Here is a 288,358-nt window from a genome sequence, read left to right as displayed (position 1 = left end):
GCAGGTCAGGGGAGTGGTCACTCCCCTTTCCTTTGTCCAGTTTCGCGCCAGAGCAGGGCTAAGGGGTCCCCTGAACCGGTGTAGACTGGCTTATGCAGAATTGGGCACATCTGTGCCCAACAAAGCATTTCCAGAGGCTGGGGGAGGCTACTCCTACCCTGCCTTCACACCATTTTCCAAAGGGAGAGGGTGTAACACCCTCTCTCAGAGGAAGTTCTTTGTTCTGCCATCCTGGGCCAGGCCTGGCTGGACCCCAGGAGGGCAGATGCCTGTCTGAGGGGTTGGCAGCAGCAGCTGCAGTGAAACCCCAGGAAGGGCAGTTTGGCAGTACCAGGGTCTGTGCTACAGACCACTGGGATCATGGGATTGTGCCAACTATGCCAGGATGGCATAGAGGGGGCAATTCCATGATCATAGACATGTTACATGGCCATATTCGGTGTTACCATTGTGAAGCTACATATAGGTAGTGACCTATATGTAGTGCACGCGTGTAATGGTGTCCCCGCACTCACAAAGTTCAGGGAATTGGCTCTGAACAATGTGGGGGCACCTTGGCTAGTGCCAGGGTGCCCTCACACTAAGTAACTTTGCACCTAACCTTTACCAGGTAAAGGTTAGACATATAGGTGACTTATAAGTTACTTAAGTGCAGTGTAAAATGGCTGTGAAATAACGTGGACGTTATTTCACTCAGGCTGCAGTGGCAGGCCTGTGTAAGAATTGTCAGAGCTCCCTATGGGTGGCAAAAGAAATGCTGCAGCCCATAGGGATCTCCTGGAACCCCAATACCCTGGGTACCTCAGTACCATATACTAGGGAATTATAAGGGTGTTCCAGTAAGCTAATGTAAATTGGTAAAAATGGTCACTAGCCTGTTAGTGACAATTTGGAAAGAAATGAGAGAGCATAACCACTGAGGTTCTGATTAGCAGAGCCTCAGTGAGACAGTTAGTCACTACACAGGTAACACATTCAGGCACACTTATGAGCACTGGGGCCCTGGGTTACCAGGGTCCCAGTGACACATACAACTAAAACAACATATATACAGTGAAAAATGGGGGTAACATGCCAGGCAAGATGGTACTTTCCTACAGCTACCCACTGTAGAGACTTGAGAGACTGTGGCTTTGCACTCCCCAGGATGGTCCAGTGGGCAAGCCACCCACTGTAGAGACTTGAGAGACTGTTGCTTTGCACTCCCCAGGATTGAACAGTGGGCATGGAGGCCCTTCGTGGATCTGGCGTCGTGGACTTATGTGGCTGAGGTGCCCCCCCTTCCCTTCCCCCTGAGGTGCCTGTAGTTTATTTTTGTGATGCCCCAGCAGTGTTCTCTCCAATGGACTCGGTCTCGTGTGTGGGCTTTGCCCATGTATTGATGCACATGGGCCCCCGAACATTTGAAGTTTGCCAAACTGTGCCGGACTTTTGCTACGTGTATATATAGTTCATGATGTAAAATAATTTTTAATATATTTCAGAGTTCACTATACTTAAGAATTCCTATAATATAGTTATATTTTTACAATCATTTCCTTTTGTCTTTGAATTATTTTTTGGGGGTTTGGGGGTGTCACTCTGACTTGTTAATCTGCATTGGTGTGTAGGTATTTGGGTGGGGGTGTGGGGGGGTGGGTGTGTCCCGTATGTGTGTGCCCGTAACCTTTCCTCCTCCCCCCTCCCCTGTGTCGTAGGTGCAGAACTCACCGTTGTCGTCTGTGGCGACGTTCGTGCTCCTGGTAGAAGAGCAGGAAGGCAATGGCTGGGAGGATGTGGAGTTCCGGTTCCATGCTGTCCCGATTCCGCCTGGAGTGTGTTGAGGTGAGCGTTTACCATTCGAAATGTCTGTTTCCGCCGTGTTTTTATCGGCGGGGCTCCCGTCCCGGAAAAGGTGGCGGATTGGTGAGTCGTGATACGGTGGGCGGTACATTGTCTGCCGCCTGGCTGTTGGCGGTGACTGCTGCGCTGTTTGTTTGTGCCGCCGTGGCGGTCGGAGTGTTAAAGCGGCGGCCTGTGTTGGCGGTTCCCGCCAGGGTCAGAATTCCATTTTTTGGACCGCCAGCCTGTTGGCGGGTTGGCTGCCGCTTTTACACTGACTGCCAGGGTCAGAATGACCCCTTTAGTGCCCTCCTTCCCTCTCTTGCCTTTGGGATTTTATCTCTCACTGGATACTTACTAATACACTGTCTTTACATAATTATTTCAATCTTATTACAGTTAATTTTCTGTTCAGGTTTCTTTCACTTAGTTCTCACGATAAACCTTCCTTTTCTTCTGCATGGTACGGCACAGTTTATATACGGGTGTATCCCTTTCAGAAATGTGTTGGTACACAGTATTCTCTCCTTTGTCTCACTTTCATATTTTAATCTTTTATGCAATGGTTAGCATAGCACATATTTGTCTTTTTGATTGCATTGCAGCCCTGAAGAAGCCCGCTTGTTGGGCGAAACGCATTGGCTGTCTATCCTGAGTGTCATTCACTTTGTCTGTGGATTTGCAAGAACACTTGGCTGTTTTACTTTATCATTTTTGGATCTCTAAAAACTCTTTTTCGTCTATGGAACTGTGTGGAATAAACACTTCGGATCTGTTATAAAATATTAAAAAAGGACTGTTCATCATCAGAACATTGGACTTCATTTTTCCTCACATTATATATTTATTTGCTCTTTTTGCGATGCACCGCCTCTTAGAGTAATTCTTGGTGAGGCTGTTTCAGCCCTGTTCAGTTCCCTGTTGCAGCAGGAACTTGGTGATGTTGCACGCTTACTAAAACTTAATATGTTTATTGTTGTTTCTTATTTGTATTCTCTTACTATTGGGTACTAAGAGGGATTGTGCGTTGTCTACAAGCTTGCTGCAATCCGTGTTTGTTTGTCCCTAGTGATAAAACTGTTCAGAGAGGAGAGGGTGGGAGACATTTGAGAGAGGTGATAGAGAAAATTATGAGACATCAAGAGACGGGTGTGAGAGAGAAGAAGAGATGAAGAGGCAGGTTAGAAAGAACAGGCGAGAAGAGTGGGGAGGTGGACAGGTGAGACAGTGACAGTGAAAGAAGGGGGACAGTTGAGAGAGTGATGGTAAAGAGACAAACGTGAAGTGAAGGGTGCAGTCTAGAGAACGAGAGAGACAGACAAAGTGGCGATAGGAAGACAGGTTAGAGAGACGGGGAGCGGAAAGATGAGAGCTTTAAAGTGACACTGAGAGAGACGAAGGAGTAAGAGAGGTGAGAGATGGAGAAGAGGCCGTGAGAGAGGGGAAGATGCGAGAGATATTAAAAGGAGATCGGTGGTATAGCGGAAGACAGAAGGGGTACGAAAGACATAGCGAAAGCTCAGAAAAATGTGACGGGGTAATAAGAAAACAGACAGTTGAGAAACTGCTGCGTAAGGGTGACAAAATGTCAAAGTAATGGTAATGACATCACTTCCTGTGATGTCATTGGGGTCAAACGAGCTGTGATGTCACTTCCACTATCCCTCCTATTTTGGTAAATCGACGCCCATGGTCTAAGTATTGGTATTGTACACAAGAGGTCTTCCGGCGAGATAAAAAATTAGTGCAAGGGTGTCATGCGTGTACTCACACATGTATTTTGCATGTGAGGATGTGTGCTGGAAAGGCGCTCCCCCTTTTCCACATGAGCAGGATGAACGTTTGCATTTTTAATGTGGCAACCAAACAGCAAATATCCACAGTTTGAATGTGTTGTTTGTACATGTTAGGCACCAAATGCATTATTGCCAAAGATGCAGTCCTCAACTCACCATCATTATGGGCTCATCTTCACCCTCCAAACCAGTGGAATGCCCCCAGTAGAAACCTACAGGATCCCTGTAGGAAAGTACCATCTTGCCTGGCATGTTACCCCCATATTTCACTGTATATATGTTGTTTTAGTGTATGTGTCACTGGGACCCTGCCAGCCAGGGCCCCAGTGCTCATAAGTGTGCCCTGTATGTGTTCCCTGTGTGATGACTAACTGTCTCACTGAGGCTCTGCTAACCAGAACCTGAGTGGTTATGCTCTCTCTGCTTTCCAAATTGTCACTAACAGGCTAGTGACCAATTTTACCAATTTACATTGGCATACTGGAACACCCTTATAATTCCCTAGTATATGGTACTGAGGTACCCAGGGTATTGGGGTTCCAGGAGATCCCTATGGGCTGCAGAAATTCTTTTGCCACTGATAGGGAGCTCTGACAATTCTTACACAGGCCTGCCACTGCAGCCTGAGTGAAATAACGGCCACGTTATTTCACAGCCATTTACCACTGCACTTAAGTAACTTATAAGTCACCTATATGTCTAACCTTTACCTGGTAAAGGTTGGGTGCTAAGTTACTTAGTGTGTGGGCACCCTGGCACTAGCCAAGGTGCCCCCACATCGTTCAGGGCAAATTCCCCGGACTTTGTGAGTGCGGGGACACCATTACACGCGTGCAGTGTACATAGGTCACTACCTATGTACAGCGTCACAATGATAACTCCGAACATGGCCATGTAACATGTCTAAGATCATGGAATTGTCACCCCAATGCCATCCTTGCATTGGGGAGACAATTCCATGATCCCTCGGGTCTCTAGCACAGACCAGGGTACTGCCAAACTGCCTTTCCCGGGGTTTCACTGCAGCTGCTGCTGCCAACCCCTCAGACAGGTTTCTGCCCTCCTGGGGTCCAGCCAGGCTTGGCCCAGGAAGGCAGAACAAAGGACTTCCTCAGAGAGAGGGTGTTACACCCTCTCCCTTTGGAAAAAGGTGTCAGGGCTGGGGAGGAGTAGCCTCCCCCAGCCTCTGGAAATGCTTTGATCGGCACAGATGGTGCCCATCTCTGCATAAGCCAGTCTACACCGGTTCAAGGATCCCCCAGCCCTGCTCTGGCGCGAAACTGGACAAAGGAAAGGGGAGTGACCACTCCCCTGACCTGCACCTCCCAGGGGAGGTGCCCAGAGCTCCTCCAGTGTGCTCCAGACCTCTGCCATCTTGGAAACAGAGGTGCTGCTGGCACACTGGACTGCTCTGAGTGGCCAGTGCCAGCAGGTGACGTCAGAGACTCCTCCTGATAGGCTCTTACCTGTGTTGCTAGCCTATCCTCCTTCCTAGGTAGCCAAACCTCCTTTTCTGGCTATTTAGGGTCTCTGCTTTGGGGAATTCTTTAGATAACGAATGCAAGAGCTCATCAGAGTTCCTCTGCATCTCTCTCTTCACCTTCTGCCAAAGGATCGACCGCTGACTGCTCAGGACGCCTGCAAAACCGCAACAAAGTAGCAAAGGCGACTACTGCAACCTTGTATCGCTGATCCTGCCGCTTTCTCGCCTGTTTCCTGGTGGTGCATGCTCTGGGGGTAGTCTGCCTCCTTCTTGCAACAGGAGCTCTGAAGAAATCTCCCGTGGGACGACGGAATCCTCCCCCTGCAACCGCAGGCAACAAAAGACTGCATCACCGGGCCTCTGGGTCCCCTCTCAGCACGACGAGCGTGGTCCCTGGAACTCAGCAACTCTATCCAAGTGACTCCCACAGTCCAGTGACTCTTCAATCCAAGTTTGGTGGAGGTAAGTCCTTGCCCCCCCACACTAGACTGCATTGCTGGGTACCGTGTCATTTGCAGCTGCTCCGGCTCCTGTGCACTCTTCCAGGATTTCCTTCATGCACAGCCAAGCCTGGGTCCCCGACACTCTAACCTGCAGTGCACAACCTCCTGAGTTGTCCTCCGGCGTTGTGGGACTCCCTTTTATGTCTTCGGGTGAGCTCCAGTTCACTCCTCTTCCAAGTGCCTGTTACGGTACTTCTGTGGGTGCTGCCTGCTTCTGTGAGGGCTCCCTGACTTGCTGGGCACCCCCTCTGTCTCCTCATCCAAGTGGCGACATCCTGGTCCGTCCTGGGCCACAGCAGCATCCAAAAACCCTAACTGCAACCCTTGCAGCTAGCAAGGCTTGTTTGCAGTCTTTCTGCGTGGGAACACCTCTGCAAGCTTCTTCACGACGTGGGACATCCATCCTCCAAAGGGGAAGTTCCTAGTCCTCTTCGTTCTTGCAGAATCTACAGCTTCTACCATCCGGTGGCAGCTTCCTGGCACCCTCAGCTGGCATTTCCTGAGCATCTGCCCACTCTCGACTTTGTCGCGACTCTTGGACTTGGTCCCCTTGTTCCACAGGTACTCTCGTCCGGAAATCCACTTTGGTTGCTTTGCTGGTGTTGGTCTTCTTTGCAGAATTCCCCTATCACGACTTCTGTGCTCTCTGGGGAATATAGGTGCACTTTACACCTACTTTTCAGGGTCTTGGGGTGGGCTATTTTTCTAACCCTCACTGTTTTCTTACAGTCCCAGCGACCCTCTACAAGCTCACATAGGTTTGGGGTCCATTCGTGGTTCGCGTCCACTTTTGGAGTAAATGGCTTGGTGTTGCCCCTATACCTATGTGCTCCTATTGCAATCTACTGTAACTTTACATTGCTTGCATTACTTCCTTTTGCTATTACTGCATATTTTTGGTATTGTGTACATATATCTTGTGTATATTTGGCATCCTCATACTGAGGGTACTCACTGAGATACTTTTGGCATATTGTCATAAAAATAAAGTACCTTTATTTTTAGTATATCTGTGTATTGTGTGTTTCTTATGATATTGTGCATATGACACCAGTGGTATAGTAGGAGCTTTGCATGTCTCCTAGTTCAGCCTAAGCTGCTCAGCTACAGCTACCTTCTATCAGCCTTAGCTGCTAGAAACACCTCTTCTACACTAATAAGGGATAACTGGACCTGGTACAGAGTGTAAGTACCCCTTGGTACCCACTACAAGCCAGGCCAGCCTCCTGCTCTGATAACACTTCTGACGCTCCAAAACACTCTTCCCTCATTGATTTCAATGGGATCGCCATTCAAAAGCCCCTCGATCTCTCTCTCCCTGGAGATCCCAGAGGTTGAGAGCTACGGCTGATGGCCCAAGATAAGTGTGGTGTGCACACGTCAACGTATGGGAACAGGTAAGTGGAAGATTTCGGGGTAAAAAGCAGAAATATTAAATTCCATAATTAACTTGCATTGAAGTGCTTCAAGGTCCAAGCAGCAGAAAGCTAAATAAAAAAATATTCATCACAGACGAGCTGGTGTCTCCCACCTAAGTCAGGGGTGTTGGGATGGATTCCTGGATGAAGTTTTACACATATGTTTCTTGCTGTATTCAAGTGCTCTGCTGGTAACGGAGGCTGATATGGATGCGTTTAGTACTGGAGTGAAGTCTGTGCCTTTGACCTTAGGTCATGGGGGCTCTTAAAAGGGGCCTTTGGTTGTAACTCCCAGCTCTCCTTGGGGACCCCAAGGCTCTCCGGACTTTTCAAACCCTCTGCGCCACTGGGGTTCTGTATAGTCACGGGGGCCTGCGCTCAGGTGTCACGCTAGACCTTGTGCGCCAGCCACAGGTGCACACACCTCTCACGCCAGGCGCGTGGGCGTCGCCTAATACAAGGAGTGAGCTGCACAGACATCAGTCAGGGGCTCACTCCTCTTGTATTCTGTCCCTTCCTGGTGCAGTGTGAGCGCTCACGGGTACCTGACTCCCCCCTGGGGGTGCGGTGCGTGAGTCTAGAGTGATAGACACGCCCTGTACACTGTGCGGCACAACCTGGGAACACACTAACATTTATTTCGGTGAGTTTCACGCACACTGTGCTCAGAAATGTGTATTTATAACCTTTAAGGTGATGGGGAAATGAAAAAGGTTGTTTCACGGTTTTCGTGCGCTTTTGCACTACGTATGCAACGTTTTGCATCCATACAGCATCATGTTGGTACAGAGAGAGGGAGGTTTATAAAACCAACCAGGGAATACACATAGCAACATAGCAGCCAAGTTTCCCAGGTCCACGGTGACGCGCTGTTCTAGTCCAGGATCTTTTTAATTTGGATTATGGGATTTGTAGTCCTGTTTTATAATGGAACAAAGAAGACTGCAAGTCCCAGAATTCAATGGAAAAATCTCGGACTGGAGCAGCACAGATGGACCTTAGCAGGGCTGACTATGAACCTCCACCCCCCTTATGATGCCTATCATTGGAGGTCGTGTTAAGGGGGGGGAGAAAGCTAAAATAAGGGGGGGGGGGCGGCACACAGTGGGGCTGCCCCCACCCAGAGAGCCCATCACCCCCACTTTCAGAGCCAGGGAGGAAGCAACCCCACCATCCCACCCTTTGGGACCAATCGGATGCTGCTGAGCCCGCCGTGACGTCATAAACACGTGACACGCGGTTTCCTTCCGGGCGGCAGGCTATTGGCTGCCTTCCTGCAAGGGCACTGTTCCCAGGGCCGGAGGAAGCGGGCCACAAATTAAGAGCAGCCCCATCGCCTTTCGTGCATTTTCATTTCTGCTTTTTACTTTCAGCGCGTGTTCTTCTTTACGCGGAGGCTCTTTCTCCCCTCTGTGTATTCTTCTACTGTCTATCCCGCGTTTCTTTACCCGTCCTTTCCTTCGGCCATGTATTCTCGTCCTTCTGCCCTCTCAGTTTCTTCACTTTTATTTTCACGCACTTAACTGTTGTTTTTTGCTGTCTGTCCCCTTCTCATTCCACAAATTATACTTTTTTGAAATTCGTAGGAGTGTTATCATTTTAAATGGAATCACATATTGTCACCAAATACCTGCCAGAGGTGTATGTTTTATATTGACAGGACCAGGAGATGGTACTTCATTAGCAGTTTTCGTAATGACACTTATACATATATATTTATTTCTAACTAGAAATATTCTGCCTTTTGCCGTCTTTTCTATCCTTGAAGTATAAGTGCTGACTAGATGCCAGCGTTGGACATCTCTAAATATGAAGCAGCTGTAGGGGAATGATGCTGAACACAGAACGAAAGTAGAATTCTCGAACCTCCAGTAATACTGGGCGTGGACCAGGCGGCGAGGAGCAGAGCTCTCCCGGTGCTGCATCCACACGGGGCAGATGTGCTAGTGCAGAGGAATAATACAGAGGAGGAGACTTCTCAACTCCTTCACTTTCATGTGTGAGAAGCTTGTCCGTTCCATTAGAATTGTATTCACACTGCGGTATTCGTCGTCCAGTTTATCCCAAGGTACCTTCAGCACATTGTACCGGAGCCACAGTGCACGAGATAAATCACTCACAAACGGAAAAAACAATCAACCGCAATCCAGCACTTGTCCCTGGCAGTCGAATGATCCAGGTCAGCCAATCCCGACGTAGTCAACAGGAGCCTTTCAGTGGTCTACAAACTTTTGATGCTGCGCCCACGTGCAAAATAAAAATAATTCGGACCCCCTTCAAATTCTTCACAATTATTCAATTAAATTGGTAATGCTTAAATATGTCTAGACGGACTGAAACAATAAAGATAAGTTCTGATACTGTTTTAGAAATGCAAACAAATACACGATGCCAAACACACTACTCTGGTCGGGCAGGCCTTACCAAGGTGTAAAGGTATCCTCAGTGTGATTATTGGGGGTGGGGGTTCTGAAGAGTATTTGGGGTCCCTTCCCTTTTGACACACACTCCCAGCTTGAATATAAATGACACAATACGCCATTGATGGTCCATTACAGAGCGGTCACTGCTGCTCATTTTTATTCAGTTTAAAACAAAGCCCTGTTATCTGCATAATCCTTCTTTTGGCCAGAACCTGGCGCCTGCCCCCATTCCCCATCCCCCCCCCCCCCACCCCACCCCCAGGTTGAAGACATCTGGTTTAGAGAGTTAAAATTAAGAATATCTAATACAAAGCCAGGGCTGGCGAAAGGACTCACATACGACGTGGAGGTACTTTGCAGATAGCGGCTCACTTTTTTTTTTCAAAATGTGCTTCTGGGTGTTATCTCAGCTACCCGATGATCCTATTCTGTATTTTCTGTTTTCTCGTTTTTCTTTCTTAATCTCTTGTTGCCCCCCCCCCCCTTCCCCTCTCTCTTTCTTTCTCTCTCTGACATTGTCTCTTTTTCCGTCTGCTTTCCTATTTTCCACTCTTGGACAACTTTTTGTTACACTCTTTGTGACCCCCTCACTCATCATTTTCTCTTTCACATGTATTTCTTTGTGTCTCTTGCAGACCTTATGTTTGTTCCTTCTATCCAGAGGTTCTTAACCTGCGGTCCACGGATCTCTTAGGCACCAAAGCAAAACTTGGGGTGCTGGTTTCATTAAAAAAAAATCAGGGCATCCACTTGAAAGTGCAAATATATATGTTCCACAGGATACGGCGATTTAATTCGGGAATGTCTAACACCTTCAGTGATCACGAAGCTGTGCCGAGCTGGCAGATGGAACAGGGCATCAGCGCGTGGCCCACCTGTAACCAAGCTGATGTCTCCAACTGGACTCCCAAGGCGCAGCGGCAACTTCCAGAAGGAGGCTGGTTGAAGAGGCTTTCATCGGGAAACACTTTGATGGATTGCAAGTCCCTTTACCCAAGTAAAATACGTCTCTAATTGTCCATAAAAGGATAAAAAAGGATCTCTTAGGGGGTCTCTGACACCTACTCAGGGGGCCCACAGCTGCGTAGAAAGTTAAATAATTTGAACTAACTGATAAAGTATATATACAAAAAAGAAGGAAATGTAACATTGACTATCTTAAAACTCTCTAAATATGTAGCACTTTGAAATCTAAGGCTAAAACAAAATTTGGTATCCTTAGGTTGAATTATGAAACCAGGACAATAGCAGCAAATGGCTAGATACAGCCATGGTATGTGCTGACAAAATAAAACATGCATTAAGGGAAAAAAGACTAATAGACATGCCACTGTCCAGAATATCGTGTTATTTTTTAGAAGTAACTCTACATATTGAACAGTTCGAAAAATTAAAGTTCCAATTGTAGTAGTTTCTTGTTTGTAAAGAAATACATGTTTAGTTATTTCTGTATTTGTTTGATGCATACTTGGTTCTGTATTTTTGTGTATTCATTTAATTTTCAAACCATAGACATTGCTTAGTTGAGGATTTCCTAGATTCCAGTGGTGATTCACTGGGGGTCCGCAGAAGTCACAGCTTTAAGAACCGCTATCTTAGAAGCTCCATATCTGCAGCACACCACAGTACATTTTCTGTTACGTCCCCTGGTTTCCGAGGTAACATTACAGGTGAATTGGTTACAGGTTGTCTACTCTTCCTTCCTAAATGGTTGCTTCTTTAGAGATAATCCAGGGAGGTGCACCTTTTATAGGGGGCAGACAAATACAGCACTTTAGTTCAAAGCTATTGACTACTGGACATTCTGATGATGGGCAGTGATCACCTCCCAGTAGCTTCCCATGCAGCTCTTGTGACTTGAAACCTGGTTAATACACTCCACAGACAAGCTAATATAACAACTTACAAAAAATAATGATTAAATACGAGGGTAATTGAGGAGCCTCCTTTGGTCCTTCTTTTTTCGAGGACAATGCTCATCTCTCTTCCTCAAAACAGAGACCCATCAAACCTTTTTGTAATCAGGTTGATGTTACTGTGTTAACACTAACAATAATTTGCAAGAAAGACCTTGAGTGGGGCTGTGCTCGAAAAAGCCTCCACAAAACAATTAAAATAATCTTTAGGCACAAATGACCTAGAAAAGACAGAGGAATATTCTTGGGGTGGAAATGTCCCTTTCGTGGCTCTGGAGCGTGTGCTCCCCTGTCCCGAGTTCCTCATTTCGCGAGTCTCTGGTTACTTTGGGATTTGGCCTCAGCATCCATGTGCTTAGTGTGGTCCCACCGTGACAAGGATTGTGGCCCTGAGTGGGGTTCCGTGGTCCAAAGGCTCACACCATGTGCTCCCACTGTGTATCAAGCGTGACTGTTGTCTACTCACTGGGCTGTGGGGGGCATTGGTAGAAATGACTGATTGCGCCTTCACAACAGACCTTTTTTTCCCCAGATACCTGCACAGTGAAGAGCTCCCTACCTGCCCCTCATGTTTGAAACTATCAGTCCTCTACAACTGGGTTCTTCGCTCCCTCCATTTGGGACATTGATGTCCCATGTATGGGTGTCAAGCGTATGTGGTGTGCTTGATTCTTGCAGCCCAGGAGTCCAGTTGGCATCTCCTGCACGTGGATGGTGCACAAAAAGTGGTACAGAGCCTGTCAGGCAGCAATTTGGGTCTCAGAACTCCTCCAAGGCACCCCTAAGGGTCTTTCAAATATAGCCAGACTCCAGTGCTTGAGGTCCAGCTGCAGTATTTGAGCAGCCCTAGCCCACTCTCACACCACTCTTTCCAAGGTTGAGGGGTATCTGTCAGGAAGTGTTTCGCTTACTTGTGCCTCTGATTTGGGAACTCCCTGCCCCACCCCCCTTTACTGCTGACACTAGAGGTCAAAGTCTACTTTGAGCAGTCTGGGAGGAATCACCGAATAGGCAGGGATTGCCTCAAATCAGTTCCAGAACTGGGGCCTTGGAATCCACAATCTGTGGCTGAAAACTGTATGGGGTGGGACTCCCCACTCTTTGTGCCAGGATTCTATTGGCCATCACCAGGCATCCCACACCAGAAAAAGACTTCTGAGCTCCAGTGTTGGAGTCAGTGGCTACGAACTCCCCTGGCCTGGGGACCTGAAAGCTCTGCATCCCGACGAGAGGTGACTTAAAAGTACCTCCGGAGGAGGATCCCACTGACTTTAGGGGAGGGTCTCAAGAGATACTCTTCTCCCAGGGAAAGACTGCCTACAACGGGAGACAATGACTAGGCCTGAAGCACTCAAGGGGACACATTGCAGGGCTGTTTGGTAAAGTCATGTGTCCCAGTGGGAGGCAAATTGCTCTTCAAATCTATGGTATGTGCAGGGATCAGAAGGCAGCCTGAGGTGACACAAGTGACCACGGAACACAGACTCGAAAGAAGACGCGCCTGCGATGGCTTGGTGCTAAGAAGCCCTGAATCCACGTTCGGTGGTTTTAACCATAGATGACTTGGGACGGCTCAATACTGAAACACCCTCAGCAGCAATTTGTGGTCATGTGTGTGACGACAAGGCGCTAGAAAAAAAATGTCAAGTACACTCTGTATTTCTACTGCAATTCAGGGTGGTCTCGTCATTTGTTTGGGAGGGTGGGCTGGAGCTGAGAGCCAGGGGAAGATCCAACAAGGACTTTTTTCCCTTCTACGTGTGCGAGCAAGGGCCACCTCTTCATACCAGTGCCCGCAGGGCCCTCTTCTTATCAATCGGAGTTGCATGCCTGCATGCCACCCCCCAACAGAGCGTGCCCCCGAAAGCTGCAGGGCCAGGGTAGACTCAACCTGTTGCTTCATAGGGACAGCGTGTGAGTGTGCACACCGGTGGGAGGGGCGCCTCCACCTCGCAGATAGCAAAGAACACCAGGGGTTCACCATTTTTACATGCAGTGTGCAACCAAGGTTGCTGGGGCCATACCACCTTTACCAGACACCCTGGCAGGTATGGATATAGCGCAGAGAACCCTACTTCTTCAATACTAGCGTTGTTGACACAATTGTCTGTGTACCAACTAGCCGTGGGGCAACCTAATGTGTTCCACGCTGATTTTATCAGACCCCTTGTAAAAATCAGGACATAAGCTTGGAGTTTGCACTAAGTAACTGCCTCTTCACCACAATACTCCTAGTAATAAAATGTAGTATTTTCAAGAAAAAGCAATGACTGGGGATTAATAATTTATTTGCTGCTGTTATAGGCTTGATTGAGGTCTGGCTGTCTATCCCAGGGTTCTGCAAAGTCGGTCCTGGAGAGCAGAGTCCATGCCAGGTTTTTAGCATATCCACATTTAGAGAAAGATGTTTCAGAAATCTACATTTTTCTAAATGTGGATATGCTAAAAACCTGGCATGGACCGGGCTCTCCCGGACCGACTTTGCAGAACCCTGGTCTATCCACACCACCTCCCTGAGCAAGCCTTGGGTCGCTGTCCTGTGAGGGCCAAGTGCTACAAACAGACGAACACAAGATTTCACTGTCTTTTAAAATGAAGTATTGATAAGTTTGAATTGACATATATGTGTCTAATAAAGTATATTGTAAATGAAATAATGGTAAAATGTAGAAACCCACAGAGTAACTTGACGGGAGGAAAGTCAAAGGTTTGGGTGCGGGGGTCCTGGAACTGCAGGCAGGGTGGGGCCCTGGGTGCCAGAAAGATCAAGGCACCTGCCTGCCGTCTAACAGTTGGGTTCAAAATCGTATGCCCGTTCCTCTACAAGTTTAACTGTATAGACTACTCTAAAATCCAACTCTCCTATCACGAAGATCAGAGATGAAAGCTTCTACACCGGCCTTGTATTGTTTTATACATCTGTCATTAATATGCATACACTTATTATCCTTAGGCCTTGCAATAGTGAAAAACAATTTTAGCAGTATTTCACAATCAGGACATGTGAAACACATCAATACATGTCCTACCTTTTAAATATTCTGCACCCTGCCCATGAGCCTACCATGTGCCTACTTAAGGGGTGGCTTACATGTAGTAAAAGAAAAGGTTTGGGCCTGCACTTGCCAGGTCGAAATGGCAGTTTAAACTGCGCACACAGGCTCTGCAGTGGCAGGTCTGAGCCATATCTGCAGGGCTACTCATATGGGTGGCACAATCAGTGCTGCAGGCCCACTAGTAGCAGTTGATTTATAGGCCCTGGGAACCCCTGGTGAACTACACAAGGGATTTACTAGTAAATCAAATTATGCCAGTCATGGATAAACCAATCACCAGTACAATTTAAACAGAGAGCATATGCGCTTTAGCACTGGTTAGCAGCAGTAATGTGACCAGAGCTCTAAAGCCAACAAAAACACTCAGAAAAAATAGGAGGAAGAAGGCAAAAAGTTTGGGGATAATCCTGCAATAAGGGCCCGGTCCAACACAATCCCATTTCAACCTAAAGCCAGGGTAGAGCAATCAATACCTTGATGGGCTTCCCTGCTTAGGGTGATAGAACATGTACCCTGGCCTAAAACAGCAGGGGAGCATTCCAGGTCTATGGGGGTTATTACAACTTTGGAGGAGGTGTTAATCCGTCCCAAAAGTGACGGTAAAGTGACGGATATACCACCAGACGTATTACGAGTCCATTATATCCTATGGAATTCGTAATACGGCTGGTGGTATATCCGTCACTTTACCGTCACTTTTGGGACGGATTAACACCTCCTCCAAAGTTGTAATAACCCCCTATGTCTTTCTGAACCAAGTTGGATTTCTCTGTCCATAACATCAGGGCCCACTCAGCTAACCCATGGGGAATCCTTCTCCTCACCTGCACAGCCCAGCACCTAATCTTCCTTTGCACGCAGATGTATCCCAGTAGGCAGACAGTACCACCATGGCCAATGTAGTGGTACGGTCCATTCCACCCTTGGGATGCAACTCCTGTCCTCAACCCAAGGACAACTCTGTCCACAAAGACAGCAACCCACAGTGGCCACTGACTGTCAGTGATGAGAGCCAGGCATCAGCCCTTCCAGAGCTCTCGAACCTCTGTGGCAACTCAGAGTGGGGGGTGGTAGCCCCAGGTGATGGGTACCCTTTGTCCAATCTTCCACCCACCAGTTCAGGGGTGGTATCCTGAGACTGGTCCTACAGCCCAGGGTACGTACTCATAGGCTTGACAGGAGTCTGGGGTTAGTCCACTCCCCTTCTTGGGATTCTGTACACTCCTTTTAGAAGTGGTACTCCCAAAATCCAGAACTGTCAGGGCGCTTGTGGCAGCCATCCAGCACAGTTCTCCTACCAATTCAGGAGTGCTATCCTGCAACTAGTCCCCCAACCCAGGGTCTACTCTTAGGCTAAGCATGTGCTTGGCAAGCCAGGAGTTCTAGGGGAGTACAGCCAAACCCCCAAGGGAAACACATTCCTCATGTGTTGTGTGAGAGTCTACCTGGCGCTGGTCTCCTGACCCCTGCCCATCTGACAAGAGCATCAAGCCCTCCCAATTCAAACGTGGAATCACCAAGGTCATTCCTGAGGTGCTCTGACCTCAGAGCTGGTATCCTTGCCCCACTGGTTCTTCCTCTGAAGCTGTCTCCTCCTCTCACCCCTCTATCTGGTCTTCTGCTCTCTCTTCTCCGGAGTGGTGCTGCCAGACAACAGAGCTGGTGAGATGCTTGTGAAAGCTGCCCTCTCAGGTTTTCCTGACACTATAGGACTCCAATCAGTGGATGGTCTCCAGGTATAGACCAGGTCCCCTATTCTTGCCCCCTCCGAGATCCATCCAAGCTCTGGGGCTGAAGATAGGGCACCCTGGGCCTCTACAACTTCCACCCCTTCTCCTACTCCTGCAAAGAATGTGGGACCCTTCTCCCCACTAATGCACTGGGACCTATCTGGGTCACTGTGACCCTCCCAATCACCCTTATGGGGAAACCTGAGCCATCCTCATTGGAACTCCCAATGCCATCTCAGACACTCTGGTACTCATCCAGAGGTCTGCCTCCAGTGGCCCTGGGGTTAGAGAACTCACACTCCAACAGATGTTGGCATAGCTCTGGAAACTGTGACTGGATATATTCTCTACAGCAATCAAATTGTACGGCCCCTCACCCTTGATCCAGCCATCCAGAGTCTTGAAAAGGTAGTCCACATCATCCCCCCATCTGGTGAGAGTGTCTGACTGCCCTTCAAACTCAACCTACCTTCCTCTGGGGTGACTCCATACTCCCTAACCTGGGGCTTCCTCCATGAGGGTACACCTCTCCCTGTCACTCCCTTATAGAGTCAGTAGAGTGTCCCTCCCACTATCGAGAATATGATTCCCTGTGTCAGTTACCCAATCCACCTCAGGGACCATGCGCACCTCTGGAGCTCCCTCATATGCCTGAGCCCACTGGTGTATGTCACCCCATCTTTAGAAACCAAGTCTCTGGGTATGTGGACCTTTTCTTCAGGCCTGGACATGGTACTTTTGTTGCCGCCATCTGAGCTCAGCCCTCCTGGCTTTCAGCTCTCTCAATTTCAGCTTATGAGCTAACATCATTTCTTTTTCCTCCATGGCAAGTTTTTCTTTCACTACTTCATTTTGGAGGTTGCCTAGTTCCAACTGGAGGTTTCTAGCTCTCTGCCCATTCTCTAGCTCCTCTCAGACAGACCTGGAGAGAAAAACACTGCTGCCAACTCTGGAAGGTGCTCTTCCACTATTTGGGCTGGCACGCCGCCCCACAGGCGATGCTGGTTCCTCCAGCCATCCCAGGTACAGACTTTGTTCCTCCTCCTCCATTACATTATTCTAGTCTTCTGTGTGCTCACCAGATTTCCTGGTTGCCAACCGGGCTCTCAGCACCTTTTGCAGCTCCTCCTTCCTAGTGAGGCATTTAAAAGAACACTTGAACTTCCTGCAGACCTTTTTGAGCCGAGGCACCGTATATGTTTCCAACCTCTCCTGCTCAAACACCAAATCCGCAGTTACTGCTGATGGCTCACCAGACTGAGACATGATTGTGGCCAAAACTCAAGAGTTGCAAAGTTTCAAGAAGGCAAAGAAGAAAAAGACTTGTGTCTGGATGAATGAAGGGCAGAAGTCTGGTGAGCTCTTGCCATGGCCATCTTGTGCATCCAGTGGTTTAGAAACTGAGGTATCAGTTTCAGACAGAAGCGACTGTGAAGTCCAAGCACTTGATGCCAAGCGTAACTAAAGGGTAAGTAAGAAACTTTAAAAGTTCAGTGAATAGGCTTCACTCATGGTCCTATCCACTAGTCCGATGTCACTTAATAACAGTGTGCTTCAAAGTACCTGCATTCTAACCAAACTCTCTTGTTTAATACAAAATGATGCCCCCCACCTTAGAATGTGATAAGTGGCTTTGAGTCTCTCATATCTCACAGAAACTCATTGGCCTTGGAACAAATGGGGCAGCCTGAAGGGTTGGGGACCCCCTGCACCACAGGGGCTTCAGGGTCCTGCTTTACACCCAGTCACTCCAAGCCTCCTGGAAGTGCCTATGTTTATATCCTTTTCCTGAAACGTGGAGGAGTGGAATTTAAATATTCCCCAAAACTCGATTAGACAAAGATTTCATTCTAATTCAAATCTTTGAATATTTGGGTAAAGGATTTTTGAGTAAAAATACCAGCACGCCAGCATGCGCATGTGCAAATAGCTTTTGCCTGTGCACCCAGGGCTTGACTGGCTATTTATTTCACCAGACATTTCATGGGGGGCTGAAGCCACTGAACGCCGGGCACACTGGAAACTGCTTTTTTAAGATAGAGGTACACTGTTGGAATCTTTGTCACTTTCTCCAGCTCCCCAGGGTTAATGTCAGATGGCACAGTGGTTTAAAAAAGAAAGTAATAGATGGAATACTTGAATTAATATTGGGCCACTGGCAGTTACTCTGGCTGCATCCCATTCCATCATTATGTCACCCACCATGCCACCTCAGCTTGGACCCAGCTATACGCAAATCAGTCTTAACCCTGCTCCAGTGGGAACGGTCCAGCCTGAACTGCCAGGCCAGGTCCTCCCTGAACCACAACACAAGCAACCATGGACCAGGTTCGCCAGAATTATGGGCTCATCAGCAAGGTATAGCTTAGTTCCAGTGGCACAGTGGGCACGGGACCCACATCTAGGAATACCTGCCCTAATTAAGGCATTAAAAACAAAGTGATGGATGGGTGTAGTATAAAATTAGTAGACAGTAGGTATGGGTTAAAACACCATAGTTTAAAGTGATTAAAGTAGCCTGGAGTCAACTGGTAACCATATTCCCAAGAACATCAATACCGTCCTTCCTTTTTCCAGAATGGCATTGGTGGAGGGTATACATCGCCCTAAGCTGAACTTTAACTGATTTGAATGTCCTGAGATCAGATAAACTGTTGTCTGGAGGGGTATTGTAATGGAGCATCAATATCCTACATTTTCTGGGCACTTTCCCTCACCCAGTGGTTTTTAATTAAATTTGAATTCTGGAAATAAATTCAAGGTGTTGAGTTGAAACAACAAAACCTTCCTAACTTCTGGTAAAATTGCCCATTTAGAAGCAGCACTTGCCAACAAGTACTGTACAGCATATGTGACATGTGAGAGCAGTTCTACGGATCTGCTGTTATTTCCAAACAAAACAAGCATTGACAAAGACTCTACATGTGGCTTGCATTTTTAATTGCAAGTCAAACTTAATGGCTATTGTAAAGTTGCACAGTGTACTGAACTTGTATTTCAGCAGCAGTCGGGCAGCAGAAGCAGGGAAACTGGTGGGCATGCTGAATGTTAGCAAAAGCCCAGTGTGTGAATATGAAAGACAAAACACCATTTCAACAACTGAAACCAATGGTGGTAGGACTTTTTGGCATCCCTAGCAATTCATTTGATTCGCTATAAAGTGAACCATTGTATCATGTGTATAAAGCGAACCAGTGTGTCTACACAGACAGTGCATCAGTCAAGAGAAGAGGGGACTTCAGAAGTTTCCACATTTTTAATGTGAAATCTTGCGCCCTTGGCAGAATACATTTATGTCCACCACTCCTGCTGAGGCCCTCTTGCTACTGCTCCCTTAGCATTCCATTCACAATTTAAAAGCCTACAATGGAATGCAGAGGTATGGTTGTGATCTTGTGTTGGCATGCAATCACTACAACCCCACACTTCATCCCCCTTAATAATCCAATTTAATAATAACAGAGTGAAATTATGAACCAAGCTAACACAATAGAAGAACATAACTAGATGCATCTGAGAATACCATAAGACATACATATTAGCTGCAAACAAAGGCCCAAAATCCTCTAGATGTCTAGGTTTAATGATTGTTTTACCAAACCTTCCTTTACTCCCTGGATTATCTGGTGGAGGAGTATATGCCAGAGTGGCAACAGTCATAGATGTGGAAGCGGTTGAATTCCCAGATGTGTTTGTACCACGGAGTGTGGTTGTGCTTGCATCACCACCTCCATGTTCCTCACTCCTCAAGGGAATATTCATTTCATCATCCAACCAATCATAACTGATTGCCTTTGTTGGCAATCTGCTGTAAATCAACAATGCCCTGTCTTTTCCTTTGTACAAGGCTCAGTGACTTGCATGCACACTTTTCCATCACTCAATAATGCATCATTCCACAGGATTTTCCTTTCACTCAAAGTGGAAGATAACCCAGGATCTGCTTTCCTCCTTTTTGTTTTTTACCTCAACAATGTCCCTAACTAACCTAGAGTTTCACTTTATTAGCTCTGTGTGATTAATCAAATGTCTTCTTAGATACTGCTTGTGCCAGCCTATTTGTTCCTGACTTCTTCAGGTGTATCAATCCATTTTCCTAGTTTTGGACATCCATCCCTTGTGGTCCTTGATCAACGGTTTTCTGCATCTCATCAACGTGAAAGGGCTATGCCCAGTAGACTCATAAGGTGCGATGCCCACACAAGTTTTTGAACTCATTCTCTCAATTCAAACTGTTGTTTTTTGCCAATTCCCTTAATAACTCTGTTGAATCACTCAACCCTTCCATTATCTTTGGGATGGTAGAGATGTAGTTTTCTGTGTAATGTCATGCCTGTTAACAAACTTTTGACATACCTCAGCTAAGAATTTTCCTTAATTATCAATAGTTATAGGTAGGTCTTTTCTGTGTTGAAAATTAAGGTGCTTATATTCACACAATGCATTGGGTAAAAGTGGTCGCAATTTGTGCTCCAACGTTTACAGAATACATTTTTTTCTGCAAACCAACATATGTTTAAACATGTTGGTTCACACAATTCTAATTCGTGGGATTCACAATTTGACCTAACTCATTAATATGCATAAGTTAGGTTGAATATTTTGACCAACTATGATTTGCTGCCATCTCAAGGATGGTGGCCTGGTGGGGTTAGCAGATCACCATGTCTGTGATTGCTTTTTAACAAAGCAATCTTTTTCTTTTAAATGCAGCCTGTTTTACTTAAAGGAAAAAGGGATGACTTAAAAAAAAAAGTTTAATAAACTTTTTTTATGAGTAAGCGGCGATCCCAAGGGTCACTGCCTATTCTTAAAAATGTTTTTACAACTTTCACAAAGAGGAAGTAATCAAGCTGACTGAAAAACATTCAGTAAAACCCACATCATGGAAATAACAAATAGAATGATCAATAAAACATGAATCCAATGCAGATGGCCATGTGAATCCAAAAAGTCATCAACAAACTAATACAGATGCTCAAACCTCCCCAGGAAGAGTAATTTTACTAGCATAAGACAGCAAACGCACAACAAATCACCCTATCACAACATCCAATACCTCTGTTACAAACTAAAAAGCAAAACAATATCAATAATGAGCTAAAGTGACTGCAGTTCACACATCTCTGTAAACTCCAAAAACACAACATCCTAACCACAGTACGACTGGGCGACATAAGGTGGGAAGTCAACCCACGGGACCTTTTGCTTAAAAGGCTAAGTACTTGAGATATACCCCTGATTCTAGTATCAAAATGGATATCCCTCTCATCAATAGAAAAATCTTTTATATGCCCACAAAACAAAGCAGGACAGCACCCAGTCGTGAGTGCCAAGGAACCACACCAAAAAAATCCTGATTATTTCCAAACATTGATCAACCAAAACCTGTAAATTTGTCTGCCCAATCAAATCACTATTAACTTCCATCACAGTCTAAACTGTATCTTCTCCTCAATGGCCGAAGAGTCACAGCCTGTGACGTAGAGCTTGCTTGTAAGACCAGGGAGCAGAACCACAATCACATTCTCCTGACCAACATTCAGGGATCCCTCCTACTGAAGGGCTACTCCATTATCTGTCCAGATGCTGTGAAATGGCAGTGTATTGATGGCCTATTTAAAAACACCTCTTGCAAATCTTGTAGTGGACAGCTAACTCTCCTTGTCCAAAATGTGGTAAATTAGTATTATTATCATAAGTAGGAAGTTGGCCCTTTATGTGGTATGTGAATCCAGGGGTTTTCCAGTAAGTGGACAGGGCTTCCTATGCAGCTATTTAGGGGTGTGTGGTCGATCAGCGTTAAGCTTAACACAGAGGAGTGCAAGACATCTACAAATACACACAACAGTCAACAAATGAGACACCCAACTCAAAAGTAGATTCACACCAATTAATAAAACTAGCAGGTACCTCTATATATGTTTAGTGATCAGAGAAAAATCATCCGGGTAAGTACGTTTTTAAATAAGAATTCTTTTCACTTTAAAAAGTTAACAGTGTAATTTATGAGTTCTGCAATGTTATCCTATGGGAGAAAAAACAAATTCTACAAACAGGAAGAGTACAGTTGTAGGAAGCTGGCCCTGTATATACTATACCAAAACAAGATATTGGGGATCATTCAGACCCCGGCGGGCGGCGGGAGCCGCCCGCCTGGAGGGAACCGCCATATGGCTTTCGACCGCGGAGGCCATTCTGGCTTTCCCGCTGGGCTGGCGGGCGACCGCCAGCAGGCCCCCGCCAGACCAGCGGGAAACCCCTTCCCACGAGGAAGCCGGCTCCGAATGGAGCCGGCAGAGTGGGAAGGTGCGACGGGTGCAGTTGCACCCGTCGCGAATTCCAGTGTCTGCTGAGCAGACACTGGAATTCAAAGTGGGGCCCTCTTACGGGGGCCCCTGCAGTGCCCATGTCATTGGCATGGGCACTGCAGGGGCCCCCACGGGCCCCACGACACCCCTCACCGCCATCCTGTTCCTGGCGGTCGGAACTGCCAGGAACAGGATGGCGGTGAGGGGGTCGGAATCCCCCATGGCGGCGCAGCAAGCTGCGCCGCCATGGGGGATTCCCAGGGCAGCGGAAAACCGGCGGGAGACTGACGGTTTTCCTGGTCTGACCGCGGCCAAACCGCTGCGGTCAGAATGCCCTGCGGGGCACCGCCAGCCTGTTGGCGGTGCTCCCGCATCCCCGGCCCCGGCGGTCCTTGACCGCCGGGGTCGGAATGAGCCCCATAGTGTGCAGAATCCAGGGGTTCGCCAGAGGCTAAAGTAGATAATACTAATGCTCTCTTTTGTGGCAGTGTGGTTGAGCAGTTAGGCTTATTAGAGGGTAGTGCAAAGTATTTGTTGTAGAAACACAGTCAAGAAATGAGGCACACCCTCAATGACTAACTCCAGGCCAATGTTTTTATATTGCAAAAATACATTTTGTTACTTTATTACTAAAACCAAAAGATCTTTGTTGCAGGTAAGTACAGTTGTAAGTAGGTGTGAAGCATATGTATCAAATGTACTTTGTTAAGCTTTTGCAGATAAAACCATTTACAAGGAAGTAATACTTTTCAAATTTAAAAGTTGACACTTTCTTGTAGGAACCAATGCAGTCCTAGGGGAGGAAAAGTGTTAGCACAGTTACCAGGTAAGTACTCGTCTTACGATCCCAGTCTTCGGTGGTTAAGATGTCCACAGGTCAAAGTTCACGCTGACACCAAAAGTGCACCACCAGCAACTCGGGGCCAGCCTGGTGCAGAGATCAAAGTTGATGTTGTGTTTTCAATGGAATCCTATGAGGACTGGGAGCTCGGTAGAACAGATTGCAAATAAGTATCCACGGTTTCATGGCAACCTGGAGGGGTTTTTTGGCCAACTCTGGGGTGCCACAGGTCAGCACCAAACATACACCCTCAGCGGCACAGGGGCGGCTGGGTGAAGCGTGCAAACAGAGCATTGGAAGCCCAATGCGTTTCAATAGGGGAAAGCTGGGGGTCACAAAGATGATGCAGGCTGGGCCCAAGGGGTCGGTTCTGGAAATCCAAAGGCTGGACGAGAAGGAGAGGTGCCCCTGGATGTTGCTGGACCGTTGGTCGGATTCCCTAAGAAAAGGGGGCTCCAGTGCAGGGGTACCTTTGGGCATCAGGAATCTTCGTCTGATCCGGTTGCGGCCCTCCAGATTCAGGCTGTAGGCATTGTCACGGAGCTGTCAACCCAGGGTGGACTCAAAGTCAGAAACGCCTCTGGACCAGTGGGCCACCTGGAATCAGACCGCGGGCGTTGGGTGCAGTGTGGGCAGGGCTCACGGATCCGGAGCGCTTCTGGAGTCCTTTTGAAGGGTATCTTCTGCACAGGGCTGCTGTCCTCGGATGTTCTTGGTCCTCTGCTGGTCCTCTGGAGGGTTTGTGGAGGTCGCTGGTCCTGCAAGATGTATCACCTTTTTGTAGGTCCTCTGGAGGGTTTGTGGAGGTCGCTGGTCCTGCAAGATGTATCACCTTTTTGTAGCAGGAGTCCTGACGCTGCAGACAGGCCGGTAGGGCTGGGACCAAATCAGTTGTCATCTGGAGTCTTCACTGCTGGGGTCGTCTCTTCAGTCCTTCTTTCTTGAGGTTGCCAGGAAACTGGTGACAAGGTTCAAGGGTGCCCCTAAATACTAGATTTAGGGGTTTTACAGGCGTCAGAGGACAGTAGCCAGTGGCTACTGTCCCTGAGGGTGGCTACACCCTTCCGGTGCTCACTCCTGTTGGGGAGTGGGGCACATTCTTATCCCTATTGGTCACTCTCCTCCAGAACAATAATGGAGGATTCTGCAAGGAGGGGGTCACTTCAGCTCTTGACACCTCAGGGATGGTCCTAATTTTCCTGTCGGACCTGCTGCTAAAAGTGGGGCTTTGTCCAGGGGGATGGCATCTCTACTAGCTGGAGTGCCATGGAGCACTGTAACAGGAGACCTGAGCCTTTGAGGCTCACCGCCAAGTGTTACAGTTGCTGCAAGGGGAAAGTGTGAAGCACCTCCACCCAGAGCAGGATTTCTTCTTTACCCCAGAGGGCACAACGGCTCTCACCCTATGGGGTCAGAAACTTGTGTGTTAGTGGCAGGCTGCCAAAGAAGGTCAGCCACACACTAGTTATGTGGGTAAAATACAAGAAGTATCTTTAAGAAGCCCTCAGTGTGCATTTTCAATAAAGCCAACACTGGCATCAGTGTGGGTTTATTGTGCTGTGACGTTTGATACCAAACTTCCCAGTCTTTAGTGAAGCCATCATGGAGCTGTGGAGTTTGTATTGACAAACTCCCAGTCCATGTACTTAATATGGCCACGGTGCACTTACAATGTCTAAGAATGGCCTTAGGCACTGTAGGGGCATACTGCTCATGCAGCTATGCCCTCACCTGTGGTATAGTGCACCCTGCCTTAGAACTGTAAGGCCTGCTAGAGGGGTGACTTACCTATGCCACAGGAAGTGGTTTGTGGGCATGGCACCCTGGGTGGGATGCCATGCCGACTTTACTTTTTTCTCCCCACCAACACACACAATCTGCAATGGCAGTGTGCATGTGTAGGTCCTTTAGGGTAGCACAATACATGGTGCAGCCCTTAGGAGAGAACCCCTGGCACCACTGGTAACTTTTACAAGGGACTTATCCGCGTGCCAGAGGTGTGCCAATTGTGGAAACAATGTTACAGTTTAGGGAAAGAAAACTGGTGTTGGGGCCTGGTTAGCAGGATCCCAGCACACACTCAGTCAAATTATCATCAATGCCAGGCAAAAGGTGTGTGGGGGGGAGGGGTACTTTAACAATGGACCAGTTCCCTACAACAGTGACTTACAAGACCAATCTCCAGGAGTTAAGGTGAGTAGTGGGGAAAATCCAAGGCAGCACCAGAAATACACCACCAGCAGCACAGGGGTGGCCGGGTGCAGAATGTAAAACACCATCGGGTGCCAATGCTTTTCAATGGAGATCGGTCACTGTAGTAAGAGGCTGCAGTCTCTGGCCAGGAAGCCAGTCGGACTGAACCAACAGCAGGGCTCAGGCCTCACAATGCTTGGGCACAGGTAGGCACCTTTGGTCCTCTTCTCCATGGCTCAGAGGTGACAGGTTCAGATGTGTCCTTTGGTGTTGGGTTTTCTTTACTGGATTGGTCATGGTAGAGGGGGCTGTGTACAGAGGCTGAAGACATTGCTGGGGAGTCTAGTGGGGGTGAAACCACAATGGACTCGGACTCTGGAGGGCTGGGGAACCTGTAGGCACCGGCGGTCCACTTCAATTGGGGCCAGAGATGGCGGGTGCAGTGGTGACTTCAGCTGTCCAGTTTTGGCGGGTCCAGAGGTGTCAGAGTCCTTTATTTTGGAGTTTGCTGGAGAACAGGTCCGCTGTTCACGGCTGGTATTGAGTCTTTTTCAAAGGCAGGCAGTCCTCCCAGGTTTCTGGAGTCACACCTGCAGAACGAGTCAACTTTAGTGCAGATTTTGTCAAGGGATGCAGACAGGCCATCAGGGTTGGTACCAGGTCAGCTGCTTCTTTTCTCCTCTTCTGCTTTCACAGCTCTTTTATGTCCTTGGTCTTCTTAGGTTGTAAGGATCTGCCTCTTTGGTGCTAGGGGCTCCCCTAAATGCTGAATTTAGGGGCGTTATGGGGTGTGTACGGTAGTAGTCAATGGCCTACTGACCCTTGGGGTCACTACGCCCCTGCATATGACCACTTCCTATGGGAAGTGGGCATAACCCTGTCCCAGAATTCCTAGGTATGCCAAACCAAAGATGGCTACCTCTGAAATTTTGTGTCCACCTCGCAGTAGCCCACCTTACGGGTGACACTAGCCTGGCGGTGGCACGCCTACCTGACTAGCTAATTTTCCCACCTTTCTAAGTGGGCTATGGACAGAGGGGATTGGCAAATTTGCATTTCGAAGGCAGCATCCATTTGAGGCTTGCCGTCTTAGGAAGACTAATCAGCAGGTCATCTTGTGGGAGGGGATGTTACACCCTCTTCCCAGACAGGCTTTTGTTCTGGGCCTCCTGAGAGCAGAAGGCCCTGACCCTAGGGGGCCAGAACCGTGTCTTGGGTGGCAGGCTGGCAGAAACCAGTCAGCAAGCACACCAGGGGCCGGTAGAGTTTCAAGGGACACCTCTAAAGTGCCTTCTGCGTGCATGTATTGGTAAATCCAACACTGGCAATCATGTATTTTCACCAATACGAGATGTTCGATACCAAACATCCATATCTTCATTGAAGCCATCATGTAGCTGGGGAATTTGTATCAACCAGTGTCCAGCACATGCATTTAAAATGGCTTCTCTGGTCACTTACTATGTCTAAGAATTGACAAAGACATAACAAAGAAATAACTGCACTTTTATAAGAGACCAGCGGAATTATCAAGTTAATTACTGGTGTCATGAGCAGTTGCAGGGCAGCTCAGCAGAACCTAGAGTTAGACATGCAGCAGTGGTCAGCTGGACCGAGAGGGTGTACAAGGGTGCTTTGTTCACCACAACTGATGTGCAAGAGGTGCAAGTTGAGTTGGGTTGAACGGAGTCGATTTGATCATTGGTTAATGGTTGCCCCATGTTCTCGCGAGAGCTGCAGACAATCTGTATTGGGCAGGACTCAATATAAGTAAAGAGGCAACTAGGGCAGCCTTTATTAATCAGCCTCTTAAAAAGGAAATGTAAAAAAAAAAAAACTGTAGGTATGTGAAACTAAGAGTTTACAGGTGAAAAGGAATTTCGGTTAGATTCTGAAGGGGACAGTGGTAGTAAACAAAAAAGACCAGTAAAGACGAATGGCAATTTTAGGCTACATAATGAAGTTGAAACAAAGATTTACGATCTCGCAAGGATGAATGAGAAAAAAGAATTTGCTTTAAAGCTACCTAAACTTAAGGAATACAAAGAATATCCATGTGTGAGGCAGGTAAAGGTGCAAACTCAGACAAGTGTTGTCTTAAAAATGTAAACATGAAAAGAAGTCCTCTTTTCAGAGGAGGAATAAGACTGGATGTGTGACTTGGTACCAAAGAATCCAATTGGATAATAATTCCTGTGTCTTGTAACTACAAGAGATGATTATATGCTTCTGCTGCTCTTCTTAAACACACTCTAATACCACAGTGAACACAAACACCTAGTACGCTCTCAGGTGTCTTTGTCCTCATCATTTCAATTTCACTTTGACGCCTCCATAGGTTCCTTCTGGTGCATTGGATTTCCTGAAAGATCAGAAGTATTGGTCTTTTTTTCAAGCCTTTCCCTTTTTATCAAAGTTAAGATATCCCAGTTTTCCAAAACAGGTTTCTTAGTATTGGCTTACTTGTAATGTTTCAAGGCAGAATGTTAAAGTGTGTAAATCCCCATTTTCATTTATTTTAAGCCCATTTGCAGCTTTATCACTCTAGGGTGGCAGCATGAAAGTCCTGTTTGTTTTCTGATCACAAACCACCAAACACCCGTAGTCTCTTGTAATGAAGATTTGGGGACTTTTTAGGAGCAAAACATTTTGATATTGTCTGTGGCCTGGCAGCAACAGTCACTACCAGCATCTGGTTTTATATTGTACAGACATACACTTCAACATGTCTCTTCTGTATGTATGGATCTTTTCTACCGCATTTCATTGGCATTAAAGTTGATTGCCATTTCTTCGTCTCCAGTACGTTGTTTTGGTGTTCTCCTTTAAAGCATCACTTTTCGATAAAAGGCTCTGCACTTTTGTGCATTTAGTCTATAGTTTCATTTTAACTTCTGTCATGTTTTCTTTAGCAAGCTCATAGTCTGCACTTGAAATGCAGAAGGCTAACTTAGACCAAAAATCTAACTTTACTACATGTAAAGTTAAACTTTTGGTCTAACTTTACCTTTGTGAATACCAAAAAGTAGTACAGTTAGACTTCAGGTCTAACCTTACTTTTGTGAATAGCAAAAAGTAGTAAAGTTAGACTTTTGGTCTAACCTTACCTATGCAAATACCGAAAAGTAGTCAAGTTAGACCTTTGGTCTAACTTTTCCTTTAAGGATGCTGAAAAGTAGTAAAGCTAGACTTTTGGTTTATGTTAGACTGTTGATCTAACTTTACCTTTGTGAATTGGGTCCTAACTCTGACCAGCACACTGCTGAATTGAGCAATTTATTAATGTAACAACATGAAATAAATCTTTGCCACTTTGTGGCATATCATATGCTTTGATATTTTGTTGACAAATTAGGATGCCCAAATTCTAAGCCCTCAGGGGACAAGCTTCCAAACTAAGCCTCTAGGACCTTGGGTGCCATAAAGCCCCCCCTCTGCATAATTAATGAGTGGAAACGGTGGAATTTGTATTGCCTCTTCGGTGACATTTTCAATAGAAGGGAGTGTAATGGCTGACAGGCATCTATGACGAAATGACTAATATGCGATTAATTACATTTATTGACTACCTGAGGTATGAAAAATATTAAGGGAAGCAGGTACCTGGATAAAAATGTAGGCATGTGATGCAAATATGTCTATGTAAGGTGTTGTTCATACTAAGAATATACTTTCCACCACTGATTGGTCTCATTTTTCAATTCATGAGATATGCCGGATACTCTGCTTTAAGGAGTCGGTCTAGAATTTATTTTCTGCCAGTAAGTCTTGTGCCACCTGACAAATCTCACTAAGAATGGCCCAATGCCAAAGCTCCAGTGCTAAATTTGCCAGCTGGTTTAGAAACCTGTGGTAGTTTTGTTTGTCTCAATCTATGCCCCCACTCTGTTTATTTAGATTTGGAAGGTTGTGGGTGCAGAGTACAGTGTCTTGAATTACAATAAATGTATGTTTAACTGACTCCACTAGAGTCCAGTTATCTTGTAGATTGTTGAAATATGCCCGACACTATGTGTGAGGCATCTACTGTTGTCACAGTAAGAACTGGTGGGCTGATGTTTCTCCCTTTCATTGTGTTGTCCTGAATCCAAACTTTGCAGCATTCTTAACCCAGTGACAAACAAGCACGAGACCTTCCAAGTCCTGTGAAGACTGTGCCCATTGGTTATCACTCTTCACAGACCAACTTCACGTAAAGGTGAAGTTCATCCTGAAATGGTTGGCCAACACTCTAAATGTATCGGCTTCCAACAATGTTTTCAATGGGGACAATGTTTTGCTCTCTTTCAAGATGTCAGGGCTGTCCGCACCAGAGAGATATATTTCCTGTGACCCCACAGCTTGACTTCCACCCGTGGTCCAATAAGACCAAAACTGTCTGTCTTTAGGTTTGAATTTTGAACATGGAACATTCCTGTCAGCATCATGATCGCGTGGAAGACAAATTGTACAGTGCTCGTCACTCAAAGTGAACTTACCATGACAACCCGGGCAAAATCTAAAATATCTTCAGTCTATCACTAAAAATCTCAAGTGAAATTTAGAAAAACACATATCAGATATAAGACTGCGAACATAAACAGTTATTCCCGGAGACATGGATCTCAGCACCAGCACCCTCCTATGGGTAACCACAAAGCTCTATAAATTCAGCAACATTTAAGCATCTCCTGAAGTTGAAGTCAGATGATCCCAACCTGTACTATTTGGCATCCAGTTTTATATCACCATCCTGATAGTTTGCCATCACCGAAAATCACAATCCTCTAGTCCAGATAGAGCATACTTACCTGAAAATATTAGCAGCGCAGCTCATCATTTCCAAACCCACTGGTGGAAAAAAATAATCTAGCAATTGTGCACACATACTAGGGCACTGAGGGCTTAGGGTTGACCTCATCATGAGTGATACTGATCCCACCTATGGCCCACCCCAAAAAGTAAAACTTTTTTTAAGGACAATGTTAAACCCAACCACTGGCACAATAACCCCAGCATTTGAATCAAACACAGAGAGAGGCTGTAAGACCGATCTTTTCTGTAAGGTACCTACTTAGAAATCAAAGTAACCCAGCACTAGAGAGTAATACAGACTAAGAATATAGGCCATCAACTGTCGGATTGGGGTGTTCGGGTGCAATCTTACTGCCAAGCCTTGGGAACACAATACATTTTGTGGAGCTGGTAGTTGTGACAAACATAAACTCATATAGCACCCAGCCTGGTACCTCAAAAGCATGCTATTAGGAAATTGCGCACAATCCACTAGGAATCTCCAATATTAGCTCCTATAACTCTTTTAATCCTAGCTGATCTCCTTTTAATCCATTTGTTGAACCACAATGGGGGTTATTCCAACTTTGAAGGAAGTGGTAATCCGTCCCAAAAGTGACGGTAAAGTGACGGATATACCACCAGCCGTATTACGAGTCCATTATATCCTATGGAACTCGTAATACGGCTGGTGGTAAATCCGTCACATTTGGGACGGATTACCACCTCCTCCAAAGTTGGAATAACCCCCTATGTCAGCTTTTTGTGTGGTTCGTTGGTGCTCAGTGTAGTGCCCCTGATAAAGGCACTTACAATATTTGTGTTTTTATTTTACCTACAATCCAGAGCGCACTCACTCATTTCAACATACCCACTCTTTATCATTGCTGGTTTTTATTACTTGCTTCTTTCCATTTTTATTAGGTCTCAAAAGAACTTGAAGGAAAAGCACAATAAAGAGCCACATGGACACCACAGGGAGGTTCTGGCATTAACCTATGATTCAAACCAAGGTTTTAGACTCTGTGGACCTCTCAGGACTAGTTCCTAGTCACCTCAGAGCCACACTCCTTCCTTTTAGCTATAACTTAAAGAAAAATCAGATCCATTCTCAACACACATCAATGCAGTGTGGTGCTCTGCCTTGCAAAACACAGCATTCTCAGCTTCATAGAAAAAACATAGTAGAAAGACTAGAGTAAGTGGACTGCTCAAAGCTACAGAAGAAACCTCTCCAGGCACAAGCAACACAGAAGGGCTCTCTGAGGATACCACTATTATATGTTGCCTGGAAGAGAAGACAACCTCTCATCATTTTTTAGACATTAAAGCCCTCGTCCCAGTTATTTACGCATCTGTGAATCACCTTTACCAAGGGTCCCAGTAATTCCAGAGGCAGAGAAATAATTACAAGATTTTGGCAAATAACTTGAAATATTGGTATTTCTCCGTCTATTCCCTCATCTTATTCCCTAGAGTTTCATACTGCTATATTGACAAGCATTCATGGGTACCACTGTGAGACAACCACTGTCACCTTTTGTTAGGACAACACATCATTGGGCGGTGACCATTCCTGCATTACTGTAAGCCACTTCAACCAACCTCCAAGCCTGCCATCCCCCGGGAAATCAAGAGTGGTCCACTAGCCAGTCTGGCCCTGCTCATGTCAAAGATGGAAACACTCCCATATAAAGGAATTATTTGCATGACACAAGCCTAAAATCAATGATTCAACCAGACTCCCTGGCAACTCACATTCTGAACTGCAGCTTCTTAATACAAAGTAACATTGAGAAGTGTGTTTGCTTTTGAGATCTTTATTGAACAGTGTGCAGCACATTTCCAACGCAAGGAAATGCTGCAACACAAACAGTTCCAGATTCTTCATCTGGTTCTTGCTTCGACTGCTTCCATTCTAAATGTGTCCTTGTAGACATTCCTTAAAGGTACACATTCCTAAAGGTGTACAGAAGAAAATCTCCAAAGGGCGCCCATGTGGCAGCTTTGTGACACCTTCCTCTGTCTGTACTGCATTGCAGCTATATACTGTGTCCAAAGTCTATCAGAGGGCGATACACGCTTTACGGCACTGAATACAGGACATTCAGTGACCACAAGATACAGGGAGAGGAGGTCTGGGAAATCGACCTTCAAAAATACAATCAAGAGGAGAAACAGCTGTAAAGCACTCATTACAGTACGTTCAGTTACAATGCTTCCAAAGTGAGGCACAGTCTTGCAGCACACACTGCAGCATTGTCATGCCCAGACGAATGTATCTAAGCAACAAATACACAATCTTGCAAAACTTTCTGCAGTTAAACCAGGGTCCACACACACCCTCACAATACTCTCTGCAGTCTAAATTATACAATACCATTGTTTTATGACTGCTCCTTGCAGCATACACAACCCATTCAGGGATAACTCAAGCTACAGAAAAGCCATTCAGAGATTTCAGGCACATCCACAGGATGCAACCATTGCTCTCACATGACAGTCATTAATGACAAATATACCAGTCTTTGCAGCTTTCGCAGGATGTGGAAATCACACTTCAGTTCAACAGACGGAATCTGTGGTAACATTCTGGGAGCACTGCACCATCCATAGGATGCAATCACACATCTCACATCATATTCAGAAACCACTGTTCCTTCCACAGGACACAATATTAGTTCTCACACAATATTCAGAGACCACATACCACCCACTCCTCTTATGCTAAACACTCAGAGACAATAGGTCATCCACGGCACAAACACACTGAACACACAGCTTCTAAATGATGTTCAGAGCTTAAAGCCCCATCCATCAGAAGAAGGCACTACTACAGAGCTCTTGCACCAGTCATTCACAACAGGCTCATCCAAGGGACAAGGGTACAGCCATAGCTCAGTGCAACAAAAAGGAAACACAACCCTAGCTCTCTAAAAGCTCTGAAATGCAACAACAACAGCTCTATCCACATACGTACAGACACCTGTCATGCAGACATCACAGGTCCATGCAATGGACAAGGCAATGGCAAAGTTCACAGAGCAGGATTTCTAGAGTAAAAAGCGGCTCCTCTGCTCTACTGGGAGTCAACATAACCCATAGCATCTGCACAGCTTTTCTGGAGACAATGTGGATTCCACTTTAACCTACAAGGAGGCACCTGTTTTCCCACAGCACTCAAAGATGCTTCTGAAAACATCCGAGATAAGAGGGTGACACACTTCATAAAGCTGCCATTACTAAACTGATCCCCCAGAAAGTCTGTTCACTCAGCAGTCCGCCTGTACCATACTGAAAACATCACACATTTACTGAAATATTTTCACCACAGACTGTGTATATCCCCCTGTGTACTGGCTTGAGAAAGCCTCCCTCCATCCCCAAAACCTCAACAGGTATGGAGTATCTGACCCTAGAAGCGTCAGACCCCTTAGCCCTGTACTGCAATGGAACAGCATGGACTGTGGCAGTTTTAACCCCCCTAACCCTGTGTTATTAGGGGCAAAGCCATGGCCCAGTTCCTCTTCAGTTCCACTCTAGGTATTTATTGCCTTCTCTATAAAAGCTGTAACAGTCATTTTACAAGGCATTTGATTCTGGGTGTCCATCACGATTTGACAGTTCATTATAACTCTGATTGATAGACAGGTTTGGTGCCCAGCAAATGGGCAAACCCCTGGTAGGGGGCAAAACTGGATAGCCGGCTAAAATGTCTCCACTGTAAAGGAGGTTATGGATGGCCCAACCCTCCACGGCTTGGGTGCCCAAGGTATCTAAAAATGGGTAGACAACGTCCTTGTTCCCCCTGGCATAGTCTTCATGCAGCCCAGTTCTGCAGTGAGTCCTCCTGTGTTCTAGTAAGGTAGTTAGTCTGGTAAAACATTTCCTGCACTGGTTGCACTGATATGGCCTCTCACCAGTGTGACTGCGCAGATGGTGAGTGAGAGACTGCTTGTGTCGGAAACTCTTCTCACACTTGCCACACGGGTAGGGACGCTCCCCAGTGTGGATCCGGAGGTGGACACGTAGGGTGGACTGCTTGTGAAAGCACTTTTGGCATTGCTTGCACTTGAAAGGTCGCCCCTCCTCTCCCTCCTTATACTCCTCCAGGGCCTGCCAAGGGAGGTGGAGATGTGTTGGCACGTGACAAGCTCCATTAGCAGCCTCATCCATACATAGCTTGTCCTCCTTAGGAGACAGCCTAGGACTAGCAACGAGGGGCAGCGAGCCACTATTTGTACTGCATGACTTCCATTTGTCCGACTTCTCAATCTTAGGGACGTGCTGGGGGTCAGTTAACGGAGGTGGATTCTGAGCAATATAATTTGGAGGACTGATGTTGACTTTATTAGCGTCAATGTCTGGGACTGCATGTTCCTCTTTCTGAACTGGTGCAGAAGTGCCTTTAGTAGAATCCTTATTATGAGTCTGATTGAAAGTGTTGCTTGCACACACCTTTTCCTCCGGAATCTGCGGTGCAGCCACAACACGAGATTGGCCAGAAGAAATGTGGTCAGAGACGTTAGAAGGATAAGGCTTTATGTCCAATTGAAGCTGCTGAAGAGCAGGAAAATGGCATGGTGTAGCACTGGTTTTATCAATCACAGCACACGGGTATAGCTGTTCCTCTACTGCAACTTTTACAGGCAAGTTAAGTTGTGGCTTCTCATCAAATTTTGCTGGTAATGTTGATGTTTCTAAGTTTGCTTCGTCTGAGATGACATGCAGGGAGGCTGCTTCCAACGTTTTGCTGTAGACCTCACGAAGGTTGGGCTTTTCCTCAGTAATTGGTTGGGACTCAAAGCAAGGAGGCTGTGGAGCAAAGAGGGTCTTGTTTCCATCCCACACCAATGGTCTATCCTCGCTGTGTGTCCTCTGATGCTCCAGAAGACTGCCGAGATGGCTGAAGTCAATCCCACGCTCACTACAAAGGTTCCTCTTGTCCCGAAATGAATGAGAGTGCAAGTGCTGTGATAATGAAAACTTATTGCGGTAACGCTTCAAGCAGATGCTGCACCAGAATGGCTTCTCTTCGGAGTGCTTCTGCTGGTGGAGGGAAATGGTGGGGTTGCTGCCGAAAGCTCTCGCAGTCTCACTGTGCTTTAAGCTATCCGCAGTTTCATGGACTACTGGAAGGCCGGCTGTGGTCATGGAGTCAGCCTTGCTATCCATGATATGGGGTCTCGTTTCCCTAGTGTGGGTTTTCTGGTGAGAATTGAGGAGTGCACGTCGACTGAAGCACCGTCCACACTCGCTGCACTGGTACGGCTTCTGTCCCGTGTGGATCCTTCTGTGGCTAACAAGTGATGACTGGTGCCGGAACTTTTGTCCACAAAGATCACACTGAAATGGGCGTTCTCCAGAGTGTATCCTCTGATGTATTCGAAGAGTGGTTTTCATACCAAAGCTTTTTCCACATTCACTACATTTAAAGCCTTTTCCAGAGTTGGGAACTGGGGCTTGCTTATGGAAGAAGGCTGGGTCTGGGAGGATAGCTTCAGAGTCTGCTTCTATTTTTAGCGTTTTCTCTGTTGTTATTGTCTGTGGAACTGGTTGTTCTGTGCTATGTGCCTTCTGATGGAGAGCAAGGTGTGACTCTGTGGAGAAGCCTTTACCGCATTTCTTAAACTGGTGCAACTCATTCTGTATATGAGTTCTCTGATGGCTTACCACGGAGGCCTGGTTCCGAAAAGTTTTTCCACATGTGTCACAATGGAACAATGGTCCTATGGTGTGCATACGCTGATGGATGAGTAGTGTGGAGTGCCTACTAAAGCTTTTGCCACATTCGTTGCATATAAAGCACTTGCCTAGCCGGTGGCTCTTGAGGTGGTGGTTGAGAGAAGATCTGCAGCTGAAACTGCTTTTACAATCTGTGCATTTGTAAGGCCTCTCCCCAGTGTGTGTTCTCTGGTGCACTGTGAGTAGGGAACGCCTATTAAAGCACCTTCCACACTCGTTGCACTGGAACGGCTTCTGTCCTGTGTGGATCCGTTGGTGGCTTACCAGGGAGGACTGGTGACGGAAGCTCTGCCCACACAGGTCGCAATGGTAGGGACGCTCCCCAGTGTGGATTCGCTGGTGAATCCGAAGGGTTGTTTTCATTCCAAAGGTTTTCCCACATTCGTTACACTGAAAAGTCTTACTGGGATTGTTTATCTGTGTGACCGGAGGGAGGGTGGACTTGTCGCTTACAACACTATGAACAGCCTCAGGGTAACAGAATTGGTCACTTTGTATACTATGTACAACCTGAGGCAGCGTGGACTGATCACAGATGATTGTACGTACAACCTTGGTCAAAGGAGGCTGGTCACGGTGGATACTGTAGGCAGCCTGTGGGAGGGGTGACTGTTCGCTTGCACTATGTACAGACTGCTGCTGCGGGTATTGGTTATTGATGCTCCGGACAGCCTGCGAGTCACAGGATTGGTCATTGACATGGACAGGAGATAGCAGGGAAGAGGAGTCAGGGATGACACTACACACAGCCTGTGTGACTGTAGACTTCTGATTGAAGATGTGTACAGCTTCTGGACTCGGGGACTGGTCACTGAGGATGCTCTGTGCTGCCTGGGAGAGTAGGGACTGGTCGCTGATGAGAGTTTGCACATTCTGTGGATGGGCAGTGTCGCTCATGATGCCAAGAACAGATTTATGATGGGGGGACTTGTCACTGATTAGGCTATAGACAGTCTGAGGGCCATAGGATTGGTCTTTAATAAGGCCATAATATGGCCGGGGGGTAGGTGGCTGGTGGCACATCCCATTTTCAAAGTTAGTTTCTTTTTTCAAACACCTCTCTCCAGCGTGTTTCCGCTGATGTAAAGTCAACTGTGAAAGTCTGGTAAAGTCTTTACCACACACCTTGCACTGATGTAGCCCTAGCCTGGTGTGAATCCTTTTATGGCTGGCCAGAGAGGTCTCATTTCGGAAACTCCTGCCACAATCACCGCACACAAAACACTTGCCTAACTTGTGACTCTTGAGATGGTGATTAAGCGAGGAGCGACAGCTGAAGCTGCTTTTGCACTCTGTACACTTGTAAGGCCGCTCCCCCGTGTGGGTCCTCAGGTGCACAGTGAGAAGGGAGCGGCGGCCGAAGCACTTGCTGCACTCGTTACACTGATACGGCTTTTGCCCAGTGTGTATCTGTCGGTGGCTCACCAGAGAGGACTGGTGCCTGAAGTTTTTATCACACAAATCACAAGCAAATGGACGCTCTCCAGTGTGAATTCGCTGATGCACCCGAAGAGTTGTTTTCATGCCAAAGGTTTTACCACATTCATTACATTTAAAGCTTTTGTTGTGAATCTCTTTTTTCTGTGGTAAGGATGAGTTGCTGAGAATACCCTCAGAATCAGATTCAATTTTCAACTTTTCCTGTACACTATGTGTCTTCTGATGCGTGCGGAACTGTGACTTTCTAACAAAATCTTGGCCGCATTCCTCACAATGATGCAACACCTGCTCTACGTGTGACTTTTGATGACTCGCTAGTACTGAGTGCTTCCTAAAGCCTTTTTTACATATATCACACCGGAAAAGCTGTTCAGCTGTATGCGCCCGCTGATGGACAAGAAGGCTGGAGTGTCTACCAAAGCTTTTGCCACAGTCATTGCATATGAAGCACTTGCCCAGTCTGTGGCTCTTTATGTGGTGGTTGAGTGATGATCGACAGCTGAAACTGCTCTTACACTCTGTGCATTTGTAGGGTCGCTCCCCAGTATGAGTTCTCATATGGACAGTGAGGAGGGAACGCCGGCCGAAACATTTGCCACACTCGCTGCACTGGTATGGTTTCTGTCCAGTGTGAATCCGTCGATGGCTGACTAGTGAGGACTGATGCCGGAAACTGTTACCACACAATTCACAAGCAAATGGCCGCTCTCCAGTGTGTATACGCTGGTGAACACGAAGAGTGGTTTTCATGCCAAACGTTTTTCCACATTCATTGCACCGAAAGTGTTTACCAGAGATGTCTATCTGGAATTCCGCAGGTGGGATAGAAGCATCACTGGTTATAATCTCACGCTCCGTTTCCTTTTTTAAATGCTTCTCTGCAATGTGTGTTTTCTGATGGGCCTGAAGCTGCAACTCTTGGGTGAAACCCCTACCGCACTCATTACACTGATAAAATTGTCTACTGTGGGTTTTGCGATGGCCCACCAGTGACGACTGGTGACGGAAGCATCTCCCACAAACATCACAGCGATAGGGTTGCTCTCCAGTGTGTGTCCGTTGGTGAATGAGGAGGGTAGAGTGCTTGCCAAAGCTTTTCCCACATTCCCCACAGATGAATGACTTGCCTTGTTTGTGACCCTGGAGGTGCTGGGTGAGGGATGAGCGACAGCTGAAGCTGCTCTTACACTCTGTACATTTGTAGGGCCGCTCTCCACTGTGAGTCCTCTGGTGCACAGTGAGCAGAGCTCGCCGACCAAAGCACTTGCCACACTCATTACACTGGTACGGCTTCTGGCCAGTATGAATCCTTTGGTGACTTACGAGAGAGGACTGGTGCCGAAAGTCCTGTCCACATAGGTCACAACGGAAGGGACGTTCACCGGTATGGATCCGTTGGTGAACTCTAAGTGTGGTTTTCATACCAAAGCTTTTTCCACAGTCACTGCACTCAAAGCGCTTATTGTTTTTGTCAACGACATGGCTCCCAAGGTCACCTTCACTTTGTAAACATCTGACTCCACTATGCTTCCTCTGATGTGAAGCAAGCTGTGAGAGCCTGGTGAAGTCTTTACCACAGTCCTGACACTGATGCAGCCCTATCCCAGTGTGTTTCCTCTGGTGGCTCACCAGAGAGGTCTGGTGCCGGAAGCTTCTGCCACAATCCCCGCATATAAAACACTTGCCTAGTTTGTGGCTTTGGAGGTGGTGGTTGAGAGATGAGCGACAGCTGAAACTGCTCTTACATTCTGTGCACTTGTATGGTCTTTCACCGGTGTGAGTCCTATAGTGCACTGTGAGCAAGGAACGTCGCCCAAAGCATTTACCACATTCATTACACTGGTACGGTTTATGTCCGGTGTGTATCCTTTGGTGGCTCACCAGCGAGGACTGATGCCGGAAGCTCTGGCCACACACATTACAACCATATGGACGCTCTCCAGTGTGAATACGCTGGTGAATGCGTAGTGTAGATGGGGTCTTGAAGTGCTTGCCACAGACGTGACACTGGTGGGCTCTCTCTCCCAATCTCTCCCATGAGTGGATGTCCAGTTGGGTGGAGTGGTTAAAATTAGGGTCACCTGAGAAGACATTTTTTGTTGTTCCTTGTGTGTCCTCTTCAGCCACCAACTCTTCCTGACCACGCTGCTTCACACTTGGAGACCATGGAAAGACCCCCTGAGATGGGGACTGCTCATGACTCCGAGTAACCTCCTCTCCTATATTCTGTGTATGTAATAATCCATTGAGCAATAAGGTTACTCCAGGTAAACACTGAGCTGTAACAGCCATTTCTCCTTCTGGCATCTGGGCTGAAGGACATGGATAGGAGTAAACTCTTGCTGCTACGTCTGTATTAAGCTGAAGACAGGATGTGAAAGGAGGAATATCTGTTTTGTTCTCCGTTCTGCCCTCGACAGAGTCTTCAGTGGGGTGTGGTGTTTGGTGCTCCTCATTTTCCCCAGAATTTTGAGGGATGGATTCTTTATCCGCAAAGTCTTCCATTTTCTCTGGAAAAAGAGCATTAAAACACAACGAGTTACTTACATATTCTGAGAAAGCAAAGATGAATCATATTGTCAAGACAGCCACAATATAAGGAGAATAACAACAGAAATAACAAGAAAGAACTGATTCACTGTGACTCTATGGGTATATGTATACATAGGGCATGCTTAGAAATCTGGCCAGTTCATTTAGAAACCTCAGAGATGGCTGTCAAAAGCACATGAGCCTTGAAAATGATGCTTGCTTACTCACTATGGTGAGTTGAACTGAGGTAGGGTGAGCAATCTTTCACTTTTAATTGCTCAGTTGGGGAGGGATGTTTACTAGAAAACTAGTCAAAGGAGAAAGCGCAAGAGAAAGTACAAACTAACGGCCAATCAAGGAGAAGGAATGGCAGACAAGATACTGAGGTGTGCTACAACCCTACAGCTTGATTGAGGTGGTGGGGCTTCTAAGACTTCACAGAGATCAGTGCGGGGCAACATAAGCATGAAACGGAGGCGGACAGTGATGTGTGGCAGCTTAATGACAGGATAGGGCAGCTATTAAACGATGGCACACAGATGCTCCTAAGAGAACATATTTGGAGTTTCCCACTGAACCTCTGCGCAAGAGCACAGATAAACTAGATACCAGATACAACCATAGGTATGCTTATGAATACCCCATACCTCTATTTGACCCCTCCCTCGACCCCCTCGGTTCCTTCCACCTACCATGCACCTCGTACCCTCTACACATTTGGTAGTATCTATATAATATATACGGTGACTGTGTTATTGCTCTGAATTTAAACACTGAATTGGTTCAGAAAGTTGGGATTCTGTGGACATCTTGTTATCTTACACTCACCCACATAATAATCATACAGAAAATACAGCACTGAACATGCTGTGAAAGTCTTTCAGACGTAGTCTTGGGAAGTAGGCCTGAATCAGAGGCAGGCTTGTTAAAGGTAGCTACCCAGAGCTGGCTGTGGGTGGGCGAAGGGTTGAGGGTCTTAGGGAACCACACATACCATAAAATGCAGAGTTTTTGTTCGAGCTGAAGAAGCTTTGGCAATACTTTATCTGCTTTTATTTAGCAAGCACATCTAACACATGGTTCAGCTGCATGCCACACACTGCCTCCAATGGCCATATTGTTTCACGAGCATTGTGACACTGTTAACATTTCCACAGTGTTAATGAGTATATATGTATGAAAGCATGCATGTGTTGGTATTCTTGAAGTGCAAACTACCAACGGAGCACTGCACAGGGGCAGGGTCGAGTTTGGATACATTACATTACCAAGTTTTTATGCACCGCACAGGTTGCCTATTACATGGCATCTTGGCGTTTGGTACACAGAGTATATTGTCAGCATTTGTAGGTTGTCCGGGAAGGAAAACAGAGGACACTAAAAAGGTATTTTGTTCCACTGGCCCCAGTCGGTGTTAGAGATGAGGTTTGGAAAGTGAAGTGTGAGACTGTGGACACATGGAGGGATGCACTTTATTCCAGCAAGCAAGCATTCTGCTGTCCTGGTGGATTACAGTCCTCCACAACTGGAGATCTTTGCCTGCCTTGCAGAGATCTCTGGACATTCAGGGAAACAAGCCCCACTGTGGCGCTGCAGCTTTGCTGTGCAGGCACAATGTTCAATGCACCTGCAGGGCAAAGTGTTTTGTTTTGCAAACACAAACTCACAAAGTGGCAGTCTGCTTTTGTAAACCAAAAAACAAATGTCCCTGATATGCTGTGATTCTTTTCTTACAAGTGGGGGAGTCATTTCTGTATTTTCTTGTTCAGGAATCGCATGGTTTAACTGGGGGGTCCCGAATAGGAAAAAAGTACAATAGGGACTATAGTGTGAGGAACGCAAACTGATTTTCATGAGGCCGTCGGTGTAAGATTCCACCAGCTGAGAAATGGTTTGCTTGCCTACATTGAGTGGGTAACTTGGAGTTTAGCAGACAAGGTGCTTCACCTCTACCCAACTCTGAGGCCCTATGCTCTGTTCTGTATTTTTATAGTCTACTAATATTTCTGCCTGCCATTGTTACTTCTGAACATCTTCCTCTCGCTCTACTTCACTATTATTCCCTAGCTGCTATCTCACATGACTGTATCCCACTCTGTCCTCTATGTGACTCCAGGAGTTTCATCTTCTCTGCTTTCCAACCAACAGGGGTCTCTGTTAGTTGATGGGGGTGCAGTCAGTGAGGCCTTGAAGTGTGACACTCTATGATGATCTTAACCTTTGTACACAACATATAAAAACATCAAATAAATTAATTAAATCTACCCAGAGGTCAGTGTCGCTGGAAGGGACAGAAGTAGTTTGTACAGGGCTTTCATCACGAGCACCAGGCTGTGGCTTTTGGTCTAAAGCAGTCACTGAGGAGTTATTCATTTCAGTCATTGTTGACTCCTGTGTACTTCAGCTTTCATCATCAAATGCAGTAATGCTGGGGAGGAATCAGATGCACACATCCATCACTGTGTGAAAATAGCCTGTCCAGAGAACTGTTCCCCATCAGCATCCAGACCCATTCCCAGTGCGTAGTTAGATACACGTGTAGGTGGTGGAGCTACATGCTGAACTCAGGTGACGTTATGTGTGAAATGGTCTCTCTGAAGGGCCATCCCAAAACTTTTTGCTTTCCTCCTCTTCCTTTTCTGCCCTCATTTTTGCTGGCTTTAGGTCTCTGGGCACTTTACCATTGCTAATAAGTGCTAAAGTGCATGTGCTCTCTTCCTATAAACATGGTAACATTGGCTCATACCCAATTGGCATATTTAATTTACTTGTAAGTCCCTAGTAAAGTGCAATACATCTGCCCAGCAACTGTAAATTAAATGCTACTAGTGGGCCTGCAGCACTGATTGTGCTACACACATAAGGAGCCCCTTAACCAGGTCTCAGGCCTGCCATTGCAAGGCCTGTGTGTGCAGTTTCTGTAAGAGGCTGGCCTGGCTTATAGTGGGTACCTGATGGTAGTTACACCTTGTGCCAGGTCCAGTTATCCTTTATTAGTAGATTAGTAGTGTTCTAGCAGCTTAGGCTGACAGAGGTAGCAATAGCAGAGCAGCTTAGGCTGAACTAGGAGACATGCAAAGCTCCTACTATACCACTTATATCATACAGGTACTATATCATAAGAAAGACAATACTCAAGAGTTACTAAAAATAAAGGTGCTTTACTTTAGTGACAATGTGCCAAACATATCTCAGCGGATATGCTCCCTTGGGAGGTAAGTAAAATACACAAAATATACACACAAACCAAAATCAGGTAAGTAAAACAGTCAGAAAGTAGTGCAAACACTGTAGAATACAATAGGATGCAATAGGCCTAAGGGCAACACAAACTATATACTAAGAAAGTGGAATGTGAACCACGAATGGACTCTTAGGCTAGTGTAGTGTGTAGAGGGTCGCTGGGAGTGTAAGAAAACACTAAGGGTGTCCAAGATACCCCACTCCAAGAACCTGGAAAGTAGGAGTAAAGTACTACTATTTCCCCAGAAGCTCACCAAACTCGTGACAGAGGATTTTGCAAAGACCACAACAGACTGCAAAGCACTGAAGACGGATTCCTGGACCTGCGGACCTGCAAAGGAAGGGGACCAAGTCCAAGCATCGTGAAAGTGTCCGGGGGAGGGCTGGAGCCCACTAAACCCTGGATAAAGGTGCAAAATGGCTACCTCCGGATGGAAGAAGCTGAAGATTCTGCATCAACGAAAGGTGCTAGGAACTTCTCCTTTGTGCAGAAGATGTCCCACGGAGTGCTGGAGGATGCAGAGTTGTTTCTTTGGCAAAAGACCGCAAACAAGCCTTGCTAGCTGCAAGAGTTGCGGTTGAAGAAAATGTGTGCAGCCCAGGAAGGACCAGGATGTCGCCACTTGGGAGAGGAGACAGAGGGGGCCCTCAACAATGCAGAGAGCCCACGCACAAGAAGTTAGCACTCGCAGAAGTCCTTGAACACGGGTTCAAGAAGACTGAACATGGCGGTCGTCTCAACACTACAAAAGAGGGTCCCACGAAGCTGGAGGTCAACTCAGGGAGTTGAGCAATGCAGGACGAGTGCTGGTGACCTGGGCTTGGCTGTGCACGAAGGATTCCTTGGAAAGGTGCACAGAAGCCCTAGCAGCTGCAGTTCACGCGGTGCACAGGATTACTGTCTGGAGAGGGGAGGCAAGGACTTACCTCTGCCAAATTTGGACAGTTGAACCACTGGACAGTCTGGGTCACTTGGGTCCACCACCTGTGTTCCAGGGGCCACACTCGTCAGGATGAGAGGGGTCTCAGAGGACCGGTGACGCTGAAGTTTGGTGCCTGCTGAAGCAGAGGGAAGAGTCCGTCAACCCACTGGAGATTTCTGCGTGGCTTCCAGTGCAGGGTGAAGGCAGGCAGCCCCCAAAACATGCATCACCTGTAAACCGTAGAGGAAGCCGGCAGGATTAGGCGCTACAATGTCGCTGGTAGTCTTCTTACTACTTTGTTGCAGTTTTGCAGGTGTCCTGGAGCAATCAGCAGTCGTTCCTTGGCAGAAGTCGAAGAGAGAGGTGCAGAGGAACTCAGGTGAATTCTTGCAAGTTGTTATCTGAGTAAAAAGCCCACAGAAGAGACCCTAAATAGCCCTCTGAGGAGGATTGGCCACCTAGTCAGGTAAGCCCCTATCAGGAGGGGTCTCTGACGTCACCTGCTGGCACTGGCCACTCAGAGGCCTCCAGAGTGCCCTCACACCTCTGGATCCAAGATGGCAGAGGTCTGGGACACACTGGAGGAGCTCTGGGCACCACCCCTGGGGTGGTGATGGACAGGGGAGTGATCACTCCCCTTTCCTTTGTCCAGTTTCACGCCAGAGCAGGGACTGGGGGTTCCTTAAACGGTGTAGACTGGCTTATGCAAGCAGGGCACCATCTGTGCCCTTCAAAGCACTTCCAGAGGCTGGGAGAGGCTACACCTCCCCAGCCTTTAACACCTATTTCCAAAGGGAGAGGGTGTAACACCCTCTCTCAGAGGAAATTCTTTGTTCTGCCTTCCTGGGACTGGGCTGCCCAGACCCCAGGAGGGCAGAACCCTGTCTGTGGGGTGGCAGCAGTGGTAGCTGCAGAGAAAACCCCAGAGAGCTGGTTTGGCAGTACCCCGGGTCCATAGTGGAGCCCCGGGATGCATGGAATTGGCACCCCAATACCAGATTTGGCATGGTGGGACAATTCCATGATCTTAGACATGTTACATGGCCATGTGTGGAGTTACCATTGTGAAGCTACATATAGGTATTGACCTATATGTAGTGCATGCGTATAATGGTGTCCCCGCACTCACAAAGTCTGGGGAAATGGCCCTGAACTATGTGGGGGTACCTTTGCTAGTGCAAGGGTGCCCTCACACTTAGAAACTTCGCACCTAACCTTCAGCAAGTTAAGGTTAGACATATAGGTGACTTATAAGTTACTTAGGTGCAGTGAAAATGGCTGTGAAATAACGTGTGCATTATTTCACTCAGGCTGAAGGGGCAGTCCTGTGTAAAGGTTTGTCTGAGCTCCCTATGGGTGGAAAAGAAATGCTGCAGCCCATAGGGATCTCCTGGAACCCCAAAACCCTGGGTACCTAGGTACCATATGCTAGAGAATTATAAGGGTGTTCCAGTGTGCCAACTGAAATTGGTAAAAGTGGTCACTAGCCTATAGTGACAAATGTAAAGGCAGAGAGAGCATAAGCACTGAGGTTCTGATTAGCAGAGCCTCAGTGACACAGTTAGGCACTACATAGGCATACACATTCAGGCCACAAACTATGAGCACTGGGGTCCTGGCTAGCAGGGTCCCAGTGAGACGGGCAAAACAAACTGAGAAATAGGGTTTTCACTATGAGCACTGGGGCCCTGGCTAGCAGGATCCCAGTGAGACAGTAAAAACACACTGACATATACTCACAAACAGGCCAAAAGTGGGAGTAACAATGCTAGAAAGAGGCTATCTTCTCACAGTTTCACTGCCACTTCAACTTGGCATTTAAAAGAACTTGCCAAGCCTTAAACTTCCCTTTTTCTACATATAAGTCACACCTAAGGTAGGCCTAGGTAACTCATAGGGCAGGGTGCTATGTAGGTAAAAGGCAGGACATGTACATGTAAGTATTATATGTCCTGGTAGTAGAAAACTCCTAAATTTGTTTCCCACTACTGTGAAGCCTGCTCCTTTCATAGGATAGCGTTAGGACTACCCTCATATACTGTTTTCTGAAGTTTTAGGGCCAAAAAGACTTAGGTGGTCATTCCGACCTCGGTGGTCTTTTCTCCGGACAGCCGAGGCCGGGGGAGACAGAATACTGCCATTGCCAGCGGTATTCATGCCTCCCTATTCCGACATTTCCGCTGGGCCAGCGGATGGTAACAGCGTTACCGTCCGCTGGCCGAGCGGAAATGGCACATCAACATTGCCGCCGGCTCGTAATAGAGCCGGCGGCAATGTTGATGTGCAGCGGGTGCAGTAGCACCCGTCGCGCATTTCACTGCCCGAAATTCGGGCAGTGAAATGCGCGATGGGGCTATGTCTGGGGGCCCCTGCACTGCCCATGCCAAGGGGATGGGCAGTGCAGGGGCCTCCAGGGGCACCCCCAGTCCCCTTACCACCAGCCTTTCAATGGCGGTGTTTACCACCACGGACAGGCTGGCGGTCGGGGACTCATAATCCCCAGGGCAGCGGTGCTTGCACCGCTGCCCTGGGGATTATGCTCGCCAGGCGGAAGCCTGGCGGGAAAGTGGAGGGGCCGGCGGTATGACCGTGGCTTTTCTGCCACGGTCAGAGGGGTTACCGCCAACATACCGCCGGCCGCCAGGGTCGGAATGACCCCCTTAATCTCTTCAGGAAACTCCTTGTGCGCCAAAAGTGGACGCACGGCCTGCTGGAAACGATGCACAGCCGTCTTGCGACCGAAAAATCGCAGCACAGCCGAACCAGAACGACGCAACCCGACTTCTCAAGTGGAAAATTGATACAGCACCTGCCTTGCAACAGAAAATTCGACACACAGCCCTACTGGATCGACACACAGCTGAACCGGAACAACGCAGCCAATTCACTGAGTGGAAAATTGACGCAACGCCTGTGACTTCTTCCAGCACGCCCACGTTTTCCCCGCATCGTCCCTGGGCATCAAAAAGATCCCTGCATCACAGCGAGGAATCAGGACTGTGCGCCGAAAAACAATGGAACCCCCTTGTAGCGTGGAAAGAAATGACGCATTGTCAGTGCTGCATCGGAAAATCCGACGCACACCCTTGTTTTCCACACATCTCCTCCTCTGCAGCCTCCGTGCGCGTTATTTTTGACGCAAACCAGGTACTTTGTGTAATCAAGAGACAACTGTTGATTTCAAAGATTTAAGACTCTTTAATCTTGCAAAAGTGATATCTCAACTTGTGCTTATAAAACCTTTAATCATTCTGAGCTTATTTTAACCAGATAAATATCATATTTTTCTAAACCTGTGTGGTGTATTTTTGTGGTGTTTTCACTGTGTTACTGTACGGTTTATTGCACAAATACTTTACACATTGCCTTCTAAATTAAGCCTGACTGCTCAGTGCCAAGCTACCAGAGGGTGAGCACAGGATAATTCGGATTGTGTGTGACTTACCCTGACTAGGATTGTGGGCTCTACTTGGACAAGGGTGTATACCTCTGCCAACCCGAGACCCCATTTCTAACACATTGGGGGTCAAGGTAACGAGAGAGAGAGAGGCAATCATTGAGGTGTACATTTGGCTGCACTACTTTATTAAAAGATTAAACTCCAGTAATATGAATGTACATGCTATATTACCTTTTTAAGACACTTTTTTAAGGTACTCGACCTGTTAATTTTTGAAGCTATGGGATAATTATATACCCAGAATTTGTCAGAACAGTAAATACATTTTCTTTTCTTGGAGGAATCACACATCGCACTAGAGACAGTAGGTCATTGTGGTAATCAGATACCTTAATAGACAAGGTGTTAAGAGTATGAAATACCCTGGAATCCTATAGCTCAATAAAACACTCAAGCAGAGAGTTGGCCCAGAGCTGTAATCACAGTCACTGGCAATGGGAATGCTTCAGCCAATTGTGGTAGTGCCTAGCAGTCTATGAATTAAGTTCTAGTTAAAATGAAATGAATTTCCTGATGGTGTGAGTTTCCATGTGCTGATGGAAGCAAGGTTGTAAATGTTATGCCATATGAAAGTCTTATAGAGTGCAAGTTTACTCTCAATGGCTTCTTAGTGCTCTGGTCCCAAAAACAGCCTAAACAACTTTCCGGATTCTGTAATATCGGCATTAGTTACTAAAAATATGGATTTACCCTACTTATAAAATCTGAGGTGGTTTTATAAAGGAAATCCACTTATGGATTTAAACTGGCATTGCTAGTTGTTAAACCTACAAAAGATCCCAATCTGCACATAGGCATGAACCACATATTTATTGTTGCCAAATACAGCAGAGATACACATTCATTCAGCGGAACATGTATGATGAAGTGAGCATTCACATATATAAGGGGTCGTGCACTAATTTTAAATAGGGACAAGATGGGGCGTGCAGTTGATATACAGCTCTTGCACCCAACGTATTGGGTGTCCCATCTACCCAGAAACATGGTAATAGGCATCTACACATGAGCTCTATAGGGAGGTGAACCCATACTGTGATTAATCAGTGAACTCTTGTGATGTGACTGTTTGCGGTGACTTCCTGTCCAGGTTTATGCCAGCTTAATTGTTGCTGTGTTGCACCTCATTCATTTTTGCCTAAATAATAAATTGCTCACTTCTGTTATGAAAAACCTATACATTTCAAATTTGCCACCTAAAGGTAATGCAGGACACCAATGGAACCAATACATTTTTATTTGCTATTCAGTCGATCCAATTTTAAACTGTTGAATATTACTTGCCAGTTCAGCTACAATGTGCAACCTTCCCCTGCTGAAGATCTCAGCTTCCAAAATGTTTCAAGTGTGAAAGTAAATGTTATGACCAAGACAAACAAACAGTTTTTATTGGACTATAAACTATTTCAGCCCAGCCACAAAGGATGCAAAAGTAGTGGTCTACTGCACCCAACAAACTAACATTATTTTTTGGCATCCAAATGGTTTCCATTTGAGCTGGTTTAGTTTTTTTAGTAAGTCTTAATTCCTATATCAGATTTCTTCAATTTTAATTACTATTTTTTTTAACTAACTTGTTTTCTGATTATTAAGATATTTCTTAAACGTATTACTGTTTTAATTACGTCTTACGTGTATTTTCGGCTAGGAAAGTTTTGCCGACTGTCCCTAGCTATTAAGGACCAGTCTCACAGAATTCAGCTTCACTAACAGAAGCCACTCTTTGCCTTGAAGCACAGGACACATCCAATAGATGGTCTCTATCCCTCGCAGTTTAACAATCCTTTTTCTTTCAGTGCTGTTAACCACTTCCTGGCTTTTTGGAGTAGCACTGCTAGACTGCATACAAATTCTAAAATAGGATTAGCAAGGTTATGCTGTGGGCCAATTTAGGTTGTTCCATTTGTTAGTTTATACTATTATGCCTTCTAGTTTTTGTGTTTGTGGCAACAGCAATTTAGCATTATTTTGAGTTTTAAAATCTCAATCTTTTTATTGGCTTGATCCAACATTAACAGAGATCAATATAAGGTCATAATAGCATTACACTGAAAAAATATATAACTAAGCCTTTTTTGTTTCTTAAGTCATCTAGTCACTACTTAGAGAAATCAACATTAGACTCAAAAGTGTGAGTCTCAACTGGCTATCGAAGTGAGAAAGGAAAGCAGAGAGACAACCTCAACTCACCAAAAGGCCAGCCCCATTTGAGAGACATCTCATTTTATCCCCCCTCCCCTGAGGAGGAGGTCTCCCAACCTCACTTTGCCCAGCACTCCCTCTTTCCTCAGCATGCCACTAGAACCACGTGTCATCCTTCAGTTTCAGAAAGTCAGCCAATGTCCGTTGCAGCCCACTCAGGAAATCTCTTACAGGGTTGGCCCACCCCAAAAAGTACTTCTTTTTCTGATACTCCACTTTAAGCTTTACAGGAAATCCCATAGAATCTGATACCACTAGCTATCATCTCCGGCCATCAACTCATTCTTTCTCACCAGTGTGCCAGCTAGGAAGAACAGCACTCTTTCCTCTCTAGCCATGACCACCTTCCTCTGGACAGCGGCCTTCAAGATGCAGTCTCTCCAGTCAGTAAACCGTACCAGTCAGTATCATGATTGCAGCTGTATTTGTCCCTCCTCTCCTTCTAGTCCGTAGTCTGTAGATTTTCATTATTATTCTGTTGCTGGCCCACTCCAACAGTGCAAGCGGGATCTGCACATCCAAGTCAGGAGTATGTCAGGCGTAGTCTCAATAGGGACACCTAGCACAGTGATGATGGCACCTCATCTCCTGTCTTCTAACAAGTCTATACCATAATAAGCTTAATTAGAGCCTGTCTGGAACAGTCTTCAAATGCGGCTCTTCCCGTCATCTTCCTGGTAATCTCTGATGCAAAAGACTTCACTCGATTCACAGTGGCATTCACCTCTTGTTCCACTCCCACGACATGACCACTAAGGCCCTCCAAGGAGTTCTCTAACGTTTGTTTAGCTACAGCCCCTATAGAGTTTATATTCTCTTAAAGTGGAGAGCAATGCTGAAATGGAACTAACAATGGGTGTTCTCTCCTCTAGTCAGGACCTTCTCCTCTGATACAGTGTACTTCAAACCAGTCCGTTCTCCTTTGGGGGATGTTTAACAGCACATGAAGAAGTGACTTCTTTATTTTTTGCCATTTCAAGGTGTAATAATTAGTGGGCAAATGATGTTCTGGGATGGCTGGGCACTGGCGCTCCATTCAAGGAACCAGGGCCACAACACCCAGGAGGCTGCCAATGAGGGTAGAAATATATCGGGGGCAAGTCAGCAGCGACTCTCAGGTGCCCTGAGGTCTGTGGACACTACTCACCAAAGGGAGAGGATCCACTCCCTTCTCCAGCTCATTTCCCCACCCTACCAGCACTCATAAGACCTGCACAAGATCAACGCAGCTGGAACAGCAACACACTCGCCTCTCTTTGTCGCCCAGCCTCCACAACCTTAGATGTTCCCCAGACCACTTCACAGTTGTGATCAGTGTATGTGTACCCCAGTACTAAAAGGCCAAGAGACCAGGATGGTCACCAAAACTCCTACTACGGAGACATCTACAGCAGGAGTGGCTGGTGATGTTTCAAGGTGGTGGTGTTTAATACCTGCCAGAAAATCCCAACCAACATTTTTTTCAAAATATGTCTCAATCATACTTACTTACTCACATGCACATTTACTCTATTCCCACTCGCTAGCTCTAACTCATGTCTCTCATTTACTCATTCTCACTCATAATCACTCACACTCACTGTTACTCACACACAAATGTACTCGTACTCACTGGGTCTCATCCTCAATTACAAACACACACTCAGTGTTTCTCACTTACTGACACAGCACCCTGGTGCACCTGCTACACTATTGATAGCTACACACCTGACCCACTTCAACGTCGCTAACAATCTCCAATCACTCGCCCTAATGCACTCACACTTCTTCACTCACTCCCTCGTACTCACTTTCACTTATTCACACACCCTTTCAAACTCAAATTCTCATTCACTTTCACTCTCACGGACACTTACACAAACAGAGAAACGCTTTAACTACCTTGCTTCCTTTGCTGGCAACTCGGAGGCTTGAAGGCAGCAGCACAGGAGGAATCTGCTGCTGAACATTGGAACCCGCAAGCCATGATTCCCAACGAGAAGGAAGACAGAACAGCAAGGGTAGGTTTGAAAAGGAAAAGACCCCCCTCAATCCCTCTCCCAGCTTCTTCACAGGACTGGAAAGGCAGCGCTACAAGAAGCTTGGACGGACCTGGGGATCCGGCCCCTGCTGCTGTGTGTAGCTTCTCACTGGCCTCGGGGATGTGCTGACATGCCCCCTGACAGCCGCAGTCCATCGGATACACTGTGCTGTCTGGGGCATGCGCAGTATGTCTGCTACATAAAATGGATTGTGTCTGTGTGAGGGGTCCGTAGTAGAACAACGCCCCTCAGACATGCCTCAATCCAGACAAACAGGTAAAGGGTGATGCATTTTGAAACAACACTCTGCAGCTGGATCATGCCTCTGCCATCTCAGCACCAAACCCCCCTCCATTCCAGCTCTGCTATCAGGAACATGGAGATGAGGCTGAGAGGGCTGACATGCACACTGGCAGTGTTCATGAAACCAGGAAAGTCGTGTTTTCATGAACAGTGCTACATTTATTTATGCGAAGTGAGTACTGTGGGGGCTCACTGGAAACAGGGGCTGGGCCCTGGGGCCCATTACAAGGAACCACCACTGCTCTACAGTCATTGCCACTCCAAGCACTGCATCAAGATAATCTCTGCACTGCGTTATCAGCTGTTTAGTACTGCCAGGATTCCGGTATGGATGGAAAAACAAGGGTCAACTCAGCAGGCCTATGCGCCTGCAATCATCTTGAGCTGCAGCCAGCCCCACCCCCCTGGGCTTTTATTCAGTGCTTCAGAAGCTAAGCCATGAATGTCCATAGTGAATATTTGCAAAGTCACAGTTTTTACATCGATTCTAGTGTGAAATAATTCCATCAAAAAGGGTGGGCTTGGAGAGACTATGTCGATTGTAAATGTTAATGGGTGAAGAAGGCCCAAAACATGGTGACTGTCTAACTGTAAAATCAGTGCAGTAATGCTTGACAGCCTACCTGGTGGCAGTTTATCCCTGCAGGAAAACCCCAACGAATAAGGGTTTTCCTTCTTGAATTGATGTTTCATTTGTTCAAACGTGCCAGAAAACACAGGTGTCTTGGGGGCATGCTGAAAGCTGACCTAGGAATGCATTCCACCTATTGGCTTTGTCTTTTGTCGCTCACATTTTGCTTGCGTTCTATTCAGGGGCTGTATTTATTTTAGCCCGTCCAGCATAGCCTCTCGGATTGGCTTCTGCTAATCTCATACCAGTGCTCAGCTTTCAGGAACTCATTTCTTCTTCTTCACGAAGCAATCTACGAGAGTGCATAGGTTTTCCATTTGTTTCGCCTGAATGTGCTCTCCCATCACCTTGCTCAATCTTGCTCTTATGTGCACTCTGGCCCTCTTCCTACACTCCACGTTGCTGTCTTGCCTGTGTGCTTCTATCACCCATTGCTCTCCCTTGTACATGTGGTTTTCTGCACACCTCAAACCCCTTGGGTGCTTCTCCCTTCCTCCTGTTGCCTCAGCCCTATGCCCGACCCACTTTCCACTTCCCATTTTCTTAAAAGCGCTTTTCACATTATTTTTTATGTTAGGTAGAGGAGTATACTAAAAAAGAAATAGGCATGCTGACAAAGAAGCGTCATTTTAAAGGTGGGCATGCCTTGTTAGCATAAGCAAAGTCAATAGGTCCATCAGCTGAGATCCACTGTCTTTGCCAATGCTTGTCTGAGAACAAACCTGGCCCTAGACCCTCTGCAGAAAGAGATTTTGAATAGGCAGGGGAAGAAACCAATGTGTTGAGCGTCAGAGTTCTCATGCAGTCAAAGAGACAGAATTTATGCACTCTCTCCTCCAGCCTACCTCACCCTACCTCACCCTCCAAATGACTGGCATCGCTCTGAGCAAGCCCTTGCGGTAACCAGACCCTGCTCGGAGCATGTGGGGCTGCCACAAGCCTCTTTTGGAACAGCTGTGTGTGTTTGACTTAAAACAGAAGCACGTGCTCCTGTGCAACTGAAGTGCTAGTGGTCACACAGCAGGGCATCTCTCCACGAAGTACCAGAAATGCAACTCCCATTCTCCTGTCTGGAAGAGAAATCTGAAAAAAGCACAAGTATTTTAATACTAGGCCTAGAACTAAAGTTACCAGTAATGACATACTGCAATCTTGAGGTTGTAGACTTGGTTCACTTCGACTGAACCAAATTGATTTATATGTTTGAAAACAATAATTTATAAAAGTAAAGCCAGGGCTGGAGCGCGTGTCCCTAATTACATGAAGTCATCGAGTAACCTTATAAATTTGGCAGCAAAAGATCCAGTCTCTTTTTTTATTATCATGGACATGGTTTCCAGGCCTGGGCTTTCTCTAGGAATTTACTTTGAATTCTGGGTCTTCTATTCCTGGATAAAACAGCCCAACAACTCTTAGCATGCAACAGAAAACTAGACTGGATTAGCTGCTCACGCAATGAAATGTTCATCTGTGGTGCACGGCCATAACGAATTATGAAACATGATGTTTCTGGGCTCTTTATCGAGCTTGTGCTGCCGAGTACCGAATTGCAAAACTGATAATTATTTTGTATTCCAAATAAAAAAGCTAATAAAAGGGTAATGTTTCTTAGAAAGATCACAGAGGAGTCCTGTCACTGGTCTGCTAGCATCCCACTGAAAAGGAAGGGTTTTTCTTTTAAAGTTTTAGGTCTGTTGTTAGCCAAGACCTTCTGATCTTCTGGCTTTTAGGCAGCTGTCTTCATCCAATGGAGTCTTGTTGCAACATTCACATTTGTCTTTCACCCCCTACAGGATACAGCCTGAGCAACAGGTAAACTCATTTCAGCCACTGGTTAACTTCACTGTGAGTGACAGCATTCTGCTCTTTCACAAGGAGCATATCTACACAGAGTAGTATCCTTCAGTACTAATGACTACTATGGCAAAGTGCGCTTTGTGAGGCCCAAAAACGTTTTTGCTTTTAGCCAATTTGTATTTTTAGGTACAGACTACCAGACAGTGCATGTGCTGTCTGTTGCAAGGCATACTGCGGCTTACCGAAAACACAGAGGAACTTTGAGACTGCCCCTGGCATGCCATAGGTTGGCTGTCCCTCTCCCTTATTTGCTTGCTTCTCATTCATGCTCCAGCTTGTCAATCTTGTATCTGCATCTCCAGTGGATAATTGCCTGTTTACCCTTGCTTTGATTGGCTCGCATCTCTACTTCCACTGCTTACTTTTCAATCACTAGTTTTTTTTTCATGTTCAGCACTACATGAAAATGCATGCGTTTTTACTGTCTCCCTCATATACTTCTCCCTCCCGGCAGTCCATATTGCTCTCTGTCACCCAAGTGCTTCTCCTCACTCCCCGTTACCCTGGCCCATGTGCATCTCCCAATTGTCTCCCTGGGCCCTCCATGTTGCTTCTCCTCACTGTGTCCTCCATGTTCCTTTCCAACACACCTCATGCTGCTTCCCCATCCCGCTCGCCCTCTCTGTGTTGCTTCAGCATTCCTCCCTCTGCTGTGCTGCTTCAGCTTCCCATTCCACCTCCCTTTTTACCTCAATGTTCCTGTTACTTCCATTCTGCCCATTCGCTTTAACGGAAAAAAAGTTTTGCGTATTTTCTTTTTAATTACCAATCCAACTCAGATCATAACTAAAAAGAAAAAAAGCACTGATATCATTTTGTAGGCGCGTGCATGCATGGGGCATGCACATACAAAATGATAGAGCAGCTGCGACAAAGGCTTTAAAAAAAAATATTTTAAACTTCAGCCATGCTCCACAAAATCAAGGAACTTGTGCAGCATGGCTAAAACCCATTGCCGTAGCCAATAGGTCTCAGAGGCGAGACCTAGTAGCTTTGCCAATGCTCCTTTCCACATTAGATTTGAAAGGGCACTCTTGTCTAATCAGTCTGAATACCAAGCATGAATCCTAGGGGGTCTCTTATCATGGTTTACGCCAGGGACGTTCTGCTGGGTCTTATGATTATCATGCTGTTCTTCCCTCACTGATAAAAGCAAGGTAATGTATGAACCCAAGCAGGTGTGAGCTCTGCAACTGCACTTCAAGCAATCCCCCTGTTTTGTGCCAACTGGAATCACTGGCTTGTTCTGTCGTCATGTGCTGGCTGGGGATGCCCTTGATTTACATTACAAAGTTTTCTTTAGTGCCAGTTTGAAAAACTGAGTTATGTTTAGTGAACCACTCCTAGGACAGTTTTAAGGCCCACTTACACTTAGCATGTGCATGTACAGCTGCTCCATGCCTGCCGTCCGATGACCGGGAAGTGGCTCACAATAGGAAGGAACCTGTGGGAAGAAGTGTTCAACAGAACCACGGTTTCCTTGCTGCAGTGTGACCGCTTCAAGTGACTGGCTGCTCGATAACTCATTAGCCCCTTTATGTAGTTCAAGGTGTACTTCAGTCGGTGCATCCTGGCTCAAGGTCGATATTTTGTTTTTTTGTTATTTTGAAATGCCTTGCTACACTTAGAAGGTAAAATTACAAATGAGGCCCTCAACAGTCACAAAAACATGGTGACTGTCTAACTGTAAAATCAGTGCATTAATACTTGACCAACCTGCCTGGCACCAGATAAACCCTGCAGGATAAACTCCAAAAATAACTTTCCCTTCTTGAACTCATGTTAAATTTCCTCATACTCCTTACTGTGTATGCTTTTGCCCCCATATGCATAAACGACTTGCAAGCACTGCTAATGGCATAGCTGTGATAGGCAGAGGGGTTCTATCACATACCAAGCAGCAGACAGTCACATTGGCCACCACAGACTTGACAGTGCACCATAGACTGCACATTTGCCCAAAAGCATTTTGGTATTTGTAAATTAAATACAATACTCTCTGGGCCACAGTTAAATATTTAAATGATTCAGTGGGATTGGGAAATGTGCAATGTTCCAATCACACAAAGGGCCAAAGAACTGCTGAATTCCTTATTTTGACTACTCATCAGTGGTTACTAATAAACCATGTTCCAACTATCTTTGGAGTACTTTCAGTGTAGTAAATTTTTTTTTTTAAAAGTGATCCACTCGAGTCTTATCTAAGTGCAGACCTGGATTGTGCCAGAGCGTAAGGGTATCAGCATTAGAAATGTGGAAAAGAGAGGGTGTGGCTATGTCGGTGACCAAAATGGGCACACAGCGTTAGAGCTCCATCGGATCAGCCCCAGACATTGCTGCATGAGGTATTCCTGGTCCACCTGAGGTTGGAGCGGTTTTGCAGCGCAAGCTGAAAACACCCATGGGGGTTGGGGAGTGGCAGCGGCTGTGTTCAGCCCTACTCCCACTGTCTTCGTGTCTCAGAGGCCAGTCGGTGACAGGGGCCATTGGTGAGTCTGAGATGGGGGGCGGGCAGGCCGCACGGTGCAGCCCAACCTGGACAAAGTTCTGCGCCCTCTCTGTCTGGTACAAGACTGCACTCACCGTGCTGCGATGGTGACGCAGGAAGAAACTACGGCAGCTTTCTAGAGTGCGGGCAGCACACTCCTGCAGTGCAACACCATGGGGCCTTTTGGGGCCCACTGAAAATGATGCAGATTGTTGGCCCAACCTACAATAACAGGGAACGCATGGAACAGGGGTAAAGCGGTACCTCTAAAAACGGCCTGATTACCTCAACAGATCGCCTATAGCACATTACAACGTGGGCTATTGAAGGCTTAGGCCCACGCAGGCACCCAGTCGGCTGATGCCAGGTCAGCTTGTGGGTACTGCACTGATGCCCCCCCTTAGCAGCGTGACTACCCATCTCACATCTCAGTGAATGGAGACTCATCCTTCAGTGTCTAGACCATAAAGGCCCACATGAGCCCTACATAATGCGCTGCCTGGGTACATTCCCTGTAGTTTGTACCACTGCACACTGTGGACTCTTGAATTTCTGATCACTGGTGAAGATGTACAGCGGATGACACCCCATCACATTCCCCTCCCACTCCACCACCACGCCCAAGTGGCCTTATGTTGCAATAACTGCCCCTCACCACACCAGTGCCAATACGCTAGCCTATGGTCTATCAGAAGCCCCATCCCCGTGACAATTGTACACTGTGACCCCAAGCACAGGATATGTCCATTCGAGAAAAACAAGCAGACGTCTGTACAGAAGCCACCCTCGACAATCGAAATGGAGACCACCGTTGGTGATGAGACAGACCAGGCGGTGAATGCTACCACCATTTGTGTCTGAACTATGTCCGTGCTTTAGAGCAGAGCCAGAGATGCCCACTTCAACACCATTACTAGTCGCCTCGACTGCATCCAAGAGCTTCTGAACAGACAGGATATTAGGCTAGAAAATGCAACACTCAAAGACCACACTGCTAAACTGGACAGGAGGCTTGAGAAGCTGGAGTCCAGAATACAATCTATTGCAAGTAAGAATGAGGACCTTGAAGCAAGAGGACAGCGCAATAATATATGCAAAAATGGGCATTGCTGAGACTACAGCCACAGACCGTATAGACCTATTCATGGAGCACCTACTATCAGTGTTGCTTCACCGGAGTAACTTTACCCCCCTCATTTGTGGTGGAACTAGCTCATAGATCCCTTGGCCCCCATCTGCTGCCCAGTGCCCGCCCCCCCAATGTTTCCTGCCTCATAAACTATTGGAACTGTGACACAGCGCTCCGGCTGGCCGGGGAGAAGGGCCCACTTCAATACCAGGACATAATGATCTCCATATACCCGTACTTCACAATGGTATTCCAAGAGGCCGGGAGAAAATTCCTTGATGCAAAGAACGCTCTCCGCAAATTGGGCCTAAGATATGGCATGCTGTATCCTGCTAGGCTTTGAATAGACGTCAACGCAAACCGTGAATATCTGATAAGCCAGCAGAGGAATTCTGCAAGAAGTACTCCAAAGACACTTCATCGATGGTTCGCTCCTCTCCAGGCCATTCACCACAGCCCACCCCAGTGGCCTCCAGAATGGCCCTATTCCCTCCAGACTGAGACAAAAAGCACATGATCAGAACGCCATAGGTCTGCTATTCGCTATAACAGACTAAGCCTTGGAACTTGGATCACTGATCGGTCCTCAGACAAATTAGAAACGTTCAAGTAAGCGATGACTAACATATACATCTCACATAAGTAACACTTGCTTTGATATACACATCACAAACGGGAACTGCCCGCTGCTATGTTGCCACCCCTCCATGGTTGACATCACTCTTCACACTTTTGGGGTTTTGGTATGTTTTTGTTGCAATTCTTGGGGTTCACTGGGCACGTTTTCGTCAGGTGTGGGGGGAGGGAGGGTATAAGAGCACGAGTACAGATTTAGTACTGCTAAAATCACCTCAGTGTTTATGCTCAAGATAAACCATAAAAAACAACCATGGCAGAACATTACACGTGCAGATAACTATTTATGCTTCTACTAAGAGGTCGACACTAGACATTGCATTCATGTCCTGGAATATTAGGGGACTTAACAATCCCCGAAAAGGGAAACAGTTCCGGCAATTCCTAAACAGGCATGGCGCTTAAACAGTGTTTCTCCAGGAGACCCACCTATCATACGCACCCCAATATGCCTTTGCCAAACACTGGGGCCTGCATCGATATTTCTCATGCTATAGCTCCTACTTGTGCTGAGTCTGCAAGTTATACATAAAAATCTACCATTCCATTTTCATCACACCCTCACTGATGATCAGTGTAGGTACATACTAGTTGCCGGCACACTACTGGGTCACAAGCTATTATTGCTCAATCTATATGGCCCAAATGTGGACGACCCAGACTTTTTTGGTCACTTTAGACACACATCAACAGGAAGGATGCGGACCATATTATGCTTGGCGAGGATTTCAATATGCTTCAAGACCTTTGTTTACACACCGCAGCCCTCCACCCCACAAGTAAAACCCATTTCTTACACGTGCTGAGAGACCTTTGCTATACCTACTCATTGCATGATCCTTGGTGCATTTGCCAGTCCATCACGCCAGCATGTACATTCTATTCTGTTCCCCACAATACATGGCCGCGCACAGATTTTTGCCTTGTGTCGACATCCATGCTGCCCTGGCTGGATTTAATTTCACACCTCCCACGTACGTACTCTATCAGACCACCACCCCGGTTAAATTTACATTACACATTCCATGTTTAGGGTTCCTGGAGCGCCCTTGGTGCTTTACCGCAAGGGTGCTCTATGAAAAGGTGTTTCAGTCCAAGCTATGATCATAGAATATTTTGATCTTAACAAGGATTTGGTTACCTCAAGGCTACATTATGGGAGGCCTTCAAGGCATATATCAGAGGAATTTCCACTGCCAAACACTCTGGGGTCCTTAAAGATATTTGTTGAAGCACCGCTCGGGTCGAGGCCTCCTTGACTGACCCAGATCAGGGGACATGTCACATCCTACCGAGCCACGTCTCCATGAGGGTGCCTCGCTTCTGGAGGAATTTTGGGACCTGGAGGAGGGCAATGGTGCATCTTCTCAGCAAGTATGCCAGGTGCGCCGATATGGAGAGGGTAAGAGACCGGGCCTAACTTTAGCTCGCCTGGTCTGACCATCTCGATCAGCCTCAGACATACCTGAATTACAAAGTTCTGATGGGTCCACTGCCTCCACTACTGAGGAGGTACAAACAGAACTCCTTCAATACTACACACAGCTTGATTCCACCCAAGTGAATGGCTGTTCCACAGAACTGGCACAGTACCTCAATGAGGTCAACATGGTTTGGCTTAGTGCTGCACAGCATCAGTTTCTTAGTGATCGAAGAGATCATATTGGCTATCGATTTCCTAGATGGCTCCAAAGCACCCGAATCGGACGGCTTTAACGGGACATTTTACAAAATGTACAAGCATAGTCTAGTTCCCCGCCTCTTGACATGTACAAGGAGGCTCTCGATTATGGAGTGCTCCCCCATACGCTGCAAAAAGTGGTGATTCCTTTTCTACCAAAGCTAGGTAAAGACCTCCAAACGGGTGTGGATCACACCACCCTCTAACATTATTGAAATTTGATAATAAAATCCTAGCTAAACTCCTGGCCAACTGACTGTCCCTTTTAATTGATCAAATTATTTATACTGCACAACCCTGCTTTGTCTCCCATGATCTGCATCTCTAAACGTACGCACGGTCTTCGCAGTCCTGCATTGGGTGTCTCCCACTGTCCCTGCTGCACCTGCCTTCCTAGGTGCTGAGAAGGCCTTTGAACCTCTGGATTGACCTTTCCTGGAAGTGACCCTCCAGGGTGGACCCCCCCTCATCCGCTGGGAGATTTTGCTAGAGCCATACGAGCACGGTGGGTTCGGGGTTCCCTATTTTCAGCTCTACTATTTGGCAGCTAGGTGCCACTACGTGTATCACTGGTATCATGCAAACGCTCGCTTACCATACACCACGTACACCATGCCTGAGAAAGACTTGGCTGCCCCTGCCCCTTGGCATGCGCAGCTCCCGTCTGGACAGCCTCTGGATCCAACTGACATACAAACACTCTTTACAACCAGCTGGGCCTTGCATAAATTGGCTCCTCTCTAGGAGTACGGCATGCTGGTCTCTCCTGCGATCCCATTGGCACATAACCCCTGGCTTCTGCTTATTTGGTCGAAGCTGGTTAAAAACATACTTTCTTTTTGGATCTTCACATTTTAGGTGACCTTTTTTCCTGATGGCCGTGTGTTCTCATGGACTGCGGATGGGCGATTTGTTTCCGCTACTTACATGGACCACTTTATAGTACGCCGCCTCTAGAATGCGCTGAGTACCCCACTACCCTTCTATCCATCGGCACCGGAGGAATTCCCGCTCCTCACATTGACCATTACAGAGAATATGGGAGTTGGGCTGATATCCAAACTGTATCGCACATGTCTTGGCCTTCTCCCGATTCACGATCAGAGGCTATGGGTGGCACAGGGAGACAGATTTTGGATACCCACTATCAGATAGGGTGTGGTATGCTTGCTGTGCTCAAGCACACTCGGTCTCCCTCAATTATCGACATAAATTAATACACTATAAATTTCTTCGCAGAGCCTTTATGACACCTGCCGCCCTTGTCAAACTAGACCTTACCCGCTCTGGTGCCTGCCTCATATGTAAAATACCCATTACAGATTTTGCATATATGACCTAAACCTTTTGTAGCGGCATTCTTAGGAGATGTTTTTCGCCAACTTACCTTAATTGTACACCCTCTCCAGCTCTCCTGACCCCTTGACAGCATTGCTAGGTCATGTCGAAGGCATCCCTAAACCCACCAGGCGACTTGTAGCTACTGATTTACTGTTGGCCAAGTGGGAGACAGTTTTACACTGGGGCTCCAAGATACTACACGCAACAAAAGCCTGGCTGAAAAGCCTCATATATTTTGATAATACTAGTGAGCTGTATGCCTCCATACAACCACCCACGACCCGACCGAAGGACATATGGCAGTCGCTGAGAGACTTCGTTCTGACTCTGGATGACCTGGAACTCAACACATCTCACTGAAATAGGTTTTACTGTCCTACTCACAGGTGTGATCCATATGCTGCTGTCTCTCGTAATTACTATCTGATTGTTTCCTTGCAAATCTCTAGAACACCAGCCTCCACACACATAATTAGTCATCAATACTGTCTGCTACTTGTGTTTTTAACAATATTCCACTGCATACATGCTTTAGTCCAGACTCATGTTCCTCCCGACTTCCGGGAGTATGTTATTGTGAATTGAACAAATGATAACTCAATAAAATGAATACAATTTTTTTTTTTTTTAAAGGTGGACAAACAAGACATGTAAATTAAAAGAATTTATAGTCAGTAGGTATCCTGAAACTTTGGCTTCACTGCAGCCCTTCTCGACAGTCCTAATTTAGTGAGAATTATGACTAATGGCTGTGAACAGGACTGGAACTTAGGAACTCTGTGAGTCAGGTCACTTGCATGGTGCTGCTCTTAGTAGTGACTTCAGAAAGTCTGGCTACAGTTTTGGTAATTTGATGTACAGTTTAAATAGTGAACAGAATTCTATATTTGACTGAACGCAATGCATGTGTGGGAGCAAATGTGTCATGTGTCTGAGATATGAAACTGGTGTACAGGTTGTGTGCTTAGACTGAGGCGTACATCACAAGCCAACTATAGGTGTTTCCATTCTGGTGCACCATGCTGTCACTAGGTATGCATAGCACAAAGGTAGAAGCAAACCAAAAAATGAAAGTAGAATTCCAATTTGAAGTTTTTGAAAAATAGTTCTGCAGCCACTCTAGATCACCATACAAGTGCTGTTCCAACTGTGTCATTCTGTAGCTGTATAAAAGAGAACCAGCTTCATGAGCTGACCACTGGTGCTGTGAAGAGAAGATAAAATAGCTTTCTTACTCGAACATGTTCAAGATCAAGTTTGAGTAGGAATGAGTCTTCAAACAGGCCTTTGATGGAGAAGGAAACTGGCAGACCACTGAGTTTAGCCTGGAAAGGAGTTGTTTTAGCTGTCAGATAAAAAGCTGTATATTGGCACAGGTGGGTCTACAAGAATATATTGAATCAATTTTGTGTGCCTTAACATTTGAGTCAAATTGACAGCATATATTTGAAATTGTATCAAGATAGCATAATTACTTTAATTAGGTCACACATATCTTTACCAAGAAACTTGTGTATTCACAGATTCACTACCAAGTAATTTATCCTAAAATATCCCTCCCCTTCGACTGTGAGATGCTGAACTAACTACTACAGGCCTCATTTGTTTTACTTTAACAGGTTTTACTACTATCTAAACGTGTGCATTCCACCATCTTGTCCATGATGTATTTCTAACTTTCAGTCTAATTGGTATTCAAATACACTAATTTTGGTCCTACTTGATTTGAACATCACCATCTATTTAACAAGTGTGAAAAACAATAGAGTGGGAAAAAAATCAATACTACGAACTATTACTTATTAAGCAACGCTGATACAATAAATGGAAAACACGTGCTGTGCAGGTGAACATACCAGGTCCCTTGTTCCCAGATGCGGCGCAGTCAGAGCGGATACACATTTCCACCCCGTCATCAAGCATCTCTAAAACTTCTGATTTGGGAATGTGGTATCCTGTATAGAGGAAAAGACGAGGACAAAGGATTACATCATAACTGGTGGACCACTGCTGCATGCACCAGTCCTTGTCAGAGAGGTGAACGCACTCACCAAGTGATGTCATTGTGTCATAATTGTCCTTCATCACTGTCTTGTAAAGTTCCTTCTGGTGCACATCCAACTCCTTCCACTCTTCCTTCGAGAAGAAAACTGCTACATCTGCAAACGTCTGAAGTATCTGAAAGAAAAGAAGCTCACTTTGTGACCAACTCTGACACCAAGCATGATTAAAGGCATGACAAACTAATGGCTCGCTGAGAGCCTGGAAGCTCATGGTTTCGGCACAAGATCTCCAAGCCTTCTGGTCTCCTTAGATGCAGAGATCAATGTGCCACAGGATGGGAGTGGCCATTGCTTAAAGTAATGTATTAAAAATTATAAACTTTAATCCGTTCATAAAGGGGAAAATGATCAAATAATTAAGAAACAAATTACAGGAGATGGCATCCTTAGCTGTGATATCAGACAGTAAATTGAGAAAACAGAAACTTTTCTGTCATGTGGTTGGCCCTTGAGACACAGTCATCAGGCACAATGAGGTGAAGGTTGAAAAGCCTAAAGCCTGTCCATTACATGAAGGTATTACAGTGCTGCACAGACAATTTAAAGGAGAAAGACACACAACTGATAATGCGAAGAAACAGGATAAGCTAAGATATCTCTACAAAGTCCTTCTAAGACTAGGAAAATAACATCCTGGTGATGCAGTGGGAAGAAGGGAACTGCTGCTATCTCTGTTGCGTTAACACAAAGAGCTACACTTTCCAGGTTCGTCAGTATGACCCCTTTGATCTGCCCTTATATAACAATTAAAAGAAAAAAAAGTGGAGGAGGGGGAGGGTCACAAGTTGGGTTCTTACATTTGTGGCTCACAATAGTAAACTTTTAACAATGGTTGCTAAGCGATCGGATCTTCCAATCATTTACATTTTTCTTTAATTAACTGATTAAATAGCAAATTCCAAGGATCAGAGATCCATTTGTTCCTACTGGTATCACTGACTAGGACTAGGTTCACACATAGTGTACAAAAACAAATTGGGGTTTGGGGGCATGTATATCTCTCTGAAGCCTAGGCTGCCATAAAGCATAAAACAGAATGTGGGAGCTCTGCTTGGTCAATCTAAAACTTTAATTATCAACAATAACACTTTAATTGTTATTATTATTATCTATATTGTTAACTTGCAGCATATCTTATTTCAAAAGTTTCTGATAAAGTGGCTATCTATATGCACCCATTAACATTTGTAACACAGTACTTATTAGTACAAAATGTAACGTTTATCGTAAATAAAAAAATTACTATTAGTCACGTTTGATGAAAGTTTTTGATCAATCCCGCTAGAGCTCCCATGTTCTGTTTTATGGGTTTGCACATTTGTTTTTTTGAAGACATTGGTTGCGTTTGGTTTACATTGTAGCTACATTCTTGGGTATACTTCTTAGGGTGTACTCATCCTTCTTATTGTAGCTTCTCTATAAGTACTATTTGGCAAAGGCTACTGTCTCACGATTTTACTGTGGTTACGATCAATGATTCTAAAACTGATAGCACCAATATAACTGCCACTCCCTACTCTCTACCGCTCCATTTCAACTCTCTCTCTTTCCATCACTCTCCCTTCATGCTTTTATTTTAATGTGAAATCAGCATCACTGATCAAGAATTCCTGATCGGCTATGCTGCATCTCATACAGTAGTACTAAGGGCATGGGCACCTAGCTTGGAATATTAAGCAATGTATGGCTGGGTTGTCCCTGATCTATTTTGGTACCTATGTATTCTATTCCAGTATTATATCAATGTTGTACTTTCTCAAGGTAACTCTGCAATTACTAAATTTTCAATTTAGAAATATTGCAAAAAAATTAAAAAATTCAAATCTTCTGCACTACCTTATATGGCCACACTACTTATCTTCCATAGCTGTGGGCAAATAGGCTTCAGCACCAACACATTCTGACCCTCTGGTCAGCATTACTTTCTTCATTGCCTCCTAAAGGTTTTTCTTCGCTTGACTCCTGTATTGTGCCATCAACCTTTGTGGCCAGTCACATAAGTCTACCACATCACAGTAAGATGATTTCGAAGTTCCTTCCCACTCTTCTCTGATTAAGGTGAGTTGGTCTGTCACGGGGTGCTCAAAAAGAAGTTCAAATGGGATAAACCTACCCCCTTCTGTGGAATTTCCTCACAGCCAAAGAGATATGACATAAGGAAACCCTCCTTTCTTCTGAGGTTCTCTGGCTAAATCCCTGTCATGCTTGTAAAGGTCTTGCTAACACTTTCCACCAACTTTTTGGTGTGAGGGTGGTATGCTGTGGAGAGGCAGTAAGTCATACCAACTTGCTCTCACATTTCTCAAATATATGATGCAATAAAGTTGGTCCACTGGTCAAAAAAATCACTGTTTTAAAAATCCAGTACCCAAAAAGATACAGAGGAATGCCCTAATTCTCACCTTTGCACTTGTCTCCTCAGAGGGACCACCTCTGAATATCTGCCATCATCTGCCACAACCAAGATGTACTGATTGCCTGAAGCTTAGGGGGCTGGAGCTGAAACGGTTAATGTCAATTTTCACCAGCTTAAATGAAACACTAATAACTAGAGCGGTATCAATGGTACCTTGTTCTTACCCCCTGACTTACCACTCAGTAGGTAGGTAAGGTTCCGCAGATGCTCTCTCTGTCTCTGCGCATTCCAGAACAGTATAACAGACAGTCTAACCATCCTTGGCCTTTCTAATGCCCAAGTATCCAACTCAGTGCATTCCATAGGCCAGAAGCAACAGGAGATTCCTATGCACTAAGGGAACCATTGAGTACTTGCTAGCTCCTGGATACATATTTCCGGGCTCACCGATAAATATCCCATTCTCCCAACCAATTTAGTGTATTCCTACCATTCTCTTACTGACCAGTTGCTGGGCTTCCTTCTTAAGTCTGATAAGTGTAGGGCGCTCTAATTGTGCCTGGCAGCATTAATCCTGGGCTGGTCTTCTAGAAACTGATAATGCCCTCAACTCTGGCAGAGACCCAGACTGTAACACCTGGTCTGCTTTCTGTATCTCGTACTCCTCTTGCTCTAGACAAGGGGCAACTGAGGCCATGGCCTATTACTTCTCAGAGTCTGCCCTGAACTTCTTACTACCTTGCTCGGGATAGGCCAAATCTGGAAACCATGCCTCAAACTGAACACCATCCACTCTCTTGCTTTCCTTGAATCACTGAAGGTATTGAGCTGGCTTCAAATCAAACTGTCTATTTAGAACTATGCTCATTCGCTCATAGTTCAGTTGATAAGCTACAAGCATTCTTGAAATCTCCATATGCAAGCACATCATTGAAATGCCTTAGGCACATTACTGAATACCTGTGTTCTACAAGCAGTCTCAAAACTCACAAACCATTCCAAAGTATCTTACTCTTCCAAATACATGTACAAGCTCTTTTGGAACTGTGGTAAGTAATCCTATACTGTTGGAGGTGGAACTGCTTTTCCCAGATGTAGTCATCTCTGCAGCCATTCTAAGGTTCCCTTTCTCTAAAGCTATGATCTATCAAATTGTGTCTTTCTCATTTGCCTCTCATACCTGTTCCTCTTGATCATTTGTCTTTATTCCTGCAACAATTCCTTTTGTCTCTCCTCCTCTTTTCCTCTTGCTCCTAGTGAGCTAATTTCAAAGTTTTCTTCTCAAACTCTCTGGCCTTCTCCTCTTTCTCAGCCATAGCCAGCTGAAAATTCAAGGTATCAGCTATACCTAACCCACCCAAGGGAATAGCTAATGGATTTGCAACAGTGGTACCAATAAAGTTGAGGCACAGAGGGAGACTGTCCTGGGGAAATACTAGAAAGCAAATCTGGGAACACATTTGAGGTGTGTCTGCTGAAAACCTGTGTTAAGAGGCTGAGAGAGCCTGACACTACAGCACTCACTCCCTTGGTTCCTACCATAGCACTGTCTCTTGAATCAATCAGTTTCCTCCCTACTGCACAGTTTCTCTAACCGGTCCTTAACAAAACTAATGACAGCCTCTTTGTCCTTGTCCCTAAAGGCCCACCACCCTCTGATCGAGACACCAAACCCTCAACTGATCTAAGGATAGGGTGTCAAGTTCTATCTTCACTGACTTTTTATCAGTCACTGTACTGTGCAGGTATTACTATGTACAAGCTGGACTTTTTGTTCTGTTCAAAAAGTTTGAATTGGGTTTTGCAGCTTTCATACTACTTGCAACCAACTGTTAGACCCCGTTGAGGAGGGCACGGGGCAAGCAGGGGCTTATGGAGATCAACTGTGGGGATTGAGGTGATTTGCAACTGGTGTCATGGCTATGCACACTGTCCAAAGTACAACATCTTCCGCACAAGGTTCTCAGGGTAGTGCGGGCGAGCAGTCAGAGGCTTCTCAGGGAGGTAGTGGGCAGGGTGCTCGAACTCTGAGCCCAACAATCAGCCATCAGACTTAATAACTTGAGTGTTCAACCAGGTGCTTAATGTTGCTGGTACTTTAATCACACAATTGTAAAAGTGACCATATACAAGCGAGTGATCCTGGGAACTATTTAATGTTGGCGCCACAATGAACTTGTTCTTTTACAGTTCTCTTGAAGGTGCTCTCCCCGAATTCAGGGTTCTCCTTTCACTAAGGACACTCAGAAGTAGCGTGAATCAGACTCAGGTGCAGTTCAATTACACAAAGTTCAAAAACAAACTCGCTCTTTTTTATCTTCTCCCTTCTCTTGTACGATGGGTTTTCACAGATAATTTCTGCTGCAGCTCTGCACTGGAAAGAAGCGCAGAAAACTGGCAAGTTTTTGTTGGGAGTTCTTTGGAGCCTGAAGCGGGCTGCATTCAGTAGTGTGTCTGGCCAGCTGCCCTCTTGCTATTGCGGAGCGAGCTCCCATGAGGATGAGGTTGAGGATCCAGCTGCGATGGCCTGGGTAGCACAGCTTCACCTTAGAAGGTGCAGTACATGGATTGGCGACCTACAGCCCTCAAGGGATGTGGTTTTGTCTGGACTGTAGGTATATGTAGTCTCAGAGAGGTTCCTTTGGCAAGAGGCAGTTACAGCCCTCATCCAGGCTGACTGTTCAACAAATGTAACTCCAATTGGGCCTTCAGAATATTAGACGTTATAGCACCACATGGGCTTTCAGCAAGTCGATAGGTGCAGCACAGACTGCACTTCAGTGACACTATTAATTATCTTAACAACTGTTTGTGGCAAAACTGTTCAAAGTTTTAAACCCAAGGCAGCTCACTGGACAAGTCCTGGACTTCTCATGGTTAAGGACAGGCCTGGGCCTGTGCGCCAAGGTTTAGATTACAGTAACGCCAAGGCCAAAGGAAAACGTCAGAATACGAGATATATAGGTGTAGTTGGGCACTCAGGGCAGGGAAACACAGCCATACAACATGAAGGAGACATTCCTGATCCCAACAGTCGTGTATGGGGAGAGTGAATGGGGAGAAGCGGTCCTGCTGCACTCATTAACCAGAGCATTCCTCACCACAGGGTCTCTAGTACATGAGATTACCTCATGGCTGGGATATTTCTGCACCCTTAACACTGACTGCCATTATCCTGAATACGACCAGCCTAAGCATATTAATATAATAAGAAACTAACATTACCAAATGCAGTAGGTATGACCTTGACCTTGCCTCAACCTCTTGCCAAAACCCAGTTATCTGCAAAGATGTACCCAGCCTGGATTTCAGAGAGAACATTGGCTATACATATAATCTAGTGTGCATGTTCCACAGGTTCCCTAGCACTGGTCTCTCTTTTCTTTGAGTCTATAAGGCTTCCTCGTAGATTAATTCAAAGGAGCCAGGATCTGGCGAGTCCTCCACATGTGTACAACCGAGTGCATGTTCACGGAGTAGAATGGTGTTGTGAAGTTCCTATTCTTGGGTTATGTGTGTGCTAGGTCTAGGGTGGGCTAGGCCTGGAACCTCGTTGCATTCTATGTTCCAGGACTTTATTCTGGAGCCTGGAGAAGCGAGAGGTTCCAGGAACGACAGTTGGAGTGTTGAGGATGGATGTTGGGGTTAGATGTAGCTGATGCGGATTCCGGTTTGGGTTGGCCGTATCTTCAATAAAACTTACCATATTTCCAACGTGTTGCCGTCATCATAACACTGGCGACGAGGGGCCAACCCTGAACACACGAAGTTACCGGCGTGAGGATGTTCTGTTAACCTTGGATCCGCGTCTTTCCTTCTGCCGAGTTATTCTGCCCTCCGGAAACCCCAGATGCTTTGGACAGCCATCGATCCTCTCGGGACGAGCGTATGAAGTTTTTTTTGGTGCTGTTTCTCTCCGTCTGTGTTTCGTGCTATTTGCCTTACGTTACTGCTGGGATTGTGCTCCGTTCGCGCGCACGTTCGCACGCACGTTTGTTCCTGCTCTCCTTATGCTTATGCTCTTCTGCTCTCTTGGACTGTTCTGACGCAGCGTAATTACTTCCTGTTTCTGCAACCTCTCTGGAATCTAGACCGCGCACCTCGCCCTTGTTTTATTCAGGAAACGGCGATAACAAGTCACTTATGGCTTCATTTTCTTCGTTTTGTGATCACCGCAACTCTTGACAGTTACATTATTACTTCGTTTTATTCTCTCACTAAGTGTTTTCATTGTGGAACAAACATTAGTCTGCCTTTTCTACCACATCACAAGTATTAACAAAGAAAGAATAAGAAAAAGGAAACTTTTTTTTGTTTTTTTGTTACCAAGATGGCCACACCTACCATGTCTCAACCACCTCTATTTTTGTCAGACAAAGGTGACCCCATTCTGCCCTGGAAACAATGGAAAAATCTTTTTGACTCTTATCTAATAGCCGTAGAGGGAGAAAAATTCTCTCCAGTTAGGAAACAAGCAGTTCTTCTACACAATCTTGGGATCAAGGGCAGGAACATATATGACAGTCTTGAACCTTTGAGCATTGGTGGGGCGGATGGTGAACCCAGGGATGTTTATGAGATGTCTATAACAATTCTTGCGGCACATTTTGAATCCAAACTAAATATAGTGTTGGAAAGACATACATTTTTTGCCAGATCTCAGGGTAGTACAGAGAGTGTGGGAAATTTTGTGGCTGCTTTACGCACACTAGCGCGCACCTGTGAATTTGGTGAAATCACAGATTCCCTGATTCGCGACCAACTTGTACGTTGCACTAATAATAAGAGAGTTCAAGAGAAATTGTTGACTAAGAACCCTGACTTGAGAGAAGCAATTGCTATTGTCGAGGGAATGGAGAGTACCAGCAGTTGGATCAAAGAAATGAATCATACTGAAGGAGACTGTCTCTCTATTATGCAAGCACCAAGGAACCAAGAAGAAGTTTTGAAAGTTGGCATTGACAATAAAGTTCAAGGGTCTTCGCAAGAAAAGAGAAGAGACATTAAAGTTTTATGTTGTTATCGCTGTGGCAACATGGGTTATACGGCGAATAGTACCAATTGCTTTGCACGTAATTCCTTATGCAGGAAGTGTGGAAAGAGAGGCCATTATGCCAGAGTTTGCAATAACAATAAAAATAATGTAGACCTTGTCACAGAAAATGTCAATAAGATTGTTTTATGTGTTAAACAAGGGAATGACCATAGCAAGCATAATATTAACATGGTAGATGAGGGACCTGTGATTAAGCCTGAGCGCTCCATAAAACTTGATATTAGAACTGTTACCGTTTTGGCAGATTCAGGTTCGCCCTATACCATGGTTGGTAATAAGAACTGGCAAGATATTTTTGGAGTGTCTCTCAATTCCCTTATTAAGCCTGATATCAGCCCGGTCAGTTATGGGGGTGCCAGAATAGAAGTAATTGGTTACAGAGTAATGAAAATTCAATTCCAAGATAAGGTCACCATATGTAAGGTTTATGTAGCCAAACGTGGTAATAATCTTTTAGGTTGGCGACACCAGCGGGATATGGGTATTAAGTTAGACCCCAATTCTGACAATCAAGTGATGGTGGTGAAGGATACCAGTCACTCTTTGGAAATTTGTAAAGAATTTCCTGGTGTATTCAGTGACAAGCTAGGGTGTTTAGTTAATTTTGAACACAAGATCATCCTAAAAAAAAAATCTGTACCCATTGTACATAAAGTCAGAAGAGTACCGAGGATGATGTTGGAGCCTCTGAAAGCAGAACTCAATATGTTACTTGAGGCTGGGGTTATTGAGGAGATTGAATCGTCAGAGTGGTTGGCTCCAGTAGTTTTAGCGCCTAAGGACAACGGGAAGCGTATCCGCATGTGTGTGGATCTCAGAGATCTTAATAAAAACATATGGATAGATCGCCAACCTCTTCCTAATATAACGGAAGAATTGTCATCTTTGGGTGGCTCGAAGGTGTTTAGTGTATTGGATCTATCCTCTGCTTATCATCAGATTGTTTTGCACCCTGAGTCCAGGCACCTCACTTCCTTTGTTACACCTTTGGGGGCTTATCAGTTTTTGAGGATGCCTTTTGGTCTAGCCTCTGCGGCTGCGTGTTTTCAACGGGTCATGAAAAGAATCTTGGGACATATTGTTGGTACGTTATGTTTTCAGGATGATATTTTGGTGCATGGCAAGTCTGTGGATGAACATGACAAAATATTAAGAACAGTTTTAAGCAAGCTAGCGGAGGCTGGACTTACTGTCAAGAAGGAAAAGTGTAAGTTTAGGGTTACCTCGGTGACTTACCTAGGACATACCATTTCTGGTGAGGGAATCAGACCCACGTTAGAACTTGTTGATTCCATAATTCGCGCACCTGAACCCAAAGACAAGGACGATGTGAGGTCATTCCTTGGTTTGGCAGAATACTACTCCAAATTTATTCCCAACTTTTCCAGTGTGACACAACCATTAAGAACTCTTTTGAAAAAAGGTTGTGAATTCATCTGGGGGAAGGATTGTGTGACAGCTTTTTCTTTTGTAAAAGATTGCATTGGAGCGATGCCTACTTTAGGGCATTTTGATGTGTGTGCGAAAACCTTTTTATACACTGATGCTAGTGTCAAGGGTTTAGGAGCTGTACTTATCCAGAAAATAGGTCAAGAAGAGAAAGTAATAGCATTGGCTTCTCGTTCCCTAAAGGAAGCTGAACACCACTATTCGGTCATAGAAAGAGAGGCACTTGCTTGTATGTGGGCGATCAAACACTTTAAGTTCTATTTGTGGGGGCTACCTTTTGTTGTAAGGACAGATCACAGACCTCTTGTTCATATTTTCTCTCCAAAAAAAAAAGGAAGGGCTGACCCTGAGAATTCGTAGGTGGACTGAAGGGTTGCTGGAGTACAATTTTGTTGTGGAATACGTGCCTGGGCCCAAAAACGTTACAGCAGATTTCTTGTCCCGTTCTTCAGTTAGTAGTGAGGAGGAAGTAGAAGATGAACTTACTATCAATTGGGTGAGAGAAATGGCTATCAGCAAGGAGGAATGGGAAATGGCTTTGGAGAGGGATCTGGACAGACACAAGCTTAGAGAATTCGTTGTTAAGGGGTGACCAGAGTTTAAAGATGTTCCTGATTCATTGAAGGGTTATTGGAATGTAAGAGATGAACTTTCTTTGGATGGTAATGAGTTATTTAGGGGAGACAAATTCGTACCTCCTAAGGATTTAAGGAACAAGATTTTGAATTTAGCTCACGAAGGACATCTGGGCAGGAGTTTAACCAAATCTAGACTTAGAGCTATTTACTGGTGGCCAGGCTTGGATAGTGAAGCGGAAGCGATTGTAAAGGACTGTTTGAACTGTGCGCTAAGTGATAAAAGCAAGAAGGTGGTTAGAGCGCCCCTCTCTCCTGTTGTGGTTCCGGAAAAACCTTGGGTTAAACTTGGTTTAGATTTTATGGGTCCTTTCCATCTTTTACCACCAAATGAACGTTATGTTATACTCATGGTGGATTATACATCCAAATGGATGGTGACCAAATGTGTAAACACAGTTGATACCCGTACGGTAATTGAATTTCTTGAAGAAGGATTCTCTAGAGAAGGTATTCCCAGTCATTTAGTTACAGACAATGGGGTACAATTGACTTCACTTGAAATGAAGCAATTCTTAGATTCCCTGGCTATTGTACATTTGAAGACAGCTTTGTATTTACCACGAGCTAATGGTCTAGCTGAGCGAATAAACAGAATGGTCAAAGCTTGTGTGCAAGAGGCTATTGTGACCAGAACTCCTTTAACTAATCTCCTGAGGGATTTGTGGTGGGCACATCACAACACACCAAATACTGTTACCAATATAGCTCCTTTTGAGCACATGAGAGGAAGAGTGGGTTGCACTAAGTTGTTCCCGGCATGGTTCAGTAATACTTTAACACCGGCCAAACGGGATCTGAGTAAATCTGATAAGGCACCTAGTCTCTGGGAGAAGTACCAACGTAACTACAAGTTGCATTTTGATGCCAAGCATGGTGCTGCTAAAGTGTGGTGGAAGGTAGGAGACCTGGTGCTGGTAAAGGACCCGTGTTTTAAAACCAAAGGTAGATCATCTTTTAAGGGTCCTTTCCGTATTAGAGAGATAAAGAAAAATATTGTGATCTTAGACAATGGAGATGCGTGGAGCATGTCCAGAATTGCTAAATGGACAGACTCTCTAAATTTGTAAGATCAGAGAAGGAATCATATCACAGAAGCTTCCAAGAAGTCACTGCGCACCTGTGTACCATCCAGGACACGTTCCCAACCATTCCGGATGAAAGATTACGTGTCTTGACTCTTTGCTTGTCAAACTATTTTTTTTGGTTTCCATACATTTGTTTCATTTGTATTGTTATTAATTTTTAGATCTTTATTATTCAATGTAAGGGGGGGGATGTGTTGTGATGTTCCTATTTCTTGGGTTACGTCTGTGCTAGGTCTAGGGTGGGCTAGGCCTGGAACCTCGTTGCATTCTATGTTCCAGGACTTTATTCTGGAGCCTGGAGAAGCGAGACGTTCCAGGAACGACAGTTGGAGTGTTGAGGATGGATGTTGGGGTTAGATGTAGCTGATGCGGATTCCTGTTTGGGTTGTATCTTCAATAAAACTTACCATATCTCCAACGTGTTCCCGTCATCATAACAAATGGTTAGAGAATTAGGATCAGGTAACCATGCACACTACTGAATTATTCCTAACTGACATGCAGCAAATTGAGAACTCAACATTATTCAAATTGAAAACATACCATAATGTAACGTTTCTTAAAACTTTTTTTTTTACTACTGACAAGAAATAAGTTGTTGAGGTCGTAATGAAAACAGTGGGTTGGGGCATAACAATGCGTCATTTTCCACAGAATTCTGGCTACTTGTTCTGTTGTGTTCAATGCGCACCCAAAACCTACTATCTGAATTCAAAACCAAAACGTACCGATGATTTCATCAAATGTTTAAAATGTCCCTGCAAATGTGACACAGAGGGACACTACGAACAAGGAAATGTTACACACATGCACACTGAAACCCTGACAGCCTTTCAAACGTTTGTCATTCGTAACAACAGTAACTAAAAGACAACTCTGAGCACTAAAAGAGGCACACAAAAAAAAAAAAATACTGCATCTAAACAACACACCACTCTTGTAAACTGCTCACACGCCCCACATATGACGTCATATTCCATCCATGTGACGTCATCGCAAACACTACTCCCCATGATAGACTTCTTCCGCAACGTTGCTTCCGGCGAGCTCACCTCTGATGTCATGGCGCCGGTCACGTACTCATGATGGTGCCCAGTGATTGGGTGGGGCTCGTCGCGCGCGACAGGAATATGTTATATAGGACTCCCTTGTGTCTGAATTCTTCCGCTCTTTCCGCGTTGCGGGAAGGCAGCGTGGTACCTGCTGCTTTTCTTTCCCTCTCCGATGCCGAGGAAGCGGTGCAAAACTAGAGGAAGGAAAAAACACGGTCCCTACGGTGGCCGTTTTTGGTCATACCAACGGCAAAGCGTAGGTCAAATACGGCCTCAGCTGGAGTGCGCATGCGCGCAGTAAAGGACCGGCCATCTTGGTGTAACCATCCGATGGTTCTATACGCAGGGCGCGCGCACTGGCTTGCTCCCGTCGTTTGTCGACGCGCCCGCCACAAATGACGCCATATTTGTGTAACTCCCTCGCATCTCTGCATCTCTGGTGCCACCCAAGTGTGATTAGAGACGCCGCGGGGCCGCCATCTTTGTATAACCATCTTACAGCCTCATGAGTATCCTGCCGTGTTACATCACGGCGCATGCGCAGGTGGGAGCTGCCGGGCCGATGGCTTAGTTCCACCCACATAACATTCTATAGAGCTATGAAAAGGGGTGAACAAGATAAACTTGCCTATATACCGCTTTAGATGGGACTAATCTGACACGTTTGAAAACTCTGCATCTGTAACGTTTTGGAGAAGGCGTTCTGCAGCCCTGCCATGTTTCACAGGTCTATGTGCTGCTCCAGTACAGGTTTGTTTCATTAAATTCTGGGACTTGTAGTTTTGTGTATGCCATTATAAAGCAGGACTACAAGTCCCAGAATTCTAAGGGAAAAAAACCTTGACTAACAGCACATCACACATGGACCAGGGAAACTAAAAAAAATTCTAGCTTTCGCGTCAAGAATTTTCAATTCTATTAAGGACTGCTGTGGTAAATAAAGCATAGAGAGAGAAGCATAATACGAAGCCTCCGGTCCTGACATAGAATTGGCTGCTATGGTTCTGGATTCTGTCTCAGGACCAGAGGCTTCTCTTTCTTCACTTTCATTATTACAGCAGCCAATTAGAAGTAAGTTAATCAAAACACTGTAAATCCAATGAATCACTGTGTCATGTGAACAGCCATAGAATACATACTCTATATAACATGCTAGACACAGTATCAAATCCTTTTTCTTTGCTGCTCCGCAGCCAGTTGAGTACCTTTGTGTTCATTAACCATTTATTGCAAATGTTGTGATTGTACATGCAATATTTAAAGTGTACTTGCTTAAGGTGTTCTAAGCGTTTTTCTGCTGTTTGCATGCCCGATTTCGCTGTGGTTGGCAGGCAGGGTAACACGTTCGTAAGGCTGAGATTGTTAGATACCGCAGTTGCCAGAGTTTTATTCTTGATATTACACCAAGTATAGTTTTCAGTCACTTTCTCTGGGATCATTCTTCTCGCCCGCGCCTTTTTCTTCTGAGGACCGGGAGTAGAGGAGTAAAGACACGTGCTGTGCAGCGCAGTCCTCTTTCTATTAACGTTGCTCGGAGGATGCGCGTACGAGCTGCCGGCTTCTTTGAAGTGCGAGGAACATGCCGAGATATGTGCTTTTGGTCTCTGGTCCTCCCGAACTTGTTAACTCCCCGTTATACGCCCTGTGTGCACTAGACCCTGGGTGGCAATAATCATAATTACTTATTAGGCTCTGCCTAACCTACTTGTGGCAGGTCTTCCTCCATGCTTAAACTCTGATATACAACCCTTGAGACTGTTGAAAAGGGTTGTTTTTTCTGCCTGCCTTTTGACTTTATTCAATCAATCAATATTTGTAAAACGCAGCTAATCACCCGTGAGGGTCTTAAGGTGCTGTTGGGGAGGGGGCGGGGCCTCATCTGAAGAGCAACGTCTTGAGGTTCTTCCTGAAGATGGTGAGTGACGGGCTTTGTCTGAGGTGCAGGGGGAGGTTGTTCCAGATCTTTGCTGCAGTGTAGGTGAAAGATCGCCTCCGGCGGTGGTTTTGCGGATGCAAGAGACAGTGGTCATGGCCATCTGGGCAGAGCGGAGGGATCTGGCGTGGGTGTGAAAGAAGATGTGGTGGTTCAGGTAGGCTGGTCCTGCGTTGTGTATGGCCTTGTATGTGTGAGTGAGAAGCTCGAAGGTGATTCGCTTCTCAACTGGTAGCCAGTGGAGGGTCCTTAGGTGTTGGAAGATGTGTTCTCGGCGAGGGAGGTCCAGAATGAGTCTGGCAGCGGCGGATGGGTTGAAGTTTTTTGATGTTCCTAGTTGAGGTGTCGGCATAGAGCGCGTTGCCATAGTCAAGCTTACTCGTGACTAAGGCGTGGGTGCATGTCCTATGACAGTCTGCTGGGATCCATCTGAAGATCTTCTGAAGTTTGCGGAGTGTGTGCCAGCAGGAGGAGGCGACAGAGTTGACCTGGTGGGTCATGGATAGGGAGGAGTCAAGGATGATTCCAAAGTTGTGGGCACTCGGTCGGTGTAGGGGGGGCGATGAGGGATGTGGGCCACCAGGAGTCGTCCCAAGCTGAGGTGGCATTTCCGAAGATGATGAGCTCCATCTTGTTGAGCTTTAGGCAGCTTTCGCTCATCCAGGTGGCAACAGCTTCCAATCCTGAATGAAAGTTCCTTTTGGCCGTGTCCAGATCATCTCTACCATCTAACTGCTACTTTTTATACCACTTGGCTAGTTTACCCATCAACATGGCTGACTGTGATGCTGGAGTTGGCAATGACTTCTATTATCATGACCCCGTGGGATCCTTTGAGCAAGACCTTGTCTACACACTGGATGCTGGGGTTTGCCACACAGTGAATGAAGCCTTAGCCAAGGCTATCTGACCCATTAAACATCTCTTACTCAGCTTTGTTGAACAACAAGGTTGGATTCTGTTAGGTTCTCGGATCGAGTTCTCCGTGTGAGTCTTCCATGCGTTCTGGAATTCCTGCACGGGACTCGATGTAAGAACAACGGGGAAGAAGCGGTTGGTACAGTGTCGGTGACGGTCGTTCCTGTAAGCTGTCCTGCTATTTTACTGGAATAAACTTACTTTATAAACCCAGACGCTTCATTTGGCGACGAGGGAGCTGCAGGACAGTTTGCGCCCACGCGTGCACCTTTCTGTCTTCGACGTCTTGCCGGTTTTACTTCTGGTGCTTCTTTGTGTGGACGACCCCTGTTTTGATTTGCGGTTCCGTATTTCAGGGTATGGTTGCGCGTGGTTGATTCCGGCATCACTGTGGTGCCTCCGATCTTGGGGCAAATCCTTCGAAAGTACTGCACGTTGACGCGCGTGTCATTTCACACGTGCACGCTTTATTTCACGTCTATGCCGTGCGCTTGAAGGTTTCCTGGCAACGGGGACGCTCCTGCGCTTGACACGTTGCCTAGCAACCAGGACGCCTTGTTCTCGTGTACGTGCCTTCGCTAATCGCAACTGGAACACTTTCACGTTGTTTTTTTTTTTGTACTCGCTAGCCCTGGAATTTTCTTGTTTCATCTGCATTTTCATGACTTTTCTACACCGTTTCACAGCGCATTTTCATACTCGGCAGAATTTCTTCCACTATTTTAACGGGCATATAATTTCATCATATTACTAACTGTTTACCATGTAGCATTCTATCCTTCCTCCTCCGGCGTTTTCCCCTGATCCAATCTCATCAGAGGCAGATTGGGACTCATGGAAGGAAGGTTTTGAAGCTTATCTTGATGCTCTCGATGGTGACTCTTTTACTCACAAAAAAAGTTTCCCGTGTTACGTCATTGTTTAGGTCCAGAAGGTCACAAAATTTTAAAACACATTCCCCAAGTGAGTGTTCCTTTGCCGGTGGGTGAAGGTGATGGGGGTATTGATGAATATGCTTCTGCAATTTAGATCCATCAACCAGTGAGGAGTACGAAATTCTTACTATATCTGATGATTCCAAAATGGGCAATGATAACCCCCAGAGTGTGTTTTTTAACAAGTTCAGGAGGCCTACCTGTAAATTGTCAATCAATGGATGTGAAGTGGGTGTAGTGGCTGATTCAGGTTCACCCTACACACTTGTGAGTGAGAAAGTATGGAAGGAACGTTTTGACCCTTTTGAACTTCAGGAGTCTCATATTAGACCTGTAGGATATGGTGGAAAAACAGTGGAAGTATTGGGGGAGTGTATGGCTGAATTGAATTTTCAAGGTAGTTCAGCTAGAGGAGTGGTATATGTGGCTAAAGACGATGCCTGTTTGCTGGGTTGGGAGGATCAAAAGAAGTTAGGTATTTTATTGGACCCTAATAACCCCGATCAAGTAATATTAAGCAAAAATTATACCCCTGTGTTATCTGTAGGATCTATTTGGCTTGATGCTTTTCCAGGTGTTTTCAAGAATGGAATTGGTATGTTTAGAAACTTTGCGCACAAGATTAAATTGAAAGAAAATGCTATTCCTAAGGTTCACAAGGTACGCAGAGTACCATTAGCAATGAGAGCAGAGTTGAAAAGAGAGTTAGACAGATTGTGTGATCAACACATAATTGAAAAGGTGGATGCGTCTGATTGGGTGGCTCCTATAGTGATTGCCCGTAAAGGCAACGGATCAATTCGCATGTGTGTGGATTTACGCAATCTCAATGCGCAGATTTGGGTGGATTGTCATCCTTTGCCGAACATTACTGAAATGCTATCCACTCTTGGTAATGCTTGCGTGTTCAGTTTATTAGACATGACATCGGCATACCATCAAATTAATTTGCACCCCGAGTCAAGGCACTTGACAGCCTTTATTACACCTGAGGGGTTGTTTCAATTTAGACGCATGCCATTTGGATTAGCTTTTGCTTCCGCAGTATTTCAGACAGTAGTAGATAGTTTGTTCGGTAGTATGACTGGGGTCATTGCTTTTCAGGATGACATTCTAGTTTTTGGCAAGGATCAAGATCAGCATGATGAAAGAATGAGACAAGTGTTATCCACGTTGGGTGAGAGAGGAATTGTTCTTAGTGCTGACAAATGTAAGTTTAGTACCTCATCAATCGATTACCTAGGTTATAAAATATCAGAACGGGGGGTGGAACCGAAGGAGAGTTTAGGTAAAGCTATTGAAGGTTTCCAATCTCTCTGCAATAAGGATCAAGTTAGATCCTTTATGGGGCTCATTGAGTTTTACGCCAGATTCATTCCTAATTGTGCCAGTAAAACGCATAATATCAGGTCTCTCTTAAAAAAAATGTAAAATTTGTCTGGAGTCATGAGTGTGAGCAGGAAGTTGCAGCTATTAAAAGTGAAGTTGTTTTGGCCATTCCATTGAAGGCTTTTGACACCAAAGATGAAATTGTAATCATGACTGATGCCAGTCAACTGGGTCTGGGGGCAGTATTGTTACAGCGGAGGGGTGGCAAGGATGAAGTGATTGCTTTTGCCTCACGCAGTCTAAGAGGTGCAGAAGCTACGTATTCGGCAATAGAGAGAGAGGCTCTCGCATGTTGGTGGGGAATTGTACATTTCAAGCCTTATCTGTGGGGTGTACATTTTACTGTCAGAATGGACCATAAACCTTTGGTGCAATTATTTTCTACTTCAGGTGCGCACCGCGCCACTCCTAGAATAGCCAAGTGGCAGTATAGATTGCAAATGTACGACTTTCATGTGGAATATGTTCCAGGTGCAAGGAATGTGCTAGCTGATTGTCTTTCCCGTCTTCCTCATACGGATGTACTTAGTAAGGAGGAGACTGATGAGGACGATGTTCTGGTATGTTCTTTGGAGTGTCAATTAGAAGGTGCAGTGACTGAAGATGAATGGAAGGAAGCATGTGATAGGGATGAACAAATGAAGGAAGTTATGGGGGGCATATCACAAGGATGGTCGGTTTGCAAATCTATACGTTGTGAAGGGTACAAACACGTTTTTGAGGAATTGTCTATTGTGAATAATATGTTGATGCGGACGGGAACCATGGTTGTTCCTGTGGGGTTGAGGTATAAGATATTAACACTGGGACATGAAGGTCACATTGGTATGAGGGCTATGAAGAGGAGATTAAGGGAGAATTTTTGGTGGCCTGGCTTGGACAGAGATGTGGAACTCTTTGTAAGAGATTGTTTGCCCTGTGCTATTAGTGACAAGTCTCAAGTCACTCTTCCTTCTCCTGTTGAGGCAATTGAAGTACCCATGAAAGCTTGGAGCAAAATTGCGGTGGATTTAATTGGTCCCATTAATTTGTTGAATGGACAAGTGGAATATGGTATAGTATTAATCGATTTTTATAGTCATTGGCCTGAGTTCAAGTTGGTGAAAGTTCCTACTTCTCAAAAAGTCATTGAGTTTTTAGAATCCATTTTTGACAGAGAAGGTATTCCTGATGAGATACTTACAGATAATGGGAGTCAATTCACATCTGCCCAGTTTTCAGATTTTCTGAGGCACTTTGGTATTGGACATGTTAAAACGCCCCTTTATCATCCTAGGAGTAATGGCCTCGTAGAACACTTAAACAGGGTGATTAAGGAAAACATACAACTAGCTAAGGTTGGAGGGTTGAATTGCAAGGAAGAGTTGAGGAAACTATTGTGGGCGGTGCGAACTACACCCAATGCAGATACAGGTGTGTCCCCTTTTGTGTTATTGAGAGGAAGGGTTCCTGCTGCCAAGTTGACAAGAAAATGGATGGGTGAAGTTGAAATTGAAAAGGGTTTGATTGAGAAGGTGAATGAAAAGAGGTTATCTGCTCAGGACAAATATAAGGGGAGTGCAAGGAAGACTGTTTCTGTTAAGGTGGGTGATTATGTCAAAATTAAAACTGCTCGTATTATTCAAAAGGGTGAATCTAAATTTTCGGTTCCAAAGATAGTCGTCAAAATTTGCAAAAATGCTGTTATGCTGGAGGATGGCAATTGGTGGAACAAGGAGAAGTTGTCCTTGGCTCGCGAGGTCAAATTAAACAATAGAACATTGGTTGAATCCACCAAGATGGAGCAAGATAAGAAGGATATTCGGAGTAGGAATTCTCTTTGTGGTGAGAAGGTGTTGGACAAAGACTCAATGCATTCCTCCAAGCAAGTATGTGAGAAGAACGACGGGAGGAGAACGGTTTCGACTAGGAATAGGATGCTTCCCAGAAGATTCCGTGATTTCATGCTTTAGAATAACTGTTGTAATATTTTTGTGTTTTATTTGTTTTAGTTGGTAAAATGTTCATGTGTTAAGGGGGAGGATGTGTTAGGTTCTTGGATCAAGTTCTCCGTGTGAGTCTTCCATACGTTCTGGAATTCCTGCACGGAACTCGATGTAAGAACAACGGGGGAGAAGCGGTTGGTACAGTGTCGGTGACGGTCGTTCCTGTAAGCTGTCCTACTATCTTACTGGAATAAACTTACTTTATAAACCCAGATGCTTCAGATTCCTCCTCAGGGCCCCAGGGCAGCAAAGAGTCCCCAGTGCCCCATGATACTCATTCCCCAAAGGGGGACAACAATTCCCACGCAGCAAGATTTTTAGAGCTTTATGTGGTCCCTTGCCAAAGAACATGACTACAGCACCTCCTCCTCTACCCCTAAAACTAAAACACAAGATGATTCAGACTCCTCTTCATCTACTCACAGTTCAGATCATGTAGTTGACCCTCCCCGTAAGCGTAAGAAGATGACACATCATAGTCAAGAACCCCTGCACACACCAAAGGTGCTTACTTTTGATCCTGAGGACATAATCCATCCCAGGTCCACCCTTAGGACCTCACCAGACAAAGTGGCAGATGATTTTGAATTCCATATTCGCTATGGGTTTGAGAAGAAGGTCAAATCTCGTCTGAGATCTGAATGCCTCAGACTGGATTTTCCATCTAAACTTCCTGAGACCCCCAAGATCGACCCTACTCTGGTCACATACCCGTAGAAGTTCCAAAGAAGAACATTGATCGTGCTTGGCATGGGTGCCAGGACAAACTCCTTGATATAGCTAGGCCCCCCCCAAAAATCCTGGAATTGGGTTTTCATGCTGAGGAATCAGGGAACCCCATTGAGTCTGAAGTCTTAGTGGGTTGGACTCAACAGGACCTCTCTTTCTAGGAATGCCAATTGGACCCCAACATTGCTGACCTCCCCTCCTTGCACTCAGGCCCTCTGGCTCAAGGTTTGCCCTTTGGTTCACCCTTCCTGAAGGAGCTTTCCTAATTTGCGGCCACTTACGCCAATCTGGACAAGGCCCAAGAGTCTATTAAAAAGGTACTTCGGGTTTTAGAAACAGTTCAGGAAAAACCTGATACAAACAGCCTTTCATTTCACATAGGTCAGACAGTTCACCTTGCAAAATCCTGGAACTGTGCAGTCATAAGGTGAAGTATTTGCATTGCCAGAAGACAAACTGACTTTTGACCTCTGTCTCTGAACACAGAGGAAATGTGACCAGAATAAGATTTGAGGATGATTGCCCGTGTGGTGGGCCTGTTGTCTTCATAGATCCAAGCCATTTTCCCAGGCCCCCTTCACTACAGGGCCCTTCAGTGACTGAACATCTCCCACCTCCAGAAGGATCTCGGCTACTCAGATCAGATTCCCCTTTTTGGGGATGCAAGGACGGAGATGTAGGGTGGCTGGAACATATGGAAGCCTGGAATGGCAGAGCGATATTTGGGTCTTCCCCAGAAATCGTGATAGAGACCGATGCCAGCCTTTGGGGGTGGTGAGCTCACTGTGGCCCAGTTTCCACGGGGTCATTGGTCCAGGACAGAGCTGGACCTTCATGTCAATTGTTTGGAGCTCCTTGCGGGCTCGTTTGTAATCTGAAGTCTCTCACCGATCAAGACAGATTGTTGCATACTTGTTTGGATGGACATTTCCACGGTGAGGTATGTCAACAAGCTTAGCGGGAAGAAATCCCATATTCTGGTGGAGATAGCCAAACATTTTTGCCTGCAGCATTGGATATCAGTGGTGGCGGAATATCTTCCGGGGCGGAGCAGCTCGGTGGCGGATTGGCAATCCCGCCACCTTCGGGACTACAACGATTGGAGATGGCACTCATTCTACTAGAGGGGCCATGACGTCTAAGTTCTTTGCATTAGGTTCTCGTTCAGAGCACATCTTAAGAGCAGCTGACTGTGTGTCTGAACCTACTTTTAAATCATTACTGCAAACCTGTTGTTGACAATGCTTCAGTTGTGTTGGGTCGGCTTTAAACAAGCATAATTGGAGCCTCCGGTCCTGACATAAAATAAAACATTTTCTAGCATTCACATCAAGAATTTTTCAATTCTATTAAGGAGCTGGAGGCGAGGATTATCCCACTGCACTTTGATTGATGTGTTACTTAAAAAGGGTTTTCTTTTTCAATTGCTTTTCATACTGTCTTCAAGTGTTTATTTCCTTCTGTGGTACTTTCCCTCCCTGATGTCTACGTATGCATATGCTTTACCGGTTTTGGATCAGTTTTTATGGCTTGGCCTTTGTTTTGCTTACTTAGGAAACAATGATAAGTCATTCTGTTCCTCAGAGTGGAATGAGACAAGTTTTTTTCTCCTGCGTTCAAGCTCTCCAGGCGCCTTCCATCTGCCAAACCTGTGCTGATCTTCTCTGAGGCCCTATTCTGGAGTCGCAGTTCTTGGGACTTGCAAGTTCATTGTTGGTTATTTCCACTCTTTTGGGTGGAGACTGTTAACTGTTCTGGCTTTGTGCAAAGAAAGAGAATTTGATACTATGTCTAGCATGTGATATAGGGTATGTGCTCTATGGCTGGTCACATGGCACATTGATTCATGGGATTTGTAGTGTTTTGTTCAACTTACTTCTAATTGGCTGCTGGAATAATTAAAGTGAAGAAGGAGAACCAAAATCCTCGCCTCTGTGTGAAAAAATTCTTGACGCGAATGGTAGAAATTCTTTTATTATAAAGGCTGAAATCTTGTAACGCTTAACCCTGGTGTATGCTAATATCTGGTTCACAACTGGTTCAGAAAATTCCTCCAAACCGGGATGTTTAACACATGTTATCTGTGGCGGAAAGGCCAGTGCTACCAACTTTGAAACTGGATATCACAATTCGAGTCTCAGCATTGGTAAAAAATCTCCGGGGGGTCGGGGTAGTTTTGGGGGGTGCTACACCCTCCTAATAAATGTATTTTGTTATAAATAGTTGGGCACAGGTGCTTTCAGTTGGGTATGATGCAGTGTCTGTTGGATTTCACCAGGGATTTTTAAACACAGACAAAAACACACTCTCTCAATGTTTAGAAAGACTTAAAAAGTGTTGGTTATTTCACAAAGTAATATGCTTTCTCTCACTTAGTACCCTTACTAAACCACATTCCTCCCCCTTTCTGCTGGGCCTTCAGCCCCTCTCGTGCACCTTGGTTCTCTTAATTTTACTTCCCAGCCCATTAACATTCCAGGTCATTACCTTTAGAGTATTCCTGGGTAAGGATTCCTCCCCCTGGGTAGTGTGCACTATCCACTTCCTATGTGTCATTTCCACCCCGTCTAGAGAAACCCGTGTCTGCACCCCCTGCTTGTATCTCTATATTGGTCGTAGTCCTGCCCTGTATTGCCCTGTAACTGAAAGAACAAACATCTAAAGAAAACACAAATTGAAGCAAACTTTGACCTAACTACCCCCTCCCAGCCCTCCTGCAAGGGAGGCATGTAACTGCCCACCATCCCAACGTGCAGAGAGACTGTCGCCCCTGGAAAAGTATAACACAATCTGAATGTTACTTGTACACCAATCAAAGAATCAGTTGTCAATCGATACATTCCTGTGCAGAATAATTCCTGTCGCACCAAGCGTCTGGCCTAGAACAGTTGAAGCCATTATCCATGGTAAAGAGACATTGCAACTGTTCAGTCCTTGTAGCCTCTGTGTCTCAGTACTTGTCGCTCTTAAACCTGTTAAAATTCTGACCCGTGTGATCTTCCAATGGGATCCCACATCTGGAAACCTGCAACTTCTGGCACCCGAGCCAGCAGCATTCCACGCCATAGTGGAGTTTAAGGTTTAAGTCTCTGTGACACCCATTATGTTTCACTGCTGCTTTCCAGCACAACAGCGAGTTTCTAGTGAAAGGGTGTGTAGCATGAGGGATCTCAGTGCCACACAAGCAGTGCTTAATTTATTACAAGGTAACCAGGGCCACTGCAGCCGGTACCACTCATTGCTCCTGCCAGTTCTTCCAACGACAATACCAACACCATTACTAACCTTCACACTCCTAAAAGTTTGACAATTCAGACAATTCCAGGCCACCCAAAGCTATAATAATGGCTTGAGTGGCAGGTATTATCCTTTTTTAATGTATATTGACTTGTTGAACACTGTTTTTGTGCTCATCTCAAAATTAGCCAGACATTGCCACCATGTGGTGGACTATCACTATAGTTGGTGCTGACTATTAAGTGCCAGTGCCAAGCACCAGAAACTACAGGCTCAAATTAACCTCTGCATACAAGTCAGCAAGGAGGTCATATGGCTCCAGTGAAGGCAATTCCAGCCTTACAGCTGTGTCATCTCTGTCGGAAAAGAGACGGTCATTCAAAGTAATCAACTGGGAATACAACTGAATATCTGGAATCCCCAGTACCCCATCAAAAGGGGCCTGAATCCACTTGGCAAAAACTACCACCCAACCCTGTCCCAGCCCCACTTACCTGACTGCGTCCTCTCCTGATGGTGACTCCCTTTTTCTCTGTCTTCATCACGCATGTGCGCTGTTCAGCACATGCGTGGTTAAAGCAGAGAAAAAAGGAGTCGTTGTTAACGCAAGCATGGTTCTGCTTGCGTTAACAACGTAGATCGTTGTTCCGGATGTTCCCCTTCTAATGGTCTTTGTAAAGAGTGCTATATGAATGTTACAAAAGATTGATTTACTGGCATGAGTGGACAAAAGAGGGGGCACAACAGGTGCACAAGTGCAATTTCACGTAGGATATGAGGATTCTTGGATGGCCCTATTGTTGGAAATGGCTTCTCTGCAGGGTCATCCCACAACTTATTGCCTGTCTCCCTCCACTTTTCTGACACTTTTTATGCTGGTTTTAGGACTCTGCACACTTTACCACTGCTATAGTGCATATGCTCTCTCCCTTAAATATGGTAACATTGGTTCATTCCCAATTGGTATATTTGATTTACTTGTAAGTCCCTAGTAATGTGCACTACATGTGCCCAGGGCCTGTAAATTAAATGCTACTAGTGGGCCTGCAGCACTTATTGTGCCACCCACATAAGTAGACCCTTAGCCATGTCTCAGGCCTGCCATTGCAAGGCCTGTGTGTGTAGTTTCACTGCACTTCGACTTGGCATTTAAAAGTACTTGCCAAGCCTTAAACTCCCCTTTTTCTACATTTAAGTCACCCCTAAGGTAGGCCCTAGGTAACCCATAGGGCAGGGTGCTGTGTAGGTAAAAGGCAGGACATGTACATGTGTGTTTTATATGTCCTGGTAGTGGAAAACTCCTAAATTCGTTTTCCACTACTGTGAGGCCTGCTGCTTTCATAGGCCAGCATTAGAGCTATCCTCATATACTGTTTGAGTGGTAGATTCTGATCAGAAAGGGATAACCAGGTCATATTTAGTATGGCCAAAATGGTAATATAAAATCCTGCTTATTGGTGAGGTTGGATTTTATATTTCTATTTTAGAAATGCCACTTTTAGAAAGTGAGCATTTCTCTGCCCTTAAAAAACATCTGTGCCTTGCAGCCTGTCTCCAATCAATGTCTGGGCTGGGCTGGTTGACAGCTCCAGGGTACATTTCACCCAGACAGTCACAAACACAGGACACTCAGTCACACCTGCACTCATCTGCATATTGAATGGGTCTTCCTGAGCTGGAAGGGTGAAGGGCCTGACACTTACATTACAACGGCCAGTGGCCTGCCCTCACACAATGGACTGCCAAACACCCTACTGGGACCCTGGCAGACAGGATTGCACTGAAATGGAGAACTTGAGCACTTCAAGACCACTCTTTGAAGTCTCCCCCACTTCAAAGGCATTGTTGGGTATATAAACTGGGTCTCTACCCCACCAACTCGGACACTTCTGGACCCGAACCTGCAACCCGTCAAGAGGAACTGCCTGGCTGCCCAAAGGACTCATCTGGACTGCTTTGCTGAGAAGGACTGTTGCCCTGCTGCCCCCTGACTTTGCTGAAAAGTGCTCTCCCAGGGCTTGGATTGAGATTGCCTCCTGTTTTCTGAAGTCTCGGGACCAAAAAGACTTCATCTCTTGAGGAAACTCCTTGTGCGCTGAAAATCAATGCACAGCGTGCCGGAAATTACGCACAGCCGTTTTTCAACTGAGAAATTGCCGCACAGTCGACCTGGAACAACACAGCCCGACTTCCTGAGTGAAGAATCGACGCAGCACCTGCCTTGCGGCCAGACATTCAATCCACAGCCTACCGGATCGATGCACCTCTAAACCGGAACAAAACAGCCTGTCTTCCAGAGTGAAGAATCCAAGTAGCGCCTGCCGTGCTACAGAAAAGTTGACGCATCACCCACCGGATCAACGCAATGCCCATGACTTCTTCCCACACACCCAGGATTTCCCCGCATTGTCACAGGGCGTCAAAAAGATCCCCACATCGCAGTGAGGAATCAAGACTGCGTGCAGGAAATAGTTGCAAAGCCCCTTGCAGCGTGGAAAGAAACGACACATCATCTGTGCCGCGCCAGAAAGTCCGACGCACACCCCATTTTCCATGCATCTCTTCCTCTGCGGTCTCCATGCGTGTTATTTTTGACGCAAACCAGGTACTTTGTGTAAACAAGAGACAATTGTTGATTTCTCAGATTTAAGACTCTTTTTAATGTTGCAAAAGTGATATCTCAACTTGTGCTTATTGAATCTTTATTGTTTTGACTTTAATTTAACCAGATAAATAACATATATTTTTCTAAACCTGTGTGGTGTATTTTTGTGGTGTTTTCACTGTGTTACTGTATGATTTATTGCACAAATACTTTACACCTTGCCTTCTAAGTTAAGCCTGACTGCTCAGTGCCAAGCGACCAGAGGGTGAGCACAGGATAATTTGGATTGTGTGTGACTTACCCTGACTAGGATTGTGGTCCCTATTTGGACAAGGGTGTATACCTCTGCCAACTAGAGATCCCATTTCTAAGACCTATTAATATGCCTTTCAGGTGCATTTAATGCCATGTAGTCTTATGTCAACAGGGACTCCTATCCCCTGCAACTTTCCCTACGTTTTTTGCATTGCTGGCTCATATGTATACCTGTGGGACAGGGCTTAAAGTGGGGCGAGTCCTACCAGTCCTCAGATCTAACAGTAATTTAAAAACTGACTCTGTAATGGGTACCTGCTGGGCCCTGTAGTCATGTTCCTAACATTAGAGGCAAAAACAGTGATCGATTTCTGAACGACTGTGAAAACACCTAAAAGTTCATGTTAGCGACATAGTACATGTCACCATTTTACTTTCTAGCTTTCCCAAAGGGTATTTGCTTTTTCCAGATGTTTTTCTGTATTTTTTCATGGAACATGTGGCTTTTGTTTACTATGCATTGAGTAGCCTTTAGGTGTCTGGCTGAGTTCAGGTTATGGGTTGTTGTACTGGTCAAGGCTTAACCGAGAGCATTGGGCTTGAGCTGAAGGCAAAGTAAATTTCTCAGGTGTTCAGAGTACGTGCTCATCCAATCCTGGGCCTCTCTGCAGAGCATGCGGAGCAATGGCTACATATGTGCATATTGTAAATACCATTTTGTGTGGAAGTGTTTGAAGAAGGCACACAGCTGCCAAAATACTGAGAGCAGTGAATAAAACAAAATGCAGTATTTACAGGTGGGGAGGGAGAGGTGTGTGAAAGAGAATGTGTGCATGGTGAGGCTGTGTTGATGCAAGAAGGACATGCAGAGGGTCAGAGTGAAAAGAGAGTGATGAAGTGGAAGAAGATGATATGTGACATGCAGATGGAGGATTTCAGAAACAAGTGGCAGCAAAATTGTGGATATTGCGGAGTGATAAGTAGTGTGAATGAACAGTAGAACAAAGGGGGGGGAGGGGTGACTGAGACACTCATGAGATCACTAACCTTCCAGAGAAATTAGTAATGTTTAATTCACAACTGAAATATTTTCAGTTTTAATTATTCATAACAAGATCATTTTGTTACTGATTTTGCTGAAACTGTTAAAAAGCATTGCTAAAGCCAATAGCTTGGGCTTGTTTTAGGCGTGTGTTTGTTTTTGTGTGATACATCTGGATGCAGTAACAAAAAAAACTCTCACAGTCACCCAAACACTACTTGGGTGGCACGCTGTGTAAAAGCACAGGATTTTAGTTCAGGTGTTTTAGGCCACACACTTAATGACATAGTCCACGCCTCTTGGCAAGGATTATGCTTCTATGGCCACACCCCTTTTAGAGACTCTCTACCTTTTTCATTTCACTTAAAGCACTGCTGAGGGGCTGTCATTAAAGATAGTGGTTGGCAGGGTGCCTATCTTCCTCTGGATGAAGGGGCTGGCCAGTGTTTAATTTGAGCCAGTAGTTTCCGGGACGCAACACCAGCACATAATTCTCAACACCGGCACTAATGATAGTCCACCACATGGTGGCACTGTCTGGCTACTTTTATTATGAGCACAAGAGTATACATTCAATGAATAATTCTTGCCACCGGTGCCTTTCTTATAGTTTTGGATGGTCTGAAATCTAACCAAAGGTAAGTATGCTGTTCCTACAAAAACAAAAAGCACAGCGTGCAGGTCAGAACCCCACACGGGGGTAGCCCCTTTCAGGAGAAAGAGCCCTCACACACCCCCAACGGGTGTCATGCTTCATCATCGGGAGCTCCACGTTGATCCGACGCTGCAATGCCCAACGGGCCCCACTGGTGGGCTCTTTGCCGGAGATGTTTTCTGGTTGCTGATGTGAATGGTGAGGTGCAGGAGAGGTGTGGAGAGCGAGTAGATTGGTGTAGGAAAGGTAAATTAAAAATGACTAGGAGAGATCCAGTCAGTTTATTGTGTAGGACCCTGTCCCAATTAAAAGCAACAGAGTGAGTCAGTAACGGGCGCAATGATCCGTTTGACTCGGGTGTATGAATGAAGTATAGTCCACTCGTTTCTTCCCTATTTAATGTTGGAGATGGACCATGGCAATTCTTCAGGACCAGAAACGTAACCTACTCTCACGGGGCCTGTGTTTAATGAATATCCCTTTGTAGTCCTAGGTAGCCTGAATTGTCACACCTGCAGGAGTGTGATGGTTAATAGTTGTGTTGGGACTGTCATTTGTCACACTGGCGGGGGCGATGGGTGGTGCTTGCTGCAGCGGCCTCCTGAAAAGGGCCTGGTGCTTGCATTTTTTTACAAATTAAGCACTGGGGCTGGCCTTATTTAAGAAAAGGTTCCCCTGTTATCTCAGTGCACAAGCGTGCCTGCGTACACTGTAGGGCCGGGTGAGGCGTAACAGGAGAGAGGGACAGCCAGGGTGCAGGTGAAGGACTCGTGAGTGGGGGGTGGTAGGGGAGGGGCCAGCCTGACACCCGATCTACACCCTGCACAGGTGGAGTCCGCCCGAGAGACAGGTGTCAGGTGACAGAGCCAGACAGGTAATACAGCCCCCTCTAACCCCCCCACCCTTCATTCACTGAGTGTCTGGTGAGCCCCGACTAGAATTATCTAATGCCGCAGAGATGTAACTTGTGACGTGTACGCTTATCTCTCACTTAGTGTACATTAACGTGCATGCACAGATGGTATGAGGTGTCACCCCTTTCTCGGTAATAAGCGAACATGAACTGAAAGTTATGAGATGTGGCCTCTCTGAGTCAAGATTAATAGTAATAATATACACTAAAAGTGATGTCTCTGGTGATGCGTGAGATGTCACCTCCACCTGGCCATAGCTTAATCTATGCAGAAGGTGTAGGAGGCTGGACTGGCTTGTAGTGAGTACCAAGGGGTACTTACACCTTGCACCAGGCCCAGGTGTCCCTTATTAGTGTATAGGGTGTCTAGCAGCTTAGGCTGATAGATAATGGTAGCTTAGCAGAGCAGCTTAGGCTGAACTAGGAGACGAGTGAAGCTCCTACAGAACCACTAGTGTCACTTACACAATATCATAAGAAAACACAATTTACAGATATACTAAAAATAAAGGTACTTTATTTTTATGATAATATGCCAAAGTATCTCAGTGAGTACCCTCAGTATGAGGATAGCAATTATACACAAGTTATATGTACACAATACCAAAAATATGCAGTATAGTTTTAGAAAACAGTGCAATGTATAGTTACAATAGGATGCAATGGGGACACATAGGGATAGGGGCAACACAAACCATATACTCCACAAGTGGAATGCGAACCACGAATGGACCCCAAACCTATGTGACCTTGTAGAGAGTCGCTGGGACTATTAGCAAATAGTAAGGGTTAGAAAAATAGCCCTCCCCAAGACCCTGAAAAGTGAGTGCAAAGTGCACTAAAGTTCCCCAAAGGACAAAGGAGTCGTGATAGGGGAATTCTGCAGGAAAGACACAAACCAGCAATGCAACAATGATGGATTTCAAAACGAGGGTACCTGTGGAACAAGGGGACCAAGTCCAAAAGTCACAAGCAAGTCGGAGATGGGCAGATGCCCAAGAAATGCCAACGGTGGATGCAAAGAAGCTGCTACTGGACAGTAGAAACTTAGGATTCTGCAGGAACGACAAGGGTTAGAAACTTCCCCTTTGGAGGATGGATCCCCCACGCCGTGGAGAGTCGTGCAGAAGTGTTTTCCCATGGAAATACAGCCAACAAGCCTTGCTAGCTGCAAATCGTGCGAAAAGGGTTTTTGGACGCTGCTGTGGCCCAGGAGGGACCAGGATGTCGCCAATTGCGTCTGGGGACAGAGGGGACGTCGAGCACAACAAGGAGCCCTCTCAGCAGCAGCAGGTAGCACCCGCAGAAGTGCCAGAAACAGGCACTATGAGGATGCGTGAAACGGTGCTCGCCGAAGTTGCACAAAGGAGTCCCACGTCGCCGGAGACCAACTTAGAAAGTCGTGCAATGCAGGTTAGAGTGCCGTGGACCCAGGCTTGGCTGTGCACAAAGGATTTCCGCCGGAAGTGCACGGAAGCCCGGAGTAGCTGCAAAAGTCGCGGTTCCCAGCAATGCAGTCTGGCGTGGGGAGGCAAGGACTTACCTCCACCAAACTTGGACTGAAGAGTCACTGGACTGTGGGAGTCACTTGGACAGAGTTGCTGGATTCAAGGGACCTCGCTCGTCGTGCTGAGAGGAGACCCAGGAGACCGGTAATGCAGTTCTTTGGTGCCTGCGGTTGCAGGGGGAAGATTCCGTCGACCCACAGGAGATTTCTTCGGAGCTTCTAGTGCAGAGAGGAGGCAGACTACCCCCACAGCATGCACCACCAGGAAAACAGTCGAGAAGGCGGCAGGATCAGCGTTACAGAGTTGCAGTAGTCGTCTTTGCTTCTTTGTTGCAGTTTTGCAGGCTTCCAGCGCGGTCAGCAGTCGATTCCTTGGCAGAAGGTGAAGAGAGAGATGCAGAGGAACTCTGATGAGCTCTTGCATTCGTTATCTAAGGAATCCCAAGAGCCAGAGACCCTAAATAGCCAGAAAAGAGGGTTTGGCTACCTAGGAGAGAGGATAGGCTAGCAACACCTGAAGGAGCCTATCAGAAGGGGTCTCTGACATCACCTGGTGGCACTGGCCACTCAGAGCAGTCCAGTGTGCCAGCAGCACCTCTGTTTCCAAGATGGCAGAGGTCTGGAGCACACTGGAGGAGCTCTGGACACCTCCCAGGGGAGGTGCAGGTCAGGGGAGTGGTCACTCCCCTTTCCTTTGTCCAGTTTCACGCCACAGCAGGGCTAAGGGGTCCCTGAACCGGTGTAGACTGGCTTATGCAGAAATGGGCACAAATGTGCCCATGAAAGCATTTCCAGAGGCTGGGGGAGGCTACTCCTCCCCTGCCTTCACACCATTTTCCAAAGGGAGAGGGTGTAACACCCTCTCTCAGAAGAAGTCCTTTGTTCTGCCATCCTGGGACAAGCCTGGCTTGACCCCAGGAGGGCAGAAACCTGTCTGAGGGGTTGGCAGCAGCAGCAGCTGCAGTGAAACCCCAGAAAAGGCAGTTTGGCAGTACCCGGGTCTGAGCTACAGACCCGTGGGATCATGGGATTGTACCAACAATGCCAGGATGGCATAGAGGGTGCAATTCCATGATCTTAGACATGTTACATGGCCATATTCGGAGTTACCATTGTGAAGCTACACATAGGTAGTGACCTATGTGTAGTGCACGCATGTAATGGTGTCCCCGCACTCACAAAGTCCGGGGAATTGGCTCCTGAACAATGTGGGGGCACCTTGGCTAGTGCCAGGGTGCCCACACACTAAGTAACTTAGCACCCAGCCTTTACTAAGTAAAGGTTAGACATATAGGTGACTTATAAGTTACATAAGTGCAGTGAAAATGGCTGTGAAATAATGTGTGCATTATTTCACTCAGGCTGCAGTGGCAGGCCTGTGTAAGAATTGTCAGAGCTCCCTATGGGTGGCAAAAGAAATGCTGCAGCCCATAGGGATCTCCTGGAACCCCAATACCCTGGGTACCTCATTACCATATGCTAGGGAATTATAAGGGTGTTCCAGTATGCCAATGTGAATTGGTAAAATTAGTAACTAGCCTGTTAGTGACAATTTGGAAAGAAATGAGAGAGCATAACCACTGAGGTTCTGGATAGCAGAGCCTCAGTGAGACAGTTAGTCACTACACAGGTAACACAGTCAGGCACACTTATGAGCACTGGGGCCCCGGCTGGCAGGGTCCCAGTGACACATACAACTAAAACAACATATATACAGTGAAAAATGGGGGTAACATGCCAGGCAAGATGGTACTTTCCTACACAACCCCCCCCCCCCTCAAACGAAGGACAATAAGACTAATCATTCCCAGATGGGTCTTTATTGTCTAAGTGGAAATATCTGGAGTCCATCTGCATTGGAGTGGGTACTCCCAAGTCTATGTTCCACTGTATAGTCCATTCCCTGTAGGGATATGGACCACCTCAACAATTTAGGATTTTCACCTTTCATTTGTTTTAGCCAAAGTAGAGGTTTGTGGTCTGTCTGAACAATGAAATGAGTGCCAAACAGGTATGGCCTCAACTTCTTCAGTGCCCAGACCACAGCAAAGGCCTCCCTCTCAATGGCAGACCAACGCTTTTCTCTTGGGGTCAACCTCCTACTAATAAAAGCAACAGGTTGATCCTGGCCCTCAGAATTAAGTTGTGATAGGACTGCCCCTACTCCTAATTCAGATGCATTAGTTTGGACATAGAATTTTTTAGAGTAACAAGGGCTTTTCAGGACAGGTTCAGAGCACATGGCCTGCTTCAGCTCCTCAAAAGCTCTCTGACAGTTTGCTGTCCATAATACCTTTTTAGGCATTTTCTTGGATGTGAGGTCATTAAGAGGGGCTGCAATGGAGCCATAGTTCTTAATGAACCTCCTGTAATACCCAGTGAGGCCTAGGAAGGCTCTCACCTGAGTCTGAGTAGTAGGGGGAACCCAATCAATAATTGTTTGGATTTTCCCCTGAAGTGGTGCAATCTGTTCACCACCAACAAGGTGTCCCAGATAAACCACCTTCCCCTGCCCTATCTGGCACTTTGAAGCCTTGATAGTGAGGCCTGCCTTTTGCAGGGCCTCCAAAACTTTCCATAGGTGGACCAGGTGATCATCCCAACTGGAGCTAAAGACAGCTATATCGTCCAAATATGCTGCACTGAAAGCTTCCAGCCCTTGCAGGACTGTGTTCACCAACCTTTGAAAAGTGGCAGGTGCATTTTTCAATCCAAAAGGCATTACTGTAAATTGGTAGTGGCCTCCAATGGTTGAAAATGCAGTTTTAGCTTTAGCATCTTCTGATAATTTGATCTGCCAATACCCTGCAGTCAAATCAAAAGTGCTTAGATACTTGGCAGATGCCAGTGTATCTATGAGCTCATCTGCCCTGGGTATAGGGTGAGCGTCAGTTTTGGTTACTTGGTTGAGACCTCTGTAATCTACACAAAACCGCATTTTCTTCTTTCCATCTTTGGAATGAGGTTTTGGTACAAGTACCACAGGAGAAGCCCATGGACTTTCAGAGTGCTCAACCACTCCTAGTTCTAACATTTTCTGCACCTCTTGCTTTATGCAGTCTCTGACATGGTCAGGCTGCCTATAGAGCTTACTTTTGACAGGCAAGCTGTCTCCGGTATCTATAGTGTGCTCACACCAAGAAGTGGTACCTGGCACAGTAGAGAAGAGTTCAGAGAATTGATCTAGGAGATTTATGCAGTGGTCTTTCTGCTCAGCAGTAAGACAATCTGCAAGTACAACACTTTCCACTAGAGCATCTTGTTCTGTGGAAGAGAAGAGATCAGGTAGAGGATCACTGTCTTCTTCCTGTCCCTCATCAGTTGCCATGAGCAGGGTGAGATCAGCCCTGTCATAGTAGGGTTTCAGGCGGTTGACATGGAGCACCCTAAGGGGACTCCTAGCAGTGCCTAAGTCAACCAAGTAGGTGACTTCACCCTTTTTCTCAACAATTGTGTGGGGTCCACTCCATTTATCTTGGAGTGCTTTTGGGGCCACAGGCTCCAAGACCCACACTTTCTGTCCTGGTTGGTACTGAACCAAAACAGCCTTCTGGTCATGCCATTGCTTCTGGAGCTCTTGGCTGGCCTGAAGGTTTTTACTGGCCTTTTTCATGTACTCAGCCATCCTTGATCTGAGGCCAAGTACATAATCCACAATATCTTGTTTTGGAGCTTTTAAAGGTTGTTCCCAACCCTCCTTGACAAGTGTGAGTGGACCCCTAACAGAGTGTCCAAAAAGAAGTTCAAAGGGGCTGAAGCCCACTCCTTTCTGGGGTACCTCCCTGTAGGCAAAAAAGAGGCATGGTAACAGGATATCCCATCTCCTGCGGAGTTTTTCAGGGAGACCCATAATCATGCCTTTGAGAGTTTTATTAAATCTCTCTACCAGTCCATTTGTTTGTGGATGATAGGGTGTAGTGAACTTGTATGTTACACACACTCCTTCCACATGGCCTTCAAGTAAGCAGACATGAAATTGCTTCCTCTGTCTGATACCACCTCTTTTGGGAAGCCCACCCTGGAAAAGATTCCCAGGAGGGCCTTTGCCACTGCAGGAGCTGTAGTGGTCCTAAGAGGAATAGCTTCAGGGTATCTTGTGGCATGGTCCACTACCACCAAGATAAACCTATTGCCTGAAGCAGTAGGAGGGTCAAGGGGGCCAACTATGTCAACCCCTACCCTTTCAAAGGGAACCCCGACCACAGGCAGTGGAATAAGGGGTGCCTTTGGAGTGCCACCTGTCTTGCCACTGGCTTGCCAGGTTTCACAGGACTTACAAAAATCTTTTGTGTCCTCAGACATTCTAGGCCAATGAAACAAGGGAACAACCCTGTCCCATGTTTTCATTTGTCCTAGATGCCCAGCTAGGGGAATGTCGTGAGCCAGTGTTAGGAGGAACTTTCTGTACTCCTGAGAAATCACTAATCTCCTGGCAGCTCCAGGTTTAGGATCCCTTGCCTCAGTGTACAAGAGATTGTCCTCCCAGTAAACTCTGTGAGAGTCACTGACATCCCCATTAGCCTGTTTGACAGCTTGCTGTCTCAGACCCTCTAATGTGGGACAGGTTTGCTGTGCCACACTCAGCTCCTCTCTGGCAGGCCCCCCTTCACCCAAAAGCTCAGCAGTGTCTGTTTCCAGCTCCTCTGGTGTAGGCTCTGCACAGGGAGGGAATTCTTCTTCCTCAGAATTAGAATTCACTGTAGAGGGGGGGATAGTAGGAAGTGCTTTACTTCTACTAGCCCTAGCTTTAGGGAGCACTTGGTCCATTGTTCCAGGATCCAAGCTTCCCTGTCCTTTTTGCTTTTTGGCCTGAGCCCTGGTTAAAGCAAAAATATGCCCTGGGATGCCCAGCATTGCTGCATGGGCCTCCATCTCCACATCTGACCAAGCTGATGTCTCCAAATCATTTCCTAGTAGACAGTCTACAGGTAAATCTGTGGCTACCACAACTTTCTTTGGACCAGTAACCCCCCCCAGTTGAGATTTACAACAGCCATAGGGTGGCTAAGTGTGTTGTTGTGAGCATCGGTTACTTGGTACTGGTGACCAAGTAGGTGTTGTTCAGGGTGGACCAGTTTCTCAATTACCATAGTAACACTGGCACCAGTGTCCCTGTAGGCCTGAACCTCAACACCATTTATTAGGGGTAGTTGCTTGTACTTATCCATGTTAAGGGGACAAGCAACCAAGGTGGCTAAATCAATAGCCCCCTCAGAGACTAACACAGCCTCTGTGGTCTCCCTAATCAGACCAACCCCAACTAAGTTACCAATAGTGAGCCCAGCTACTCCCTTGGATTGGCTATTAGTAGGTTTGCTCCCACCACCACTGCTATTAGTAGGGACACTAGGTGTAGCAGTAGGGGTTGTAGTGGTAGGAGGCTTGGTGCTTTTCTTTGGACAACTGGGATCAGTTGTCCAATGGCCTTTTATTTTACATAAATAGCACCATGGTTTCTTTTCTTTGTTTTGATTTGAAGAGGATTTGGGCCCACCACCCCCACCAGAGTGTTTTTGTGGGCCTGATGAAGACTCATTTTTAGATTTGTCCCCACCCTTCTCAGAAGACTTACCATCGTTCTTCTTATTGCCATCTTTGTCACCCCCTGTATGAACTTTTCTGTTCACCCTTGTTCTGACCCATTTGTCTTCCTTCTTTCCCAATTCTTGGGGAGAGGTCAGATCAGAGTCCACCAAGTATTGGTGCAACAAATCAGACACACAATTATTAAGAATATGCTCTCTCAGGATCAAGTTATACAGGCTGTCATAATCAGTAACTTTACTGCCATGTAACCACCCCTCCAAGGCCTTCACTGAATGGTCAACAAAATCAACCCAGTCTTGTGAAGACTCCTTTTTGGTCTCTCTGAACTTTATCCTGTATTGTTCAGTGGTTAAGCCATAACCATCCAGGAGTGCATTCTTAAGAACTGTAAAATTATTGGCATCACTTTCTTTCTCAGTAAGGAGCCTATCCCTACCTTTTCCACTAAACGATAGCCATAGGATAGCAGCCCACTGCCTTTGAGGGACATCCTGTACAACACAGGCCCTCTCAAGTGGAGCAAACCACTTGTTAATGTCATCCCCCTCCTTATAAGGGGGAACTATCTTGTGCAGATTCCTTGAATCATGCTCTCTTGCAGGATGACTATGGGGAATACTGCTGCTGCCACCATGGGTTTCTAAACCCAATCTCTGTCTTTCCTTCTCTACTTCTAAGGTCTGTCTGTCCAAATCCAGCTGTTGCTTCTTGAGCTTCAGTCTGGTTTGTTCCACTCTCAATCTATTGAGCTCCCTTTCTAACAATCTGTCATCAGGGTGTGTGGGAGGGACATTCCTAGACACAGAAGTATGGTGAGAATGGACAGAAGGAGACCTGTCCCTTACAGAAGGCACCCTAACAGCATGGCTAACAGTGTAATGTGAGAGCACCCCATCTGTATGGTGTGACTCTACATCAGTACCAACTATGCTAGACTGTCTAGTAATGGGCAGGCTAGGAAGTTTCTTTCCTGAATCTTTTCCTGGGGAAGTCCCTGGATCAGATTGGGAACCATTTGCTACTTTTTCACCAGATGTGGCCCCTATGGCCTTATCTTGTTCTCTAAGCATGTTAAGCAACAATTCCAAAGAAGGATTCTTCCCTACACTCAAACCTCTTTCTACACAGAGACTCCTTGCTCCTTTCCAGCTAAGGTGGTCATATGCAAGTTTGGACAGATCAACATTTTGGCCTGTGCCAGACATTTTAGAAAGAGTTTAAGTGACAGAAAAAGTGAAGAAAAAGTTTTTCAGAACTTTTAGAAAGAGAAAAAAAACTTTGTAAAACTTTTTAAGAACTTTTAGAAAGTTTAGAAGTACTTTTCAGCACTTAGAAAAGAGTGAAAAGAGGAAATGCAAAACTTTTTAGCAATGTGTACACACACTGAACTTGTTTTGTATATTTTTCTCTTATGAAAAGTACAATGACAAGAGTGGTAAGTAGTCTCAAAGCACTTATCCCACCGCTGCACAACCAATGTAGGAGGCTGGACTGGCTTGTAGTGAGTACCAAGGGGTACTTACACCTTGCACCAGGCCCAGGTGTCCCTTATTAGTGTATAGGGTGTCTAGCAGCTTAGGCTGATAGATAATGGTAGCTTAGCAGAGCAGCTTAGGCTGAACTAGGAGACGAGTGAAGCTCCTACAGTACCACTAGTGTCACTTGCACAATATCATAAGAAAACACAATTTACAGATATACTAAAAATAAAGGTACTTTATTTTTATGACAATATGCCAAAGTATCTCAGTGAGTACCCTCAGTATGAGGATAGCAATTATACACAAGTTATATGTACACAATACCAAAAATATGCAGTATAGTTTTAGAAAACAGTGCAAACAATGTATAGTTACAATAGGATGCAATGGGGACACATAGAGATAGGGGCAACACAAACCATATACTCCAAAAGTGGAATGCGAACCACGAATGGACCCCAAACCTATGTGACCTTGTAGAGGGTCGCTGGGACTATTAGAAAATAGTAAGGGTTAGAAAAATAGCCCTCCCAAGACCCTGAAAAGTGAGTGCAAAGTGCACTAAAGTTCCCCAAAGGACAAAGGAGTCGTGATAGGGGAATTCTGCAGGAAAGACACAAACCAGCAATGCAACAACAATGGATTTCCAAACGAGGGTACCTGTGGAACAAGGGGAGCAAGTCCAAAAGTCACAAACAAGTCGGAGATGGGCAGATGCCCAAGAAATGCCAACGGTGGATGCAAAGAAGCTGCTACTGGACAGTAGAAACTTAGGATTCTGCAGGAACGACAAGGGCTAGAAACTTCCCCTTTGGAGGATGGATCCCCCACGCCGTGGAGAGTCGTGCAGAAGTGTTTTCCTGTGGAAATACAGCCAACAAGCCTTGCTAGCTGCAAATCGTGCGAAAAGGGTTTTTGGACGCTGCTGTGGCCCAGGAGGGACCAGGATGTCGCCAATTGCGTCTGGTGACAGAGGGGACATCGAGCAAGACAAGGAGCCCTCTCAGCAGCAGGTAGCACCCACAGAAGTGCCAGAAACAGGCACTACGAGGATGCGTGAAACGGTGCTCGCCAAAGTTGCACAAAGGAGTCCCACGTCGCCGGAGACCAACTTAGAAAGTCGTGCAATGCAGGTTAGAGTGCCGTGGACCCAGGCTTGGCTGTGCACAAAGGATTTCCGCCGGAAGTGCACGGAAGCCGGAGTAGCTGCAAAAGTCGCGGTTCCCAGCAACGCAGTCTGGCGTGGGGAGGCAAGGACTTACCTCCACCAAACTTGGACTGAAGAGTCACTGGACTGTGGGAGTCACTTGGACAGAGTTGCTGGATTCAAGGGACCTCGCTCGTCGTGCTGAGAGGAGACCCAGGAGACCAGTAAGGCAGTTCTTTGGTGCCTGCGGTTGCAGGGGGAAGATTCCGTCGACCCACGGGAGATTTCTTCGGAGCTTCTAGTGCAGAGAGGAGGCAGACTACCCCCACAGCATGCACCACCAGGAAAACAGTCGAGAAGGCGGCAGGATCAGCGTTTCAGAGTTGCAGTAGTCGTCTTTGCTACTTTGTTGCAGTTTTGCAGGCTTCCAGCGCGGTCAGCAGTCAATTCCTTGGCAGAAGGTGAAGAGAGAGATGCAGAGGAACTCTGATGAGCTCTTGCATTCGTTATCTAAGGAATCCCAAGAGACAGAGACCCTAAATAGCCAGAAAAGAGGGTTTGGCTACCTAGGAGAGAGGATAGGCTAGCAACACCTGAAGGAGCCTATCAGAAGGGGTCTCTGACGTCACCTGGTGGCACTGGCCACTCAGAGCAGTCCAGTGTGCCAGCAGCACCTCTGTTTCCAAGATGGCAGAGGTCTGGAGCACACTGGAGGAGCTCTGGACACCTCCCAGGGGAGGTGCAGGTCAGGGGAGTGGTCACTCCCCTTTCCTTTGTCCAGTTTCGCGCCATAGCAGGGCTAAGGGGTCCCTGAACCGGTGTAGACTGGCTTATGCAGAAATGGGCACAAATGTGCCCATGAAAGCATTTCCAGAGGCTGGGGGAGGCTACTCCTCCCCTGCCTTCACACCATTTTCCAAAGGGAGAGGGTGTAACACCCTCTCTCAGAAGAAGTCCTTTGTTCTGCCATCCTGGGACAAGCCTGGCTTGACCCCAGGAGGGCAGAAACCTGTCTGAGGGGTTGGCAGCAGCAGCAGCTGCAGTGAAACCCCAGAAAAGGCAATTTGGCAGTACCCGGGTCTGAGCTACAGACCCGTGGGATCATGGGATTGTACCAACAATGCCAGGATGGCATAGAGGGGGCAATTCCATGATCTTAGACATGTTACATGGCCATATTCGGAGTTACCATTGTGAAGCTACACATAGGTAGTGACCTATGTGTAGTGCACGCATGTAATGGTGTCCCGGCACTCACAAAGTCCGGGGAATTGGCCCTGAACAATGTGGGGGCACCTTGGCTAGTGCCAGGGTGCCCACACACTAAGTAACTTAGCACCCAACCTTTACTAAGTAAAGGTTAGACATATAGGTGACTTATAAGTTACATAAGTGCAGTGAAAATGGCTGTGAAATAATGTGTGCATTATTTCACTCAGGCTGCAGTGGCAGGCCTGTGTAAGAATTGTCAGAGCTCCCTATGGGTGGCAAAAGAAATGCTGCAGCCCATAGGGATCTCCTGGAACCCCAATACCCTGGGTACCTCAGTACCATATACTAGGGAATTATAAGGGTGTTCCAGTATGCCAATGTGAATTGGTAAAATTAGTCACTAGCCTGTTAGTGACAATTTGGAAAGAAATGAGAGAGCATAACCACTGAGGTTCTGGATAGCAGAGCCTCAGTGAGACAGTTAGTCACTACACAGGTAACACAGTCAGGCACACTTATGAGCACTGGGGCCCTGGCTGGCAGGGTCCCAGTGACACATACAACTAAAACAACATATATACATTGAAAAATGGGGGTAACATGCCAGGCAAGATGGTACTTTCCTACAGAAGGTGATGTCTCTGATGATATGTGAGATGTCACCTTCACCTGGTTATAGGTTAATGTACACTGAAAGTGATGTCTCTGCTGATGTGTGAGATGTCACCTCCACCAGGTTATAAGTTAATATACCCTGAAAGCGATGTATCTGCTGATGTGTGAGATGTCACCTTCACCTGGTTGTAGGTTAATGTACACTGAAAGTGGTGTCTATGCTGATGCGTGAGATGTCACCTTCACCTGGTTATAGGTTAATATACCCTGAAAGTGATGTCTCTGGTGAGGCATGCAATGTCACATTCACCTGGTTATAGGTTAATGTACACTGAAAGAGATGTCTCTGCTGATGTGTGAGATGTCACATTCACCTGGTTATAGGTTAATGTACACTGACAGTGATGTTTCTGGTGATGCATGAGATGTCACCTTCATCTGGTTATAGGTTAATGTACACTAAAAGTGATGCCTCTGATGGTGGGTGAGATGTCACCTCTTCCTGGTCATAGCTTAATCTATGCGGAAGGTGATGTCTCTGATGATATGTGAGATGTCACCTACACCTGGTCATAGGTTAATATACACTGAAAGTGATGTCTCTGCTGATGTGTGAGATGTCACCTCCACCAGGTTATAGGTTAATATACCCTGAAAGTGATGTCTCTGCTGATGTGTGAGATGTCACCTCCACCAGGTTATAGGTTAATATACCCTGAAAGTGATGTCTCTGCTGATGTGTGAGATGTCACCTTCACCTGGTTATAGGTCAATGTACACTGAAAGTGATGTCTATGCTGATGCGTGAGATGTCACCTTCACCTGGTTATAGGTTAATATACCCTGAAAGTGATGTCTCTGGTGAGGCATGCAATGTTACATTCACCTAGTTATAGGTTAATATACACTGAAAGTGATGCCTCTGATGGTGTGTGAGATGTCACCTCTTCCTGGTCATAGCTTAATCTATGCGGAAGGTGATGTCTCTGATGTGATGATATGTGAGATGTCCCCTCCACCTGGTCATAGGTTAAAATACACTGAAAGTGATGTCTCTGCTGATGTGTGAGATGTCACCTTCACCTGGATATAGGTTAATATACCCTGAAAGTGATGTCTCTGCTGATGGGTGAGATATCACCTTGACCTGGTTATAGGTTAATATACCCTGAAAGTGATATTTCTGGTGGTGCATGAGATGTCACCTTCATCTGGTTATAGGTTAATATACACTAAAAATTATGCTTCTAGTGATTCGCGAGATGTCACCTTCACCTGGTTATAGGTTAATATACCCTGAAAGTGATGTCTCTGCTGATGTGTGAGACGTCACCTTCACCTGGTTGTAGTGGCTTCTCAGAGAGACACCTGCCATAAAATCTTCCATATTACTCGTGCCCCGCCCACTTCTGGTCGGTACCAAATGCCTCTGCATTTGTGTGTTTTTCAATGAACAAGTTCATTTAAATATTTGCATGCTTTCTGCATTGAAACCTTGGTTCTTAGAGGAACCTCCAATGGCAATTCGCTGTGGTCTTTGACGCGCCTTCCTGCCGTCTGCCACCAAACATTTCGACTGCTTCCCTCATGTCTCATCCATCGTGTTTGTAATGAGCAGCGCCGTACGAATAAAGCGTTAGACAAAAAGTGCCATGTTGAGGTGTGGCGCGTGGGCGCCTTTCTAAGGGAGGACGGGCTGTGACCACAGACAGTCATAGTATATCTACCTGAGCTATATAATATGCATTAACAAGCTTAGAGAAACGTCCACCCCGGCCGGGTCTGGGCCAGCAAGAGGTGACAATTCATTGATGGAACTTCAGTTCATTTATTCCGCGAACCTCAGACAGACATTCCGATGTCCACATTCGGTCAAGTATTTGGTCACATTTCCTTTCTGAAGCTCATTAATTCCCCGTCCTAATCGTCAGATGGTAATTTAGACAATACAAAATAACTTTACTTCTGAAATCTGCCTTTTGACTTATTGAATTCCACACATTGCTTTTAGTGTATTTTCTGGCTTTGGCGTTCGCGGGCTGAAACGAAAAGTCTTACACGGTGCTTGAAAAGGAAAAACTTTAGTGCCAGAGTACGTGCTTTTTTCTGAGAAGTGCCGGTACTCTCCAATTAAAAGTGTTACGTTTTTCGTGAGATGTGCTGGTACCCTCCCTCTCAAAATATAAAAAGTGCCGGTACTCAGTACCGGACAGTACTGGCCCATTTAAAGCACTGGTTTTATAAGAACCATGGACAAGATCTCACGATAATTTTTCGTTGCCTTTGTAAAGCTCACTCACGCCTTGTAAATTAAACCGAAGTGACCCTGATATTTAGCGGTGTACATGCCCAGCTGGTTGGCTTTCTGCAGAGGGTCACAAAGTGTCCCTTCCGGTTTACGCTCGACCTGGTTGCTGTGACATAAACATCACATCTTTGTCTGTCCTCGGGTGTAACCCGAGTGGGTGGTGAAGTATACAATGGTAAGGGGAGACCCCAATCGCTTCCTCGCGCCACCCCCTCCATTGTACGGTTCTAATTTCTTGGAAACGCAAATTACGTAATGACTGGTGCCCGTGTGCTTGGTGAGGCCTGTAACCGTATCCTTCCACCCCTCCCGCCCACAGGACCTCCTTCCCGAGGTATCCGGTTTAGCATCATTCTCACACTGTGCAGCCACCGTGGAAGGGACCCGCTGCGGCACCAACAGTATCAGGTGGACCTGGAAAATATTCTCCGAAATCCAAGAAGGGCGCATGCTGAAAACGAAACAAATAATCCTCATCACCATGGAATCCAAATCTTTTTTGGAAAAAGAAAATGTGTTTGCTTCTTCCTCGCTTCCTGGCACTCGGAAATGACCCGGACTGAGGGCAGCTTCAAAAGGCTGGATGCGGTTGGTGTAGAGTTTTTGGCACCTGAAAACCGGCCAAGATCCAGGCGTGTTTCGGCACCGATGCTTCTTCAGGGCAGTTGGGCCACCTGAAGTTTGGATCATCAGCAGGAGGGGAGACTGCACAACAGAGAGTAATAGAGGCTACGCGTGAGTTGGTGGAGTCCTCAGGGCACTGAAGAGAACTGGTTGAGATCTTAACGTGTTTCGGCACCGATGCTTCTTCAGGGCAGTTGGTCCACCTGATGTTTGGATCTTCAGCAGGTGGGGAGACTGTACATCACAGAGCAATAGCGACTACGCGTGAGTTGGTGGGGTTCCCTGAAGAGAACTGGTTCAGATTTTAACGTGTTTGGTCACCGATGCTTCCTCAGGGCAGTTGGTCCACCTGAAGTTTGGATCATCGGCAGAAGGGGAGACTGTGCATCAGAGAGCAGTAGAAACTACGTGTGAGTTGGTGGAGTTCTCAGGGCACTGAAGAGAACTGGTTGAGATCTTAACGTGTTTCGGCACCGATGCTTCTTCAGGGCAGTTGGTCCACCTGATGTTTGGATCTTCAGCAGGTGGGGAGACTGTACATCACAGAGCAATAGCGACTACGCGTGAGTTGGTGGGGTTCCCTGAAGAGAACTGGTTCAGATTTTAACGTGTTTCGTCACCGATGCTTCCTCAGGGCAGTTGGTCCACCTGAAGTTTGGATCATCGGCAGAAGGGGAGACTGTGCATCAGAGAGCAGTAGAAACTACGTGTGAGTTGGTGGAGTTCTCAGGGCACTGAAGAGAACTGGTTGAGATCTTAACGTGTTTCGGCACCGATGCTTCTTCAGGGCAGTTGGTCCACCTGATGTTTGGATCTTCAGCAGGTGGGGAGACTGTACATCACAGAGCAATAGCGACTACGCGTGAGTTGGTGGGGTTCCCTGAAGAGAACTGGTTCAGATTTTAACGTGTTTCGGCACCGATGCTTCTTCAGGGCAGTTGGTCCACCTGAAGTTTGGATCATCGGCAGAAGGGGAGACTGTGCATCAGAGAGCAGTAGAAACTACGTGTGAGTTGGTGGAGTTCTCAGGGCACTGAAGAGAACTGGTTGAGATCTTAACGTGTTTCGGCACCGATGCTTCCTCAGGGCAGTTGGTCCACCTGAAGTTTGGATCATCAGCAGAAGGGAAGACTGTATATCGGAAAGCAATAGCGACTACCCGTGAGTTGGTGGGGTTCTCAGGGCACTGAAGAGCAGGGTACCAGCTGAGATGAGACCACAGCACGGCATGCCTCCATTATGAAACAGGTAAATGGCGGGGAATGGGAAACAAGGGTCAGAGAGTCAGAGGATGTGCGCCCCAAGTCCCACATGGAGCTCCCCACTCTAAGTTACTTCTGTGGCAAGTGTCTCATACTACCATAATTTTAGCGACCGAAGTCCCCCCAGGACAACCACCATGCCCACAGTCCAGAGCATTTCCAATGCCCAGAAGTAATACCCATTCACTCCTTGGCATCTTTGCTAAGACTACCTACAAAGGCTCCGTCTGCTTTTCAGAAAGGTGGCCACGTTCCCACTTGGACCTTACTAGAGATTACAGACTGATCTCACGCACTGTCAACGCGCAGAGAAGCAGGTGTTAGGAGAGTCTGCTGTACCCACCACTGTCTGGGGGCAAGGAGCCAACTTCGAGCTCAACTCCGCTTTATTTCATATTAATAGTTTGTATAACTCTTCATGCAGTGCTAAGGGTGCTTCAAGGCACTGTAAGGACAGGAGATCGGGAAAACTGTGACAAGGAGGGACCATGGGAGGGGACAGAACGGGGGAAATGAAAGGCTGAATGTGTCTTGTGGGTGGAGGGGACTCACTCAAGACAATATTAGTTCTCAGAAGTGAGTGATGTTGCGTTGTGGGAACAGGCTCTCGGTGTCTGACTCAAGGCCTGGACAGAGCAGGCGAGGGAATGAGGGCGGGGCTGGCCAGGGACGTTTTTGGTCCCGGTCTGCCTATGCGAGGGGAAAAATGGGAAGCAATGTATTTATATAATTCGCATTATTAACTTGCCCTAGTTTTCTCGGAAAGTAACCGATGGTTAGAGCAGCGTCCGAAATAAAGGGCCCTGTTGCCACAGAAGATATCTCGCCTCTAAGACCGGAGCACTGCCTAACTTTCCCAGGTCAATGCGTGATGCGCTGCTTCTTTGCATTCTGGGACTTGTAGTCCTGTTTTATAATTGAATAAACAAGACTTCTACTTCAAGAATTGACAGAAAAAACTTGGACTGGTGCAGCACATCACGCATGGACCTGGGAAACTTGGCAGAGCTGCGTCCGGGCCAGACCCGAGCCAAAGACGGTTCTTGGGAGGAGCAGGTGAGACCAGTGGCATTGAGTCCTGGTCTCACCTGTGGCATCGAGGCCTGTGGCATCGAGCCCTGGTCTCACCTATGGTATCGAACCCTGGTCTCATCTGTGGCATCGAGGCCTGGTGTCACCTGTGGCATCGAGCCCTGGTCTCACCTATGGCATCGAGGCCTGGTCTTACCTGTGGCATCGAGCCTTGGTCTCACCTGTGGCATCGAGGCCTGGTCTCACCTGTGGCATGGAGGCCTGGTCTTACCTGTGGCATCGAGCCCTGGTCTCACCTGTGGCATCTGCATGGAGGCCTGGTCTCACCTGTGGTATCGATGCCTGGTCTCACCTGTGGCATCGAGGCCTGGTCTCACCTGTGGCATGGAGGCCTGGTCTTACCTGTGGCATCGAGCCCTGGTCTCACCTTTGGTATCTGCATAGAGGCGTGGTCTCACCGGTGGTATCGATGCCTGGTCTCACCTGTGGCATCAAGGCCTGTTCTCACAAGTGGCATCTCCATCAGGCCTGGTATCACCTGTGGCATCGAGCCCTGGTCTCTCCTGTGGCATCGAGGTCTGGTCTGACCTCCACCTGTGCTTTGTCTCCGCAGCCTGAAGCCCCAGCGAGAGTCTCCGTCTTCGACATCTTCCCACAGGCCCTCGCCGGACAGGTAAGGGCTGGCCACAGACAATGTGCCAGGGGGAGGAAAGGGTGAGCGGGGGGGGGGGGGGGGGGCTGTCAGCCTTTCTCTATTGACCTATTATAAACCGAGCGGAACCAGCGAGCGCTGTCGGACACTGTCACACAGGTATTTCCATTGTGTTCTGTTGCACAGTCTGCATAGCGCTGCATACTGCCATGGGGTCTCAAAGCGCTTCCCTTCACATCAGCTTCCTGGGCGCACTTCTTCGGAGTGCATGGTAGGGGCCATCGGTTGTAGTTAGCAGGGGCGTAGCTTCAGGGGGAGTGTTTGGGGTGTTACACCGCATTCATAAATGTATTTTTTGGTAAATTGTTGGGTATATGTGATTTCAGTCTGGTATGGTAAGGTGTCTGTTGGATTTTTACGCACACCAGACAAAAACGCACACGCACCCTCTTCCTCTCTCAAAGTAGTTTCTTTAAGTGCCGGAGTCTAGGATGTCAATGTGTGCTTTTTGAGACCAAAAACACAATTGCCTTTAGTCATTTTTTTAGATTGATGTGGGCATGGCAGCTTCCCTGCAAAAGTTTACAAAAATCATGACACAACAAGCATTACCAAAACAATGTTGGCAAACGCCAGGCCTATTGGGTTGGCTGATGCATGCATTGGAGCAAGTTGCACCTGACTGGAGAGCCCCAGCTAGTGCGAGAAAGGTCTTGGGTTTCTTGTGTTCTGGCTCAGGGAGGACCTGGCTTAGCAATAGGTGCTGGACTGTTCCTACTGGAGCAGGACCAAGACTGATTTACATTTGGCTGGGTCTAATCAGAGGTGGCATCATAGGAAAAAGATGATTGGTTGAGATGTGGCCCGATAATTACCAGTGGCTAAGATTAATTCAAGTGTTCCACCCATCGTTTTTTTGTTTAATATGTTACTCAGAACCTCATGGGAGTGCATGTGTCCCTTGCTCTCTCCCCTTATTCCAAACTTGACAGTCATACACAGGTTTGCATGCCAGTGCCAGCTACCTTTGACAAAGCCAATAGATCTCCTCCTTCAAATCTGCAACCATTTGGCTTTGCCTGTGCTTCTCTTAAGAGTTCTCTGATTCTATTTCACTACATTCATGTGCCTGGGAGGAGGCAGGTTTTTAATGGTTTATGCAACTTGAGGTGCTCACGAATTATTTTTTATTGTAGATGGAATAGATTTCAAAATCTTAGCCATCTGCACTGAGAAGCCAGAACAGTTTTAGAAGGAAAGGCTGGCCAATGGTGGGTCTAATGTAAAGTAAATGTATCTGGTATGGCCGTAGTTTCAGAGTTCACGTAAAAGGAAAAGTGGTCCTGGGCATTGAAGGTTTGACTCACAGTGCACATTGTTTTAAAGATATTACATCTAGCCTGTGGGAAGCAGTGTAATGGTTTAAGCTGGTGAGATGGCAAGATTCACAGATCACTGTCTTAGACCTCCTGTCTGCATTATCTGTAATTTATGAATCCTGTGGAGAGGAACTCCAAGACATACACTATGAGGATAGTCTGGACGGAGGAGTGCCTCAGGACCTCAGCCTCTCTTCCGGAATTCAGGAAAGGACTCAAGACCTGGCTGTTCAACTGACCCCCGGAAGTAGCACAGCACGCAGCGCCTGGATACCCTCACAGGTGATCAGCCGCGCATTACAAATCCTGTTTGATTGGTTGAGGTTGGTATTCCTTATTCCGTTTAAGGTACAGGAAGTAAGGAAAGCTTCGACAGGGTTAACATCATGTAAAAGATCCTTTATTCTCGTGATTAACCCTTGTCACAAGGGAACGATTGGAGTCCATATGCACCCCAGGTCCCTTACATGGTTTGATGGGGTCAAGTTCTTTTGGCAGATGGTGGCTATTCTAGGTGATAGATGGTTATTTTCTGAAAACTAGCACCCCATGTTTCCACAAGTTTAGGTTAAGGTGCTTGTTAGAAATGGGGTCTCTAGTTGGCAGCGGTATACACCCTTGTCCAAATAGGGACCACAACCCTAGTCAGGGTAAGTCAAACACAATCCAAATGATCCTGTGCCCACCCTCCGGTAGCTTGGCACTGAGCAGTCAGGCTTAACTTAGAAGGCAATGTGTAAAGTATTTGTGCAATAAATCATACAGTAACACATTGAAAATACCACAAAAATACACCCAGCAGGTTTAGGAAAATAGATATTATTTATCTGAATAAATTAAGGCCAAAACAATGAAAATCCAATGTACATAAGCAGAGCTACGAATTTTTAAAGATTAAATCCAACTAAAGCGCCTAGAAAACACAATAGCTCCAACTGCGGCTATCACGGCATAGTTGACGGAGTAGTTCCCAACAAAACGACACCACTGGTGCCTGTCACAGAGTCACACGGACCCCCAGGTACACTACCTTTGGAAAACGAAGAACAACGGCCTTGCACGGAGTCGGAGAGAGGCGTCGCTGGAGTCTGTGCGGCAACAGTCCCTTATGGCATCCGAGGAGGTGAGGCTTCGGTTCTGCCCTGCAGAGCAGGCGGAGGTGAGGCATCGGTTCCGTCCGGAGGTCGGGGGAGTTGAAGCGGCGTCACCCGCAATGCGTCGGTCCTTTGCAACCCAGTGGGGTCGCTGCTTCCAGTCCGTCAGGATGTGATATGTTGACTTTGCAGTGTCGTGAGGACCCTGAGTGACATCAGTGGAGTCGCGGCAACGTTAGACTTGCGTTGCAGGCCGGAGTCATTGCGTGCAGCGAGGTCCAGGGAGCAGCCTGCAGCATCGCTGCAGTCGTTCCAGAGTCGCTGGAGTCGGAAACTAGCAAAAAGCTAGCTAAGTGAAGCCTTTTTGGTCCTGAGGCTTCAGGAAAGAGGAGGCAAGTTCAATCCAAGCCCTTGGAGAGCACTTCTCAGCAAAGTCAGAAGGCAGCAGGGCAACAGCAGGGCAGCAGCCCTTCACAGCAAAGCAGTCTAGATGAGTCCTTTGGGGAGCCAGGCAGTTCCTCTTGACAGGTTGCAGGTTCAGATCCAGAAGTGTCTGAGTTGGTAGGGCCAGAGACCCAGTTTATATAACCAAAAGATGCCTTTGAAGTGGGGGAGACTTCAAAGAGTGGTTTTGAAGTGCACAACTTCCCCTTTCAGTACAGGTCTGTCTGCCAGGGTCCCAGTAGGGGGTTTGGCAGTCCATTATGTGAGGGCAGGCCACTAGCCTTTGAAATGTAAGTGTCAGACCCTCCACCCTTCCAGCCCAGGAAGACCCATTCAGTGTGCAGATGAGTGCAGGTGTGACTGAGTGTCCTGTGTTTGTGATTGTCTGGGTGAAATGCACAAGGGAGCTGTCAACCAGCCCAGACGTTGATTGGAGACAGGCTGTAAGGCACAGATGGATTTTAAGGGCAGAGGAATGCTCACTTTCTAAAAGTAAAAACAACAAATGATGGACAGAATGCAGAACAAATCAAACATTCACCCCCAGTCACAGATTTGGGTTTAATCCATCATTTTATTTTGCTTGCCACGCCATTCCAGTTTGGACCGAGCCATATGCAAATCAGTCTTGGCCCGTTCCCCTTGGGAACAGTCCAGCCCGAACTGCCAGACCAGGTCTTCCCTGGACCAGAAACAAGCATCCTGGGACCGGTTTCGGGGTATCACCCCTCTTCAGCCAGGCTAGCTTGAATCTGGTGGCATAGTGAGCACGGGACCCACGTGTGGGCGTACCCTTCCCACTTGGGGCGACAAAGCAAAAAGAACAGTTAGTGGATGATGCACTTTCTAAAAGTGGCATTTCTAAAATAGTAATATGAAATCCATCCTCACTGATAAGCAGGATTTTGTATTACCATTCTGGCCATACTAAATATGACCTAGATCTGATCAGAATCTACAACTCAAACAGTATATGAGGGTAGCCCTAATGCTATCCTATGAAAGGAGCAGGCCTCACAGTAGTGGAAAATGAATTTAGGAGTTTTCCACTACCAGGATATATAAAACACACATGTACATGTCCTGCCTTTTACCTATGTAGCACCTGCCCTATGGGTTACCTAGGGTCTACCTTAGGGGTGATGTATATGTAGAAATAGGGGAGTTTAAGGCTTGGCAAGTACTTTTAAATGCCAAGTCGAAGTGCAGTGAAACTGCATGCACAGGCCTTGCAATGGCAGGCCTGAGACAAGGTTAAGGGGCTACTTATGTGGGTGGCACAGTCAGTGCTGCAGGCCCACTAGTAGCATTTAATATACAGTCCCTGGGCACCTGTAGTACACTTTGGTAGGGACTTACAAGTACATCAAATATGCCAGTTGGGTATGAGCCAATGTTACCATGTTTTTAGGGAGAGAGCACATGCACTTTAGCACTGGTTAGCAATGGTGAAGTGCCCAGAGTCCTAAAGCCAGCAAAAATGAGGTCAGAAAAGAAGAGGAGGGAGGCAAACAGTTTGGGGATAACCCTGCAGAAAGGCCATTTGCAACAGTGCTTAACACCTAGTGGTCAACCACTTGGAGGTACTGGCTTATGGCACAGGAATCGAGAATTGAGGGGTTTTCTTGCTGTAATATGAATTGTGTGTGTGTGTCATGAGTGTAATTGTAGCACTTGATGTTGAAGGAGGAGATGGGGTAGGGTGAGGCCTGAGTTACACATTAACGAGAAGTGAGTCAGTGATAGTGCTTGTGGGAATCGGGCTGTGGAGGGGAAAGGTGCAGAATATAAAGTGCTATGGTGAGGTACGTGGTAGAGAGAAAGGGGACAGGGCCTGAGTACTTACGCCTCTGTGGCAGTGTGGGAGGATGAACCGTATCACCTGCCGATGAGACGCCCAGTAATAGACAGGTCATCACTCCATTATAACTGGCGATAGTCTTATGTCATCCCATGTGCCACTGCAGTTTCCATGCTACGAGCAGGGCCGGATCTGGTTTGGTAAGTAGAAACAAGGTTCAATGAAGGCTGATTGTTGGCTGAAATCAGATCTTTCTGTTAGTTTGCCTAAAATGGACCATTGTGCATTGGTGATAGAAGTAGCAGTTAGATCACTGCATAGTTCCTTTGAAAAGGTTTCATAGGTGAGGTCTTGAGTTTGTTCGGCAGTTGTCCAGAGTGTCTGTCAGTGTTCTGCCCAGGATGGCTGCTGAGCTATCAGTGAAGTCTTTCTTGAATATGTTATGTTAGTTTAACTTCTAACACACACAAATCACCCTAGGAGGGGTATCTCGGTGCTACGCAGATCACAGACAGAAAATGGAACTAGTAGGCCACAAGCAAAGCTGCTTTGAGAAGTTTCCTAAATTTGAAGTGGTCCTTACATTGCCGAACCTGGAGTGGAAGCTTATTCCAATTTAGAGGGGCTAAATATGAAAAGGATCTTCTCCAGATCTGGTCTTCCCAATCTGTGGGAATATAAGCAAGGCTTTGTCACTTGATCTTAAGGATCTGCCTGGCCAGGCTGGAATGAGCTTAGTGGATAAATAGCTCAGGCCTTTCCCATCCAAGGACTGGTGTGTCAGACAGCATACTTTAAAGACAATTACCTTACAGATTGGCAGCCAATGAAGGGAGCGCAGAAGTGGAGAAGTGGCTGTCCTAGCTGGAAGATTGCTGATGGGACGAGCTGCCGTATTTGTAACAACTTGCAGTTTATTCAAGACTGTCTCATTGGAAAAAGCCCGTAAAGCATTGCAATAGCCCAAGCGGCCCATAACCAATGCTTGGACCAAGGTCTTCCTCACAGAATGTGGGAGGAGGGGAGAGACTCTCCGTAAGAGACGCAGCGCATGAAAGCAAGAGCTAATTGTGGTCCCGACCTGTTCTTTCATAGCGAGCCATTGGTCAAGACAAACGCCCAGGTTTTTTACAACTAATTTAGGGGTTGGAGCAGGGCCCAAGTCAGAGGGCTACCAGTCAGGAGTCCAAAGTTGTTGTGCCATGTCAAACAGCATAATCTCCATTTTATTGGGGTTCAGCTGGTGACAATTATGTCACCCAAGCTGCAGTAGCAGTCATGCCTGCTGAGAAACGTGCTATAGCACTATGCAGATCTTTATTGAGAGGGATGATTTAGCTGCGTGTCATGTATGTATGTATGTATGTGTTTTTTATTTATAAAGCGCATTCCTGCCGAGGCATCGAAGCACTAGGAAGGTAAGGAGAAGAGCCCACGGAGTAAAGAGAAATTTAAAGGAAAACACTAGCGTGGAAAAAGCAATGTTTTGACCAGAACTCTTAAAGGCTAAGAAATTTTTGTTCCTTCCTGATAACCAGGGGAAGAGAGCTCCAACATTTAGATGCAGCCACCGTATAAGCTTTTTCTCCCCATTTCGCTTTATAGGTGCGGGGGACCTCAGTTCTGGAAGCTCCTACCGAGCGGAGTTGTCGATTGGGTTTATACCAACGTAGCCTGGAAGTCAAATATTTAGAACCATTTCCGTGTACTGCTTTGTAAGTCAGACAAAAGGTCTTAAAAATAATACGCTGGGCCACTGGAAGCCAGTGTAGTTGTTTTAAACTGCTACTGGCCGATGCTGAACATGGGAGGTCCAAAATAGCCGAGCAGCAGTATTTTGAATCAACTGAAGTTTCTTTAGAGATGTTTTATCCAAATTAAGCATCAAAGCATTGCAATAGTCCAATTTGTATACTACCAATGCTAAAGTCACTGTAATTCTCCATTCCGTTTGAAGAAAAGGGAAAACTTTCTTTAGCATCTTCAATGTCCAAAAACTAGTTTTAACAATGTGATTGACATGCGATCTAAAGGAGAAGCAATTGTCAAAAGTGACTCCTAAATTTTTTGTAGCAGTAATAGGAGCTGGGAGAGTGCCACAGTCTATCGGCCACTAGCGAGAGTTCCACAATTCCTTTCCTGATCCAAAGCATAATATTTCAGTTTTATGTCATGAACATATGACAATGGTATGAAGTCAAATATTTTAATAACTTTGGCGGGGGGCATAGATGTTAAAAAGTGTAGGGGCCTTGGGGCACCCTCTTGTCAAGTTTCAAAGTACCCGATTTGTAGTCCCCTAGATTGATGGTGTAAGTACGGTTTGATATATAAATGTTCGTAACATGGGTCTTCTAGTAATCCTGATGAGACACAGGTTTTGGTAAGGCTGAAGAATTAATCGCTAATGTCAAGATATTTTTTTCAGCTCATAGGCTTTTGAGGTGAAGGGGTTTGCCGGGGGTAGCTTTGTGTGTGAATAACTGTGAGGTAGATTATTCCATATTCTGGAATTCCATAATTATCTTGTCAAGTTAATTTGATGGAGAGGTGACATCTGAAATGCATCAGGAGTGATATAGGGCCATATGTATGAACACATTTTCCCATAGACACAGAATGGGTAAAAACCTTTGATACATCTGGCCCCTAATCTTTTTTTCACAGCTGCTCCAAAGCACTGGTTTGCCATTGAGGTTGCATGTTTTATTCCAGCATCATTCCAGAACCCCTTTACCCATTTTGGGGATAATAATACAGATTTAGGGAGGGGCACGATTGTAATGGACAGATGTCAGGTATAGGTTGTTAGGTAGGGGGGTGATTAGTTAAGCTATGGAAAATCCATTTTTTCTAGCATCTATCGATTACTTTATGATTTGTGGGGTACTAGTCAGCGGTGACACCAAGATATGAAGGTTGAACTTTGTAATTGTCAATTGAGGTGATGTAATGTTTTTCAGTCACAGTGATGTTTGAATTGTATGTCTAGTTATCTGGACAGAAACATACATTATTTGAACAAGGTTAGGTGATCCTAGGTTGGAAAGGAGGCAGTTTAGGCAGATAAAAGTTTTGGAGTGTGCAATTGTAGAGATGTATTATTACAGTCTTGGAGACAACGTCCATGAAGGGCTCAGCAAATAACGAATTGCATGGGAAAGGTCAGTAAATAAAAATAAATTGGGCTGCGATGGTTGTGGATGGAGAGCATTGGATGGGGACATATTGGCATTCCCAGCAGTGTAATCTTGAATAGATTTGGTCTTTAGAGAGCTATTGCGGACAATGACTAGTCCTCCACCAAACATCTTTGTGGGTTGATTCATGATCAATATCTTGCAGCCCAAGGTATGGCTTCATGGGAGATTGGTGGAGTATAGTTTCTCATTGGGGAAGATTAGAAAGCGAGAAGCATATTTTTAAGTGGACAGTGACATCATTCCAGGGTTATTGGTTGTAACCTAGGGAATACTGTGGAGCGAAATGTCCAGGACCACTGGTCTTATTGGTTGTACTTCTGTTCTAAGAGGGACTAAAATTATTTAGGGGTGTGGTGTTCACCCTGGGTGGGAGAAGCTTACCTCCATGACCACCTATGTGGCTCGTTGTGGGTCAGTCCAAACTTGTGTTTGTATTTCAAATGTGGTCTTATCTCTGCAGCTGAAGCCTGTCTTTCAGGCCTAGGTGGTATTCATTTCTGTCCAAAGGAGCTTGTGAATACTTGATTGAGTAGTTATGCAGATTTGCAGAGTGCACCATCACCCGACAGGATAGCCTGGTTTTGAGCAGGTGTGAGTCAAGCCAAACCTAGGGCCTAGTGGGAGTACTCGAAAAGCCAAGTCTTTACCTTCTTGCAGGATTCAGGAAGTGAGGCGGAGGCTCTTTTGTGTAGCCGCAGGGCATTCCATGCTTTAGAAGCAATGTAGGAGAAGGCTTGGCCACCGGATCTGGTTTTTTGTAAGTGTGGGATGTGTGCAGGTAGGAGTCTGAATAAGCAGCGGCGTCTGGAAGGTTTGGATAAGCAGAGGTGCCTGGAAGGTTTTTGAAAGCATCTGCAATTGTCAAGGTATGCTGGGCTAGTGTTATGTAGTGCCTTGAAAGCGTGGGTGAGGAGTTTCAATTGGTGGTAGAAGCTTAGATTACAGGGACCACTTTGAAATAGTGCATTCAGACCTGAAGAAAGATGCAGACCATCAAGAAAGATGTGTGAATACAGAAGGATTGATGCTCTATGTGGTCCACGGACGAGCAAAAGAGAAGCACCCACTGCAAAGCACAGCTGGAGACTACCTTTGGGATTCAACTAGGAGTGAGAGAGAAACTGCTAAAAAGAGAATATGCTCCATGGGGTTTACCCAGGTGCCCAAGAGGAGAAACCCACTGAGGGTGGCAGCTGTAGGGTGGAGATGTGTCTCTGGGGTCCATCTGGGAGTGAAAGAGGAGCAACGTAACTGGGAAGGAATGGGTAAAGAGTCAAGGGAGTAGCGATGGGAGCAAACCACTGAATGCAGCATTCAGGAGCGGGTAGTGAATATCCTGAAAATATGGCAAACATTCAGGGCTCTGAGACCTACGTTGGACATCCCTGGTCTGTCGGGTCCACTCAAGAGTGGAAAAAAAAGTAATATATGGGACAGCTAAAGACATATGAGCAAGGGAGTATCCAGAAAATTAAATTACCCCCACTTTGAAACAAATCTCTGATGGCACCAAGAAAGCAAAACAAGGGAGCCCAACCCCCCTCTTGAAGAGCTCCCCTGTCTCTTCCACTCAAACATCTATCCATGCATCTTCTCATCATCCCATCCACCCGCTGATATCCACCGTTTCACCTTCACATTCAGTCATCCATTCATTCAGCCTTCCTTCATTCCATCCAACCATCCATCCCCATTCACCCTTTCTCCCCTCCTTTCTTTCACCCAACCATCCACTCACCCACCACCCTTGCATCTTTCACCCATTCATCCACTCACGCAGCCTTTCATTCACCCATACATTCTCTCACCCATACACCCTTTCACCAGTTCTTTCACCAACACCCACACATCCTTTCATACATCCACCATGTCACTCATCCTTTCACCCATTCAGCCTTTCACCCATCCTTTCGCTCACCCATGCATCCCTTCTCCATCCAGTCTTTCACCCATCCACGCACCCTTTCACCCATGCATGCACCCTTTCACCCATCTTTTTACTCATGCATTCTTTCACCCAGCCACTATTTCACCTATTTCCCCTTTCACACATCGATCCACTCACCCATGCACCATTGAATCCACCCGCACTTTCACCCACAGCACGCACATCCATTCACAACACTCATCAGCATTCAAACATACACGCACGCACCAAACATTCATTTAAAAAAACACACACACACTTACCTTCAGCCTCGGAGGTCCCAGGAGAGTTGGGACTGCTGCCTTCCCTCATTGGCTAAACTTAGGTCAGCCAATGAGGGAAGGCAGCAGTCCCAGCCTTGTTACAGAGTGGGATGGGGTCAGTGAGACTTCTGACCCCCCCACTCTGTGACAAGGTGTCACTGATTGACACTCGCCCTGGGCACTTCAGGGCTTAAACCTGAAGCGCCTACGTCGGAGTCAATGGGTGACGCTTCCCTTTGTCACCAGGGGGAAGGGCCTCGAGGCACCTTTGCTGAGCCGAGGAGGTCACGCCCATAGGAGCTGTGACTTCTTCAGCCCAGCAAAGTTCAGCTCAGGCAGCCAGGAGTCTGCGCAAATTGCGCATGTCTCGCTCCTGGCTGCCTGAGCTGAACATGAAGAGGGGAAAAAGGTGGGGGGGGGGTTGGCCTATAGGACAGGCCGTGTCTGCCGCTCCCTCTGCTAAAGCAGGGGGTTGAAGAGATGCACCTGCACAGAAGAGTATGCTCTGCCAGAAGCAAGAGAAGGGCAGCCGACCCAGGCACCCACTTTGCAGGCGCCTGAGAGCATGTCCTTAGGGCCAGGGGTGGCTCCTTCGCAATGGCAGAGGAGCGTTGCCCCAGGAGCAGAAAGATAAAACAATATTTCATTATTGCTTTATCTTTCAGCTTCTGGCTCAGCCAGCAGCATGTTCAGGGAGGGGTGGGCTGGGCCATGGGAGGAGGGAGGGGGATGAGGATAGAGTGCACCTAAGTACGCATGTGTGTTTGGCTGGCCGTCTCAGGACGGCCAAACACACATGCACACTTAGGTTTCTCCAGCCCGGCTGTGTTGAACAATTGGGCTAGAGAAACTGCACAGACCCCGGGGTTGTGTCTAAGTGGCAGTCCGAGCCGCTCAGACCAATCCTGATGCTGCTCTCATGCTAGGTTTAGCAGGAAAGCAGCAGCAGGAATGCTTAGGAGCCTGTGATGGTGTCCCAGAGAATGCTAGGACACCACATTGAGGGAAGGAAGAGGAGCAACACGGCAGGAGATCGCAACGGGAAGAGGTACGTTTTTTTCTTAAATTCTTTTTTATTCTCCTCCCCCCTACAAAGCCCTTCCCCCCGCACACCCTCCCCTTCCCTTGAGATTGTGGCAGAGGAGCGTCGCCCCCCACCAGCAGCAGCAGCTGCAAAACTTGAAAAATAAAAAGATGATAAACCATGTTTATTATCTTTTTATTTTTCATGGGAGTGGGGCCATGGGGTATGACAGACAGGGATGGGGAGTTGTGCGCACTCCCCTCTGTGTGCATGTGTGTTTGGCCGGCTGTCTCAGGATGGCGAAACCCACATGCGCACTGAGCACTCTCCAACCCGAGCTGTGTTGCCAGGTTGGAGACAGCAAGCACAGGCTCCCAGTCTGCCTGGGACTGCAAAGCCAGGGCGTCAGGCCAATCCTAACTCTGCTCTCATGCTGCCAGCAACATGAGAGAAGCGTTATGATTGGCCGCAGGGTAGGCTCGGAGGCTCTACCTTCAGTGGAGCCTGAAGACCGGCGTTGCAGCGATGCTGGAGGTAAGTTTTTTTTTGGAACATATTGTTTGTCTAATGTGACATCATCATTGATAGGCCTGGTGGCAGTATAGCTGCAGTCTGTGTCGCTAAAGTCCTACATACGTGTTTTGTTTTTTTCTTTGATGGAAATTCATCAGCCTATTGTGGGGTCTGCTATTGTCAAATAGTCTCCATTCCACAAGCACAGGGACACAAAGGGCCCCTGGTGAACTCTAGCATGGCCCGCAGACCAGTAGTTCCCACACAACTGTCTCTACAAAGTGAACAGGTCCCGTTGAAGCCAGTTTTCTACTAGTCCACAGGGTTTCCAGGGACTTCAGAAGAATATGAAAGTGCTGGTGTTCTGCTATTCGAAAGTCACCATGCTAGTCCTATTTGCAAATGTAGTTCCCAACTGCAAGATATAAGAGTGGATTGTAATCAGGGTGTATTCAATTTCCCACTTGATAGGCCTGTGCCGTGGTAGAGGAGCGTTCATGGGACATACTGCAATACAAATACCACAGAGTTGTGACTTCTGCTGATGCCATGCTCCGAGTGGCCACCAAGCACCAGCCCTTAATTGTCAAAACCGGCACTTATGACACCAAGCCACACGGTGGCGCTGTTTGTCTAATTTAGAGATGGGCAAACAAATGTTTTATTACTTCAATAGACATTGAGAATGACTAATACCTGCTGCCCAAGCCATTCTTATAGCTTTAGGGGCCTGGATTAGTCTGGGTTGTCACACTTGTAGGAGCTTGAGGGTTAGTAGTTGTGTTGGTGCTGCCATTGGAAGGGCATCCAGGGGTAATGGGTGGTACAGTGGACTCCTGAAGAGGGCCTTGGCACTTCATTGTTTACATATTAAGCGCTGCCACTAAGTGTCACTACTGCTAATTCCATTCTTACCACTAGGTGGCAGTACTGTCTCTAGTTCAATAACTTCTGCCTCTCTCTCTCTCTCTCTCCTTCAGTCGCTGTATCCGCAGCTGCAGCACCTGGCTGGACATGGCACCCCTGGCCCTGATCCTGCAGCCGCAGAGCAGGTGAGGTACTATGCCAAGCTTACCGTCACTGTGCCATAACCAAAACGTGTCCGCGCAGCCCATGTCCTTCAGCACAACATTCCTCCTTGTGCATACCTGAAAAAGAAGCATTGGCAATAGGTCTGGCTTTTACATACCGATACCTCATTCAGAGGAGAGTCACCCCTAGGAACCAACAAGGGGCAGGGTTCTATGCAACAGGAATAACCGAGGTTCCCTCGTTGTGACTATATATCTCTCTAGTCTCCCATTACTTGTAACCCAAGGATTCACAACTGAGGTCTACTCCACATTTACTCATAAAACATCTCAATTTCAGATGCTGATATGCAGAAACACGACAAGATATGTGTTTATATAAACACAAAAGACTCTGTCCCACTATATGATTATAAAAATATCCCTTTATTCTTGTGACTAATTCTTCAAAAACATCATCCACATGTTTTAAAATTATGATTCATTATGAGATCATTAACATACTCTTAAGGTGCACTTTTGCACAATAGAAGTTATGAATTACACTCTTTAATACATTTTTCACAAATAAACCAAGGACAATATAAAATATATATAAATAAAAAGTTAAAACAAACTGTCGATGCAGCGTTTCGGTGGTTTTCGTGCTGGTGTACCCCACCTTCATCAGGACATATCAATAACAAATTACACCAAATTACTACGAGACAGAAAAACATAAATTGATCACTAATTTACACTAGTTAGGCTCTTGTCCAATCAAGGTTACGTCTGATGTATTTTCACTCATTACTATTATAAAATTCATTAATCAGTTTCATACCTAAAACGGGTTCATCCCTGTCGTACTGGACTGAAACACCGACGGCCGCTCCCATCTTCATAGTCTTATTCAAGAAGGTGCTTAGGCGTGAGACTGGTACCGAATCTGTAGCAAAACATCCATTATTATGCACCACACCCTTATTATTGGTTACTTTAAGTGAATGCTGTATAAGACTTTATTTACTTCCCACATATATAGTATGTTTTTGTATCCCCCACTCCTATACGGTCTACCCTGGATATAGAGCCTAGGCTCGGCCGTGCTATAAAGTAAAAGCCATATTGATGTATCACTTTGGCCTGTCCTTTGCATTATTCTTATACTTATACTTGACAATTGCCACAAGTAAAGTTCACTCTCCGGTATTCTGGTGAAGCCCTTTAAAAGGAACCATGGGGTTTTTCCTATACAACTTTTCGTCAATCAATTGGTTTACGAGGGTCCATACTCAAGAATATAAACACCAGCCACCTTGTACTTCAGACCACCATATCTAAATAAAATTTTGATAATCCTTATAGATCACCCAAAAAAATTCTTACGGAGGAGAGGATTATGCTTCTCTTTCCTCACGTTCATTATTCCAGCAGCCAATAAGAATCAAGATAAGCAAAACACTTCAAATTCCATGAAGCAACGTATCATGTGACCAACCATAGAGTATACACCCTCTATAACATGCCAAACATAGTATTAACTCCTCTTTCTTTGCACAAAGCCAGGACAGTAACAGTCAACATGAGAGTGGCAATAACCAATAAAAATGTTCTTGCAAGTACCAGGAAAGATTCAAGAACATGGCCGCTGATAGGGACAGCACCGCTTTCAAGCACAGAAGATGCCAGAAGAGCTCAAACACTGGAGCTAAACTCGTGGATGTCTCATCCCAGTTGATGGAACCGGATCACTTGTTGTTTCTTTAAGAAAAGAAAACAAAGGCCAAGCCATAAACACTGAACCAAAATCACTGAGTATATTCAAACGTTGTTAACAGGGAGGGGAAACACCATCGTAGAAAATATCAAACAGATGAATATCACATGATAATCAACAGAAACACATCAATCAACATTTGAGCAGGATAATCCTGACCTCCATGTCCTTAATAGAATTGAAAAAGTCTTGACGCGCATGCTAGAATATGTTCTATTCTATGTCAGGACGGGAGGCTCCGATTATGCTTCTTTAAAGCTGACCCACCACAACTGAAGCTATATCAATAATAGGTTTGCAGAAAAAGATTTAAAAGTAGGCTCAGACGAGTTGCTTCGACCTGGAAGCTGCTCCGCCACTACCAAGATCCGACGACAAAGGCAAAAGTGACAAAAGTCTTTGGCTATCTCCGCCAGAATACCGGATTTCGTCCCACCCAACTTGTTGACATACCTCACTGCGGAGATGTTGTCTATCCTCAGAAGGATGCAACAATCAGTCTTGATTGGGAAGAGACTTCAGATCGCAAAGGACCCTCAAGGAGATCCATACAGTTGATATGAAGGCTCGACTCTGCTTTGGACCAACGGTCCCCCATGGAAATAGGGCCACAATGAGCTCCCTACCCCCAGAGGCTGGCATCAGACTCTATCACAATCTCTGAAGAGGATTGGAAGATGGCTCTGCCATTCCAGGCTTCCATATCTTCCAGCCACCAGTGCATCTCCATTTGAGCCTCCCCAGAAAGGGGATCCAATTAGCAGAGATCCTACCGGAGGTGGGAGATCTTCAGACACTGCAGAGCTCTGTAGTGAAGGGGGCCTGGGAAAATTGCCTGGATCGAGGAAGATAACAGACCCACCACACGGGCAATCGCCCACAATGATAGAGTCTGTCTGCACAATAGCACCCTCAATTCTCTCTTGATAGAGCGGACTTCTGGAGGGGGAAGAACCAATTGGCTTCGTAAAGAGTCCACTTGAAATCCCAGAAATCCCATTCATTGAGAAGTGACCAGGGCCGATTTCTGGGAGTTCACTACGAACCCCAGGTCCAGGAGGAGAGAGATAGTCCATTCCAGGTGGGTGAGAACTAGGCGGGGCCATTGGGCCATAAGGAGGATGTCGTCCATTCACATCATCAGACGAACACCCCTGGTTCGTAGACGCTCCGCTCCTGGGCACATTACCTTTGTGAAGCACCAGGGAGCTGATGAAAGGCCAAACAGAAGGCATTTGTACTCGTAACACTGTCCTTTCCAGAGAAGCTAAAGGAAACGACGATGAGGAAGAGTATGGATGCTCAAGTAGGCATCCTCCAAGTCTAAGTGAACCAACCAGTCCCTTTCTTGAAGGATGTCTCTAAGTGAGTGAATGCCCTCCATTTTGAAGTGGTGGTAAATAATCCCTCCATTGAAATCTTTCAGATTCAGAATCAAGCAAGAGCCGCTGCCCTTTTTGTCTAAAGATGACGAGAGGTCTTGACAGGGGCGCCCTTGAGTAAGAAAGCAGAAACCTCTGATGAGATGAACTCTTGATCTTGAAGGGAAAAATACTTTGCAAGGGGAATTGCGAGTTGAGAGGGGGAACTGTAAAATTCCAGTTTGTAACCCTGTACAGTCTCTAAAACCCGAGAGTCTTGAGGTATCTGGCCCCAATTGTGGAGGAAAAGCCCTGTCCTGCCCCCACAAATAACATCTGAAATGGAAATTAGGCTCACCTGCAGACCCTGACTCCTGATAGGACACTTGGCTTCCTCTGGATCTCCCTCTCTGGAATCTAGATCGGCCCGCTCGAGGGTGGGCGGGATAGAAAGTAGACGAGGCGGAACCGGAGTCCCTCTACCCTGGTGGAGTTAGCCTCCCTGAGGACATTGGTTGCAGTTGCGGCCAAAGGCTCACCCTCTATAGCGTCCGACCCCTCTAAAAAGTTGGCAAAGTACTTTTATAATAGAGCTTTGGTCCTTATCCAGACTGGCATAAGTAGCAGTAAATTTGGCAAATTCATCCAGGAAAGTAGAACCGAAGCGCAAACCCTGAGCAAGGGGCCCAGACTCTGAGGAGGCGAGGTCCGCAAGTTTAGGATCCATCTTTATAGGGATGGAGCGACGGCATTCACTGGAAATTACACAATTGGCATTCACTAAGAAACAGAGGGCCCTGCTGAGTCCAACCCACAAGGACTTCAGGATCAGTAGGATTCCCTGACTCTTTAGCCTGAAAACCAAGCTCTAGGATGAGTGTTTCCTGGCATCCACGCCAAGCATGGTCAATGCCCTTTTTGGGGTCCTTAGAAAATTTCTTAAGGTAGGGGCCCAGGGTCGGGTCAATTTCAGCAGTCTCAGTCACCTTAGATGGAAAACCTGGTCTGGGGCATTCGGATCACAGATGAGATCATACCTCCTTCTCAAACCCATGGCGAAAATTGGATCAACATAATCTGCCACTTTGGCTGGAAGTGTCACGACTCACGTGCTGCTTGCGCCTGGAATCTGCAGATCTAGTGGCGTGGATCTTGAGTGTTCGGCTTTGGCCCAAAAAGGGGCGACTCTTTCTGGTAGCCACGGTGCTGTAGGCAATGGAAACACCAAGAACAGACCGTGACCTTCAGAAAATAGCACCAGAGGGAAAAAAAACCTTCCAAAAAAGGGGAAAAAACCTCCAACAGAAAGATTCCTGAAAACAAGAACAGAAGAACAGGAATCAAAAAGAACTGAAGGCAAATAACACAGAATTGGCGAATTCCAGAACCAAAAGGCTAGGAAATCAGGAGCGAAGACACCATCTGAACAGAGAGTGTTGCAGCGCAAAGAACAGAAGAAAACACCTCCCTTAAATACCAAAGAACAGGAAGTGACCCACAGGAAGAAAAAGGACACCATCTTAGATAGGGAAAAGTAGATAGAACAGAATGGAGTAGAAACCATAGAGAATAGGGAAGGAGGAATGCTGGGAAGAAAAAGGTAACCTGGGAAGGGGGAAAAGACATAAAGGAAAGTGCAATAAACAGACCCAAGAAAAAGAAAGAAGAAAGAAGAAAGAAGATGGAGCAAAAACAGGTAAGAGGGGTCAGGAGATCCCAACAAAACGGAGAGAGAGAGCAGAGCGAGGCCCCATGTAAGTTCTGGGGCCTCGCAGGGTGCAGGAAAGGCTCGGGGCGCGCCGCGTCTTAGGAACGCGATGCGCGGCCCGAGCCGAACGCCCGGGTTGTGCCGAACGCTCGGCTCGCACCGCGCGGTGCGGCGCGACAGGAAGAGTCCAAAGGGTGGGCCTGGGGTGGATTATGTCCTGTGGCTCAAAGGTAAGTACCTTTGGGTGCTCAGGGGTTCCTCTGAGGGACCTTCTCCTTACGCTTACGGCGAGGATCATCTCCCGGATCTGAGGTGTGGGCAGATAAAGAGGAGTCAGAATCCTCTTGTACCTCAGTCTTCGGGATGAAAGAGGAGGTGTTGTAGTCATGTTCCGCTGCGTGGGGATTTTTATCTCCTTTGGGGCCGGGGTACTGTGAGACAGGGACGACTCCTCACTACCTTGGGGCCCTCAGGAAGGAATCCAACCTTGGGTGACTTTTGATAGGCCGAATAACCTGGACCAAGGCACGATTCACTGTGTGGCGAATGCCAGTATCCACTGCATAGAATGTCCTGTTCGAAAGACCCCGCAGGTTCATCATAATAGTATTCATCACCAACTCCAGCATCAGAAGATTAAAGAAAATTAGCAAATTAACTCCACAGGAGTAATCAGATGATGTAAACCAATTCAGCAGGACAGGTAGCAAAAACAACCCTTTGTATAGCAAGGGTGAATACAAATTTAAAGTTCAAGCGTGGAGGGATCCCTGCCCACACACAAATAGGCAAGCTGCAGAGCAGCGCGTGCTGCTTCCCTGCTCCCCAAATTAATTTCGATGTGGAGCAAGCCTTGCTGGGGACGAGATCGCTCCTAACGGCACCTGGATTAGAGTCCACAGAACCTGGACTGCTGCGATGAGCAGCACGTCCTCGCTCACAAAAGGAGATAATCCAACACGGCGCGGGTGCCGCGCTAGGGAAAAAAGAAGGGTTGGAAGCGAAATTTGCCTTTAGAGTGCCGGTGCCTCCAAGGATCGGCATATAGGGGCATATAGGGCCAGTGTAGGAAGATTCCAAATTGCGACTTGCAATTTGCGAGTCCCTGCGACTCGCCAATTGCAATTCGCAATTTGGAATGCAGAAAGGTGTCTCAGACAATTTCTGCAACTCGCAATGGGGTCGCAAAGACCCACCTCATTAATATTAATGAGGTGGGTCGCAATTTGCGACCCCATTGCGAGTAGGGGCACTCACGGGGATGGTGGCCTGCTGGAGACAGCAGACCACCATGTCCGTGACCGCTTTTTAATAAAGCAGTCTTTTTTTTTTTCAAAGTGCAACCCGTTTTCCTTAAAGGAAAACGAGCTGCACTTTGAAAAATAAACCGAAACCTTTTGTTTCGGTATTTTTCAGGGCAGGTAGTGGTCCATTGGACCAGTGCCTGCTTTGAAAAATTATTTTTTGTGCCAGACACAAAGGGGAAGGGGTCCCATGGGGACCCCTTCCCGTTTGTGTCTTGGTTACCATCCACTTCAAGTGGATGGTAACTGCGCTTTCATTTGCGACCGCAATCGCGGTCGCAAATGAAAATGCATACCATTGCGACTCGCAAATAGGAAGGGAACACCCCTTCCTATTTGCGACTCGGAAAAGCGTTTTGCGAGTCGGTTCCGACTCGCAAAAGGCATTTCTACATGGCAAAGGGGCTTTAGCGACTCGCAAACGGCGATTTTCGCTGTTTGCGACTCGCTAAAGCTTTGCTACATCTTGCCCCTAGCGCCTTACATAAACATCCAATGTAAAACGTTATCTGTAAAGCAGTCTACAATAATATTGACAAAGTAATGAACATCAAGGTAAATAACTGGCTGCGGAGCAGAAAAGAAAGAGGAGTTGATAGTATGTTTAGCATGTTATAGAGGGTGTGTACTCTATGGTTGTCGCATGATACGGTGATTCATGGGATTTGTATATTTTTGTTTATCTTGTTCCTTATTGGCTGCTGGAATAATTAAAGTGAAGAGAGAGAAGCATAATCGGAGCCTCCGGTCCTGACATAGAATCAATGCTCACAGCCATTTCTCAAAGAAAATAACACACGTCGGCATCCCCTTTACCTCTTCATCCATGCTTTTTATGCCCGCAGAGTGCGGCCATTTTGTTTGGGGCTCTTTGGGGCTCTTTCTATATCATAAGTCACCTGATGCAAGTTCCCTATATTTGTGATGTTTTTTGGGGTCGCCATTTGTAGATCAGGCTGTATATATTTACACAAACTCCGAACCGTAGTTCATCGAATTTCCTATTAATAATGTTCTCTTCAGAATTTAGCATGAATTACGTTTCCCTGAATCCTTCATAGCCTTCCTACTTATTTCTATCACACCCAGTTATCGCCCAAGGGTGATAATAGTGTTTAGTGTGCTTAATTTCTCTTGTCTCCATAGTGACTCTCTTTAAAGGTTCCCATTACCCAATCAGGGCTTGGATGTTCTACTGCACACAGAGGTTTTTAATTCCATAACTTAGTATATACATACCCCTGAAGATGCACTAATTATTTGCTGTTCCTTTAACCTTTCCCATTCCTATTATTAAATCTCTGTTTATATGTACTGAATTTGGACATATAAAATTGTTCCCTAAATTTCCTTTTGGTATCCAAATCCCCTCCTCTTTCAGAGCTTGTTATACTTTCTGAAATGAACCATTTGAGGTCATCCTCTTTGTGATATTTTCTAACCAGTGCTCCACCAGGCAAGCATTTTTGCTTTTTGTTCTAGTTGCAGATTTATGTTCATTTATTCTTGTTCACATTTCTCTAATAGAATCACCTACAAATCCTATATTGCAGGGACATATTATTAGATAATCACATTCTTGGTTCTACAGGTAACCATATTGCTAATGTAATGACTAATACCATTTAGTTCCATGCTGTTGCACCTTACAATATTCTTACAGCTAATGATGCCCTTTAATTTAGTGCCATCAGTTATTTGCTTTGACACACTCCTCTCTTTTGTTCATAGGTATGTTCTAGCCGGTTTGTCATTGCTCTATTCCTTCTGAACACAAATAAGGGCTCATTGAGGGTTTCACCCCTCGGTTCACTCAAGAGTGACTAGATCCTGTTTATGAAGTTCTTCATTTTATTACTAGTATTACAAAAACTGGTGACTTGATTCTATCACTTGCTTGTCTATCCCTAGTGTTACCCTTAAACATGCTTTCCCTGTTGTAGTACTTAGCTCTTAGGTACACTCTTTTATCAGTTTATGAGCTTGGTCCAAATTGTTCAAGAATGCTTCTCAAAATCTTCCCTTTTGGTTCAAATGAGGCGCAATCGAAGGAATTGGCCAAACGATACGTTGTCGTTTTGGCACCATTGATGGTCACTCGTGTAGTGTAATATTTTATTGCGATCTCTGGGTTTGGTGAATAATTCCCCCTCCAATTTCCCTTCTTTTGCTTTTATCTTTATATCCAAAAAGTCACATTCTAGCCTACTTATTGTTAAAGTAAATTTGAAGTTAGGATCCCCACAATTTAACCAATCTATAAAAGAAGTGAATTCCTCTTTTTCACCTCGCCATTAAAAAACACACCGTTGATAGATCTCGACCAGTGTAGAACATTTTCACAAAAGGGCGCTGCCTCGTTATATACAGGCTTCTCTTCAAATGCCCCCACATACGGTCAGGCCCAGCTTGGAGCACACGTTTCTCCCATAGTGGTCCCTTTAATTTGGCAATAAAAACCTCCATTGAATAAAAATATGTTATTTTTCAGGATTATTTCTACATGTTTAACTATCAATCCTGTGTGTGCTGTTAATTCCTCCTCTTCACCTTGCATCAGATGTTTTAGCATTTGAATTGTGGCATCTTGGGGTGTATTCGTATAGGGGGCTTCGATGTCGATATGATTTCTGCTTGGACACTAATGGTCTTAGAAAAAACAATCCACATATTTACCAAGTGGTTCTGTCAGGGAGTTTAGGCTCAAACAATGGGTCTCATCAGGGCATTGTCAATATCCTTATGGACTTTAGGAAGAACATAAAGAGCTGGTATTATTGGGTAATCATTACGTAAAAAATAAGATTCCTCCTGACGGATTAGTTTGTGCTCTTTAGTTAATGTTAAGATATTCCCTATTCTACATGCTAAGGCCCATATTTATACTTTCTTTAGCTGCGCATTTGCGTAATTTTTTTACGCAAAAGCGGCACAAACTTACAAAATACAATTGTATTTTATAGGTTTGCGACGCTTTTGCATCAAAAAGCGGTGCAAATGAGGCGCTAAAAAAGTATAAATATGGGCCACAATTATATTTTGTAAGTTTGCGCCGATTTTGCGTCAAACCATGACGCAAATGCGGCACTAAAAAAAGTATAAATATGGGCCTACGTTTTTCCATTCTTCCAGATTAGATTTCCTTTAGTGGGTTTCTACATTCAGGAGGGCTTAGATCCTGTTCTTGTAATCTAATGTATCCTTAACCACGATGCTTCCCCCCCTTATACCCTGGTTTAATCATAATAGTTTCATATTTTTCAAGTTCTTTTTTAAGACTTTCCGATGTTTCCCTGATAAGTTATTCTGTATCCACATCTTTTTATTATTCAATTCATTTCGCCCCTTCTCAGTGACTTTTTCAAAAATCTCAACTTCTTTACCCACCATTTGTCCGGAGGGGGTCCATACTGATGGGGGTTTTAATCCAGACCTGTTCTGTTGTTCCATTCCTATATCCTTGAAGAATTTCTTTATCCTTGTTTTTCTAAAGAAGTCCTTCATATCCTTTTCTAATTGAGATGTAATTACTGGAGCTGCTGGGGCAAAACCTAACCCTTTCTCTAAAACCTCAACCTCTTCTTCTGATAAATTCTTTGAGGATAGGTTTACCACTGGGGCTTTTTCTCTCTCTATTCCCAGTGCTTCTGACTTCTCATTCTCATGTAATCTCACTTTGGTTGGTAATGATACATCTCCTCCCCTCTTCCTCGAGGTTTTTGTATTTGCTTCCTCTGATGTTGTTCTAAAAAACCAGGAGTATCCCCACTTGACCCGGCTGCTGTTTCTCTGCTTTCTTTGTTCAGTCTTTAATCGTGCCTCCTTTCCTCTCCGAGTCTGAACTGGTACATGATGTATCTGAAAAGGTCACATTTTTATACCCTCCTCCTCCATTCTGATGCCATCCTGTGCTGTGTGCACCATCTGGGTGTGGTTTATCATCATAATCTTTCTGTAGATATGGTTATACCCTCTGTGCACTAAAGCAATTTATATCCTTTCTCAATTTTATAGTTTTTTTATTCACTAAATAGTCTTTATAACCTGCTATATCCTCTTGTATCTCTTTTAGTTTGCCTTCAGCCTCTTCTAATGCTCCCTTTTCTCTCAGCTGTATTTCCACACCCCCTATCTCTCGTTTTTCTAATACAATTATCTCCTGTGCTGTCTCTATAGTGAGAAGCAGCCAATCCCGGCTAAATCTACTTACTATTAATGTCTAGTTTTCTTTACATTTCTCGTTGTTAACAAAAAGATCTGGTTCATTTTTACCTGAAGTCCTTTGGGGATAATACACTTTTTACAAACCTATCAGGGCCCGCGGACCAGTAGTTCCCACAAGTGTCTGTACAAAGCCAACAGGTCCCATTGAAGCCAGTTTACCACAGGTCATCAGGGGTTCCAGTGACTTTGGAAGAATATTAAAGCACTGGTGTTCTGCTACTCGAAAGTCACCATGCTACTTTTTACAAATGTAAATCCCATCTGCTAACTATAAGAGCGGATTGTAATCAGGTTGTAAGCAATCCCCCCCTTGAAACGCCTGTGCCTTGGGAGAGGGGCGTTCACGGAGACATACCGCAATAGAACTGTCCACCAAGGGTCACTACTGCTAATTCCATGCTTACCACTAGGTGGCGCTACTGTCTCTAGTTCAATAACTTCTGTCTCTCTCTCTCTCTCTCTCTCTCTCTCTCCTTCAGTCGTTGTATCCCCAGCTGCAGCACCTGGCTGGACATGGCACTCCTGGTCCTGATCCTGCAGCAGCAGAGAAGGTGAGGACCTATGCCAAGCTTACCGTCACTGTGCCATAGCTAAAACATCATGCGCCATATGTACGAACACTTTTTCCCATAGACACAGAATGGGTAAAAACCTTTGCTAGATCTGGCCCCATCTGTGTAGCCCATGGGCTCTAGCTCCACATTCCTCTTTGTGCATATCTGAAAAAGAAGCATTGGCAATAGGTCTGGCTTTTATATACTGACGAAAAGGAACAACAATACTGCAGGGGACTAGATGTCCATCTTGAGTCGGACACAAGTGCTTGCTATAGCAGGCTGCAGTGTGTTATGAAATGTCGCTTGGGTTGTGCACAGCTGCTTGGTGTAGCAGGACATAAGGTTATTGCCGTAGGTCTGTTCAGTCAGACACACGTCCTTCCTGGATCTTATATCATTCCTAGAGGTCTCGCGGTCATTCATCACTGCCCCCTTCAATCTCAGGGAACCAGAGAGCTCTGAACAGACCAGCCCCCTTGAATGCATCCTTTTGTTGAAAGTGGAATGGCACAATGACAAAGATATGTTTTGTTTTAAGTGTGGTAGATCACAGAGTGGGTGTCTCTTCAACATTAAAATTTGCATATTGGCTTTTGTTAGTCTAATGATTTATGCTTCCTTTGGTAGTGCTAATTTAGGATGGTGACAGTCACTTATCGCATCGATGACTGCATCTTCTGTACGTGGAGACACCCTAGTATTCATAGGTAGCAACAATCACTGGTACCTAAAAAGAACCATACATTTACCTGTGCTTTAGGGGTTTGCTTGGAAGGTGTGGGGTTTACTGTTTATTGAAACCTTTTACAATAAAAATGACCAAAGTTCAAAAGAACAAGGAAAACCCAAGGGTACTTGAGGGACCTGGGGTGTAAGTATACTATAGAGAACGGGGGTCCCTTACCCAACAGTATGAATCAAAAACTTTACATAGAGATACAGTGATGTCTATGTACAATCTCAAGGTCAATGATCTTTATTACTAGGGGATCTATTAGGGAAAAGAACCATAACACGGGGACACTAAAAACAACTTAAATCACTTTCAGCACATAGCATATACTGAAAAGCAAACAAATCAAAAACATGCCTTTCTGATTATTCACCTCCATCACGCATAACGAAGAGTGAAATGTCAGTCAGAAGTTTGAACAAGATTTCCCATTAGCCAAACTGAGGCATAAGGAACTGACATAATACAATCCATTAATATGTGTCAAATCCAAGCAGTTCCCCATCTCATACAAAGAACCAATGATAAATTATCAGTGGGTTAGGGTACAGCAGTCGACGTTTCGATCCCTTAGAGCGATGCGCATGGGGTCATCATCAGGGCTCAGCAGTGGTGCCTGAGAGTCATAGTGTGTATGCTGAAAGGAAGAGGGAAAGGGAACATAAACAGAAAAAAGATTAAGACTGAAATGGGACAATGGTTAAACCAAAATAAGGACAATTAAGCAAGGCTGCCAAATTCCTGGAGTGATGACGTTATTCTAAAGTAACACAGCAACCGTGCACCACACAGTCATGCGGCGTAGTGAAAGTGATGTAAAACCTTGGACAGTAAAAACAGGGGACTGTGTCAACTGCTTACTGGAGGAAGAGGCCATGTAGTCGCAATTCAAGGACTACAAACTTGTGATTGACATTGCACTGTTCATTATGCGTGATGGCGGTGAATAATTAGCAAGGCATGTTTTTGATTTGTTTGCCTTTCAGTACATGCTATGTGCTGAAAGTGATTGAAGTTGTTGTAGGTGTCATTATGTTATGGTTCTGTGCCCCAATTTCCTTGAAAAGATCTCCTAGTAATACAGATCCTTGACCTCAAGATTGTACATAGACTTCATTGTCTCTCTATGTGAAGGGTTTGATCCATACTGTTGGGTAGGGGGCCCCTGTTCTCTATAGTATGAAAATGACCAGAAGCCATACAGTTCATGGCATTGTAGAAACAGTGGTAGACACAGACTGTGAAGGGACCATCCAGGCAGCCAGGAGGGAGACTGCATTAGGGTAGCAGCAGGCTGGAGGGTGGACAGTGTAAGCTTGGAAAGCTGCAAGAAGGGAGAGATTGGGGCCACGCGGGCAGTGGGACCAGAGGCAGCAGCAGAGGAAGGCAGAGGGTAGAGCTAAGGGCAGTGGAAGAGAGAGGCCTCAGGACCACTGAGCTCCAGTGAAAGAGGACCAGGCAAAGATCAAGCTGGGATTCCGCAAGCCGAGGCGGCCATTGGTGGTCAGGCTATAAAGGCAAAAAGCACTGAGGTGTCCATATCAATGTCAGGCTTCATCTTGGGTCTTGACCAAAAAAATAACAAAAAGAGCACTTTAGTGCATGGAAAAACTGTAAAAAACATTGCCATGTATTTATTTAATTTGAAGTGTTTATATAGAGCCTTGTCACTGGACAGGTATTAAGGTACTTTTAGTTTATATGAGTATGTCAAGGAACACAAATAAATGAGGGGAGGAGAGAGAGAGCTTTGGGGGGAGGAACAGTAGGATGGAAACAGGTGAGGTCAACAACATTCAAGAGCTGAGTACAAGCCAAGTAGTCTCTTCATGTACAACAGTAAGACAATACTTGGGCAGCAATGAAGGTGGTCTGCGTAGGTCGTCGAGAACCTTGTTTAATCACCGTAGCGGAAAGATTTAAAGAGGTAAGTCTTGAGCCCTTTCCAGAAAGATAGGATGTTGTGGCTGCGTCTAAAGTCAAGAGCAAAGGAGTTCCAAAAACTGGGCGCCACTCCAGAAATGGATTGTTTCAGTGCTAAAGCAGACTGCAATATAGGTGTTTCTAAAGATAAGAAGGTCTTACTTCTAGATACTCGTGTAATGAATGGTCATTCCCGAACAATGTAAAATAGTCCCTCATGCATTCCAATGGAAACACTCCATAGGATGTGGAATGATACACTAAACGGTGAATGGCATTTGGCGAGAAAGTGGTCTTCCGGTAAGCGGAACCAGAAGCTAAAGCTATCTGTACACATACAGCTAAAGCTGTCTCTAGCCGGACCTAAAGACGGGCAGGAGCACTTATGCCAGACTTGCACAAAGTATCCCTTTTATGCATGTCTGTACTTAACGAACTGTGTTTGTGTGAGGTTCTCCAAATGCTTTCCAAACACCAGATCCCTAACACTTTTTCCTTTCAGGTAAATGTACTTCAAAGTAGCAAGAAAAGTGTAAATAAGTCATTCATTCAAAAGGTGTGTAAATAATGTGGCATGAAGGGATGTGTACATAACCATGCTCCCAGTGACAGTACTTAAATATGCAACTATGAGAAGGCATTATAATAGGATTACAATAAATGTGCTTCCTTGCATGGCTTTGTGTCATGGTGTAGGCCTGGTCACCATGGCCTGGCATCATGCAACAGTCAGTGCTCCCAACGTCATAACATGAGTGGCCACCAGAAGTCACCTCTGCCACTGTCATACTCACATCGACCACTAGATGTCAATGTTGCCTGTAGTTCAACAGCCTCTCTATCTGTCTCTCCTCCAGCCTCTATATCCCCAGCTGCAGAACTTCGCTGACCATCGTGCACCCGCTTCAGCAGAGCAGGTGAGACACTGACATGCTATCTAGGTGTACATTCACTGTGTTATAATCAGGGCCAGGGAATTATGCGGCAGGAGAGGGCCAAATTATGCGGCAGGGTTTAGTAAATTGTTCGGCAAGAAGAGGCAAATTGCAAGCCATAATGCAGAACATTTTGTAATAATATTATTTCATTATTTCATCATTTTTGAACTTGGTAACACTGCCTGGGTATTGGTTGCACCTCATTAGTACCATTTTAATACCCAAATATAGCAATAAGCAACAGGAAGGCAACAGGTTCAGCTTTGCAAAAAACCTTTCCCTGCAATACGCGTCACTGGATTTTTAGTAACTTTTGAACCATTTGAGCTAGAAGCAATTTTTTTGTTAAAATCTGCCGATTATGCAGCTGTTGATGGATTATGTGGCAAATTTATAACCATGAAAAATTGCTGCAGCCATACAATCCCATAATTCCAGTGGCCCTAGGTATAGCTAACTCGTAACAGGACAGTGATGATGGGGAGAGAATATGCTGCTCCCAAATATCAATATTTTGGCTCAGAAAGTTTTATGCTTTGTTGGTAAACCGCACAGAAAGAGAAGAGATCATTCAACTGATGTAGAAGACCTCACAGAGTTTGTGACAACAAACAACCATTATCATATATTAACTAGGTTTATAACATTCCCTCTTTTGGAGCAAACTCTCCTTAGACTTAATTCTAGAACATTCCCTGTAGAGATACTTAAAAGCAGAGGTGTAAAATGAAGTCTTGCTTTAGGCAATTTTCAAACCCAATCATGAGCGTTAATTGACCAGAACCCGGCAGAGCTGTGACAAGAAAAAAGCGTGATTGATGGAAATGTCCACAAACCTTGTTTAGCGTGAGAGGGGGCGGGTAGAGGAGGAGGGAAAGCAGCCCACGAGGGAGAGAGCAAGAAAAGCTGTGTACTTCCAACGTGTGCTGAAAGAAAAAGAAAAAAGTAGTTCCCTGAATATGAGCAGTGGAAGGGTACAAGTCATCCACTCAAAAGATGGTAATGAAGCTTTGCACGAGGGGAGGGTAAGGGAGCGAAGCCATCCAGTAAGATGCCAGTAAATGTGACTGACAAGAAAGGCAACCAATAGTAAGCAATGAGTGCTCTGTAAGTATTGGAATTCTCCACAATAGATCTTAGACAAAAGACAGTCTATGGGACATCTAAAAGGTGACCCCCCTACCCACCCCCTAGAGCTCACGGGTGTCCCTACTCAGTGTGTGAGTGTGGCTCACAAGGTTTTCTCTGCATTCCAATATTTTAGTCCTGATTTTGTATTGTGATGCAGGGCTACAAGTGCTAACACAAAACACTGGCATTTTTGTGTTACCCACGTACGAAACGGTGACACCACAGGGCTGCGTATAACGTTTTACCCCCCTGAACAATCTGCACTGGGTACAAATGGAGAACCGCTAGCGGATGTATAAGTGGCCGCCACACTTCTCGCAGGGTCATCAAACTAGCCCGAAGCTTTCCCTCCTCTGTCACCCGCCATCTCTCTTCCTCGGTCTCTGTCACTCTCTCTCTCCCGCTCTGTGCCAACCCTCTCTACCCCCTTCTCTCTTCCTCGGTCTCTGTCACTCTCTCTCTCTCGCTCTGTGCCAACCCTCTCTACCCACTTCTCTCTTCCTCGGTCTCTGTCACTCTCTCTCTCTCTCGCTCTGTGCCAACCCTCTCTACCCACTTCTCTCTTCCTCGGTCTCTGTCACTCTCTCTCTCCCGCTCTGTGCCAACCCTCTCTACCCCCTTCTCTCTTCCTCGGTCTCTGTCACTCTCTCTCTCCCGCTCTGTGCCAACCCACTTCTCTCTTCCTCGGTCTCTGTCACTCTCTCTCTCCCGCTCTGTGCCAACCCTCTCTACCCACTTCTCTCTTCCTCGGTCTCTGTCACTCTCTCTCTCCCGCTCTGTGCCAACCCTCTCTACCCACTTCTCTCTTCCTCGGTCTCTGTCACTCTCTCTCTCTCGCTCTGTGCCAACCCTCTCTACCCACTTCTCTCTTCCTCGGTCTCTGTCACTCTCTCTCGCTCTGTGCCAACCCTCTCTACCCCCTTCTCTCTTCCTCGGTCTCTTTCACTTTTGCTTTCTCTCTCTCGCTCTGTGCCAACCCTCTCTACCCACTTCTCTCTTCCTCGGTCTCTGTCACTCTCTCTCTCTCTCGCTCTGTGCCAACCCTCTCTACCCCCTTCTCTCTTCCTCGGTCTCTGTCACTCTCTCTCTCTCCCGCTCTGTGCCAACCCTCTCTACCCCCTTCTCTCTTCCTCGGTCTCTGTCACTCTCTCTCTCTCGCCCTGTGCCAACCCTCTCTACCCCCTTCTCTCTTCCTCGGTCTCTGTCACTCTCTCTCTCTCGCTCTGTGCCAACCCTCTCTACCCACTTCTCTCTTCCTCGGTCTCTGTCACTCTCTCTCTCCCGCTCTGTGCCAACCCTCTCTATCGCCTTCTCTCTTCCTCGGTCTCTGTCACTCTCTCTCTCCCGCTCTGTGCCAACCCTCTCTACCCACTTCTCTCTTCCTCGGTCTCTGTCACTCTCTCTCTCTCGCTCTGTGCCAACCCTCTCTATCGCCTTCTCTCTTCCTCGGTCTCTGTCACTCTCTCTCTCTCGCTCTGTGCCAACCCTCTCTACCCCCTTCTCTCTTCCTCGGTCTCTGTCACTCTCTCTCGCTCTGTGCCAACCCTCTCTACCCCCTTCTCTCTTCCTCGGTCTCTGTCACTCTCTCTCTCCCGCTCTGTGCCAACCCTCTCTACCCACTTCTCTCTTCCTCGGTCTCTGTCACTCTCTCTCTCCCGCTCTGTGCCAACCCTCTCTACCCACTTCTCTCTTCCTCGGTCTCTGTCACTCTCTCTCTCTCCCGCTCTGTGCCAACCCTCTCTACCCACTTCTCTCTTCCTCGGTCTCTGTCACTCTCTCTCTCCCGCTCTGTGCCAACCCTCTCTACCCCCTTCTCTCTTCCTCGGTCTCTGTCACTCTCTCTCTCCCGCTCTGTGCCAACCCTCTCTACCCACTTCTCTCTTCCTCGGTCTCTGTCACTCTCTCTCTCTCCCGCTCTGTGCCAACCCTCTCTACCCACTTCTCTCTTCCTCGGTCTCTGTCACTCTCTCTCTCCCGCTCTGTGCCAACCCTCTCTACCCCCTTCTCTCTTCCTCGGTCTCTGTCACTCTCTCTCTCCCGCTCTGTGCCAACCCTCTCTACCCACTTCTCTCTTCCTCGGTCTCTGTCACTCTCTCTCTCCCGCTCTGTGCCAACCCTCTCTACCCACTTCTCTCTTCCTCGGTCTCTGTCACTCTCTCTCTCTCGCCCTGTGCCAACCCTCTCTACCCCCTTCTCTCTTCCTCGGTCTCTGTCACTCTCTCTCTCCCGCTCTGTGCCAACCCTCTCTACCCCCTTCTCTCTTCCTCGGTCTCTGTCACTCTCTCTCTCCCGCTCTGTGCCAACCCTCTCTACCCCCTTCTCTCTTCCTCGGTCTCTGTCACTCTCTCTCTCCCGCTCTGTGCCAACCCTCTCTACCCACTTCTCTCTTCCTCGGTCTCTGTCACTCTCTCTCTCTCTCGCCCTGTGCCAACCCTCTCTACCCACTTCTCTCTTCCTTGGTCTCTGTCACTCTCTCTCTCTCGCTCTGTGCCAACCCTCTCTACCCCCTTCTCTCTTCCTCGGTCTCTGTCACTCTCTCTCTCTCTCGCCCTGTGCCAACCCTCTCTACCCACTTCTCTCTTCCTCGGTCTCTGTCACTCTCTCCCGCTCTGTGCCAACCCTCTCTACCCCCTTCTCTCTTCCTCGGTCTCTGTCACTCTCTCTCTCTCGCTCTGTGCCAACCCTCTCTACCCCCTTCTCTCTTCCTCGGTCTCTGTCACTCTCTCTCTCTCGCTCTGTGCCAACCCTCTCTATCGCCTTCTCTCTTCCTCGGTCTCTGTCACTCTCTCTCGCTCTGTGCCAACCCTCTCTATCGCCTTCTCTCTTCCTCGGTCTCTGTCACTCTCTCTCGCTCTGTGCCAACCCTCTCTACCCCCTTCTCTCTTCCTCGGTCTCTGTCTCTCTCTCCCGCTCTGTGCCAACCCTCTCTATCGCCTTCTCTCTTCCTCGATCTCTGTCACTCTCTCTCGCTCTGTGCCAACCCTCTCTACCCCCTTCTCTCTTCCTCGGTCTCTGTCACTCTCTCTCGCTCTGTGCCAACCCTCTCTACCCCCTTCTCTCTTCCTCGGTCTCTGTCACTCTCTCTCTCTCTCCCGCTCTGTGCCAACCCTCTCTATCGCCTTCTCTCTTCCTCGGTCTCTGTCTCTCTCTCTCTCCCGCTCTGTGCCAACCCTCTCTACCCCCTTCTCTCTTCCTCGGTCTCTGTCACTCTCTCTCTCTCGCTCTGTGCCAACCCTCTCTACCCACTTCTCTCTTCCTCGGTCTCTGTCACTCTCTCTCTCTCGCCCTGTGCCAACCCTCTCTACCCACTTCTCTCTTCCTCGGTCTCTGTCACTCTCTCTCTCCCGCTCTGTGCCAACCCTCTCTACCCCCTTCTCTCTTCCTCGGTCTCTGTCACTCTCTCTCTCCCGCTCTGTGCCAACCCTCTCTACCCCCTTCTCTCTTCCTCGGTCTCTGTCACTCTCTCTCTCCCGCTCTGTGCCAACCCTCTCTACCCACTTCTCTCTTCCTCGGTCTCTGTCACTCTCTCTCTCTCGCTCTGTGCCAACCCTCTCTACCCCCTTCTCTCTTCCTCGGTCTCTGTCACTCTCTCTCTCCCGCTCTGTGCCAACCCTCTCTACCCACTTCTCTCTTCCTCGGTCTCTGTCACTCTCTCCCGCTCTGTGCCAACCCTCTCTACCCACTTCTCTCTTCCTCGGTCTCTGTCACTCTCTCTCTCTCGCTCTGTGCCAACCCTCTATACCCCCTTCTCTCTTCCTCGGTCTCTGTCACTCTCTCTCTCCCGCTCTGTGCCAACCCTCTCTACCCACTTCTCTCTTCCTCGGTCTCTGTCACTCTCTCCCGCTCTGGGCCAACCCTCTCTACCCACTTCTCTCTTCCTCGGTCTCTGTCACTCTCTCTCTCTCGCTCTGTGCCAACCCTCTCTACCCCCTTCTCTCTTCCTCGGTCTCTGTCACTCTCTCTCTCCCGCTCTGTGCCAACCCTCTCTACCCCCTTCTCTCTTCCTCGGTCTCTGTCACTCTCTCCCGCTCTGTGCCAACCCTCTCTACCCACTTCTCTCTTCCTCGGTCTCTGTCACTCTCTCTCTCTCGCTCTGTGCCAACCCTCTCTACCCCCTTCTCTCTTCCTCGGTCTCTGTCACTCTCTCTCTCCCGCTCTGTGCCAACCCTCTCTACCCACTTCTCTCTTCCTCGGTCTCTGTCACTCTCTCCCGCTCTGTGCCAACCCTCTCTACCCACTTCTCTCTTCCTCGGTCTCTGTCACTCTCTCTCTCTCGCTCTGTGCCAACCCTCTCTACCCCCTTCTCTCTTCCTCGGTCTCTGTCACTCTCTCTCTCCCGCTCTGTGCCAACCCTCTCTACCCCTTCTCTCTTCCTCGGTCTCTGTCACTCTCTCTCTCTCGCCCTGTGCCAACCCTCTCTACCCACTTCTCTCTTCCTCGGTCTCTGTCACTCACTCTCTCTCGCTCTGTGCCAACCCTCTCTACCCCCTTCTCTCTTCCTCGGTCTCTGTCACTCTCTCCCGCTCTGTGCCAACCCTCTCTACCCACTTCTCTCTTCCTCGGTCTCTGTCACTCTCTCTCTCTCTCGCTCTGTGCCAACCCTCTCTACCCCCTTCTCTCTTCCTCGGTCTCTGTCACTCTCTCTCTCCCGCTCTGTGCCAACCCTCTCTACCCCCTTCTCTCTTCCTCGGTCTCTGTCACTCTCTCTCTCCCGCTCTGTGCCAACCCTCTCTACCCACTTCTCTCTTCCTCGGTCTCTGTCACTCTCTCTCTCTCTCGCTCTGTGCCAACCCTCTCTACCCCCTTCTCTCTTCCTCGGTCTCTGTCACTCTCTCTCTCTCCCGCTCTGTGCCAACCCTCTCTACCCACTTCTCTCTTCCTCGGTCTCTGTCACTCTCTCTCTCCCGCTCTGTGCCAACCCTCTCTACCCCCTTCTCTCTTCCTCGGTCTCTGTCACTCTCTCTCTCCCGCTCTGTGCCAACCCTCTCTACCCCCTTCTCTCTTCCTCGGTCTCTGTCACTCTCTCTCTCCCGCTCTGTGCCAACCCTCTCTACCCACTTCTCTCTTCCTCGGTCTCTGTCACTCTCTCTCTCTCGCCCTGTGCCAACCCTCTCTACCCACTTCTCTCTTCCTCGGTCTCTGTCACTCTCTCTCTCCCGCTCTGTGCCAACCCTCTCTACCCCCTTCTCTCTTCCTCGGTCTCTGTCACTCACTCTCTCTCGCTCTGTGCCAACCCTCTCTACCCCCTTCTCTCTTCCTCGGTCTCTGTCACTCTCTCTCTCTCGCTCTGTGCCAACCCTCTCTACCCCCTTCTCTCTTCCTCGGTCTCTGTCACTCTCTCTCTCTCGCTCTGTGCCAACCCTCTCTACCCACTTCTCTCTTCCTCGGTCTCTGTCACTCACTCTCTCTCGCTCTGTGCCAACCCTCTCTACCCACTTCTCTCTTCCTCGGTCTCTGTCACTCACTCTCTCTCGCTCTGTGCCAACCCTCTCTACCCCCTTCTCTCTTCCTCGGTCTCTGTCACTCTCTCTCTCTCGCTCTGTGCCAACCCTCTCTACCCCCTTCTCTCTTCCTCGGTCTCTGTCACTCTCTCTCTCTCGCTCTGTGCCAACCCTCTCTACCCACTTCTCTCTTCCTCGGTCTCTGTCACTCTCTCTCTCCCGCTCTGTGCCAACCCTCTCTATCACCTTCTCTCTTCCTCGGTCTCTGTCACTCTCTCTCTCTCCCGCCCTGTGCCAACCCTCTCTACCCCCTTCTCTCTTCCTCGGTCTCTGTCACTCTCTCTCGCTCTGTGCCAACCCTCTCTACCCCCTTCTCTCTTCCTCGGTCTCTGTCACTCTCTCTCTCTCGCTCTGTGCCAACCCTCTCTACCCCCTTCTCTCTTCCTCGGTCTCTGTCACTCTCTCTCGCTCTGTGCCAACCCTCTCTACCCCCTTCTCTCTTCCTCGGTCTCTGTCACTCTCTCTCGCTCTGTGCCAACCCTCTCTACCCCCTTCTCTCTTCCTCGGTCTCTGTCACTCTCTCTCTCTCGCTCTGTGCCAACCCTCTCTATCACCTTCTCTCTTCCTCGGTCTCTGTCACTCTCTCTCTCTCCCGCCCTGTGCCAACCCTCTCTACCCCCTTCTCTCTTCCTCGGTCTCTGTCACTCTCTCTCTCCCGCTCTGTGCCAACCCTCTCTACCCACTTCTCTCTTCCTCGGTCTCTGTCACTCTCTCTCATTCTCGCTCTGTGCCAACCCTCTCTACCCCCTTCTCTCTTCCTCGGTCTCTGTCACTCTCTCTCTCTCTCGCTCTGTGCCAACCCTCTCTACCCCCTTCTCTCTTCCTCGGTCTCTGTCACTCTCTCTCTCCCGCTCTGTGCCAACCCTCTCTACCCACTTCTCTCTTCCTCGGTCTCTGTCACTCACTCTCTCTCGCTCTGTGCCAACCCTCTCTATCCCCTTCTCTCTTCCTCGGTCTCTGTCACTCTCTCTCTCTCGCTCTGTGCCAACCCTCTCTACCCCCTTCTCTCTTCCTCGGTCTCTGTCACTCTCTCTCTCTCGCTCTGTGCCAACCCTCTCTATCGCCTTCTCTCTTCCTCGGTCTCTGTCACTCTCTCTCTCCCGCTCTGTGCCAACCCTCTCTACCCCCTTCTCTCTTCCTCGGTCTCTGTCACTCTCTCTCGCTCTGTGCCAACCCTCTCTATCGCCTTCTCTCTTCCTCGGTCTCTGTCACTCTCTCTCTCTCGCCCTGTGCCAACTCTCTCTACCCCCTTCTCTCTTCCTCGGTCTCTGTCACTCACTCTCTCTCGCTCTGTGCCAACCCTCTCTACCCACTTCTCTCTTCCTCGGTCTCTGTCACTCTCTCTCTCTCTCGCCCTGTGCCAACCCTCTCTACCCCCTTCTCTCTTCCTCGGTCTCTGTCACTCTCTCTCGCCCTGTGCCAACCCTCTCTACCCCCTTCTCTCTTCCTCGGTCTCTGTCACTCACTCTCTCTCGCTCTGTGCCAACCCTCTCTACCCACTTCTCTCTTCCTCGGTCTCTGTCACTCTCTCTCTCTCTCGCCCTGTGCCAACCCTCTCTACCCACTTCTCTCTTCCTCTGTCACTCTCTCTCTCTCTCGCTCTGTGCCAACCTTCTCTATCGCCTTCTCTCTTCCTCGGTCTCTGTCACTCTCTCTCTCCCGCTCTGTGCCAACCCTCTCTACCCCCTTCTCTCTTCCTCGGTCTCTGTCACTCTCTCTCTCTCTCGCTCTGTGCCAACCCTCTCTACCCACTTCTCTCTTCCTCGGTCTCTGTCACTCTCTCTCTCCCGCTCTGTGCCAACCCTCTCTACCCCCTTCTCTCTTCCTCGGTCTCTGTCACTCTCTCTCGCTCTGTGCCAACCCTCTCTACCCCCTTCTCTCTTCCTCGGTCTCTGTAACTTTTGCTTTTTCTCTCTCGCTCTGTGCCAACCCTCTTTTTCACCTTCTCTGTTGCTGTCTCCTGGGGAGAGGTCTCCTGCCCTCTTCTGAGTGCGTCTCTTGTCTTCATGTCTCTGAAGTTACAGATCTGGAGGCGGCAGTCGCTGTTTCATGAGTGACTTATGATGACTGACGGAGGCTCTTACCGAGTTTTTCGTGATTGATCGTCGACAGTGACGAGCGTCGCGACACCCCGCTTTAGCAGCTACAGGAGGGTGGGGTTCTCGCTGGGTCGCTTCTGTCTGCAGCTCGGCGGGTCATAAAGAATGTGAAAGGGAGGGTGGATGGATGAGTGTGTGAAAGTATGGACGGACGGGTGTGAATGAAAGGATCTACCAGTAGATGGATGGATGAATGAGTGAAGGGGTGGATGGAAGGATTGAAGAGTAAATGGATGGATGGATGAGTGAAAGGATGGATGTAAGGGTTGAAGAGTAAATGGATGGATGGATGAGTGAGTGAAGGAGGGTGGATGGAAGGATAAAAGAGTGGATGAATAAGTGAAAGAATTGATGGATAAATGCAAGGTAGGGTGATGGATGAAAGGGTCAATGGATGGATGAGTGAAAGAGTGAATGGATGCTGGGAGAAATTATGGATGCAAGAATGACTGAATGTATGGATGCACGAATGACTGAAAGTATGGATGGCTGAGTAAAACGATGGAAGGAGTAACAGTGTAGATGGATGGATAAAGTGACAGGGTGGATAGATGGATGAGTGAAAGGATGCGTGTGCAGATGGATGGATGGATAAATAGATCAGTGAAAGGAACGATGCTAGGGTGTCATGAACCCCAACCTAAGCATCTACAGTGAAGGGTGACATTCTTGATGGGCCTCTGCTGTCAGCAACTTGGCAGACAAAGGTGAGTTATTGAAAGGATGGACGTGAGTTAAAAGCTGTATGGATGGGTAAATGGATGAATGAATGAAACAATGATGTAATGATGGATGAGTGAAAGGATGGATGGATGAGTGGAACGGAGGGTGGATGGTTGATAGGATGACTGGATGATGAGAGAAATAATAGATGGATGAGTGAAAGGGTAGATGGATGAATGAAACGGTGGGTGGATGATGAGTGAAAGGATCGATGAATGGGATTAGTGAAAGGGAGGATTGATGGAGAAAGGAAGGATGAGTGAAAGAATGGATGTATGAAGGGGTGGAAGGATGAGTGAAAGAATAGATGGATAAGTGAAAGGAAGGGTGAATGGATGGACAAACAAGTGAAAGCATAGATGGAGGAGTGAGTGAAAGGATGGATTCTGGACGAGGTAAATGGATGAGTGGATGGATGGATGAAAGGCTGGATGGATTAGTGAAATGATGGATGGCTGAGTGAAAGGATGGACAGAGTGAAAGAATAGAAGGATGGATGAGCAGAAGGATGACTGGATGAATGACACAAAGAATGAATGAATGAAAGGGTGGATGGAGAGATAGAAGGGTGAAAGGGTGGATGGGTGGATAGGTTTAATGGTTAGGTTTGGAGATGGGTGGATAGGTTTAATTGTTAGTTTTGGAGATGGGTGGATGGGTTTAATGGTTAGGTTTGGAGATGGGTGGATAGGTGTAATTGTTAGGTTTGGAGATGGGTGGATAGGTTTAATTGTTAGGTTTGGAGATGAGTTGATAGGTTTAATTATTAGGTTTGGAGATGGGTGCACAGGATTAATTGTTAGGTTTGGAGATGGGTGCACAGGTTTAATTGTTAGGTTTAGAGATGGATGGATAGGTTTAATGGTTACGTTTGGAGATGGGTGGATAGGTTTAATTGTTAGGTTTGGAGATGGGTGGATAGGTTTAATGGTTAGGTGTGGGGATGGGTGGATAGGTTTAATTGTTAGGTTTGGAGATGGGTGGATAGGTTTAATTGTTAGGTTTGGAGATGGAGGGATAGGTTTGTTATGCTTGGAGATGGGTGGATAGGTTTAATTGTTAGATTTGGAGATGGATGGATAGGTTTAATTGTTAGATTTGGAGATGGATGGATAGGTTTAATGGTTAGGTTTGGAGAGGGATGGATAGGTTTAACTATTAGGTTTGGAGATGGATGGATAGGTTTAATTGTTAGATTTGGAGATGGGTAGATAGGTTTAATTGTTAGGTTTGGAGATGGATGGATAGGTTTAATTGTTAGGTTTGGAGATGGATGGATAGGTTTAATGGTTAGGTTTGGAGATGGGTGGATAGGTTTAATTGTTAGTTTTGGAGATGGGTGGATGGGTTTAATGGTTAGGTTTGGAGATGGGTGGATAGGTGTAATTGTTAGGTTTGGAGATGGGTGGATAGGGTTAATTGTTAGGTTTGGAGATGAGTTGATAGGTTTAATTATTAGGTTTGGAGATGGGTGCACAGGTTTAATTGTTAGGTTTGGAGATGGGTGCACAGGTTTAATTGTTAGGTTTAGAGATGGATGGATAGGTTTAATGGTTACGTTTGGAGATGGGTGGATAGGTATAATTGTTAGGTTTGGAGATGGGTGGATAGGTTTAATGGTTAGGTTTGGGGATGGGTGGATAGGTTTAATTGTCAGGTTTGGAGATGGGTGGATAGGTTTAATTGTTAGGTTTGGAGATGGAGGGATAGGTTTGTTATGCTTGGAGATGGGTGGATAGGTTTAATTGTTAGATTTGGAGATGGATGGATAGGTTTAATTGTTAGATTTGGAGATGGATGGATAGGTTTAATGGTTAGGTTTGGAGATGGATGGATAGGTTTAATTGTTAGATTTGGAGATGGGTAGATAGGTTTAATTGTTAGGTTTGGAGATGGATGGATAGGTTTAATTGTTAGGTTTGGAGATGGATGGATAGGTTTAATGGTTAGGTTTGGAGATAGATGGACAGGTTTACTTGTTAGGTTTGGAGATGGGTGGACAGGTTTAATTGTTAGGTTTAGAGATGGGTGGATAGATTTAATTGTTATGTTTGGAGATGGGTGGATAGGTTTCATTGTTAGGTTTGGAGATGGATGGATAGGTTTAATGGTTAGGTTTGGAAATGGATTGACATGGAGATGGATGGATAGGTTTAATTGTTAGGTTTGGAGATGGGTGTATAGGTTTAGTTGTTAGGTTTGCAGATGGGTGTATAAATTTAATTGTTAGGTGTGGATATGGGTGGATAGATTTAATTGTTAGGTTTGGAGATGGATGGACAGGTTTAATTGTTAGGTTTGGAGATGGATTGACATGGAGATGGATGGATAGGTTTAATTGTTATGTTTGGAGATGGGTGGATAGGTTTCATTGTTAGGTTTGGAGATGGATGGATAGGTTTAATGGTTAGGTTTGGAAATGGATTGACATGGAGATGGATGGATAGGTTTAATTGTTAGGTTTGGAGATGGGTGTATAGGTTTAGTTGTTAGGTTTGCAGATGGGTGTATAAATTTAATTGTTAGGTTTGGATATGGGTGGATAGGTTTAATTGTTAGGTTTGGAGATGGATGGACAGGTTTAATTGTTAGGTTTGGAGATGGATTGACATGGAGATGGATGGATAGGTTTAATTGTTAGGTTTGGAGATGGGTGTATAGGTTTAGTTGTTAGGTTTGCAGATGGGTGTATAAATTTAATTGTTAGGTTTGGATATGGGTGGATATATTTAATTGTTAGTTTTGGAGATGGGTGGATGGGTTTAATGGTTAGGTTTGGAGATGGGTGGATAGGTGTAATTGTTAGGTTTGGAGATGGGTGGATGGGTTTAATATGTTAGGTTTGGAGATGGGTGGATAGGTGTAATTGTTAGGTTTGGAGATGGGTGGATAGGTTTAATTGTTAGGTTTGGAGATGAGTGGATAGGTTTAATTATTAGGTTTGGAGATGGGTGCACAGGTTTAATTGTTAGGTTTGGAGATGGGTGCACAGGTTTGATTGTTAGGTTTAGAGATGGATGGATAGGTTTAATGGTTACGTTTGGAGATGGGTGGATAGGTTTAATTGTTAGGTTTGGAGATGGGTGGATAGGTTTAATGGTTAGGTTTGTGGATGGGTGGATAGGTTTAATTGTTAGGTTTGGAGATGGGTGGATAGGTTTAATTGTTAGGTTTGGTGATGGAGGGATAGGTTTGTTATGCTTGGAGATGGGTGGATAGGTTTAATTGTTAGATTTGGAGATGGATGGATAGGTTTAATTGTTAGATTTGAACATGGATGGATAGGTTTAATGGTTAGGTTTGGAGAGGGATGGATAGGTTTAACTATTAGGTTTGGAGATGGATGGATGGGTTTAATGGTTAGGTTTGGAGATGGGTGGATAGGTGTAATTGTTAGGTTTGGAGATGGGTGGATAGGTTTAATTGTTAGGTTTGGAGATGAGTTGATAGGTTTAATTATTAGGTTTGGAGATGGGTGCACAGGTTTAATTGTTAGGTTTGGAGATGGGTGCACAGGTTTAATTGTTAGGTTTAGAGATGGATGGATAGGTTTAATGGTTACGTTTGGAGATGGGTGGATAGGTTTAATTGTTAGGTTTGGAGATGGGTGGATAGGTTTAATGGTTAGGTTTGGGGATGGGTGGATAGGTTTAATTGTTAGGTTTGGAGATGGGTGGATAGGTTTAATTGTTAGGTTTGGAGATGGAGGGATAGGTTTGTTATGCTTGGAGATGGGTGGATAGGTTTAATTGTTAGATTTGGAGATGGATGGATAGGTTTAATTGTTAGATTTGGAGATGGATGGATAGGTTTAATGGTTAGGTTTGGAGAGGGATGGATAGGTTTAACTATTAGGTTTGGAGATGGATGGATAGGTTTAATTGTTAGATTTGGAGATGGGTAGATAGGTTTAATTGTTAGGTTTGGAGATGGATGGATAGGTTTAATTGTTAGGTTTGGAGATGGATGGATAGGTTTAATGGTTAGGTTTGGAGATGGGTGGATAGGTTTAATTGTTAGTTTTGGAGATGGGTGGATGGGTTTAATGGTTAGGTTTGGAGATGGGTGGATAGGTGTAATTGTTAGGTTTGGAGATGGGTGGATAGGTTTAATTGTTAGGTTTGGAGATGAGTTGATAGGTTTAATTATTAGGTTTGGAGATGGGTGCACAGGTTTAATTGTTAGGTTTGGAGATGGGTGCACAGGTTTAATTGTTAGGTTTAGAGATGGATGGATAGGTTTAATGGTTACATTTGGAGATGGGTGGATAGGTTTAATTGTTAGGTTTGGAGATGGGTGGATAGGTTTAATTGTTAGGTTTGGAGATGGATGGACAGGTTTAATTGTTAGGTTTGGAGATGGATTGACATGGAGATGGATGGATAGGTTTAATTGTTAGATTTGGAGATGGGTGTATAGGTTTAGTTGTTAGGTTTGCAGATGGGTGTATAAATTTAATTGTTAGGTTTGGATATGGGTGGATATGTTTAATTGTTAGTTTTGGAGATGGGTGGATGGGTTTAATGGTTAGGTTTGGAGATGGGTGGATAGGTGTAATTGTTAGGTTTGGAGATGGGTGGATGGGTTTAATATGTTAGGTTTGGAGATGGGTGGATAGGTGTAATTGTTAGGTTTGGAGATGGGTGGATAGGTTTAATTGTTAGGTTTGGAGATGAGTGGATAGGTTTAATTATTAGGTTTGGAGATGGGTGCACAGGTTTAATTGTTAGGTTTGGAGATGGGTGCACAGGTTTAATTGTTAGGTTTAGAGATGGATGGATACGTTTAATGGTTACGTTTGGAGATGGGTGGATAGGTTTAATTGTTAGGTTTGGAGATGGGTGGATAGGTTTAATGGTTAGGTTTGTGGATGGGTGGATAGGTTTAATTGTTAGGTTTGGAGATGGGTGGATAGGTTTAATTGTTAGGTTTGGAGATGGAGGGATAGGTTTGTTATGCTTGGAGATGGGTGGATAGGTTTAATTGTTAGATTTGGAGATGGATGGATAGGTTTAATTGTTAGATTTGAACATGGATGGATAGGTTTAATGGTTAGGTTTGGAGAGGGATGGATAGGTTTAACTATTAGGTTTGGAGATGGATGGATGGGTTTAATGGTTAGGTTTGGAGATGGGTGGATAGGTGTAATTGTTAGGTTTGGAGATGGGTGGATAGGTTTAATTGTTAGGTTTGGAGATGAGTTGATAGGTTTAATTATTAGGTTTGGAGATGGGTGCACAGGTTTAATTGTTAGGTTTGGAGATGGGTGCACAGGTTTAATTGTTAGGTTTAGAGATGGATGGATAGGTTTAATGATTACGTTTGGAGATGGGTGGATAGGTTTAATTGTTAGGTTTGGAGATGGGTGGATAGGTTTAATGGTTAGGTTTGGGGATGGGTGGATAGGTTTAATTGTTAGGTTTGGAGATGGGTGGATAGGTTTAATTGTTAGGTTTGGAGATGGAGGGATAGGTTTGTTATGCTTGGAGATGGGTGGATAGGTTTAATTGTTAGATTTGGAGATGGATGGATAGGTTTAATTGTTAGATTTGGAGATGGATGGATAGGTTTAATGGTTAGGTTTGGAGAGGGATGGATAGGTTTAACTATTAGGTTTGGAGATGGATGGATAGGTTTAATTGTTAGATTTGGAGATGGGTAGATAGGTTTAATTGTTAGGTTTGGAGATGGATGGATAGGTTTAATTGTTAGGTTTGGAGATGGATGGATAGGTTTAATGGTTAGGTTTGGAGATGGGTGGATAGGTTTAATTTTTAGTTTTGGAGATGGGTGGATGGGTTTAATGGTTAGGTTTGGAGATGGGTGGATAGGTGTAATTGTTAGGTTTGGAGATGGGTGGATAGGTTTAATTGTTAGGTTTGGAGATGAGTTGATAGGTTTAATTATTAGGTTTGGAGATGGTTGCACAGGTTTAATTGTTAGGTTTGGAGATGGGTGCACAGGTCTAATTGTTAGGTTTAGAGATGGATGGATAGGTTTAATGGTTACGTTTGGAGATGGGTGGATAGGTTTAATTGTTAGGTTTGGAGATGGGTGGATAGGTTTAATGGTTAGGTTTGGGGATGGGTGGATAGGTTTAATTGTCAGGTTTGGAGATGGGTGGATAGGTTTAATTGTTAGGTTTGGAGATGGAGGGATAGGTTTGTTATGCTTGGAGATGGGTGGATAGGTTTAATTGTTAGATTTGGAGATGGATGGATAGGTTTAATTGTTAGATTTGGAGATGGATGGATAGGTTTAATGGTTAGGTTTGGAGATGGATGGATAGGTTTAATTGTTAGATTTGGAGATGGGTAGATAGGTTTAATTGTTAGGTTTGGAGATGGATGGATAGGTTTAATTGTTAGGTTTGGAGATGGATGGATAGGTTTAATGGTTAGGTTTGGAGATAGATGGACAGGTTTACTTGTTAGGTTTGGAGATGGGTGGACAGGTTTAATTGTTAGGTTTAGAGATGGGTGGATAGATTTAATTGTTATGTTTGGAGATGGGTGGATAGGTTTCATTGTTAGGTTTGGAGATGGATGGATAGGTTTAATGGTTAGGTTTGGAGATGGATTGACATGGAGATGGATGGATAGGTTTAATTGTTAGGTTTGGAGATGGGTGTATAGGTTTAGTTGTTAGGTTTGCAGATGGGTGTATAAATTTAATTGTTAGGTTTGGATATGGGTGGATAGGTTTAATTGTTAGGTTTGGAGATGGATGGACAGGTTTAATTGTTAGGTTTGGAGATGGATTGACATGGAGATGGATGGATAGGTTTAATTGTTAGGTTTGGAGACTCTAGCAAGGAGTCCTTACTGGCCCTGGTCTGGCATGCAGCAGTGCTCTCAAAGACAGGAAAAGACACAGTCCTGTCTTTTCTGTTCATTACTGACTGTAAACTGTTAGCAAGGGGGTAGCCAGAAAATTAAAATACCCCCACTTTAAACTAAAGCTCTTATGGCACCAAGCAAATGAAAGTCAGCATGACCCTCCCCAGAAAAGCTCTTGTCTCTTTCATACAAACATCTATTTATTCATCCTTTCATCCTTACATCCACCTCTTGTCTACCATTTCACCTTTACATTCTCTCACCCATGCATTCTTTCATTCATTATTCAGCCTTTCACCATTCAATCCATCCACCCAACCATGCATATCCAAACCTATCCACCCATCTCCAAACCTAACAATTAAACCTGTCCACCCATCTCCAAACCTAACAATTACACCTATCCACCCATATCCAAACCTAACAATTAAAACCTATCCATCCATCTCCAAACCTAACCATTAAACCTGTCCACCCATCTCCAAACCTAACAATTAAACCTGTCCACCCATCTGTAGGAGGCTGGCCTGGCTTGTAGTGGGTACCAGAGGTACTTACACCTTGTGCCAGGTCCAGTTATCCCTTATTAGTGTAGAAGAGGTGTTTCTAGCAGCTTAGGCTGATAGAAGGTAGCTATGGCAAAGCAGCTTAGGCTGAACCAGGAGACATGTAAAGCTCCTACTATACCACTGGTGTCATATGCACAATATCATAAGAAAACACAATACACAGAAGTACTAAAAATAAAGGTACTTTATTTTTATGACAATATGCCAAAAGTATCTCAGTGAGTACCCTCAGTATGAGGATAAGTTATATACACAAGATATATGTACACAAACCACAATTATGCAGGTAATAGCAAGTAAAGTAATGCAAGCACTGTAAAATTACAGTAGATTGCAATAGGAGCACATAGGTATAGGGGCAAGACAAACCATATACTCCAAAAGTGGAATGTGAACCATGAATGGACCCCAAACCTATGTGAGCTTGTGGAGGGTCGCTGGGACTGTAAGAAAACAGTGAGGGTTAGAAAAATAGCCCACCCCAAGACCCTGAAAAGTAGGTGTAAAGTGCACCTACTACCCCCAGAGAGCACAGAAGTCGTGATAGGGGGTTTCTGCAGGAAGAACAAACACCAGCAATGCAACAACAGTGGATTTCCGGACCTGAGTACCTGTAAGACATGGGGACCAAGTCCAATAGTCGCGACAGTGTCGAGAGTGGGCAGGAGCCCAGGAAATGCCAGCTGAGGGTGCAAGGAAGCTGCCACCTGTTGGAAGAAGCTTGGAGTTCTGCAAGAAAGAAGAGGACTAGGAACTTCTCTTTTGGAAGATGGATGTCCCACGTCGCGATGAAGCTTGCAAAGGTGTTCCCACGCAGAAAGACAGCAAAGAAGCCTTGCTAGCTGCAAGGGTCGCGGTAGAGGTTTGCAGGTGCTGCTGTGGCCCAGGAGGGACCAGGATGTCGCCACTTGGAGGAGGAGACAGAGGGGGTGCCCAGCAATGTAGTGATCCCTCACAGAAGCAGGTAGCACCCGCAGAAGTACCTGAACAGGCACTTGGAAGAAAAGTGAACCGGAGTCCACCCGAAGTCACAAAAGGGAGTCCCACAATGCCGGAGGACAACTCAGAAGGTTGTGCACTGCAGGAAGGAGTGTCGTGCACCCAGGCTTGGATGTGCATGAAGGAAATCCTGGAAGAGTGCACAGGAGCCGGAGCAGCTGCAAATCACGCGGTACCCAGCAATGCAGTCTAGCGTGTGGAGGCAAGGACTTAACTCCACCAAACCTGGACTGAAGAGTCACTGGACTGTGGGAGTCACTTGGACAGAGTTGCTGAGTTCCAGGGATCACGCTCGTCATGCTGAGAGGGGACCCAGAGGACCAGTGATGCAGTCTTTTGGTGCCTGCGGTTGCAGGGGGAAGATTCCGTCGACCCACGGGAGATTTCTTCAAAGCTCCTGGTGCAGGGCTGAGGCAGGCTACCCCCAGAGCATGCACCACCTGGAAACAGTCGAGAAAGCTGGCAGGATGAGGCGATACAAGGTTGCTAGTAGTCGTCTTGCTACTTTGTTGCAGTTTTGCAGGCGTCCTGAGCAGTTAGCGGTCGATCCTTTGGCAGAAGGTGAAGAGGGAGATGCAGAGGAACTATGATGAGCTCTTGCATTCGTTATCTGAAGAATTCCCGAAAGCAGAGACCCTAAATAGCCAGAAAAGGAGGAGGTGCAGGTCAGGGGAGTGGTCACTCCCCTTTCCTTTGTCCAGTTTCGCGCCAGAGCAGGGCTGGGGGATCCCTGAACCGGTGTAGACTGGCTTATGCAGAGATGGGCAGCATCTGTGCCCATCAAAGCATTTCCAGAGGCTGGGGGAGGCTACTCCTCCCCAGCCTTTCTCACCTTTTCCAAAGGGAGAGGATGTAACACCCTCTCTCTGAGGAAGTCCTTTGTTCTGCCTTCCTGGGCCAGGGCTGCCTGGACCCCAGGGGGGCAGAAACCTGTCTGAGGGGTTGGTAGCAGCAGCAGCTGCAGTGAAACCCCGGAAAGGCAGTTTGGCAGTACCCGGGTTCTGTGCTAGAGACCCGGGGGATCATGGAATTGTCTCCCCAATACCAGAATGGTATTGGGGTGACAATTCCATGATCTTAGACATGTTACATGGCCATGTTCGGAGTTACCATTGTGACGCTACACATAGGTGGTGCCCTATGTGTAGGGCACGCGTGTAATGGTGTCCCCGCACAAACAAAGTCCGGGGAAATTGCCCTGAACAATGTGGGGGCACCTTGGCTAGTGCCAGGGTGCCCACACACTAAGTAACTTTGCACCCAACCTTCACCAGGTGAAGGTTAGACATATAGGTGACTTATAAGTTACTTATGTGCAGTGGTAAATGGCTGTGAAATAACGTGGATGTTATTTCACTCAGGCTGCAGTGGCAGGCCTGTGTACGAATTGTCAGAGCTCCCTATGGGTGGCAAAAGAAATGCTGCAGCCCATAGGGATCTCCTGGAACCCCAATACCCTGGGTACCTCAGTACCATATACTAGGGAATTTTATGGGTGTACCAGTATGCCAATGTGAATTGGTCAATTTAGTCACTAGCCTGTTAGTGACAAATTTGGAAGTAAAGAGAGAGCATAACCACTGAGGTTCTGATTAGCAGAGCCTCAGTGAGACAGTTAGGCATCACACAGGGAACACATATAGGCCACAAACTTATGAGCACTGGGGTCCTGGCTAGCAGGGTCCCAGTGACACATAACAAACATACTGACAACATAGGGTTTTCACTATGAGCACTGGGCCCTGGCTAGCAGGATCCCAGTGAGACAGTGAAAACACCCTGACATATACTCACAAACAGGCCAAAAGTGGGGGTAACAAGGCTAGAAAGAGGCTACTTTCTCACACAAACCCCCCCCCCTAAACGAAGGACAATAAGGCTAACCTTGGCCAGTTGAGTCTTTATTGTCTAAGTGGTGATAAGTGGAGAGTAGCTCTGCAATAGACTGGTTACATCCTTTATCATCCACTATATGGTTACTTCCCTGTGGGGATGTAGACCACCCTGTTTGAAGTTTTTTAGCTAGCCAACAATGTGAAGATATATTCTCAGAGTTCCTATCAGTAAGTTTTAGTTTAGAACAGTGGGAATTGTCCACTGGACCTATTTCAAGTGATGAAAATGCCAGACAGGGATGCTGTCTCAGTAAAGCCATAGCTGGGCAAAAACGTTGTCCATATGGCTGTAAGAGAGAACAGGTATGCTGTTTCTCTTGATTTGGAGCAGGGCAGGGATGCTGTCCTATGAGCTCCACACTACAGCAGGGCTGCTGTCCTAAGTGTTTTGAGGCAGTGCAGGGTTTCTGCACTAAAGTTTCTCTGGGAGAGTTGGAGGGATGCTCCATGTTAACTAAAATGGTGCTCTTTTTCTCACCAATAGTAGTTATCCCACAGAGAGGTACTTCTACCTCAGGGAGTACAGCTGTGTTAGCTGATGATTCCCTTGGCACAGGTGCCACCCCAGGAGAGGTTTCTCCTACCACAGGAATGGTATCCTGTATTGCAGGGTGGGTAGGGAATACTTTGATGCCCTTTTTACCTGTTTTAGGAGAGGGATCCTGAGATTTCAGGCCTTTTCTTTCCTTTGCTTTTTTATTTCAGCTGAAATGAGAGGAAGCAATTCATCAGGGATACCCAGCATGGCTGCATGGGTATTAAACTCTACCTCAGCCCAACCTGAGGCCTCTAGGTCATTACCTAAGAGACAGTCTACAGGTAAGCTAGGTGATACTACCACCTGCTTAGGGCCAGTAACTCCACCCCAACTAAGCTGAACTATAGCTAAGGGAAGAAACTTAGTGGAGTTATGGACATCAATAATCTTATACTGTTGTCCAATGATGTGTTGTGGTGCAGGAGACACTAGGTTTTCAGTCACCAAAGTGATACTGGCACCTGTGTCCCTGTAGGCCTGGGTCTCAACACCATTTATTGAAACTGTCTGCCTGTACTTATCCATTGTAAGGGGACAAGCAGCCAGTGTGGCAAGGACAATGCCACTAGGTGTGACAGAAACTGTCTTGGGACTGACTACCCCAGTTTCTATGGTGGACCCAAAAGTGAACCCAACTACACCCTTTGTTTGACTGTTGCCAGCAGTCCCACCACTAGTACCACTACTGCTAGGGGCACTAGAGTGTGATGTATTAGTGGTGGTAGGCTCAGGGGGTTTACCTGGACAGGACTTATCCCCTGGCCTATGGCCTCTGTTTTTACACACAAAGCACCAAGGCTTTTTAATGTGTGTGTTTTGTGAAGAAGAGGAAGAACATGATTTATTCCCACCCCCTGAAGAGTGTTTAGGATTTGAAGAAGGATCTTTGGTTTTACCCTTATCCCAATGCTTATCCTGAAATTTCTCACCATCTTTCTTCTTGCTATCCTTGTCACCTCCTGTATGAACTTTTCTGTTCACTCTTGTTCTGACCGATTTGTCTGCCTTCTTTTCCAATTCTTGGGGAGAGGTCAGATCTGAGTCTACCAAGTACTGGTGCAACAAATCAGACACACAGTTATTCAGAATATGCTCTCTCAGAATAAGATTATACAGGCTTTCATAGTCAGAAACGTTACTGCCATGCAACCACCCTTCCAAGGCCTTCACTGAACAGTCTACAAAATCTGTCCAGTCTCGAGAGGACTCTTTTCTGGTGTCTCTGAACGTAATCCTGTATTGTTCAGTGATTAAGCCAAATCCATCCAAGAGTGCATCCTTCAATACTGTGAAATTGTTAGCTTCACTTTCTCTAACAGTAAGGAGCCTATCTGTACCCCTTCCAGTGAAAGATAGCCACAAAATAGCAGCCCACTGCCTTTGAGGGACCCCCTGTTCCTTACAGGCCCTCTCAAGTGCAGCAAACCACTTGTTGATGTCATCCCCCTCCTTGTAAGGGGGGACTATTGTGAGAAAGTAGCCTCTTTCTAGCCTTCTTACCCCCACTTTTGTGAGTGTGTCAGGGTGTTTTCACTGTCTCACTGGGATCCTGCTAGCCAGGGCCCAGTGCTCATAGTGAAAACCCTATGTTTTCAGTATGTTTGTTATGTGTCACTGGGACCCTGCTAGTCAGGACCCCAGTGCTCATAAGTTTGTGACCTATAGGTATGTGTTCCCTGTGTGATGCCTAACTGTCTCACTGAGGCTCTGCTAACCAGAACCTCAGTGGTTATGCTCTCTCTTTACAAATGGTCACTAACAGGCTAGTGACCAATTTTACCAATTTACATTGGCATACTGGAACACCCTTATAATTCCCTAGTATATGGTACTGAGGTACCCAGGGTATTGGGGTTCCAGGAGATCCCTATGGGCTGCAGCATTTCTTTTGCCACCCATAGGGAGCTCTGACAATTCTTACACAGGCCTGCCACTGCAGCCTGAGTGAAATAACGTCCACGTTATTTCACAGCCATTTTACACTGCACTTAAGTAACTTATAAGTCACCTATATGTCTAACCTTTACCTGGTAAAGGTTGGGTGCTAAGTTACTTAGTGTGTGGGCACCCTGGCACTAGCCAAGGTGCCCCCACATTGTTCAGGGCCAATTCCCCGGACTTTGTGAGTGCGGGGACACCATTACACGCGTGCACTACATATAGGTCACTACCTATGTGTAGCTTCACAATGGTAACTCCGAACATGGCCATGTAACATGTCTGAGATCATGGAATTGCCCCCTCTATGCCATCCTGGCATTGTTGGTACAATCCCATGATCCCACGGGTCTGTAGCACAGACCTGGGTACTGCCAAACTGCCTTTTCAGGGGTTTCACTGCAGCTGCTGCTGCTGCCAACCCCTCAGACAGGTTTCTGCCCTCCTGGGGTCCAGCCAGGCTTGGCCCAGGAAGGCAGAACAAAGGACTTCCTCAGAGAGAGGGTGTTACACCCTCTCCCTTTGGAAAATGGTGTGAAGGCAGGGGAGGAGTAGCCTCCCCCAGCCTCTGGAAATGCTTTCATGGGCACACATGGTGCCCATTTCTGCATAAGCCAGTCTACACCGGTTCAGGGACCCCTCAGCCCTGCTCTTGCACGAAACTGGACAAAGGAAAGGGGAGTGACCACTCCCCTGACCTGCACCTCCCCTGGCAGGTGCCCAGAGCTCCTCCAGTGTGCTCCAGACCTCTGCCATCTTGGAAACAGAGGTGCTGCTGGCACACTGGACTGCTCTGAGTGGCCAGGGCCAGCAGGTGACGTCAGAGACTCCTTCTGATAGGCTCCTTCAGGTGTTGCTAGCCTATCTTCTCTCCTAAGTAGCCAAACCCTCTTTTCTGGCTATTTACAGTAGGGTCTCTGCTTTGGGGATTTCCTTAGATAACGAATGCAAGAGCTCATCAGAGTTCCTCTGCATCTCCCTCTTCACCTTCTGCCAAGGAATCGACTGCTGACCGCGCTGGAAGCCTGCAAAACTGCAACAAAGTAGCGAAGACGACTACTGCAACTCGGTAACGCTGATCCTGCCGCCATCTCAACTGCTTTCCTGGTGGTGCATGCTGTGGGGGTAGTCTGCCTCCTCTCTGCACTAGAAGCTCAGAAGAAATCTCCCGTGGGTCGACGGAATCGTCCCCCTGCAACCGCAGGCACCAAAGAACTGCATCACTGGTACCCTGGGTCTCCTCTCAGCATGACGAGCGAGGTCCCTTGAATCCAGCAACTCTGTCCAAGTGACTCCCACAGTCCAGTGACTCTTCAGTCCAAGTTTGGTGGAGGTAAGTCCTTGCCTCCCCACGCCAGACTGCATTGCTGGGAACCGCGACTTTTGCAGCTACTCCGGCCTCTGTGCACTTCCGGCGGAAATCCTTCGTGCACAGCCATGCCTGGGTCCACGGCACTCTAACCTGCATTGCATGACTTTCTAAGTTGTCCTCCGGCGACGTGGGACTCCTTTGTGCGACTTCGGGTGAGCACCATTTCACTCCTCTTTGTAGTGCCTGTTCTGGCACTTCTGCGGGTGCTTCCTGCTTCTGAGAGGGCTCCTTGTCTTGCTGGGTGCCCCCTCTGTCCCCTGACGCAATTGGCGACATCCTGGTCCCTCCTGGGCCACAGCAGCATCCAAAAACCCTAACCGCACGACTTGCAGCTAGCAAGGCTTGTTTGCGTTCTTTCTTCAGGAAAAAACTTCTGCACGACTCTCCACAGCATGGGGCATCCATCCTCCAAAGGGGAAGTCTCTAGCCCTTGTCGTTCCCACAGAATCTTCAGCTTCTACTGTCCAGTAGCAGCTTCTTTGCACCCACAGCTGGCATTTCCTGGGCATTTCCCCGGACTTTGTGAGTGCGGGGACACCATTACACGTGTGTCCTACACATAGGGCACCACCTATGTGTAGCGACACAATGGTAACTCCGAACATGGCCATGTAACATGTCTAAGATCATGGAATTGTCACCCCAATACCATTGTGGTATTGGGGTGACAATTCCATGATCCCCCGGGTCTCTAGCACAGAACCCGGGTACTGCCAAACTGCCTTTCCGGGGTTTCACTGCAGCTGCTGCTGCTGCCAACCCCTCAGACAGGTTTCTGCCCCCCCTGGGTTCCAGGCAGCCCTGGCCCAGGAAGGCAGAACAAAGGACTTCCTCAGAGAGAGGGTGTTACACCCTCTCCCTTTGGTAGAGACTCATCGCCAAACATGATTATCACGCTTATTGCCCCACATCGGGACAGCATTACCATGGTTTATGTGGCAAGAAAAGTCTGGTTAGGAGTTTACAATGCTATTAGCACTAACACAAGCAAACGCGAGACCAGTTCCATTGCAAATGCTTGTTTTCTTTTTAACAATGCTGAGCATCATTAGAAAAAAAGCACTGGCCAAGCCAATAGATCTGTATTTCCACAGCAAAAATGTGAGACTTACTGGCTTTGCCAAGGCTTGTTAGCTATAACATTGGGAGTATCTATTGCTCACATATTACAAGAGAGATGCATGGAACCTATCCATCCATCTCCAAACCTAATAGTTAAAACTATCCATCCCTCTCCAAACCTAACCATTAAACCTATCCATCCATCTTCAAATCTAACAATTAAACCTATCCATCCATCTCCAAATCTAACAATTAAACCTATCCACCCATCTCCAAGCATAACAAACCTATCCCTCCATCTCCAAACCTAACAATTAAACCTATCCACCCATCTCCAAACCTAACAATTAAACCTATCCACCCATCCACAAACCTAACCATTAAACCTATCCACCCATCTCCAAACCTAACAATTAAACCTATCCACCCATCTCCAAACATAACCATTAAACCTATCCATCCATCTCTAAACCTAACAATTAAACCTGTGCACCCATCTCCAAACCTAACAATTAAACCTGTGCACCCATATGGGTGGATAGGTTTAATTGTTAGTTTTGGAGATGGGTGCACAGGTTTAATTGTTAGGTTTAGAGATGGATGGATAGGTTTAATGGTTATGTTTGGAGATGGGTGGATAGGTTTAATTGTTAGGTTTGGAGATGGGTGGATTGGTTTAATGGTTAGGTTTGTGGATGGGTGGATAGGTTTAATTGTTAGGTTTGGAGATGGGTGGATAGGTTTAATTGTTAGGTTTGGAGATGGAGGGATAGGTTTGTTATGCTTGGCGATGGGTGGATAGGTTTAATTGTTAGATTTGGAGGTGGATGGATAGGTTTAATTGTTAGATTTGAAGATGGATGGATAGGTTTAATGGTTAGGTTTGGAGAGGGATGGATAGGTTTAACTATTAGGTTTGGAGATGGATGGATAGGTTTAATTGTTAGATTTGGAGATGGGTAGATAGGTTTAATTCTTAGGTTTGGAAATGGATGGATAGGTTTAATTGTTAGGTTTGGAGATGGATGGATAGGTTTAATGGTTAGGTTTGGAGATAGATGGACAGGTTTACTTGTTAGTTTTGGAGATGGGTGGACAGGTTTAATTGTTAGGTTTAGAGATGGGTGGATAGATTTAATTGTTATGTTTGGAGATGGGTGGATAGGTTTCATTGTTAGGTTTGGAGATGGATGGATAGGTTTAATGGTTAGGCTTGGAGATGGATTGACATGGAGATGGATGGATAGGTTTAATTGTTAGGTTTGGAGATGGGTGGACAGGTTTAGTTGTTAGGTTTGCAAATGGGTGTATAAATTTAATTGTTAGGTTTGGATATGGGTGGATAGGTTTAATTGTTAGGTTTAGAGATGGATGGATAGGTTTAATTGTTAGGTTTGGAGATGGGTGTATAGGTTTAGTTGTTAGGTTTGCAGATGGGTGTATAAATTTAATTGTTAGGTTTGGATATGGGTGGATAGGTTTAATTGTTAGTTTTGGAGATGGGTGGATGGGTTTAATTGTTAGGTTTGGAGATGGGTGGATAGGTGTGGATATGCATGGTTGGGTGGATGGATTGAATGGTGAAAGGCTGAATAATGAATGAAAGAATGCATGGGTGAGAGAATGTAAAGGTGAAATGGTAGACAAGAGGTGGATGTAAGGATGAAAGGATGAATAAATAGATGTTTGGATGAAAGAGACAAGAGCTTTTCTGGGGAGGGTCATGCTGACTTTCATTTGCTTGGTGCCATAAGAGCTTTAGTTTAAAGTGGGGGTATTTTAATTTTCTGGCTACCCCCTTGCTAACAGTTTACAGTCAGTAATGAACAAAAAAGACAGGACTGTGTCTTTTCCTGTCTTTGAGAGCACTGCTGCATGCCAGACCATGGCCAGTAAGGACTCCTTGCTAGAGTGTCTGACGCTCTAATGATTGAAAAAACACTTTCTAGCTGCAGTTAGCAAGGTGTAAATTTTTTGTCTCCTATTCAGAGTACACATTTCTCTCTCTATATATATATATTTCTCTCCCTCTCTTGCAGAACACACACGAGCACAAATGATTTGGGGTATTTGTTAAAGGCTAAGGTACGAGTTTGACAGACACTGTAGAATTGTTTCTTCTGCAGAGATCTGTGTGTGCAGCCTGCAGGAGTTCAGTGGCCCTGATACTGTGATATCCCGTTGGGTTCATGCACCTACTGCAGAGGTCTGCCTGTAACTTGTAGTTCACGAGTTCCACTTGCAGTGGGATAATTCAGTTGGTTAATGCACCTTCTATACAGGTCTGTCTTAAAAATAACAATGGGGGAGAATGGGCAGAGAGAGTGTTGACATCAACAATTCAGTGAGTAACCCCTTTGACTGAGACACAGGGGGCAGGGTTCAGCCAAACCAATACAAACGATTTTCCCCTGGACTTATTGTTAAAATGCAAGCTTTCGCTATGCGGATGTTTAACTACCAACACAAGCACAACAGATATAACTTCAATGTCAAACAATAACCAATTATACCCCAACCACAATATCTAGAATCTCATAAATATTTAATAAAAAACACATAAAATACTAGTTACATTTGTTAATGTCGTTCATCATCCATTGGACCAGATACATCATGAAAAACATGTGGTCAAAAATATCAAAGAAAACAACTGTATGCGATCAAAATAATAAAAAAGTTATTTATAAGATTCTAAATATTGTGAGTGAGCATAATTGGTTATTGTTTGAGATCTAAGTTATGTCTGTTGTTTTTGTGTTGATCATTACGCATCCATGTAGCAAAAGTTTGGATTTTAACAATAAGTCCTGGGAAAAAGTTTCGTACTTGTTCGGAGAGTGTCGGCAAACTACAGAAAGTCATCTTCTTGGAGAACTGCAACCCAAAATAAAAAATAAATAAGAAATGCAAAAGGTAAAATAAATCTTGCGGCAAACAATAGAAATATTATTGAGAAATTGCTGCTATTTTCTGCATATAATGAATATGTTGAATTTAAGACTCTTTGTTAGAGGCTGACACTATGAAAGTGGCTTCTTTTGCATTCCTTGAGCAATATCTCCATTTCATGTCGGCAGCTCCTTAATTCAAAGTAACAGCAACACTATAACCAAGAGGCAGCATCAATGTTTATACAAGAGGAGGACTGTGCCATGTCTGGAAGAAAACAAGGCTCCTCCCATCTCCATGCATCTCTCTTGTAATATGTGAGCAATAGATACTCCCGATGTTATAGCTAACAAGCCTTGGCAAAGCCAGTAAGTCTCACATTTTTGCTGTGGAAATACAGATCTATTGGCTTGGCCAGTGCTTTTTTTCTAATGATGCTCAGCATTGGTAAAAAGAAAACAAGCATTTGCAATGCAACGGGTCTCGCGTTTGCTTGTGTTAGAGCTAATAGCATTGTAAACTCCTAACCAGACTTTTCTTGCCACATAAACCATGGTAATGCTTCCCGATGTGGGGCACTAAGCGTGATAATCATGTTTGGCGCTGAGTCTCTACATACATACAGATCTATATATAAGCTGAAAGAAAAAAAACAGCACGATCGCTCTGCTACAGTTCACTCGCAATGAAACCTATCGTCAAAAGTGAAATTATGTACGTAACCGGAAAAAGTGCAATTAACTGTGTAACAGGGTCGATATTATGCAAAGCGCTCGACTTCTGCCAAGCGAGATCGCGCTGCGAAAATAGAGAAAAAGTAGTCCATGAACCGGACGGAAAACAGCGAGCCTCGTATGTTTTCTGTACTTGGTCGATGCGCTCGAGGAGGTCTAACCACCGGAAAAGGCATGGCGTATGCGTGCCTTCCACTAATTAAATCAAGCAGATTCTAACAGGCAAGCACACGAACCAATGAAAGACAATGACGTGGACGGGGCTCCGAGCCCTTTTTAATTCCTAAAGCGTCTCGCTAGCGAAACGCATGCGCAAGTGCATGCGACTCAGGCTCGACCCTAAAAAGAGTATTACCAATGCTGAACAGCATTATCATAAAAAGGTGTGATGATTCATATGCATTCACCCCCAGTCACAGATCTGGGTTTAATCCATCGTTTTTTTGCTGCCCATGCCATTCCAGTTTGGACCCAGCCATATGCAAATCAGTCTTGACCCTGTTCCCCATGGGAACAGTCCAGCCCGTACTGCTAGGCCAGGTCTTCCCTGGACTGGAAACAAGCATCCTGGGACCGGTTTCGGGGTTTCACCTCTCATCAGCCAGGCTAGCTTGAATCCAGTGGCATGGGAAGCACGGGACCCACGTCTGGGCATACCCTTCCCACTTAGGGCGAAAAATGCAAAAACAACAAGTGATGGACGGAATGCTGAACATTGTCAAACATTCACCCCCAGTCACAGATCTGGGTTTAATCCATCGTTTTTTTGCTGCCCATGCCATTCCAGTTTGGACCCAACCATATGCAAATCAGTCTTGACCCTGTTCCCCATGGGAACAGTCCAGCCCGAACTGCTAGGCCAGGTCTTCCCTGGACTGGAAACAAGCATCCTGGGACCGGTTTCGGGGTTTCACCCCTCATCAGCCAGGCTAGCTTGAATCCAGTGGCATGGGAAGCACGGGACCCACGTCTGGGCATACCCTTCCCACTTAGGGCGAAAAATGCAAAAACAACAAGTGATGGACGGAATGCTGAACATTGTCAAACATTCACCCCCAGTCACAGATCTGGGTTTAATCCATCGTTTTTTTGCTGCCCATGCCATTCCAGTTTGGACCCAGCCATATGCAAATCAGTCTTGACCCTGTTCCCCATGGGAACAGTTCAGCCCGAACTGCTAGGCCAGGTCTTCCCTGGACTGGAAACAAGCATCCTGGGACCGGTTTCGGGGTTTCACCCCTCATCAGCCAGGCTAGCTTGAATCCAGTGGCATGGGAAGCACGGGACCCACGTCTGGGCATACCCTTCCCACTTAGGGCGAAAAATGCAAAAACAACAAGTGATGGACGGAATGCTGAACATTGTCAAACATTCACCCCCAGTCACAGATCTGGGTTTAATCCATCGTTTTTTTGCTGCCCATGCCATTCCAGTTTGGACCCAGCCATATGCAAATCAGTCTTGACCCTGTTCCCCCATGGGAACAGTCCAGCCCGAACTGCTAGGCCAGGTCTTCCCTGGACTGGAAACAAGCATCCTGGGACCGGTTTCGGGGTTTCACCCCTCATCAGCCAGGCTAGCTTGAATCCAGTGGCATGGGAAGCACGGGACCCACGTCTGGGCATACCCTTCCCACTTAGGGCAAAAAATGCAAAAACAACAAGTGATGGACGGAATGCTGAACATTGTCAAACATTCACCCCCAGTCACAGATCTGGGTTTAATCCATCGTTTTTTTGCTGCCCATGCCATTCCAGTTTGGACCCAGCCATATGCAAATCAGTCTTGACCCTGTTCCCCATGGGAACAGTCCAGCCCGAACTGCTAGGCCAGGTCTTCCCTGGACTGGAAACAAGCATCCTGGGACCGGTTTCGGGGTTTCACCCCTCATCAGCCAGGCTAGCTTGAATCCAGTGGCATGGGAAGCACGGGACCCACGTCTGGGCATACCCTTCCCACTTAGGGCGAAAAATGCAAAAACAACAAGTGATGGACGGAATGCTGAACATTGTCAAACATTCACCCCCAGTCACAGATCTGGGTTTAATCCATCGTTCGGTCTGGACTGTTCCCTTGAGGAACAGGGTCAAGACTGATTTGCATATGGCTGGGTCCAAACTGGGGTGGCATGGTGAGCAAAAGAACGATGGATTAAACCCAGATCTATGACTGGGGGTGAGTGTTTGACAATGTTCAGCATTCCGTCCATCACTTGTTGTTTTTGCTTTGTCACCCTAAGTGGAAAGGGTATGCCCAGACGTGGGTCCCGTGCTTCCCATGCCACTGGATTCAAGCTAGCCTGGCTGATGAGGGGGTGAAACCCCGAAACCGGTCCCAGGATGCTTGTTTCCGGTCCAGTGAGGACCTGGCTTGGCAGTTCAGTCTGGACTGTTCCCTTGAGGAACAGGGTCAAGACTGATTTGCATATGGCTGGGTCCAAACTGGGGTGGCATGGTGAGCAAAAGAACGATGGATTAAACCCAGATCTATGACTGGGGGTGAGTGTTTGACAATGTTCAGCATTCCGTCCATCACTTGTTGTTTTTGCTTTGTCACCCTAAGTGGGAAGGGTATGCCCAGACGTGGGTCCCGTGCTTCCCATGCCACTGGATTCAAGCTAGCCTGGCTGATGAGGGGTGAAACCCCGAAACCGGTCCCAGGATGCTTGTTTCCGGTCCAGTGAGGACCTGGCTTGGCAGTTCGGTCTGGACTGTTCCCTTGAGGAACAGGGTCAAGACTGATTTGCATATGGCTGGGTCCAAACTGGGGTGGCATGGTGAGCAAAAGAACGATGGATTAAACCCAGATCTATGACTGGGGGTGAGTGTTTGACAATGTTCAGCATTCCGTCAATCACTTGTTGTTTTTGCTTTATCACATATACAATCACATACATTGTGGCTCTGTGGTGGCACTAACGTCACCACATATGCAACAGGACGTGGTGGCCATTTTGTTTTTCGTTTTAATTTACCATTCCACAATGGAGCAGTAAAAAAAAAAGTAAAGAGCATCCTGGCAGCAAATCACAGCCGAAAGTGGAGCAACGATTTGCGCAGGCAAGTGTGGGGATGTGGGATAGGCACTGATACGTGGTGGGAGCAATGGAGCGGCAACAGAGGAGCTGAGTTGAGGGGCAGGGGAGAGGGGGTGTAAAAAAAAAACGTAAAAAGAAGACAAAAACAACTAGGGTGAGGAGTGGTTGAGTGAAGTAACTGACAAGAATGGGAGTGGAGAGTTGGGAGTGGCATAGAGCAGCGTGGAGTGACTACAGTAGAGTGACGTGGAGTGGCGCTGGCTAGAGTGGCGAAGAGTAAAGCAGCGTAGAGTAGAGTGGAATTGTGTAGAATGGAGTGGCGTAGAGTGCTGGGGAGTGGCATAGAGCAGAATGGTGTAGAGTGGCATGTGGAATGGAGTGGCGTAGGGTAGAGTGGTGTACAGTAGAGTGGCTTACAGTAGAGTGACGTACAGTTGATTGGCGTAGAGTTGTGTAGAGTGGCATTGTGTAGAGTGTAGTGGCATAGAGTAGTGTGGACTAGCGTAGAGTAGAGTGGCATGGAGTAGAGGGATGGAGAGTGGCTTAGTATAGTAGAGGTGAGTAGAGTGGAGCAGCACGGAGTGGAGTACTGTAGAATAGCACAGAGTGGAGTGGCAAAAAGTGGAATGGTGTAGAGTGTTGTGGAGTGACGTAGAGTTGAGTTGCGTAGTGGAATGGCATAGAGTGGGTGGTGTAGAGTTACATAGAGTAGAGTAGAATGGCGTAGAGTAATGTGGTGTAAAGTACAGAAGAGTGGAGTAGAATAGAGTGGTGTAGAGTGGCATAGAGTAGCATAGAGTGCAGTGCCGTAGAGTGGTGTATAGTAGAAGGAAGTGATGTAGAGTGAAGTGGAATAGCGCAGATTGGCATACAGTGGCTTAGAGTGGCATACAGTGGCTTAGAGTGGCATAGTGTTAGCATAGGGTGGGGTAGCATAGAGTAGGGTGGCTAAGAGTGGAACAGAGTAGAGTAAAGTGGAATAGAGTGGCGTAGAGCAGAATGATGTAGAGTGGTGTGGCCTGGAGCAGAGTTGCGTTCAGTGGCTTAGAGCAGAGTGACGTAGAGGGGCAAAGAGTAGAGTGGCGTGGATTGGTGTGGCATACAGTGGAGTGGAGTGAAGTGGCGTAGAGTGAAGTGGCATAGAGTAGAAGGAAGTGGCTTTTAATGGAGTGGAGAAGAGTAGCGTGAAATTAAGTGGTGTGGCTTAGAGTGGTCAGAGTAAAGTGGCAAAACACAGACGCGACAGTCAGTACATACCTTGGGTGGTAAATTTATAGATCGAACACTTAGGGACATATTTACAAACTACTAGCACCTCCTTGCACTGCCCCAGTGTCATTTTGTTTACGCTAAGGCGCCATCAAGGAGGCCTTTTCCCCACACCATATTTACAAAGTGACACAACGCAGGCATTGCTCCACTTTGTTACTCCCTGCGCAACATCATGCCTGCGCCAGGCATAATGTATGCAAGGGGGGCATTCCCCCATTAGGACACCTAGAAATATGACGCAGTGAAATTTACAAGATTTCACTGCACCATTTTTGCGTCATTTTTCACGCCTGCCAACGGCAGCCATTAAAGTGATGCTCCCATTGTTTCCAATGGAGCCCCCCACGCATTGTTGGACTAGCACCATCATTTTTGGTGCTAGTCGACCAATGTGCCACAATAGTGTAAAAAAATGTTAACACTATTGTGCTAACATGTGCCATGATGCGCCTTATTGTAAATACGGCGCTACCATGGTAACGGTGGGGGGCACAAAAAAAGTGGCGCATCATAGCTAATGCACCACTTTCCTGTACATTTGCCGCTTAGTTTGACACAAGTAAACCTCTGACAACACTGAGGGACAAGGAGTGTGTGAACAAGACCAGATAAAAAGAAACATCTGTAGGATATAAAAAGGATCGAGCACACCACTGCAGTTTAATAGAGCACGCCACTGCAGTTTAATAGAGCACGCCACTGCAGTTTAATAGAGCACGACACTGCAGTTTAATAGAGCACGACACTGCAGTTTAATAGAGAACGTCACTGCAGTTTAATAGAGCACGTACTGCAGTTTAATAGAGCACGTCACTGCAGTTTAATAGAGCACGTCACTGCAGTTTAATAGCGCACGCCACTGCAGTTTGATAGAGCACACCACTGCAGTTTAGTAGAGCACATCACTGCAGTTTAATAGAGCGCAGCACTGCAGTTTAATAGAGCACACCACTGCAGTTTGATAGAGCACGCCACTGCAGTTTAATAGAGCACGCCACTGCAGTTTGATAGAGCACACCACTGCAGTTTAATAGAGCACGTCACTGCAGTTTAATAGAGCACGCACTGCAGTTTAATAGAGCACACCACTGCAGTTTGATAGAGCACGCCACTGCAGTTTAATAGAGCACGCCACTGCAGTTTGATAGAGCACACCACTGCAGTTTAATAGAGCACACCACTGCAGTTTAATAGAGCACGTCACTGCAGTTTGATAGAGCACGTCACTGCAGTATAATAGAGCACACCACTGCAGTATAATAGAGCACGCCACTGCAGTTTAATAGAGCACGCCACTGCAGTTTAATAGAGCACGCCACTGCAGTTTAATAGAGCACGTCACTGCAGTTTGATAGAGCACGTCACTGCAGTTTGATAGAACACGTCACTGCAGTTTAATAGAGCATGTCACTGCAGTATAATAGAGCACACCACTGCAGTTTAATAGAGCACGCCACTGCAGTTTAATAGAGCACGTCACTGCAGTTTGATAGAGCACTTCACTGCAGTTTGATAGAGCACGTCACTGCAGTTTAATAGAGCACGCCACTGCAGTTTAATAGAGCACGCCACTGCAGTTTAATAGAGCACGCCACTGCAGTTTAACAGCGCACGCCACAGTAGTTTAACAGAGCACGCCACTGTAGTTTAATAGAGCACGTCACTGCAGTTTAATAGAGCACGCCACTGCAGTATAATAGAGCACGCCACTGCAGTTTAATAGAGCACGTCACTGCAGTTTAATAGCGCACGTCACTGCAGTTTAATAGAGCACGCCACTGCAGTTTAATAGAGCACGCCACTGCAGTTTAATAGAGCACGTCACTGCAGTTGAATAGAGCACGTCACTGCAGTTTAATAGCACACGCCACTGCAGTTTAATAGAGCACGCCACTGCAGTTTAATAGAGCACGTCACTGCAGTTTAATAGCGCACGTTACTGCAGTTTAATAGCGCACGCCACTGCAGTTTAATGGAGCACGTCACTGCAGTTTAATAGAGCACGCCACTGCAGTTTAATAGAGCACATCACTGCAGTATAATAGAGCACACCACTGCAGTATAATAGAGCACGCCACTGCAGTTTAATAGAGCACGCGACTGCAGTTGAATAGAGCACGTCACTGCAGTTGAATAGAGGACGTCACTGCAGTTTAATAGAGCACGCCACTGCAGTTTAATAGAGCACGCCACTGCAGTTTGATAGAGCACCCCACTGCAGTTTAATAGAGCATGCCACTGCAGTTTAATAGAGCACGCCACTGCAGTTTAATAGAGCACGTCACTGCAGTTTAATATAGCACGCCACTGCAGTTTAATAGAGCACACCACTGCAGTTTAAAAGAGCACGTCACTGCAGTTTGATAGAGCACGTCACTGCAGTTTGATAGAGCACGTCACTGCAGTTTAATAGAGCACGTCACTGCAGCATAATAGAGCACGCCACTGCAGTTTAATAATAGAGCACGCCACTGCAGTTTAATAGAGCACGTCACTGCAGTTTGATAGAGCACTTCACTGCAGTTTGATAGAGCACATCACTGCAGTTTAATAGAGCACGCCACTGCAGTTTGATAGAGCACGCCACTGCAGTTTACCAGCGCACGCCACTGTAGTTTAACAGAGCACGCCACTGTAGTTTAATAGAGCACGTCACTGCAGTTTAATAGAGCACGTCACTGCAGTTTAATAGAGCACGCCACTGCAGTATAATAGAGCACGCCACTGCAGTTTAATAGAGCACGTCACTGCAGTTTAATAGAGCACGCCACTGCAGTTTAATAGAGCACGTCACTGCAGTTTAATAGCGCACGTCACTGCCGTTGAATAGAGCACGTCACTGCAGTTGAATAGAGCACGTCACTGCAGTTTAATAGAGCACGTCACTGCAGTTTAATAGAGCACGTCACTGCAGTTTAATAGAGCACACCACTGCAGTTTAATAGAGCACGCCACTGCAGTTTAGTAGAGCACGCCACTGCAGTTTAATAGCGCACGCCACTGCAGTTTAATAGAGCACGTCACTGCAGTTTAATAGCGCACGCCACTGCAGTTTAATAGAGCACGCCACTGCAGTTTAATAGCGCACGCCACTGTAGTTTAATAGAGCACGCCACTGCAGTTTAATAGAGCACGCGACTGCAGTTTAATAGAGCACATCACTGCAGTTGAATAGAGCACGTCACTGCAGTTGAATAGAGCACGTCACTGCAGTTTAACAGAGCACGCCACTGCAGTTTAATAGAGCACGCCACTGCAGTTTAATAGAGCACGTCACTGCAGTTTAACAGAGCACACCACTGCAGTATAATAGAGCACACCACTGCAGTTTAATAGCGCACACCACTGCAGTTTAATAGAGCACGTCACTGCAGTTTAATAGAGCACGCCACTGCAGTTTAATAAAGCATGTCACTGCAGTTTAATAGAGCACGCCACTGCAGTTTAACAGAGCACGTCACTGTAGTTTAATAGAGCACACCACTGCAGTTTAAGAGAGCATGCCACTGCAGTTTAATAGAGCACGCCACTGCAGTTTGGTAGAGCACCCCACTGCAGTGGTAGATCATGCCACTGCAGTTTGGTGGAGCATGCACTGCAGTTTTGTAGAGCACGCCACTGCAGTTTGGTAGAGCACGCCACTGCAGTTTGATAGAGCAAGCCACTGCAGTTTGATAGATCAAGTCACTGCAGTTTGATAGAGCAGCAAGGTCACTGCAGTTTGATAGATCAAGTCACTGCAGTTTGATAGAGCAGCAAGTCACTGCAGTATGATAGATCAAGTCACTGCAGTTTGATAGAGCAGCATGTCACTGCAGTTTGATAGATCAAGTCACTGCAGGTTGATTGAGCAGCAAGGTCACTGCAGTTTGATAGATCAAGTCACCGCACTTTGATAGAGCAGCAATCCACTGCAGTTTGATAGAGCAAGTCGCTGCAGTTTGAGAGAGCAGCAAGTCACTGCAGCTTGATAGAGCAGGAAGCCACTGCAGTTTGATAGAGCAAGTCACTGCAGTTTGATAGAGCAGCAAGTCACTGCAGCTTGATAGAACAGCAAGCCACTGCAGTTTGATAGAGCAGCAAGTCATTGCAGTATGATAGAACAGCAAACCACTGCAGTTTGATAGAGCAAGTCACTGCCGTTTGATAGAGCTAGTCACTGCAGTTTGATAGAGCAGCAAGTCACTGCAGTTTGATAGAGCAGCAAGTCACTGCAGTTTGATAGAACAGCAAGTCACTGCAGTTTGATAGAGCAGCAAAGTCAATGCAGTTTGATAGATCAAGCCACTGCAGTTTGATAGGGCAGCAAGCCACTGCAGTTTGATAGAGCAAGTCACTGCAGTTTAATAGAACAGCAAGTCACTGCAGCTTGATAGAGCAGCAAGTCACTGCGGTTTGGTAGAGCACACACTGCAGTTTGATAGAGCAGCAAGTCACTGTGGTTTGGTAGAGCACACACTGCAGTTTGATAGAGCAGCATGTCACTGCAGTTTGATAGAGCAGCAAATCACTGCAGTTTGATAGAGCAGCACAGTCTGCAACTGCAGTTTCTTATAGTTGGACAGGACCTGTGTGATCTCTATGGTTACGGACATCCTTGTTGACTTGCACTATGGACGGTAGGAGGCGCTTCAGATCTTTTTATTACGATTCCGAGGCACGCTGCGACCTTGTGCACTGCACCGTGGAATGCACGCCACCTTTAGACACACAAACATTCCCAGGCCTACAAGGAAGCACACAGCAGAAAATACCTCAGTAGGCGCGGGCATGGGCGGGGCCACTGAAAATGGAAGACAAAATAATGCGGCACGGTTGTCAAAATTAGACATCAAGAAAAGAACAATTATGTGGCATAACATAGCACAATCTGTAGCATTATTCTTTCGTTGTTTTTCCATTTTAGCAGCAACTATTAACGCTGTCTGGGAAAAGGGACATCTGAACACCTAAATGCAACAATCACAAACTGACAGGTGATCAGAAACCTCTGCAAACAATCCACCTCTGTGCAGAATGACACGTTGGACACTTTGTTTAGAGACAACTGATCCATTTGAGATAAAATGTGCAAATTATGCAACGGTACTGCATTATGCGGCAAAGCTGGCACGTCCATGATTTTGCGGAAAATGACGTGACCACACAATTGCATAGTTCCAGTGAAGCTGGGGTGGGAGGTGCTAGGAATTGAAACCAGTGTTATACACGCATTAGCATAGCTGTGCACAGTTCCAAATAAGCACAATGATCACAACAATCGATTTGGCGTATGAATCAAAGTTTATTTTATGTCATTGATAGGTTTAGGCACTCAATATGTCATCATATGTGCATCTTGCCCTTCAACTTTGCCCTTATGCATCCATTGCTCCATCTGCTCACTCATTATTGCATTCTCCCTCTGACACAACTGCTGTAATACACATGTAAACTTAACGAGATATGCAAGACAAAGCAAAAGAATTCAAGTATAAAACTAAAAAATGTTGCCATCAAAACACAGTGGGTATATGCTTGCAGTAACACAACTAAACACGGTGGGCAATGCCCGTCTTGCAGAGGTATTGTAAATAGTCTGTTGTTTTAAAGTTCCATCATGGTGGCAACATTTAAAACCAACGTGTTGGCCATCTTGGAATGGTAAAACAGTGATACACTATCACTCACAGAATGCTATAATGGACTCATGGTTTAGAAGAAGTGAGCATACTTGAATGCAGGCCACAGCAGATTACAAGCACCATGTAAGGAACATGTTGTACCTTACACAGTGAATGTACGTGGTTACATGATGTGGGCACAGGTTGGGCCTACATATATCACAGTGTAAGGCACATGTTGTGTCCTTAAAAATATCCAGTAAGCGTTTTTATTTTTAAAGTGAAGGATAGAGAGGCGTGCCTATCTCGGTGTTGCTGTGCGAGGCACTGTGTGTACCCAGGGGTGGCTCGTCCACTATGGCGAAGGAGGGTCGCCCCCCGCCAGCAGCAGCAAAACATTTACAGTAAAAACATATTAAACTATGTTTATTATGTTTTTACTGTAATAGGGGCGGGGTCAGGGCGTGACAGGGACAGATCACTCCCCCTCAGTGCGCATGTATGTTTGGCCGGCCGTCTTGGGCCGACCAAGCATACATGCGCACTAGGCTCTCTTCAACCCGGCACTGCGTTGCCGGGTTGGAGAGAACAGGCAGAGGCTCCCACTGGCAGGGCGCTAAGTCCAATCCTACTGCGGTTTTCATGCTGCTCGCAGCATGAAAGCAGAGGTGGGATTGGACGTAGGGCAGGCTGGGAGCCTGTGCCTGCAATGCAAAACCGGAGTAGAGCAGAGCGGATCGGAGTGGCGCAGGAAAAATGCAAGTTATTTTTTTTACTTATATATTTTTGTTGCTGTCCCCCCACCACCCTGCCCCTTTTTCCCTCCCGCGAGCTGCACCTGTCTGTACCAACGGCCTATCGCCATGAACGACTTCTGTGAAAGGCATGTCTAACACTGTGCAAACCACAGGGCCGCTGTCTCAGCCATCAAGTGAGAGGCACTGAATGCACAGAAGTCGTGCCTATCGCCGTGAACAACTTGCGTGAAAGGCATGCCTATCGCCGTGCATGGCACTGTATACCTCATTGGGTTGTAATCTTGGCAGACAACCCAATCAAAGATGGCCAGCAGGGCGTAACTTGCGTCAGTGTTAACCACAGTGTGCATCAATGTCAGTCTCAATGCATGCAAAAGCAGCAACGTCACAGGAAGACGCCTTCACCTGGCATGAGCTCGAGTGCTCGGCATTTTCCTCGTGGGTGTAGGCTTCCTCATGGACCAGAGCCCACAACCGCTGCTCCAAATACAACGGTAAATAAGAAAGGAACACAATACCTTGATTAATGTGATGAGGCTGATGAACGGTCCAACGGTGAGACACAGCAAATATTGTCAAAGAGACACACATGAAAGTACCTTAAGAATAGAATGATGGTATTGATGAAGTTGAAGTCTTGTGTTGAGATACCTTCTCTTCTTCCTCTCTCGTCGCCAGTGTTACAGCGAGTGACGTAACACTGGAAAAAAGTCAGGAGTCAAATGTAGAGATTAAAGGTTTTACTGGTTCTTAAATCAGGAGAGGCATCTTAGCCATTCATGGTAGACCCACCAGTTCTTCTTTAAATCAACACATTCTCTTTAGAACTCTCTCCCAACAATTCCATGCCATGCAGACTCACATTCTAAGAGAGCTGGTGCCAGCCGTAGTAACCACAGCTGTGGTTGCCACTCGATGAATTGAAGCTCACTTTTTTTCAAATGGATGCAATCATGTGATCAGAAAATTGTGTCATTCACGGAGCAAGACCGCCAATGACTTATGTGGACTGAACCATTATCTCCTGCAGTACGCTGTCATGGATGGACGCAGAGTGTAAATGACCAAATTCTAGCAAAAATTATTACGGTTGAAATCTTCTAGCCGGGGGTTTGTCAGAGGCAGTAACCAACACCAAAATCCCTCCCTACAAAGAAAGTCTGTGGCATTTTATGCAACAAAATACATACCCATAGTCATTAATAAGGGGAAATAGTTCATCCTTCAGCGCCTGTTGACTTTAACATACCAGGCCTCTCGCTGTTATCATCGTCCCTAAAACCAACTGAGGCCTCCTGCAGTCAGCTTAAGGTTTCCACAGTTATAAAATTACATAGTATACAAAACTACAGTTGCCAAAGCAAAATACTATCTCTCCTAACAGAGCTTAACAAGGATTATTCAGTGCAAATCTTCTATACCCATGGTTTGTCAGAGGTGGTTACCACAACAAAAACATTTGCCTACTTAGGTAATCTGTGAGATTTTATGTAATGTTAAGTGATCTGTAGGCTTCAATGCAGCGTAATAACAGTCCACCCTTGAATGCCTTTTGACTTTAACATATGCTTTTCAATATCAATATGCCAGGCCTACTGCTTCTATCATACCTTTCCCTACAAACAATCAGGCCTACAGCCTTTATCATTGGCTTTTCACAATAATCAGCCCACGCCTACTCTACTGAATGCAAGCCTTCCATGAGGTAACCATCAGGCACAGCTATAAAAGTACAAACATGTAGAAAAAAAACGTTTGCAAAGCAAGCTCTCCTAAGGGATTGTAGTAGTGCATATCTTATATCCACACAGTTTCTTTAGGGTGATCATCAACACCATTGCCTACTATAGTAAACTGTGAGATTCCATGTAATAAAATACCTGCCTACAGGCTTTAGCACAGAGTGATAGCGATACATCCTAACTCAAGCTTTTTATAATAAGTGGGTCAGTCCTACCAGCCCTGTCATGATGGTTCAAAATAAACAGATCATAGCTATAAAGTAGAAGCCTATACTCTTTACCACTGGCTTTACGCATTACCAAACTCTGGCCTATGCAATTGCACATAACTTGGCAACCACCATGCATACAGCTAGAATATTGCAAATAGCTAGAAAAATGAAGCTTGCAAAACAACCAGTCACAACAGGGCCTAACAGGAATCATCGCAGTGAAAGCCCAGACTTTGTCAGAGTGGTTGGCCAATGTCAAATCCTTACCTGCTATGGCAATCTGGGAGATTAAATTGATACAATACATGTCTAAAACCTGTAACACAATGTGATAACAACCAACTGTTAAAGGCTTACTGGGTGCAATAAATTATTTTCACAATAAATAAGCTAGACCAATTGCGTTTGTGATAACGTTTCATAAAAACCAGAGCAGACCTATGGCATTGGTAATAACATTTCCTGATGCACCAATCGGGTCTATGGGTTATCTCCATAACAAACTCGAGCCTATAATTTTGAGTGTAAGCCTTCCACAAGTCCACCATAATACAGATGGTCCTACATTAGAAAGGTATACAAATATTACAGTTGGCAAAAATTCTATCCTTTCTAAGAAGGCATAACAAGGATTCTCACAGGCCAAACCCTCTCTATCCGGGTTTTGTCACACAGAGTAACGATCAGCAACCCCTTGCCTACCACGGTAATTTATAAGATCCCATGTAACAAGATGTCTACCTTATAGAGTGCTAACAATCCACACTTAAATGTTTACTGACTTTAACATATGCCTTTTCACAGTAAATACATCAGGCCTAGTTCCTTGATCATAACATTTCATGATCAACAGATCAGGCATATTGCCATGATCATTTTCTTCCAACCCTAACCAACTGAGTCCAGTGGCATAACAAAACTTGAGGGGACCCCCCTGCAAAGTACATGGAGGGGCCCCCTCCTTCACCCAGTTAGGAGTTCTCAGGCCAAGGGCCCACCGCCCATGCACTGTGCAGAGGAGGCCCCCTGGAGCACAGAGTCCGCACACACCGCAGGGGCTGCGGGGGCTATTGTTACGCCAGTGACTGAGTCTTGCTGCATTGACTATATACTTTGCCACAAGCCAAAAAGTGCAATAAAAGCAGGCCTTTTATTGGAAGCAGACAAAGTCGGCCCAATCAAATCCACAGAAACCGACATGTGGGTGGGTCCTAAGCCTGTTTACGAGTAGTACTCTGAAAGCTCTTTTTTGTTGATCAGATAAGGTCAGGTGACAGCTTCCCTGTCAAGCTATCCCAAAAAATCCATGTAGATTATGGTAGCCCTGGGCATCCCCTACTGTTCTGAAACAAAAAACTACACTCTGAAGTCCTCCCACCCATGCTGCTGCCAGAGAAAAAAAACACTAAATTATCCAGTAGTCTAAGACATGTAACAGCTTAACAGAGTCATGTGAGTGCCCCTCAGGGGTCACGCTCGGCAGCTGGATAAATAATCAAAATAATCACAGTTCCGTGGAGGGGAACCAAGTTTTTTCTGTGGAAGCACACAACTTCTGACCAATCAAAACTTGTACTCTTGAATGCCAATATGCGGGTGGAGCCAAATCACCGCTCAGTAATCCTGAGAGCTCTATTTTAGGTTGATGACATTAGGTCTGGCGACAGCTGTGGTGTCAAACGAGACCTTAAAAGGTGTAAACAAATCAGGACATTTTAGACACGACAATACCTCTGCCAGTAGAGCCGGGGCAGGGTCAGCGGCCGGCATTAAGGCCCACCCTGCCTCAGTCCTAGTGACATTTGAGAGGTGCTCCCTTGTCGTAGAACTGGCCGCGCCCCTCCGAGCACCCTTTCATACAGTGATAATTCACTGGCAGTGCTCCAGGCTAGTAGAGGGAAGATGAGTGTGCTCTTGCACGTACACCAGCCCAGCCCAGCAGACATCTGTAATGTATAACCAGGGCCTTCCTGCAGAAGAAACTTCCTGGTGGCTGCATTGTGGCTGGTACACTATCTATCTATCTATCTATCTATCTATCTATCTATCTATCTATCTATCTATCTATCTATCTATCCATCCATCCATCCATCCATCCATCCATCCATCCATCTATCTATCTATCTATCTATCTATCTATCTATCTATCTATCTATCTATCTATCTATCTATCTATCCATCCATCCATCCATCCATCCATCCATCCATCCATCCATCCATCCATCCATCCATCTATCTATCTATCTATCTATCTATCTATCTATCTATCTATCTATCTATCTATCTATCTATCTATCCATCCATCCATCCATCTATCTATCTATCTATCTATCTATCTATCTATCTATCTATCTATCCATCTATCTATGTTTGCTGCTCTCTCTTAATACCTGCATCACTCAATATCGGCAGCACCTGGAAAAAGAGTAAGCTTTGTGGAAAACAAGCATTAGCAAAGCCAATTGGTTTTGGATTTTTTTTTGTACCACATACACACAGAGATGTACAACGCACATGCGTGCGGAAACATACTTCAGTAAGCTTTTATTGTGTCTAATCATCATAATGTATGAAGAAACATCTCATTAAAACTGACCTAAGAAAATGCCTCCCATACAAACGTAGCCTGGTCTTTAAAAGAAACCTGCTCTGTATTTGAAAAACTAGAAATAAAGAGGTAATGGGCCCCACAAGTACCTGCTGTTACAATAGCAGATCCTTTTCTTATCTTGTTCCATTTTACTGGAACAAGCTTCCCTTGCAAACCCGGCTGTGCCAGGCAGTGCTTAATTTGTAAATAAATAGGTGCAGGTGCCCAAAGCCCTCTCTTAAACATGCGGCTGCTGCTTTTAAATGTGCGGACATTGAATACTGGAGTAGTGTAATCCTGAAGCCATCTCGGGCCTCTTCAATCCATTTACAGCCACTCCCGCCCCTTCAGCTCACTCTTGCAGCTTGCTGGTTTCTACCTTTGTGACGCTTTTTCATTTTTCCCTTCCTCCGTCTTTCCCATGTGTGTCTCTACTCTGCAAATGCTTGAGGCAGAAGAATGAGCGACGGCCCTCAAAAATAAGTGCCGGTGCTCAACACCGGAAACAACAAGGACAAATTAAGCACTGGTGCCAGGAACTCCCAACTTTCAAAAAACTCCTAAAAACTCCTAAAAACGTGGATGTTTTAACTGGTCTACACGCACTTGCCATCCGTTGGTTTGTAGCGCCGAGATACACCTTTAAGTGCGAGTTGCACTATACCTAATTCCTTTAACATAACATAGCATAACATAACAAGTTGTGTACAAACCTTGATCACCAAAACACAACTCCAAACGACCATTAAAAAAATCGTTCCATTTTCAGTGTACTGGGGCTGCTCTGTGTTAGCGCAGCTAAAAGGGTGGGATTCAAGCCCCAGAGTAGTCTGCTATTATGATAAAGCTTTGTGTGCACATTGAACACCTGGGCTCCAGGACATACCTACAAGAGGTACCGGCCTACTAGGTGTAACGTGTGTGAGGTGCTGGAGAGGTCTGAATCAGGCAGCTCTGCTCAATCCGGCTGTCAGTTCATTATGTTTTGCATAAAAAGCCAAATATTCACTTCAATACAACTCCAAGGGGTTAATGCCACAAAATGGAGATGCAAGGTCACTGACCCAAATCAGACCCCCAGTAAGACCCCACATCACTCTCAGGAGAGGACTATGGACATCTCTGGTTCAAGGTGTGTAGATGGGCGAAACATGATGTTCACAGACCTCTGCCAGCTAATTTATAACGAAATGAATATCTAGTGCACTCTTACAATAATCAGTCACTGTGCTGTCGCTTTAAAGAATTCATCAAACTCAAGGAGCTTCAGGGGCACTTCTTGGGAGAGGTTCATGGTACTGACGGCATTCTGTCTAGTGTACCCACCTCGTTCCTGGTCATTATGGACACCTCTCCCACTCCTGGACTTCTGTGTGATAGCCTAATGCATTCTGGGTGTTGTAGTTTTGGACTAATACAACTAACACAGCTGAAATCAGTGATTCATAGAGGAGATGTTCAGGGCTGCAGAGAGTGTCTGTATCAGTTGTGGTTACCGCCAATCAAAAGTGGATGGGCAGGGGGTGGGGGTGGAGAGGGGGGTGTTGGTGTAAAAATAAAAAAAATACCTGCTGCTGCTGTTCCCGCTGCTGGCCACTCCCCCTGCTCCCAGCAGCCACCACAAAAGCACAGGCCAATCTATCCCAAGCATGAGAGCAGCACCAGGATTGGGCTGATCAGGCTGCTTTGACGCTCGCTCAGGGAGCCTGTGCCATTTCTCCACCCACCTGTGCAACACTGCTGGGTTGGAGAAATGTAAGTGCGCATGTCGGTTTGTCCAGCCAAACCAACATGGACACTTTACAGTGCCTACCACTCCTCCTCCCTATGGCCCAGCCCCCCCTTCTTACATTCCTTGGCTGTCAGAGAGACAGCAACAAATAAAATGGTAATACAATTGTGTTATTATCATTTTATTTGTCACTGCCTGACTCTGAGCAAGGGGCCTACGCTCCTACGCCGTTACGGAGGAGCCGCCCCTGGTCTGTACTGACCTGGAGTGAGGTGGTCACCGTAGGTATGTCTCTACTCACAGTTACACTGGCTATGATCTGCCTGTTCTCTCCTCAACTCACCCACTTACAGGCTGATTGCTTGGTTGGTAGTAGTGACATCTAGTGTCATGAGGACAGAACCTACAGTCCCACAAAACACCCATAGACCGACCACACAGAGACAAAGTGACAACTGGACAGCCAGGATGGCTGGGCAGAGAGGAGGACAGAGAGACAGATAACATACATAATGGCATCCTGGCACACACGTAGGCCAACACACTTAATGACATCCATGTACATAAACAAATAGATATTCAAGCACGCACACCCATAGCCATACATGTATCACATACAACGCCTTACAGAAATGTACTTAGCTCTACTCAAAGCAGAAGAGACATGCAGATATACCGGCACACACACAGGCTAACAAATTTATATACATCCATGTACATAAACCACCAGCACAAACACCCATAAACATACATGTCTCACATACAAAGACTAACAGAAACATACTTACCTCTACTCAAAGCGCAAGAGACATACAGACACACAGGCACACACAAGCATACATGTACGTGGGCACCCTTGCAAAAATCAGACATGGGCCCCTATGAACACAGACCATGGAAAATGCAGCCAGTATATACAGAGTTAGCATGACATTGGGGCACACAGGCGTACAGGTAGCTCTACAGAATGACCAACAAAGATGCAGTCAGCTGTACACACAGTGGAAATGCAGAGAGCTGCATGCATGCACCCATGCCTGGAGACCTGTGCAAACATATCAGCACCTGCAGGGAGTAACAGAGTGTAAACATATTCAAATTCCTCAATTTTATTTGCAGAAAATGAAACTGAACACTTTAAACTGTCCTCACCTTTTATTTTCTTCATCTATGAGTATTTAGAAAAAGAAGTAAATTAAATCTATGCGCCAAAAGCAGGTACTTTGTACATTTTGGAGTATCTTGGCTCAGCAGCAGATGTTGGGGCTCCTGATGCACTGATGCATGGTGAAAGGGGCATGGGGGGCAAGAAGGGGCAGGATAAATTGCTGGTCCCTCACCCTCCGCTTCCGGCACTGGTGTTTGAGAAGTAGTGGACCGTCTACTGAATGCATCACGTGTCCAAAAGAGAGTTCATGCCAGGATCCGAGTGCCATGCGTTCACTGAGGAGGTAAATACAGGGCACCAGCGCCCGTGTCCCAGGCATTGTCCTGATCTGATGCCGCTGGCACCGTGTGCGGCACCAATGGCCTCTGCCCAGAGGGATCAGCTGGCACTTTACCTAAAGCGTGCGGTTGAGTCTTCACTCTTGTTGGGCACCCAGCACGTGAAGATGAGATGCCATCATTGTCCGCTGTCCAGCACAGGCCAGTGGCTTTTTACTGATGCCCACTATCCACGCAGCGCATTTGATATTTCTTCAATGCTCGCTGACTAGCTGGTACAGTTGAGGATTCACACACGCCCCCGTCTAGCCGGTGCACTTGAGGCTTCACAGATGCCCGCTCTCTAGCCGGTGCACTTGAGCCTTCAAAGATGCCCACTGTCTAGCCGGTGCAGTCAAGGCTCCATAGATGCCCCCTGTCTAACTGGTACACTTGAGGCTTCACAGATGCCCGCTTTCTAGCCGGTGTACTTGAGGCTTCATAGATACCCGCTGTCTAGCCGGTGCAGTTGAGGCTTCACAGGTGTCCGCTATCTAGCTGGTGCACTTGAGACTTCTCAGATGCCTCTTGTCTAGCCGGTGCACTTGAGACTTCATAGATACCCCCTATCTAGACGGTGCACTTGAGGCTTCACAGATGGCCCGTGGCTAGCTGGTGCACTTGAGGCTGCACAGATGCCCGCTCTATAGCTGGTGCACTTGAGGCTTCACAGATGCCCGCTGTCTAGCCGGTGCAGTCAAGGCTCCATAGATGCCCCCTGTCTAACCGGTGCACTTTAGGCTTCACAGATGCCCCCCGTCTAGCCGGTGCAGTCAAGGCTCCATAGATGCCCCCTGTCTAGACAGTGCACCTGAGGCTTCACAGATGCCAGCTGTCCAGCCAGTGCACTTGAGCCTTCACAGATGCCCACTGTCTAGCCGGTGCAGTCAAGGCTCCATAGATGCCCCCTGTCTAGCCGGTGCACTTGAGGCTTCACAGATGCCCCCAGTCTAGACGTTGCAGTCTAGGCTCCATAGATGCCCCCTGTCTAGCTGGTACACTTGAGGCTTCACAGATGCCTGCTTTCTAGCCGGTGCACTTGAGGCTTCATAGATACCCGCTGTCTAGCCGGTGCAGTTGAGGCTTCACAGGTGTCCGCTCTCTAGCTGGTGCACATGAGGCTTCACAGATGCCTCTTGTCTAGCCGGTGCACTTGAGACTTCATAGATACCCCCTATGTAGCCGGTGCACTTGAGGCTTCACAGATGGCCCGTGGCTAGCTGGTGCACTTGAGGCTGCACAGATGCCCGCTCTCTAGCTGGTGCACTTGAGGCTTCACAGATGCCCGCTGTCTAGCCGGTGCAGTCAAGGCTCCATCAATGCCCCCTGTCTAACCGGTGCACTTGAGGCTTCACAGATGCCCCCCGTCTAGCCGGTGCAGTCAAGGCTCCATAGATGCCCCCTGTCTAGCGGGTACACTTGAGGCTTCACAGATGCCTGCTTTCTAGCCGGTGCAGTTGAGGCTTCACAGATGCCCCCTGTCTAGCTGGTGCACTTGAGGCTTCACACATGCCCCCGTCTAGCCGGTGCACTTGAGGCTTCATAGATACTGGCTGTCTAGTCGGTGCAGTTGAGGCTTCACAGGTACCCGCTCTCTAGCTGGTGCACTTGAGGCTTCACAGATGCCCCCTGTCTAACCGGTGCACTTGAGGCTTCAAAGATGCCTGCTGTCTAGCTGGTGTACCTGAGGCTTCATAGATGCCTGCTCTCTAGCTGGTCCACTTGAGGCTTCACAGATGCCTCCTGTCTAGCTGGTGCACTTGAGGCTTCACAGATGCCCCCCATCTAGCCGGTGCACTTGAGGCTTAACAGGTGTCCGCTGTCTACCCTGTGCACTTGAGGCTTCATAGATGCCCCCTGTCTAGCTGGTGCACTTGAGGCTTTACAGATGGCCCAGGGCTAGCTGGTGCACTTGAGGCTTCACAGATGCCCGCTTTCTAACCGGTGCACTTGAGGCTTCACAGATGCCCCCTGTCTAGCCGGTGCACTTGAGGCTTCACAGATGCCTGCTGTCTAGCCGGTGCACTTGAGCCTTCACAGATGCCCCCTGTCTAGCCGGTGCACTTGAGCCTTAACAGATGCCCCCTGTCTAGCCAGTGCACTTGAGACTTCACAGATGGCCGCTGTCTAGCCAGTGCACTTGAGGCTTCACAGATGCCCGCCGTCTAGCTGGTGCACATGAGGTTTCACACATGCCCGCTGTCTAGCCGGTGCCCTTGATGATTCACAGATGCCTGCTTTCTAGCCGGTGCACTTGAGGCTTCACACATGCCCCCTGTCTAGCCGGTGCACTTGAGGGTTCACTGATGCCCCCTGTCTAGCCGGTGCACTTGAGGCTTCACAGATGCCCCCTGTCTAGCTGGTGCACTTGAGGCTTCACACATGCCCCCGTCTAGCCGGTGCACTTGAGGCTTCATAGATACCCTCTGTCTAGCTGGTGCAGGTGAGGCTTCACAGATGTCCGCTGTCTAGCCGATGCAGTTGAGGCTTCACTGATGCCCCCTGTCTAGCCGGTGCACTTGAGGCTTCACACATGCCCCTTGTCTAGCAGGTGCACATGACGCCTAATAGTTACCTGCTCTCTAGCCAGTGCAGTCAAGGCTCAGTAGATGCCCGCTGTCTAGCTGGTGCACTTGAGGCTTCACAGATGCCCGCTGTCTAGCCGGTGCACTTGAGGCTTCACAGATGCCCGCTGTCTAGCTGGTGCACTTGAGGCTTCACAGATGCCCCCTGTCTAGCCGGTGCACTTGAGGCTTCACACATGCCCCTTGTCTAGCCGGTGCACTTGACGCTTAATAGTTACCTGCTCTGTAGCCAGTGCAGTCAAGGCTCCGTAGATGCCCACTGTCTAGCCGGTGCACTTGAGGCTGCACAGGTGCCACCTCATCTAGCTGGTGCACTTGAGGCTTCTCAGATGCCCCCCGTCTAGCTGGTACAGTTGATGCTTCACAGATGACCCCGTCTAGCCAGTGCACTTGAGGCTCCATAGATGCCCCTGTCTAGCCGGTGCACTTGAGGCTTCACAGATGCCCGCTTTCTAGTTGGTGCACTTGAGGCTTCACAGATGCCCCCTGTCTAACTGGTGCAGTTGAGGCTTCACACATGCCCCCGTCTAGCCTGTGCACTTGAGGCTTCATAGATACCCGCTGTCTAGCTGGTGCAGTTGAGGCTTCACAGATGTCCGCTGTCTAGCCGATGCAGTTGAGGCTTCACAGATGCACGCTGCCTAGCGGGTGCACTAGAGGCTTCATGGCCTGCTGTCTAGCCGGTGCACTTAAGGCTTCACAGATGCCCGCTGTCTAGCCGGTGTATTTGAGGCTTCACAGATTCCCGCTGTCTAGCCGGTGCACTTGTGGTTTCACAGATGCCCACTTTCTAGCCGGTGAACCTGAGGCTTCACAGATGCCCCCTCTCTAGCTGGTGCAGTTGACTCCATTGCATTTGACAATGATTTTCCTGCAGATCTGTTATAGGTCCTCCTCCCACTCTTCACAGTGCAAAAGGGTGAACTTGAAAATAGACCTTTTCTACAAATTAAGCACTTGTGCTTCTTTTTGTTAATGGTTTGTAAAATAATTTGTTGTTCATTGATGCACTGACGAGTGGACAAATACATCATCAGTGCTTTACCTACCAACAGTATGCTCCCCGGGGGCTGCTCAGGCATCCTGCACCACATATCTCTTCTTCCCTGATCTAGGGCGGGCACCAACTACCACGCGCCAAGGAGGGTTAGGAGACCCTGATGTGTGCCCTGCTGAGGCCTTCTAATGCCCCTTATCTTCATCTGATATCCAGGGCTTGGTGCATAAATGCATTCCCACTACCTAACCCCTGTTATAGTTGGCATCAGTGTTACCTTTGGTATCTGTGCCCACACCCTGAGCCCAGTACTTATCAGATGGTAAGTAAACACTGCTCCCTACACCAGACTCTCCGGGCTCTTGGAGTATCTCATTTAAGTATCTGTATGATACCCTCTAGCGAGGCGGTGGCATGGCAGACTGGACCCAAGGTAGAATGTTTTTATCCTAAATGTAAATTTCCACTAAAGATCAGTTGATTCAGGGAAATTATTTGTCTGGCAGCCCCACATCTACACACACTATGCATGTGGGCGGCATCCTTAATTGCGCAGTCAGAGGACTGTTGGCAAGACACCCACCTAAGGAGGGAACGAAGCCTGGATGGTTTCTGTGCTGAAGCAGATTTTCACCAATGATGGGAATAGTAGTGGATTTCAAAATCCAACAGCTAAACAGTTCTCACGTCATTCACCCACATGACACAAACAGTAGACTTTACTATATTATAACAACACAGACTTGTTTGCAGGGAGTTGGTACTATTGCATACTTAAACCGGCTCCTTTCAGACCTCTCTCATATGGTGCTAACTATGAAGCGAACGAGGGCGATGCCCAAGATCCCTTTGTGGAGACTGAAACTTGTGACACCGTCCGACCCTTCTTTTTGTCTCCCATGTTGGAGACTTTACCTTGCATTTGTTTATGGCTAACAGGGACACAGTACGAAACAGGGCAGCAGAATGGGAAGCCTTTAAGGTGGTCTTGAGAGGGGAATGCATCCCCAAATTGCAGGAGTTAAAATGCAACCAGAGCGTACGCTCTGTGATACAGAGGTGGACATGACGAGGTTTGTAGGGTCTGACCCGGGGAAGGTGCACAGTCTCCTATAGGTTAAACAGAGATTATCTCACACATAGGGGATACTGTATAAGTATATTCATATTACTTATATGCAGAGACTCTATAGAGAGGGGGGCAGGTCTGGCCATCTCCTAGCCTGGAGCTGAAGAGGGAACGACGTTGCACCCTCAGTTTATGACTAAAACAGGATAGGAAAGGTAGATGTAATTTCTGGGGAAGGGATTCAAAAACAAAGGTAAGTGTAGGAGGCTGGCCCAGTGTGTGGTGGACACCTATGGTATTACACCTTATCCTGGGTCCAGGCAACCCTTATTAGATAGTTTTACAGTGTCTAGGTAGCCAGGGCTCTCTAGTGGTAGGTGTGGAGAGCAGCTAAGACTTATCTAGGAGGAGTGTGAAGAACTTGCAATACCACAGCAGTCACATAGTAACTTATCACACACAAAAGGAACAACATAGTGTTGCAAACATAAAGGTACTTTATTACAGGAACACCAAAGTAGATTACTATAGGTAAACCCCCATCTGGAGGTAAGTACACACAAAATATAAACAGGTAAATATTGGGAAATAGCATAAAATAGCAAGGGACCTATAGGGGGCCAAACCATATACTAAAAAAGTGGAATGTGAAAATGGATCCCCCACCAGAGGATATGGAGTAGTTAGCCAAGGGCTGGGAGAGAGTGGAACCCCAAGAGGTAAGTATCTAGAAGACGCCCAGCGACCAGGAGAGGATAGGTAAGTTACCTGGTCGTCCTATAGGCTAACATGGGGACCGTAAATGGAAAATTGCAAAAGCAGGACCAATGCGGTGGAACCTAACAGTGGATTCCCGATGAAGAAGACCTGCAAAAGAAGGGGACAGAGTCCAGTCCATCTAGGAGTGTCCAGGTGATAAAGGAGGTTAATATTCACCCTTCTGTAGGTGAAGATCCGGGTTGTCAGAGATGTATGAAGTCCAGCTGAGAGGCCCAGGAGCTGCAGAGGAGTCCCTGAAGTCACCTAAGAGCTGTCCCTTGATGGTCACCGGATTGCAGATGGGTCAGTGGGAAGGAGGACCACCAACAAGCACAAGCAAATGCAACTGGAGCTGTTGCAGATTTGCAGAGCTGAAGAGGATCAGCAAGGTCCTTGGAACTCGACTCTTGGAGGGGAGTCCGGGGTGACCCTAAGAAGGCATCAGAACCAGCAGAAGCAGTCAGAGGCCCAACAAGCAACCCACTGGAAGCAGACACAGTAAGACGCAGTGAGGCCCAGTCAGCACACCTAAGGAGGAGTCCACGTCGCTAGAGCAGCAGAGAGGAGACTGTCGTTGCAGAGGTCGAGTGCTGGGGGCCGGGGCTACTTGAAGCCTGAAAATACCTTGGAGCAGGAGTCAACAAGCCTTGGTTGCTGCAACAGTCACAGTGCACAGGAGTTTTGTCTTGGAGGAAAACGCAAGAACTCACCATCTCCCAAGTTGGACAAAGGGCTGAGAGGACCCAGAGGTCCCCTCAGAAACAACACCTGCATTGGAGAATCTTCACAAGTTTAGAGAACAGCTGATCCCAGCAGCTGGAAATTGTTGGCTTAGGTGCCTGAGGATGCAGGGGTGTGACTCCATCACTTCAAGTGAGAGTCCTTCTTGCTTCTTTGGTGCAGCTGAAGTCTTACCAACCCCAGAGGATGCACAGCCATGGAAATGTTGCAAGTTGCTGATAGAAGCAGCGGAAACAGTGTTGCAAGGAGGAGTCATCTCAGTGTTGCAGTCTTGTTTGGCTCCTGTGGAGTCCAGCAGCTGTTCTGGTGGCCAGGAGCAGGAGATATTTTTGCAGAGAGTACCTTGTGGAGTCTTGCATGATAAATCTTGGGACCTATCCACAAGGGAGTTCCTAAAGAGCAAACAAATGGGCTTGGTCACTCTCTGAGGTGACCACCTATCAGCGGGAGCCACTCACGTCAGCTACCTAACCTGACCAGTCAGATGCGCCCAGGGGCCTCTGCACATCTTGTTTCCAAGATGGCAGAATCAAGTAGTCACCTAGAGGAGCTCTGGACACCACTCCTGGGGTGGTGATGGGCAAGGGAGTGGTCACTCCCCTTTGTGCAGTTTCGTGCCAGAGCCGGGACCGGGGGTCCCTGGACTGGTGCAAACCGGATTATGCAAGGAGAGCACCAAGGCCCGTATTTATACTCCGTTTGCGCCGAATTAGCGTCGTTTTTTTCGACGCAAATTCGGCGCAAAACTAACGCCATATTTATACTTTGGCGTTAGACGCGTCTAGCGCCAAAGTATGGGCAAAGAGCGTCATTTTTTAGCGTGAACGCCTTCCTTGCGTTAATGAGATGCAAGGAAGGCGTTCCCGTCTAAAAAAATGACGGCGACGCAAATGCGTCGTATTTATACTCCCGGGCAAAAATCACGCCCGGGAGGTGGCGGGTCAAAAAACCCCGCATTTGCGCCACTTTTTAACGCCTGGGTCAGGGTAGGCATTAAGGGGCCTGTGGGCTCAAAATGAGCCCACAGGTGCCCTCCCCTGCCCCCAGGGACCCCCCCTGCCACCCCTGCCCACCCCAGGAGGACACCCAAGGATGGAGGGACCCACCCCAGGGACATTCAGGTAAGTTCACGTAAGTATAATTTTTTATATTTTTCAAATTTTTTTGGGTGGCATAGGGGGGCCTTATTTGTGCCCCCCTACATGCCACTATGCCCAATGACCATGCCCAGGGGACATAAGTCCCCTGGGCATGGCCATTGGGCAAGGGGGCATGACTCCTGTCTTTACTAAGACAGGAGTCATTTAAATGGCGTCTGGGCGTCGAAAAAATGGCGCAAATCGGGTTAAGATGATTTTTTAGCGTCAACCCGACTTGCGCCATTTTAAGACGCCCTAGCGCCATTTTCCCCCTACGCCGGCGCTGCCTGGTCTACGTGGTTTTTTTCCACGCACACCAGGCAGCGCCGGTCTGCTTGCGCCGGCTAACGCCATTCCATAAATACGGCGCCCGCATGGCGCTTCGGAATGGCATTAGACGGCGCTAAATTTTTTGACGCTAAACTGCGTTAGCGCAGTTTAGCATCAAAAAGTATAAATATGGGCCCAAATGTGCTCATCAAAGCAGCATGGTGGCGTGGAGAGGCTACCCCTTCCCAGCCCAGTAACACCTATTTCCAAGGGAGAGGAGGTTACATCCCCTCTCCCACAGGCAATCATTTGTTTTGCCTTCCCCTGCTTGAGCTGGTCAAGCAGCAGGAGGGCAGAATCCTGTCTGAGGGGCAGCAGCAGCTTGGGCTGCTAGCAGACCCTGAAAGACTGGTAGGAGCAGTACTAAAGGTCCTATAAGAAGCCCCCAGAGTGCATGGCATCAGTATTGGGGTATGATTCCAACATGTTTGATACCAAACATGCCTAGGTTCGGAGTTACCATTATGTAGCTGGGCCAAGCAGCAATATTATGAGAAACAGGAATTACTGTGGTTTTGGGGACCCCCCATCCCCAAAGGCCGTGTGCGGCGGTGGTTGGATTAACGTATAGTAATGAAAATTACTTTATGTTAAAAACAAAGGTTACAGGGACGTTATAGTTATGAAATAGAACTTAAAAACACATAGAAATTCACTTAAAAAATCAAAGGTTACAGAGACATTACAGTTAGGTTCAGAATTTACTCGTACAAAACCATAGAAATTCACCAGTCATAGTTAGAGTTATCGCAAGTAAATATAACTTGTGTCCTAAGATAACTCTAACTATAGCTGGTGAATTTCTATGGTTTTGTAAGAGAATATTTATATATTTATATATATTTATATATATAATATTTATATATATATATATATATATATATATATATATATATATATATATATATCAAAACAAATCCCTTTCAGGGTTAGAGTGACGCATAAATTATGCAAAAAAGAGAATAGAGAACTCTGGGTAGTTCCCAAGTTTAGGTGGAGAGCAGCTCTAGTAAGGAGCACCCTGCAACACCAGCGACACTCTAGATTTGCTCACCTCAAATGTCTGTTTATCTAGCAAAGTATTTAAGCATTGGATCAGCACAGTGCTATCCACGCCGAGCTAGATAGTGACAAAGTCTTTTGCCATTTATACAGCAAAGTCTTTAAGCGTAGGTTTGACACAGTATCAACCTTGCCGAGCTGTAAAATGACAAAAGCCATTTACCACTCCAGGCACAGTATTACAGCTTTGGACTGATAAAATACCATCCAAGCCAACCTGAAATGAGTAAAAGCTACCCCTGACACATGTTTCGCTCTCATCAGAGAGGTTTAGCTTTGTCCAGACACAAGGGAGCACCCAGTATAAATCAAAACAATTCCTTTGTCACTATCTAGCTCGGCGAGGATAGCACTGTGCTGATCCAATGCTTAAATACTTTGCTAGATAAACAGACATTTGAGGTGAGCAAATCTAGAGTGTCGCTGGTGTTGCAGGGTGCTCCTTACTAGAGCTGCTCTCCACCTAAACTTGGGAACTACCCAGAGTTCTCTATTCTCTTTTTTGCATATATATATATATATATATAGATAGATATATATAGATAGATATATATTTGCTATTTAAAATTCAAGGTGGCCTATTATTGGTAAGTCTATCTGGTTAGTTAATATTTCAGCCACATCAGCTAATTCATTTGCCAGTTTCTCATCTTTTCTACTGTTCTTCAGATGCTGCTGGTCCTTCCTCCAAGTGTTGTGTTCAGGAGCTCTAGGGAACTTCCAATTGATAGCTATTTGGTATTTAGCCAGCACCGTCCCCAATGTCCCCATTCAAATTCCCATCTTTAAGTGGTGTGCGGTAAGAATGATACCCAGTAAACATTGTTTCACAGATTTTTCAAGCAGACCACCTGTCATTATCTCCAGACTTCTCACACCCCCATCCAAAATTCCACCACTTTAGAGCATCCCCATTGCCATACGTAGGAGGGGCCAACCCCCCCTCACCCGCCCCCCCCCAGTTATACTCCTGGGGCATGCTGAGTTCTTGCCTGGGTAGATTCCAGCTAGCTTTTTAGGGGTGAAGTAGGTAATGAGAAGCTAATGAAACTGAATGCATTTGAATCTTGCAATTGTTAAGACACTGTTCACTCTGTACACATTGTCTTCCACCCAGCATCAAACAAGGGTTCCATGCATGCTTGTGACCACCTCTCTCTTGCATTCACTGTGCTCCCCCATCTGACACCAGGGATGCATAGAAGTTAGTTACCAGGAGCCTGCAGCCAGCTAAAGATAGGAAAAACTCATAAGTTATATTGAGGAAGGTCTATCTGCAAAAGCAGTCCATATTGCCCTAGCTGTCCAGGCGACACATGCATGTTGTAAAAGCTGTCCAGGGCTGAGGTCGAATGGCTCCTTCGCATGATCATATGCAGTGCTTAATCTGACACTGGTCTATAATTACATCAATGGGAGATAGGTGTAAAAAATGTATACATACTTACCTTTCGATGTTTTGTCCCACGATGTTTTGTTTGTGACATTAGTATCCTGTGATATCCTGGACTCGATATTCAGGAGCCACACCTATATAAACATAGTTTACAGAAGTCCAGTATCTAAGCTCGGCTGAATTTTAGCTGAAGACCTATTAAAAGCCATAGCGGGTCATTCCGACCCTGGCGGTCGGTGGCCGCCAGGGCCACCGACCACGGGAGCACCGCCAACAGGCTGGCGGTGCTCCTACGAGCATTCTGACCGCGGCGGTTTAGCCGCGGTCAGACGCGGAAAGCCAGCGGTCTCCCGCTGACTTTCCGCCGCTCGTAGGAATCCTCCATGGCTGCGGAGCGCGCTCCGCAGCCATGGAGGATTCCGACTCCCCCTCCCGCCATCCAGTTCCTGGCGGTTCTCCCGCCGGGAACCGGATGGCGGGAGGGGGAGTCGCGGGGCCCCTGGGGGCCCCTGCCGTGCCCATGCCTATGGCATGGGCACGGCAGGGGCCCCCGTAAGAGGGCCCCTAAAAGTATTTCAGTGTCTGCAAAGCAGACACTGAAATACGCGACGGGTGCAACTGCACCCGTCGCACCTTCCCACTCCGCCGGCTCTATTACGAGCCGGCGTCATCGTGGGAAGGGAGTTTTCCCCTGGGCTGGCGGGCGGTCTTGCGAAGACCGCCCGCCAGCCCAGGGGAAAACTCGGAATACCCTCCGCGGTCTTTCGACCGCGGAGCGGTATTTCGGAGGGGGGAAGTCTGGCGGGCGGCCTCCGCCGCCCGTCAGACTCAGAATTAGGGCCATAATTTGGTAAGCCCACGTTTTAGTATTGCATCATGTATGAACCCCAGGTTCTGTCTATCCTTGCCTCATATATGAACCCCAGGTTCTGCCTATCCTTGCATCATGTATGAACCCCAGGTTCTGTCTATCCTTGCATCATATATGAACCCCAGGTTCTGCCTATCCTTGCATCATGTATGAACCCCAGGTTCTGTCAATCCTTGCATCATGTATGAACCCCAGGTTCTGTCTATCCTTGCATAATGTATGAACCCCAGGTTCTGTCAATCCTTGCATCATGTATGAACCCCAGGTTCTGTCTATCCATCTCCTTCTGGCTGACCTTTCATGGCTCTTTCACCATCTCCCCTTGTTTACTGCTTTCCTTCCAGCCCTCCAGCAGCCCCCCGCTGAAGCAGCAAGCGACCGAGGGACCAGGGGTGGAGTACCCCACAGGGTATGGCGCCTCCACACCCATCGATGTGTCAGCCATCACTATCCAAACGCGTGACGAGCCACCGAAAACAGGTAAGTGTTGTCCTTGCGAGTGGCCACAGAAAAGGAGCACTTCAGAAAGTAACTACAAAAGAAGCATTGGCAAAGGCAGTAGATTTGATGTGTGTATGGCATGTGGATCAGGCATGCTCGTCATACATGTGTCCAACTTATTTTGAGTATTGACTTTTCTGACGCAAGTTTGTCTTTCAGCACTGGGGAGTGAGTGCAGACAAAAATATATGACAAAATGGATGCTACAGAAAAAGGGTTCCTCTCTTTTCATGCTCCACCTTGCCGCCACCTTTGAAATGTAAACTAGCCCCTCATGCATTCCAGTAGAGGGAGAAGGACACACCCACAGGCAGAAGAAAACCGGTGTGGCTGAAATGCTTCTGTGGGCTGATCCTAGATGTGACTGACATTGACTCAAGCCAACAGCTGAATGTTCTAGAGCCAAAGAAGCCAATGACTGAACAAGAATGACTCAAATCCCCTCACAGTAAACAGAATACACTATGGGGGTCATTACGACCCTGGCGGCCGGCGGTAAGGTGGCAGTAACACCGCCAACAGGCTGGCGGTGTTCCGCCAGCAATTATGACCGTGGCGGAATTGCCACGGCCATACCGCCGGCCCCTCCAATATCCCGCCAGGATTCCGCCTACCGGTCATAATCCCCAGGGCAGCGGTACAAGCACCGCTGCCCTGGGGATTATGAGTCCGCGACCCCCAGCCTGTCCGTGGCGGTAGACACCGCCATTGAAAGGCTGGCGGTAAGGGGACTTGGGGTGCCCCTGGGGGGCCCTGCACTGCCCATGCACTTGGCATGGGCAGTGCAGGGGCCCCCAGGCATAGCCCCATCGCGCATTTCACTGCCCGAATTTCGGGCAGTGAAATGCGCGACGGGTGCTACTGCACCCGCTGCACATCAGCATTGCCGCCGGCTCTATTACGAGCCGGCAGCAATGTTGATGTGACATTTCCGCTGGCCCAGCGGAAATGTCATAATAGGGAGCCAGGAATACCGCCGGCAATGGCGGTATTCTGTCTCCCGCGGCCTCGCGGTCTTTTTACAAGACCGCCGAGGTCGTAATGACCCCCTATGTTCCTTATATGTATCAAACTTACAGATGAAGCCAGGAAAGGTGCTGGTATCAGGGGCATGGGTTTGTGGCTAAAAAAGAGCAGAGCGAAGCAGACCCCGACAGCAACTAGTGAACAAGATGGTTCAAGGAAAATGTCCATCTCTCTTTGAAAGAGTGTGATTCACCCCGTCTAAAACCGCTTAGTCGGGCTAACAAGGACTGTCTGGTTAGTACTAAGATAGACGTAACCCCTTACAAATAGGGGATGAAGGAAACAAGAGGGTGAGTCAAGGGCCGAGTTTAGAGCCTCGGACCAATAGTTCTTCAAGTTATTACATTAAAATATATTTTCAGTACATTGACTAGTCGAGGTCTTAACAGAAACATATGGCCCTAAAGGCAGCTTGTCAGCCCCAGTGTGTATTTTGCCCCTTTATGTTTCCACACACCTTGTAGATCACAAATAGCCCATCCCACAGAATCATTCAAGGAAGCTAAATGTTTTATGTATTCTCTCTGGGCCTGATTCCCAGCCACATTTGAGTATTTCCCCACAGCCTGCTTGACCGGCTGCGAAGAGATAAATTGCATTTCAGTTGCAAAACATTCACACATACCAGTGCAATTCGGGGTGCCCTAATCACGCCCCTTCCTAATGCCGAATCTCAACCCCTATTTTATCCCATTGCTTCAGAATCGCAAATAGGGCCTTTGTACATACAAATGCGTAGAGGTCACAAACAGCCCCCTTCTGTGAATCGGACTGCTTACGATCTCTAAAAAGCTCTGCACATCTGGCCCAAGATGCTTTACCCTTCCTGGTAACTCCCAGGGCATTACCCAAGTGCAGGGGAGACTTTCCACTGAACCCCCCTCACCTTTCCTAGGGAGGAACTTTGACAAAAAATATTTTTAAAACAAAGGGGCAGAAAACAGCTGCCCTACCCCTCTGGGGCCTCAAAGGAGTGGACAACATACTCCTGCTTCTCTGCTCTGTTCACAACTGGGACCAGAGCATAGGAGAGGGTGCCAGCTGCCCTCTTCCTCCTGAGGGATTGTGCAGATCATGGAAGTGCAGGGCCGAAGCTGACCCACTGGAGCCATCTCCTGCACCTGGTTGCCAACAGGCAACAGGGTGCAGAGCAGATGCTACCTGCCCTGGTTCTCCAGGGCCTGCAGAATGTAGGGGTTATGTAGGCCGGAAGTAACTGGCACAGGACTGTGTGAACCATGGCCGATTAGTGTGATGGTTTGTTAAGCAAACTCTCGCTCTTGGGCAAGGACAGGAGTACATGGGGGTCATCAATTACAACCAAACTTGTGCAAGACTCACCCCCTTCCCATCGGCAAGGAGGTGGAGTCATGGGGTCACATTCTACCCTTGACCTTGGGCATGACGCAAGGACATTTTAAGGATTTTGGGGCTCTGGCTCAACGTATTTTGGGGGCCCCTTCCGGATCAGCGTTAAAGTTATGATCCAGTCTCAGCTCTTTTATGCCCTCTTTGTCCAGGTCACTGACAGTGCACTGGTCCATTCTAAATGTGTTTCCATCTAATATTCAGGGACAGTGATGTGTGTTTTCAATATTGTAATATAGCAGCGGTTCACTAATATTATTGCAAATAATCTCTGTGTATAACTGCCATTTGTCATGTCTGGGGTCCTCTTCCAATCTAAAATGAACTCTGTTATGGATCTTGCATAGTGTTGTAAAACTACAAACACATTTCTCTGCATAATGTCTGTAAAAGACTCCCATATACAGTGCTTAATTTGTAAATAAAAACGTGCCCGTGCCCAAGATCTCATCTAAAACACGCGGCTGCTGCAACTAAATGCACAAGAACCGAATACTGAGGCAGCGTAATCCTGAAGCCATCTCTAGCCTCTTTAATCAATTTACAGCCACTTCCTGTCCCATCAGCTCACTTTGCAGCTTTTGGCTTTCTCTGTTTGTGATGTTTTTTTAAAGTTTTTCTTTTCCTCTTTCTTTCCCATATGTGTCTTTTGCTCGCAGTAAATGCCTGAGGCCGATAAATAAGCGCTGGCCCTCAAAAATAAGTGCCTGTGCCCTGCACTGGATACCACCGGCTCAAATTAAGCACTGCCTACACATCACCGTTCTTTAAAAAAAAAAAAAAAAAAAAAAGAAAGTGGTATTTAAAACAATCTGTTTAACAATCATTCACGGTCATCAGGGAGAACAGAGCCGGCTCTATCAGGGGGCCCCTGAAAGACTGGGGCCCTGGGCCAGAGCCCACTTTGCCCATGCCTTAAAACATCTCTGGCATGAGGGGTTACTTATTATTCAACAACCCCCCACCCCAGGCATAAGACAGATGTAGAGACCTGTAATTCCGGTCACCAGAAGGCTTTACAATAAACACTGCCCCCAGGAGCAGTTTTTAAGAACATTGGGCCTCATTACAACCCTGGCGGTCAAAGACCGCCAGGGCTGTTTTGGGGATTGTACCGCCAACAGGCTGGCGGTACAATCTGGCGTATTACGCCGCGCGGTCGCACCGCCAGGACCGGCGGTTTCCCGCCGTGGTTGTCCCTGTGGTTTCCCGCCGTGGTTGTCCCGGCGGTTTTAATCCGACTCCCCTTCCCACCAGCCCGTCCATGGCGGTAGAGACCGCCATGGAAAGGCTGGCGGGAAGGGGAGTCGCGGGGCCCCTGAGGGTCCCTGCACTGCCCATGCACTTCGCCGCCCGCCAAGGTTGTAATGAGGGCCATAGTCTCCTGAACTTTATGACTATCAGAATAGATTTAAAACAAAACTGAGTCTGGTAACTAGAGGGTTTAAAAAACACCCACCAATTCCTGGGCTAATTTTTTAATTAAAATTCTTTATATATTTTCACTGACAAATGGGATAGGTTTGAAAATAAGGCAATGGCAAAGCCAATAGATCTGTCTAGAAATTGCATTCTCAGTTACAAGCTGGACTTAGGCTTTGCCAATGTTAGAGACTGGGGATACCCAGAGAGGCTAGGGGTGTTGCAGGATGGCACACAGAGGGGCTGCAGGGCCATGGCAGGGTGTCACTGAGAGGGACTGCAGAGATAGTGTGGCACGAAAGCCAGCTGCAAGCGAGACATTTTTACCTAGAGGGGATTCAGGGGTAAATAGAGAGACTGCAGGATGGAGGGAGTATAGCTACCATCACACGACCACAAAAACATCACCATACAATCAACATCGTTTGTAAAGAAAATTGGGTGTCAGGACTCATGCCCACATCTCCAATCTCAGATCACTGGTACCCCCAGTGTACGTATACATTTATATATATGACTGTCCACAATCTGAGAAATTCCACTCCTCGCAAAGCTGCTCCTAATAATCGTTTATTATTCACATGATACCAACCACAGCCAACACGTGTTTCGTGACACCGTTTCTTCTTCAAGGCTGTCAGGCAAGAATACATTCATTTAGTATAAAAATGTCCATTTTCATCTCAAAAACATATGATGGTAACCATATTCATGATCAGTTCCTCCTAGACAAAAACGAAGCCTCTGGGGACTATATCTCAGAATTCACCACCGAACATACCTAAATAAGAGAAAATAGAAAGAAACTAACAAAATAGAAAATGAATTAATCAATAACTACAACTTAGTTGCAAACATCTTTTTCATTACATAAATTATTGTAAGAAGTTTTTCACCATAAGAATATATTCCGACAAATCCAAAATCATGAGCGAATGCTGTAGAAACTAGCTAATTTAGTAAACAGAAAAGATTTGATGACTTCTAAGCCTATGGCATGTTTGATTCTCGTGTATAAACTATTCACATCCATTGTGGCTAAATAATAATCAGGATCCCAAGTTATGTCATACATCTGTCTTAAAAGAATCCTTGCTACCTTTGATGAATGACAGAAATGTTTTAACAAAGAGACAGCATCATACATCAACACATTCAACACCCTATGTAAGAAAGAGACATCACACTTCGACTGGCTAACCTCATGCATCTATCTGACCACCATCAGATGTCAAAACACCAACAATCATACTTCCACATAACCACCATTTTGAAAATGTTCTTCCATTTGCAGAATTCCATTCTCTAGTCCCACTCACACTGTATGGATGTTTGTAACTATTTCTTTCTCTAATTGCAAAGCTACTCCACCTTTTTATTTACAACTAAACTGAGAGGAGAAGTTGTGATGGAGCTTTAAACTCTTCTTTTGAAGGAAAGCTTCATCCTCATGCAATCACCTTGGTTAAAGCGCTAGCCAGTGAGAGAAGATGGCCTCTGGTCCAGTCCGCTTTCATGCGTCTATCCTCTCCTCATAATCCCCTTTTCTGTATTGCACTGTTGTACCCCTGTCCAGTACTGCTCACTTTGTCACTAAGTTCACAGTATATGATTTACATACATAAATTTAGGGTGGGGAAAGCCATTGGTAGGGTTTGTGACCTCACCCGAACCTTCAATTCTTTTGGTCATTTCCAAATTCACTGCCCCCCACAAGACTCCCTCTCCTTCGATCTACCCATTTTCTCATCCTTGAACTAAACCCGCGTTTGCAAAATACATCATCACTTGTTGGATTTTCCAAGTTCCTTCTGTAGCCTGAAGATACCTGCCCTCCCCCCCGAGTCTCTGAATCAGGACAAACGTTTTGTTGATGTAGATGATACTATTTGCACTTCTATGTTTCACTTGGGTGTGTCAAAAGCTGTGTAAATCAGGCTCTCAACAGACAGTTATCATCAACAAAATGTGGCTCACATTTCACTTGGCCTCTTTAAAGCAAAAGACACAGCCAGTATTGTGTCTGACACATTTTGTGTACATGGTTTCTTACCACCTAACCGCCTGGAGTAACCACACACATAAAAGTGTATGCATGCTTGTAGAATTGGTATTCCACACGGAAGTGCTAAATATTTAAAAAAATGTATAAAATGCTCCACTCTGGTGTAAAGAAGTCTCCAAGGTGCTCACAGAAGATATATCCCTCACTCAGCCTGTTAGGACCTGTTTACGATGAGAAGTTAAAATGACCCAGAGGAGCAAACGATACCTAGGGCATAATTTCACTTATGGTCCATGTGTCACACAACATCTTTATTCAAGGTGGTCTTCTTCCAGATGTCCCCAGTTTGGAGCAACTCAGTGAGGAGGGAGATCCAACTAGTAGCTGCTCTCGACAACGATTCTACATCTGGTTCATAAACGTCTCCATCATATTAGCACTTACGGCTGCCGCACTCTCCATCTGCCTCATACGTAAGTCTGAACCTCCAGAGAAGAACCTTTAAAGTGTCTTAAGTCTATCTTCAAGAATCCTAACCTTCCACACTGGTGCCTCCACAGTGAGGTAATTCCTGTTCTTCTGGTCGATCACTAATAAATCACAAAACTGTGGGGTAAAGCTCATCCTTTTGTCCAGTCCCAAATCACAATACTGGCAGGTGAAGGCCTGGTCCTCTCCTCATTCAATCCAAGTCACATCACTGTGAAGGGAACATATAGACCTCTGCTCCTCCAAACCCGCTAGTGCTCTTGGGGGTTTTGATGGGTTGAGTATCTCGTTGGCCACAACAGGAGAAGTAAGTGGCAAGTGTTCAACTGCTTACTATGCTGGTAACAGTGGTATGGATTAAATACCTCTTTACAGGGACAATTGATGTTCTCCCTGAGAAACCTTAAGGAAATTTAGTTACAAATGATGCACACTTAACATCTTAGCATCTTAGTTAGATTAGTAGTTCTTGTAGACCATTTTAATAGCTTCCTCAAAGACTCCATGTTCTGTCCTATAAAGAGCCCCTTATACAGTATCATGGAGCAGCAGCTGTAATTGTCTACACGTCTCCTCTGGCCCTTATTTAGGGCTGTGGTCAGAGATTTGCATTCATTTTTATACAAAACAATGATACTTTCCTGCTGTCAGCATTTAAATAATTTCTTCAGTCCATTGCTTCCAACTTCAAGTTGAGGGGCTACAAGTAGAACCCTAATAGGTGGTGAGCCTTTCATGCATTACAGCAGATCCATTCCTTGGCCACCTCCCTCCGTGTCTCATGCTGACTGCGTTTTTCAGGGATCCGGCCAAAGGCTTGGACATGTTGGAATGGAGCAGAAGCCAGTAGGGATGGGCTGAGAGCTAAAGGGAGTTCTGTAAAATGTTTCTGTACCAGCACTATGGCACCCAGCCTGAGTGAGTGTAGAATGTAAGTTTATCCCAGTGAGTTATTCTTTGTCATGGACATCCAATGGTCTGAAGGGGACGAGTTTTCATCCTGACAAGGTCAATTCATCCTTCCAAGGTAAGCAAACTGATTCACATTAAAATGGATTATAGTAACATCATTTGTTTACTGCACAATGTGGAATGAAGTGTTACATTAATAAAAATACATTTTTGCTATTTCTACACAGAACAAAGTAAGACAGGTGGCCATAAGTTGGGTTACCATCTGACTTCCCTTGTGCAAATCATTTTTTTCAGCCTAGGGAGCCCCCACACAAATCGGGTTTAGGTAATATTACGCACAGGTGCAACTTTCAATAATTGGTCACTTCTAGTCAGTCAGTGGATATGTTCATACAGTTCTGTATCCCAAAACAGTCTTACCGATAAGGACAGTTGCTTCTCGTGACATGAATTTGCTCATGGTTTCAGTCCCTCAGTTTCCAGAGGCTGTGCCTCACGTTTACTCATGTGTCGAGGAGGTGGCTTGTCGGCTGCTAGAGAGAGTGCACATTGGTGTACACCATCTGTGTCTCCGGTAGTATTCCTTTGACTGCGGCAGCGGTCCCGCTTCTCTCTCTCACGTCAGCATGGCAGGCTAATCTGGTGAGTGTGTGCCTTCAGGTGTTGAAGCCCCAGGCCAGTGGTCCTTGGCAGATGCAGTCTCCAGGCCAAGACACATTTTCCCTGCTTTGGTGGAGACAGCTCTCTGAAGGTTTGCAGCACACTGGCAATGGCAGCACCAGCATCGGCTTATCCAAATGCACTTCTTCATACAGACCATCACTAGAATCTCACTGTCTGGGAACTGAGGACTCCCACTGAGTATTCAGTTTCTTATGGATGTTTCACTCACTGGAGACATAGCTAGCACCTCCTCCTGGACAGTCAGTTCACCTACAGGACCAGGCACTCTCCTTCCTTTTCTCAGCAGGCAGGCAGGCTTCTAGGCTCAAGGCAGAACAACATCTTTTTTAGCAGGTTACAGCCATCTGGTTATGTCCCCTCACCTCTGTGAGATTGGCATTCAGAAAGACACATGCCCTGGTTGCAAAACCTTTTATTGTACACCCTCTTCCTTGGTCAAGAAGAGCTTGAAACTGGAAAAAAGTAGGGTGGATTGGATCCCACTTTTATGATTGTTTTCTAGACGGGATGTGGATTCCGTGTGCGGTGGTTCCCTTTCAGGTGTCATTTCTTGGCTTTTGTGCAGACTCAAAATATGCGCAAAGCAAGGCCTCTTATAGAAGGAAGTGATGGAGCTGGCTCAAAGCAGGAGCATCCAAAACTTGGGCACAAAGAAGTGTCAATATTCTGCACCATGCTGTCAGCCTTCCAGACATAGGGACTGATTTAGAACTCAGCAGACGGGTTACTCCGTCACAATAGTGATGGATATCCTGTCAGCTGACATCTAAATAATGTAGAATACACTGGGATTTAGATGTCAACGGACAGGATATCCATCACAATTATGACGGAGTAACCCGTTTGCCGAGTTCTAAATCAGGTCCATAGTAATCAGGGACAGGCAAAAGGGCAGGACCTGCTTAGAAACTTCCCCACATTTAATTACTGATTCACCCCCTCTCCTCCACCATCAACCAGATGGCAGAATCACTGCAGGGCCGCCAGGTTTTGAAGGTTCATGAAAGACTAGCTACTCCAGTTCAGACCCCTTGTGGTCCTGATTTTATAATGGGCAAAACAAAAAGTCCCAGGATGCAAATAAAAATAACCTGTACCGGAGCAGCTTGTTACATGTGGATTTAAAAACCTTGACAGGTCTGTCACTGTTAGTACTCTGCGTTTTGCTGTCCACGGAGGATTATGCATTCCAAACACAGGAGATTTTCTGTGTTTGTACTTTCAGTCTACCCTTTTCTTTCTGGTTATGGTCTGGTCTGCCTTGCCAGCACAACTGTCGCCGGACAATTATGTGAATATCTTCAGGAGAGAGGCTTTGACTACACCTACATTTTTCGAGCCAGGAGTACCTATTCTGAATCGGGCAAAGTTGTGTGCTTCTATAAAAAAAAGTGTTCACCGTCCACTTAGTTTTGTGATTATTTTGTTTATACTTTTCCAGCTTCCTTAGTTTGAAATTATAGGGGCACACTCCTGCCTTTACAATGCTATGAAAGTGTCCTAGACAAATAGATAGTTTAAAGTGTTTCTCTCTAGCAGCAGATGAGAGGAGGGCAGTCATTAACATACATGGATTCTTAGGTCGGCCCTGACATTGCACCCATAAGCCAGACCTATTGCATTGCCAGTGGTTGGTTTTGTGTCATTGTCACTTCTCTTGATTCCCTTACCTGGGGTTCCCCTTTGCCTCCATGCCTGTGCATCTGCTATCTTTGAGCCCAAGCTTAGCTCCCTGTGCCTCCTTCCCTGTTTCTCCTTCCCTGTGCCCTCTTACGCATGATCAGTGTGCCTCTTGCCTGTACCTCACCATGCCTTATTGCTCCTCATGCCCCATCTTTCCCGTGTCCTGTCTGTGCCTCTACAGTTGTGCCCCTGTTTTTCTTTCCTGCTCATGTCCAGTGTTTTTCTGCCTGACCCTGACCCTTCTATGCCTAGCTGCTTTTGTGCCACAATAATACCTGTATCTCCTATGCCTCCTCCGTGCGTCTCCTTGCCCCTAAATCAAATCTGTATGCTCAATCTCCCTGCCACTCTTGCTCCTGTGGTGCTGCACTCCTTCCCCTGGGCTTCCATTCTGCCTCCCCTTCTATCCTCCCTAGCAAGTGCACTTTACCCCAGGTCTCCTTGCCCTCTGTGCCTACATACCTGTGTACCCTGTAGTCCTATATCATCTAGACTATGTCCCATTCACCATCTAACCTGTGAATCGTCCTCCTTATCCATGTGTATGTCTGCATTTAGAGTTACTTCTATAGCACAATCTTAACTGGGAAGCAGCAGAACAAAAACTCTGAATAGATGAGCAAAAGCCCAGGAAATGTTTTGAAGATTGTTTGCAGTCAGACAGAAAATGGGTTCTGTGAAGAGGTGCGTCTTCAGCTTCTTTCTGAATTGCAGGAGGGTGAGAGTTAGAGAGGGTAGCAGCATTTGCGTCATTTCAAGCATTTTTTCTCCATTCCTAGTCTCTTGTGTGACAACCTAGTCTCTTGGTGTTCTAGGGGGGTTATTACAACTTTGGAGGAGGTGTTAATCCGTCCCAAAAGTGACGGTAAAGTGACGGATATACCACCAGCCGTATTACGAGTCCATTATATCCTATGGAGCTCGTAATACGGCTGGTGGTATATCCGTCACTTTACTGTCACTTTTGGGACGGATTAACACCTCCTCCAGAGTTGTAATAACCCCCTAGTCTTGGTTTTGCCATTGATTTGATTAGACTAACACAACTGACAGAAGGGATGGCCTGGTTAAACCTAAGTATGGAAACAATTTTGTTAGTGATATGGGATGAGTTGGTTACCCTAGTGTGATCAGTTTTGAAGTCAATGGGAAAGTATTCCCAGATCCTGAGTGCCTGTTTGTGTATTCTTTCTAGCATTTCCTTCTTTCTATTCTGGTGATGTCCTGATACTTATTGTGGCACTGTATGTCCCTGACAGCTAGTTTTGCTGTCAGCTGTAATTTGGTTTTGTTTCTCAGGGCTTTGTAGGTGACACAACTTGTCTTGAAGATTATGGTGGCTTGAGTGGGAGTAAGTGAAGATTCTTCAGTGTCGGAGTAATGTGGTTGAATTTTTCAGGCGCTCGAGGAGAAAAGTCTCAGCATCTACGATTTTTTTGGGGTTGGTTCCAATATTAAGTCAAGAAAGCATCCATCGAGTCAGGATAAAACCTATTATTGCACTGCTGTTGGTTTCAGATAGGAAGAGTTTAACTTTTTCAAGCGGGAGAGCTAGGCGAGGTCTGTGTCAGGAGTTCACATAAAAGATTTTGCATATGTTGTCAAAGCCATCAAGCTTCATGTTTACTAAAGAGATGGAGAACAGGAGAAATCATGTCTTAGTTTGAGTTTCAAGTGCCTGGTATAAAGTTGTGAATTAGCTCAAAGCTTGAAGTCACTGAGTGCTGCTCACTGAGGAGATTTTTAGGTCACTGGGGAGATTAGTAAGCAGAGTTGTGAGTCGCTGGTGTATTGGTGGATCTTGATGGTGTCAGTAAGCAACATACAATAAGTCTTCCAAGAGTTAAAGATGACGGGGCACAGCATGGATCCCTTGGGAGTCTCAGCAGGAGACTGGTAGGTTCTAGGATCTTGAGTCTCCCATTTGGATGAGCTAGTGGCAACAGGTGAGAAGAGGACTATGTGAAACCTTTGAATGTTTTCAGGGTGTTGATCAATGCTTGCTGTTCAGCTATGCCAAGTTCAACTGTGAGGTCAAGCAGGATCACAGGGCATGAAGATGTCAATAACTACTTGGGTAGAAACTCCTCTACTGCTGCATTGTTGTCTCAAGCTATACAATGTTGTTCTTGATGATCTGATCCTATGGACATGGACTGCTTCCTCAATTTTTCAGATGAACTAAACTTGAGTAATTGGGTTGATGGTTAATAGTTGTCTAGGTCGCCTGATTCCTAAGTATGTTTTTTCAGCAGTAGAAGCATCTGCAGTATTTTGAGCATGTCCAGGACCGTTCCTTGGCTGAGGAAGGTATTTAGGATGGAAGAGCGTAAGGTGGGGTGTTAGGACATCTCAATGAAGGTAGGGTTTATGAGCACCTCTATGAAGATATTACACGTGGAGACCTGGCAGAACGTTGTCTCAGTAGGAGCTGACTTTGAGTGTGTTATACAAGAAGCATGTAAGAGGAACAGAAAGTTGTCCACTGTTGGACAGAGTAATGTCACAAACTCTACTCCTCACTGCCTGAATGTTCTTGGTGCATTCTTGTTCTCGTGGACTCATTTCATACTCCCTCCATGATGAAACACACTGCCTTCTTGGTTTCCATTGAACTGTATGCTTTTATTCCTACAGTCAGATACGTCTACTTCCCACCAAGCCAGAGAGCCTGCCCGGATTATGTGGAACTGTGCATCCTGTCTGAGAACTGCTCACATGCCGGTGGTGGAACTGGCTGCTCAGCCGTCAAGCAGCAGGCCAACAAAAGCTTTACCTCTGCATCCAGTAAGTAACTGAGCTGAGGCAGGGTGTCCCATGTCCATAGGGGGCTTTACTTCTCACAACTGGAAGCTTCATGACAGACTGTGCTTCAGAAAGTATTATACAGTAGGAGGAGTCTTAGTTATGTCATTTGACACCCAAAGCAAAATTATCTTGTGTCCTTAGGTGCATCTTTTCCCCTATTAACAAGGGCTTTTTTGAGGCCTCGTGTTGCAGTTTAGTGCCCTCTTCTAGGCACTTGTGTTGGCGCCATAAGGCATTAAAGTAGAATAGGCCTTAGTGAGTGTCAACTGCATGTCAGGCTCACAAAGACTAGTACAATGTGGACCAGCGGTGACTGCTGCAAATTTTAAGGGGAGGGGTGGGCGGGGAGGGGGGTACAGGGGAAAACAAATAATAATAAACAAAAAACGTAACTGTTTCTGCTGCCACCGCTGGCCACCTCGATCCTTTTCCATTGATGGTGTTGGTGTTCCAGCAGTCCCTGGTACACCAGCACAGGCTCCCCACAAAATCCCGGTGCTGCTCTCATGCTATACCTAGAATGAGAGCAGCCTCAGGATTGGCCTCAGTGGCTTGGTCTGCCGCTCAGATGATGCACTGGGGTCTGTGCTGTTTCTCCAACCCGGCTGTGTTGCACAGCCGGGTTGGAGAAAGCAAACTGCGCATGTCAGTTTGGCCAGCCTAAGACGGCTGGTCAAACTGACATGCGCACTTATTGCACTGACTCCACTCCTGCTCCCCCTCCCATAGCCAAGCCCCGCCCCTACCTGCACATGCTGGCTGAGCCAGCAGCTGACAAATAAAACAATATTAAAATATATTTTTATTTTTCAGCTGCTGGCTCAGGCTGTGGGGCGATGCATCTTTGCCATTGCGAAGGAGCGCCCCTGATGTGGACAGAGCCGGCCACTATTAAATAGCTGTTAGGGATGGACCAGAGTCTGTGGTATGTCAGATGCCACTTTCAGTGAATCTAAGAATGGGCTAGTCACTAAAGTGCCTCCTAAGTGCCAACATCAAAGTTCCAACATTTCAACCAGAGGGAAATGGCCGAGGTTGAGTTGTTAGTGGAGGCGTTTACTCTGTTGAAAATGCTGTTTTTAAAAATTCATATGTTTCTGGCCCAAATGTTAATGAGAGGTCACTAACACTTCACAGTTGCAGTGCGGGAGAAGCAGTAGTGATGTACGTGTGATGACACATGGGTTGACATTGGGCACTGCTGCACAATAGGCTTGTCAAGAACAAGTCTAACTGCACCTTTTCATCCATCTTCAACATCTTCTGGGAATCACAGGGCAATTAAGGGAAATGAGCATGCAATAAGGCTGATTGCCCAAGCAACGTAAGCATATACCCTGGCTCCTACTGGCACACAGTAGTGATTATCATAAGGTGAAGGCCCTGTCTCCTGCAGATCAGTGTGGATTTCTGGTGGTGTCTCCTACAGATGCATGGTATAGAATCTGAATCATTAAGGGCTCATCTCCCGCAGATTCATGGTATGGAATTGGGGCTTGTCTCCCACAGATGGTCCAGAAGGTCCTGTCTCTTACTGATTCTCTGAAACAAATTTGTGTAGGTACGGCCCTGCTGTTTAGAAATGCTCAGTATGGATACCGACAGAGGGAGGCCCCATCTCTGACAGATGCCTCATATGGATACCGACAGAGGGAGGCCCTGTCTCCGACAGACCATCAGAATGGATACTGACAGAGGAAGGCCCTGCCTCTGACAGATGCCTGATATGGACACCGGCAGATGCTTGGTATGGATACTGACAGAGGCAGGCTCTGTCTCCTACAGATGCCCTGTCTTTGACAGATGGCTGATTTGTATACCAACAGATGCATGCTTGGGATGGATACAGACAGGGTGGCCCTGTCTCCGATTGATGCTTGGAATGGATACTGACAGAGGGAGGCCCGTCTCCTAGAGATGCTTGGTATGAATACTGACAGAGGGAGGCTCTGTCTTTTACAGATGCTTGGGATTGATACAGAGAGGGTGGCCCTGTCTCTGACAGATGCTTGGGTTGGATACCCTCACAGAGGCCCTGTTTCCCAGAGATGCTTGGGATGGATACTGACAGAGAGGTCCTATCTCCCACAGATGCTTGGGATGGATACCGACAGAGAGGCCCTATCTCTGACAGATGCTTGGGTTGGATACCGACAGAGGGAGGCCCTCTCCCCTACAGATGCATGGGATGGATACAGACCGGGTGGTCCTGTCTCCGACAGATGCTTGGGATGGATACCGACAGATGCTCAGTACTGAGCCAGATAGATGAGGACTCTTGTGTAGTTTAGATTATGGTAGATGACGTCTCTGTGTCATTTGGTGGCTCGTTCTGTGCTTGATGGCCACTGCTCTGCTTCTTTGGATACTTGGGGCCAGATGTACTGTCGAGTAGGTTCAGATTATCCTAATGAGACTACAGGATTTGGGTGGCAGCATCACTTGTACTGCGGCGGACTGAGACTACACCCACACCAGGTGACACCTGTCGGCCTAATCCGGGTTTTCTTCCGGCTAACTAGGAGCGCCTCATCTCCACCCAAGTGCAGGTTGATTGGGCAACCGGGCGCATGACACAAATGACTACTCGGGGAAATTGTGGTCACTCAGATCTCATCCGTTTCTCTCAGTTACATTAGTCTCATGTATGCAAGGACAATCAGGGGCAGAGTAGAGTTCAATAAGGGTTTATTGAAGTAATTGCATCTTAGATAATAAAGCATGTATTGCAATAACTAGGACGATGAAGCACAATAGGATTACAATTGTGACAAGGAGAGTGAAACTTAAAAATAACGCTTCCATTTTGTCACTAAGATTGTTAAGGATAGTTCCTACCTAGGCTATGTTAGAGCACAGCATGTTAAGCTCTAATTCTGCCCTTCAGATTCCCCTGGGAAGACATCATCCCTCATACCTGAGCAAGAGGCCTGTAGTCTACATAAGCAGCTGCAGCGAAGCACTCAGCAATCAGCATACAGTCGTGGTCATCTGGCTGGAATCTCCTTCTAATAACATACATGGGTCAAAGTAGTGTTTTTATAATAAAACAGCTGATGTTCCAAGAAAGGATCCCCACGTAAGAGTGTGGACGTTTCTGTGAACATTGGAGACAAAGCGTACCACTTTTGCCGGCAACCTATCTCACTGCAGCCTTGAGAAAAGCACAGAGTGAAAGAAATGTCTTAAGAACGCAGTGCTGACCTAGGCGAAGAACAGCTAGATAGAGAAAATAAAACAAGACCGCAAATGTAGCTAATGTTAAAATAACGGAGCTAGAATAAAACATATCTAGGGTAAGGTGCACAGCGTCAGGCCTAGTTTGCTAAAATAACATGTCCAAAAACTATAGCTAAAATGGCTACACAACAGTACAAATCGATTTAGTGACCGCAAACAGCAAAATTTGCTGTTTGCGACCGCTAAATGGTCCTGTACCATGTACCAACCCTATTTTGCGAGTCAGGACCCCTGATATTGACTCACGAATTAGGGTTTGTGACTTGCTATTGGCAAGTCGCAAGGGGATGTATGACCCCTCTCCCTTGGAGCACCAACATTTTTTCAGAGCAGGCAGTGGTCCCAGGGATCACTGCCTGCTCTCAAAAAACAAAAAGGAAACTTTTTTTTTTTTTTTGTAATGCATCCTGTTTCCTTCTAGGAAAACGGGCTGTATTTAAAAAAAAGTGCTTTATCTAAAAATCAGTCACGGACATGGTGGTCTGCTGACCCCATCAGGCCACCATCCCTATGAGTGCTGGCCATTCCCAATGGTTTGCAAAGTGAGACCTACCTCATGAATATTAATGAGGCAGGTGCCTTGCGACCAGCGGCAGGTTGTACCTTTTTAAAGTGGTGGGGCGAGTGAAGTGCCCAACCACTTTGCAAAAAAAAAAAATTTTTTTTTTTAAACGTTCCCTCCCTCAAAAACTCCATCGTAAACTATCCCTCTGCCCTAAAGCCACTATTACACAACACTACACCTACATGCACTACACACGCACATAATATTACACACATGCATTACACAAACATTGCAATTTTTTTTTAAAAGGCACTTACCCAAAGGCTGCATGTCCTCCTCCATGTGCTTCTGCTCTCCGATGCCGGAAGAGCTCCCCTAACCAATCCAGGCGCTGCTCTCATGCTGTTAACTTGCATGAAAGAAGCGCCTGGATTGGATGGAGCATTCTGGCTGGACGCTCCTTCAGGCCCTGAAAGCCTGTGCCTGGTCTCCACCCAACTGTCTTACACAGCTGAGTGGAGAGCTTCAAAGTGCGCAGGTCACTTTGGCTGGCGCAAAGCAGCTGGCCAAAATGACGTGCGCTCTTTGGAGCGTCCCTGCCAGGGGCTGCTCCAGTCCTCTGTTGCCGGCAGCAGAGAACACGCGCAGTATATTTCTGGGCTGGTGCGCGTTGCCTTCGAGAAGAAACCGCCACTGCTTGCGATCCATTTGCGAATCGCAAACAATATCTCAGATACTGTTAAACATTAGAGATTGAGACTCTCAATTTGTGAATTGCAAAACTTCGCAAATTGCCAGTCGCAATCTCTAACGGTCACTTGGTGCCTTGCCTGGTAGATGATGACTTTTGCTTCCCTGGGCACCTGCTAGGTGCTGAGCTCAGAACACAAGCTGTGAAGTAAAGAGCCTTCTGCCCGGAAGTGACCACTCATTTCACAGCAGGTGGGAGGGCGGCTTTTAATTCCTTGGGGAAGAGTCCTCTCGCATTTTACAGTATTTTAAGCAGTGTGGTTGAGTGCAGATGGGGAGGAGGGGCTGAGAATCAAACTTCAGGGTTGCATTTTGCCCATGGAAAGAAACCAGAGGTTTCCAGAGGGAGGAGGGGGTGCAACTGTGTCACAAAAAAGAAGGTCCCGTCACCCAATCTGAACGATTCGAGTCACAAACAGCTGATAAAAAGACTTCACCCAAAGGTCTGTGTTCTTTGCCCTGAGGTGCAAGTCAGTGAGACACTGGCAGGCACAGAAGGAGCTGCCCACAGTGCTTCTCTGCAGACATGGGCAGCACTAGGGCTGTTAACCTTACCTATGAGCGTAGCTATCAAAGGTTCAACTGGTGCAGTGGCACCGCGGCCCAGTGCTGAAGGAGCACTGATTATTGCAGTGATTTACTAGCCTGCTGGGAGGGCAGTGAGCGCACTTGCCTAGTCTGCACTAGATTCCCTGGCACCCTTTCCACGTCACTGCCTTGAAGTAACCCGCGTGTGACCCGGAAGCTGGTGCCAGTGGCGTAACAAAGGCCCCCGCAGCCCCTGCGGTGCTGGAGGGGGAAGGGATCGACCTCCGGGGGCCCCTCAGCGCAGCACCCTGGCCTGAGAGCTCGTAAGTGACTCCGGGGAGGCCTTCCCCATGTTTTTTGCAGGGAGCCCCTCAAGTTTCGCTAGCACTGGATGATGGTGACAACTCAGGTGATAACTATCCACTCACTCTCCTTTCTTGATTCATCCAGAGCTGCTTGAGCCCCTCGCCCCCCCCAACACACACTACATCTGGGGGGGATTTGTGTCTCAACATGCCCTGCATGATGTTGACACACACACACCACTAGCTGTCTCATTTCAAAACACTTTTATTTTCATGTTTTTTTCCTTCTCTGTAACAATAAACTTTGCCCAAGACACCTTTGAACACAAAAAGGACTTGCCGCTGGGTGGGGTTATCGAAAGAAGCCTAAACGCCTCTTTATTGTGGCCCTTTTTCACCCTTCATGGAAGCTACCGGAAGCAGTAGGGCTCTCTCCTCTGTCTGTAACCTGGGGTGGGGTTTCCACTTACCCGAGCTGGTTGTGTTTGCTGCTATCATATACTAAGGGGCATATTTACGAGCTGCTTGCCTCGCTGCACCATCACCCTCTTTGACGCCCCGGCGACGCAAACCTTTCAGCCACATCTATGAGGCCACGCAAGCCAACTTTGGGTGGTTTTGGCTGGCTTCAAAGATATGGCGTAAGGCAAGGCAGTGCAAATCTGTGTCAGGGAGGCGTTCCATGGGCGTTGCGGTAGGTGCTCCCATGGGTTTTGACACGTTCACAGATTTACAAGAGCTTGTAAACCTGGGAATGTGCCACAACCTTACGCCTATCCGGGGAGGCGTGCTGAGGAGAATTATCTTCATTTCTCCTCGCTTTTTTCCTCTGTCTATGTGTGCAGCATTCATCAGCACACATAGAACAAGGGAAACGTCTCCATTGATTATTTTTGTGCAGGAAGGTTTCCAGAGACAATAAAAAAATAAAAAAGATTGCGAGAGAGATATAGAAAGTAAGAAAAATAAATTTAAAATAGTGCGAAAGAGAGACTTGAGTTAGTAAACATAAGTGAGAAAGAAAAAGCATTGGCAAAGCCAAAATGTCTCGCCTGTGCAAGAGGTATTGGCTTTGCTAATGTGTTTTAGCCATGTTACACAAAAGCGTGTCTGCTGTTCAGCATGGCTAAAAGTTAGTGGGTGAAAGGAGACTGGCATTGAGTGTCGTAAAGTGGAGTAGAGTGGAATGTTATGGAGTGTATAGAGTGGTGTAGGTTTGAGTCTCGTGGCTGGAGGAAGTAGAGTGTCGTAGAGTGGAGGAGAGTTGAATGGCGCAGAGTGTCACAGTGGAGCAGAGGGTCATGGAGTGGCATAGAGCAGTGGTTCCCAACCTGTGGGCCGGATTCCAACAATGATTCAGTGGTGGTCCCCGGGCTCCAGTATTGATAAAATGGGGGTCCACAGAAGTCAAAAGGTTGGGAACAACATAGAGTGTTGTGAAGTGGTGTAGAGGGTGTTATGTAGAGTGTTGCAGAGTGGCATAAAGCAGAGTAGATTGTCGTAGACTGGAGTGGCATTGACTCAAGTAGTGTAGGAGAGTCAAATGACAGAGGGAAACCGAATGTTGTAGAGTTCAGGGGCACAGAATAGAGTGCACTGGAATAGATTGGAGTGGCTTAGAGTGGAGTGATGTAGAGTAGTGTGTCATAGAATAGAGTGCAGTAAAGTGGCGTGGAGTAGCATAGAGGGAGTTGCATAGAGCGTCTTAGAGTGGAGCAGTGTTGTAGAGTGGAGGGTCATAGAGTGGAGCAGTGTTGTAGAGTGGCATAGAGTGGAGTAGAGCTGTAGAGCAGAGGGTCGTAGAGTGGAGTAGAGTTTAATGGATTAGAGCTTCATTATGTGGAGTGTTGTAGCGTGGCCTATAGTGAAGTGGCGTAAATTGGAGCAGGATAGATTGGCTTAGATTGCAGTGGCACTGAGTGCATTGGTTTTGAGTTAAGTGGTATAGAGTGCATTGACGTAGAGTAGAGGGGTGTAGAGTGCAGTGGTATAGAGTAGATTGTTTCAGAGTAGATTGAAGTGATGTAGAGTTGTGTGGTTTAGGGTAGACTGGAGTGGTGCAGGGTGTAGAATAGAGTAGCATAGAGTGCAGTAGTGTAATGTGCAGTGCGGTGGTGCAGAATAGATGAGTGGCGAGGAGTGATGCAGAGTGTAGTGGTGCAGAGTGCAGTAGAGTGGTGTAGAGTTGAGTGGTGCAGAGCAGAAAGCAGTGGCGTAGAGTAGAGTAGTGTGGAACAGAGTGATTCAGAAAGCAGTGGTGTAGAGTACAGTGGTGCAAAATAGAAGAGAGTGGCATAAAGCGCAGTGTTGTAGAGTGCAACGGTGTAAAGCCATATAGATTGCAGTGGTGCAGAGTAGAGTGGTGTTGGGTTCAGTAGCAGAGAGTGCAGTTTGCAGACTAGAGTAGCGCTGAGTAGAGTGGCGCAGAGAGAGTGGCATCGAGTACAGTAGTGCAGAGTAGAATAATTTGGCATAACATGCAGTGACGTAGAGCTCAGTGGTGTAGAGTTGCATAGCATACAGTGGCATAGAGTGCAGCAGTGCAGAGTAGAGTGATGTTGAATTCAATGGCTGAGAGTGCAGTCTTGCTGAGGAGAGTGGCATGGAGTACAATGGCGCAGAGTGCAGTGGTGCAGAGTAGATCAGAGTGGCATAGAATGCAGTGACATATAGCGCAGTGGTGTAGAGTGGCATAGCTTGCAGTGTTGTAGTATGCAGTGGCGTAGCGAGCAGTGGTGCAGAGTGCAGAGGTGCACAGTGTAGTGGTACAGAGTAGAGTGGCCTAGAGTACCATGGCATTGAGTAGAGAAGTGAAGAGTATCATACAGTGGTGCAGAGTAGTGTGGAGTAGAGTGGTGCAGAGTAGAGTGGCCCACAGTAGAGTGGCGTAGTGTGGTGCTGAGTACAGTGGAGCAGAGTACAGTGGTGCAGAGTAGTTGGCATAGAGTGCAGTGACATAGAGTGCATGGTAAAGTGGTGTTTCAAGTAAAGTGGTGTTGAGTGCATTGACGTACAGTGCAGTGATTTACAGTGGTGTACACTGATGCAGAGTAGAGTGGCGCAGCATAGAGTGCAGTGATGTATATTGGCACAGAACTGAGTAGTGTTACGTAGACTGCCTTGGCAATGAGTGCAGTGGCGCACAGTATATTGTTTCAGAGTAAAGTGGTGTAGAGTGGAGTGGTGCAGGGTAGAGTGCAGTAGCATACAGTAGTGGCATAGAGCACAGTGGCTTACGGTGGAGTGGCAGAGAGTTGAGTAGAGTAGAGTAGATTGTTTCAGAGTAGAGTGAAGTGGCATAGAGTTGAGTGGTGCAGGGTAGAGTGCAGTAGCATAGCGTAGTGGCATAGAGCACAGTGGCTTACGGTGGAGTGGCAGAGAGTTGAGTGGTGTAGAGTAGATTGTTTCAGAGTAGAGTGAAGTGGCATAGAGAGGTGCAGGGTAGAGTGGAGTTGCATAGAATAGTGACTTTGAGTGCATTGCCCTAGAGTGCAATGGCATATAGTGCAGCGTAACAGAGTACAGCAGCAGAGAGTGGAGTGGCATCCAGTGCAGTGGGGCAGAGTGGAGTGGCCTAGACTGGAGTGGTGTATAGTGCAGTGGCGAAGAGTGCAGTGGTGCATAGTAGATTGGGGTAGAGTGCGCTGGCATAGAGTAGGGTGGTGTGAAGTAGGAAGGCACACAGTGGAGTGGCATAGAGTCTAGTACCAGATGCCAGCAGTGCTAATGCCAGCCCAAGGAGTAGGCCATTGTTGTTTCTTTGGAACATGTCCACCTATTTCATTGTTGACAGCACACGCATCCACCAAATAGTATAAAAACTATGTTTGACATAGGCAGGATGTTTAGGGCTGTAGTGTGAATAATGTGGTGAGTTTCCGGGCTCTGGTTTGTAGTTTTCAGAAAAGCAGTAATCTGTTTGGTCTAGGTTTTTATGGCTCTGCTGAGGCTATCGCTCATTATTAAAAGGGCTTGGTACTCGGACTCACTGACTGTAAACAGAAAGCTCATTAGACATTCACTTGAGGGTCACGTTAAGCAAATGCTACCAGTGCTTTGATAGAAGAACCTTGACATGAGTGTTTGTTGAGTGTGTGCACCTCCTCCCTGCAGGCCTGTTTAAGGCGTTATGTTACAGCCTGGTAAACTGGAGCCTAAGAGGGGCAAGAGAGGGCTCCATGGAAAGAGCAAACTGCATTCCTCTTGCTTTCCTATAACTGCTCTCACTTTGAAGTGACAGAAAGAAAAGTAAACACCATGCTCCCTTGGAAGACATAGCCTGAAATTTGACCTTTATGTTTAAATGCACGTAAAATTTGATAAGAACAAGATTTAAAGGCCTGTTTACAGAAAGTGAGACCTCAGAAGGATACAGTAACAAGGTGTGGGCAAGTGAGGGGATGAACTCAAGCTTGACAGCCTAAAACAAATAGAGTCAGAAAATAGAAAGCAATGTAATATGAGTTGCAAACCAAAAAGCCAATGGTGAGCTATGGGCAGAATGCATTCCCAGGGAAGCTTTCCAAATGTTCCCAAGATGTCTTCAGCAAACCAGACAATTACGCTGTCTTGTAGGCTTCGACCTAAAAAGACAGACAGTGAAAGAGACTTATGAGAGAGAGAAACAATAAATGAAAGAGGGAGAGAGAGTCAAAGACAGAGAAATAGAGCTTTAGGAGAAAGAGACAAATGAAAGAGTGCAAAGACAAGCAGAGTGAGAAAGAGATTCATGAGAGAGAAAATAAATGAGAGCGAGAGAGAAAAAGACAAAGCGAGAAAGAGACTTATGAGAGAGACAATGAATGAAAGAATGACACAGACAAAAGTAGAAAGTGATAGGGATTTATGAGAGACAGAGAATAAATGAAGGAGCAAGGGAGGCAAAGACAAACAGAAAGTGAGAAAGAGAGATTTCTGAAAGAGAAAGAGAGACCGAGAGGGTCTGCAGATAGAAATTAGCTGAGAAGCGACCCTACTTCCAGAGAGCCAGAAGGCCTTGGCACAGAGCTTCCCCCACCCTCCGCGAGGGCAGCTTCAGTGAGACAGGCCAAGGGCAGGACATGATTGGACATCCCACTCTCCTCTTGAGCGGGCACGTGCCAGGTACTTGTCCACCATCCTTGTTCCAGCTAACCCGCTCCTCCTCCCTCAGGTTACAGGAACCCGGTGCTGCTGCTGGGGGGCAGCTCCCTTCTTCAGGTCTACAACGGGACCGAGGGTCGCTACTACACCGTCTGCCACGAGGGATGGGACCCGGCACACGGCTGGATCACGTGCAGGGAGCTGGGCTTCAACAGGTCAGTGAGATCTATGGATGCTTCAGAAGGGACCTGTCCTTCAAGGCAAGTGAGGGTGGAGGTGTGTAAGAGAGTGAAAGATGGGACTGATGGTGAAGAGGGGAGAGAGGCATGCAGTTGCATCGCTTTCTTGGAGTTGGGGTGGGTTTCAGTCGCTGACTGAGGGGACCTGTCAGGAGGCCGCACACTAACCTTCTCGGCTCTGGTGGCACTTTAAAGGTTTCTCATCCACCATTTTGATCCCAAAACCTCTAAATGTGGGTTTTATATGCACTATTTCAGAAGTGCCCTTATCGTAGCATTGGGTGGGCCTGGGTTTGTGGCGGGTTCTGAGGCTTTTCAGCTTTCCGGAGTTATCACTCCACAGTTTTGTTGTCAAAGACATGGCTTCCTTCAAGATCATAACAATCAGTCCTGCAAAATTTGCTTTTCACTGAGTAAGACACGAGGCCATTGTCTGGGTGATCTTGGACTGACTTGTAACCCCTCCTCCTGCTCAGGGATTTATTTAAAGAGACCCTGTTTGTGAAATATCCACCCACAGTCCCTAGATGTTGAACTGTAGCTCTCCCTTTTGCTTGGATTAGCAGAGTAAGACCGACAAGGGGAGGATGCCCCATTTATTTTGGAAAATAATGTTTTCATCTGACATTACCCCTTGACTTTCTTTGTCACCTCTTCCATGAGTTTTTCCAACTATGAGTATCTGAACTGGTTACTGCCCAAGTTTGTAAAGTTTGTGCATGGCTGATTGGTTGTCCTCCTGAAACAAGGCATCTGGTTAATTCTGTTTTTTTAACGTTTAGGCCCTCAGCTCACAGCCTTGATTTATTGGCAACTTGTTCTTTTGTAGATTTGCTCATACTGATAGTGAAATAAACTATACTCACTTATTTGCTGAGAATTTGCCAAAAACGATATCAAAAACCACTCAACTGAATCAGAACAGAATCATATCCCTCTCTCAATATAGCTGCCCATTGGAGCCCACCAAGTGGAATGTCTTCGAAATACTGTAAACGAGTATCCTCTGTTGGGGCTGCCTACTGGTGCAGATGGGTAATAGCACCATTTTACGCATATGTGGCCAACGAGGCCAAAATCAACGCACCAGATTTACAAAGTGGTGCATTGCTTGCATTGCGCCACTTTGTAACCCCTTGCGCCACATTATGCCTGCACCAAGCATAATGGATGCAAGGGGGCGTACCCTCATTAGGGTGAACCACAAAAATGGTGCAGTGGAATCTAAGAGATTCTGCTTCATCAATTTTTGTGGCTATGTGCCCCTACGTACGGATTAGCGCCAAAATCCTGAACAGTACATCAATAGCGTCCAAAATGTTGATGCTATCGCCACCTACACTGCGCCATGATGCGCTGTATTTTAACTACGGTGCACACATGGTGGCGGTAGGGGCCACGCTAAGGAGCCCAAGGAAAGTGGCGCTGGGTGCAGCTCACTTTTATTAAATCTGCCCCTAAATTTCTACATAGGCACTGATTTCACTAGTAGTGAAACCCTCATGCCACTCTTCCAGTAGTATTGGGGGTGGAACAATAATAGACCAGCACTGAGGGGGTCAAGGAAGGTTTTTAGGAAGATCAAAAGGGGTTCTTACGTCAAGAAGAATGCAAAGTGAGGGGCTATGAAACCATAATCCTTCAACAGTGTGAATGGCATCTGTCCTCATAAGACCTCAAAGTAAATGACATTTTGCAGCCTCTGACTCCCGGCAATGGGGACAAATTTGATACTTAAAGTGGCAACCTGGTGACCCTTGCTGGTTGCTCCTTAGGCTGCTGTCAAGTGCCACATCAATGGAAGATGTCTCAGATTATTGTCCTTGTAGACCCTCTAACACAGATTAGGCCTGATCACGACTTCGGCGGAGGGGATTCCTCTATTCCAAATGTGACGGATATACGGCCCATCGTATTACGAGTTCCGTTTGATATAATGGGCTCATAATTGGGCCGGTGGGATATCCGTCACATTTAGGACGGAGTAATCCCCTCTGCCAAAGTCGTAATCAGGCCCATAATGTCTGTAAACCACAAGCTGGGGATACATCTACTAAGATGTACTCAAAAATAGTTTTTTTAAATCCTAAACTCACCTATTTAGTGAAATAATAACTGAGCGGGGGTTGGGGGGTGGCAGGCAGGAGAGTAAAAGAAATATTGAAGATGTGGAGAAAACTATACATGAGGGAGTGGAAGCAGAGGTGGGGAGACTGAACTGAGAATAAGGGTGTGAAAAGATGAAGAGAAGAAGGGTTGGGTGGATGAGTGCTAACAATGAGAGACAACTGGAAACTGGTGTCAAGACGGTGTAGGGAGGAGACTGAGAGATGAGGGAGTTCAGGTCTGTGACATACGCCAGAATAGAAAGGGCAGGAGAAATGGGGAGAGTAGGCTAGTCCAGTGCTTAATTTGTAAATAAAAACATACCGGTGCTCAAAGCCCTCCTCTTAAACACGCGGCTGCTGCAATTAAATGTGCAAGCACATAATACTGAGGCAGCGTAATCCTGAAGCCATCTCGGGCCTCTTCAATACATTTACAGCCACTCCCTGCCCCTTCAGCTCACTCTTGCAGCTTTCTGCTTTCTCCCATTGTCACGCTTTTTTGTTTTTCTCTTCCTCCGTCTTTCCCAAATGTGCAGTAAATGCTTGGGGCAGAAGAATAAGCGCCATCCCTCAAAAATAAGTGCCGGTGCTCAGCACCAGAAACAACAAGCACAAATTAAGCACTGGGCTAGTCCTGGGGTGAGGACCAGATCCATGTTAAGTTGCAGAGGTGAGATGGGAGGGGCCTTAACAGCCACTCCCAAGAACAAAAGGCATGGCGGGTAGTGTGCTCATATAAGTTCTGTGTTGATTAATGTTATGCCTGTCCATGTCTTACAATGTATAAACTATTTTATACATTGTTTTTTTGTTTGTATGGTCCTTTTGACTTATTGTTCTCCTATGCATTCAGTGCTTATTGGTACCTATTGAATATCTCACCATAATTGTTCTAATTTTTCTTTAAATGACACCTGGGTTGGACACTGTTGTATACATTAGTAAACATGTCCAACTTTGGTCTGTGGTTTATATTGTTGTGCACTTCTCCTTCTGACACTTATTCAGCTACCTGTGGTGTTGTTCCTCTTTTTAGCTGAGGATTCAATGCTTTTCTGAAGCAGGACCCTCTGTGACACCTTTGTCTAGCCTTCCACATTGACCCCTGCCCCGAGTATCCCTCATCTCTGTACAGAAAATTGCCATTAAGGCTGGAGACAGACCTTTCTGTGGTCAGCTGCAAGAATTCATTGCTGTCTCCTTGCTTCTTTTAGTTGAGTGCACTGAATAAACTCTGTTTCATGCTTCAAAATCTGACTGTAGAGGTAAATGGATTACAATTTGCTGCATACGTCAGTAGTTTTGTTTCAGGTGAAGCCTCAAGCTTTCCACCGCCTAGCCCAAAAAGAAGGAAACTTAACTGTCTTATTGTCTCAGGGACAAATTATTCTTCAAGCTCTTTGCATTTGTGATTTGAATTTTTCGTTTTTCTCCCTTTTCTCTTTTGTTCTTTGCCATTTTGTCGTTTGTTTTTTCATCCCCTTGTTTTTGTATTTTTTTTCCAATCTCCCTAATGTGCTTTATGTTTTTTTCACTGTCTTTTCCCTACATTTGTAGTTTGCTTTTTCAACCTGAGTGTTTTGTTCTAGGCTTTTTCTCACTTTGCCCTCTTTTGTACAGTTGTAACTCCCACATTTTATGTTTTGCATTTTACACGCTCCCTTCTTTTTGCTATTGTTTGCACTGTGCTTTCTTGCATGCTGTTTTTACTATTATTCTGCACTCTCATTTGAGTTGTATTGCTTTCATGCTCTCCCTTCTGTGTGCTTTGTATGATCGCGCCTAGCCACTTTGTACCGTATTGTTTACTCTTTTCTTCCACCTGCCACAGCCACATGGACTCAGAAGCGGTGGACCTGCCTTCTCCGGGGCCCTGGTGCTTGGACGGTTTTGCTTTGGTGAACAGAGCTGGAGACAAACCAAAAACCATTGAGAGCTTCCTGCTTCCGGTGTAAGTTCTGCTCATGGTTGGAGCAAATTCATTCTGGGTCTACTGTGAGAAATACTGTGGAAGGGGGTGGTCCTGGAACTTTACATGCATAGTATGTGTAACAATTTAACAACAATTTATATGGTGAATGTGTACCACAAAAATACAGTTTGTAACATTTGTGACTTTGGAACGTCCTGCCGTAATGGATCAAAGAATTTGGGGGGTCACCCCACCTTCAGGTCAATTTTTTTTTATTTATTTTTATTTAAAGACTTTTTATTGAAACAAAGCTCAGGGTGTCATCTACATACAGAACAGCAGTAGTGATTGCATCAATTAACCATTTGCATCATATATCATAACTTTACACCGTTTGGTGCTTTTACGGCTCAACCACAATTGTCTTAAAGCGTAACATACATCAACTAGCTCCCCCCACCCGTGAGAGTGCACGTGTTAAGATCAGCCACACGAGTCCCCTCTAATTGCACACCATGGTCCCCAGACTTTCTTCCATTTTTGAGGGCACCCCTGGCTCTGATACACCACTTCCTCGGTTCATTGAAAACCAGTCTAGCTAGGTCAGAATCCCACTGGTCCACGGTTGGTGGGGCGACTTCCCCCATTACCTCGCTATATTGCGCTTGGCAAACCCGAATGCCAACATCGCCCACTTCATGTCAAATGTTGACTCTTGTCCATAGAAGCCTTTTTTCATCAATAACATAGTACTACTGTTCCGATCTCTGCTCTCACGAACCGCCCCCATGCCCTTCTGCGAAGGCTATTTCTATACCCGCCTCAGCTGGCACGAAGCATGCCATACACTAACCGTCACAGACATATGTACATTCTGCTTCACAGAGAGGCTCCCATTATCTCCATATTGTTAATGAACCTTTCTGATGCTGCTGTGGTGGACCCCTGCCACAGTTCTTAAATATATAAGTCATCCTGTTTGGTGGGCGCCATATTGTGCAGCTGGTGGTGGCCATTTTGTTTCCACCCTGTCTCCTGTGAACCAGGATGTGAAGCAACTGTCAAGGTCCCAGTGCTTCCTGTTCAGCTCACAGCTACTAATGCTCCAGAATTCTATGTCAGGACCGGAGGCTCTTATTATGCTCCTCTCTCTTTACTGTAAAAAAATACAGCTGCCAATCACAACACAATAAAGAAAAAACTACATTACCCATGTCACAATATATTGCCCATATCACATGCCCCAATCATATAAGAGCAATTCTTATAAGTATTGAAGAGTCCATTCTGTGTCCTCTTTCTTTGTGTTTCACAGCCAGTTAAGACCTTTATTATCTTAGGATATTGCATGTTTTCATTAATTGTGCGCTTCCTGATTTATTTAATGATTACCGCTCTATGTTTGAGGTGCGCTATGTACTCGCTGCGGATGCAGAGCTGAGTTTATTGATTGACTAATTCTTTGTTTAGTTAAATTTTCACTTTCAGAGGGAGCGCTACGGTCTCCCGAGCCAGCGTTCCCCGCAGGCTCAGTTCTGGTGGAGCGGGAGCAGACCACAGCTGTCTTCTGGATGGCCGCAGTCCTATTTCTAGCCCCATAGGGGCCCTGATCACTTGCGCGCATGTGCAATGCCACCACACTTCATTTGAATGCAGTGGCGATTAGTCCGAAGAGAGCAGCTCTGCGTTCCTGCTCTTCATAAATCTAACTCAGTTAATTGGCAGCGCCCGTCCGCCCGCTACCAAATACTAGCTCAATTTGCAGCGCATATCTCCCGCTGCTGGTTATCAGGCTTGCTGAAGAGTGTGCTCATACTATAAGCGCCCCCTATGCCCTGGTGTGTCTGAGTGTGCCCAGCGTTGTATAAATTGCATAGGCTCTGCCTAGAGTGCTGCAGGCGGCTCCCTCCACGCTCTATAAAAGTAATAACTTCACAGTTGTCTTCCTGCTGGGGTCGTGCACTCCCCCTGATTGTAGAGCTCAGCTACCCTGATTGGAGCACCATTGTTGAGGCTCAGTTCGAAGCCTTTGATGATGATGAACACTATAAGGAGGACTCTCAACATTCTTTGGAAGAGAGCGTAGTGGGTGCCTTGGACAATAGTGTGCAAATGTCAGTTAATAAAGCCCTGGTGAAGGCTCTGGGTCCCCTTTCCCCACACTTTAAAAGCTTTGCATGTCAAAAGGGCTGGATTCCTCCTCTTACGCCTTTGAATGATCCTCAGACCTCCCAGGGCAAGTCTTCTAAGGGCAAAGCTAAGGCCAGAAAGTGGCCCCACATGGAGGCCTTTGATAAACTGTCAGAGACAGCCAGAGATCATCACAGCTCTAGCGGCCCCCAAGCCCAGCAGTGGGATGATTCACTGGATCCTTCTGGGCCCACTGATTTGGACTCCTCGTCCGCAAACCATTCTGACAGTGAGCAAGACAACATCCCAGGCCCTGGTAAAAAGAGATGTGCTGACCACTTCATGGAACTCCAATCCAAAGCCCCTAAGGTGTTAACATTCAACCCTGATGAAATTATACATCTGCGTTCCTCGAATTGGACTCCCCTGCAGGAGGTAGCAGAAAACATCCAAGAGCACTTCAGACAGGGCTTCAATTAAAAGGTGCGTGCCAGGCTTTGCGCCCAATGTCCCAGACCAGAGTTAGCTGGGAAGATCACAGAGACCCGGAGGTAGACCCTACAATGGTGACCTTCCTGAAGAAATGGGCTAAGGACCCTAAGAAAGGCCTTGATAGCGCCTCCTCTTCGGTGCTCCCTTTTTTCAAAGGTCTCGCCAAGCTTGCTGCAAAGCTCAGTTCCATGGGCAAAGTGCAACTGTCTTTGAAGAAGGTGTTTTGCAACACTCTTTTTCGAAGGGCCAGACGACTGCGGGCCGATTCTCAGTCCGATTCTCGCATCAGGGCCCCCACTAAGATTTCTCCTACCACGGATGCCGTTATGGTCAATACCAATCAGCTGTCAACATCTTCTATCCCATACAGTCGCAGGGAGGATGTCAACGTTTCCATAAAGGGTATGGCAGAGGTCAACAAGGAACCTCACAGGACTCCTGAATTATTACTCATTCAGAGGCAATTCTGGGAGGCAGGACCAGATGTTTTTATAGAATTGGCAATTTCTGACCAAAGACCCTTGGGTTCTCGAAACTGTACAGGGCTACAAACTGGAGTTCTACCAATCCCATTCCCAAATGGGTGCACCCCCCCAGAGATACATTTTTCCCTATGAGAGCAAGAGGTCATATTAAAAGAAAATCAATTACTCTTGCACAAAGAGGTTATTGGCCTTTCTTCCCCGCATCCTGAAGGCTTCATCAGCACCATCTTTTTGGTAGAAAAGAGAGGGGGCGCATCCCATCTAGACTTACATTTAAAGGACTTCAACTCCTGGGTAGTCTACAGCCACTTCATGATGGAGGGGATCCATCTGTTACAGGATATATTGCAAGAGAGGGATTTGAAGGTCCATTTGACCTAAAGAATGTATTTTTGACAGTCCCTATAGTCCCCCCTCATCGTTGATTTTCATAGTTCATTTGGCTCGGACGGTGCTTCTAGTTCCAGGTCCTCCCCTTTCGGGCTCTCGCCAGCTTCTTGGTGCTTCACCAAGCTAATGAGACATGCGGTGGAGTCTCTTTGTGCCAGAGTGGTAAGGTTGATCATATACCTCGACAACCTGATTATGTTAGCTCAGGACCCTCAATTGGTGAGCTTTCACCTGTCATGGACAATTCAGCTGCTCCAGGAGCTGGGATTTCTCATCAATCAATCGAAGTTTTGTCTTACTCCTTCGCAATCTGTGGAATTCCTGGGGTTTCAGATAGACTTGATTTGCTCTCAGTTGATTCTTCCGGCACAGAAGATGCTGAATACAAAAAAGGAATTGAGGTGGGCATTAAGCAAGCTGACAATCTCGCTAAGATCTCTGGCACGGATTGTGGCCCTTTTGGCTTCGTCCATCCAGGCAGTACTTCCAGACCCACTTCACTAAAGGGCCCTTCAGAGGCTCAAGATATTACATCTGCAAAAGGGCCTGTCCTAATTGGCTCAGATTCCCCTTTCGAAGTAGGCTAGGACAGAGATGACATGGTGGCTCGACCACATGGATGCCTGGAATGACAAGGTGATGTTCAGCAGCTCCCTGGATGTTGTCCTGGAGTCAGATGCCAGCAGATGGGGCTAGAGGGCCCAGTGTGGATCAGAGACCACGGGAGTTACTTGGTTGGAGGTGGAACTTCATCTCCACATAAACTGCCTGGAGCTCCTGGTGGGCTCTTTCACAATCAAGAGTCTTTCCCCTCATTGGACAGATTGTTGCATTCTGCTGTGGATGGACAACATCTCAGCAGTCAGGTATGTCAACAAGCTGGACGGTACAAGATCATGGTTGCTAGCAGAGATTGCCAAGGACCTTTCCACTTCTGCCTTCAGCACCGGATCTCTGTGATAGAGGAATATCTACCAGGGGAGAGGAACTCAGTAGCGGATTGGCATTCCCAATTTCTATGGGATTTCAGAGATTGGAAACTTAATCCATGGGTATTCTCATTTCTCAATCGCAAGTGAGGCCCTCGCTCAGTGGATTTCTTCGCCTCACGACTGAACCAACAACTTCCACTGATTTTCAGTTGTTGACCAGATCCAGAAGTAGCAGTCACGGATGGCTTCCTGCAGGATTGGTCTCTCCATAAGGGGTAAGCATTTCCTCCGTTCAGTATGATCCTGAGAGCCCTGGCTCAGGTACGTTGCCAGAAAGCAGAGATTGTGTTAGTGACTGTGCGCTGGAGAGCACAGCCCTGGTTTCCATTAGCTCTAGAGTTGTCATACAACATTCCGAGCTTGATTCCTGCTCAACACAATCTACTTCTGGACCCAGTGGGGCCCCCTCATCCGTTGATCATATTGGGTCCACTTTGTTAGATATTCTCCACAGGTTTTCTTCTACATCAGCCAAGCATAGGGATCTGGCACCCACAAATGCTATACTTTAGCTCTGAGACGATGGATGCATTGATGCGAGGAACAGGATTCAGATCCTTTTAGGGCAGATGTCAATTTGTTGATTAACTGCCTTGCTTTTTTTGTGCGCCTCCCGCCTGGTTTATAGATCCATTAACAATTATAGGCCATACATCTCAGTGGGGCATCTTCCTGTTTCAGGGAAGCCAGTGGTAGTACGCCTTGTAGTGTGTAAACGCATGAGGGCCATACGTTTTTGTAAATCTTCTCAACCAAGAAACTCTTCCCTTTGGGATGTTAATGGAGTGTTGTCGGTCCTAGAAAAATGGCCGGAGAATAAGTATCTTTCCCGCAAACGTTTATCTGCCAAATTGACAATGTTGCGTTGTTTGATATCATGTAAAACGATCTCGGATGTCCTGGCCCTTGATCTGTCCGGCTGGATTTTTTCTCCTGGCGGAATTTTCTTCTCCATTTCTAGATGGACTAATACTAGGACAGTATTGTTCCTGTATTTCCCCATAATTTTAAATTATGTGTCGTACACAGCCTTAAAGCTTATGAAGCTGTGATGAGCGAGTTTAGAAGAGATCATGGAGTTCAGGTTCTCATTGCCCTTCAGAAGCCGATTAAACCAGTTGCAGCTGCTACTTTGGCTAGATGGATGCGTTGGTTAATGACCGAAGCCAGAATCGATAATTCCATTTTTGGAGCTCATTCTGCCCGATGAGCTATGGCTTTAAAATCATTCGCTGTGGGCTCAAGATTAGAAGATATTCTGAGAGAGGCGGACTGGGAATCACAATTGACATTCAAGTCCTTTGATTATAAACCGATTGTGGACATAGCTCCATTGGTGGTAGCTCAGCTTTGAACAAGCAGAATCAGAACCTCTGGTCCTGACATAGAATAAAAAATGTTCTAGCTTGCGCAATAAGAATTTCCAATTCTAATAGGGACACAGAGGCAAGGATTATCCCACCCGGATCTTGCCATACTATCCAAGTATGGGCTAAATATATAATTTCATATTATCTTGTCAGATTGTACAATATTGTGTTCCCATCCTATGTATAACTGAGATTAAGATGGAATAAATCTGTTGTTTGATTCCTTTGATAAAGATGTTTTTTGCTGAGTAGGGATATTATGGCTTCTTTTTTTCTGGCTTCCCAGGCAACGACCAGAAATGGAGCTGAGGCGGACATTTTTTCTTGACATGTTTGGCCTAGTCAGTTGCTAGGATCCTTGCATCAAAACTTTAGAGTTCTTCCCTTTTCATCCCTGTTGGATGTGTACAGCGGACATCTTGGGTTTTTTTCCTAATTGAATTGACTATTGCATTAAGTTTTACCTTTGATGTTATGACTTTAATTTGCAAAGAAAGAGGACACAAAATGGACTCTTCAATACTTTTAAGGACTGCTCTTATGTGATTGGGGCATGTGATATGGGCGACATATTGTGACATGGGTAATGTAGTTTTTTCTTTATTGTATTGTGGTTCGCGGCTGTATTTTAGTTTTTTTAGTGTAAAGCGACAGAAGCATAATTCTCGCCTCCGTGTCCTTAATAGAATTGAAAATTCTTACTGCATAAGGTAGAAAATGTATTTTCCTTTTTGAGGAAAAAATGTAATTGAACCACAAGTACTAAACCTCATTTTTATCTCTAAAGTTCCGGACAAATGTAGTTCTGCTCCTTCCAATAAACCGCACAGACTTGCTATTAAACTGTTGAGACTGAATTATTGCATCAATTCTCCCCGATTCTTCTCATCCTGGCAGAGTTTACTTTACAAGCTTCACAGAGTGGTGGCCTTTAACTCTCGGCTGTATTTTAGTGAATTTGGCCTTTGCTAGGTTGGGCATTACAAAAATCTAATTAGTAATGTGCATTGTCATGTCCAGTGGCGTAGCGTGGGGGGTGCAGGGGGGGCCGGCCGCACCGGGCGCAACATCTTGGAAGAGACTCGAGTGCTAAAATCCACGGGTTAGGGGGCGCAAATTACTTGCCTTGCCCCGGGTTAGGGGGCGCAAATTACTTGCCTTGCCCCGGGTGCTGACAACCCACGCTACGCCACTGGTCATGTCTGGTTTGGTACACCAGCACATCTAGGCAATCTAAGCATGCAGAAATGCCACAGCAATCAATCAATCGGTTAATCAGCCTGATTTGTATAGCACACTTATCACTTGTGAGGGTATCCAGGCGCTAAAAAGCAAAGAAGGCCACAGTCAACTGAGTGAGCATGGTATCTCTGGGTGTAAGCAGGTGGAGCTGATACGCTCTTCTTCTTGGCCTCCAAACCCGCTTGTGATGATAACCCAACCCTTAAAGCAATCTCTGTGGATTGTTTAGGTGCATGCGGGTGTAGACAGAAGACGCAGAGTCCCTAGGGCCTTGGAGTGCAGACGGTCCGACATGTCCTGTCGGCACACTTTTTCTGCAGCAGGGCTTGGGGGATGACTCTGGCCTTTGTTGGCACTTGGTCCATCTTACTCTGCAGGGGGCTCCTATGAGAGCTGATTGCATTAACCAGCAGTAGCATCAGAGTGGCCCTTAGGGTGCATAGGGAGCAGACTTCATGACAGGGAGAGACCTACTTTTTTTTTCAATTTTTTTGTTATACTAATCGTATATAATAATATATTATACAATATTAATGTAATAAAAATGGAGTACAATTAGGTTGACCTTTCCCGGCAGCCGAGGTAACATGCGTTTATGTATGTTGTGTGCGTGCTCGTGGGTGAGAGAGTGTTTACGTGACAGCAAACCTGTGTACATGTAAATGTGTGTGTATGTGTGAGCATGTGTGTGTGAATGGACGTAAAAGTCAAATGTCGTGTGATGTCACTTCCGCTACCCCTGGCCTTTTGGCGAATTGACGTTCATGGCGAAAAGGCTTTCAGAACTGACGAAAGACACTGATTGGCCTTCAGATGTCACACCACTGTTTACAACATGTGCCTGAGCCTGGCGCTGCAGGAGGCAGGAGGCAGGGCAAAGTGCTGACCGCAGCCACACCTCGTGGCAGGGACTTACCCTCCGGGAAGGTGAAATGCCTGGCCTGAAAGCAAGATCTGCAAAGGAAAGGCAACGTTCAACTCATATGGAAGAACAGGGCTCCCAGCTCAAATTTTGTTTCTAAAAGAATACTTTTTTTCTTGGTGAAAGGTGATGTTTGGTTTTTTTTTAACTGCAAAATTGAACTCAATTAACCTTTAACAGCCTTTTTTCAACTTTCATAAAATGGTATTCTGTTATTAGACAGCGCTAACCTATTAAACCAATTCTAAAAAAAGTATGAACAATTGTTACTTTTTTTAAAACAATCAAATGCCTAGAAATAACATGTAGAGCTTAAAACAGTGTTTCTAATGATTGTTGAAAGGTATATCTTGTGTAAGTGTTTAAAAACTTTTAAAAGTTATTTAAGATTTTTTGAAGAACATGCTAGGGGTTATATATTTTTAACCCCTTCGCTGCCAGGCCTTTTCCCCCTCAGGTGCCAGGCCTTTTTTTGGCTGTTTGGGGCAGTTCGCGCTTAGGCCTTCATAACTTTTCGTCCACATAAGCTATCCACGCTAAATTTGCGTCCTTTTTTTTTAAACATCCAGGGATTCTAGAGGTACCCAGACTTTGTGGGTTCCCCTGAAGGAGACCAAGAAATTAGCCAAAATACAGCGGCAACGTTTTTTTTTTTTAAATGGGAAAAAGGGCTGCAGAAGGCTTGTGGTTTTTCCCCTGAAAATGGCATCAACAAAGGATTTGCAGTGCTAAAATCACCATCTTCCCAGCATTCACGATCAGGCAGACTTGAATCAGAAAACCAATTTTTCAACACAATTTTGACATTTTAATGGGATATAGCCAATTTTTTACTATTTTTGGTGCTTTCAGCCTCCTTCCAGTTAGTGACAGAAATGGGTGTGAAATCAATGCTGGATCCCAGAAAGCTTAGCAATTGTGAAAAGTAGACACGATTTTGAATTCAGCAAGGGGTAAATTGTGTAGACCCCACAAGGGTTTCCTGTAGAAAATCACAGCTGAAATAAAAAAAATATTGAAATTAAGGTGAAAAAAACTGAAATTTTTCTCCACATTTTATTCTGTAACTTTTTCCTGCGATGTCAGATGTTTTAAAGCAATATACCGTTTTACGTCTGCTGGACTCTTCTGGTTGGGTGATATATAGGGCTTGTAGGTTCATCAAGATCCCTAGGTACCCAGAGACAATAAATGAGGTGCACCTTGCAATGGGTTTTCATTCTTTACCGGGTATACAGCAATTAATTTGCTGAAATATAAAGAGTGAAAAATAGGTATTAAGAAAACCTTTGTATTTCCAAAATGGGCACAAGATAAGGTGTTGAGAAGCAGTGGTTATTTGCACATCTCTGAATTCCGGGGTGCCCATACTAGCATGTGAATTACAGGGCATTTCTCAAATAGATGTATTTTTTACACACTGCCTTACATTTGGCAGGAAAAAATTTGGGGAAAGACAAGGGGCAATAGCACTTGTTTTGCTATTCTGTGTTCCCCTAAGTCTCCCAGTAAAAATGGTACCTCATTTGTGTGGGTAGTCCTAATGCTCGCGACAGGAAACGCAACATGGACACATCACATTTTTACATTAAAATCTGACGTGTTTTTTGCAAAGTCCCTAGCTGTAGAGTTTGTCCTGAAGCTCAGCCAGTACCTAGGGAAATTTACCAAACCTGTGCATTTTTTAAAACTAGACACCTATGGGAATCCAGGATGGGGTGACTTGTGGGACTCGCACCAGGTTCTATTACCCAGAATCCTTTGCCAACCTCAGAATTTGGCCAAAAAAACACTTTTTCCTTACATTTTGGTTACAGAAAGTTCTGGAATCTGAGAGAGAGAGGAGCCACAAATTTCCTTCCACCCAGCGTTCCCCCAAGATTTCCGATAAAAATGGTACCTCACTTGTGTGGGTAGGCCTAGCGCCCGCGAGAGGTAATGCCTCAAAACACAACGTGGACACATCACATTTTCCCAAAGAAAACATCTGTTTTTTGAAAAGTGCCTAGCTGTGGATTTTGGCCTCTAGCTCAGCCAGCACCTAGGGAAACCTACCAAACTTGTGCATTTTTTAAAACTAGACACCTAGGGTAATCCAGGATGGGGTGACTTGTGGGGCTCTCACCAGGTTCTGTTACCCAGAATCCTTTGCAAACCTCAAAATTTGGCCCAAAAAACACTTTCTCCTCAAATTTCGGTGACAGAAAGATCTGGTATCTGAGAGGAGCCACAAATTTCCTTCCACCCAGTGTTTCCCCAAGTCTCCCGATAAAATGGTACCTCACTTGTGTGGGTAGGCCTAGTGCTCGCGACAGGAAATGCCCCAAAACACAACATGGCCACATCACATTTTCCCAAACCAAACAGAGCTGTTTTTTGCAGAGTGCCAAGCTGTGGATTTTGGCCTCTAGCTCAGCCGGCACCTAGGGAAACTCACCAAACCTGTGCATTTGTGAAAACTAGACACCTTGGGGAATTCGGGAAGGGGTGACTGGTGGGGCTCTCACCAGGCTCTGTTACCCAGAATCCTTTGCAAACCTCAAAATTTGGCCAAAAAAACACTTTTTCCTCACATTTCGGTGACAGAAAGTTCTGGAATCTGAGAGGAGCCACAAATTTCCTTCCACCCAGCGTTCCCCCAAGTCTCCCGATAAAAATGGTACCTCACTTGTGTGGGTAGGCTTAGTGCCCGTGAAAGGAAATGCCCCAAAACACTATCTGGACACATCAAAATTATCAAATACAAAACGACCTGTTTTTGCGGGGGGAATCAGCACCTGCGTTTTTGGTCCTGGGTTCAGTATCCATACAGGGAAACCTACCAAACCCAGACATTTCTGAAAACTAGACACCTGAGGGAGTCCAGGGAGGTGTGACTTGCGTGAATCCCATAGTGTTTTCTTACCCAGAATCCTCAGCAAAGCTCAAATTTAGCTAAAAAATTACATTTTCCCCACATTTTTGTGTGGGATCACCGCACCGGGACAAAGTTTCTACCACCCAATGTTCCCCTCAGTCTCCCGGGAAAAATGATACCTCAGCTGTGTAGGTGGGCCAAGTGCCTGTGACAGGGAAGAGCCAAAAACGACCGTTCTCTCTGATGACCGTGAATGATTCTTAAACAGATTGTTTTAAATATCACTTTCTTTTTTTTTTTTGTTTTTTTTAAAAGAAGGGTGATGTGTAGGCAGTGCTTAATTTGAGCCGGTGGTATCCGGTGCAGGGCACAGGCACTTATTTTTGAGGGCCAGCGCTTGTTTATCTGCCTCAAGCTTTTACTGCGAGCAAAAGACACATATGGGAAAGACAGAGGAAGAGAAAAACTTTCTAAAAGCGTCACAAACAGAGAAAGCAGAAAGCTGCAGAGTGAGCTGAAGGGGAAGGAAATGACTGTAATTTGATTAAAGTAGCTGGAGATGGCTTCAGGATTACGCTGCCTCAGTATTCGGTTCTTGTGCATTTAATTGCAGCAGCCGTGTGTTTTAGATGAGAGCTTTGGGCACCGGCACGTTTTTATTTACAAATTAAGCACTGTGTATGGGAGTCTTTTACAGACATTATGCAGGGATATGTGTTTGTATTTGACAACACCATGCAACATCCATAAAAAAGTTCATTTTAGATTGGAAGAAGACCTCAGACATGACAAATGGCAGTTATACACAGAGATTATTTGCAATAATTGTAGTGAACTGCTGCTATATTACAATATTGAAAACACACATCACTATCCCTGAATATTAGATGGAAACACATTTAGAATGGACCAGTGCACTGTCAGTGACCTGGCCAAAGAGGGCATAAAAGAGCTGAGACTGGATCATAACTTTAACGCTGATCCGGAAGGGGCCCCCAAAATAAGTTGAGCCCGAGCCCCCAAAATCCATAAAATGTCTTTACGTCATGCCCAAGGTCAAGGGTAGAATGTGACCCCATGACTCCACCTCCTTGCCGATGGGAAGGGGGTGAGTCTTGCACAAGTGTGGTTGTAATTGATGACCCCCATGTCCTCCTGTCCTTGCCCAAGAGCGAGAGTTTGCTTAAAAAACCATCAAACTAATCGGCCATGGTTCACACAGTCCTGTGCCAGTTACTTCCGGCCTACATAACCCCTACATTCTGCAGGCCCTGGAGAACCAGGCCAGGTAGCATCTGCTCTGCACCCTGTTGCCTGTTGGCAACCAGGTGCAGGAGATGGCTCCAGTGGGTCAGCTTCTGCCCTGCACTTCCATGATCTGCACAATCCCTCAGGAGGAAGAGGGCAGCTGGCACCCTCTCCTATGCTCTGGTCCCAGTTGTGAACAGAGCAGAGAAGCAGGGGTCTGTTATCCGCTGTTCTGTGGCCCCAGAGGGGTAGGGCAGCTGTTTTCTGCCCCTTTGTGTTTTATATTTTTTTTTTCAATGCTCCTGTTGACTCCCTAGGAAAGGTGAGGGGGTTCAGTGGAAAGTCTCCCCTGCACTTGGGCAATGCCCTGGGAGTCACTAGGAAGAGTAAGACATCTCGGGCCAGATGTGCAGAGCTTTTTAGCGGTCGTAAACGGTCCGATTCACTGAAGCGGGCTGTTTGCATACTCTAAAAAGCATTTTGTATGTACAAAGGCCCTATTTGGGTTCTGTAGCAATTGGATCAAATAGCGGTTGCGATTTGGCATTAGGGAGGGGCGGGATTAGGGCATCCCGAATTGCACTGGTATGTGTGAATGTTTTGCGACTGAAATGCAATTCATCTCTCTTCAGCCTGTCAAGAAGGCTGGGGGGAAATACTCAAATGTGGCTGGGAATCAGGCCCAGAGAGAATACATAAAACATTTAGCTTCCTTGAATGATTCTGTGGGATGGGCTAGTTGTGATCTACAAGGTATGTGGAAACGGAAAGGGGCACAATACACACTGGGGCTGACAAGCTGCCGTTAGGGCCATATGTTTCTGTTAAGGCCTCGACTAGTCAATGTACTGAAAATATATTTTAATGTAATAACTTGAGGATCTCTTGGTCAGAGGCTCTAAACTCGGCCCTTGACTCACCCTCTTGTTTTCTTCATCCCTTATTTGTAAGGGGTTACGTCTATCTTAGTACTAACCAGACAGTCCTTGTAAGCCCGACTAAGGGGTTTTAGACGGGGTGAATCACACTCTTTCAAAGAGAGATGGACATTTTCCTTGAACCACCTTGTTCACTAGTTGCTGTCGGGGTCTGCTTCGCTCTGCTCTTCCTTAGCCACAAACCCATGTCCCTAATCCCAGCACCTTTCCTGGCTTCATCTGTAAATTTGATACATATAAGGAACATAGTGTATTCTGTTTACTGTGAGGGGATTTAAATCATTCTTGCTCAGTCATTGGCTTCTTTGGCTCTGGAACATTCAGCTGTTGGCTTGAGTTAATGTCAGTCACATCTTGGATCAGCCCACAGAAGCATTTCAGCCACACCGGTTTTCTTCTGCCTGTGGGTGTGTCCTTCTCCCTCTACTGGAATGCATGAGGGGCTAGTTTACAGTTCAAAGGTGGCGGCAATGGGGAGCATGAAAAGAGAGGAACCCTTTTTCTGTAGCATCCATTTTGTCATATATTTTTGTCTACACTCACTCCCCAGAGCTGAAAGACAAACTTGCGTCAGAAAAGTAAATACTCAAAATAAGTTGGACACATGTATGAAGTGCATGCCTGATCCACATGCCATACACACATCAAATCTACTGGCTTTGCCAATGCTTCTTTTGTAGTTACTTTCTGAAGTGCTCCTTTTCTGTGGCCACTCACAAGGACAACACTTACCTGTTTTCGGTGGCTCGTCACGCGTTATATGATATTGATGGCTGACACATCGATGGGTGTGCAGGAGCCATACCCTGCGGGGTACTCCACCTCTGGTCCCTCTGTCGCTTGCTGCTTCAGAGGGGGGCTGCTGGAGGGCTGGAAGGGAAGGAGTAAACAAGGGGGGGATGGTGAAAGAGCCATGAAAGGTCAGCCTGGACTTCTGTAAACTATGTTTATATAGGTGTGGAAAAAAAACATTTTTAGGCTGACAAGTGGGGCAGAATTTTTATCGGTATAGATGAGAAAATGCTGGGTGGTAGGAATTTTGTGGATTCCTGCAGATTCCGGAAGGTTCCATCACAAACATGGGGAAAACATGTGTGGTTTCCAGCAAAGTTGGAGGTTCGCAGGGCATTTTGGGTAAGAAAATGGTGCAGGGTGCATGTGAAGCACACCACCCTGGACTCACCCAGATGATTATTTTTCAGATGTGTCTAGGTCTTGTGGATTTTTCTACATGGTAGCGTCCCAAAGTCCAAAAAGTGCAGCCCTCACCATTCCAAGTGGGACGATTTTGAGAGTTAGCCAAGCTCTCATGGCCCAAATGTAAAACCAAAACCCAAAATAATCAAATGTCCTCTTAAGATGTTGGTTTAGTGTGCGGGGGAGAGCTGAAAGACTGTTAGCCCCATCAGTTGGAGAGGGGGAATAACCAGGCCCATACTGGTTGGTAGCCACCAGCCCACTATTTTTTTTTTTTTTTAATTCCCTGGCATCTAGGAGACTTTCTGCCCCCCCTGGGTGTGGATCGGGGGTAATTGCCCTATCTGCCCACTGGTGGGCAGAACAACTTTGGCCCCATTTATTTGAGGTGGGGGTATGGCCATACCCCCACCCTCTTATTTTGGAAAAAATGACCCTTGCCCAAACAAAACACACACACCCCCCAATCCCTGGTGCCTAAGTGGTATCTGCCCCCCTGGGGGCAGATCGGCCTAATAGAAATAGGCCGATCTGCCCCCAAGGGAGGCAGAAATGGCCTAAAATAAATTTGCCCCCCAGGGGAACAACCCTTGCCTAAGGGGTCGCTCCCCTTGCGTGAAATTGACGCAAAAAAATAAAAATCCCTGGTGTCTATTGATTTCTGCCCCTCTTGGGGACAGTTTGGTCTAATAAAAATAGACCGATCTGCCTTCAAGGGGGGAAGAAATGGCCTAAATACAATTTGCCCCCCAGGGGAGCGACCCTTGCCTAAGGGGAAACCCCCCATATATACAAAAAAAGGTGAACAAAAAAATATACATATCCCTGGTGTCTAGGGGTTACTGCCCCCCTTGGGGGCTGATCGGCCTAATTATACTAGGCCGATCTGCCCCCAGGGGGGGCAGAAATGGCCTAAAAATATTTTACCCCCCTGGGGATCGGCCCTTGCCCAAGGGGCCACACCCCTCATTCAATAATATAAACAAGAAATCCTTGGTCTCTAGTGGTTTCTGCCCCCCTTGGGGGCAGATTGGCCTAATAAAAATAGGCCACTCTGCCCCCAAGGGGGTCCGAAATGTCCTTAAAGTAATTTTGGCCCCCGGGAGCGACCCTTGCCAAAGGGGTCGCTCTCCACATATAAAAAAAAATATATATATCCCTGGTGTCCAGGGGGTTTCTGCACCCCCTGGGGGCAGGTCGGCCTAATTAGGGGGGGCAGAAATGGCCTAAATAATTTGGCCCCATGGGGAGCAGCCCTTGCCCAACGGGCCACTCCCCTCCTGTCAATTACCTAAAAAACAAATCCCTGGTGTCTTAGTGGGCATTTCTGCTGAGAAAGACATCGAAGGAGAGGAAAGGCCTTTCCTTTGATGCCTTTCTCGACCCCTCCACGTGATCGGAGGAGAAATGCAAAAGCATTTCTCCTCCGATCGGTGCCGGAAGCTGAGCTTCCAGTGCGGAGGGGCAGGCCTCTGATGAGGTCAGCGCGCGATCGTGTGCTGACGTCATCAGACACCACGGGGGAGACATTTATTGATGCGTTGTCTCATCAATAAGTTTATAGAAAATATTGCAGTGAGACTATGAAAAATGGCTTAGAATGTGTCATCAGTGATATAATATGTGGAGTAATTAACTGTGCATGGTAAGGCGCAAGTTATAGTTACCTTAGAGCGCAAGTTTTAGTTACTTGAAAGAACTCTAACTGCTGAATTACTCCGGTTTGTACAAGTAAATTCAGAACATAATTAAAATGTCCCTGTAATCTTTGATTTTTTTAGTGAATTTCTATGGTGTTTTTAATGTATAGTAATTTTAATTGCTATACATGAATCCAAACACGCCCGCGCACGGCCTGAGGCCAACCCCTAATAAGCACCCAACCTTGCATCATGCATTGCCTTCACCCGTGCGCAGTAGTGGTTGCCCGCAAGGGATGGCCTGCAGCCAATCCCTGCGGCCTACCCCCCTAACCACCCAACCCAATGTTGTGCACGGCCCTTTGCGAATGCACAGTGGAATTTAGCCGTGGCCTCTCTGAGTGTGAAAGTAAGTGCGAAAGGCTGTATTGGGGGTAAGAGTGGCTGTCGGAGTGTTTGTCTGGGTGTGAGAGTGTAAATCAGTGTTTAAGTGGGTGTGTCAGTATATGCGCGGGTCTGTGAGTGGGTGTGTGACGGTCTGAGTGGTTGTGTGAGTGAGTGCATAACTGTCTGAGTGTGTGTATGAAGGTCTGACGGGCTGTAAGTGAGTGCATGAGGGTCTAAGTGGGTCCGTGAGTAGGTATGTGAGTGAGTTGGTCTTTGAGTGTGTGCGTGGATGTCCGAGTGGGTCTGTGAGTGGGATAATTGATTGAAAGAGAGAGAAAGAACATGAGAGGGGGAGAGAGGTTTTTTTAGGTTTTGATGTCTGATATACTTAGAATGAGTTATTTGTCTCCAATTAAAAAAAAATGTATTTGTTTAAAAAAAAAAAAAAATTTGAAATAAATTCTTACAAAAAAATGGAAATGAGTCCAGCTGACTTGAACATATTTTTTGTTTTTTTTGTTTTTTTAACTCTTTATGGGCTTTCAGGGACCACAAGGTGGTCCCTATATATTTTTATTTATTTAAATATTAATTATTTAAAATGATTTTTTTTATCAAAAGCCCTTTACGGGCTACCTGGCACTGAGGGGGAAGCCTTAAGGCTTCCCTTGCAGTGCCATTGCAGAGAGCTACTTTGACATTTCATCTCTGTCCCCTGCATGTGTGTAGGGGACACAGATGAAACCTTCTGATTTTGACAGTAGGACCTTCTTTAAAGGTCCAGTTGTCAAAACCAAAAGTGTTTGCTGTGGCTTGGCTGCTGTGCTGCACTTCCTAAGTACTAATATAACAAATATATTAAAACCATGTTAAAATACTGTCAGCAGTGCTTCTTAGAAAGAAATGGCATTGTAAACAACAGTAAAGTTCTAAAAAGGAATAGCATTGTGATTAAGCAGGTGCATATTAACTCTTGACTTAAAACCAGATTATTTTATGATAAAACAGAGGCGGCCCTTTTACTATGGCGGAGAAGTGTTACCTAGCTGCTGAAAGCAGAAACATAAAGTGATATAAAAGTATTTTACTATCACTTTATTTTTCCGCTTAGTGAGGGTGGGGCCAGCCACCCACACATCACCGGGGAGGAGGAGTGGTATATGCACTTCTAAGTGTGCATGTCAGTTTGGCCTGCCGTCTGAGGCCGGTCAAACTGACATGCGCACTTAGAGGGCTCCACCCAGCTGTGTTGCACAGCTGGGTGGAGACCAAGTGCAGGCTCCCACCCCTTCCCTGAGTGGCATTTCTGCCTGTTCAGGCCAATCCTGGCGCTTCTCTAATGCTGGTAACAGCATGAGAGGCGGTGGAACACTGAGGCGGCAGGTAAGGTTTTTTTGTTTGTTTATTATTGGTCCCCCCCCCATCTACCCCCATCTGCTGCCACCACCCCACAATCAATCAGAACTTTGTAGACCGCAATACGCACCCGTAAGGGTCTCAAGGCGCTGTGGGTGGTCGGTCCTCAGTGCTTCAGTCGAAGAGCCAGGTCTGAAGGTCCTTCCTGAATTAAGGTAACAATGGTGACTGCCTGAGGTGGAGAGGCAAGGTGTTCCAGCTCTTTGCTCTGAGGTAGGCGAAGGATCTTCCTCCACCTGAGGTCTTCCGTATGCGGGATACAGTGGTTAGTGCCTGATGAGTGGCATGGAGAGGTCTGCTGGGGGAGTAGAAGGTGATGCAGTGGTTGAGGTAGGTGGGTCCTAGAGCTTGGAGAGCCTTGTATGCATGGACGAGGAGTTTGAAGTTAAATGTTTTCTCGACGAGGAGCCAGTGGAGGTCTCTCAGGTGTCTGGTGATGTGTTTGTGGTGGGAGACGTCCAGGATGAGCCTGGCGGAACTGTTCTGGATGTGCTGTAGTTTCTTTAAATTCTTCTGGGTGGTGCCAGCGTAGAGGGCGTTGCCATAGTCGAGTCTGTTGGTGACCAGGGTGTGCTTTACAGTCTTGTGGCAGTCGTTTGGGATCCATTTGAAGATCTTCCGGTAAAGTCGGAGTGTGTGAAAACAGGAGGATGCAACAGAGATGACCTTGCAGGTCATGGCGAGTGATGAATCCAGGATGAAGTTGAGGTTGGGTGCGTGGTTTGTTGGGGTGGGGGTGCCGTGTGTAGCAGGCCACGAGGAGTCATCCCAGGCTGATGTGGAGGGTCCCAGGTTGGGGATCTTGTCCTTGTCTGCATTGAGCTTGAGGCAGCTCTCCTTCATTCAGGCGACGGCGGCTTCCATCCCGTTGTGGAAGTTCTTCTTGGCAGTTGTAGGGTTTTTGGTCAGTGAGATGATCATCTGAGTGTCGTCGGCATAGGAACTGATGTTTATTCCGTGGCTTCTGACAATGGACGTGAGCGGGGCCACGTAGATGTTGAAGAGTGATGGGTTCAGGGAGGAACCCTGGCGTACTCTGCAGCTGATCGCTGTAGGTTCTGACAGGTAAGGTGGGAGTCTGACTCTCTGTGTTCTGCCGGTCAGGAAGGAGCGTATCCAGTGTAGGGCCCTGCCGCAGATGCCGGCTGCCTGGAGTCTGGAGCAGAGGGAGTGTTGGAAGACCATGTCGAAGGCGGCCGATAGGTCCAGTAGGATGAGGACTGCTGTTTGGCCACGGTAGAGGAGCAAACAGATGTCATCTGTGGCAGCAAGAAGGGCTGTCTCCATGCTGTGTTCACTCCTGAAGCCTGATTGGGAGATGTCCAGGATGCTGTCATCCTCGATGTGTTTGTGGAACTGTGCGCTTATGGCCTTTCCGATGACCTTGGCTTGGAAAGGCAGTAGAGAGATGGGTCTGTAGTTTGTGAGATCCAGGGGGTCAGCCATGGGTTTCTTCTGGAGTGGATGGATTTCGGCGTGCCTCCAGTCTTCGGGGAAGGTAGCCGTCTCCATGGAGCAGTTGAGTTTGTGGCAGGGCTCAGGTGCAATGGAGGTTGAAAATGTGGTGGAGACAGGGATCAGTAGGGGCTCCGGAGAGGATGCTGCTTATGATGGAGCGGATCTCGTTCGTGGTGAGGGGCATCGAGCAGTGCAGTGAAGGTTCAGAGGGTCCGAGCTGGAGGGCCCTCCCACCCGGGGCCCACCCACCCCCGTGCCCACCCACCCCAGTGCCCACCCACCCCAGTGACCACCCCTTCCTGGTAGTAGCTGCTGCTTTGATAAAATATGATTAGGTGAAACAAGAAAGAGTTAAAGCTGAAGACATGCCTAACCACTAGGGCTGAAGTGTCTTTGCACATGTCCTTTAAGACGTACAAGCTGCATTCGTTTTCCAGCAAAGTGTCAGTGCAGAAAGGGCACAAAGGCCGGCTGGGGCTTTAGACCCCAGAAGAGGAGAAGAAAAAGTGCATGGGTCGTGTTTGCAACTGAACCCTTTTCACCCAGTTGTAACTGTTGTCGAATAACGTCTGTGAATTTCCCCAACCTTGCTACGGTCATTGAGTGTTATTGGAGAAAAGCAGGTCCAAGGCTTTTCTACACATTCTTATCACATTGGCCCAGAATTGGGGGACTAACAGATGATGATGGTGATTGGCAAGTTTGGGGAAACAGCACAGTACGTGGAGCCAGGATTCTCTGTGATAGTTGCAAAGCCTGCAGGATATTGCCTCACCCTGCCTCCCCCAGGAGGGGTAAGAAATCCAAGGTTGGTAGAGTCAGAAGCCTCATGTATATGATTTTCCTGTGTTTGTGGGCTGTGAGGGCTTGGTGAAAGTAGGGCTGAGCTTTCCCCGGTGTGTAGGAGACATCAAGTGTCTCAAAGGTGGGACTGCAAAGGAGACTTTCAGTGTCCACTTCAATTAGATTTTCTGAACCTGCACATTCACTGCCCTTTTCCAGGGTGAGAATGGTATGTCCGGGCAGTGTAGAGTGGTTGGCTTGATTTTCAAGTTACTGATTGCCTATGCTAAATATGCTTGCAGGGGGAGTCCCCCACCTTGAAGATTGTTTTAAGTTGTGCTTCGAGTTGTAACTGGAGAAATTGTGTGAATGCAATATATTTCAGTATTCCTGATATTTGCTCATCTGGCCATTCCACACTAGAGCTATCTAGTCAAACTGATCACTCCAAAATATCTTCAGTGTTTGACAATCACACAATACATGTGAATCACACACGGGCAAAGTTGTCTTTACTGAAAGACACCTCTTTGTTAAGGTCACGGTATCTCATCTTCTTCCCCTCGCCCCTCTGGACATTGTATGCACTTTAAGAAAAACTTTCTAGTCTGGATACAGCTACATCCATTTTCTTTTCATTCCCACAGTTTGCAGCCCTAGCATTCCTTCAATTTTACTTGTACACCCAATTCCCTCCTCAGCTGCAGCATCCCGCCAGATAATACCGTCTGTGTGGAGGTCACAGGATGGACATTACTCAGGTCCACCAACGGAGAGAAGAAAAACCCTTGGAACCTTACTTTATATGGATGGTCTGTAGTCTTCTAATGAGTTGCTTGGTGATCCCGGCATAGATAGTGTTCCCATAGTCTAACTTGTTGGTGGCTTGGGCGTGAGTGTCAGTTTTTCTTGTGTTGCGTGGGAGCCACCAGCATCTTAAGGGTTTGGAAGCAGGATGCAGTGACTGCGTTGACTTTTGCAGTCTTGTCCATTTTGCTGTTAATGATTATTCCCAGGTTTCTGGTACGAGCACTAGATGTGGGTCGGAGTTCGGGTGGCAACCAGTTGGAGCCCCATGGTGAGGTGATCTTGTCGAAGATCAATTCTTCTGTCTTGCCGCGCTCGAGACAGTTGTCTTTCATCCAGTTAACAATTTTGGTCATGTTGCTTGTGTTGGGGGTCTTGTCCGAGAGGAGGAGTATGAGTTGTGTGTCATCTGCGTAGGAGAAGATGTTGATGTCATGCACAATGACGCTCACCAGAGGGATCATATATGCATTGAAGAGGGTGGGACTGATCGATGAACCGTGAGGAACTCTGCAGATATATTTGATGGTTTCCTAGGAGTAAGTTGCCAGGCTTGCAGCTTGTGCTCTATCATTTAAGAAGGATCAGATCCAGCAGAAAGCAGGTCTGTCATGCAGGAGCCTGATGGGGATGGGTGTGAGACCGTGTCAAATACTGCAGAGAGGTCCAGGACAATGAGGGCTGCTGTGTCACACCTGTCAAGGATCATGCAGATGTTGTCAGTGGTGGAAATGAGTGCTGTTTCTGTACTGTGACTGGACCTGAATCCAGACTTTGTGGCATCGTGGAGCTGGTGGTTGCTGAGGTGGTCGGTGAGGTGTTGGTTAATTAGTTTCTCTAAGACCTTTGCTGGGTATAGTAGGCAGGAGATGGGTCTGTGGTTGGAAAGGACTGCTGGGTCAGCAGATGCAGGGGCATGATGGTGGCACATTTGGTGCCCGAGAATGTGGTTGAGTCAATGGTAGAATAGAGGATGGGTGTTAGTGCTTCATTGATTTGTAGGACTTCCTTGGCAGAGGCGGGTGGGAACAAAGGTCAGATAGAGCCCTGAGTGAATGATCTTAATGGTAACAGCGATTTCGACAGTGGTGAAGGCAAACCAGATTAGAATAGGCTGATAAAATGTTGAATTCTAAGTAACCCACAGCTTTGTGGCTGTGCACAAACATCCTAGGTGATCTTCTATCTAGAAGCTTACCACACTACACTAACTATATTACAATGTGTGCTTGACCACAACTGAAAAGAAATTCCTCCAGACCAACAGCAAAGTGGTTTCATTTGCAGTCTGTTAGAACGTTGTATAGCATTTACAGCAACCTGGAATGTTCTTTGCTGTTTTTGAAGGCACAGCAGAACATGCCCTGGTGCCTGCTCTCAAGTTTATGATGAACTATATTCAAAGTTTGTATGTGGTAAGCCATGGCTTACATTGGTTGATAATCAATGAATCATGGATCACCATGGTTCTTTAGCAGCCACTCATCAATGACCACCGTTCATTAGAAGCCACTCACAAACAACCATGCTCTATTAGCAGTCGCCCATGAACAACCATGATTCATTTACAGTCAGTCATGGATGACAATAGTTTATACCCATTTATTATTGATGACCGAGGTTCAATCTTGCTTCTGTCCATGCATTGTATTCAGGGAATCACTTAGAATGCTCTAGAAAGTAAAGGGAAAGTGGCCTAAAATCTCTACGTTCTGTTTCTGTCTCCTTGTGGTACATGAAGTCAGAGCTGTCCTGCTCAGCAAGGCGTCTCCCTGCAGTGCACAGGTAACACTTCAGGGCATCACACCTGTTCCTGTGGCCCTATGTGCTTTGTGTAGTTGAGCACCATGCCCAGTTGTGTGTCTTTAAAGAAACATATTAGTTGCAGACAATTATTATTAGCAGTGGTCCTCTGAAACATTGGACAGTGCATGTCGAAGGGGTTCGGTGGCTCCTGCTTCATGGTGGAAGTGATCAAGAGTTAGTAAACTTTTCAGGTTTATCAAAATGATGTGCTAAAGCTTGGCATGGTGGATAACCAGAATGAGGCATTGTGCATGCACTGTGGCATTACAGCATTTGTCTATATAAGAGCTAGACTGTCTTTCAGGTACATCTCCAGCTTTTCTCTGTGATTCAGCCTTGTCTCAACTCTTGACCCTGTGGGAAATCAAATCAAATCAAATCATTAACATTTATAAAGCGCGCTACTCACCCGTGCGGGTCTCAAGGCGCTAGGGGGGAAAGGGGGGGTTATCGCTGCTCGAACAGCCAAGTCTTTAGGAGTCTCCGGAAAGCGGAGTGGTCCTGGGTGGTCCTGAGGCTGGTGGGGAGGGAGTTCCAGGTCTTGGCCGCCAGGAAGGAGAAAGATCTCCCACCCGCCGTGGAGCGGTGGGTGCGAGGGACGGCAGCAAGTGCGAGGCCAGCGGAGCGGAGGGGGCGGGTGGGGACGTAGAAGCTGAGGCGTCTGTTGAGGTATTCCGGTCCCTTGTTGTGGAGGGCTTTGTGTGCGTGGGTGAGAAGACGGAAGGTGATCCTTTTGCTGACTGGGAGCCAATGCAGGTGTCTCAGGTGTGCGGAGATGTGGCTGTTGCGGGGTACGTCGAGGATGAGGCGGGCCGAGGCGTTTTGGATGCGTTGCAGGCGGTTTTGGAGTTTGGCTGTGGTCCCGGCGTAGAGGGTGTTGCCGTAGTCCAGGCGGCTCGTGACGAGGGCGTGGGTCACGGTTTTTCTGGTGTCGGCGGGGATCCAGCGGAAGATCTTACGGAGCAAGCGGAGAGTGAGGAAGCAGGCGGAGGACACGGCGTTGACTTGCTTGGTCATGGTGAGAAGAGGGTCCAAGATGAAGCCGAGGTTGCGGGCGTGGTCTGCGGGGGTCGGTGCGGTGCCGAGGGCCGTGGGCCACCAGGAGTCGTCCCAGGCGGACGGGGTGTTGCCGAGGATGAGGACTTCCGTTTTTTCAGAGTTCAGCTTTAGGCGGCTGAGCCTCATCCAATCTGCGACGTCCTTCATACCCTCTTGTAGGTTGGTCTTGGCGCTGGCGGGGTCCTTGGTGAGGGAGAGTACAAGTTGGGTGTCGTCGGCGTAGGAGGTGATGATGATGTCGTGCTTGCGTACGATGTCGGCGAGGGGGCTCATGTAGACATTGAAGAGTGTCGGGCTGAGCGATGAGCCTTGAGGTACGCCGCAGATGATCTTGGTGGGTTCTGAGCGAAACGGAGGGAGGTAAACTCTTTGGGAGCGGTTAGCGAGGAAGGAGGCGATCCAGTCCAGGGCCTGGCCTTGGATCCCGGTGGAGCGTAGGCGGGTGATTAGGGTGCGGTGACAGACGGTGTCAAAGGCAGCCGAGAGGTCGAGGAGAATGAGGGCGACTGTTTCACCGTTGTCCATCAGGGTTCTGATGTCGTCTGTGACTGAGATGAGGGCGGTTTCCGTGCTGTGGTTGGTTCGGAATCCGGTTTGTGAAGGGTCGAGCAGGTTGTTGTCTTCCAGGAAGGTGGTCAGCTGTTTGTTGACGGTCTTTTCTATTACCTTGGCTGGGAAAGGTAGAAGAGAGATGGGGCGGAAGTTTTTCAGGTCGCTTGGGTCAGCCGTAGGTTTCTTTAGTAGGGCGTTGACTTCAGCGTGCTTCCAGCATTCGGGGAAGGTAGCAGAAGAAAAAGAAGAGTTGATGACGGTCTGGAGGTGCGGGGCGATGATGTCGTCGGCTTTGTTAAAGATGAAGTGCGGGCAGGGGTCCGAAGGGGCGCCGGAGTGGATAGAGTTCATGATGGATTTGGTTTCTTCCGTGTTGATGTGGGACCAGTTGTTGAGGGTGATGTCCGGGGAAGCGGGTTCAGTGGTGTATGGTTGGGTCTGGTGTCCGAAGCTGTCGTGGAGGTCGCTGATCTTGCGATGGAAGAAAGTGGCGAGGGATTCGCACAAATCCTGTGAGGGCGTGACGGCGTTGGCGCTGGCGCTGGGGTTGGAGAACTCTTTGACGATGCTGAAGAGTTCTCTGCTGTTGTGGCTGTTTTTGTCTAGTCTGTCGGTGAAAAAGTTCCTTTTGGCAGTGCGGATCAGGTGGTGGTGTTCGCGTGTAGCGTTCTTGAGGGCGGTCATGTTGTCAGCGGTGTGGTCCTTGCGCCAGGCCTTCTCAAGGGCACGACAAGTTTTCTTTGATTCTTTGAGGGTGTCAGAGAACCAGAGAGGTTTTTTGGTGTTGGTCTGTCGATGCGTGCGTTTGAGGGGAGCAAGGTTGTCAGCGCAGTTGGAGATCCAGTTTGTGAGGTTGAGAGCTGCGTCGTTGGGGTCGGTGGTGAGGGTGGGTTGGTTGGCGGCGAGAGCGGAGAAGAGTTGCTCTTCAGGGATCTTGTTCCACTGTCGATGAGGGATGGGTTGAGTGCGGAGGTGGGAGGTCTCGCGTCGGAATGTGAAGTGGACGCAGCTGTGGTCGGTCCAGTGTAGGGCAGAGGTGTGGCTGAAGAAGACGTGTTTGCTGGCGGAGAAGATAGGGTCGAGCGTGTGTCCGGCGATGTGGGTGGCGGTGTTCACCAGTTGTTTGAGGCCGAGGTTGGCGAGGTTGTCGAGCAGGGTGGTGGTGTTGGGGTCGTTGTTTTGTTCCAGATGGAAGTTGAGGTCGCCTAGGAGGATGTAGTCCGGTGAGGCGAGGGCGTGCGGGGAGATGAAGTCGGCGATGGCGTCGCTGAAAGAGGCGCGAGGTCCGGGAGGACGGTAGACAAGGGATCCTCTGAGGGTGGTCCTTGGGTCGGTGCGAATCTGAAAATGCAGGTGTTCAGCGGCGAGGGGGGGGTCTTCGGTGGAGGTGGTGACGCTGATGGAGTCTTTGAAGATGATGGCGACACCTCCTCCTACTTGGTTGGTGCGGTCTTTTCTGGATTTGATTTGATTTGATTTGACTTACTACCACTTACAACTAGCCATTTCTGAACCCTAAACACCCATTACTACTCCTTATTGCTACCCTTCCCTGAAACAAAAAAAACAATTTCTGCCCTTTTATGCTACCCATTCCTGAACCTAAAAAGCTTGTTACCCCTTAAAGCTACCATTCCATGAATGCTACAAATCCCATACTTCCTGTTAATTCTACCCTTAATGCTACTTTTCTCTGAACTCTAAAAACCTGCTGCTACCACTGAACGCTACTCTTCCCTGAACCCTAAAATCTTTATGTTAATTCTACCCATCCTGATTACTGAAAACCCTTACTACCACTAATAGCTGCCTTTTTCTGAACCCGAAAAATTCAGATACCACCCCTTATACCTTCCCTTCCCTGAAACCCAAAAGCCCTTACTGTCCTTAATGCTACCCTTCCCTGAACCTTAAAAAAATCCCTTACACCCCCTTAAAGCTATCCTTCCCTGAACCCATAACCCCCCCCCTCGCTTCCCCTTAGTGGTACTATTCTCTTCCCCTTAAGAATCCCTTAAGCTCCCATCCATAAATCCTAAAAAAAATCCTCACTACCCCTTAACACGAATCTTCCTAAAACCCTGAAATCCCTTACTAAAGTATAATATGGACAGTGTGTGCCGGGAATCAGTCACGCCTTCAATTTATGCAGTATATTCTATCTGTATGTCCTTTAGTCTGCTGCAAAGGGTGTTATAGATCTGCTGTTTGTGTGTGGTTCTGCTGTGTTGGAGTGTGGTGTGCCCTGCTATCCCATCTTGCTACCCTCTGCACACACCCTTTTTTCCTACTCATAGTAACTCTCCTTCTCTCCCATGTCTATCCTGTAGACTGCGGTCGTCGGCTTGCTGTGGGGCAGCGTATCATTGGAGGGTCCCCATCATCTGAGGGGAGCTGGCCCTGGCAAGTCAGCCTACATTGGGAGGGGCAACATATTTGTGGCGGTTCCATCATCTCTTCGCAGTGGGTCCTAACTGCTGCCCACTGCTTTGTGCTGTGAGTATCTCTTTTGATATATTCTCCGAGTAACCTACCCCTATGCTACAGTTTTCATGCTGCCCCATGTGCGTTGAGTATCTCCCCTACCCTGGATGTTATCCGACTGTGCATTTGTGCTGTGGTCATCTCCATCTTCCAGGTAGGCTTAGAATATCCTCTAGGTATGATCTGTGAGTATGCATCCTTCATGTGCATGTTTTGGTTATTCCCAGAGTATGCACTGTGGATTTACTCTATATATATGATGAGGGTATATGTTGGGACCACGCTTCATGTACGTCCTGGAGTGTCCTCTGTGTGTATGCTTTCAGTTTCATGAATGATTTTCTCTTTCTTGTTTTACAAACATTACTAGTCAGCCTAGACATTCAACATTAATCGCCTATCTAATACTCTGTGCTTCCCTGCCCACCATCCATTGGCAAGTTGAGTTATTGTTTTCTACAGGACACATTTCATGTGGAGGCTGCTGACAATGGTTTTGTCATGCTTTGCCTCACAAATGTTTTTTCTGGAGGTCAGCTGTGCTATAATCTGGTCTCCCAATGCCTTTCCTTCCAGACTCTCTCTGTCAAGGAGTTGTAGACATTTCTCATGCACAGGTTCATTGAACGTTGTCCTTGGAGTTCATCAGAATCTATGCATCTGCTACTTACATTGCCCACCCTCATCCCTTAGGCTGACAGCCATTAACTTTACCTTCTTTCATTTACATTTCTAATTCAAGCTGATCAACCATGCTGTAGCCTAGATTTTGAAATCCACCTCCTGCTGGAAAATTGCCTCTCGGAAGGGCCAGCCCAAACCTTTTGCCTTCCTCCTCTTCTTTTTCCTAATTTTTGCTGGTTTTAGGGCTCTACACACTTTACCACTGCTAACCAGTACTAAAGTGCATGTGCTCTCTCCCCTGAACATGATAACATTGGTTCCTACCCAATTGGTATATTTAATTTACTTGTAAGTCCCAAGTAAAGTGCACTACATGTGGCCAAGGCCTGTAAATTAAAGGCTACAAGGCCTGCAAATTAAAGGCTGCTAGTGGGCCTGCAGCACTGATTGTGCCATCCACATAAGTAGCCTCTTAACCATGTGTCAGGCCTGCCACTGCAGGGCCTGTGTGTGCAGTTTCACTGCCACTTCGACTTGGCATTTAAAACTACTTGCCAAGCCTTACACTCCTCTTTTCCTACATATGTGTCACCCCGTAGGTAGGCCCTAGGTAACCCAGAGGGCAGGGTGCTATGTAAGTAAAAGGCTGGAACTACACCTGCACCCTGTCAGAGGAACTATATGGCTGCCCAAAGGACTCACCTGGACTGCTTTGCTGAGATGGACTGCTGCCCTGCTTGTTGCCCTGCTGGCTTCTGACTCTACTGGAAGGACTCTGCCTTCCTCCTGAAGTGCTCTCCAAGGGTGTGGATTGAAGTTGCGTTCTGTTTCTGAAGTCTTAGGGCTACCAAAGACTTCACCTCTTCAAGAAACTCCTTGTGCCTCGAAAATCGACTCAACGCCTGCAGAAACTGACGCAAAGCACGCATCGCAGCAGGGAATTCGCCGCACCTCCGACCAGAATGAAGCAGCACCAACTTCCTGACAGAGAATTCGATGCAGTGCCTGCTCCTTCTACCAGCATCCCAAGGTTTTTCAACGCATTGACCCTGGGCCTCAAAATACCCCATATCGCAGTGAGGAACCAAGACTGCGCTGGAAAAACAACGCAAACCCTTGCAGTGTGGAAAGAAACAATGCATTATCTGTGCCGCGCTGGAAAATCCGATGCAACACCTTATTTTTCCATGCATCTCCAGCTCTGTGGTCCCGGTTCAATTTGCACAGGCCCAATTTCACCGCAGACCCAGCATCCGACGGTCAGTTACACTGGCCTTGAACGCCCAAGTCAGCATTGTTGGTATCAGTTAAAAGATGGTTGCCCTACACTTATCACTCATTCTGAAGCTAAGAGGTTAATCATCATGGTGAGCCTTGATTATCAGTCATAGCATTGGTTGCCCTGAAGTTCACGTCTCTTTTGCACCCGTGGTTGTGACTCTCCCTGTGTTCGCCAAGTCCCTTCCCACCTGCTCCTTAGCGAGTCTGCCTTTAACAAGTAGTCCTTTTTACCCTGTATTCCAGGTCCGGCCTCTTCACCGTCAAGAAATGGAGGGTCCATGCTGGCTCAGTCTTCATTGGGAGCTCTGGGATTTATTCAGTGCAAAATATCTACTACAACGCACAGTTCTCCTCATCTACCACTGACTACGACGTGGCCTTGCTGAAGACCTCTCTACCTCTACAGTTCTCAGGTGACCTGGCCTCATGTAAGAAGAGTGTGATTTTAGATACCACAAGGTGTCTCACTGCTAGAATTCCATGCAAAAACACAGACCGCACAGGCTGCAATATGACATAGGCTTCAAAATATACCCTGCCAAGATCTTGACCACAGATACATAATTTGTGATGTGTATTCAATTCTTAAATCCACTCATATATTTGAGTGCTGGTTTAAGTTTTTTATTACAAGTCCAGTCCTAGCATATTTTGTGTAAGTGGTTAATAGTGGATTGACATTTTGTAGGGAGATATTGATGCAAAGCCAAGATGTTGGTAGTCTACCTTTGGGGGTTCACGTTTTAGAGTCTGTGTTTTCACACACTTCCACTGCGGCACCCCAGACTCGCAGTGGTCACAGCTTTTCAGTGTCTTTGCCTTTTTTTATTCCCATTGACAATGATGTGCACAAGCAACTGTACATGTGCACCTTTTAACTACTTCTGGTTTCCTCTCTCACACTCTCCCACAGCTCCCCCAACATAATCCCTGCAGCGTATTGTGAGCTCCCTCCCTCATTCCCAGTAGCCCCTGCTTCCAGGCCTCTGGGCCTACTAAAATATCTACCCCGGAAGTCTACAGATCAACCAAGAGTATACAAATGTGATGGATGGAATGCTTGAATTAATCTCAGCCACTGGTAATTACTGGGGGCGCATCCCAGTCCATCATTATTTTGCACACCATGCCACGCCAGTTTGGAACCAGACATATACAAATCAATCTTAACCCTGCCACAATGGGAACAGTCCAGCCTGCACTGCCAGGCCAGCTCCTCCCCGAAACGCAAGCCAATGCCAGTTCTGCTACTACACCAGGTAGTAACTTTAAACTTGTTTTTATATGGACCGTCTCTGAGTGTAAAATTAATCCTAGGTGCAGAATTACACAGCTCCTCCACGGTGGAGCCTCTAAAAACAGGATTTATGAGTGTAAAGTTCCCACTCAGAAGTTTCCACGTGAAGGAGGAGGTTCCTGCCATCAGAGCAGAGATTTCTCTGTGGTAAAGTAAAAGAAAATGCATTAAAGCTTATTAAACTTTAAAACATTTTTTTTTTAAAGTAAACATAATGTCTGCCAACATTTAAATGAGCTCCTTGACAAAACAAAAAGCTTCAGCACATTAACTTACATTTGTATTAAATAATTAATTATTTAAAATATATGTATTTAATTTTAAAAATAATATCCTTAAGAGATGCATTTACAAAATCCAGCTACATTAATTTAATATGTATTCATATGTTTTAAAAGTTTTGCATATAATTATTTTTAAATTCTAAAAACTGTTTAACAAACTTTTTTAAGTGTATTAAAATGTTAATATTAAGAAAACTATAAATTAATATTTCCAAACCATAATTTGTATTTATTCATTATAAATGGCTTTAAATTAAGCAAAACGTAAATCTTTATTTCAAAAGTGGAAATAAATGTATTTATTTAAATGTTATTTTCAATGGGTAATATTTTAAGTCATTGTCTCATTTGTTTCCCATGGGAGTGTTCTACAGTACCTGGGAGTGGCCATGGGTGATGCAAGACTTACTCCAAGGATGGGCTGGAGTGCATTTATGACTGTTTTGGGATAGTTGTGGTAGCGACAACTTTAGAACTTCTCTTTATGAATAGTGATGGGCTTTACCCTTGTGTGGGTGGGTGTTTTGTTATTGCATGTCCCTTCCTAAACCCCTCCTTACCCCTCCCATTTAGGTATCAGTAGTCCCCATTTCCCAGCTGTTCCCACTGCCCTACCCACATTCACTTTCCAAAATATAGCCCTGCAGTACTCACTTGTGGTGATCCCCGGATACACAAGATAGGAGAGATGGAGGTGTCCACATGTAGGCTCGCAAATTGCATTTTGTAGCACCTGAGTAGCAACACTGAACGTACTATCAAATGCAGTTTTTGAATGGGCCCCAGTGACTGGTCAGCGGTTATCCTCAAAGTTTGTGTACCTTGGTTGGACACAACTTGTTTAGATACATTGAACTTTAGGCTTGTCTGTGTTTCTTCACTCGGTGGTTCTATTTAACTGTGATCCCGCCTTATCTGAAGATGTGCTGTCAAAAGGAGAACAAGAAATCCTTTTGGGGGATCACTGACAGAATATCGTGTGGACAGGATATTGTGTCAAAAATATCGAGGGCCAAAATATCGAGATGGTAAGTGCAACGAGGTAAGTATAGATTTCTTAATCTTAACTCCACATCTACATACCTAGAAGATATATATATTGTCAAGGTACATATATGTGGAGTTATATAGAGTAAAACTTTACTCACCTAAACAAAACTTACCTTCACGATATTTTTGTCCTAGATATTTTGACACAATATTCTGTCCCACGATATTTATCTTTCCCATATTCTCTCTAAATACCAGTTTTGGGACCACTGTGTTATTCACAGTGCAGCATCACTCCCGCTCTGCTCAAGTCTTGACCTAGTGCTTATTAAGATCACCTCAGTGCTAAAGACCGACAATACACCCTCCATCCAGACTGAAGTAAAACATCTTGGCTTTCTTCTTTCTTGCAGAAACTCTGAGACCAGTCTGCCTTCCTGGATACCGACAACAGTTCCAGCCCAATGGCAACTGTTGGATCACTGGCTTCGGCCACGTCAACGAAGGGGGTAAGCAAAGTTGGGTTACCGGGCAAACAGCACTCACTCCATCTCTCAGACAACACACTGAAGATTGCATTAACATTACACCAGCCAATCCCTAAGAACCCCTTCTTGGAGGCACTGTCTCCACCACTGTGGTTGAGCTCTTGCTTTCTTGTATATCTTCTATTTACATTCTTTATCAGCCATAATCCTTCCTCATGAGTCATAGAGTGCTTGAAAGCTAAGATTTCTAGTGTACATGGTCCTTGAGCTAAGATTTACCTTACAGGGGACTCTCTAATAAGGCCGCACACATGTCCTAGAGGTGTAATGCAATACCTACGAAAGAGGTGCAGATCGCAATACCTGTGAAAATAACGATTTGCGTAGCCATTGCACCTATAAGTGGTGCAATTTTTATTGCAACTGGTAATTACCAGGTGAGTTATAGTTCCCACTTTCTTTACATTTCAGCAGTTCAAACCTGCCAGAGTATAACAAGGGGAAAAGGCCCAGTATTTTCCAAACATGCGATTTTGGTGTGTTGCAAGCTCTAAAATCTGCATTATACTCCTTACTTAGAATTTGTGACCTCGGTTTTGGACTTTTATGAGATGTGATAATTATAGCAATCAGAGATGGTCTACTTAAAGTCAGGTCCAGTGTGCCTTAAACTATATGTAGAGGGATTTATTTTGGATTTCTCCATTTTTATATAGCAAGAAAGTGGCACAAGGACATTAGAGTGCTTTACTTGAAAACGTGATGTTTTAAATGAGAGCCAGACATTGCACTTAAGGCACAGGAGGTTAAGTGATTTGCTCAGAATCACAGATGTACAGTAGCCAGGGAGGGAGCTAATCATTACCCCCACAACTACTGAATGAACATTTGGTGTCAGAAAGGCGAGGGAAGGTTTTGCGTTGCTCAGTTGAAGGCAGTCACTGAGTGCCCTGCTAACTTGGGGCATTAAAGAAGTGTTGGAGCAGAACACAACTCCCACATTTTTTTATTTTATCAGCAAATTTGAGATTGAGGCCAAAGAAGTTGTGAGGTACCAAAGAAGTCAAAGCAGATGTCCCCTTCCTCCCAAGACAATGACTTGTCTCTTTGTGTTGTTGTCATGAAGTCCGGTAGTGGACATCTGAGACTGGATGTTGTACAGCACGTCTGCCAGATTCAAGCAAGCAACACATTTCAGAATCCTGGATGAGATCTCCTGAAGTACTTGACAATTAGAAGCCCAAATAGTGCACTCTTTCCAGAATACCAATTTTTCTTATTTTCTCATCTGATTGAGACTTGTAGCCGCTGACTCCTTACCTTAGAATATTCCCCAGATGTCAGGCAAGATCTGGAAAATCTTAAACAGTACCTCTGTGCACCAGTAGATGGCGACGATTGGCTCCGCCTAGGTTTCGTGCACACTGGATGAGATGTGTGCGGTGCCTATAAAGGTGCCACCTCAGCGCACAGACATCAGTTCTTTTTTTCTGCACCATCAGTGCAGATTTGGAAAAGCTACTGCAGTAATTTTTTGGCTGCTTTTTTCAACTTATTGTCAACCTTTTTTCAAGCAGTTACGCTCCCAGGGTGCCTTAAGGATGTCCTCTAAGAAAACTGTGGGTTTTAAACCCTGTGGAACCTGCCACATGGAGATGTCTTTGACAGAGCTCCACCTGTTTTACTCATGGTGCTTGGAGCCGGACCATGACTCCAAAGCCTGTCCTGACTGCCATGCGATGAACCCAACAGCAGTCCAGTAGCATGTATTAAAGCTCCTGGTTGCTTGGCACAGGACGACTCCACACTGCTCCAGGTCCAGGTCACATGGAAGGTCCCTGGCCCCCTCTGGGAGTCGTTCATGTCGGTCATCGTCAAGGTCCAAATCATCGTTAGGTAAGTCCCACGAAAAGAAAAAGACCAAGAAGTTGAAGCCTTCTTCGACTTCCCCGCGCTAGCCAAGTCATCAGATGAGGCACGGAACAATGCCACGAGTTGAGGCCCAGCTCCCACACTTCCTCCATGCAGCCTGAGCCTGGGTCCAGTCTGCGCCTCCCAGAATTTCCCAGAGCCTGAGTGACCCTTGCCCAACTGAAAGAATTCTGTGAGGTTATGGACTTCATCTTTGGGTGAACCGATCCTTCAGGAGCGCCTTCAGGCCCCATGGACTTGGCAGGAGTCCTGACTGGACTTACGCTTGCGTGTTCGCCCTCAGTGCCAGCTGGTCCCTTTGGATCTATTCCTGGATCCGGAACGACTCCATAACCTTCCTTGGGGTCTGATTTAGTGACCACGTTCCCTGCACCGCCACCGTTCTTCAGCAGCACTGACTCCATTGCCATTCCTGACTCTAATACAGAACTGGACTGGTATCGTCTGACATCGGCCTTGGCGTGGACTGGATCAGAACCCACGACCCTCCGGGTCAGAGATAGCACCTCCATTTTTTGAAGGGCCCTGTGAGGAATATGCCTAGGGTGAATCTGAGGATCATTATGGTTATCCTGACTCCCTTGCGGAGCCCTTGGCCAAGGATAACTGGTGTGAGTAAATTACTGATGCAAGTGATCTGGACACCTCCCCAGACACTGGCCTAGTCTCTCCCTGGAGTGTGGCTATGGTTGAATGAGCTTCTTTTGCCACAGTGGTGCGGAGGGCCGCTAAGGTCCTGGATCTTATGCTGCCCTAAGTAGTGGTTCTAGACTAATGTCTTGACAGAGGTGCTTCAACCCAAGGTACCCACCTCGGCACGTCTCCTATCCTTCAATGAAGCCCTCACCGATGTCCTGCTTGGTGCCTGGGCCAAGCCCTGCACAGGCACTCCTGTTCACATGACGATTGCCTGCTGCTACTGCCCAGCTCCTGGGGCTCCAGCTTTCTTCACCAAGCACTGCACTGCTGACAGCCTGGTCGTGCAAGCCTCAAAGTCCAAGGTTAATCCTGGCTTGTTTTCTAACACACCACTGGATAGGGAATCCAAAAGGCTGAACACCTTTGTTAAGAGGATCTTCTTTTCCACCAGTCTTTCACTGTGGTCAGTGAACATGGCATGATTCTTAGGCCAGTATACCCACACAGTATGGGACTTGGTCACACAAGTTCTGCCCATGGTCTCGAAGGAGGCCTCATCTAACCTGACCCATGCTATTGCTGATGACAGGGATGCAGCAAAGTTCACAATACACTGCAGACTGGCAACAAACTCGTTGGGTAGAGGGATTGCTATGTCAGTGGCACCCTGCTGCTTTGACTGGCTGAGATCAACTATTTCTTGTAGGCTGTCCAGGCATCCCTTATGAATATGCCATGCTCTTCAAAGGCACTCGCCTGTTTGGCAACAAAGCAAATTCAGCACTCGATTGCTTCAAGGATAGTAAAGCCACCTCCCAGTCAGAGGGGCTCACCATAGCCCCACACTAGCCTCATTCTGTTGCATCCATTTCCACCGCACAGTAAGGCCAGCAGGCTTCTCAGTACTTTCAGGGCTGCGATGCAGCTCCCCCAAGCCTTGTGGGACCCAAAGCCAAGTATCTACCCAGTCTGCCACCCTTCCAGGAACCCCAGCCTCCATACCTCTTTAACATCCCCTTGCAACATCACGGCCAACCGTCTGGCAGCAGGATCAAGCACCACCTGCCCCACTGGAAGTCCATAACTTTGGATAAGTCAGAGCTCCAAATTACTCAGCAGGATTGTGCCCTTCCATTCATGAAAACCCTGCCATCCATGCCACTGTTCTCAGATTGGCCGATGGAGGATAATCTATCCTTCAGGAAGTGAGGCCATCGAGAGGGTGCCTGCATCAGAAGTAGGTTGTGACTGCTTTTTGTACTACTTTCTGGTGCTAAAGAAGAATGGAGGCTTCTACCTATTCTATACCTCCACCCTCTCAACTACATCCTGAAAAAAGAGAAAATCAAAATGCTCAAGTTGGCTCAGGTACTGTCAGACCTGGATCCCAGACACTGGATGGTAGAGTTGGATCTGCAGGACGCATATTTCCATATACCCGTCCTTCTGGCCCACAGACGTTGCCTCCGGTTCATGGAGGGCCACAAGCACTCACAATTCACTGTGCTTCCCTTTCGCCTTGCCAGCACCCCTCTGGTGTTCACAAAAGTGATGCCAGTAGTTGTAGCCCACCTGCGGAGGGTCAGGGGTTCCAGTTTTCCCCTACCTTGATAACTGGCTGTTGAAAACAGGCTTACCCCCGGAAGATGTCACCCACCTCCAGACTACGGCAGACCTCCTGCCTTCACTTGGGTTCACTATATATGTGACCAAATCACATTTGACTCCTTCTCAGAGGTTCCGTTTCATCAGAGCCATTCTAGACACAGTGCAATTTTGTGCGTATCCCCCGGAAAGGCGAGTCTAAGATATTCAGGCAATCATTCTGATGTTTCAGCCTCTATGCAGGATTTTAGTGCCTCTATCCTGGATTTTGGTGAGACTAACTCTGAGGCTGCTGGGTCTCTAGACCTCCTGCATCCTGCTGTTAAAGCATGCATATTTGTGCTCTGCAAAGGGACCTGAAGTTGCAATGGGTGCAGCATCAGGGGAATCTCTATGGCCTAGTCCAGATATTGGAGGGACCTGCAAAAGGCCTGCAGTGGTGGTGACTGGGTTGGGGGCAGAGCCCTCTCCCGTCCCTAACCAGATATGACAGTGGTGACAGATGTGTCACTCCTGGTTTGGGGCAGCCATCTAGGAGAGGTGGAGATCAGAGAGTATGGTATCCTGAAATCCTGAGCATGAGCATTGGTCCTCTGATCAGCCTGCCCCTTTGGGAGGATCTCCTGTCGCAGCAGCAGAGTAGGATTCTTCACCTGAACCTGTAAATGCTCCGCCTTCCTGCATGGAGATTGAGCAGCACCAGCTGAGAGTCTACGATCTTTCCCCCCGAAGTCTGTGACGTCATCTTGACAGCCAGGTATTCCCTCACAAAGACCGTATCCATCTACCACTGGGACAAATTTGTGGCTTGGTGCTTTGAAAAACATATTGACCCTCTTTTTGCCCCCATGTCCGCGGTGTTGCTGTTTGTTTTATCTCTAGCCTGGCAAGGCCTTTATCTGGGCACAGTTAAGGGGTATCTTCCAGCCATCTCGTTTTTCTCGGGTCCTGGATCAACCCTCTCTGTGCAAGTCACCTGTTGTGACACATTTTCTAAAGGGTCTTCAACATATGTTTCCCCCTTTTGTTATGACCCAATGGGACCTTAATTTGATTTTAACCTTCTTAATGCCCCTAAGACTTCTAATGATCAAAACAGACTTCTCAGTGACCATCACATCGGCCAGGATGGTCAACGAGCTGTAGTTGCTTTCTGTTTACCCTCTGTACACCAGCTTTTCCCCCAAACGGGTTCTCCGCACCCATGCCTTCTTTCTGACAAAGGTGGTGACACCTTTCCACATTTGCCAGAGCATCATATTTCCTACCTTTGTTTCTACTTCTCACCCCTTCAAGGAGGAGGAGGAGTATCTCCACCACTTTCACCCAAAAGAGTGTTGTTGATTGCACCAAAGGACACCGGATCAACGATCAGCTCTTTGTTGAGTTCACTGGAGCGTAGAGGGGGAAAGCAGTGCAGAAATCGACCATCTCCAGATGGATTGTATTCTGCATTAAGATCAACCAACTCAATGGCCAAAAAACAACTCCCTTAGGGCTTGCAGGCTCATTCCACCACATCCAAAGCTGCCACCACTACGTTAGTTTGTAGAGTTCCCATCCTGGACATCTCTCAGGCTGTGATGTGGGCATCTTTACACACATTCACCAAACATTACTGCCTTGACAGTCAGGTCTGTTGTGGTGGGCCCGTTTGGTCCTCCAGGACCTTTTTGTCCGAACCAGTTTGCAGACCTACCTCTGAGGAGTTACTCCTTTGGTATCTATTCTAAGGTCAGGAATCTGCAGCTAGAAGTCTCTATCAGATGAACAAGTAACTTACCTTCCATAATGCCTTATCTGGTAGAAACTCTGTTTAGCTGCAGATTCCTCAATGAGTCTCCCAGCCTCCCCTGTTCTGCAAATTGGTTGTCTTACCTAAAAGGTCACTGTAGGACCTCAATTTCTGCACAATTGTCAATCAGCCTTCTGATATGGCTCTGTGCTTCTGGCACAGAAGGTGTCACGTAAAGGAACTGATGCCTTCGAACTGGAGTGGCGCCTATATAAGCACTGCATACTTCACATCCAGTGCAGAACACTCCTGCGCTTAGCCAATCGGCACCACCTACTGGTATGCAAATGTTCTGGTCAAGATTTTCCCGATCTAGTCTGACTCCTGGGGAGTATCTTAAGGTAGGAAATCTGCAGCAAGATAGAGTCGCTACCAGAGAAGGCATCACTAAAGGTAAGTAAGTTGTTCATCAACGCTGCACCAACTTCTGTTTCTGTAATGATTCCAACTGAGGATGCAAACTCCACCAGGCTTCTTGAGGGGTACAGTAGGTGTTTGTGGTCGGCCAAGCTACCAGACAGACAACATGTTGGAACCACGACCAGTGGTTGTTTCTTCACCTCTTCATTGTTTCCTCAGTAGGTGCTCTGCATGAAATGCAGATGGTGATTACTCTTCCCAAGCACCAATGTCTTACGGGAACCCTGCACTCTACTTCAGTACTGGAAGTAGCATGTCATTCCACATTCAAGAAGATGTTCTTTCATTATCTCTGTTGGGCTTTTGTTTCTCAGCTCCCCTTCGGAGATAAAAATAACCACTTCCACAAAGTGCTCCAGGAGGAAATAGTTTCACTAGTTTTCAGGGGCTTCTCCATACCTTCTCTGCTACTCTTGCACTGGATTAACATAGACCCCACTGGAATGAACCCACCTCACTCTGCATACCCAAAGGATTGAATGGCACGTGATGTTTCTGGAAAGACTTATGATTATTACTTTAAATTGCAAGTACTGGAACAAAAATCTGGCATACTGTTTCTTATCTTATCTTGATCCGCACCGCTATCTCAAATGCACCTTGTGTAGTTGTTATGTATACTGCTTCATCTCAGCAATGAGTTTACCCCCTCGTTTACTCACCTTGCAGAAGCCACCCTCTGGTACCCCCTGGGCTTGGCTTTCCCTCCCTGCTGCCCCTTACTTGCATCTGAACAAAACAAACCCACCTCCGCCTAAATCATAAAAAACATCATGTGATCATCTCTGTAGCTTAGAAAACATTATGCGGCTCTCCCCAGGGTGGTCTAATTGTGTAATTATTTCCCTAGTACTCTGGGTGACTCTCAATATTCTTTTGGCATTGGTATCCCCTTAGCAGCCTGGCTCCATTTCAGGCAGGCAGTGAGCCATCTCTTACCTTTCCAGTAAAAGCAGTGGTAGAGTAGACTGAAGCCACTGAAGATACTATAAAAAGCAGCACTATCCCATCTCTCTCCAAAGCCATCACACGGTGGGCAAAGTGTCATCACAAACCCCATTAGGGAACACTTAATCTAGGGTGAAGTAATCCTTTATGGGCTCTTTCTTTTCAGGAAACGTCTCTCCAGTCCTCAGGGAAGCCAAACTGCAGCTGATTGATGCAGTGACATGCAACCAATCACGGTACTACGATGGCACCATCACCCCTCGCATGATGTGCGCTGGGTACCTGGATGGCACCGTGGACTCCTGCCAGGTGACTCCTTGCTCTCCTGTCCTAAACTCTCTCCAAATTAGGAACTGTAAGCGCCAAGCCAGGGTCGGGCGAGGTGAAGAGTCAGGGCTTCAGTTTCTTGTGGAATTCAAGAGCTGAGGAGGAGGCTCTGGTGCACAGGGACAGGCCAGCCCAGGCTTTAGGAATAAAGCAGGAGAAGGCATAACTGCCAGAGCTGGTTCTGCATATGTAGGGGGTGCATTCTACTAGGAGGTGTCTGGTAGGTTTGTGGAAGTTTATGCAGTTGTTGTGGTTGTACAAGGCTTTGTATGTGTGCATGAGTACTTTGAAAAAGTGATCCTTTATGGATTGGGAACCAGTGGAACTCTTTGAGGTGTGGTGTGATGTGAGTGCCAGCTGAGAGGTTGATGGTGAGTCTGGCCGTAGAGTTTTGTATGGTTTGGGTGTTCTGGTCAGCTCAGCGTTGATTCCAGCATGGAGAGCATTGCTGTAGTCCAGCTTGCTGGTGATGAGGGCTTGGGTGATGGTTCTGGAGCTGTTGCTGGAAAATCATTTGAAGATGGTGAGCATCTTGAGCATGTGGAAGCCGGAGAGCAATCATGGTGAGTTGGTTGTTGACTTCTATTCCAAGGTTTCTTGCATGGGGTGCCAGGAGTGGTGTGGGTCCTGAGTTCAGCAGACCACTACATGGAGTACTAGAGCAAAGTGTCTTTTCTGAAGATTATGATTTCCGTCTTGTCTTGATCTTGAGGCAGTTGTCTTTCATCCTTCTGGTAATTTTGGTCATGCAGATTGGGAAATTGGTCCATGTGTTTGGCATTTTATCAGAGAGGGAGAGTATAAGATGGATGACTTCAGCGTGATATAGGAAATAAATAATGCACAATGCAATAAAATCGTAAGAAAAGTAAAGTGTCTCATCATATAGACGCAGGCAGCAAGCGCTCTAAAGATGTCTCCAATGAAGTCTGTGTTTATTGACTTTACAAACCATCACATACCTGCTTGTGAGATCTACCAATGGTTCTCAAGCTGAACTGGGAAAGTGAGGGAGATGATAAGAAAAGCAAAGAAAAAAAAATCCCTTTTGAAAGGAAAAGAAGCTTCTGCTCAGACCATTTTTCCAAAGCCCAGGCGACTGTTTGAAAGGATTAGTGCTGATGGCTTTCCTTCTGCACTTTAGGAGCTACATCCCATTCCCCTTCAGAGTCAAGAATCTTCATACCACTGGCCCTCTGCTGAGCCTCTGGCACTTCACAGCAGTGGTTTCTTCAACATTGAAAGCACCAACATCTGCCTCAGTGTCTGGAAATAGCTCTCTCCCGCCCCTTCACAATGTCAATACAATAGAGGTGGTTGTTAACATTCTCAGCATCTAAGGCTCTGATTACGAGCTGGAGGTTAATGGTTTATGTTCCTATCCCTGTGCATACAGAAGGTTGGGGAGGGATCATAATTCTGAGACATGTGATAATGGTATTTACTGGGTGAGGTAAATACCCTGCCCTGCTTGTAATCAGGGCCCTTGATAATCTTATTACCTGAGTGATATACGCTATATGTTTTTTGTAGGGTGACTCCGGCGGGCCCCTTGTGTGCCAGGAAGATGGGCTGTGGTGGCAGGTGGGCATTGTGAGCTGGGGTGAAGGCTGTGGTAGGCCCAATCGGCCAGGTGTCTATGCCAACCTCTCGGTGCTGCTGGACTGGGTGTACCACCGGCTACAGGTGAGGGAGTTGTGTCTAAAAGTATCAAGGACCACCTTACAGAAGTGGCTCTATCAGAGTCCTAACCTCTGGGGCCATGCAAGCGCTTGGATACCCTCATGGGTGACAAGCAGCACTCTACAAATCCACCTTACATCACATTACATTACATGCCTACAAGTGCCAGGTTCTATCCCAGGGCCAGTCCCCAGAGACATCCATGCCTAGCAGTGATAGGCTCTGTTTCTCTGTACTAGTCCGTTATCCATCCTATCCTAAAGTGGTCAGGTTCTGTATCCCTGTACCAACCAACCCTAGCAGTTGCAAACTGGACTGCAGTGCCAGGCCTTACTTCTCCTATTGGTTACAGATCCTGCATCCCTGTGCCAGTCCCTAGAGGTGGCAGGCTATGTGTCCTGTGACCATCTTCTCAATCCTCTAGGTAGATGTTGTATGAAAATATGATGGAATACTGTCTGCCATTAATATTATGTCCTAAACATTGTTTACAAAAATATCACCACCTGTGAAGTTAATTACAGAAGTCTACACCCCACGGGACCATATTTAGAACACAACATTTATGTCAGACAATATTTCTAACTATGATACTTTGACACAGAACCCTCTTGCCCTGTGACATGCTCTATACCTCTGTAACCTAGCCTTAACAGTGACATGCTCTGTGCCTCTGACCCTCCAGCCGTAGTAGTGACATGCTCTGTACCTCTGTGACCCTCCGGCCTTAGTACTGACATGCTGTGTACCTCTGTGACCCTCCAGACATAGTAGTGACATGCTGTGTACCTCTGTGATCCTTCAGACATAGTCGTGACATGCTCTGTACCTCTGTGACCCTCCAGCCATAATAGTGACATTCTCTGTATCTCTGTGAATCTCTAACCATAGTAGTGACATGCTCTGTACCTCTGCGATCTTCTAGCCATAGTAGTGACATGCTCTGTACCTCTGTGACCCTCTAGCCATAGTGGTGACATGCTCTGTACCTCTGCGATCTTCTAGCCATAGTAGTGACATGCTCTGTACCTCTGCAATCTTCTAGCCATAGTAGTGACATGCTCTGCACCTCTGTGACCCTCCAGCCGTAGTAGTGACATGTTCTGTACCTCTGTGACCCTCTGGCCATTGTAGTTTCATTCTCTGTACCTCTGGGACCCTCTAGCTGTAGTAGTAAAATTCTCTGTACCTCTGCAACTGTGTACTTCTGTGACTCTCCAGCCATAGTAGTCACAAGCTTTGTACCTCTGTGCACATTCCTACCTCTCCAGGCAGAGAAGTAACCCCTTCTTTATCTCTGTAGAAGTCTACTGACAGTCGTAGTGCATGCTTTTTGTCTCTGCCTCCTCCAGTTCTAAAAGGGACAGGTTATCATTTCTCCACTTCCAACTCATGTCTTTGTTTCTCTACAGGTCGATAATGAGATCCCCTGATGTCTGGTTCAACCTATCCTGCTGATATTAGTAAATAAGAGCATTCAGTTTGCCCTGGCGGAAAATGGCAGAAGTAAATTAACAATTGATGACTTGAAATAAAAAATGAAAACTCCCTATTTTTGTCTTTGAGAATTATTTCTGCTGGTAGGTGGTGGGGATGGAAAGGGTGTATCTCACTACTTCTAGATGATACATGGAAATCTCCAACCAGAGAGCTCTGTGAAGAGTGCACCAGTGGAACCCACCACTGCTCCTTCTCGCAGTATTAGGATTGTTACTCAGGGTGGTGGGACTAGAGCATGCTACTCACTGTCCTCATGCTACCGATTTCACAGAATGAATTCTCAGCCAGTAAGTTAACGCAACATTTTTAATAAGGGTTTGTGGGCATAAACATACATTGCCCTGCCAGTGACATAGTCAACAGTATGTAACATCCACATGCCCCAGATACGGACAGTACTTCCGTCACTCCAGCATCCACATGCCTCCAGTACAGACAGCATGCCTGTCACTCCAATGCCCACATGCCTCCAGTACAGAGGGCACTTCTGTCACTCCAATGCCCACATGCCTCCAGTACAGAGGGCACTTCTATCACTCCAGCATCCACATGCCCCAGTACAGAGGGCACTTCTGTCACTCCAGCATCCACATGCCTCCAGTACAGAGGGCACTTCTGTCACTCCAGTGTCCACATGCCTCCAGTACAGAGGGCACTTCTGTCACTCCAGCGTCCACATGCCTCCAGTACAGAGGGCACTTCTGTCACTCCAGCGTCCACATGCCTCCAGTACAGAGGGCACTTCTGTCACTCCAGCATCAACATGCCCCAGTACAGAGAGCACTTATGTCACTCCAGCGTCCACATGCCTCAAGAACAGAGGGCACTTCTGTCACTCCAGCATCCACATGCCTCAAGAACAGAGGGCACTTCTATCACTCCAGCATCCACATGCCTCCACTACAGAGAGCACTTGTGTCACTCCAGACTCCAGAAGCCCCTGGTACAGAGAGAACTTCTGTTACTCCAGCATCCACATGCCTCCAGTATAGACAGCATGCCTGTCACACCAGAATCCACATGCCTCCAGTACAGAGAGACCTTCTGTCCCTCCAGCATCCACATGCCTTGGTACAGAGAACAGTTCTGTCACTCCAGACTCTACATGCCTCCAGTACAGAGGGCACTTCTGTCACTCCAGAATCCACATGCCCCCGAAGAGACAACAATTCTGTCACTCCAGAATCCATATGCCCCTGGTACGGAGAGAGCGTCCTCCAGTACAGAGTGTAGGAAAGTAACTCTTTTTGGCATGGTTACCCCCATACTTTGCCTGGCTATCAGAGATCTTAGACTGTTTTCACTGGGATCCTGCTAACCAGGACCCCAGTGATTGTGCTCTCTCCTCTAAATGTGGCTGCTTTGGTACCGTTTAAACCCAAAAATTGGCATACTGGTGTACCCCTGTAAGTCCCTAGTATATGCTACTTAGGTACCCAGGGCATTTGTACATAAGGGGTCCCCCATGGGCTGCAGCATGTATTATGCCACCCATGGGAGCCCATGCAGACTGTGTCTGCCGGCCTGCCATTTGCAGCCCAGGTGAAAAGGTGTATGCACCCTTTCACTGCTGGTCACTACACCAGGCCACTGTGTGTCCCTATGGTAGGCCCTTCTAGCCCAGAGGGTAGGGTGCAGGTCCCTGTGTGTGTGGGCACCCCTGAATGATCAGAGGTGGCCCTACAAACTCCTGTTCCAATTCCCTGGACTTCGTAAGTGTGAGGAAGCCATTTTAGCTATGTGCTGGCTATAGTTTACTACCTATGGTTCAGCTACATAATCATAACTCTTAACCTAGGCATATTTGGTATCAACCATGCTGGAATCACACCCCAATACTAATGCCAGTATTGATGGCATGATTCCATGCACTCTGGGGGCTCCTTAGAGGACCCTCGCGGTATTGCTCCTGCCAGTCGTTCAATGTCTGTGTTCAGTCTACGCTGCTGCAGCCTCTCAGAAAGGATTCTGCTCTCCTGCTGCTTGACCAGCTCAAGCAGGGAAAGGCAAAACAAAGAATTTCCTGTGGGAGAGCGGTGCAACTTCCTCTTCTTTGGAAATAGGTGTTACCAGGCTGGGAAGGGTAGCCTCCCAACGCCACCGGCTTGCTTTGAAGGGCACATTTGATGCCCTCTGTGCATAATCCGATTTGCACCAGTCCAGGGACCCTCGGTCCCTGCTCCGGCACGAAACTACACAAAGGAAAGGGGAGTGACCACTCTCCTGTCCATCACCACCCAAGGAGTGGTGCCCAGAGCTCCTCCAGGTGGCCACTTGATCCTGCCATCTTGAAAACAAGATGGGCAGAGGCCCCGGGGAGCATCTTGTTGGTCAGAACAGGTGACTGACGTCAGTGATCCCCTGTGATAGGTGGTCACTGTGCAGAGTGACCAAGCCCCCTGTTAGGGCTATTTAGGCATTTCCTTGCCAGTGGGTCCCCAGATTAGACATGCAAGACTCCACCAGGACTCTTTTGCATTGACCTCTTCTGCTCCTGGCCAACGGAACTGCTGCTGGACTCCACAGGAACCGAACAAGCAAGCAACACCTGAGACAACCCCACCTTGCAACATTGTTTCTCCAGCTCCTTCCAGCAAGTGCAACATTTCCATGGCTGTGCATCCTCTGGGGTTGGCAAGACTTCAGCTGAACCAAAGAAGCAAGAAGGAATCTCCCTTGGAGAGAAGGAGACACTTCCCTGCATCTGCAGGCACCTAAGGCAACAACGTCCGGCTGTTGGGATCTGCTCTCCACTGAAACTGTGCGGATCCTCCAACACAGGTGGTGGTTCTGAGTGGTCCTCTTGGTCCTCTCTGCCTTCTGTCCAACTTCGGAGACAGTGAGCCCTTGCCTCTCCCTGTCTGTAGGACAGAATCCCTGTGCACCGCTACTCTTGCAGCAAACCGGGCTTGTTGACTCCTGCTCAAAAGGATCTTTGGTTCGAAGTAAACCTGGCCTCCAGCACTTCATCCGTTCAAGGACAGTTTCCTCTCTGCAGCTCCAGCGTACGTGGAACTCCTCTCCAGGTGGGCTGACTGGGCCTCACTGCAACTTACTGTGCCTGCTGCCAGTGGGTTGCCTGTGGTGGTTACGACTAGTTCTGCTTGCTCTCTCAATGACTGAGGGTCAGTGCGGACTCCCCTTAAAGGGTCGAGTCCCCTGGACCATGCTGGTCCTCTTCAGCTCTGCAAATCCTCTTCTGCCCTGGTTTGCACTTGCCAAAGCTTGTTGATGGTCCTCCTGACTCTAGACCTGTCTGCGAACCGGTGACCAGCATGGGACATCATCTGCACAACTTCAGGGACTCCTCTGCAGCTACTGGACTCCACAGCGGATCTTCATCCTCCGTCATTGACCTGAATTTTCACCCACAGAAGGGTGGGCAGTGGCTCCTGCCTCATCTGGACACTCCTCCGAGGACTGGACTCTGTCCCCTTCTTTTGTAGGTCCTATTCCTTCAGAATCCACCAATGGGTCCCACTGGTCTGGTCCTGTTCTTGCAAAATTCTTATTCCAAGTCCCCCTTGTTAGTCTATGGGAAGACCAGGTAACTTACCTCTCCCCTCTTGGTCGCTGGGGGCAATCTAGGTACTCACCTCTTGGGGTTCTAAGTTCTCCCAGCTCCCTACTCACTGCTGCACATCCTTGGGTGGGGGACCTAACTTTGCATTCCACTATTTTAGTATATGCTTTGCACTCCCCCATGGGGCCCTAGCTATTTTCTGCTCATTTTTACGAATGCTTTTTTTTCCATGCTAGTACCTGATACGTGCCGTGTATATACTGTGTGTACTTACCTCCAGTTGGGGGTCTGTCTATAGTAATATAGCTCAGTGTTGCTATAATAAATTATCTTTATTTTTGCAACAGTGTGTGGTTTCTTTCATGTGAGATATGTTACTGTCTGATTAGTGTGGTATTGCAAGTGCTTTACACTCCTCCTAGATACGTCTTGGCTGCTCACCACAGCTACCACTAGAGAGCTCTGGCTTCTTAGACACTGATCACTAACTAATAGAGGTTGCCTGGTATAGGTGTCCACCACACACTGGGCCAGCTTCCAAAATTGGTGGTGCAGTGGTGTGATAAGACACTTGCAATTGCTGTCCCACTCTGTTACTGGTAACTTTACACAGGAAAGTCCACCACTGGTCTATAGATACACCTGCTAGTTAGGATCACTAGGCTTCTAGTTTAGGTAAGTTGGGGGTCTGGCATAACCCTTTCTCTAACCGTTTAGGAAGTCTAGTTACTTAGAGTCAGTAGGTGTACCCACACTACTCTAAGGAAAATGTCTTCAGTGGAAACACAGCTCAGGCCCCACCTCTCAGGAATTGAGGGAGATGTATGCTTTTAGGAAGCTAAAGACGTAAACATCCCAATAAATCTCTACTCATAGGATTGCTCCTCCAGGCTGATAGCCAGAGCACTGAAGAGCAGGCGGTAGAGACTGACCTCCCAGTATTAAATAGGGAAGATATAGACTTCACTGAAGAGGGTCAGAAAGAAACTGGGGAAACTGGGAAACTGGGGTCCTATAGGGAGCACTCTTGGCTGTGAGAAGGGGGACACACAGTAGGTCCACTTTTACTCTCAGGGGGTTGGTGCAAAGGGTCTCTAGGAGGAGGAATAGATCGTCCTCATTTGTCCACATCCATGTCTCAGCAGTATCTGATGAGACACACCACTCTGGCTCAGGGGGATCCCAAGGTAGTGAATTCAGCAAACTGAGGGTAGAAGAGGCCAGGCTAAGGCTGCAGCAGCAACAGTTAGCCCTAGATAGGGAGGCCTTGGCAGTGGAGAGGGAAAGACAGAATTTGGGGCACCCCATGGTGGCAGCAACAGCTTTAGAGAGACTAGGGTCAGGGGAGACTAGGTCTTATGATTCCAATAAAGTACAGAGGGTCCCTCAAAGACAGTGGGCAGCCATATTGTGGCTTTCCTTCTCTGACAAAGGCAGGAACAAGTTCCTCACTGTGAGGGAGGAAGATGAAGACAATTACCAAGCACTTAAGAATGCACCTCTAGATGGATCTGGGTTAACCACAGAAGAATATAGAATCAAATTCAGGGAGATTAGGAAGGAGCCCTTCCAGGATTGGGTAGATTATGTGGAGAGCTCTTTAAAGTACCTGGAAGGCTGGTTGCATGGCACCAATGTGCATGACTATCAGGGCTTGTACAATCTTCTGGTGAGAGAGCACATTCTTAATAATTGCATATTTGATAAGCTGCATCAGTACTTGGTGGACTCAGACCCGGCCACTCCACAAGAATTGGGTAAGGTGGTAGACAAGTGGGTTCGTACCAGGGTGGGTAGGAAAACTCTCACAGGCGGCGACCAAAAGAAGAAGGATTCTTCCAAGAATCAGGACAAAGGTGGGGGCAAATTAAAACAAGAAAGAGTCTTCATCAAGCCTACAAAACTCTTCTGGGGGTGGGTTTAAATCATCTTCCTCTTCCCACAAGAAACTTTGCTGCTATATCTGTTGACAGAAAAGCCACAGGGCAGGTGACAGCCAGCACCTGTCCTACAAAGAGCACCAAGCCTGCTACTACCACTACCACTTCTACACCTAGTGCCCCTAGCAGTAGCAATAGCAATGGTATTAGTAGTCAGTCCATGAGTGTACTTGGGCTCACCCTGGCAACTATAGTGGGCTCTGGGTTAGTCAGAGAGACCACTGAGGCAGTGCTGGTCTCCCAGGGTGGCATTGACCTTGCCACCCTAGTTGCTTGCTCCCTTAATATGGGTAAGTATAGGCAGCGACCCCTTATTCAGGGTGTTCAGGCTGAGGCCTTCACTGACATGTGCCAGTGTCACAATGGTGACTAAAAAACTGGTGTCACTTGAACAACACCTACTTGGTCACACTTACCAAGTTACTGACGTTCACAAGAACACTCAGTGCCACCCCACGGCTGTTGTTGACCTTAGTTGAGGGGGTCGGGGGCCCTGGCCCAGAGAAAGTTGTGGTATCCACTGACCTACCTGTAGAATGTCTGTTAGGTAATGATTTGGAGACTTCAGCTTGGACTGAAGTAGAGTTGGAAGCCCATGCAGCAATGCTTGGTATCCCTGGGCACATCTTTACTTTAACAAGAGCACAGGCCAAGAAGCAGGGAGAGCAAGGAGCACTGGAGCCTGGAACAATGACCCAGGAAGCTCCTAAGAAGAGAGGCATGTAGAGTAAAAAGTTACCCCCTGTTCAGGCTTCTGATGAGGATCCCACTCCTGATGGAGAGGAACCTGCCCCTTGGGTGGAACCTACACCAGAGGAACTTAAAGCTGATCCAAATGAGCTCTTAGGCGCAGGATGACCCACCAGAGAGGAGCATAGCTTAGAACGGTAGTTTTGTCCTACTCTAGCAAATCTGAGGTATCAAGCAGCAGCTCAGGAAGCAGGGGGTGTAAGTGGGACCCATAAGGTTTACTGGGACAATAACCTCCTTTATTCTGACGCAAGGGATCCCAAACCTGGTGCCACCAGGAGGTATGTCACTCCTCAAAAGTTTAGGGAGTTCTTATTGACCTTGGCACATGACATTCCCCTTGCAGGCCATTTGGGGCAAAGTAAGACATGGGACAGATGTGTCCCTCACTTTCACTGGCCTCGTATGTCTGAGGATACAAAGGAGTTTTCTCACTCCTGTGTTACCTGTCAAACCAGTGGCAAGACAGGTGGCCCTCCAAAGGCCCCGCTAATTTCACTACCAGTGGTTGAGGTACCCTTTGAGTGGGTAGGGTGGACAATGTTGGCCCCCTGGACACTCCTACTGCATCTGGGAACAGGTTTATACTGGTGGTGGTGGACCATGCCACCTGGTACCCAGAAGCAATTCCCCTTAGAGCCACTACAGCTCCTGCAGTGGCCAAGGCCCTCCTGGGAATCTTTTTCAGGGTGTGATTTCCTAAGGAAGTGGTACCAGACAGAGGTGCCAACTTCATGTCTGCATACCTTAAGGCCACTTGGAAGGAGTGTGGTGTAAACATATAAATTCACCACCCCTTATCATCCACAAACAAATGGGTTAGTTGAGAGATTCAATAAAACCCTCAAAGGCATGATCATGGGACTCTCAGAGAAACTCAGGAGGAGATGGGGGGGCATATTTATACTCCGTTTGCGCCGGAATTGCGTCATTTTTTTGGACGCAATTTCGACGCAAAACTAACTCTATATTTATACTTTGGCGTTAGACGCGTCTAGCGCCAAAGTCCATGGAGTTAGCGTAATTTTTTAGCGTGGACACCTACTTTGCGTTAATTATATGCAAGGTAGGCGTTCCCGTCTAAAAAATCGACTCCGAGGCATGCGCGTCGGATTTATACTCCCGGGCAAAATTCACGCCCGGGAGTGGGCAGGTAAAAAAAAATGACATACGGCCGCTTTTGCGCCGTTTTTTAGCGCCTGCAAAAGGCAGGCGTTAAGGGACCTGTGGGCTCTGAAGGAGCCCAGAGGTGCCCTCCCATGCCCCCAGGGACACCCCCTGTCACCCTTGCCCACCCCAGGAGGACACCCAAGGCTGGAGGGACCCATCCCAGGGACATTAAGGTAAGTTCAGGTAGGTATTTTTTTTTTTTTTTTGTGGCATAGGGGGGCCTGATTTGTGCCCCCCTACATGCCACTATGCCCAATGACCATGCCCAGGGGACAGAAGTCCCCTGGGCATGGCCATTGGGCAAGGGGGCATGACTCCTGTCTTTGCTAAGACAGGAGTCATTTCTATGGGGGTTTGGAGTCGTAAAAAATGGCGCAAATCGGGTTGAGGCGAAAAAATTGCCTCAACCTGACTTGCCCCATTTCTTGACGCCCAAGCCCCATATCCCCCTACGCCGACGCTGCCTGGTGTACGTCGTTTTTTTTAACGCACACCAGACGGCGCCGGCGGATAACGCCGGCTAACGTCATTCAATAAATACGGCGCCCGCATGGTGCTTCAGAATGGCGTTAGCCGGCGCTAATTTTTTTGATGCAAAACTGCGTTGGCGCAGTTTTGCGTCAAAAAGTATAAATATGGGCCGGGATGTCCTATTACCTTGTCTCTTCTTTGCCTACAGGGAAGTTCCACAAAAGGGAGTGGGCTATAGCTCCTTTGAGCATATGTTTGGGCATCCTGTTAGGAGTCCACTTGCCGTTGTGAGGGAAGGTTGGGATCAACCTCTTATACCCCCCCAAACAGGATATAGTTGATTATGTACTAGGCCTAAGACCCAGAATGGCTGAGTACATGAAGAGGGCATCTAAGAACCTTCAGGCCAGCCAAGAAATGCAAAAGCAGTGGCATGTCTAAAAGGCTGTGCTGACAGTTTACAAGCCAGGACAAAAACTGTGGGTCCTGGAGCTTGGCTCCCAGGCACTCCAAGATAAGTGGAGTGGTCCTCACGCTATTGTGGAGAAGAAAGGTGAGGTCATCTACCTGGTTGACCTAGGCACTCCCAGAAGCCCGCACAAGGTGATTCATGTAAATCACCTGAAGCCTTACTGCAACAGGGCTGGCATGATTTTTCTCATGGCCACTGATAAAGGTCAGGAAGAAGGGTGACCCTCTCCCTGACTTCTTCTCCCACAACCCAGTAGATGGCTCAGTAAAAGGAGTAGTTCTTGCTGGCTGCCTCTCTGACCATCAAAAGGATGACTGTAAAAATCTCCTGGGTCAGTTCTCTGAAGTATCTTCCTTTACCCCTGGCCAAACTACCTGGTGTGAACACACCATTGACACAATTGAAAATATGGCAGAAAAAAGCAAAATATATAGGAGCCTGATCATGTCAGAGAATGCATTAAAGCAGAAATGCAAAAGATGCTTGACTTAGGAGTCATTTCACTTTCAGATAGCCCTTGGGCTAGTCCTGCAGGCTTGGTACTCAAGCCTCACTCTCAAAATGGTTTGAGAGACATGAGGTTCTGTGTCGACTACAGAGGCCTCAATACAGTCAACAGGACTGATGCTCACCCAATCCATGGGCAGATGAGCTGATAGATATTCTGGCTGCTGCCAAGTATCTCAGTACATTTGATTTGACTGCTGGATATTGGCAGATCAAATTATCAGATGATGCCAAACCTAAAACAGCATTCTCAACACCTAGCAGGCATAATCCCTTTACAGTGATGCCCTTTGGTTTAGAGAATGCCCCTGCAACATTTCAAAGGCTGGTGAACAACGTTCTCCAAGGCCTAGAAAGCTTTAGTGCAGCATATCTAGATGATATAGCTGTCTTTAGCTCCTCCTTGGAGGATCACGTGGTCCACCTTGGAAATGTACTTGGGGCCCTGAAAAAGGCAGGCCTTACTATCAAGGTATCAAAATGCCGAAAGGACAGGGCAAAGTGGTTTATTTGGGCGACCTAGTAGGTGGAGGCCAAATTCAGCCACTCCTGGGCAAAATCCAAACCATGTAGATTGGGTTGCCCCTGCTACCCAAACCCAAACCCTTCTTAGGTCTGGCTGCCTGACTGGGTACTACAGGAGGTTCATCAAAGGGTATGGTTCCATCGTTGCACCCTTAAATAACCTGGCATCCAAAAGGATGCCAAAGAAAGCCTTGTGGGCAGCTAGCTGCCAGAAGGCCTTTGATGACCTCAAACAGGGCACAGGGCATGTGCTCTGCTCCCATTCTAAGAAGCCCTGACTACTCCAAGCAATTCCTTATCCATTCAGATGCTTCTGAGGTAGGGATAGGGGCAGTACTTTTACAACTAAATGAAGAGGGTCAGGATCAAGCTGTCGCTTTTATAAGTGGAAGGTTGACCGTCAGAAGAAGCGTTGGTCAGCCATAGAGGGGGAGGCCTTTGCTGTGGTCTGGGCCTTGAAGAAGTTCAGGCCATATCTGTTTGTCACTCATTTCCTTGTTCAAACAGACCACAAGCCCCTCCTATGGCTTAAACAGATGAAAGATGACAATCCCAAATTGTTGAGGTGGTCCATCTCCCTACAGGGAATGGACTTTACAATGGAACATAGACCTGGGAGTAACCACTCTAATGCAGATGGAATCTCCAGATATTTGCACTTAGACAGTGAAGACTTAACTGGGAAAGGTTAGTCTTATTGTCCTTCATTTGTGGTTGTGTAGGAAAGTCACTCTTTTTTGCACTTTTTGCCTAGTTATCAGTGTGCTTAGACTGTTTTCACTGGGATCCTGCTAAGCAGGACCTCAGTGATTGTGCTCTCTGCTCTAAATTTGGTTGCTTTGGTACCCATTACACCCCACAATTGGCATACTGGTGTACCTGTGTAAGTCCCAAGTGTATGGTACTTAAGTACCCAGGGCATTGGTACACCAGGGGTCCCCCATGGGCTGCAGTATGTATTATGCCACCCATGAGAGCCCATGCAAACTGTGTCTGCAGGCCTGCCATTTGCAGCCTGTGTGAAAAGGTTCATGCACCCTTTCACTGCTGGTCACTGCACCAGACCACTATAAGTCACCCCTATGGTTGGCCCTGCTAGCCAAGAGGGCAGGGTGAAGGTCTCTGTGTGTCTGGGTGCCCCTCCATGAGCAAAGGTGCCCCTACGAACTCTAGTTCCAATTCCCTGGTGTTCATACATTGAGGGACGTCATTTTAGCTATGTACGGGCCATAGTTCACTACCTATGGTCCAGCTACATGATGGTAACTCCAAACCTAGGCATGTTTGGTATCAAACATGTTGCAATCATAACCCAATACTAATGCCAGTATTGGTGGCATGATTCCATGCACTCTGGGGGTTCCTTAGAGGACCCTCCAGTATTGCTCCTACCAGTCTTCCAAGGTCTGCGAGCAGCCCACCCTGCTTCAGCCTCTCAGACAGGATTCTGCCCTCCTGCAGCTCGACCAGCTCAAACAGGGGAAGGAAGAACAAAGGATTTCCTGTGGGAGAGGGATGCAACCTCCTCTCCCTTGGAAATAGGTGTTACGAGGCTGGGTAGGGGCAGCCTTCTCATGCCACTGGCTTGCTTTGAAGGGCACATTTGGTGCCCTCCTTGCATAATCCGGTTTGCACCAGTCCAAGGACCCCTGGTTCCTGCGCTCTGGCGTGAAACTACACAAAGGAAAGGGGAGTGACCACTCCCCTGTCCATCACTACCCCGGGGTGGTGCCCAGAGCTCCTCCAGGTGGCCACTTGATTCTGCTATCTTGAACCCAAGATAGGCAGAGGCCCCTGGGAGCATCTGCTTGGCAGGACAGGTGATTGGCACCAGTGACCCCCTGTGATAGGTGGTCCCCCTGCAGAGTGATCAAACCCCCTGTTAGGGCTATTTAGGGACTCCCTTGCATGTGAGTCGCCATATTCCACATGCAAGACTCCACCATGACTCCTCTGCATCAACCTCTTCTGCTCCTGGCCACCGGAACCGCTGCTGCACTCCACAGGAACTGAACAAGCCTGTAACACCCGAGCACCCGAAACAACCTTGCCTTGCAACATTGTTTTTCCGGCTCCTTCCAGCAATTGCAACATTTCCATGGCTGTGCATCCTCTGGGGTAGGCAAGACTTCAGCTGCACCAAAGAAGCAAGAAGGAATCTCCCTTGGAGTGAAGGGGTCACTCCCCTGCATCTTCAGGCACCTAAGGCAATGACAGCTGGGTGCTGGGATCTGCTCTCCACTGGAACTGCTTGGAACCTCAAACACAGGTGGTAGTTTTGAGTGGTCCTCTTGGTCCTCACTGACTTCTGTCCAACTTAGGAGATGGTGAGCCCTTGCCTCTCCCAGTAGGACACAATCCCTCTGCACCACGACTCTTGCTGCAACCAAGGCTTCTTGACTCCTGCTCTGAGGGATCCTCAGGCTCTAAGTAGCCCCAGCCACCAGAACTTCATCCTTGCAAGGACACTCTCCTCTCTGCAGCTCCAGCGACGTGGGACTCCTCTCCAGGTGTGCTGACTGGGCTTCACTGCAACTTACTGTGCCTACTGCCAGTGGGTTGCCTATGGGGGTAACGACTGCTTCTGCTGGCTCTCCCAATGAATGAGGATCAGCCCGGACTCCCCTGCAAGGGTCAAGTCCCCTGGACCTTGCTGGTCCTCTTCAGCTCTGCAAATCCTCTTCTGCCCTGGTTTGCATTTGTAAAAGGCTTTTTGGTAGTCCTCCTGACTCCCTACTCATCTGAGACCCAGTGACCTGCGAGGGACATCATCTGCGTGACTTCAGGGATTCTCTGCAGCTACGGAGCTCCACAGCTGATCTTCATCCTCCCTCGTCAACCCAGATCTGCACCAACAGAAAGGTGGACAGTGGCTCCTACCCTAGCACTTCTGTCACTCCAGCGTCCACATGCCTCCAGTACAGAGGGCACTTCTGTCACTCCAGTGTCCACATGCCTCCAGTACAGAGGACACCTCTATCACTCCAGCATCCACATGCCTCCAGTACAGAGGGCGCTTCTGTTACTCCAGCGTCCACATGCCTCCAGTACAGAGAGCACTTCCGTCACTCCAGCGTCCACATGCCCCAGTACAGAGGGCAAGTCTGTCACTCCAGCGTCCACATGCCTCCAGTACAGAGGGAACTTCTGTCATTCCAGCATCCACATGCCTCCAGTACAGAGGGCACTTCTGTCACTCCAGCATCCACATGCCACCAGTACAGAGAGCACTTCTGTCACTCCAGCGTCCACATGCCCCAGTACAGAGATCACTTCTATCATTCCAGCATCCACATGCCTCCAGTACAGAGGGCACTTCTGTCACTCCAGCGTCCACATGCCCCAGTACAGAGGGCACTTCTGTCACTCCAGCGTCCACATGCCTCCAGTACAGAGGGCACTTCTGTCACTCCAGCATCCACATGCCCCAGTACAGAGATCACTTCTGTCACTCCAGCATCGACATGCCCCAGTACAGAGAGCACTTCTGTCACTCCAGGATCCACATGCCCCAGTACAGAGAGCACTTCTGTCACTTTAGCATCCACATGCCCCCAGTACAGAGGGCACTTCTGTCACTCGAGCGTTCACATGCCCCAGTACAGAGAGCACTTCTATCACTCCAGCGTCCATATGCCTCCAGTACAGAGAGCACTTCTGTCACTCCAGCGTCCACATGCCTCCAGTACAGAGGGCACTTCTGTCACTCCAGCGTCCACATGCCTTCAGTACAGAGGGCACTTCTGTCACTCCAGCATCCACATGCCTCCAGTACAGAGGACACCTCTATCACTCCAGCGTCCACATGCCTCCAGTACAGAGGGCGCTTCTGTTACTCCAGCGTCCACATGCCTCCAGTACAGAGAGCACTTCCGTCACTCCAGCTTCCACATGCCCCAGTACAGAGGGCCCTTCTGTCACTCCAGCGTCCACATGCCTCCAGTATGGAGGGCACTTCTGTCACTTCAGCGTCCACATGCCTCCAGTACAGAGAGCACTTCTGTCACTCCAGCGTCCACATGCCCCAGTACAGAGAGCACTTCTGTCACTCCAGCCTCCACATGCCCCAGTACAGAGAGCACTTCTGTCACTCCAGCGTCCACATGCCCCAGTACAGAGAGCACTTCTGTCACTCCAGCGTCCACATGCCTCCAGTACGGAGGGCACTTCTGTCACGCAGGCATCCACATGCCCCAGTACAGAGGGCACTTCTGTCACTCAGGCGTCCACATGCCCCAGTACAAAGAGCACTTCTGTCACTCCAGGATCCACATGCCTCCAGTACAGAGGGCACTTCTGCCACTCCAGCATCCACATGCCCCAGTACAGAGGGCACTTCTGTCACTCCAGGATCCACATGCCTCCAGTAGAGAGGGCACTTCTGTCAGTCCAACATCCGAATGCCCCAGTACAGAGAGCACTTCTGTCACTCCAGTGTCCACATGCCCCAGTACAGAGGGCACTTCTGTCACTCAGGCGTCCACATGCCCCAGTACAGAGGGCACTTCTGTCACTCAGGCGTCCACATGTCCCAGTACAGAGAGCACTTCTGTCACTCCGGCGTCCACATGCCCCAGTACAGAAGGCACTTCCGTCACTCCAGAGTCCACATGCCCCAGTACAGAGGGCACTTCTGTCACTCAGGCGTCCACATGCCCCAGTACAGAGAGCACTTCTGTCACTCCGGCGTCCACATGCCCCAGTACAGAGGGCACTTCTGTCACTCCAGCGTCCACATGCCTCCAGTACAGAGGGCACTTCTGTCACTCCAGCATCCACATGCCCCAGTACAGAGGGCACTTCTGTCACTCAGGCGTCCACATGCCCCAGTACAGAGGGCACTTCTGTCACTCAGGCGTCCACATGCCCCAGTACAGAGGGCACTTCTGTCACTCCAGCGTCCACATGCCCCAGTACAGAGGGCACTTCTGTCACTCAGGCGTCCACATGCCCCAGTACAGATGGCACTTCTGTCACTCCAGCGTCCACATGCCCCAGTACAGAGGGCACTTCTGTCACTCCAGCGTCCACATGTCCCAGTGCAGAGGGCACTTCTGTCACTCCAGCATCTACATGCCCCCAGTACAGAGGGCACTTCTGTCACTCCAGCATCCACATGCCCCAGTACAGAGGGCACTTCTGTCACTCCAGAATCCACATGCCCCAGTACAGAGGGCACTTCTGCCACTCCAGCATCCACATGCCTCCAGTACAGAGGGCACTTCTGTCACTCCAGCGTCCACATGCTTCCAGTAGAGAGGGCACTTCTGTCACTCCAGCGTCCACATGCCTCCAGTACAGAGAGCACTTCTGTCACTCCAGCGTCCACATGCCTCCAGTACAGAGGGTACTTCTGCCACTCCAGCGTCCACATGGCTCCAGTACAGAGGGCACTTCTGTCACTCCAGCGTCCACATGTCCCAGTACAGAGGGCACTTCTGTCACTCCAGCGTCCACATGCCCCAGTACAGAGGGCACTTCTGTCACTCCAGCATCCACATGCCCCAGTACAGAGGGCACTTCTGTCACTCCAGGATCCACATGCCTCCAGTAGAGAGGGCACTTCTGTCACTCCAGGATCCACATGCCCCAGTACAGAGAGCACTTCTGTCACTCCAGCGTCCACATGCCCCCAGTACAGAGGGCACTTCTGTCACTCCAGCATCCACATGCTCCAGTACAGAGAGTTCTGTCACTCCAGCATCTACATGCCCCAGTACAGAGAGAATGCCTGTCACTCCAGCATCCACATGCCCCAGTACAGAGGACACTTCTGTCACTCCAGCATCCACATGCCTCCAGTACAGAGGGCACTTCTGTCACTCCAGCATCCACATGCCCCAGTACAGAGGACACTTCTGTCAATCCAGCGTCCACATGCCTCCAGTACAGAGAGCACTTCTGTCACTCGAGCGTCCACATGCCCCAGTACAGAGGGCACTTCTGTCACTCCAGCGTCCACATGCCTCCAGTACAGAGGGCACTTCTGTCACTCCAGCATCCACATGCCCCAGTACAGAGAGCACTTCTGTCACTCCAGGATCCACATGCCCCAGTACAGAGAGCACTTCTGTCACTCCAGCATCCACATGCCCCCAGTACAGAGGGCACTTCTGTCAATCGAGCGTCCACATGCCCCAGTACAGAGAGCACTTCTGTCACTCCAGCGTCCACATGCCTCCAGTACAGAGGGCACTTCTGTCACTCCAGCATCCACATGCCTCCAGTACGGAGGGCACTTCTGTCACTCCAGCATCCACATGCCCCCAGTACAGAGGACACTTCTATCACTCCACCATCCACATGCCCCCAGTACAGAGGACACTTCTATCACTCCAGCATCCACATGCCTCCAGTACAGAGGACACCTCTATCACTCCAGCATCCACATGCCTCCAGTACAGAGGGCGCTTCTGTTACTCCAGCGTCCACATGCCTCCAGTACAGAGAGCACTTCTGTCACTCCAGAGTCCACATGCCCCAGTACAGGGGGCACTTCTGTCATTCCAGCGTCCACATGCCTCCAGTACAGAGGTCACTTCTGTCACTTCAGCGTCCACATGCCTCCAGTACAGAGAGCACTTCTGTCACTCCAGCGTCCACATGCCTCCAGTACAGAGGGCACTTCTGTCACTCAGGCGTCCACATGCCCCAATACAGAGGGCACTTCTGTCACTCAGGCGTCCACATGCCCCAGTACAGAGAGCACTTCTGTCACTCCAGGATCCACATGCCTCCAGTACAGAGGGCACTTCTGCCACTCCAGCATCCACATGCCCCAGTACAGAGGGCACTTCTGTCACTCCAGGATCCACATGCCTCCAGTAGAGAGGGCACTTCTGTCACTCCAACGTCCAAATGCCCCAGTACAGAGAGCACTTCTGTCACTCAAGTGTCCACATGCCCCAGTACAGAGGGCACTTCTGTCACTCAGGCGTCTACATGCCCCAGTAAAGAGGCCACTTCTGTCACTCAGGCGTCCACATGTCCCAGTACAGAGACCACTTCTGTCACTCCGGCGTCCACATGCCTCCAGTACAGAGGGCACTTCTGTCACTCCAGCATCCACTTGCCCCAGTACAGAAGGCACTTCTGTCACTCCAGCATCCACATGCCCCAGTACAGAGGGCACTTCTGTCACTCAGGCGTCCACATGCCCCAGTACAGAGGGCACTTCTGTCAATCCAGCGTCCACATGCCCCAGTACAGAGGGCACTTCTGTCACTCCAGCGTCCACATGCCTCCAGTACAGAGGGCACTTCTGTCACTCCAGCATCCACTTGCCCCAGTACAGAAGGCACTTCTGTCACTCCAGCATCCACATGCCCCAGTACAGAGGGAACTTCTGTCACTCAGGCGTCCACATGCCCCAGTACAGAGGGCACTTCTGTCACTCCAGCGTCCACATGCCCCAGTACAGAGGGCACTTCTGTCACTCCAGCATCCACATGCCCCAGTACAGAGGGCACTTCTGTCACTCCAGAATCCACATGCCCCAGTACAGAGGGCACTTCTGCCACTCCAGCATCCACATGCCTCCAGTACAGAGGGAACTTCTGTCACTCCAGCGTCCACTTGCCTCCAGTAGAGAGGGCACTTCTGTCACTCCAGCGTCCACATGCCTCCAGTACAGAGAGCACTTCTGTCACTCCAGCGTCCACATGCCTCCAGTACAGAGGGTACTTCTGCCACTCCAGCATCCACATGCCTCCAGTACAGAGGGCACTTGTGTCACTCCAGCATCCACATGCCCCAGTATAGAGGGCACTTCTGTCACTCCAGCGTCCACATGCCCCAGTACAGAGGGCACTTCTGTCACTCCAGCATCCACATGCCCCAGTACAGAGGGCACTTCTGTCACTCCAGGATCCACATGCCTCCAGTAGAGAGGGCACTTCTGTCACTCCAGGATCCACATGCCCCAGTACAGAGAGCGCTTCTGTCACTCCAGCGTCCACATGCCCCCAGTACAGAGGGCACTTCTGTCACTCCAGCATCCACATGCCCCCAGTACAGAGGGCAATTCTGTCACTCCAGCATCCACATGCTCCAGTACAGAGAGAATGCCTGTCACTCCAGCATCCTCATGCCCCAGTACAGAGAGAATGCCTGTCACTCCAGCATTCACATGCGCAGTGCAGAGGACACTTCTGTCACTCCAGCATCCACATGCCTCCAGTACAGAGGGCACTTCTGCCACTCCAGCATCCACATGCCCCAGTACAGAGGACACTTCTGTCACTCCAGCATCCACATGCCCCAGTACAGAGAGCACTTCTGTCACTCCAGCATCCACATGCCCCAGTACAGAGGGCACTTCTGTCACTCCAGCGTCCACATGCCTCCAGTACAGAGGGCACTTCTGTCACTCCAGCATCCTCAGGCCCCTAGTACAGAGGGCACTTCTGTCACTTCAACGTCCAAATGCCCCAGTACAGAGGGCACTTCTGTCACTCCAGCGTCCACATGCGTCCAGTACAGAGAGAATGCCTGTCACTCCAGCATCCACATGCCTCCAGTACAGAGGGCACTTCTGTCACTCCAGCATCCACATGCCCCAGTACAGAGGGCACTTCTGTCACTCCAGCGTCCACATGCCTCCAGTACAGAGGGCACTTATGTCACTCCAGCATCCACATGCCCCCAGTACTGAGGTCACTTCTGTCACTCAGGCGTCCACATGCCCCAGTACAGAGGGCACTTCTGTCACTCCAGCATCCACATGCCCCAGTACAGAGGGCACTTCTGTTACTCCAGCGTCCACATGCCTCCAGTACAGAGGGCACTTCTGTCACTCCAGCATCCACATGCCCCCAGTACAGAGGGCACTTCTGTCACTTCAGCGTCCAAATGCCCCAGTACAGAGGGCACTTCTGTCACTCCAGCGTCCACATGCCTCCAGTACAGAGAGAATGCCTGTCACTCCAGCATCCACATGCCTCCAGTACAGAGAGCACTTCTGTCACTCCAGCATCCACATGCCCCAGTACAGAGGGCACTTCTGTCACTCCAGCGTCCACATGCCTCCAGTACAGAGGGCACTTCTGTCACTCCAGCATCCACATGCCCCCAGTACAGAGGACACTTCTGTCACTCAGGCGTCCACATGCCCCAGTGCAGAGGGCACTTCTGTCACCTCAGCGTCCAAATGCCCCAGTACAGAGGGCACTTCTGTCACTCCAGCGTCCACATGCCTCCAGTACAGAGAGAATGCCTGTCACTCCAGCATCCACATGCCTTCAGTACAGAGGGCAATTCTGTCACTCCAGCATCCACATGCCCCAGTACAGAGGGCCCTTCTGTCACTCCAGCGTCCACATGCCTCCAGTACAGAGGGCACTTCTGTCAGTCCAGGATCCACATGCCCCCAGTAGAGAGGACACTTCTGTCACTCAGGCGTCCACATGCCCCAGTACAGAGGGCACTTCTGTCACTCCAGCATCCACATGCCCCAGTACAGAGGGCACTTCTGTTACTCCAGCGTCCACATGCCTCCAGTACAGAGGACACTTCTGTCACTCCAGCGTCCACATGCCCCAGTACAGAGAGCACTTCTGTCACTCCAGCGTCCACATGCCTCCAGTACAGAGGGCACTTCTGTCACTCCAGCATCCACATGCCTCCAGTACGGAGGGCACTTCTGTCACTCCAGCATCCACATGCCCCCAGTACAGAGGACACTTCTATCACTCCACCATCCACATGCCCCCAGTACAGAGGACACTTCTATCACTCCAGCATCCACATGCCTCCAGTACAGAGGACACCTCTATCACTCCAGCATCCACATGCCTCCAGTACAGAGGGCGCTTCTGTTACTCCAGCGTCCACATGCCTCCAGTACAGAGAGCACTTCTGTCACTCCAGAGTCCACATGCCCCAGTACAGGGGGCACTTCTGTCATTCCAGCGTCCACATGCCTCCAGTACAGAGGTCACTTCTGTCACTTCAGCGTCCACATGCCTCCAGTACAGAGAGCACTTCTGTCACTCCAGCATCCACATGCCTCCAGTACAGAGGGCACTTCTGTCACTCAGGCGTCCACATGCCCCAATACAGAGGGCACTTCTGTCACTCAGGCGTCCACATGCCCCAGTACAGAGAGCACTTCTGTCACTCCAGGATCCACATGCCTCCAGTACAGAGGGCACTTCTGCCACTCCAGCATCCACATGCCCCAGTACAGAGGGCACTTCTGTCACTCCAGGATCCACATGCCTCCAGTAGAGAGGGCACTTCTGTCACTCCAACGTCCAAATGCCCCAGTACAGAGAGCACTTCTGTCACTCAAGTGTCCACATGCCCCAGTACAGAGGGCACTTCTGTCACTCAGGCGTCTACATGCCCCAGTAAAGAGGCCACTTCTGTCACTCAGGCGTCCACATGTCCCAGTACAGAGACCACTTCTGTCACTCCGGCGTCCACATGCCTCCAGTACAGAGGGCACTTCTGTCACTCCAGCATCCACTTGCCCCAGTACAGAAGGCACTTCTGTCACTCCAGCATCCACATGCCCCAGTACAGAGGGCACTTCTGTCACTCAGGCGTCCACATGCCCCAGTACAGAGGGCACTTCTGTCAATCCAGCGTCCACATGCCCCAGTAAAGAGGCCACTTCTGTCACTCAGGCGTCCACATGTCCCAGTACAGAGACCACTTCTGTCACTCCGGCGTCCACATGCCTCCAGTACAGAGGGCACTTCTGTCACTCCAGCATCCACTTGCCCCAGTACAGAAGGCACTTCTGTCACTCCAGCATCCACATGCCCCAGTACAGAGGGCACTTCTGTCACTCAGGCGTCCACATGCCCCAGTACAGAGGGCACTTCTGTCAATCCAGCGTCCACATGCCCCAGTACAGAGGGCACTTCTGTCACTCCAGCGTCCACATGCCTCCAGTACAGAGGGCACTTCTGTCACTCCAGCATCCACTTGCCCCAGTACAGAAGGCACTTCTGTCACTCCAGCATCCACATGCCCCAGTACAGAGGGAACTTCTGTCACTCAGGCGTCCACATGCCCCAGTACAGAGGGCACTTCTGTCACTCCAGCGTCCACATGCCCCAGTACAGAGGGCACTTCTGTCACTCCAGCATCCACATGCCCCAGTACAGAGGGCACTTCTGTCACTCCAGAATCCACATGCCCCAGTACAGAGGGCACTTCTGCCACTCCAGCATCCACATGCCTCCAGTACAGAGGGAACTTCTGTCACTCCAGCGTCCACTTGCCTCCAGTAGAGAGGGCACTTCTGTCACTCCAGCGTCCACATGCCTCCAGTACAGAGAGCACTTCTGTCACTCCAGCGTCCACATGCCTCCAGTACAGAGGGCACTTCTGTCACTCCAGCGTCCACATGCCTCCAGTACAGAGAGCACTTCTGTCACTCCAGCGTCCACATGATCCTCTTCCAAAATTAAATCAATATTATCACAACAGTAGCCACATAGCCTCAGTACATAACGCAGCGCTACCTTGGCAAGCGTCCCACTTCCACCCACCAGCCCAGGAAGACCATTCTCCTCAACAAACCCCTGAATATGCTACATACTGCCCATCGCTAGTTTCTTCTCTGAGCGGTGTCTGTCTTCCTGCCTCTGTACTTTCTACAGTGAAAACACAGCTGGAAAGCAATGGCAGGGTGAGGGCCAAGTGGGTTCATGAAATGACCACAGTAGGCCAGAGGGATGGTGGGGACATGCAGCTAAGATGACATATCTTCAGTGTGTACCTGAATACCAGGCGGGAAGACACAGGTCTACGGCGATGAGGCTGTAGTCCGAGACCCTGGGTCTGTAAGAATACTTGCCTTTTCATCTTTTCATGCCTCTCTTTCCAGGGTTCCAGACTGTCAATGCGCTGACTCCTAGTAGCACTGCCTGCTCATCATGGTTGTCTTCTCATCCAGATATCACGAGTGTTTGTTTCTGAAGATCAGGAGACCTCATTGGTGGTGCAGGTAGTCTTGGAGGGGGTGCTGGAACAGGTGAAAGAAGCGGAGACCGGCGCGAAGAGGCTGAAAGGCACAGGGCTTGGGTGGCTGGGCCTGCATCTCGGCACTGCCTATTCCTGGAGACGTGGGCCATAGTGGGGAATTTATGTAACAAGAGCCCCAGACAGAAAAAGGGGGAGCCAAAGTATTGGGGTGCAGGGATACAGTTGAGGCTATGGAGTGAGGCCTTGTCCCCTGCTTGGATTTGTTGTTGGTTTGTCCTTCGTCTCTTCCAACTAATCCCAGACCAGGGAGACCTGGCTGACCTTGAAGAGGTGTGTTTACAAATTCCTGTACCTGCTGACCTACCTTGTTTCCAGAGAATGTTCTTCTCTGTAGCTTGCCAGAGGAAACCTTCACCTGTGCTAACCTGCTAGTAGGTAATTACTAGGTACCCTAAAGGTTCACTGTTTATTTTCTGTGACTGACAGAGAGCCAGTGAAGTTCCCCAGAGTCGAGGGTGTTGTGGTCAAATATCCTGAAGCCTTTGATTTGACAAGCTGCAGCTTGTAGTATCCCCTTCTGGATATATTTAGTGCAATTCAGGGGCTGTCGAGCTCGGTTTAGTCTCTTCCCAGGTGGGAGAGAACCGTGCTTGGGCTGTTGATACGAAGTTGCTTTTGAGTACAAAAGGTGTTACTTTTTAGGAGGGAGAGCAGGCACCTAGGTAGCTTTCTTGGCATTGTGTTCTTTCAAGGAGAGATTAATGTCAGAGATGAATCCAGGTGATATTGAAATGCTGCCAGCACCCAGCTGCTGAGCCCATAACTAGGGTGAAACCAGTCCTGGGTTGCTTGTGTTCCGGTTCAAGGAGGGCCTGGCTTAGCAGTTGGGGCTGGACTGTTCCCACTGGAGCAGGTTCAAGACTGACTTGCCTATAGCTGGGTCTAAACTGAGGTGACATGGTGTATAAAATAATGATGGACTCGTACGCGGCACAAGTACCAGTAGCTGAGATTGATTCAAGCATTACACCTATCACTTTCTATATACTTAAGTATGTCGCCCTAAGTGGGACAGGTATGCCCAGATGTGGGTCCTGTGTACACTGTGTCACTGGAACCAAACTATACCCAGCTGATGAGCACATAACAACCTAGTACTTGGTTTCTCATGTTCCTGTTCAGGGAGGGCCTGGCTTATAAATTTGGGCTGGACTGTTTCCATTGGAGCAGGTTCAAGACTGATTTGGATATAGCTGGGTCCAAACTGAGGTTGTATGGTGTGCAAAATAATGATGGACTGGGATGCAGCCCGAGTAATTACCAGTGGCTGACATTGTTTCAAGCATTCCATCCATCACTTTTTGTATACTTTAGCTTCTGTGGTGAAGGCGCCGAGGTTTATGCTTGCTAGTCAGCCTTGATTCAAAGGTTGTTTTACATTATTAGAGTATAGGGGGAATTCTGTCCTGGTTGGGCTGAGCTCTAGGTGGTGCTTCAAATCCAGTCTCAATGCAGAATTTAAGACTCTGAGCGCCATCCAGTGAGATGATGCAGTTGTGCATTGGGGGCATATTGATGCCTGTTGTTATTAAGGGCTCCCAGTGGTGCATTGTATTTGTTGAGGATGATGAGGGAGCCTAAAAGCAGGTCAGGGGTCACTCCGAGCACCGCGCAGCGGCTGCCATTAAGAAGGGGAGGTGGGAGGGAGGAGCAGCCGGGAGGCAAGAGCTGAGGGCGAATGGGGGCGGGAGGGGTGCGGGTCTGCAGGGACGCAGCGGCAGGAAAGAACGGCTCAGAAGAGCCGAAAACGGGCGGAAATGGAGCGCAAAGCAAGCAGAAAAAGGGCTAAAAAAGCACAGAAAAGCACAGAAATGGCACAATTCAAAAAGGATACAAGCAGATACAAAAACACACTTACAGAACTTACGGACCCCACTAGACACCAGGGATGAGGCGCAGGCGGGTGCCTTCGGGTGGTGGAGGGCCTCGAACTCGCAGCAGCAGCGAGGGCGGGGTGGAAGGCACGGGCACAGTCTGGTGGAGCTGCGCGGCCTGAGGGGCGAGCTCTGACCTTAAAAGCAGGTCAGGGGTCACTCCGAGCACCGCGCACCGGCTGCCATTGAGAAGGGGAGGTGGAGGGGAGGAGCAGCCGGGAGGCAAGGGCTGAGGGCGAATGGGGGCACAAGGGGGTGCGGGGCTGCAGGGACGCAGCAGGAAAGAACGGCTCAGAAGAGCTGAAAATAGGCGGAAAGGGGAGAGCAAAGCAAAGCAAGCAGAAAAGGGCTAAAAAAGCACAGAAATAGCACAATTAAAAAAGGATACAAGCAGATACAAAAACACACTTACAGAACTTACAGACCACACTAGACACCAGGGATGAGGCACAGGCGGGTGCCTGCGGGTGGTGGAGGGCCTCGAACTCGCAGCAGCAGCGAGGGCAGGGTGAAAGGCACTGGCACAGTCTGGTGGAGCTGCGTGGCGTGAGGGGCGAGCTCTGACCCTAAAAGCAGATCAGGGGTCACTCCGAGCACCGCGCTGCGGCCACAATTAAGAAGGGGAGGTGGGAGGGAGGAGCAGCTGGGAGAAGGG

The 288,358-nt window shown here is 47.1% G+C and overlaps 2 protein-coding genes and 1 long non-coding RNA gene across 3 annotated transcripts; 2 read left to right on the top strand and 1 right to left on the bottom strand.

Annotated features, from left to right (window-relative positions):
* Positions 1-32,068: 32,068 nt before the first annotated feature.
* On the bottom strand, positions 32,069-75,860 carry LOC138246617 (zinc finger protein 850-like). The gene is made up of 4 exons (XM_069201323.1): positions 75,596-75,860; positions 63,948-64,074; positions 63,753-63,851; positions 32,069-39,959 (listed from the first exon to the last, which is right to left on the bottom strand). The coding sequence occupies exons 1-4, from the start codon at positions 75,605-75,607 to the stop codon at positions 33,847-33,849; spliced, it is 6,351 nt and encodes a 2,116-aa protein (XP_069057424.1). The 5' UTR covers positions 75,608-75,860; the 3' UTR covers positions 32,069-33,846.
* A 30,862-nt stretch (positions 75,861-106,722) lies between these two features.
* Positions 106,723-122,278, top strand: LOC138247459 (uncharacterized). The gene is made up of 3 exons (XR_011194511.1): positions 106,723-107,880; positions 109,540-109,599; positions 122,207-122,278. It is a non-coding gene; the product is annotated as an uncharacterized lncRNA (long non-coding RNA).
* A 3,020-nt stretch (positions 122,279-125,298) lies between these two features.
* LOC138247101 (transmembrane protease serine 3-like) lies at positions 125,299-264,524 on the top strand. Its single transcript, XM_069201845.1, has 14 exons — positions 125,299-125,322; positions 133,093-133,164; positions 136,684-136,743; positions 194,781-194,916; positions 207,167-207,316; positions 217,818-217,962; positions 221,926-222,045; positions 244,502-244,545; positions 248,508-248,673; positions 250,810-250,979; positions 253,551-253,646; positions 261,131-261,273; positions 262,825-262,977; positions 264,387-264,524. The coding sequence occupies exons 1-14, from the start codon at positions 125,299-125,301 to the stop codon at positions 264,405-264,407; spliced, it is 1,500 nt and encodes a 499-aa protein (XP_069057946.1). The 3' UTR covers positions 264,408-264,524.
* The last annotated feature ends 23,834 nt before the right edge of the window (positions 264,525-288,358 follow it).

This window comes from Pleurodeles waltl, chromosome 7, assembly GCF_031143425.1.
Source record: "Pleurodeles waltl isolate 20211129_DDA chromosome 7, aPleWal1.hap1.20221129, whole genome shotgun sequence".
In the NCBI taxonomy this organism is placed as follows: Eukaryota; Metazoa; Chordata; class Amphibia; order Caudata; family Salamandridae; genus Pleurodeles; species Pleurodeles waltl.
This window is presented reverse-complemented; position numbering and strand designations above follow the sequence as displayed.

Excerpts from the sequence above, each read along its gene's own strand:
- LOC138246617 (XM_069201323.1), bottom strand. Across the intron at positions 63,852-63,947 it reads TGACACAATGACATCACTTG|GATACCACATTCCCAAATCA; the intron begins GTGAGTGCGTTC and ends TCCTCTATACAG. Across the intron at positions 39,960-63,752 it reads ATCTGGGAACAAGGGACCTG|AGAAAATGGAAGACTTTGCG; the intron begins GTATGTTCACCT and ends CTCTTTTTCCAG.
- LOC138247101 (XM_069201845.1), top strand. The coding sequence starts at position 125,299 with ATGAGGAAGAGTATGGATGCTCAA. Across the intron at positions 222,046-244,501 it reads GAGAGCTTCCTGCTTCCGGT|TCAGAGCTGTCCTGCTCAGC; the intron begins GTAAGTTCTGCT and ends TGGTACATGAAG. Across the intron at positions 253,647-261,130 it reads CGGCCACGTCAACGAAGGGG|GAAACGTCTCTCCAGTCCTC; the intron begins GTAAGCAAAGTT and ends CTTTCTTTTCAG.